Source organism: Lagenorhynchus albirostris, chromosome 14, assembly GCF_949774975.1.
Source record: "Lagenorhynchus albirostris chromosome 14, mLagAlb1.1, whole genome shotgun sequence".
Classification (NCBI taxonomy): Eukaryota; Metazoa; Chordata; class Mammalia; order Artiodactyla; family Delphinidae; genus Lagenorhynchus; species Lagenorhynchus albirostris.
Genome location: NC_083108.1, coordinates 62,190,755 through 62,462,575, shown reverse-complemented (window position 1 = coordinate 62,462,575; position 271,821 = coordinate 62,190,755). Strand labels below are relative to the sequence as shown.

General features: G+C 55.5%; 16 protein-coding genes and 2 long non-coding RNA genes across 61 annotated transcripts in view; 9 read left to right on the top strand and 9 right to left on the bottom strand.

Annotated features, from left to right (window-relative positions):
- The window catches only part of CRKL (CRK like proto-oncogene, adaptor protein), a 31,779-nt gene extending 21,491 nt beyond the window's left edge, over positions 1-10,288 (top strand). Inside the window, exon 3 of the mRNA XM_060120925.1 lies at positions 6,820-10,288. Coding sequence (XP_059976908.1) covers positions 6,820-6,954 — 135 coding nt within the window. The 3' untranslated portion in view covers positions 6,955-10,288. The remainder of the gene's footprint in view (positions 1-6,819) is intronic.
- Positions 10,289-17,950: 7,662 nt separating this feature from the next.
- AIFM3 (apoptosis inducing factor mitochondria associated 3) lies at positions 17,951-29,072 on the top strand. Of its 3 annotated transcripts, XM_060121046.1 has the most exons (20): positions 17,951-18,065; positions 21,467-21,680; positions 21,848-21,957; positions 22,179-22,288; positions 22,379-22,423; positions 22,673-22,769; positions 22,844-22,956; positions 23,299-23,385; positions 23,739-23,830; positions 23,914-24,044; positions 24,130-24,245; positions 24,336-24,407; positions 24,485-24,548; positions 25,122-25,198; positions 25,304-25,421; positions 26,639-26,737; positions 26,994-27,069; positions 27,508-27,612; positions 28,229-28,249; positions 28,458-29,072. In XM_060121046.1, the coding sequence occupies exons 1-20, from the start codon at positions 18,035-18,037 to the stop codon at positions 28,495-28,497; spliced, it is 1,818 nt and encodes a 605-aa protein (XP_059977029.1). In that variant the 5' UTR covers positions 17,951-18,034; the 3' UTR covers positions 28,498-29,072. The 3 variants fall into 3 exon arrangements, with proteins under 3 accessions (XP_059977029.1, XP_059977027.1, XP_059977028.1); XM_060121044.1 differs by lacking the exon at positions 28,229-28,249; XM_060121045.1 differs by lacking the exon at positions 28,229-28,249 and having other exon boundaries at positions 18,035-18,074; positions 21,458-21,680.
- On the bottom strand, positions 21,066-26,476 carry LOC132504061 (uncharacterized). Of its 2 annotated transcripts, XR_009534716.1 has the most exons (4): positions 26,359-26,476; positions 25,663-25,741; positions 25,277-25,365; positions 21,066-21,266 (listed from the first exon to the last, which is right to left on the bottom strand). It is a non-coding gene; the product is annotated as an uncharacterized LOC132504061 (long non-coding RNA). The 2 variants fall into 2 exon arrangements; XR_009534715.1 differs by lacking the exon at positions 21,066-21,266 and having other exon boundaries at positions 25,165-25,365.
- A 604-nt stretch (positions 29,073-29,676) lies between the features above and the next one.
- LZTR1 (leucine zipper like post translational regulator 1) lies at positions 29,677-44,433 on the top strand. Of its 7 annotated transcripts, none has more exons than XM_060121027.1 (21): positions 29,677-29,963; positions 30,392-30,454; positions 33,799-33,855; positions 35,198-35,277; positions 35,650-35,758; positions 36,258-36,341; positions 37,135-37,192; positions 37,599-37,738; positions 38,178-38,397; positions 38,792-38,947; positions 39,314-39,424; positions 39,681-39,773; positions 39,861-39,956; positions 40,028-40,193; positions 40,366-40,535; positions 40,633-40,789; positions 41,436-41,562; positions 41,649-41,798; positions 42,366-42,471; positions 42,552-42,632; positions 42,888-44,433. In XM_060121027.1, exons 1-21 carry the CDS (start codon positions 29,764-29,766, stop codon positions 43,002-43,004), a joined length of 2,541 nt encoding a protein of 846 aa, XP_059977010.1. In that variant the 5' UTR covers positions 29,677-29,763; the 3' UTR covers positions 43,005-44,433. The 7 variants fall into 7 exon arrangements, with proteins under 7 accessions (XP_059977010.1, XP_059977008.1, XP_059977011.1 ...); XM_060121028.1 differs by having other exon boundaries at positions 29,678-29,963; positions 38,196-38,397; XM_060121025.1 differs by having other exon boundaries at positions 39,861-40,535.
- A 771-nt stretch (positions 44,434-45,204) lies between these two features.
- On the bottom strand, positions 45,205-47,620 carry THAP7 (THAP domain containing 7). Of its 2 annotated transcripts, XM_060121052.1 has the most exons (5): positions 47,432-47,620; positions 47,180-47,259; positions 46,707-46,862; positions 46,087-46,227; positions 45,205-45,887 (listed from the first exon to the last, which is right to left on the bottom strand). In XM_060121052.1, exons 2-5 carry the CDS (start codon positions 47,257-47,259, stop codon positions 45,323-45,325), a joined length of 942 nt encoding a protein of 313 aa, XP_059977035.1. In that variant the 5' UTR covers positions 47,432-47,620; the 3' UTR covers positions 45,205-45,322. The 2 variants fall into 2 exon arrangements, with proteins under 2 accessions (XP_059977035.1, XP_059977036.1); XM_060121053.1 differs by lacking the exon at positions 46,087-46,227 and having other exon boundaries at positions 47,180-47,466.
- Positions 47,621-48,100: 480 nt separating this feature from the next.
- LOC132504058 (tubulin alpha-3 chain-like) lies at positions 48,101-52,954 on the bottom strand. Its single transcript, XM_060121054.1, has 4 exons — positions 52,726-52,954; positions 52,042-52,190; positions 51,066-51,746; positions 48,101-48,426 (listed from the first exon to the last, which is right to left on the bottom strand). Exons 1-4 carry the CDS (start codon positions 52,844-52,846, stop codon positions 48,130-48,132), a joined length of 1,248 nt encoding a protein of 415 aa, XP_059977037.1. The 5' UTR covers positions 52,847-52,954; the 3' UTR covers positions 48,101-48,129.
- A 4,199-nt stretch (positions 52,955-57,153) lies between these two features.
- LRRC74B (leucine rich repeat containing 74B) lies at positions 57,154-69,028 on the bottom strand. The gene is given in 12 exon segments (XM_060121047.1): positions 57,154-57,802; positions 57,805-57,877; positions 58,584-58,679; positions 60,230-60,302; positions 61,332-61,371; positions 61,374-61,445; positions 62,660-62,736; positions 62,738-62,768; positions 65,896-66,102; positions 66,933-67,069; positions 67,472-67,607; positions 68,199-69,028. Coding segments are annotated over 12 exon segments (1,455 nt in total). The 5' UTR covers positions 68,653-69,028; the 3' UTR covers positions 57,154-57,743.
- Positions 69,029-69,184: 156 nt separating this feature from the next.
- Positions 69,185-78,637, top strand: P2RX6 (purinergic receptor P2X 6). Of its 5 annotated transcripts, none has more exons than XR_009534712.1 (12): positions 69,185-69,382; positions 70,061-70,211; positions 71,907-71,978; positions 74,851-74,926; positions 75,117-75,210; positions 75,303-75,383; positions 75,461-75,602; positions 75,691-75,800; positions 76,264-76,310; positions 77,120-77,213; positions 77,282-77,347; positions 77,516-77,590. XR_009534712.1 is itself a non-coding variant. In XM_060121049.1 (12 exons), the coding sequence occupies exons 1-12, from the start codon at positions 69,249-69,251 to the stop codon at positions 77,763-77,765; spliced, it is 1,098 nt and encodes a 365-aa protein (XP_059977032.1). In that variant the 5' UTR covers positions 69,185-69,248; the 3' UTR covers positions 77,766-78,637. The 5 variants fall into 5 exon arrangements, 2 of the variants coding, with proteins under 2 accessions (XP_059977032.1, XP_059977031.1); XM_060121049.1 differs by lacking the exon at positions 76,264-76,310 and adding an exon at positions 77,682-78,637 and having other exon boundaries at positions 75,775-75,800; positions 77,516-77,593; XM_060121048.1 differs by lacking the exon at positions 76,264-76,310 and adding an exon at positions 77,682-78,637 and having other exon boundaries at positions 77,516-77,593.
- Positions 78,638-79,942: 1,305 nt separating this feature from the next.
- SLC7A4 (solute carrier family 7 member 4) lies at positions 79,943-81,575 on the bottom strand. Of its 2 annotated transcripts, XM_060121051.1 has the most exons (3): positions 80,815-81,575; positions 80,451-80,559; positions 79,943-80,347 (listed from the first exon to the last, which is right to left on the bottom strand). In XM_060121051.1, exons 1-3 carry the CDS (start codon positions 81,490-81,492, stop codon positions 80,175-80,177), a joined length of 960 nt encoding a protein of 319 aa, XP_059977034.1. In that variant the 5' UTR covers positions 81,493-81,575; the 3' UTR covers positions 79,943-80,174. The 2 variants fall into 2 exon arrangements, with proteins under 2 accessions (XP_059977034.1, XP_059977033.1); XM_060121050.1 differs by having other exon boundaries at positions 79,943-80,559.
- LOC132504050 (tubulin alpha-3 chain) lies at positions 80,483-108,482 on the top strand. Of its 7 annotated transcripts, none has more exons than XM_060121038.1 (6): positions 80,483-82,540; positions 83,439-83,567; positions 104,645-104,867; positions 105,403-105,551; positions 105,847-106,527; positions 108,091-108,482. In XM_060121038.1, exons 1-6 carry the CDS (start codon positions 82,382-82,384, stop codon positions 108,385-108,387), a joined length of 1,638 nt encoding a protein of 545 aa, XP_059977021.1. In that variant the 5' UTR covers positions 80,483-82,381; the 3' UTR covers positions 108,388-108,482. The 7 variants fall into 7 exon arrangements, with proteins under 7 accessions (XP_059977021.1, XP_059977020.1, XP_059977024.1 ...); XM_060121041.1 differs by lacking the exon at positions 80,483-82,540 and adding an exon at positions 84,940-88,895 and having other exon boundaries at positions 83,442-83,646; XM_060121042.1 differs by lacking the exon at positions 80,483-82,540 and adding an exon at positions 84,940-88,895 and having other exon boundaries at positions 83,462-83,567.
- A 677-nt stretch (positions 108,483-109,159) lies between these two features.
- Positions 109,160-115,302, bottom strand: MZT2B (mitotic spindle organizing protein 2B). The gene is made up of 3 exons (XM_060121055.1): positions 115,066-115,302; positions 114,816-114,964; positions 109,160-109,407 (listed from the first exon to the last, which is right to left on the bottom strand). The coding sequence occupies exons 1-3, from the start codon at positions 115,227-115,229 to the stop codon at positions 109,250-109,252; spliced, it is 471 nt and encodes a 156-aa protein (XP_059977038.1). The 5' UTR covers positions 115,230-115,302; the 3' UTR covers positions 109,160-109,249.
- A 351-nt stretch (positions 115,303-115,653) lies between these two features.
- SMPD4 (sphingomyelin phosphodiesterase 4) lies at positions 115,654-136,309 on the top strand. 6 transcript variants are annotated; one of them, XR_009534708.1, is made up of 21 exons: positions 118,574-118,780; positions 118,905-118,988; positions 120,645-120,731; positions 122,013-122,155; positions 122,287-122,362; positions 122,896-123,004; positions 123,108-123,160; positions 123,630-123,781; positions 125,549-125,681; positions 127,539-127,610; positions 130,160-130,246; positions 131,902-132,047; positions 132,519-132,609; positions 132,887-132,987; positions 133,360-133,523; positions 133,815-134,020; positions 134,241-134,474; positions 134,602-134,733; positions 134,825-134,953; positions 135,035-136,023; positions 136,109-136,309. XR_009534708.1 is itself a non-coding variant. In XM_060121034.1 (20 exons), the coding sequence occupies exons 1-20, from the start codon at positions 115,730-115,732 to the stop codon at positions 135,362-135,364; spliced, it is 2,604 nt and encodes an 867-aa protein (XP_059977017.1). In that variant the 5' UTR covers positions 115,654-115,729; the 3' UTR covers positions 135,365-136,309. The 6 variants fall into 6 exon arrangements, 5 of the variants coding, with proteins under 5 accessions (XP_059977017.1, XP_059977019.1, XP_059977015.1 ...); XM_060121034.1 differs by lacking the exon at positions 118,574-118,780 and adding an exon at positions 115,654-115,804 and having other exon boundaries at positions 135,035-136,309; XM_060121036.1 differs by lacking the exon at positions 118,574-118,780 and adding an exon at positions 116,054-116,074 and having other exon boundaries at positions 135,035-136,309.
- Positions 136,310-137,349: 1,040 nt separating this feature from the next.
- On the bottom strand, positions 137,350-139,094 carry LOC132504060 (uncharacterized). The gene is made up of 3 exons (XR_009534713.1): positions 138,793-139,094; positions 137,835-137,951; positions 137,350-137,658 (listed from the first exon to the last, which is right to left on the bottom strand). It is a non-coding gene; the product is annotated as an uncharacterized LOC132504060 (long non-coding RNA).
- A 4,048-nt stretch (positions 139,095-143,142) lies between these two features.
- On the top strand, positions 143,143-147,797 carry LOC132503885 (coiled-coil domain-containing protein 74B-like). Its single transcript, XM_060120743.1, is given in 8 exon segments — positions 143,143-143,431; positions 144,044-144,088; positions 145,064-145,117; positions 145,995-146,169; positions 146,992-147,178; positions 147,252-147,331; positions 147,410-147,481; positions 147,581-147,797. Coding segments are annotated over 8 exon segments (1,005 nt in total). The 5' UTR covers positions 143,143-143,178; the 3' UTR covers positions 147,720-147,797.
- A 767-nt stretch (positions 147,798-148,564) lies between these two features.
- Positions 148,565-210,091, bottom strand: MED15 (mediator complex subunit 15). 9 transcript variants are annotated; one of them, XM_060121741.1, is made up of 18 exons: positions 209,922-210,091; positions 184,985-185,072; positions 170,016-170,067; positions 168,399-168,428; positions 166,767-166,979; positions 160,694-160,908; positions 159,262-159,597; positions 158,067-158,195; positions 153,177-153,311; positions 152,888-153,024; positions 152,683-152,810; positions 152,447-152,581; positions 152,305-152,368; positions 151,407-151,473; positions 150,802-150,962; positions 150,553-150,719; positions 150,049-150,147; positions 148,565-149,653 (listed from the first exon to the last, which is right to left on the bottom strand). In XM_060121741.1, exons 1-18 carry the CDS (start codon positions 209,987-209,989, stop codon positions 149,484-149,486), a joined length of 2,394 nt encoding a protein of 797 aa, XP_059977724.1. In that variant the 5' UTR covers positions 209,990-210,091; the 3' UTR covers positions 148,565-149,483. The 9 variants fall into 9 exon arrangements, with proteins under 9 accessions (XP_059977724.1, XP_059977726.1, XP_059977725.1 ...); XM_060121743.1 differs by having other exon boundaries at positions 148,565-149,527; positions 209,922-210,090; XM_060121742.1 differs by having other exon boundaries at positions 148,565-149,547; positions 209,922-210,088.
- An 11,339-nt stretch (positions 210,092-221,430) lies between these two features.
- On the top strand, positions 221,431-247,992 carry KLHL22 (kelch like family member 22). 6 transcript variants are annotated; one of them, XM_060122107.1, is made up of 7 exons: positions 221,431-221,468; positions 224,149-224,414; positions 229,478-229,643; positions 232,412-233,130; positions 237,428-237,620; positions 244,794-245,027; positions 247,082-247,992. In XM_060122107.1, exons 2-7 carry the CDS (start codon positions 224,188-224,190, stop codon positions 247,445-247,447), a joined length of 1,905 nt encoding a protein of 634 aa, XP_059978090.1. In that variant the 5' UTR covers positions 221,431-221,468; positions 224,149-224,187; the 3' UTR covers positions 247,448-247,992. The 6 variants fall into 6 exon arrangements, with proteins under 6 accessions (XP_059978090.1, XP_059978093.1, XP_059978091.1 ...); XM_060122108.1 differs by lacking the exon at positions 221,431-221,468 and adding an exon at positions 222,084-222,202; XM_060122105.1 differs by lacking the exon at positions 221,431-221,468 and adding an exon at positions 222,084-223,974.
- LOC132504559 (uncharacterized) lies at positions 239,859-251,181 on the bottom strand. Of its 5 annotated transcripts, none has more exons than XM_060122111.1 (6): positions 250,880-251,181; positions 249,654-249,841; positions 248,839-249,032; positions 243,238-243,496; positions 241,780-241,860; positions 239,859-240,221 (listed from the first exon to the last, which is right to left on the bottom strand). In XM_060122111.1, the coding sequence occupies exons 2-6, from the start codon at positions 249,792-249,794 to the stop codon at positions 240,159-240,161; spliced, it is 738 nt and encodes a 245-aa protein (XP_059978094.1). In that variant the 5' UTR covers positions 249,795-249,841; positions 250,880-251,181; the 3' UTR covers positions 239,859-240,158. The 5 variants fall into 5 exon arrangements, 2 of the variants coding, with proteins under 2 accessions (XP_059978094.1, XP_059978095.1); XM_060122112.1 differs by having other exon boundaries at positions 248,839-248,918; XR_009534949.1 differs by lacking the exons at positions 239,859-240,221; positions 241,780-241,860 and adding an exon at positions 243,094-243,120.
- Positions 251,182-251,457: 276 nt separating this feature from the next.
- SCARF2 (scavenger receptor class F member 2) lies at positions 251,458-262,996 on the top strand. Its single transcript, XM_060120990.1, has 11 exons — positions 251,458-251,621; positions 256,411-256,469; positions 256,572-256,673; positions 256,862-257,381; positions 257,483-257,701; positions 257,832-257,960; positions 258,569-258,672; positions 258,745-258,862; positions 259,134-259,249; positions 260,351-260,503; positions 261,286-262,996. Exons 1-11 carry the CDS (start codon positions 251,458-251,460, stop codon positions 262,194-262,196), a joined length of 2,595 nt encoding a protein of 864 aa, XP_059976973.1. The 3' UTR covers positions 262,197-262,996.
- The last annotated feature ends 8,825 nt before the right edge of the window (positions 262,997-271,821 follow it).

Sequence of the window (271,821 nt, the reverse complement as noted above, 5' to 3'; positions counted from 1 at the left end):
TTCCCATCCCCCGTCGGTTTTGAGAAGACCCTTGTTACTGACAGGGTTGAAAACCCACTTTAGTGTACAGTGCTTCTCCATTGCTGGTTCCAGTTCTCCCCGGAACCAGCCAGAGGACAGCTGGTCGGGGGCATGATCGTGGGGTGGGGACTGGGTCTACTCAGGAATCTCTACGCCAATAGCAGCTACTGTTTACTTCGCTGGGTGTTGTGGTTAACACTTCCATTTAGTACTTCCTTTAATTATCGCAAGAACCTTCCAAAGTCAAAAGAAAACGGAGACTTGGACAACTTGAACTGTTTGTCACAGTAATGTAGCCCTAAAAGTGGCAGAACCAGGACATCGGTCCAGCCCTGCCCCATTCCAAAGGTCATAGCGTGAGTCACCGCATGGTGCCACCCTAAACCTGCTTTAAGCAGAGACTGCTTACCTCCCGCTGTTGTAGATCTTAGATCTTAGTTTCATGTGTGTCCTGAGTACACAGTACAGAATCCAGCCCATCTCCAGTGGCGGCCGCCCAGAGCCCTTCCTGCTCTCAGTGGCGGCGTGTGCAGCTTTATAAGGCTGTTTATGGGAGCTGGGATTGTCCTTAAGGTGTGTTTGACTTTGGTCAGGGTTGCATATATGTTCCTTCAGTTGTGGAAGCAGAGCAGAGATCCAAGGTTTCTTAGGACAAGCTTGATGGTGCTGGGCAGTAGCCTGGAACATGGTTTTTAACATCTTACGCTGTGCAGTCGTGTGGTCGCACTTCCAGTACATCACGTCCCTGTATCTGTCATACAGCCCATCTCTGGGCAAGACCTTGGCAGGTTTGAGAAACTGAAAGGAAGCCACTGTGATTGGGGTGAGGGTCAGAGATAGGAAGAGTTGGGGACCAGAGGAGGTAGAGACTTGGAGACAGGAGTTTGGATGGTGCTCTTGTGCAAATAAATGGTGTCGGGGGTTCAAAGGCAGAGCAGTGACCTAATTATCTTTATGTTTTCAAAAGGTCTGTCTTCTACTGTCCTTAGGCCCTTGTGCCTGTCACTTCTGTCCTCAGAACCTTGCTGCTTACTTGGCCATCTGTCTCTAGCACGTGCGGACAGCAGCCTGTCGTTTTTTCTCTTTTCCCTGATTCTGCAGACTTCCCTGGAAAGCTTACAAGAGCCCTGTGACATGGAATGCGAAATGAGCGAGACCAGCCTCCTCCTCCTGAGAGTGCTGTGTGGGGGTGGGGGACGAGGGCGAGCAGAATGGAGCCCCCATGGGGCAGAGGGGCAGCAGAGCAAGAGGGAGGTGAAGTCTCCTGCTTCAGGTGCCTCGGCATCAGTGGGAGGGGACTGGCCCGGGGCCATTTACCTGGGCCCCAGGAGTTTCTTGGTGGTAGGTGGGGGCCAGGCTGGGGGAGAGGAAGGGTTGGGAGCTGGGCTGAATGGCAAGGGTGGCAGGGGATGGAAGGTGGCTGGGCTGGTAGAGCCAGGCAGTTGGGGGGGGCACCTGGAGGAGGGGACATTAGCAAGAGGTCTCAGCGTGTTCCTGGCCCCCGGACTGGAGGAATAAGCTCAACCAGGATGTGGGAGAGGGCTGCTGGGGCCAGGTTTTCAGGAAAGTGAGATTTTTTCTTGCACATTTATCAAACATCAGCTAAGGCAGGCTAAGATTACAAACTTGAGGCAAAATATATGCACTCTGGGCATCCAGAGTCCAGGTGAAGATAGAAAAGCATAGATAAAAGACAGAATTCCCAAAATATTTTTTGTAGGATGTCAAATGAGTGGAGCAAACAAAAACTTCAGTCTTGGGGAGAAGCTGTTGATCCTGACATCTGCCAACAGCACCCATCAGCCAAAACTGCATTATATTTGTTTCTTTTTAGTCTGAGCTATTCTGGCCTTAGTCTTTTTTTTTTAAAAAAACATCATTGTCAGGGCTTCCCTGGTGGCGCAGTGGTTGAGAGTCCGCCTGCCGATGCAGGGGACACGGGTTCGTGCCCCGGTCCGGGAAGATCCCACATGCTGCGGAGCGGTTGGGCCCGTAAGCCATGGCCGCTGAGCCTGCGCGTCCAGCGCCTGTGCTCCGCAACGGGAGAGGCCACAACAGTGAGAGGCCCGCGTACCACAAAAAAAAAAAAAAAACAAAGAAAAACATCATTGTCAGTCTGATCTGGCTCTGAGTGCAGGCCTGCCTACAGACTGCCCAGGGACCCTCAGGCCATCATCCCTTTGCACCACAGCGTCCACCTGGTCCCTCTCCCCTTTGCTCACCACATCTTCTTTACAGGTACGCACTCACACACCCTCTTATTTGTCCTTGCCTTTTCTTTCTTGCTTTTTTTGGAAAATTTTTAAATTAATTTATTTTTGGCTGCATCAGGTCTTCCTTGCTGCACGCGTGCTTTCTCTAGTTGTGGTGAGGGGGCTACTCTTCATTGCAGTGCGCAGGCTTCTCACTGCAGTGGCTTCTCTTGTTGCGGAGCACAGGCTCTAGGCGCACGGCTTCAGTAGTTGTGGCTCGTGGGCTCTAGAGTGCAGGCTCAGTAGTTGTGGCACGCAGGCTTAGTTGCTCTGCAGCATGTGGGATCTTCCTGGACCAGGACTGGAACCCGTGTCGCCTGCATTGGCAGGTGGATTCTTAACCACTGTGCCACCAGGGAAGTCTCATGTCCTTGCCTTTTCTTATACTTATTTCAGTACATTGATTATATTGTATTTTCCGTAAGTCATTTTGTAATGGTGTCAGTAGTTTTATATCCATGAATTTTCATTTCTTTCCTATTTCATTATTTAAAAAATAAAGACAGGTAATCATTTTCTTAGCTGAAAAGGAAATAAGGAAAGAACATGCTCTCATATGTTGGAGAGAGAATGTGCCAGTGAGGCTCCCCACATTGGTGGCCTTGTTGTGCTCCAGGCACGAGACAGCTGGTTCCTGCAGTGGAGACTTGAGGAGGCCAAGGGTCTGGGGGAGGTAGGGGTGGGGGTGGCTGCAGGGCCTGGGTTTGTAGTATCCCAGCAGCTCCTGCCTGCAGAGGATTCTCTCTGCTCACATAGGCCCCATCTTAATTTTTGTGTTAAATGAGTTTCATCTCATGTCTTAAGTTTGTGCTTAAATATTTTTTTTAATGGAATAAGACAGATTGGACACAAGTCATGACTGCAGATCCCCATTGACTTCAGCTCCCTTTGATCTTCAGCTTTGTGATTTCTGCATAGTCTCCACTGCAGCTCAAGGTGCCATCTGCAGTAGAGCTTTCCTTGGATCCGATCTGGCAAATATCTTCACTAGAGATAGCAATGTGGTCATAATCAGGGTTTTCCTCTTTTATGACTTCTGTACGGTAGGAAAAGAATATACAAATTACAGAGCTAAATCTTTGGTACACTTCAAAGAATATGAATTTATTCTTAATTATCAGAATCGTTGGTGTGATATCCTAGTTATGAATAAGAAAGACATTTCTCTTTCTGCCACCTATGAATAAAAACATTGTTACTTGGAGAAAGGGAGCAATACTTGAACTCTAAGCACTAATCTTAAAACAATCTGTATTTTAGAAGTCTACTAAAGACATTTTAAAACTTAACTCTTATATTAAATTAGTTTATTCTTTCCCCAAAATTTTTATTTCCTTTTAAGGCAAAACAAGAGAAAACATGTCTTTTCAGTTGTAATTTTTTTTTCCACTGAAGTATTTTACAACTTAATTTTTAATACAAGTCTTAAAGTTGGTAACCTTCAAATTTTAATTGTTCCACCAACTTAGGTGTTAAAGTTGAGTGATGACATAAGTTTGAAAATAAATATAATAATTTAATTTATAAATACGTGTAGTTAGCTTTTTACGCCTTGTTTTTCTCATATACATATCTAGTACTTGGCTACAAAAATCTGAATACTATAGTGCATTTATTTTTGTCTTACGACTTGTCATTATATAAAATCTAATTCTTAATCACTGGACTAACTCTACAAGCTGTCTTACAGTAAAGTTGAATTTGTAGTTTTCCTAAATAAGAGGCGTTTGAGTCAGAATTCAGACTAGGAACTTAGGGACCCTCCCCCCTATTCTTTAAAATTTAAACTGAATTTATACTGTGTTCTAACCAGGGAGCCTCAGGGGATAACACTCTTCCGTTGTCATTTTGGCAAGTACTCCCAAGTAAGCCGGTCTCCACAAGGCAAGAGGTTCCATTTGGTAATAGCGCTGTTGTCCATGTAAGTGTGACCGCAGTAGGTTTGGGGAGTTAAGCAGTTGGTGTGCTGGTTCGAGCATCCCGGTGAGCAAGTGGGTTGATGAAGTCAGCAGTGCCGGGTGTGGGGGAGACCTCAGGGCAGGGATGCGACGTTAGGGCAGAGAGTGGCTGGGGAGCCAAGGGGTCCTCGTGCAGCTGGGCTGTGCTGCCGTGGCCCCCCTGCTCCAGCCTACCTTACAGGAGGGTGGAGTGTGTGGAGGATCAAGGCTGAGCCCTGCAGCAAGAACCCTCTGAAAAGGCGGCCACACAGCCAAGCTGCTGACGCGCAGCGTCTGCTGAATCGAACTCTGGCCCCCGCAGCAGCTGCTGGCGGTGTGTTTCCTTCTCCGTCCCCAGCTCTTCCCCAGCCTGAGCCTTCGATTTCGTGCACAAGTCAGGATGAAATCACAACCTGGACAGACTGGGTGGGCATGGGCGCAGTGTTCAGTTCTCTGTTTCGCACCGGCGTCACCTAATAAGCACCGCGTCTCCCACCCCCGTGAGCCGAGTGATGTCCTGGTGCTTCCATACAAATGGCTCGTCTCGTGTAGACCAGGAGCCATCTTAGAGCCTGGAGTTTGGTTTTAAGAGTGCAGTAGCTGGCCCTGTAACCTGAACGCCTGGGAGCCAGGAAGGGCAGGTGTGGCTCTGCCTGGAGCCCCGGGCGCCTCCGGGGCCCTTGGTCACTCCGGGCCAGCAGTCAGCTCTCTAGCCCAGCAGCTTTAGCAGAAGATGCCTTTTCCAAAATGAAATACTGCATGGAACCCCATAGATGTCAGATTAAAAGTTTTTTAATATAAAGGTGTTTTGTAAATTGAGATTTACAAGAATTAAGAAGGCAGTTGGGGGGTGGTCGACTTTTACAATGGGCAGAAAACATTGGAAATAACGTGAATGGTAGATACCATCTTGTGTTAACCCCCCTCAACCAGCTCACTTCTGAGTGTACTTTGTTGCGTGCAGTGAGAGGTGTGTTTTGCCCTTTACCTTGCTATTCTTGGGGGCCTTCCATCAGACACGTGGGACAGAAGCTTCGTTCCAAGGAAAGCACATGAGCAGCAGCCAGCAGGGCAGCACGGAGTAATGGGGCAGGAACGCGCTTGACTGCTTCTGATTATAACTTTTATAAAATACACATTTACAAGATTGAAGTCCCGTCTGACATCTGTTGGAGTTTAAAGCACCTCCTCAGAGCTCAGGGTCTGCAGACAATTTGAAAACCACACCCAAGTCAAAATTGCTGCCTTCCCTTGATGAGCAAAGCAGCCCCTGGCTGGTGCCTGTCCTCTGGCCGTAGGTAGGATTCCTACCACCCTAAAGCTGAAGGTTGGTTTGAAAAGGTTCTCTGAGCTGGGCTTCCTTCCCCCGAGACTGGCCGCTGGGAGACGCTGCTGCAGGGGAGGCAGCGGACAGGGTGTTCTTGGCGGTAGAAGCTCCTTCCCGTGAAAGAGGGTGGAGATGGCTTTGTTTCTTTTTTTTTGCGGTACGCGGACCTTTCACTGTTGTGGCCTCTCCCGTTGCGGAGCACAGGCTCCGGACATGCAGGCTCCAGACGCACAGGCTCAGCGGCCATGGCCCATGGGCCCAGCCGCTCCGCGGCATGTGGCATCCTCCCGGACCGGGGCACAAACCCGCGTCCCCTGCATCGGCAGGTGGACTCTCAACCACTGCGCCACCAGGGAAGTCCCGCTTTGTTTCTTTTAATGCACTTTTTGCGTGAGTTGAACCGTTCTCAGAGTCAGGTGTTCATTCTGTGCCGTTGGAGTTAGTAGCCAATCTGGGGGGAAAAGGCTGCCTCAGAGCACGTTCTCACAGCTGAGCAGAAGCACCCTGGCTTGCTGGTAGGCACCTCGTGTCTTTGGCACGGCCTGATTTTATTTAATTTTTGTCTGCATTGGGTCTTCGTTGCTGTGCGCAGGCTTTCTCTAGTTGCGGTGAGCAGGGCCTACTTTTCATTGTGGTGCACGGGCTTCTGGTTGTGGTGGCTTCTCTTGTTGTGGAGCACGGGCTCTAGGCACACGGACTTTAGTGGTTGCAGTGTGCTGGCTCAGTAGTTGTGGCTTGCGGGCTACAGAGCTCAGGCTCAGTAGTCGTGGCACATGGGCTTAGTTGCTCCATGGCATGTGGGATCTTCCTGGACCAGGGCTGGAACCCATGTCCCCTGCATTGGCAGGCAGATTCTTTTTTTTTTTTTTTAATAAATTTATTTTATTTATTTTTGGCTGCGTTGGGTCTTCCTTGCAGTGTGCGGGCTTCTTATCGCGGTGGCTTCTCTTGTTGCGGAGCACAGGCTCTAGGTGCGTGGGCTTCAGTAGTTGTGGCTCGTGGGCTTTAGAGCACAGGCTCAGTAGTTGTGGCGCACGGGCTTAGTTGCTCTGCAGCGTGTGGGATCTTCCTGGACCAGGGATTGAACCTGTGTCCCCTGCATTGGCAGGCGGATTCTTAACCACTGCACCACCAGGGAAGCCCACAGCATCATTTTAGGTCTAAGCACTGAGAAAAATGAGAGTCCTAAGAAGAAAATGTGTTGGTTCCTTTCAGTGGACTAGCATGTGTGATTTAGTTTTCAGAGAAAACGCTGAATTCGTCTTCTTTCTCCCCCTTACAGGTGGGTGACATCGTGAAAGTCACAAGGATGAACATAAACGGCCAGTGGGAAGGCGAGGTGAACGGGCGCAAAGGGCTCTTCCCCTTCACGCACGTCAAAATCATCGACCCTCAGAACCCGGATGAAAACGAGTGATGCTGCTGCCCTGTGCCTGCTGCTTCATCGTCCTGCCCCACACGCCTCCTTCAAGCGGGGAAGCGTCCTCTCAGGCAGGTCACACGCGCTGCCAACGTCCAGCTTCTGCAGCGGGCAGCCTCCCACACATTGGAATGCTCACAGTGGCTGCCCCGGCATTTGTATCATAGTCGTGTTGTCAAAGAGTAGCTGATTTTAGAGTTCTTTGGATCATAAACTGGAAACACTGGTGGAGGCACACAGGTGAGAGGAGGTGCCGAGGACAGGGCTCCCTTCCGGCCAGCGCCCCGCCGGTCCCTGGGCTGACCCAGGGTCCCAGGGGAGCTCGGGCCCACAGCAAGGCCTTGCCACTGGGAGCCATGGGTGGTGCCGTCGCCGGCGTGGTTTCCATGAAGAGCAGAGGAAGTGGACCCTTCAGGAGAGGGAATTCTGCCCTAAACTCCCCATGTCAGGCTTTTCTTTTCTTTTTTTTTCCCTCTTGTTGTTTGGTTTGGTTTTAGAAGACTTAATTAATTAGACTGGTGTGTTCTGAACAGGTTTTTAAATAGCAGGTTAGCTTTTGTGATGAGACGAGGGATGGCACGTGCCTCTGAAGCCGCTGTCACCGCAGGAGCGCAAGAAAAAGAGCCCTGAGGCAGAGGCCTGTACTGTCTTGGTTGCTGGTGGTACCTTGCCAGATAGCAAACAGCCACCACCACCACCACCCAGCAGATGTGGGCTTCCAAGCTGCGTGCATAGCCTCTTGGACGACGTTGTCCCCGCAGGCATCAGAGCCAGGGGCCAGGGGGTGGTGTGATTCACCTTGTTTGCTGGCTTCCTGTCCAGGCTTTCAGTGAATGCACCCCTTGAAAGTATAGGACCCAAGTTTCCTTAAAAAGTCGTTGACTTCACTAAGGAATCGTTAAATTCCACTCACTGAGGCCCAGTTCTCCCTGCCCCAGCAAGCTCCCCAGGCTGCCCAAGAGAGATCGTGCTGCTAATTCTGGCTCCATGGTTCTTGTGTCCACACTGCTGTCCAGCAAGAAAGTGTAAGCCCTGGGCCTTGGTTGATGCATTTGATGTCTAATGAAATGCATCATTAGCCATTACTTATTTGATGTTAAGTTTTCCCTGTTGGCTAAAAGAGGCCTGTTCATACGAGTCAGCTGGTACCAGTGTGTGACCGATGCCACGTCTATAGCACACGGCCGACTAGAATTCTGGAACCTTTGTGCAGTTCAGTGTGCCTGCCCTTCTGGACCCTGCTGAAGACAGGCCTCAGCTGAGAATGCGTCCAGCAGCCCTGGGGGTGTGGTCTCAGCCTGATAAGTAACTGTCCTCCCTGAGCATCTGCTGTAGCCTCGGCCCTGGCTCCCAGGGGCCTTGGGTTTTGAGGTTTCGAGCAGTTATCCTGGTCAGAACCAGCAAGGCCACCATGTTTCAATTTCTCTTTAATCAAATGTTCCATCAGGTAGGTAACCATCATATTAAAGACTCTTGAGGGTGCTCACATAGCCCTGTCTCTCTGTGGTTTTCCTGGAAAAGGCTTCTTTGTGGGCTCTTCCTGATCAGTGAGAGCTGTGGCCACCTCTTGCTCCCAAGGTGCCCGAGTTGCAGTCACCTCTTGTTCTGGGTCCAGGCCCAGCCTAGCCCCACGGCAAGTGGCACGTGTGTGGCTGGGCCCCTGCCCTCTACCTGGGGATGATGCCTACCCTGTGGCCTGTAACCCAGTACCCAAGGGGGTCTCTCACAGAAGGGGGGGACGTGTGCCTTGTCCAAAGAGAGCACACACCCTAAGGCCTTATTAAACCACATTTAGCCGAGAGGCTGGGCACCTTTGGATGCCAGTAGTTGGCTCAAGTACAAGAAGTATATGGCCTTTTGGAAAGCAAGGTTTCCTTCCAGCCATGTCTGCTGACCAGTAAACAGCGTGACCCACCTCACGGGGATCACTTCAGAATCAGAACACCCTGCAAATGTAGGTTTACTTCAGAAGGCATCTGTTCAGTCCATCAGCCCAGGTGCATGTCTCCAGGGCTGCCCCAGAGATTCAGAGCCCCAAATTAGGTGAGCCTTGAGCTCTGAACTGGAGATGTGTGCCGAAAGTAGTACCTTTTGGACTTAGAACCTTATTAGTTTTTTAATCAGCCAGGGTAATTCTTTTTTTTCCACACTAAATCTATAAGAAACAGCCCACTACCTTGGCTTTGGGCCTGGGCTCCCCAGGGATCTGGGAAGACTCTGCTTCAGAAAGCGACTCAACTCTTCCAGAGGCATGGGCTTCCCTCCTGGGCAGGCTTCCTCTTAGGACTGTCCATTATTGCTACTTGCTCTGCTCTACTGTGTGTCACTTAAGAAAATGTGTGGATGTTAAAGTAGCTTACTGGGGAAGAGAACAAATTATATGCTAAAGGAATTGACAGTTTGATTAAAAATGTACTTATCCTGGAAAGGGAGTTGTCCCTGTCACCTCTGCCCGGTGTTGCTGCCCGGGGACACAGCTGATGAAGAGAAGGACATGTGGATGGACTGCCCTTCGACGACTTTGTCACCCAGATAAGACCCCTTCTGTGCTCACGGTCAGGAACCTGAGGAGAGAGGGCCAGCTGCTCCCTCCTGAGCCTGAGCATCTGGCCTGTGCTGACTCCCTTCTCCAGCTGTTTACACACAAGGCGGGCCGGGACCGGCGGCCACTGCTCTTGTTAAGTTTGCTCAGAGGAATATGAACATTTTATTTTTGAAAAGGGATGGTGTTTTTGTGCCAGGTGTTTATAATTTAATCCTTTAATAATATTATGTTCATTAACCTCTTAAAATGAGTGAATCCTGATTGTTTTCACACCGAACCCGAGACACCACCGAGCTCGCCCTCAGCCTCCACCCTCTGGGACCGGAGGCCTGTGTCCCTGTGGCTGCAGCCAGTGGCCCCGAGCTGGGCGTGTGCTCTCACGGAGTGGAAGGACAGTCCTCTGAGACAGGGTCGTGGTCTCTGCGGGAGGAACAGTGGCCTTGCTTCTTGACGGTCTTCACTGTGTGTTTTAAAATGACAACAACACAACACAAAACTCTTTTGACCTGTAACTTAAAGATCATAAACTTCAGGCAATAATATTTTATGTGTAAGCTTTTAAAATTATTTTTGGGGATCATAGCTTGTTTTATTTTGTGCTATAAAATTAACAGTATTAAATGACTTATATTCTTAGAATACATGGAGTGTCTTTTCTTAACAGATCAGTGCCTTTTTATTTTTGTATTCCATTTTACGTTACTGGTCCCGGCATCAGACCCTTGTTTCCATGGCCTGTTTGTATATTGTCTCAATAAAACTTGCATCAGCCGGCGGTGGCAGCGGCTTTCGTGTTTTGGTGTCTCCTCAGTGCTGCCTTGGAGGCCCTCGGCCCCCCCCAGCCCCCCCAGCAGTTAAGCACCTGCCCAGACACCTGTGAAGCAATGGCCACCTGGTGCTTCTGCGAGTTGCCCTGCCCAGCCCTGCTGCTGTGGACTGAGTGGAGGGGTGGGGCTTGGCACCAGCACCACTCACACCCTGGCCTCCCGGGGGCGGGGTGGCAGTTCCAGGCCCGGCATCCTCCAGGGAACTTGGGTGTCCTCCCTCTAATGGGCGCCTTGTCTGCAGCATAAGTTTCGGAGCAGCCTTGTCCCTGGTCAGGGCATGAGACTCACCTGCCTTTCTTAAATCCTCTGCTCCTGTCTGTGGCCCTCCTGACAGGCTCCGGGACCTTCAACTGGAGGTGTTGGGGGACCCGCTGATTTCCCTGCCGCCCCCCAGCCAGTGCTATCCCGCACCTATTTGTGTGCCAAGAGAGGTCCAAGTGTCGTCGTGGTAGAACCTCCAGGAAGGTGCAACCTGGATCATCTCAAGCTGTGTTGCTGGAAAGCTTGGGAGATTCCAAACGGTCCACTCGTCCTGGAAGAAGGAAGGCCTCAGAGACACCTTTGAAGAGTACTTTCTGCTTGGAAAGTTAAATTTTGCTCAGGAACGCTGGGCTGGATTCCTCCGTGATGGGAACCCCTGGGAAGTGAAGCTGCCTCCCCACGGGGTGAGTGTCAGGGCCCAGGTCTTGACACCCCACAGCGTCTTTGCATCCTGGCCTGGAGTGACTCACCCTTCAAGCCCTGGCCCTGCTCATGGCTCCCTGGCAGGAGGTTGAGGCCTGTGTCCAACGGGGGGCTGCAGAGATTGGGGGGCATCCCCTGCCCACGCCTTTTGCCCTGGGGACACCATCGCACTCTCCCCAGGCTCCCAGGCTTGTAGCCCAAGGTAGCCTGTGCCTTGCAGCCTGGCACTGAAACGGGGGCAGGGGGAGGGGACTCAGCTACACCCTCCAGGCCCACGTGCCAGAGACAGCCCCAGGGCTCCCACTGTTCAAACTCAGAGGTCCGAGGGAGGGGTCGGGAAGGGGAGCCCTTGGGGTGGGCTCCCAGAGCTGCCCAGTGGCCAAAGCTGGCCAGTGGATCGGGTGGTCCGCCCAGTAGCTGTGTGGAGGGCAGGGCCAGGAGCAGGGGGACCAAGCCCCTGCCGGCCCTCCGAGGAGTTGGGAGAGTTTGGCTTTGGCATTGAGGTTAGAGGGAAAACACCCATAGGGCACAGCATTCAGAAGCCCTGTGTCTGGAGAAAGGCCACCCACCCTGTCGACTCCACATCCCAGTCTCCCTGTTGCCTGTTTATTACTGTATTTTCCAGAGTTACTCTACAGCATGCAAGTAAATATATCTGTAAGTACTCTTTTTTAATGTTTTCTCTACAGAAAAGCAGCATAGATCACTTACTGTTCTGCACCCTGCTTTATTCCCCCAGTCTGTTTAGAGCTGAGCCTCTGTTCTCTTCCATCACTGTGTCGTGTTCCTTGAGGTGGATGTGCTGTCACTCGGGTAACCACCTCGGGTATTGATGGGCATGTAGGTCCTTTCCAATCTCAGGTGGGCAGATGCATTAAAGTGAGTTCCTCTGACTGGGATTGCTGGGTCAAAGGCTCTGGGCACTGGCAGTTTTCAGAGCTGTCGCTAAATTGCCCTCTTATAGGGATTGCCTCAATTTACACTTTCGCCAGTGATGTATAATATATGAAAATATAACATTTTTACAAACACTCTGTAGATACCTTGTTTATGGCTAAACAGTATTCTACTATGTGGCTGAGGCACCTTATACTAGCCCATCTGTCTGTCCTGGCGTGTGGAAGTTTTTGCCAGTGGGGTTTTTTTGTTGTGTTTGGCTGTACCAAGTGGCTTGCGGGATCTTAGTTCCCTGACCAGGGATTGAACCGGGTCCTGGCAGTGAAAGTGCCAAGTCCTACTAATCACTGGACTGCCAGGGAGTTCCCCCACTGTTTTGATGATAGGAAATCCTCAGGTCTAAGTAAGGGCTGCAGGGGTAGGGCCCATCTTCCAGCTCCTGGGCTGACTCTGGTCCAGTCCTTGCCCCAGGTGCCTCCCGGCCCCCCTGCCCCCTGTCCAGTGCCAGTCCTAGTTGCTGGTATTTTTTCCCCAAAGACACATGTGATGAAAACCCCTAGCCCGCTCCTCCCTGGCCTATGAGATGCCTGCATGCCAGGCTGCTGCCCAGAGCCCAGCACTTGAGCCAGACTGGACTGACACATTCTGAGTCCCCAGAACTGGCCATCGTACCTCCTTGTCTTTGCCACACACTTCTCCTGCCTGGACGCCCTTCTCTCTGCTGAACTCCAAAGGGCTCATCTGTCCTCGGCTCCTGCCACCTCCTAGGAAAGCCCTCTGACCTTCCCTCCCTCCATGGGGACTGGAACTAGAACTGGTCAACCCTGAGCCCGGAGACAAGACAGGACTCACGACAAACCAGCAACTTGGGGAGGGTCGAGGCTGGGCTGAAACAGGCTGGTGGGAGCCGGCTTCACGGGGTCGGAGAGCCCCCGAGGACCCTGGGGTGCTGAGACATGGCAGTCAGGCTGTGTAGACCCACCTGGGATGTGGGCAGGGAGGCTGGGCTGTAGCAACCAGAGCAAGCCAGGGAGTCAGGGGTGAGGCCGGGAGTGGAGCGGTGGGGATGGGCTTAGCCAAGGCTCCCCAGCCTGGGGATCCCCCAGCGTCTGCCTCCATAAGAATAAGTCTCGGGGTAGCTGAGGGCACCATTCCTGCCTGCACCATATCTTGCCCCTCAACACAGCCAGCCTCAGCTAGGATGCTGGCTGTGCTATATCAGACCCCCCAGAATTTCCTGGGGACCAGTTAATCAAATCGAGGTCTCCCCATCTGGAAATCCACCTAAGTCCCCAGGGAAGAGTCCACTCTCTGCCCTCTGAACCCCAAGGCTCAGGTGGGCCCTGTGGACTCTCAGGTAGGCCTCCAGGGGGCGCCAGAGTCAATCCCAATGTTAGACGTTGCCGTTCTCTCACTTTGTGGCCTAAAAAAGGACAGCCCTGCACGTCAGAGCTTGGAGACCCTAGGCTGAGAGGAGTGGGGAACAGGGGTGGGTGTGAGGAAGACAGGGACAGGCTTGCATGCTGGGGGGCCCAGGGATCACCCCTTCACCTGCTTCTCACACCTTGGCCTTTGGGGTGTCTGCTGGGTCTGTGTATTGTCAAGGCCACTGGGATGAACGCTACCACGTTGCCAGAATCATCCTCGGGGCAAGATCAGGACCTCAGGCTGCCCAAGACTTGGAGGCATACTAAGTCTCCCCGGGTCCCGGTGTCCACATGCACCACCTTCGAGCCCGGGGCTTTGGTGAGGCCACCCACCCACCTACCTTCTGTTTCAGCTTTTGCTCCATGAGGATCTGGTCATTTCTGCCCCACCATGGGGCAGCCAGAGCCTCGAGTCCATCCGCAGGGTGGAGGTGGCCACAATGGTCTCGCCCCATGCAGGGCATCTACCCAGGTTGTTGGCCTCCTCACAGCCCCCCACACTGACCTGTCCCCTCAATGTCATCTCTGGCATCCCATGCTCAGCAGCCCCCACCCCACATCCTGCACGCCTGCTGTGTCCTGTGCTGCCTCTGAACCTGTCCTGGTGTCCTGGAGGATCTCCAGCTGGAGGCACTGCAGTTACCCCCAGATTCTTGGGGAATCTGGGGCAGAAGGGGCTCACTGACTCAAAAAGGTCACAGATCAGGACTCGAAATCTGCACTGGAGACGTGGCAGCCTTGGCCGAGCCTGACAGGCCTCCCCGCTCCCTCTCCCAAGCTCCGCTTTGTAAGCCCAGCACAGCCAGCCAGCCAGGACCCACGTCTCTGCCACTCACCAGCAGCGTGGCCTTGGGGAGTCCCTAACCTCTCTGAACCTCAGCTTCCACATCTGTAAAATGGAGATGACACAGAGGACCTTCCACCTCAGGCTGTTGTGAAGAGCAAAGGAATAAATGCACATAAAGCTACAGCCATGTTTCTTTACAGGGCACAGTGTCTTCCTGGCTGGGGGCTGTGGGGTGAGGGGCAGGGCTGCAAGGTCAGCAGAGTGTGGAGTAGGGGCAGGCTGACTGGAGGCCAAGGGCACAAGGCCAAGCAACACCTTCTGCCCAGTGACGGGGCGCCTCCTGTGGCAGTTGGACACCCCGAGGGGTGGACTGAGGGGTGGATGAGTGTGACCCATTCAGGCCCTGCTCCTTCCCCTGGGCGCCACGCAGCCTCCCCGAGCTTCCCCATCTGTAAAATGAGGGGAGATGTGCTTGCCCCCCTGGGCAGCCTGGGGCATAAAGAGGGACTGCCTCAGAGGCCGGTCAGCCTGGCATCCTAACCAGAAGGGAGCGAGGCCCAGAAAGGGGGGAGATGGCAAAAAAGAGGGCATGACACCAGCCACTGAAGGATACAACAGTTAGTGGCTGATGTCGGGCCCAATGGCCCCATGTTTTTAGTGACAGATGAGACACCACTTCCCGGGAATGTGCCCTTCATTCATTTCCCACACAGTCATGAGTCCCAGTCTGCTGGAGGGACAAGCCCTGCCTGACCACAAGGCAGAGTCTGGAGAGTCAACACGGTAAAATCCTGGGAGGGGCCGGGAGCTGGAACAGCAGGGCCAGATCCAGTCTGGGGAGGCGGCTCAGGGAGGGCTTCGTGGAGGAGGGGACACAACACCCACCAGGGTGGGCCATGATTTATGGCGACCCAGGAAGTTCTCCCGGTATAATGACATGTGGGAAACAGAAAATGTCATAAAATATAAAGTAGAACGTTTTGATGTGGGGAGAGTGGACGGAAGGACGGAGCTGAACCCTCAAAGCAATCAAGGTGTCAGGCAGTCAGGCGCGGTTTGGGAGGTTTCTGCGGGTGATTCACCTGCCCCCACGCTCGCTGCCCGCCTACCCCTGGTTCCAAGACTTAGGAAAGAAAGAAGAAGAAAAACACTGAGACCCGGCGCGCGGCCCAGCCTGGCGCCCCGCGGGGGTCTCGAGGATGCTGGGGACCCAGATTCCGCCCGGCGTCCAGGGCCAGAGGGCCCCGCTGCCTCCCACAGCCTCGCATCCCGACCCGGGCCGCTCCTACCTGCGCGGCCGCCGGGCGGTGCTGGGGCCTCGGGCTCCGGCCGCATTGTCGCCGCAGCGCCAGCCCCGCCCCGCCCGCCCCGCCCGCCCCGCCGCAGCCCTGGCGGCTCCAGAGCGGAGGTCCGCGCCGAGCGCAGGTGAGCCCGCGGGTCCGGGCCGACTCGTCGGGGATTGGGGACCTCACCGGGGAGGGGGCAGGCCAGGCAGAGCGCCCTCGCTCTCCTGACGTGCCGCCCGCTCGCCGCCTCGGGGCCCCGCTGTGTGCGGATCCCCTTCCTGGGCTGCCGGTCCGGTGGGGGGACCCGGCCCGAGGGAGCGGGAAGGCAGCTGGAAGGACTTCCCAGGGAGACGGGCTGCACATGCAAAGCAGGAGGTTTGCCTCTAGCCCCGTGGGGGAGGAGGTGCGGGCCACAGCCCCCCCCCACCCCGAACTTGAGGGCCGGCTGTGGAGCTCAGATGCTGTCCCAGGAAACTGGAAGCCACTGGGGGCCGAGCTGAGCAGGAGCCCCTCGGGTGGGTGTGGGAAGGGCCCACGGGATCCCTGGTGAAGCGTGGGACCCGGAGGAGTGGGGAGCCTGCACCAGAAGGGGCCCTAGGGCTGGTCCCGGGGGACAGGATGCAGGCTCCTGTAGGTGGTCAGCACTCGGGGACTGTTAGAACTTTTTGCATTAGGCAGTTTGTGGACAAGGGGCAGCACTCTGCCAAAACTTGGGGTGCCCTCTCGCCATGCCCCTGGCGAGGACCTTTGCCTTGGGTTGGGGCATCTGGGCCTGCAGGAGGTAGGAGGGCTACACGCCAGCCTGGCACACAGTAGACCTGGAGAAGTTTCCGTGCCCAGCAAATCTCTTTCCACGCCCAAGTCCCTGGAAGGTCTGAACACCTGGGCACCTGGGAAGGGAGGGAACAGCCTCGACAGGCACCTGGTGGCAAGTTGAGGTCCCACCTTTTCTGGGATCTGTGGCCCAGTAGGTGAGGCCTGAGGCCAGGCAGGAAGGGGGTGGGCAGGGCTGAGCCAGAGGGAAAGCCAGGATCTGTGGAGGGGTCTTGTGCCCAGGTAGGGGGCAGGTGGGCTGGTGGTGGCCCAGTTTTATGGACCTGCCTTGGCAATGAGTGGGGGAAAGAGCATGGGTATACCCAGGTGGCCTTCAGGTGCCACTGCCTCCTCACCTGTGATGGCCCTCTAGGGCAAGCGAGACCAGGTGCTGGGCAGTAGACAGTCCCTCCCCAACCTTTTCATCTGGTTCTCAGCCCCCTTGCTCTTAAGCACCCACCCAGGGCCCTTGCTGGGATCTGGGCAAAACCGAGTGGGCCTCATCCACTTAAACTCCAGGAAAAACTTCTGGGGGAAGCCGCAGGGATAACAGTGGGGTGGACTGTGGGGAGGTCAGTGTAAACAAGGCAGCTACACCTTTGTCCTGGGCCTTCCAAAGTCCAGTCTGTAAGCTGCATGTTAAGGAAGGCTCACGCTGTGGCCTTGAGGGCTCCTTGTCTGCAGGGACCTCTTTGTTGATGGGGTGACCCCTCCCCCAGCCCCATGGCTTGCAGGGTGATACAGGGGCTTCTGGGTCCCTGTCCGTCTTGGAAGTAACTAAGGTGGGAGGGAGGTGGGACACCACCTGGTTGCCCCTACCTGCTGCTTGATCTTGGCAATCCCTTGGCCCCTCAGTTTCTCCATCTACTGTTGGGTATGACCTCAACATCAGGGGCTTTGGGGAAGAGCAGGGGAGGGGGTGGGAGCCGGAGCTGTGTGCCTGGCCTCACTTTCCTCCAACCCCACCAGGCCCAGGCTGGCCGCCCACTTCTGTTCACATGGAGCTGGGTTTCCCTGGGGACCAATGGACTGGCCCAGCCCCGCCCCCATCCCCTCCTGGCCACAGCTCACACTGGGGGGAGGGGTGGAGGCTGGGCCGCCTCCTGGACCCCTGCCCCCTTGCCCTGCCTTCCAGGGCCGGGCAGCCTCGGTCCACTGTTGGGCTGGGAGCAAGAAGCAGTGGCTGCCCTTGGAGAGGTGGGTATCCAGGGCTGCCCACCAGGGTGGGAGCAGGGGGGAGAACTAAATGTTGCCCCATTGAGGAGGGAGAAACCCCGAGTACCAGGAAGGCTCTGGTCTGCCAAGGTGACCTGGGTCTGACCCCAGGCATGGTGGCCTCCCTGGAGAATGGAGGGTCCCAGGGCTCCAGGCTGCAGGATTTTGAGGGGGCAGCAGAAATCGGGGAGGATTTCCTGGGGCTGAAATGTGGCTAAGGTTGGGGCAGAGGGGCCCAGGCAAAGGGGGAGGAGAGTGAGGGTGCTGAGCCTGGGGGCCTGGAAGGGAGGTGCCGTCCATGGTGCCAGGTGCCATTCCTCTGGGACCCGGCTCCCCTACGCATGAGGGTTCCCAGCTCCAACGCAGCCTCTTTGAGAAGCGCCCCCACTCGTGTCTCTCTGTGTCTCTACCCACAGCCCTCATCAAAGCCCTGGTCCCCATAGATGCTCCTGTCTCCCTGCAGGCAGCTCCAGCTGGGATGGCAGCTCCAGCATCTCTAAGGGCCTCGGGGGGTCCAGCCCCTCAGGGGGCACCCTAGGCCTTCCACAGCCAGCCGCCTGTGTGCCTGCCCCCCACCCATCTGCGGGCCACTCACCATGGGTGGCTGCTTCTCCAAGCCCAAGCCAGGTACCTCCTCTCTTCTCACCCTCTCCCTTCCCCCTCCCTCTGTCGCTCGCTCCCTCCCTCCCTCTTCCTGCCACCTTCCTCCTGCCCCTCCCCCTGCCTCCGAAGTAGGTCAGGCTGGGCTGCAGCCGAATGTTAACGCTGTGGGCAGGAGTGGGGGGGCTGGAGCCCTCTTTATTTGGGGCTTAGGGTGCTGGTGGTGGGAATAACTGGAATCTTTCTCGGAAAGGGGAGGGGAGGGTTCCTCCTGCTGCTGGGTCGGAGAGAGGAGCATCTCCCTCAGCGCTGGGGAAGGGGGCTCCGGGGACATCCTCAGCAACTGCATGACCAAGGGCATGCAAGATACCCCTCTGAGCCTCACCTCCTCCCCCTAAAAAATAAGCCTGACCTCTCAAAATTGCTATGAGATGGAGTGGACATGTCCTAGCCCTTTTCACCTCTTCTGACCCCATGTGACCTTGGGCCGCCTCCTGGGCCTCTCTGGACACACTTCCCCATTTGTAGAGGAAATCCCCACCCTGGCTGGCCCAAGCAGTCCCAGCCCAGGGCTGGGGGGCGGGCAGGGTGCTGGGGGATGCCTAGGTCTGCTCTCCACGGAGACCCTTGTGTGCTGGCTCTCCCTCCAGTCCCCACTTTCCCTCTTCCCTCCTCACAACACCCGGAAGGCAGGGGTGTGCAGGCCTGACCCAGATGAAGAAACCAAGGCTGAGAGAGGCCTCTGTAGTGCACCCAGGGATCGCCGGCCAGCTCGCCCCAGCTCCCCTTACCTGATACCCATCAGCTCCATTACCTTGGAGCCCATGAGCCTTTTCTCCTTTTCCTGGGTCTGAGGGAGAACTTGCAGGCAAGAGGAGACCTGCGATGCCCTGCCAGGCAGAGGGACCCACCTGCGCCTGCCCCATGACTCCCATGCTGTGGACACCCAGCCCTCAGGCAAATGATGTCCCTTGTCTTGACCCCAACTCTCTTCCATCAGAAGCAGACAGGAGGATGCTGGCTGCCCCATATCAGGCTCCTGTAGGACTGCAGAGCTGACAGGAGGCCCTGGCAGAAGATGCCACCTGTAGGTTCCTTTAAAGGACCACAAAGGGCTGGTCTGCCTCAGACCCCAAGCCCCAGGACCCCCGGCCCCAGGACCCCTGGTATAGGGCTGGTCACTCCTACCACACCAGGGACAGTGCTAAGAATTTGGGCTCTTGAGCCCAAATCCAGCCCTGCCTGTTCCTGGCTATTTGGCCTTGGGCAGGTGACTTCACCTCTCTGAGCCTCTGTGTACTCATATGTGAAATGGGACTAATAGTTGTGTCCCTGTGCAGGCTAGTGTGCTTGGCATGGGCCTGGCACGTAGGAGGCGCTTACAGGGTGTTAGCCCCTCTCTGGGGGGCTGGGCTTCCTGTGGGCTGTGGCAGGAGGACAGGAGCTTGGGCCCCCGGTGCCCATGGTGGCAGGTCTGGGGTGAGGCTTGGGGAATATCAGGGTGTGGGAGTGAGAGCGTTCTGGCCATGACAGTTCAGTGAGGGTCAGGAGGGGCCACAGGGAGACCAGAGCGAGCAGAAGAGGCTTCTGCAAATTCCTCACTTTCCACCTCACTGGCTCCTGTGGCTCAGAGCATGTTAGAACAGTCTTCCTGAGCCCCCTCTGTGTGCCCTGTGCTTCAGGGGCCCCATGTTCCTCAGGAAGTGTTCCAGGCCAGTCCTTTGTAAACTCAGAACTAGGAGGTAGTGCAGGTCTCTTGGCATCTTGTCACCTGCCTTTTATTAGGCCACTGGTGCTACCTAAAGGCTTTCCCTCTTTGTCACGGCAGCCAGGAGGCTCGGAGCTAACCAATAAAACACAGCTACCCAACTTCACCTATTGAGCATCTACTCTGAGTTACATTTATTATTTCCTTCAGTATCCACTGTCCCAGAAGAGGTAGGTACTGTTCTTTCCATTTTATAATGAAGGCGTCTGCCGAAAGGGTCTAAGGGATCCACCACAGCTCCTGAGGCTCCTGACCTGACGTCTTCCCCCGTTAGACTACACCAGCGAGCACCTCAGGGCCTTCTGGAAGGAGGTAGAGGATGAAAACAGCCTGGCTTGGCTGTCCTCTGGGCCCCTGCCAGGCTGCTCCTGTGAGCTGTCTCTCTAATTCTTCTGAAAACATTCTAACACCATTACATAAAGCGTGGAAAATGAAGGAAAAAACCCACCCCACCCATAACCCCCCACCTGACACAACAGCCTCAGCGTGATGTGTTCCTGGGCCCTTCCTGCCCAGCTGGAATCAGGGAGCCACCTTCAGCCCTGTCTCTTGCGTGCCTGAGCCTTAGGGGAGGCGGCGGTGGGGGGAGGGGGGCTAGGACAGGAAGGATGAGGGGCCAGACCAGGCTGGGGGAGAGGATGAGCAGGCGTGAGCCCAGCCCAAGCCGGGAAGGGCAGGACAGCAGCCCAGGCCAAGGGAAGTGCAGGGGCTAAGGCCCGGAGCTGTGAGCTGGGTTCTTTGTTTCTGGAGGGTCAGGTCTGTGGGGGAGGGGCCTGGAGGCTCAGGGGCCTCGGGAGTTGGGAGGGGGCCTCCTGCCCAGGCCTCGGCCCTGGCCCACGCTGTGCCCCCGGCTCAGCTTCCACGCTCCTTGCAGCAGCAGCCCAGGAGGCCGGATTATCACTGCTAAAAATTCCGTTTATTGTTCCCTTCTAATTAGAAAAATACCCCAGGCACATGGTAGGGAATTTGGAAAATGCGGAGAAGTATAAAGAAGAAAATGATAATCTCACTAACTCCCCCCAGAGGAGGCCCCACTGGTGAGGGCGGCGCTGTGCCCTCTGCATGCACCACCCAGTTGGGGTTCACCCCCAAGGCCCCTGCACCCAGCGCCTGGCAAATAATGAAGGATTCTCAAACTGGCGAGAGCAGCTATCTAAAGTTGCAATTATGATGCATACACTTTTTTTTTTTAATTTTGAAAAAATTTCAAATCTCTGGAACCCTCGATTCCCCCGTTACCCAGATTCACAGGCCATGCACTGGGCTGCGTCCAGCTTTGGACACACTGTTTCTCAGGCCCCAAACGTGCCCCTGAGTCCTCAGGGATGACGCAGTCCTCTATGGGGGCCACTCCCTCAAGGTCAGCAAGGCTCCAGCACTGAGTTCTCACCTCCACATGGATTCCTGGAGAAAGGGTCGCTTCAGGGTTGAATAAGCTTTGTTGTGCCCCCTCACTAATTCTGTTAGGGGAAAAGAGAACACGCAGAAATCAATTTAAGCTCGCCCAGGGCCCCTCTCACCCCCCACCCCCCCGCACCCTGGCTCTGCCTTTTGCTGGTGGTGCAGATGGCTTTCTGGAGGCCCGGGGAGAACCCGCACTCAGAACTCATGGGGTGGGCCGGGCTGGGGGCTCACCGCCATCCCCCCTGCCCACCCACAGTGGAGCTCAAGATCGAGGTGGTGCTGCCCGAGAAGGACCGGGGCAAGGAGGAGCTGTCCGCTGGCGGGAAGGGCAGCCCCCGGGCCTACCAGGGCAACGGCACAGCCCGCCATTTCCATGCAGAGGAACGCCTGCCTGCCCCCCACCCCTACCCTGGTGCCCAGGACTGCCTGGAGGCTGCTGTCTGCCACATCAAAGACCTGGAGAACGGCCAGTGGGTGCTGGGCCTGGGAGGGGGTGGGAGGCTGAGGTGGGAAGACAGCTGGGAGGCCTGGAAGGCACCCATGACTGGCTCCATCGGGGCCACCACCTCTGTGGCTCCTGCTGGTCTGGGGCTGCTCTCCGACCTCTGACCTCTGAGGGCAGGCCCTCCCCTCCCAGGATGCGGGAAGTGGAGCTGGGCTGGGGGAAGGTGTTGCTGGTGAAAGACAACGGGGAGTTCCATGCCCTGGGCCACAAATGTCCGCACTATGGTGCGCCCCTGGTGAAAGGTGAGCTGTTGGTGCCCACGGGGGCAGGGCGGGACCTCCCCGACAGGGGCTGGGCGGCTCCCCCATCACAAGGGAGGCTCAGCCCCCGCTCCACTAGGCCCCAGGACCCCGTCTATTAGTGGGGTGTCCTGGGCTGTGGGGAAGGGCCAGTGGTGCTGGATACAGGGGTCCTTGGAGAGGAGCTCTTGCTGGTGGCCCAGCCCAGCACTGCCCCCTCCCAGGAGTGCTGTCCCGTGGACGGGTGCGCTGCCCCTGGCATGGCGCCTGCTTCAACATCAGCACCGGAGACCTGGAGGACTTCCCTGGCCTGGACAGTCTGCACAAGTTCCAGGTGGGGCCAGGCATGCAATGGGGTGGGAGCCTGGGGGTGCAGGGGCTGGAGCACCCCAAAGCCCAGCCCTGAGCAACACAGCCCTTGCAGGTGAAGATTGAGAAGGAGAAGGTGTACGTCCGGGCCAGCAAGCAGGTGAGGGGGGAGCTTGGGGCTCAGGCAAAAGAGAGAGGTGAGAAGGGCTTCTGGGCCCAGAAAACAGCATGTTCATGGGCCCTGTGGTGGGAGGGAGCCTAGCGGGTGTGGCTGGGGAGCAGAGTGAAGGGCTGTGTGGTGGGGATGAGGTGGCACTGGAGCAGCAGGACCTGGCCTGCTGGGATGGGCACAGGGAGCCTGGCAATGACCCCAGCTTCCAGCTGCCCCCAACTCGCTGGCCACCCCCAGGCCCTGCAGCTACAGCGAAGGACCAAGGTGATGGCCACGTGCATCTCTCCAAGCGCTGGCCACAGCAGCAGCACCAACGTGCTCATCGTGGGCGCAGGTTGGTGGTGGGTTGTGAGGGGCAGGGTGGGGTGGGGGAGAGGAGGCTCCTGACCCACTGTCCCCTCCGCTCAGGCGCAGCTGGCCTGGTGTGTGCAGAGACGCTGCGGCAGGAGGGCTTCTCAGACAGGATCGTCCTGTGCACTCTGGACCGGCACCTCCCCTACGACCGGCCCAAGCTTAGCAAGGTGGGTGAGCGTGAGCGGGGCCAGGCAGGGCCAGAGCCATGTCCCACTGGGCACAGTTAGGTCCACTGGGACCCTTGCTTGCCGCCCCTTGGGGGTCTGGCCAGCTGCCCTCTCTGTTCATGCCAGGCCCATCTGCAGTGCCCCTGAAAGATCTGGTTTGTCGAGCTCTGTCCTGTAGCTCCTGTGTGACCGAGGCTGCCAGCCCCCAAGACCCCGAGGCCCTGGTCCTCGGTTATAAAATGGGTCAGTGGCCACCTGGTCACTGGCCAGGTGGGGCCGGGCCTGCAGAGGGGTGGGAGCCTGGGGGTGCAGGGTCCTGTCTCAAGCCGGCGTCTCCTGCAGTCTCTGGATGCACAGCTGGAGCAGCTGGCCCTGAGGCCCAAGGAGTTCTTCCGAGCCCAAGGCATCGAGGTGCTCACTGAGGCCCAGGTATGGACAATGCTGGGGAACAGGCCTGGGGAAGGCTTCATGGGCACCGTGAAGGGCGTGAGGCCCCAGGAAGTATGAGTGTGCTCTGCCCTCCTGGCCCTGCTGCCCAGGCACCAGGCCTAGGGGGTCATGGGCCCCAGTGTGTGGGGCCACGGACCGTCTGCTCAGGGCTGGGACTTGGGAGCATTAGGAGGGCTTTGAGGGGGAGGTGGTGCCTGAAACTTAAAGGGTCAGGAGAGGTTGCCAGGAAAGGGAGGAAGGTTCATCCAGGTGGCAGAGCCTCGCAGAGGGCCTCGTGGGCGCTGGGCGTGGGGCGGGACCCGGAGGCCTCGCTCTGCCCGGCGGGGTCACAGGTGGTCACGGTGGACGTGAGGAACAAGAAGGCCGTGTTCAAGGATGGCTTCAAGCTGGAGTACAGCAAGCTGCTGCTGGCACCCGGGAGCAGGTGGGAGGGGTCCCCACGCCCCTGCCGGTATGCGGAGGGCTCGGGGTGCCGGGAGCCCCGCCCCGACTCTTGCCGTGTCTCAGCCCTAAGACCCTGAGCTGCAAAGGCAAAGACGTGGAGAATGTGTTCACCATCCGGACGCCCGAGGACGCCAACCGCGTGGTGAGGTTGGCCCGGGGCCGCAACGCTGTGGTCGTGGGAGCCGGCTTCCTGGGTGAGCAGCTGGGGGTGCGGGCTGGGCCTGGGGCAGCAATGGCCCTGGGAAGTGCAGGGTGCGAGCCCTCCCCGCCTGGCCCCAGGGATGGAGGTGGCCGCCTACCTAACTGAGAAGGCCCACTCAGTGTCCGTGGTGGAGCTGGAGGAGACGCCCTTCAGGAGGTTTCTGGGGGAGCGCGTTGGTCGTGCCCTCATGAAGGTGAGACCCCACTCAGAACCCACCGCCCCGGGCACCTGCCCTGCCCCCGCCTGGCTCTCACCCCTGCCTACCCATCAATCTACATGGCAGATGTTTGAGAGCAACCGGGTCAAGTTCTACATGCAGACGGAGGTGTCGGAGCTGCGGGCCCAGGAGGGAAAGGTGGGCCCTTCTCCACCCCCCGCCGCTTTCTGTCCCTTTCCCTGTGCCCGGGAGCTGCTCACTCCTGCTTTCTGCAGCTGAAGGAGGTCGTGCTGAAGAGCAGCAAGGTCTTGCGGGCTGACGTCTGCGTGGTGGGCATTGGTGAGTGGGGGGCAGGCGGTGGCAGTGAGCATAGTCACCGCACACGCTCGACAGTGAACTTGGGCCAGTCCCTTCTCCTCCCCCAGCCTGTTTGCACTTCTGTAAAATGGGGACCACAACCGTACCCCCTTGGCAGGGTTGTTGGGGGGTGATGGTACCAGCTTAGCCTGGCCTGGCATGGAGGACGCTCCCAATGACCCCTGTCCAGTAGCCCTGCGCAGCCGCAGGACACAGAAAAGCCTCTAATTAGTCCCTGCTCCAGCTGAGGTGCCAGTCCGGGGAGGGACAAAGCTGGGAGGTGGCAGCATGGGCTGGGGAGGCTCGGCATGCCAACCCCCACCAGGGGCTTCATGGAGAGCTTCTCGGAGGAGGCTACACCTGAGGCCTGATGAGAAGCCCCGAGGTCTGTGGGGCTCCAGGCAGCGAAGACAGGACATGAAGGCACAGGGTGTACCACCTGCTGGGTGATCGGTCTGGGCTGGACTGTGGGAGTGAAGGGCGTGGTGGTGCAGAGCAGTGAGGCAGGAGGAGGGAGAGGCCGGGGAGTGGACACAGTGGCCCCTGTCTTGCCAGGTGCAGTGCCTGCCACGGGCTTCCTGAGGCAGAGCGGCATAGGTCTGGATTCCCGAGGCTTCATCCCTGTCAACAAGGTGGGGCTGGGTGGGGAGGGCGGGCAGTGTGCTGGGGCCGGAGGTGGTGGGAGGTCCCGCTCAGGGCGCCAGTCCTACCTACGAGTCCCGGTCCCCTCCCCACAGATGATGCAGACCAATGTCCCGGGCGTGTTTGCAGCTGGCGACGCTGTGACCTTCCCCCTGGCCTGGAGGAACAATCGGAAAGTGAACATCCCACACTGGCAGATGGCTCATGCCCAGGGTACCACTAGCCCTGCAGCAGCTTGGGGTGGGAGGCTGTCCCAGAGTCTCAGCCTTCCCCAGGCCCACCCCCTCAGTTGCTGGCCTTGGGTCCTGCTCACTGGGTCAGCCATTCAAGGCTCTGTGGCAGCCTGTCCAGCCAGCCCCATGCAGGTGGTCAAGGCGGCTCACAGAGACCTCCCATCTCAGACCTCCGTCCAGTGCCCTCTTGACATCCCATTTCACCAGCCACAGTGCCCCACCTCGCTGGTCCCTCCACCAGCCAGCCTCTCCTTTCCTTTTGTCCTCAGAGACACATGTTCTGCAGAATTCCTCACCAACCTGTGCAGTCACCCAGGGAGGGAGAGAGGGGTTTAGTAGAACCTGGGCCAGCTCCCCACTCTCCCCTTTGGGCCACTTGACTGGCTCTGTGAACCCAGCTGCCTCGTGCAGGCCCCTGGGATGTGGCCGTCTGGGCCTGGAAACCTGGGCTCAGTGGGGACCTGCTGTGCTCTCTGAGGAACAACCTTCCCCCTCCCCTTGGGCGGTCCCTGTGCACACCTGGTCTGGGCCTCTCAGCCGCAGGTACAGCCAGTTAGCTGCCTCGGAGAGAGGACGGCCAGACCCCCTGCACCCTCCTCCCTTCTCTCGGCCTTCACGTTATCTGAGCATCTGTGCCTGAAACCCCACTCCTGGTACCAATTTCTGCTCGGGTCCAAGGTCTAAAGTTGGTGCTAGGTTTGAAGGAACCAAAAGCTACTCATCAGCTGAGTATAATTAAGGTTTAACTGGGAGGGTCCAAGGACTGTCACAGACCTCCAAATACAGGGGTCCAGTGGGGCCTTGTCCAAACTGGGGAGCCACCCACCCTATTCTGTCTTGGGCTCTGAGTGAGGCTGTCATCCCTGCTTCCCTGGACACTGGTGCCCCATTCGCCCGCCTCCCTCCTCAGACCTGACCTGTCCGGTTAGTTGCCTGTGTCACATCTGAAATGGTCCCGGGAAGCCAAGCCCTTCCAGACCCAGTCCAGGCACTTCATCTTAGTGGCCAGCTTTGGGCCTGGTGTCCCTCTCTGCACGCATTATCTGCGAGCAGCGGTGGACAGTGGGTTGGGCAGTGATTTACCTCTGGGGTGGGGGGGAATAGCCCCACCTGTCAGGCGTCCCCAGAGAGCCGGGGCAGGCAGTGGAGGGGTGGTGAGGGCTCGGGGCGGGGCTCTCACGACCCCGGGACCCTCAGGACGCGTGGCGGCCCAGAACATGCTGGCGCAGGAGGCGGAGATCAGCACGGTACCCTACCTATGGACCGCCATGTTCAGCAAGAGCCTGCGCTACGCGGGTAACAACGGGCCCCGGACGCGGGCAGGGCCCAGGTGTGGCAGAGTGAGGAGGCGGGGCTTGGACGTCAGGGCGGGGCTAGAAGCATCCAGGGGGCGGGGCCATGACGGCCGCAGGTGGAAGCAGGGAACTCCCTGCGGGCGGGGCCAGGACCCCCCTAAAAGGACCGCAGGGGCGGGACCTGGGGTCCAGGGCAGAGTTGGAAGGGCACTGGGCGCGGACCCCGTGAAGCCCAGTCCCTTCCTCCCGGCCCGCAGGGTACGGAGAAGGCTTCGACGACGTCATTATCCAGGGGGATCTGGACGAGCTGAAGTTCGTGGCTTTTTACACCAAGTGAGAGCAACGGGGTGGGGCGGGGGCGGGAAGCAGCGGGTACTCAATCGGGAAGGGGGCTCGTCCCGGAGAAGCTCTGCTCCGGAGGAGGGGGCTTCCCTGGATGGTGGGCCGAGTGGCACGGGAGGCAGCTAGGCAGGGGCCGGCCAGGAAAGGGGAGGAGGTGGGGACAGTTCTTGGAGGGGGGTGTTGACACCCTACTTTTACACCGAGGAAAGTGACACAGGTAGAGAGTGGGGATCTCAGAACAGGTTCCCGCCCTGAACCCCACTGGGCAGGAAGGCTGGAGCCTCTATGGGGTCCTGCAGGAGCAGAAGCCATGCTGGGAGCTCAGGACATTCCTGAGCGAGAGCCTCCCTGGGCCTCAGCTGGACTCGGGTCTCCAAGGACAGGGGCTGCTGCTGGGCAGTCCTCAGGCTCGGCCACCTCTCCCTGCAGAGGCGACGAGGTGATCTCCGTGGCCAGCATGAACTACGATCCCATCGTGTCTAAGGTGGCGGAGGTGCTGGCCTCCGGCCGCACCATCCGGAAGCGGGAGGTGGAGTGAGTGTGGGCACTGGGTGCCTTGGGGAGGGGGGAGAAGTCCCCCGAGGTGCTGGTTCTAGCTGCCCCCACAGTCCTCCAGTGTTCTCCCCAGCCCCGCCCCCCATCAATCAGCCTGAGGCTCCCAGGGCTATGGTGTGGTGTGGGGCAAGGGTTGTGGTTTGGGAGAGGGCTGGTTATTTGTGCTCTTGGTGGGTAGAAGGGAAAGAGGCTGTGTCCAGGGCAGGACCAGTGCTGCGGGGAAGGGTTAAGACCCACTGCTTGGGCAATCACTGAGCCCGGGACACCCCACTGCACATGGTTGAACACAACCATGGGGAAATGCAGCTAGTGTTGCCCCTGGGGACATCCTGACAGAGTTGTGGGGTGTTGTTCAGGGTCTGAAGAACACCGGACACCAGCCATTACCCTCATCCTGGCATGGTGCCACTGGGAGTCACCCTGTGGACTCAGTGGCCTACAGAACCCCCACCACCACCACCAAGGGCTGAGGAAAGCCTGGAGGCCACAGGATGGGGGCGGGGGGGCTCAGACTGGAAACGGAGAACCAAGGGGGGACAGGAATGACACACTCTCTCCCCGGCCTTCTCTGTCTCTTCCTCTTGCCTTCGCAAAGGCTGTTTGTGCTGCACAGCAAGTACGTGTGTTCTCTCCTTCTTCCGAGCCTTTCCCACCTCAGCCCAGAGCCTACGCCTGGTGGTCTCCCCGCTCTGCCCAAGTGCACATCCCTGCTGGGCACCAGGGCCTCGCACAGCTCCCTGCTGTCTTCAAGGGCTAGCTGCTCTTGGTGTCCAGAGGGGAACCTGCTCCCTTCTACCCTCACTCCTCCTCCCTCATTCCTGCAGGACTGGCGACATGTCCTGGCTCACAGGGAAAGGATCCTGAGCTTGCACGCAGCGGACTTGGGCAAGCATGTTGGGGCATCAGGGACAGAGGCCAAGCCTGGGGGGCAGGTGCCAACCTCCAGTTCCCCAGGAGCCCCCAGGGCAGAACCTGAGCCCTCTCAGTGCTTGCCTTCGGCTGCCTGGCTCACCTCCCAAGAGGCCTCAGCGGCCTCCAGGAGATGCTCAGCCCCCAAGACGTCCAGTGCCACTGATGGCTGGCAGTGGAGGCAGGACAGACCCTGCCTCTTCTTCCTCTATTGGGACTGGTCCCCTGTAGGACCCTGCAACATATTAGACATAATCTTAAAATTAAAACTCACACATTTGCAGATCTGTGTGACTTCCACTGTAATTGGGCAAACTCTCATGAGGGAGAAAGATGATGAGACAGGCACGACCACAGACCACAGAACGCTCAGTGTCACACCAAGGAAGTTCGGTCTGTGAGCGCCCAGAGGAGGGAGCAACCCCTTTGCTGCCCCCGGGGTTAGGGAAGGCTCCTCAGACCAATGTCTTGGATCTGGATTTTGAAGGAAGGGCACTCCAGTTAGAGGGGACAGCACATGCAAAGGTTTTGAGGTAGGAAGTGCTTCTTCAGAGGTCAGAGGCAGGTCGGGTTTGGCAGTTTGGCGGCGTTGGCCCAATCAGTACTGAGGAGCAGGTCCCAAGACAGACCCACGCTTCTCATGGCAGCCTGAGCTTCCTGAATGCCCATTTCGCAGGTGAAGTAGCTGAGGCTCTGCTAGAGTAGGACTGAGAATCCAGAGCCTCTGCGCCACGCTGCCTCACAGCCAAAAGGAACGCCGAGGGGAGACGCGGGGACCGGGTCGGGGACACAGCAGGAAGGGGATGGTGGGGCGGCCTGCGGAGGCCAATGCGAGGCCGGAACCCTCCGTCCGGGATCCCTGGCGCGGCGGACGATCGAGGCCGAGCCACGCGCACAGAGCATGCCGGGAGCCGCGCCGGGGAAGTGCGGGCCGGGAGGGGCTGCGGCCGGGGACCCGCGCGCGCTGGAGCGGGTACAGCGCGCCCGCACTTCGCGGGGAATGCTTCTCGAAAGACTAGGAGCTCGCTGCACAGACGGGCCCTCAGAGTCACTAGGACTCCAAAGCTCGCCCAGAAGTGAGGGCGCTCCGGAGTGCGCCACCGTCCGGAAGTGCGGCGCCGTCGGTGTAGGGCTCGCCGGGAAATGTAGTCCCTCGGGGGCGGCCCGGGGCGGTGGCCGCACGTCCCGCGGACCCGGTGGCCCATCGGGCGTGGACCCGGCATGGCGGGGCCGGGTGGCTCGGGCGGCCCGATCGGGACCGGGGCCCTGGCCGGTGGCGCGCGGTCCAAGGTGGCCCCGAGCGTGGACTTTGACCACAGCTGCTCGGACAGTGTCGAGTACCTGACGCTCAACTTCGGGCCCTTTGAGACAGTGCATCGTTGGCGGCGCCTCCCGCCTTGCGACGAGTTCGTGGGGGCCCGGTACGGCGGGGCGTGGGGGTCCTGGGGAGGGGGTGTCTGAGGAGGTCCCAGGCGGGGCGCTGGGGCGAGGCCGGGCCGCCGTGTCCCGGAGCGGGACCCGGTAATGGCGGGGCGGGGGGGTTGTCCACGGCAGGGGAGGGGCTTCCGAGGGAGTCCCGGAGCGGGGTGGCCCCGGGCAGGGTACTAGAGTTAAGTTGTGTTTGTGGGTCTCGAGCTGGGGCCCCAGGTGCTCGGTAGGGGGGTGGGAGTGTCAGGGGTCCCCACATGCAGAGTCCTTTGGGGGTACTGGTGGAATTCAGGAGTCTCCATCGATCTTGGCAGTTGAGAGGTGTTATCCGACTTCTGTGGGAGCCTCAGTGCCAAGCCTCATTCCTTGGGTGCCCCCAGGAGGGTCCTAGCCTGACCGCCACCCACCCCTCTCTTTCCAGGCGCAGCAAGCACACAGTGGTGGCCTATAAAGATGCCATCTATGTATTTGGTGGAGACAATGGGTGAGTCTGGATTGAGGAGGGAGAAGCACAGTGGTGGGGACTGGGTCTCTGCAGCTCCACTGCCATCTCTCCAGATATTAGCTAAGCACTCGGCCTCAGCTTCCAAATCAGTGAGGCTCCCTCAGCACTGCAGCACACTCAGGACATGGAAATATCCCTCTTGTTCTGAGTGAGTGGACACAGCCTTGAAAGAAACACATTTGCCATGGCTGCCACCCCTGCCAGGCACTTCTTCCCTGCGCCTCCCTCTGGGCCTCATCCACATGCTCACATGGCAGTTGAGAAGGTTTGGAGGATACAGATTTATTTCCTTCCCCCATTTTTCACTTTTGTAAGGGTTTTCCCACATTTTGCTGTACATTCCCAGCAAACAGCTTTTCCTGATAGCACATCTCCATCCCATGAACAGTTCCCAGTGGCTGGTTTCCTTTGGTGAAATAATGGCCGAGGTGAACCCTTAGTTTGTGCAGCCGCATCCTTCTCCTGGAGTGTTTTTCCCAGGAGCTGGACCACCCCAGAAGGAAAGAGCTGTCTTAGCGAGGGCGGGACCACATCAAGTGCAGGGTGCAGGCACAGCAGGCAGGCTTGTTCTGCACCAGGAGGCAGGGTCTGGTCTGGTCCGGTCTGGTCAGGGAAGCCTTCCTGGGGGGCTGATGACCTGAAAGATGAGTAGGAGTGAGCCAGGCAAAAGAGGAAGAGTGTCCCGAGCAGAGGGGTCAGTATGGGCAACCACCCAGCAGTAGGACAGTGTAGAACTGTGCTGCCCGGCATCCACTGGGCTTCTGTCCCTCATCCACCCCTTCATGTGCTCAGGAGAGGCTAGGGATGCCCACCAGGGCTCTGGAAGGTTGGGAGCCTGCTTGATGTGGGGCTGAAGTTGGGCTCCTGGACAGACAGGGCTCAGTTCAGGTTACAGCTTTGTGGTTTGGGGCAGGTGGCTTAAAGCCACCAACTGCACCCTGGTCTCCTCTGTAGAAGGGGGTGGGCCTCTGCCCTGCTTTTGCAGGGTGCTCCTGAGGGTCAGTGAGCATAGGGCTGTGAGAGGCTGAGGACAGAGGTGTCCCTGTGCTGAGGGTGTGGTGTTGGCACACAACTCATCCTGCCCTTGAGTCCTGTCCCTGCCTCTCAACCATAGGCTCTGGCTTGTAGCCCAGGCAGGGCTGGCCTCTGATTGGTGCTGCAGCCATGGTCCTGCAGGATTCCCTGGAGGAGCTGACCTGGGGCTGACAGAGTGGGCAAGCCCCCACGGGGACCTTCAGACTGGATAGAAGGGTCTCTTGGGCGTGGCCCCTGGCTTCCAGCCTGTCTTCCTCAGTCTCTCTTCCCATGTGCAGCCAGCTAGAGTGTGTTCCTTCTTGAGTCATAACCCTGGGATGGTTCCCTCTGAGTAAAAATGCAAGCCCTCCTGGCAGTTTGTGAGGCCCTGCCCGCGTCTGCACCCACAGCTCCCCTGCCTCTGTCTGTGCTGCACTGGGTGACACCTCTGCCTTGCAGTGTCCTGATTGCACCAAGCATCCTCCTGGTTAGCCCCTCTCGCTGGCTGTTCCCTGCTTCCCACCCTTCCTGCCCCTCCTCTAAATCTCCTGTGAGTGAGGCTTTCCCCCACCCCTTGGACTAACCGGACCAGCCAGCAGCGCCCCCTCCCCTTCTGCACCTCTTACTGGCTCCATTGGCCCCCAGGCACACAGATGTTTCATTTCTGTCTCCTCAGCCAGGGCTGGACCTGTATTCCAGCACCCAGACAATTCAATAAATGTTTGTCACTTGAAGGAATAAAATGAGGAAGAGGCATCCGCCCACAGATGTTTACTGCAGCCTTAATGAGAATCCCCTGAACCAGAAAAGGCCTGGCGTCCAGCGCAGGGCAGCGGGTGGGGACATCCCCCTGGAGTGTTCTGTAGCAGGTGGAGTTTGAGTGACAACTGTGTAGTGAGAAGCAGAAACATTTTCTGTACAATGTGACACTAAGAAACAGGATAGGAATTTGTCTCATTCTAGTTGCAACTTTGTACAGACTGGCTACAAAGGTGCTCATGTAGCTGGGGCGGGGGGTACAAATGAGAAAGGGGAGGGACTACAGTCATGCCTCTGCTTCCCAGCCCCAGCCCCCTGGCTCCGTGGCCTCAGGCAGGCCCTTTGGTCTCCCAGGCTGTTTCCTGGAGGCGGAGGCTAAATGAGGAGGCTGGGGTGCTGGGCTCCTGTTGGGTGGACGCCCTTCTCTCTCTTACTGATAAGGGCTGGTGGTAACGTGCGGGTCTTTTTTTTTTTAATTAATTTATTTTCGGATGAGTTGGGTCTTCGTTGCTGTGTGTGGATTTTCTCTAATTGTGGCTAGCGGGGGCTACTCTTCGTTGTGGTGCACGGGCTTCTCATTGTGGTGGCTTCTCTTGTTGTGGAGCACGGACTCTAGGCGCACAGGCTCAGTAGTTGTGGTGCACGGGCTTAGTTGCTCTGCGGCATGTGGGATCTTCCTGGCCCAGGGCTCGAACCCGTGCCCCCTGCATTGGCAGGCGGATTCTTAACCACTGCACCACCAGGGACGCCCCAACGTGCGGGTCTTGTTAGGTGGTGGGATGGCCAGTGGATTTGCTTTCTGCTTTATTGTATCTTTTTTTTTTTTAATTTATTTTTATTTTTGGCTGCGTTGGGTCTTGGTTGCTGTGCGCGGGCTTTTCTCTAGTTGCGGCGAGTGGAGGCTACTCTTCGGTGCAGTGCACGGGCTTCTCGTTGGGTGGCTTCTCTTGTTGCAGAGCACGGGCTTTAGGCGCATGGGCTTCAGCAGTTGTGGTAGTTGGGCTCAGTAGTTGTGGCTCGTAGGCTCTAGAGCGCAGGCTCAGTAGTTGTGGCACACGGGCTTAGTTGCTTCGCGGCATGTGGGATCTTCCTGGACCAGGGCTTGAACCCGTGTCCCCTGCGTTGGCAGGCGGATTCTTACCCACTGTGCCACCAGGGAAGCCCTGCTTTATTGTATCTTTAATGTAGTTATTACATTAGCTTTGCAATAAAGAGGTGGCAGGAAGAGAGAGAAGGCAAGGGACCTCCTCTGACATGTGAGCCAGTGTCTGCGTCGTATGGCGCAGCCTCGGAGAAGGGGTGCTGCAGCCCACAAGTGGGCGTGTGGGTGGGGATTCTGGAACAGGGGGTGAGGCGTGAGGAGCCTGGGATCATGCTTAAGTCCTGACCCCAGGCAGGCTGGTTCTGAACCAGCTGGGGAGCTTCCTTTGGGGTCACCTCTCTGGTCCCTCTGGCATCAGCTGGTTGCCTGGCCCTGGCTGAGTCCCCCAAACAGCTGCCCCCACCCCCGGGCACAGTGTCCATCTCCCGGGTCCCTGGCTGTCTTTCAGGAAGACGATGCTCAACGACCTCCTTCGTTTCGACGTGAAGGACTGCTCCTGGTGCAGGTGGGTGTCCCCAGTTCCAGCCCTGTTTTTCTCTAGACACGGAGCACCACTGGGGCCTGACTGCCAGCCAGGTCCTGCTCATGGAGAGCTAGAGAAGCTTCGAGGAGGAGATGACAGCGCCCAGGACTGCTCTTAGTGATCCCCTCTATTTCCTGGCTTTCTTTTCTGGTCTGTAGCTGAGATTGGTTTTTCTGGATCCTGTTACTTAAGGGGATCTATTTGATCCAGCTGTGGGTCCTTCGATTCTGCCTCAGGAGAGCTCTTCAGTCACCAGGCCTGTCTCCTGGAGCCGACAGGGGGACCATGGGCTGATGGGGTGTTCCAGGATGGTCTCTGCTGCTGCAGGGTGCCGCCCAGGGGCTGGCAGCAGCGGCTCCCCTGCCCTCCCTGCCCTGTGGGGCCCATCCTCTGGCAGGAGACCCCACACAGGCAGTGGGCAGCCTGTAGGTCCTGGCTTCCCTTCCCAGCTGTGTGGCCTCGGGCATGACACCTGCCATCTCTGAGCACTGCGCATTTGTGCCCATCTGCTCCAGTCCAGCCCCCACTGGGAGCAGCTCACAGCTGAGGAGAGAAAAAGATCCCAGGATTAGGAGGTGCTGGGCTTCCTCCTGAGCTATGCCATCTCCTTGTGCAGGAGCCCCTCGGCACCAGACTCAGCAGCAGCTCTGGGCGCTGCTCTCTGGGTTGGGGTCTCACTGCCCCGCTTCGACAGAGGAGGATGTCCACGCCCAGTACTCACAGTTGCTGAATGTGGCCCAACAGGTGGCATCACCCCTTGCCCAGACACCCGGGTGGTGCTGTATTGCTTTGGAAGTTTGTGTGTTATTTCTCTCACACTTGATTGTAAAATGTGTCCAAGAGTTACAGATTAATTTAAAAATCACTCTCAAGACTTTATAATTCTTTGTTAAAAATTGCTTAAGTATAAAACTCTGAAAAGGAGCAGCCCCAGGAAAGCAGTATAAACCGGTTTTTAATTCAATAAATAAGATGTGTGGACCACCCATGCTGCAGAATATGGTGCAGCTGTGGGGATGCAGGTGTGGATGGTTCCAGAGTAGCAAAGACATCTACCACATGATCCATTTAAAACAATTACTCAGACGCATAAATATGCCTGGGAAAGGTGGTGGGGAGGCATGCTCAAGGTGTGGATGGTGGTTTCTGGCAAAGGAATTATACATATGTTTCAGTGCTGTTTTTTGGGGTTTTCTTTATTGGCAATATTTTAAGGTTTCTATAACGAGACAGGTATTACCCTCAAAATACAAAAGCAAAAAGAAGTTTGGGGGTGAGGGGGGCTGCCCCCTGCCGACACCCACTGCCCCTTCTTTCCCACCAGGGCCTTCACCACTGGGACCCCTCCTGCTCCCCGCTACCACCACTCGGCCGTCGTCTATGGCAGCAGCATGTTCGTCTTTGGTGAGCGGCCCTCCTCCCATCAAGCCTCGACCATGTGCTGTGCTTGGCCAGCCTCTCTGTGTACTGTCCTCTGAGTTCCTGGGCTGGGTTGAGGCCCTCTCATGGGCCCCTTTCCCTGACCGTCCTGATCTCCTGGGGGTGGAACTGTCTGCCTCTGTGGCCAGGCTGGTGTCCCCCAACCAGGGGCAGGACACAGGGTTCTGCTCCTCTGTCACCAGAGCCTCGAGCAGGGGCAGGCAGGCAGGAGGTGCCCCCGAGGGTCAGAGGGGTCCCAGAGTACATTTTAACTGAGGCTAGATCCTGCCCCAACCCCCTGGGTTTGATGACTGAGTTGCTGCCTTTGGATGTGATGGCTTCTCACTCCCTTTACAGGGGGCTACACTGGGGACATTTATTCCAATTCTAACTTGAAGAATAAAAATGATCTCTTTGAGTACAAGTTTGCAACTGGCCAGTGGACGGAGTGGAAAATTGAAGGACGGTGAGAGACTTTGCTGAGACCTTTGGCGTTGTGCAGGCTGCCGTGCTGGGTCTCGGGGGGCAGCGGGCCTGGATCAGCTCTGTAGAATTACAGATGATGGGCGTTAACTGCCAGTCGCTCCTATCTGCGCCTCCCCCGGCTCTTAGATACCCTCCTTCCAGAGGGTAGAAGGGACAAGTGTACTGTGGATGGCACTTCTCTGGCCCTGTTTTGCACGCACCCCCTTGATATTGGGTGGGAGCTGGGAAAGGGCTCTGTGCCCTTGAACATGTGAATCCTTGTCCAGCTGCCCCAGCCTCATGAGTTCAGCCTCTGCCACTGTCCCTTATTCCCAGTGGCCCAGCTGGAGTCCCCAGAGCTCCGGTCACCAGGTGTGGGCACGGCAGCCCCAGGGCCCAGCGGCGGCGGCACTCGTAGGCTGTGGCCCTGGCCTCATGGGGCCATGAGGCTCAGATCTGCATGGGGCAGCCTCCCTGCTCACCCCCTCCTCCTGCCCCAGGTTGCCAGTCGCTAGGTCAGCCCATGGCGCCACAGTGTACAGTGACAAGCTGTGGATCTTTGCCGGCTATGACGGCAACGCCAGGTAGGTGGCAGCCCGGAAGTGCACCAAGGCACAGAGCAGCCTTCCTGCGCTAGGGAGGGGGGATTCGAGCTGGGGGTTTCTCAGGAGGGTGGTTGTGTAGACAGGGCTGGGAGAACAGGAAGATGGGCAGGACGAGGGCCACTGAGTGGAGCCCCTGCCCAACCCTCACAGGGGACAGAAGTTCTGGCACCCCTGAAGCCCCCTGGGGCGACTGAGGGGGTGGCGAGCCCACCCATGTCTGTGCAGCTGGCCGAGGATGTGCTGGCTCCACAGCCCCGAGGCCATAGCTGGGTGTCATCAGAGCCAGGGGTCGGGTGGTGGCCCCTCGAATGGCTGGGGTGAGGATACTCGGGCCCACGGTGAGCAGTGACCTGAGTGAGCAGGAGGGTGGCAGCGGCAGGGCTCAGACCCGGCCCGCCTCCCCATGGAGGGCAACAGAGGTGCCTGCCTGTGTCATGGGCCCTTTCCTCCTTGTTGTAGAACATTGGCTTTGCTGTATTTTTCTGATTACAAAAACAGCACACGATCATTCCCCAGGAATTCAGCGTTACCGAAGCCCCAAGTGCTGCAGGGTTAGTGGTGGCTTCTGTGAGGGCCTCTCCTGGCTCCAGGGGGCCCGGCCCAGCAGGGATTCAGTGCAGCCGAAGCCCCCACCCCGAGGCCGCTCCATAGTCCCCTGGTCAGAATCCCCCTTGGTGCGTTGTCCTCCTGGAGCCTTCCCTCCTGGCTGGGCCCAGGCCCACCCTGACTGCCAGCCCAGCTGTGGGGTCCCGACCCCTCTGTCCTAATGCAGGTTGAACGACATGTGGACCATCGGCCTCCAGGACCGGGATCTAACGTGCTGGGAGGAGGTGAGGGGCTGGGGCCGGGGAGGCCGCTTTGTTCCTGGCCTCGCCAGGCCCTCCTGACATCCGGCCCAGCCCTCTCACTGTACCCGCGGTGGTTACCCAATGACTACGGGCTCCGAGCCTGTGACTTGTGCAGTTTGGGGCTGATCCACCCTTCTCTGAACACAGTGGGGGCGGCTACTGTTGGGGTCCTGGGCAGTGTGTCTAACCACTGCCCTGTCTCACCTGTAGTGAAGGCTTCAGCCCCAACTGTTCAAAACTGGGCCCATTCATATGGGGGCTTTAAGCTGTTCCACAAAAATGGACCCATGACCCCTCACTCACGGAAGGTTCAGGAGTGAATGTAGCCCTAGCTCAGCGGGTCGGCCCCGGACCAGGAGAAGGGCTCATGGCTTCCCCAACCACGCAGGTGGCCCAGAGCGGCGAGATCCCGCCCTCCTGCTGCAACTTCCCAGCAGCCGTCTGCAGGGACAGGATGTTTGTCTTCTCAGGCCAGAGCGGGGCCAAGATAACGAACAATCTCTTCCAGTTCGAGTTCAAGAACAAGACGTGAGTGCCCTGCTGGTGGGGCCCCCGTTAGCACACCACACCAGTGCCCGGGGCTGCCTGTGTGGGCTCCACACACAGCCAGCACTTTGGGAGCGGGGCCGTGAGGGCCCTTACACAGCCTGGACCTGAGACCCCGCAGGCCCCTCGGGGGGTGGCTGCAGCCCAGCATCCTCGGGCCTAGGCGGCCTCCCTCCTTGTCCCAGTGTGAAGACAGCCAGCCACCCATTCCAGCAGCTGCCTCCCCGGGCAGGTGCCACCCTCCTGCCCTGCCCCTGCTGCCTGCTCTATGTTGGGGGACGAGGGTGAGACAGGACCCCATGATGGGCTGCGAGGAGCCAGGCAGGGCTGGTGCCAGGATGAAATGGGGTGGGGGGCTCAGAGCCCAGGTGGAGGCTGCAGGGGAGCACGAACCCCCACCCCATCGCTGGTTCACATGCAGCGTGAACACACATCACAGGTGGACACGCATCCCCACCGAGCACCTGCTCCGGGGCTCTCCGCCGCCCCCGCAGCGGCGCTACGGGCACACCATGGTGGCCTTTGACCGCCACCTTTACGTGTTTGGGGGCGCAGCTGACAACACACTCCCCAACGAGCTGCACTGCTACGATGTGGACTTCCAGACCTGGGAGGTCATTCAGCCCAGCTCGGACAGTGAGGTGAGTGCTGCTGGTCCACAGATGGGCGGGCCCAGGGCCAGGGGCTCCAGACAGCCAGCAGGAGCAAGGCTGGGACACCTGGGGCCCTCAGTCCTGGACATTGCCCTGGCCCGACCCCGGCCTGGGCCCCTCTGGCCTGTTCTCCATCTTACCACCTATGGGCTAACACTTCATGGCCCAGCATTGGCGCTGTGCTGGGGATGTTCTTCCGGGATGCATGCCTTGACCGCAGCCAGGCTCCCATCTCAGCCGTGCTGGGAGCACCCTCATCCTGTCACTTTCCCCCCACACTGTCCCCACAGCACCCATCCCCACCCCAGGCGGGGACAGCAGTGGTCTCTGGCCACCTGTCCGGCCCTTGCTGAGGGGCCGTGCACCTGCCCGTCTCCCCCAGGTCAGTGGAGCCGAAATGCCCGAGCGAGCATCTGCTTCCGAGGAGGCACCTGCCCTGGGCTCTGAGGAGCGGGGCAGCTGCAAGAAGTCCCGGGATGTGTTTGGCCTGGACTTTGGCAGCACCACCACCAGGCAGCCCACCCTGCCAGCCTCAGAGGTGAGGGCCGGCACCCTCATGCCCACCCCTCACGCCCTGAAGCTGGTCCTGTGCTGAAGAGGCCAAGGCTCAGGGCTTACACAGCACGTGAGGCGAGGCCGGGAGCCCATGGCCTGCTGGACGGGCTACATGGGTGCAGCACATGACACCCAGCACCCTCTGCCACGTGGTGGGGCCACAGGGCCTGTCCAGTCTGTGGGCCCACACAGGCCCCGCCTCCCCGCATGGTTGTGCGGGGGGGTTGGGGGTCCTGCCCTGTGGCCCCTCCTTCCAGGCCACCGGTGCCCTCCTTGCTTAGAGCCTGGCCGCGGCCAGGCCTCAGCCAGCTCTGCTTCTGGAGACCCCGCCCTGTCCCTTCCCCTCCAGCTGCCCAGCGGAAGGCTCTTCCACGCGGCTGCCGTGATCTCCGACGCCATGTACATCTTCGGGGGCACCGTGGACAACAATATCCGCAGCGGGGAGATGTACAGGTTCCAGGTGGGGCAGCCCGCGCTGCCGGCCTGAGGCGGAAACTGGAAACCGAGCCCCTGGGGGGCGGGGCTTTGCGGGGGCGGGGCTTGTCTGGCGCCAGAGCCGAGGCTGTACCTGGTGGGCCGGCAACCCCTCTGACGGGTCGGGCGGTTGGGCCCGGGTACTCTGGAACCTGAGTGCGGGAGGCGCCGGGCGGACCCCCGCAGAGCCTGTGGGGGGCTGGCTGGGCGGACCTGTCCAGCAGCGTGGTGTCTGCCTGCAGTTCTCCTGTTACCCCAAGTGCACGCTGCACGAGGACTATGGGCGGCTGTGGGAGAGCCGCCAGTTCTGCGACGTGGAGTTCGTGCTGGGTGAGGTGGGTTGCCCTTCTGTGGCCGCTGGCGGCCCCCGCCCCCAGGGTGAGTGTCCCCCGCCCTCCACCAAGGTGTCCCTCTTCCGGCAGAAGGAAGAATGCGTGCAGGGCCACGTGGCCATCGTCACGGCACGCAGCCGCTGGCTCCGCAGGAAGATCGTGCAGGCGCGGGAGCGGCTGACCCAGGTGAGGGCCGCCCGCCGCCTGGGCAGAGGCTTCCGTGGGGTGTTCTTGAGCGCCCCTTCCTCTGCCCACAGAAGCTGGAGGAGGAGGTGGCCCCGGCACTCAGGGAGGGCCCCGCTGGGGCCGCGGGTGGGGCCCGGCCACCCCTGCTGCGTGTGGCTATCCGCGAGGCCGAGGCACGGCCCTTCGAGGTGCTCATGCAGTTCCTCTACACAGACAAGATCAAGTACCCGCGGAAAGGTCGGCCTGCGCCGCGGGCGGGAGGGAACGGGATGGGGTGTGGCCACCCTGGCAGGGGGTGGCCGGGGTCTCCGAGGCTTCACCCCACCTGTGGCTGAGCCACCTCGTTGCGGAGGGAGCCCGGGCACCCCCCCCAACGCCCCGCCAGAGGCTCAGGGGTTCTTGGGCACAGGCCACGTGGAGGACGTGCTGCTCATCATGGACGTGTACAAGCTGGCACTGGGCTTCCAGCTGTGCCGCCTAGAGCAATTGTGTCGTCAGTACATCGAGGCCTCCGTGGACCTGCAGAACGTGCTGGTCGTGTGTGAGAGCGCTGCCCGGCTGCAACTGGGCCAGCTCAAGGTGCGGGGTGGGGTCCGTGGCAGCCTGTGCCCCCTCCCCACCTGCTGTGGTAGGTCCGGTGAGGCCTGACCCAGTGGCCTGCGGCCTATCTGTCCAGGAGCACTGCCTGAACTTCGTGGTGAAGGAGTCCCACTTCAACCAGGTGATCATGATGAAGGAGTTCGAGCGCCTCTCATCTCCTCTGATCGTGGAGATTGTGCGGCGGAAGCAGCAGCCGCCTCCCCGCGCCCCCTCGGACCAGCCCGTGGACATCGGTAGGGACCCACCTGGTCCCCGAGAGTGGTGGACAGGGCACAGCCACCTTGGGCACAGGGTCCTACCGCAGGTGGCTCAGGCTCGGGCAAGGCAGAGACCTGCTCAGCGGACTGGGTGCCAGGGTGACATCTCCCAGGACCATTCCTGGGAGAACATGGGTCCTGTCCAGCGAGTGCTGCCCTGACTGGGACGCCAGGCATGAGGGTCTGCAGCGAGCAGCGAGCTGAGGGTCCCACGATTAGTTGCCCAGCTTCTCTTCTAGGTGGGCCCACATCTGGGCCTGGTGAGGGATGGGCACAGCCCTCAGACACTTGGTGCCTCCCTGTCCCAACCCCACCCAGCCAGGAAGGGACCTCACAGACTCCTTCACCCTCTGGCCCTGGGGCCTGTGCTGCCTCGGCCATGAGCTCCAGGTGACACAGCTGAGGGGGCACCAGCACTGGGGCAGGAGAGAGCTCAGGGGGCCGAGTCCGGGAGAAGGTCAGACTCTGGGGGGACAGAGCCTCAAGGGCCAGAGTAAGGCCTCTGATCTGGGGGTTTCGTTCAGGGGGGCAACACAGGCAGATGCACAGGAGGTGGTGCCCTGGGGTCCTGCATCCTGAGTCAGAAGCCGCTCTCTGGCTCAGGCCCCTTCTACACCCCCAGGCACGTCTCTGATCCAGGACATGAAGGCATACCTGGAGGGGGCGGGCGCGGAGTTCTGTGACATCACGCTGCTGCTGGATGGGCACCCGCGGCCAGCCCACAAGGCCATTCTGGCAGCCCGCTCCAGGTGGGTGGGGTGTGTCTCGCGGGCGGATGGGTGGGTGGGCAGCTGGGCACTGGCTGACTTGCTAAGGGCCTGCCCACCGTCTGCAGCTACTTTGAGGCCATGTTCCGGTCCTTCATGCCCGAGGACGGCCAGGTGAACATCTCCATTGGGGAGATGGTGCCCAGCAGGCAGGCCTTCGAGTCCATGCTGCGCTACATCTACTACGGCGAGGTCAACATGCCGCCCGAGGACTCGCTGCATCCTCACCTCTGGGGCTCCCGGGTCATTCCCAGGACAGCTTTGGGCCCTGCTGGCTTGGCCTGGCCAAGCGATTTCCTGAGGACTTCTTAGTGTCCAGTCTCTTCCGGGTTCTCTGGAACAGTCGGTTGGCTGGCTCAGAGAGGTTTGCAGTCAGGAGAGATGGGTGGGTTCAGAGGAAGGGGTCATGGCTCCGTGTGGGGTGATTCCTGGCCAGGTCATGTCTGTGGGGGTCTGAACATGGGAGGTCAGGATGCCCTTCAGGGCTCTGTGAGGCCGTGGATGTTTCAGCAGATGGGCATGTGGGTACTTTCCTGGGGAGAGGAACCTGTGGTTTTCTTTGGATCCTGAATGGAGCTTTGGACACCTGAGTGGTTCAAAGCCCATGTAGAGGCTCTGCCTGGATGGGAGCCCGGCTGTTGTGGTGGGTGGGCCCCCCTTGACCTGAGCAAGAGGCAGCAGCCCTGGTTCAGGGCTTCTCCGTCCCTGGTGGCTCCCCAGGGGGAAGAGGGCAGCTGGGTGGGAGGAAGGCTTTCTTGGCCCACAGCTCCTTAACCAGCCCTCAGCTACCTGTTCGCGGCGCCCTACTACTACGGCTTTTACAACAACCGGCTGCAAGCGTACTGCAAGCAGAACCTGGAGATGAACGTGACGGTGCAGAACGTGCTGCAGGTAGCTGCCCTGGCCCTGGGCCTCTGTGCCTGCGCGGTGTATGGGGCAGGGGCAGTGCCTCAGGGAACCTGCCGTTCCAGATTCTGGAGGCAGCAGACAAGACGCAGGCGCTGGACATGAAGCGGCACTGCCTCCACATCATCGTGCACCAGTTCACCAAGGTCAGGGCCCTCCCACCCAGTGCGCTGCCTGCCCCGTCTGCAGGACATACTCCCCTTGGCGGTGGCCTGGGCCAGGTGGGAGGGGCCCTGGCTGCCTTGTGCAGCAGTGGGTTCTGGGGATAACTGGGCAGAGCTGTCCACCCACTGGCTGATCCTTACCCCGTACTCGTTGGTCAAGTCCCCAGAAGACTCCTCGGCCACCTGGCCCTGGCAAGAACACGGCTCCATCCTTTTGGCCTTTGGTTGCCTCCGCAGGTCTCCAAGCTGCCCACACTGCGCTCGCTGAGCCAGCAGCTACTGCTGGACATCATCGACTCCCTGGCCTCCCACATCTCAGACAAGCAGTGCGCAGAGCTGGGTGCCGACATATGAGGGCCCACGTGGTGCTGCCCGCCCTGCCTCGCCCACTGCAAAGACTGTGCTGGCCACGTTCGGGCCTGCGGCCGAGGGGTCGTGTGCCCAGGGCCTCCGAAGGGAGCTGAGTGGGGGACTCCAAATGCCTCATCTCACTGTTGAGGACACAGGTCCCACAGGAAGCAGACGGTGAAGCGGGATCCTGGCTGGCACCCTCTCCCAGGGTGGAGGTGTGGGTGGGAAGCCAGGGCTTAGTGGTGAGGACACTGCAGGAGGAGGCAGGGGCCTGGCCAGGGCCCAGTGAGGGAGATGAGCCCACCAGGGAGCTGGCTTTGGGCTCCCTACACAGCAGGGACCCAGCATGGCTTGTGCATCCAGCCACTGGGTCATGTTGCCAAGACCCCTCAATGTGGGGGCCGCACAGCACCCCCAGACCCTCATCAAGGTTGGTGTAAGGGTTTCCTCCTGCCACCCAGAACTTGGGTAGATGGAGTCCAACTCCAGGTGAATTTTGAGGTGTGAAGGGCCCTAAGGTCAGCTCCCAGCCTGCAGGGTCAGCCACTGCGGACTGGGCCAGACATCCAGAGGGGCTGTGGGATCCCACCCACCTGTGTGTGCGTGGGGGCCCTGGGCTGCTCCAGAGAGAAGTCAGAGATGCCCCAGGCCCGCATCTGTCCCTAAGTATTTATTGTCATAGGCTTGCCTCCATTAAAGCCACAGCAGTCCTACCTGCACCCAAACCTCACTGCGCAGTCCCCACCGGTGGCTCCAGCCCTCCATCCTCCTGGAGCTGAAGCTGGGCCATGTGGCCCGATGGCTCAGGATAAGCCAGTCTTGCCTGGTTCTGTTCATGCCAGCAGCTCTCCACCCCCACCCAGGGTGCCCCAGTCACATAGTGGGAGGGCTGGTGGGAGGAATGCAGGCCAGCCTCTGGCCCCTCCCCACCTGAGGGGAGCCCTGGGGGCCCGGAGCTGGCTCTCCTGGCTCCTGGGCTGCCCTGTAGGCTCCTGCCTGCACTGAGAAACTGAGGACAGGCCACTGAGTCCTTCCCTGTCCCGACAGAAGGTGCCAAGTCCACCCCAGTGGGGAAGGCACCATTCTGCTCCTCTTCTGGGAACAAGAACCCTTCTGCCCTGGTTGCCAGGAAGCCACTTTGGGGGAAACACAGTCTCTCTCCTGAGCCTTAGAGCTTGTTTCCTGCCTCTAGTTGTGCCCCACGTAAACGCAGCATCTGCCACTCCTCAGGCCTTGCTGAGAAGCCCCAGGTGGACATTCTTAGGCAAGGGGTGCTCACCTGTAGGCCCAGCAAGCTAGGAAATGGCCTGTGCAAGGTGCACCTCGGCCGGCCCGCAGGCTTGGGAACCACCTGTGACCTTGCCCTCTGTGTCTGCCTCCTGTAATGGCCATTTGACTGTGCATAACGTGAATAAACGAAGTTTCACTCCAAGGGCCCCAAAAAGCAAACCACACAACACAGTGTGGCCTTTTCCAGGACTAGAAATGATTCAGCGGTGCTCTTGGGGCTGCTGTGGCTGAGGCCCAGCAGGGAGGTCAAGTGTGTGGTTAAGTGCCTCACACACGGAGCTGCTGATCACAGATGCAGGGAAGCCTGCCACGTTCCAGGTGAACTGAAGGAAAATGAGGACAGAGGTGACACCAGGACTGCTGCCCAAGTGCCTGGCCCTCTGCTCCCCACACGCCTCATCCCAGACCTCTGGGGATCAGAATGGTCACTGTGGGGCCCTCATTACTTGCCAAGCATAGCAACCTCAGGTCAGTAATTGCCTTTCTTGTCCGTTTTTCAGATGGGACAGGCCTGGTGGTGAGTGGGGGGCTGACCAGCAGCTGGAGCTCATGCCAGGTCTGACTGCTGGGCAGATTGGATCTGGGGACGGAAGCCTGTTGTTTCCCTGAAAAAGAACTGAGCTTGGCCTGGGTTTCATGGGTGTCTTCAGAGACCAGCTGGCTAAGTCAAGGCTGTTTCAGGTACCAAGGAAAGGGTGCCCAGTATTGCCCCCGAACCTCTACTCACACGATCCCTCAGAGAGCCCTGTACAGTACACGGACACAGAGCTATATAGTGAGGGCTTTCTGCTCTCCACAGCCAAGGGCTTGGACTACAGGGCCTGAGCCCTTCGGGTGCTACAGCCAATCTGGGGAAACGGGCCTGGTACCCAGGGGAAGGGCCCCAGCCCCCAGCTGAGCCAGAGAGCAGCGCTTCTTTCTAGAATCCACTTTATTATGGCATCTGGCAGGGCTGGTGGACGCAGCTCAGATCAGATCCTCTCAAGGTGGATACTGAGGGAGAAAGAGGCTGAGGCCCTGCCGGGCGGCCCTCAGGCCATGCTGCTGCTCAGCTGCATGGCAAAGTCCTGCACGTGCTCCTTCAGAGTCTGGCGGGCATCGGCCTGTGCCCGCTTTTCCCGTGCCCGCTCCTGCTGCAGCTTGGTCAGCCGCAGCCGCAGCCGCTGCTCCCGCCGCTTGCAGGCCTGCAGCTGGCGCTGGGCCTTGTCCAGGGCATCGAGTGCAGCCTCAGCCCGCCGCTTCCAGAGCAGGGCGCTGCCCACCTGGTAGCTGTGCTCATTCTGGATGTAGGCTCCAGCGGGCGGAGGGAGGCGCAGCATGTAGGCTGAGGGTGAGATGGGCCTCGGCTCCAGCGGAGACGGCTGTCGCTCTGGCTCCCGCTCAGGTGAAGGCTGGGTGCTGCAGCCTGCTTCATCTGCCTGGGCACCCAGGGGCCCCAGGAGGTCTGAGAAGGGGCTGCTGAGGCCAGGCTCCAGCCTCCCAGTGGGGGAGGCAGGCAAGGCGGCAGGTGCTGAGGCCTCTTCCACAGGAAAGCAGGTGATGTCAGCAGGTGGAGGTGGGCAAAATGGAGTTGTGGGCCCTCGGCCCTCAGAGCAGCTGAGGGGAAGAGAGAGAGACTGACAGGCCAGGCTCAGGGCTCGCCGACCCCATTTCACCAGGTCATCTAACCCCCATCCCTGAACCCACTCCACGGGCTCAGAACCCGGTCCAGCAAGGCTGCTGTCAGGCACCCTAAAGCCCAGTCCCTCAGACCTGGGGTGCAGTGGGGCACCTCCCCCTCCGCTGCAGCACGTACCGCTTCCTGCATCGCCGGAGCCGGCTGACGTCAGGGGGGCTAGGGGGGTAACTGTGCCCCTTGGTCTTGGTTGTTCGACGCAACTTGGAAAAAGACTCAAATATCGTCGGAACTGCTCCCTCCTTCAGCCTGTGATACCCACTGCGAGGGAGAGCGGTCTGGATGAGGTGGAACAAATCCCTGCCGCCCCAGCCGACCCGCAGGGCATGGAGCCAGCAGGCCCTCCAGCACTCCAGCAAGCTGCTGGGTTAGCTCTGTGGGAGGTGGGCGGCACCCTGCCAACAATGAGTCTGGGGAATGCCAAGTTAAGGCCCCCACCAATCTCTTCCGTGCAAAACTCCTCAGAGTTAAAGAGTGTGGACAGGCTCCACCAGAACAGGGTAGCCCCGCCAAAAGAACTGATTCCGTTTGTGCACTTGTAGGGAGGGCTGGGGTTGCAGGGAGTGCGCTCTGGCACAGTGATCCCTAGGGGGGTGGGTCTCACTGCCCAGGTCTGTCGGGAGAGGAAGCTGAGGTTCCCAGCTGGAGAAACCAGGGCTGCTGCTCCGGGGACCTCCCCACCGGCCGGCTGCCACCCCACTGCCCAGGCCCTGCCCACTGCCAGCTGCCAGGAGGCTCACCTGATTCCCACCAGTTCAAAGCAGTTCTCCTCGAAGTGCTTGGAGCAGAAGTAGATGTACTCGGACGCCGGGTCCCACAGGCCCTGGCCGCTGGGGTCCAGCCGCTGGCAGTTGGCCAGCCACAAGCCCCGCCTTGGATTGTCCTTCTTGGGGAGCCTGCGGGGCCACAAGCCCGTGAACCCGACGGGAAAGGCCGGCCCCGCTCATGCCGCCCCCAGACCTCGCGCTGACACTGCCTGCGCACAGACAAGGAAGCTGAGGCCTCCAGAAGACAAGAGACTCGCTGAACATCATCACGTAGGTGAGACTCGAAGCAGCTGGCCCGGGCAGGCGGACCGCCCCTCCTCCCCCACCCAGCCTCCCACTCAAGCCCCGCCCCGACCACAGAAGCGCGTGCGCAGTGGCTCCGCGAGGCGGCAGGACGGGCGCATGCGTAGGGGACCCTCCGCGCGCCGGCGCGCACGCGCGCTAACCTGTGGAAAGAGATGCCGCGGTTGCGCGTCTCGCGCGTGTCCCGTGTGCAGCAGCCGGCGGCGGAGCAGTGACGCGGCATCTGGGGAAGAAGCGGGAGCTCGGTCGCGGGCGGCCGTCGGGGCCCGGAGGGGCTTCGCGCCCCAGGCTGCCACCCCGCTGCAAGCGGCCCCCGAGTGGCGGGTCTTCCCCGGCTCGATCGCGCCCGAACCCCGTCCCAGCCTGTTCTTCAGACTCCCGCTTGCGGCACTCACGGTCTCGCCATTGCTGCGCCGCCGAAGTATCGCGAGGTTTGGCTCGCGGCGGAAGTCAATACCATAGAAACGCGGAAGTGCGCGGCGTTCGCCGAGAGGCGGGTCCCGGAAACTGCAGAGCGAGCCCGGGGAGTGGTCGCGGGGATCTCCCACGCCGCCCGGGTCGGGAAACGCCTACGACGGGAACGAGCCCGGCGGTGCTGGCGCGCACGCTTCCTGCGGGAGAGGTTCCTCTTCTGGGCCGGGCGGGAGGTTCCGGGACAGTTCCTCCGGGGGTGGGGCGCGGGAGTGGGTTCGTGCGGGGCGGGGCAAACGCGGCTGGCCCGCGACTCCGACGACGAGAACCAGCCCACTTCCGGCCCCCGAGGAGCGCCTTGGCCGGCGCGAAGGACTCCAGTTGTTTAGGCGGAGAGCGCTTCCCGGTTCTCCGCCCCTCACTCTGAAGCCTTTTTCGGGGGGTAACGCGGCAGTTGACTGCTCTGTGTAGCGAGACACACGTACGGACCTGCTGCATCTTTTCTGTTCGGGAGGAACATAGTTTCCCTAGAAATTCACTTGGAAAAGGAAAGTATCTGGCGTGGGAATTTGGTCGAAGTGCAGCACAGGGCAGACTATGCTCAATACAGAAACTTTAATAGGTTAACACATCTGTAATGTGACAGTCGGGGGACAGGGGGCCTATAGCCGCGCCCTCGCATTCAGTACTCTTCCCCTTCCTCGGCCTCTGCTTCCACCGAGTCCACGCCCACCTCTTCGTAATCTTTCTCCAGCGCTGCCAGGTCCTCCCGGGCCTCAGAGAACTCGCCCTCCTCCATGCCCTCCCCCACGTACCAGTGCACAAAGGCGCGCTTGGCGTACATGAGGTCGAACTTGTGGTCCAGGCGGGCCCAGGCCTCGGCGACGGCCGTGGTGTTGCTCAGCATGCACACGGCCCGCTGCACCTTGGCCAGGTCTCCCCCTGGGACCACCGTGGGGGGCTGGTAGTTGATGCCCACCTGCCAGAGAAGGGGAACATGGTGAAGTTTATTTATTTATTTAATTTATTTATTTTTCATGGTGAAGTTTATACTGTGGCCTCAGAAATTGTAGGTAGGTTGTTTTTTGTGGAGTTTTTTGCGGTACGCGGGCCTCTCACTGCTGTGGCCTCTCCCGTTGCGGAGCACAGGCTGCGGACGCGCAGGCTCAGCGGCCATGGCTCACGGGCCCAGCCGCTCCGCGGCATGTGGGATCTTCCCGGACCGGGGCACGAACCCGTGTCCCCTGCATCGGCAGGCGGACTCTCAACCACTGCGCCACCAGGGAAGCCCTGTAGGTTATTTTTAAAAACGGGGGCCGTGGACCCAGTTTAAATTATGCCCTGTAGGAATTGGTACTTTGTTTTGTACCAATATATGCCAACATCTAATATCCGTTGACTTCATATTTTCACTTTGTGAAGCGCCATCTGAAATGGCAAAACTGGAAACAAATGTCCTTTGTGGAAACTAGTTAAATTATCATACACTCCCTACAGTAGAACACTGTATGATCATAGAAAAGAATGAGAAATCTGTCCCGGCATATAAATATGTCCAAGGTATACTTGGTAAAAAGAAAAGCAACTTTAATTCGATTTATGCTTAAAAATACCTGTAGAGTATTAAACACCAGCTAGAGTCTTTGACAGCTCAGGGAATACCATGCTGGAGGAGGACAAACAACGGGGAGAGGGCTGATGCTGTGACCCCCTCCCTGCCCTAGTGAGCAGCTAGCAGTCAGCAGCAGCTGGACACAGCCAGTCTCCAGAAGAGCTGGGATGAGCAGGGGGAAGGGCACAGGGGGTTCTGACTTGATAGAGGGGTGCTCTCACACAGCGCTAAGGTCAGGCCAGCCAGCCCCTCCAAGTGGGAGTGCTGCCAGCTTCCGTTTCTCTTTGGCATGAGTGGAGTCTGTCATCTACCTTTAAAGAATGTTCTTTGCCCATGTTGCTGGCCCCTTTCTGTCAACGTCACCCGTATAACAAGAGGTGTAATGTGAATATGCACAGACTATCTCTTGAGGGACAAAGCTCTGGAAGGGGAAGAGGACTTCAGCTTTTCAGCCTTCTAAGTCATTTTAATATTTTGCCACATACACACATTTATAATGAAAAAACTAAACATAAACATGGGAAAGACTCCTTGACAATAGTGCACCCCTGAGGAAATGGTTATTAAAGAACGTATGGTGAAATCACACTCAGACTGACAAAAAGGAACTTAGAGCAATGAGAATTCAACGTGCTCCATCTGAGGGAGAACTATCCTCTGTGGGGACAGAAGCTGTGACTTCCTGTACCTCCCCACAAGACCGGCCTCCCCACTGGCTCACAGAGACTCAGCCAGGAGGGAAAGCCTGGGCAGAGGGCACATCACCCCCCAAAGTGCCACCCAGCTGCGGCTGCCTTAGATGTCCTTGCCTTCCGAAGGTCATGGTGAGGTGACTGAAAGGAGAAGTCAAGAATGGAAGGTTTCAACCCCCACCTATAACCTCTGAGGTCTGCAAACCTCTTATGGAAGGTGTAATGAATATTTCCAGATTGGTGAAACCTGTTATAGACTTTACTCTTCTGTGAGTCACTTTGCATTTGTCGGTCTTACACCCTCGGAGATGGTCAGTGCCAGGGTGTCTTGAAGTGGGGCTGACAGAGGCCAGGTGGGTGCAACAACTTGTCTGTCGTCAGAGGCAAGCTCTGGACTTTCCAAATGGCAATAGGATGACACACATATTGCTTCTACTTCTCTTCATTTTCAATCTGCAATGACCCTGGAACGTGCAACTCCCCAAAACACCTCAGGAACTCATCAGGGCTCACGAGTGCAGGATCTAGCACTTTTTCTAATGTGGAAGATCAATTGTGAACAAGGACGTTTAATGAAGAAGAGGGGGCAGAGTTAAGGATCCCAGGCATGGCGAGGCACTTAGCCTGGTGATCACAATAGGTCTAACATGTTACTTGGCTTCCAGATACAGGTTGCTTTTCTCTGGGTAGACGTTTCATCGTGACACTAAACACGGTTGAAGGAGCCACCTAATTATCAGTGTGATTTTGTGTGCGAGGCAGTGTTCCGAGTCTGGTTTGGAGTAACAGCAGTGAACCACCCTTGGCCCCACAGAAAACACTGCATAATGAATTTAAAATTCTGTCTACAAAAACATAAATGTTACCTAAAATGCAGCGACAACTGGTGACTGAAGTAATGTGAAATCTAAAAACCATGATTTCTAATACAAAATGATACCATAGACCCTGACAGGCTTCTTGAGCAAGAGTGAGAAAATGTGGAGGACAGACATGCTGCAGTCAGACGTCCCTGAAAGCTCCCTCCATTGCTCGCTGCCTCTGAGGCTGTTAGATACTAAAAGCTGTCTCAGCCTCAGTCTCTAAACTGTAAGATAGTAGTAGTAGTAGCCCATGAGTGTTACAGGTTGGTTGTAAGAAATAAGGGTACGTAAAGTCCTTGCTAAAGATCAAGGCACCTAGCAAATTAATTACTAAACTTGTTCTCCCTGCAGTGCAGCTGCCCTGGAACAGGGTACCCTCCACAAAGGGGCAGCACCCCGTCCCAGGATCTGCCGCAGGCGGAAGGTAAATACGCGCTACCGCCCAGCCTACCTTGAACCCAGTCGGGCACCAGTCCACAAACTGGATGGTGCGCTTGGTCTTGATGGTGGCGATGGCCGCATTGACGTCTTTGGGGACCACGTCCCCCCTGTACAGCATGCAGCAGGCCATGTACTTGCCGTGGCGAGGGTCACACTTGACCATCTGGTTGGCCGGCTCGAAGCAGGCATTGGTGATCTCGGCCACGGACAGCTGCTCATGGTAGGCCTTCTCGGCCGAGATGACTGGGGCGTACGTGGCCAGGGGGAAGTGGATGCGGGGGTAGGGCACCAGGTTGGTCTGGAACTCCGTCAGGTCCACGTTGAGGGCGCCGTCAAAGCGCAGGGAGGCCGTGATGGAGGACACGATCTGCCCGATCAGACGGTTAAGGTTGGTGTACGTGGGCCGCTCGATGTCCAGGTTGCGCCGGCAGATGTCATAGATGGCCTCGTTGTCCACCATGAAGGCACAGTCCGAGTGCTCCAGGGTCGTGTGCGTGGTCAGGATGGAGTTGTAGGGCTCCACCACAGCTGTAGACACCTGGGGGGCCGGGTAGATGGCGAACTCCAGCTTGGACTTCTTGCCGTAGTCCACCGAGAGCCGCTCCATGAGCAGAGACGCAAAGCCCGAGCCGGTGCCGCCCCCGAAGCTGTGGAAGATGAGGAAGCCCTGCAGGCCCGTGCACAGGTCCGCCTGCGGGAGAGCAGAGGCCGTGAGGCCACGCCCGCATGAGCCGTGCCACCAGCCCCACGGGCCCCCACAGGCCCCGGTCACGGCACACTCTTCCTCTGCAGGTTCACTATACGGGTTCAACCCATCCACAGGGAACACGCATCACACTTAGCAGTTACAGACGTGGACGCACTGCGGCCACACCGGAAAGGAAGACCCTGCACTCATGGTTCTGCTGGGTTTTGCCAAAGTGATGTCCCGGGGAGATCCCGGGCCTCCCCTCCTGTCCAGGAGGCCTTCCCAGGGCCCTTCTCACCAGTTTGCGGATCCGGTCCAGGACCAGATCGACGATCTCCTTGCCGATGGTGTAATGGCCTCTGGCGTAGTTATTGGCCGCGTCCTCCTTCCCGGTGATCAGCTGCTCCGGGTGGAAGAGCTGCCTGTAGGTCCCCGTGCGCACTTCATCTGCAGAGAAGACAGCGTGCCCGAGACTCTAAGGACGGTCGCTGACTCACCGGGATGGCCAGGTCCGGGGAAACCTTCAATTCTACAGGCACGTGCTGTGCCTTGCAGGCCAGCAGCGTCAGTGTCTCACAGAAAAGGTCCCCGTGTGATACACATGCCTCATCTGCTGTTTATGGCTCCGGGAAGGTCCAGTCAACCCGAGGAACAAATGCCAGTGTGGCCAGTTCCCAAAGGCGAGGGAATGCTCACACCGCACAGGCGGTTCTGCGTGTGCATGTTTTGTTCACACCCACAGCTACACCCGGGGTGTTGCTGAAATGGCCCTGACATACTAGACATCAGCGTGACTTTTGCCGGGCGCCCTCTGTGGCCTGGGTTTCACGGGCTCCAAGGTGACATTCTGTTCTCTCCTGGGTGGCCGCCGCTGAAAGGTGCTCTCTCCTGGCAGCTCCCCTTGGAAACTACCTCGGGCTTCTGATCTGGAGGAACCCAGCAAAGGTTCTGTGCTTCCCCTTCTAAGTCTAAGGGTACCTACCGACCACGGTGGGCTCCAGGTCCACGAACACGGCTCTGGGCACATGCTTGCCAGCCCCAGTCTCACTGAAGAACGTGTTGAACGAGTCATCCCCACCGCCGATGGTTTTGTCGCTTGGCATCTGGCCGTCGGGCTGAATTCCATGTTCAAGGCAGTAGAGCTCCCAGCAGGCATTGCCGATCTGGACCCCCGCCTGTCCCACGTGGATAGAGATGCACTCACGCTGGGAAACAGAATATACATGTGAGGCCCCTTGTCTTGAAGGCAGCCATTACTGTGTGGCAGGCAAAATATAATTAAATGTTTGTATGTGCTTCAGAGTGTCTGGGTCTTTCTCATTCCCTATTTTCTTTTCCAGGAGGCTTATGTGACCCTTTTATCCCTGTGAAAACTGGCTTGCCCTGAACCACTCTAGCTATAGTGAATGCCAGAATTAGCCCCAGAACCTAAGTGTTTGCTACTATACAAAAATTCGGTTATTTAAAATTTTGCAAGCCGTATGTCAATAATAAACTCCATGTTATGGCTAGTCACAGTAATTCTCTGAAGAATATAGCAGTTTTTATTGTGTTCTGACCAAATGATAAGGTTAAGTGGTAATTGAGTTGGGAAAGGAAAAGTGGACTGGGACAGAGGCCACCATGGCCCAAGCATGGGTGGTCACTGTGTGTGTTTCATCTGCCCCTCTAAGTCTAGCCTCTGTTCTCTGTCCAGCTCTGTGCTCAAGGAGGCTGACCCATGTGGACTGTGCCCCCTGGCTTTTGGTTGCTTTAGCCAATGTCAGGCACCAGCAAGAGCTGGAGGTTAGAGGAAGGTGTGGTCGGGGTGCTTGACCCTGGCTCCCTCCCTGCCGGGCTGCCTTGGGTCGCTTGAGTTCCTGTACAAGGGCACAGAGTGTCAGCAGTCAGCGCTTGTCATAAACCTACCCTCTGAGCTTCTCATAAGCACTCCATCCTCTCACCTCTTCCAGCCTAGGAGTTAATGGCTCCCAGATGGCACAAGTGCTGGGATATTGCACTGTCCTTTGGTGGTTTCCTTAAACCCTGCGCGTATCTTTATAAATAGTATCTTCTTAAAGATTGTCCTGTGAGTATCTGTTTTGAATGTACCGTTTCTTTCCTGCCAGGAATTTAACTCTAGTCCCTAATCACATGTCTGATTTTAGACACATCATCCTTACAAATACACAGAGGTGATCACATGAAATTTGAGGTGTGCCACCCACACTAAATTCTGACTTACATACAGTCCTCAGAACTTGAAGTCCTGTTTTCTATTATACAAGCACCAAATCTCAGAGCAGGAGAGACCAGTTTGATGCAGCAATCCCCGAACATCATCCCAGAGGGAAGCATTCGGTTTGGGAAAGATCTCCAATGACAACGAAATCACTCCCCCAGAGGAGGACTCCATCGGCACCCCGGAAGTCCTTTGAAATCCACCCAACCACACCATTTTCTGGTTTTTTTTTTTTTTTTTTTTTCCGTACGCGGGCCTCTCATCGCCGTGGCCTCTCCCGTTGCGGAGCACAGGCTCCAGACGCGCAGCCCCAGCGGCCACGGCCCACGGGCCCAGCCGCCCCGCTGCATGCGGGATCCTCCCGGACCGGGGCACAAACCTGCGTCCCCTGCATCGGCAGGCGGACTCTCAACCACTGCGCCAACAGGGAAGCCCAACCGCACCATTTTCAAATGCACACTATTCGCTTTGAATCCAGATCCACTGTATTTCACAGGATGCCTGTTGTGTCCTTCTACTCTCTCAGCCCCAGTGTGATCAGAGCCAGCTCTGTGATCCGAAGAAATACCCCAATGTCTTCATTTACAAAATGCGGCTGGGGAGCTCCGTGGTTTGTAAGGCCACGTCCATCTGACTGTCTAACAGTGAAAGGAATTGCAGTGCTCGGGGATGTCATTCCTCGCTGTCAACAGAAAGCGAGCGCACTGCCGACCTTGCCTGGATTGCTGAAGTTTGTTTATATTTCTGTACTCGGCTCTATTTCCTCTCTGAAAGTTCCTCCAGACCAAGTCCTGTGTCCCCTTCTCAGCAGATGACCTCCTTCCCTAGCACGGCCCCCCGCCACCCCCGGAGGCCGGCCCTGCCCGCTGTGCCCACTGTCCATGCACCGGGCAGCCCGACCACTGCAGCCTGGACTGCCCGCCTCCCCTAAGCCCAGAGACAACGTGCCGAGGCGAGCTGACTGCCGCGGCTCTCGGACTCGGACGTTGTTACTCGTGGGAACTGTGGCTCCACGGCCGAGAACGCCGCCTTCGCAGTTTCTCCTTTTCAGCCTCTGCTCTGGCCGCGCGATCGGGGAGCGGACGCCCACACGAGGCTCTTCGGGCATCCTTTCAGACCCGGCCCCCACCCATCTGCCCGGGACACGGCCTCCAGGCCTCCCGCCCGCCCGGCTGTACCATGGTGAGCACCACCACCGCACTCCGATCTCAACAGCTGCAGCCGCCCAACTGCTGCTGCCGCGCCGCGCGCTCCTAGGACGCGCGCCGCCAACGCCCATTGGTCTGGAGCACCATGGGGCGGGCCAAGGTCTGGAATCCCGCTCCCTATTGGTTAGCACGCGACTCCCAGAGTGTGGCGCGTTCTGATTGGACGTGGATTTGGCGGGAAGGCTGCGGGGACGCCGAAGGATGAGCGCAGGTGGGTGTTCCCGCGAGATCTTGGCCTTCAGGTGGGAGTGGTGTTCGGTTTCCTGTTCTGTCTACGCCAGCTAGGCGGCTTCGAGGAGCCCTGAACGTGTCTACGCAGCCGAACCTGGCTGTTGTCCGCTGGTGGGTGGGGGGCGCCGCCGCTGGGGGGGGCCGCCGCAGGGAGCCCGCAGGGCGGGGCGGGGAGGGGAGGGAGGTGCCGGGCTGGGCAGCGCTCGGTGTCCTATCTTGAGGGCGCGGGCAGTCGCGTAACGACAGGCTGGAGTAAGGCAGAGTCTTCCGGGGAAGCAGGAGAGGGTCCCGCCACCTCTGGTCCGGTCCCGCCGCCCCCGTGCTCAAACCGCGAGATTGTCTCACCGCTCTGGAGGCCTGAGGGTCGCTGTCCGGAGCGGCCCCGCGTGGGGCGGGGAGAACAGGCTTCAGGGGCGCTTATCCCGCGGGATCGGGGGCCTTTACCTTCAGTCACCTCCCGGCTCCAAACACAGTCTCAGGGCGTTAGGGCCTCGTCCTGGGGATGGGGGTGCCCTCCTTCAGGCCGCAGCGCGCGCAGCTGACTTGTAGCTTGTGCCACCCGCCATTTCTTAAGTACAATTAATTTTTCTGATTGTTAAAGTAACACACATTTATAGAGTAGAAAGTGTGGAACATGCAGAAAAACAGAAAGGAAATAAAATCTATAAAGCCACAACTTAGAGACAAACATTGTTAATACCAGGGTTGTTTTGTTTGTTTTTCCTGCTAGTATATACATGTATACATTTGTTATCCATACAACTTGGGCCAAACAACATGATTTTATGTATTTATTTATTTACTAATAGCTTTCCTGAGATATAATCCACATATCAGACATCACCCATTTAAAGTGGTACACAATTCAATGGTTTTTTTTGTATATTCACAGAGTTGTGCAACCACCACCACTATCAGTTTTAGAACATTTTTATCCCCCAAAGAAACCCATACCCTTTAGCTGTCAGTCCCCAGTTCCTCCCCTCTCCCAGCCCTAGGCAACCTATCATTTTCTTTCTGTCTCTGTATATTTGTCTATTCTGGACGTTTCATATGAATGAAGTACAGTATATGGTCTTTTATGATTAACTTCTTTCACTTAGGGTAATGTTTCCAACGTTCATCCATGTTGTCACATGTGTCAGGACTTCATTACTTTTTCTCTCTCTTTTTTTTTTTTTTTCAGGTGGCACCATGCGGCATGTAGGATTTTAGTTCCCCAACCAGGGATCGAACCTGGGCCCCCTACATTGGGAGCTTGGAGTCTTAACTACTGGACCGCCAGGGAAGTCCCTCATTCCTTTTTCTCTTAAACAACTTTATGAGCCACAGTTCATATACCATACCATTCACGTGTTTAAAGTATACAATTCAAATACTTTTAGTATGTCAATGGAGTTGTGCAACCATTACCTTAATCAATTTTAGAACACTTCCATCACCCCAGATTTCATCCCTTTTTATTGCCAAATAATACTCCATTGTATAGGTATACCACATTTTGTTTATCCACTCATCAGTTGGTGGGTATTTGCATTTTGTGAATATTATGAGCAATGCTGCTATGAACATCTGTGTTCAGATGGTTCAGATGTTTTGTGTGTTTTCATTTCTCTAGAAGTGGAATTGCTGGGTCATATGGTCAACTCCATGTTTAACCTTTTGAGGAGCTGCCAGACAAACCATGTGATTTTTTTATCCTGATTTTCTCACTTAACATCAATCATGTGCATTTTCACAAACTGTTAAATGTTCTTCAAACACTTGACTTTTAATGTTTACAGAATTCCAAATTGTAGTAAACCAATCCCCTGTTATTGGGCATTTAGATTATTTTCAATTTTCATATCATAAACAGCATTTGCATGTGCATCTTTGGGCATACGGTTTTCCATGCATCTCTGGTGATTTCTGTGGAGCAGATTAGTCAGAACTTTGGATCGCAGGACAGGCAATTTTAAGGCTCTTGGTGCATGATGATGAATTGCCTTCCAAAAAAGCTGTGTCCATTTGCCTTCTCCCAAGTTGACTTTGAGAATGCCAGTTGCAGACCACCTTATATTTTAATTGTGTCCAAAGGTCTCCAGGGCAGGGTCTTGTTTGGGCATCTTTGACCCCATGCCCAGCTCAGTGTGCAACATATAATACAAGTTCGTGTTACACGAATGAGTGAGAGCAAAGGAAGGCCCCGATTAGTACCAGTGTCTGAGTCACTATGAAGGCCGGCTCTGTAGGACTTGCCACCCAGTTGACCTGGGGACTTGGTGCAGACTCATGTGTTGAAAGGCATCTCAAAGTTGAAGTGGCCAATGGGAGAGATGAAGAAACCATACAACATAGTCATTGAGACGGTCTGAAGACGGGCAGGAATTCTTTTTTGTACTCCACTCTGTGGGCAGCTTTATGTAAAGCCCTGGAAGAATGACCTTCACTGAGCTGGTGAGGTCATCAAACTCTCTGTTCACATGGATATCCTGAGGAGAAACCCATTACAAGGCTGTGCGTTATCACTTTCTGAGAACTTGACTGTTTTACTTATGTACCCAAGGTATCAAAGAAGCTTATTAGGGCATTAGTTGTCCCAAGCCTGAAGGATTGAAGCTGTAAACACATCTCTGGAAAGGCTTTGACTCAGGCCTGGGTTGAAAAAAATCAGAGGTAGAATAAGCAGTGATTTGTGACTAGACTCTTTTCATAATTTGTATTTGGGGATTCTCTCCTTAATGTTTAACCACCTTAGAAAAGAGTGACATTTTTTCTATATTAAAAAGGCAAAATTGAGTGAAAAGGGGTTCTCATCTCCTGTGCAGTTCCCCAAGTGAATCTTCCAGCACCTGCAGCCAGTACTGGACAGGGAGAGGGGCCACCTTGCAAGAGCTGAACCTGCAAATCCAAACATTGGTGAGCAGTGAGCATTGTGCCCCCTAAGCCACCTATTCTCTCTCGGCCAATGAAGAACCCAGGCGGGTCTGAGGTGAGACCACCGTGATACCCCACACGGGGGTGGGAGGCAAGTCCGAGTGGCGGCATGACCCAGGTTGAACTTGGATGTGGCCACACCATGTATCTGCCCTGGGCACTCTTTCTCTAATCCCCACTTTTTTTCCTCTAAAATGGGGAAAATTATACCTCCTAGGGCTGTTGGGAGGATCCGAGATGAGTTTTATGAGAAGTTCTTACAGAAAAATCCAGCAGCTCTAGGGCAGACAGTGGATTAGCCTGGACAGACCTGAGAACACCAAAGCAGCCTTCACTTCGCATGGGATTCCTGGACACCTGAGAAACACACACACAGGTGAGAGACGATGAGCCCAGGGAGGCGGGAGGGGTCCCTCATCTTTGTTGATGTGGCTCTGGGCGGCCCCGCTCCCTCAGCTCAGAAGGCACCTCCCTCAGACATGATGCCCTTGGTGAGACTGGAGTCAGGGAAGAAAGGAAGGGAGTGGACACTGACTGAGCCCCCACCCTTCACCCACTCTGTGCTGGGAGCCAAAGACATAGACACACAAGACACACCCCGCCCTTAAAGAGCTCACCGGTACAGGGAGGAGAGGAAAGGAAACATAAAAGTATAATGTGAAGAGTGCCATGAGACCAGGTGCACCAACCCTCCCTGGGAGGTAAAGGGTGGGCAGGGGATAAAACCCCTGAGCTGAGCTTTACAGGTGTGGTGGGTGGAGCTGGGCATTTCAGTAAGAAGAGCTTCAGGATCAAAGCAGGGCTGAGAAATTGCACTGTGTGGTAAGAGAATTGGAAGCAGCTTGGGCTGAGAATGATGTGCCTCAAGGTGGGGGGTGGGGGGTCTGCTGGCAGAGCCCAGAGCCCACATGCTGTGAATGACACGCTAAGCTTGGATTTGTCCAGAGGGGAGTGCCCAACAGATTTAAAGCAGGGGCATGTTTCTGGTGTAGAAAGATCACCTGGAAGCAGGTGGGAAGGAAGGGCCAAGACAGTGAACAGAAGGAGGTGAGAAGGAGAAGCAGGCAGCCCCGTTCCCCCCACCTCCCCACACTGTTCTTCAGAAGGTGAGATGGAGGGAAGATGTGGAAAGGGAGGGTTCAGCACTGGACCCCAGGCAGGTCTGTGCCGAGCCCCCAGCTTCTGACTCAGTGGGAAGGAACCCCCACCTAGAGGCAGCCCTTCAGGGGGACGACACGTTCAGGTTCGACTCCCAGAATCCAAAGTGCCTATTCCCATCTGGGGGATGGTCCAGCAGGTGGCTGGAAATGGGGACCCAGAGCTTAGAGAGAGGTCTGGGTTTCAGCCAGAGCTAGGAGAGGAGTGAGCCTCAGGCTGGGGAAGGGGGTGCTACTGGGGGCTCCTGTGCCAGCTGAGGGCCATGCAGGGCTGGATGCCCCCAGAGCTGCTGGTACAGTGGTCTTTGTGGGCCTACTCCTCCCTCCCTTCTCTGTTCTCTGCTCTCAGTGATCAGCCACACACTCCCCACTGGAGACAGAATACCTGGATGGCCCCTGGGTTCCAGCAAGGCCAGGGGAAGAGCAGGGTAAGGTGAGGGAAAGCCAGGTGGCCCTGGCCATCTTCAGCAGAGCACAACTCCAGTGGGCTGAGGGGGAGGGGCAGCTGAGAGGGAAGGATGGAGGGGGAGGAGTCTGAAGGAGTTCTTGGGTCAAGCCAGAGATGGGTGAGTGAATGATAAGGGGAAGAAGTGGTCACATGAGGAAGCCAGGGGGCCCCCTACCCCACCTGGGCTCTGGGACCCATGTACCCACTGCCACTGGGGTGAGGAGATGTAGTGGGGGAAGGGTCTGTGTGGACAGGCACAGGCAGGTCTGTGCCGGGGCCTTCCCCATCAGGCTAGCACTCACAGCAGGAATCCTCAGTGTCTGGTTGACCTGCAGGCCCAGGCTCAGGGCTCCCACTGCAGAGATGCGGTTGTTGCTGCAACAGAAAGGCATGTGCATGGTACTGCCTTGCAAACAACTGTGCAGAGCCAGGTTGCCCCCAGGGTCTTGGCTGGAGCTGCTAGTGCAGCCCCCAGGTCCAGCTTCATGAACACGCCAGGGGCCCTGGGCAGGTCAGTGTGTAAAAGCTTCATCAGAGGCTTCGGTGTTCAAGATTGCCCAGCAAACACACCTAGAGTGTTATTCCCCCCACCTCCTGCACCAGCTGCTGCTCCCTGGCCCTCAGCACTCAGCAGGTGCTCCCACGCATCCTGCCCCAGCTGGCACCCCGTTCCTATCCCCATGACAGCCACCCAGCTCCCTCCCCACCTCTTCCTACTCCTGATGGGCACAAACTCCAGGCCTCAGCACTGCTCCCGGCCACTCTGTCTCCACAGTCAGCCCCATGTCCCTCTAACTTAGACCCCAGCTTGACCTTGAATTTCAGCATCTCTCCTCTGACCATGGCTCCTTCCATAAGGAGGAAAAGTGGGCAGGATGGAGCACATGTCCCTGCCAATGGCAGGCAGGCCCAGCTCATTCTGGCAGCCCTGGTGTGAGACTCAGCCGCAGTAGCCCATGACCTGTCTGGCCTCTTCCGTTCCCTCTGGGCTGTGGCTCCCGCTCTGGTTTTCCCAAGAGGCCTGGGACCCTGCCAGGGCCTGGAGGAGCAGCCCACCCATGGCAGGCCCCCTCAGCAGCCGTATGCTGGTCAGAGAAGACCACTCCTCCTGAAATGGAGGAAAACTCGTGTGGAGCACACACCCCACCCACCCCCGCACCAGGCTCTGCTGAAGATGCCTTACGCGTTTGCACTTCCCAGCCCCTGGCCTCGCAGTACACGTTATGAGTCCCAATTACAAAGGAGGAACTTGAGTGAGAAGGATGGAGCTGGGCTGTGGCTGCGGCCCCACCATGAGTGCGTGTGGCAGGTTTGGGCACGAAGTGGTAAACAGCAGCAAGATGAGCCCCAGTCCCTGTGTGGCCGTGGGCTTGGAGGCAGGGGCGGGGCACCCCGTGCTCTCACCTCATGTAGACCTCCTCCAACATGTTGTTGGTCTTGAGCCCTCCCCCAGCACGGAGGCTCCCGGATCCCCACAGCCATTATACAAGATGTCCAAGACCTTCGGGAAGATGTTTGACGGACGCAAAGCAGCAACCCCATGGGACCACATGTGAAGGTGGAGGAAGCCAGTCCCCAGCCTCCGAGCCCAGGAGGCCCGAGGAGCAAAGAGCGTGGACAGAGAGCAGAAGACCACAGAGGTTCCAGAAGAGAGCCCTGGGGCTTGGACGATGGTGACTGGCAGAGTGGAAAGACCAGAAGCAAGCACAGAGGGTGGGTGTGGATGCGAATGAGCCTCAGGACTGGGCCATCTTCCTTGGGCAGCAGGCCCCAGAGACACAGTGATCAAGCTCCCCCCGCCCCGAGTGGGGACCTCTCAAGGGCAGGGCCCCCAAAGCACAGTGCAGCCCAGGGCCCAGAGGGCACCCCAGTGAAGGGCTATTGGATGAAACATACCCAGGGAAATGTGATGGGGAGGAGGGTGGGAGCTCGTGGGTGCCCTGGGGACACAAAGCCTGATCTGTCACCTTGTGGGGCAGGACCCCAGGTCAGCCCTGTCAGAGGGCAAGGCAGTGGCTGCTGTTCCCTGAGGAGGATCCCACAGAGGCAGCCGCCACCAGAAGCATCACAGGCGCCTGTGCTGCTCACTTCCAAGGCCTACGAACCACAAGACCCAAGGGAGCAGGCAGGGTGTTTGAGAGTGTGTGCTGGGATCCCAGGGCGCAAGGCTGTCATCTCAGGGAAGCATCTGCATCTGCCCAGTGGTGAGCATGTGTCACTGGACTGCATAGTGTCCCCACCAGCCGCCTGTATGTGATGTCTCAGAAGGTGTGCGACATTCAGCTGTGGACACCTCACTTAGTGACATGAGAGTGGGCACAGGGAGACCACATGTTGTCGTCCTTAAGTAGAGCCAGGAAAATGAAAATCACCTGAAAAAACATTCTTTGAGGGCTTCCCTGGTGGCGCAGTGGTTGAGAGTCTGCCTGCCGATGCAGGGGACACGGGTTCGTGCCCTGGTCCGGGAGGATCCCACATGCCGCGGAGCGGCTGGGCCCGTGAGCCATGGCTGCTGGGCCTGCGTGTCCGGAGCCTGTGCTCCGCAACAGGAAAGGCCAGAGCAGGGAGAGGCCCGCGTACCGCAAAACAAAACAAAACAAAACACATTCTCTGAGCTCTGCTGAAAAGATCCAAGACTCATTTCTGAAGAGCTGCGAAAGATGGGGGGCTGGCGTCTGGGAGACCTGCCCCCAAAGGACAGGCCGGAGGGGCTTACTGGGCGAGACCTCATACCTCTAGTCCCCTGGCGAAGGCTACAGTTCCTGGGCCTCGCAGGTGATTCCAGCTTATGTTAAGCTCAGTGAGTCCTGTTTTCTGCCAGGGCTGGTCCAAGCATCTCCCCTTCAGAAACACCAAGACAGACTTTTTATTCACTCTGTTCATTCCTTCAAAAAGTGATACCGATGCCCGCTGTGGGCTGGGGTCTCTGCTGCGCACCAGCGTCAGGGCGTTGAACCCCACGTGGGCCTGCCTTGCCCTCAAGGAATTCACATTTATTGGAGAAGCTATAAATATAAGTTAATGGGATGTTAGCTATTACAGACCGCAACAGGGAGGTGTGGGGACAGAGTGGGGGCCAACCCTGCCTAGGGGGTCAAGAAAGCAGAGAGAACCTTGAAGATTGAGGGACACACTGTGCACGTGGGCAGGCACCGTGGAGAGTGGATCTGGGGAGGAGCGGATGTGCTTGTGGAAATGCACACTGGCCTGGCGCTGGGCTGGCCAGGCAAGCCAGTGGAGGAAGGTGGGAGTGACGGGCACTCGAGAGATGCGTTAAGAAGTGAGAAGGTGGGTGGGAGGGGGCGGAGACAAGAGGCCAGGGGACCAGTTGGATGGCTTGTGCCACTGTCTACACAAGAGGTGACAGGGCCAGCACAGCTGTGGCAGTGAGGAGGCAGTGGTGTAGAAAAGGAAACAGCAGGGCTGGGTGGGTAAGAAAGCTGAGAGATATTTTACACATAAAATGGGCAGAAGTCCTACCCACCCACCCTGCTTTCCACTCTGTCAACACTTAGCTGGTCTGACCTGGTCCCAGTTCTCAGCCTCCAGCTGCCCCCTGTGTGGACCTGCTGATCCCTTTCTTCACCTGGATAAGAGCTCCTCATCCTCACCCAGGAAGCCTTGCCTGTTCCGCCAGGCTGGGCCGGGCCACTGTGGACCCCATGTCCACTGTGCTTCCATCCTTCCAGGCTCTGGCTGTTAGACCTCTCTGCCTGGCCCGTCTCTCCCACACACCTGGGAGCCCCTCGAGGGATCTGAATCTGAGCCCTGTCCATGGTGCCGGCACCCAGCACAGGCTGGTTTGAAGAAATGCCCAGAGCAGAGGGCTCAGCCGCCAGTTCCACATAAGTGTTAGCACCTAGGAGAGCTCCCTGCAGGACAGTGAGGACTCCCTGGGCTGCCTCCCAGGGAACCTCCCAGAGAAGGGGGCTCACACCCTGCATCCAGCCCTGGATATGACACCCGCAGGTTCTCAGACATGTACATTGCTCTTCCTCAGACACTCCAGGGCTGGGAGAGGAGGGCGGTGGTCCGCCACTGCTGAAGAGCTGGATGGTGAGAAAGTTCTATACGCATGAATCGGCCTCCTGTAGTTCCAATGCTTGTTCTTCATGACCCCTGCAGCCAACCCATGAGGTAGGTGCCACCCTTGCCTTGGGTCAGGTGGGGAGACTGAGACCCCTAAGGGAGTCTGTCCCACCCACAGATCTCCACTTGGGGAAACAGCCCATCCCTGCTGTGCAGCCTTTGTGGGGCCTTGCCTTCCAGCCCCTCCATCCTCACTGCCTCTCCTGTGCTAACGCTCTGACCGTGCAGGCCCAGAGGGACGCCTACCCTTAGTTTGTTGAAAGTCTTAAATGAGCTTCTCTTTTTTTTTTTTTTGAACTAATGTTTTTATAGTTACCTTTTTTTTTTTTTTTGTGGCTGTGTTGGGTCTTCGTTGCTTCATGCAGACTTTCTGTAGTTGTGGCGAGTGGGGGCTACTCTTCCTTGCAGTGCGCAGGCTTCTCATTGCGGTGGCTTCTCTTGTTGCAGAGCACGGGCTCTAGGCACGTGGGCTTCAGTAGTTGGGGCAAGTGGGCTCAGTAGTTGTGGCTCACAGGCTCTAGAGCACAGGCTCAGTAGTTGTGGCACACGGGCTTAGTTGCTCCGCGGCACGTGGGATCTTCCTGGACCAGGGCTCAAACCCGTGTACCCTGCATTGGCATGCAGATTCTTAACCACTGAACCACCAGGGAGAGTTTCTCTTTTTTTTTTTTTTTTGCAGTACGCAGGCCTCTCACTGCTGTGGCCTCTCCCATCGCAGAGCACAGGCTCCAGACGTGCAGGCTCAGCAGCCATGGCTCACAGGCCCAGCCGCTCCGCGGCATGTGGGATCTTCCCGGACCGGGGCATGAACCCATGTCTCCTGCATCGGCAGGCGGACTCTCAACCACTGCGCCACCAGGGAAGCCTGAGAGTTTCTCTTTTAATTTCACTGATTTCACAACAGTTTTCTTAGAAGGCAGACTGTCTCTCTGGCGGTTAAACTCTAGGGCTGATTCGCCCAAGCCAAGGCTGGCGCCACCCCCACTCACACTAAGCAGTCAGAACAGTGATCCCCGAACTTTCTGGATCAGACAAATCTCCTGGGGCTCCTGTTAAAATGCAGATGCACCCACATCTCCCCCAAGAGGATACAGAGGTTCAGGAGGCCCAGGGCCACGGAATCTGTATTCCTAACCCAGGGTCCCAGGTGATTCTTAAAATCAATTGGGGTGGTTGAGGACAGGCAGGTAGAACTGCATGTTCCTGGCAAAGCAGCCAGCCCATGCAAAGGCCCTGGGGCATGAACAAAAGTGGTAAGATCAAGGAATCCCACTGATGTCTTCCACAGCACTCGGAATGAAATCCTCATGCCTTTTGCCATGATTTGTAGTTCTGCGGCCCTGCTGTCTCTCCATCCCACAGCTGGACCCTCTCTCCTGGCATAGTAGCCCAGTCACACTGGTGTCTGTGTGCCTGGGAAATAGTTCCTCATCTTGAAATACTCTCCCTCTGGTCTTGCCATGTCTGATTCCTCCCCCATTGCACATTTCAGCTTAAACATCTCCTCCTTACAGAGTCCTCCCGAGTGGTCAGCTCTCTAAAGCGGGGAGGGGCTCCACATTCGTCTCTAGAATCAAGCCCTGTTTGTTTCTTTTGTAACACAATAATTATGGAGAGTTATCTTGTTAATGTGTGTTCCTTGAGGGCAGGGACTTAGTATACTTCATGGCTGGATCCCTAGTGGCTGTCAGCACCCAGCATATGCAGTGGTGGGCAGTAAGACATTCGGGGAATGGGCCGAGAGTTCTGTACGGGGATGGGGGGGAGCAGGATCCACAGCATGGATGCTCAGAGTGGTCCTGCCTACTCCACCCACCCTGCCCCAGGAAGATGGTCATGAGTGCCACCATGGTCTCCCTGGCCAGTGGCCGGATGTTACCTGCTTGGTCATTCAGCTGGTTATAGCTCAGGTCCAGGGGTTTCAGGCCTGTGTGGGCCAGCAGGAGTTCAGCAAGGTACTGGGCCACCTGCTCCTCCAGGCCATTCCCTGCCAGCTGTGCCTTCTGCACAGCCGGGTTCACCGCCAGGGCGGCACAGACAGCCCAGGATCCCACCGCTCCCAGCTGGTTCTCCGACAGGTCCACATCTGGGGGCCAGCACCACTCCTTAGTGGTGGGATCCAAAGCCAGGCATCACCCTCCTCCCTCCCGCACACCTTCCAGGCCTGACACAGCAGGAGGGGTCTTGCAGTCAGACTGTCCAGGGGTGGATGGTGAGTCTGCCACCCATCAGCTGGGTCCCCTCCGGCCCCAGGCAGCTTCCCAGACCTCAACCCCCACTCCATGTCTCCACGAGTTTTGTCAAGAGGCTAAAACCACCTACTTTGTGGGGCTGTGGAGGACGTCTGCGATGTAGATGCAGCCAGCCCGCTGATGATTTGTGTGTGGCATAACACAGCCCACCCACAGAAGCCCCCACTGCCACATTTCCGGGGACTGGCAGTGACAGCCCAGGTGGCTGTGTGTGGAGCTCATATGTGAGCAGACACTCCGCTGAGCATATGTTTCCCACATACCCAAGGTCTAAGTGGCATTGTTGGGCCCACTTCACAGATTGGAAACTGAGGCTCAGCAAGGTTGGCTCCTTGCCCAGGGTCACCCTGCCGCAGAGGCGGCATTTGAATCCAGCCCTGACAAACTCCAGCACCCTGCCTCCCGCACTGCCCGGCCCCTGACCCTCTGTGCCGCACTCTCCCACCTGCCTTCAGGCACTGGGAGGATGACGTATGCAGGGGTGCTGGCTAGCAGAAGAGGGTAGAGGAGGGGCCCAGCGCTGGGTGCACCACAGAGGGTCTAACTCCACCCCACCCTCCCCACCCTGTGATGAGGCTCTGCCCCCAGCAACACCGGCAGGTCGGGGGGTGACAAGGCCTGGTGTGGGGGTAGCCTGCCCCCCTGTCCCAGGCACGGCACCTACCACAGATACTGCTTTTGCGCAGAGCACCTGCCAGGGCCTCTGTGCCGGCCCCACAGAGCCCACTGTCCTGAAGTTCCAGCCGCTTGATGTAGGGATTGGAGGTCAACACAGAAGCCAGAGCCTGGGCAGCCTGGGGCAGAGAGGGGCCTGAGCCCTTCCCAGAGCTGAGGGCCCCAGATAGCTAGCCAGTACCCAGGCTCTGTTTGCAGGGCTCAGCCCACTCAGTGCCCTCCAGCTGGAAGGACCTCCCCTTTCCACAGGCCCAGGGACACCTGCTTCTCCTTCTAGGCTCCACCCAGGAGCTTCGCTGACTCTCCAGCAAGTTATGGGCTGCTTGCAGGCTCCCCAGCCCTTGTACTGAACTTTGTCATAGCCCCGATCCCACCTGTCACCCATTGTGGGGGATGGGACATGCCTGGTACAGAGCAAGGCCGGGGAGTGTGTGGATGGGCTCAGGAAGGGACCACACCCATGGCTGCTGCTCCCAGGTCCTTGCCCTCCAAGCCTGGCCCCAGGATCCCTCCAGGGGTAGCTGGGGCCCCAGGCCACAGTGCTGCAGGTTGAGCTCTGGGGTGCTCCCTTGGCGCAGAAAGCAGGAAGCAGGCACGACGCTGTGGGCCCAGCAAGACCTCAGGTAGAGGGTGTCCTTGCCCAGTTCTCCAAGCTTATGGGTGCCTGATAGGAGACAGGGATAGATGTGGACCCCTCCCCTGCCTCCATCACTACGCAGCCTTGTTTTCCTCCTAGAGGCATTTCCTCCTGCTAGTAGGGACTGTTGCCCCCACATACAGACAAGGACATTGAGGCTCAGAGAATGCAAATCCTTTCCCCAAAGTCATGCAGCTTGTAGCAGCTGATCCTGGCCCTACCCTGCCTGTCTGACACCAAAGTGCATGCTGTGTCTTCCGCTGGATTGCAGACCACATACGCTTTATGAACATTTTATGGGGAAGGAAGCTGAAGCAATTCTAAGTTCTATACATCCATTACTTTAGTTTCTCCTGAGGGTTGGGAAAACCCAGCCCTGATCCCATGTCAGGGTGGGACAGCCCTTCTTAGACTGTTTGGCAGGATTTTTGCATCTTAACATCATTCTGGAAGCCTGTTCTAATCATGGAACTCCTGATGCCTCCAGGAACATTACGGAGATGGCACAGGGCTGGAGCGGCCGCCGGCTGCCCCGAAGGTGTCCACGGAGGGATGCGCTCCTGCTGGACAGGGTCCCCTGCCTACTTGGCCCCAGCCTGCCCCCCGACCCGTAGGCACCTTCTTTCTCCTGGTCGGAGTTCGAATCCGCGTCCGAACCCTTCTGGGCCTCCGGGACCCCTGCAGGACGCCCAGCGGCCGCCGCCGCCCCTTCCTCCAGCTCTTCTTTCTCTCCAGGCCCCTCGCAGGGACCCCTCAGGGTTACTTCCACTCTGCACTCGCGGACACCGAGGCCGGGACTGCGAGGGCTGCATCGGGAGCGCGGCCAGGGGATGTGGGCGGACCCTCCGGTGCATCGGCCTATCGGATGCGATGCATGGCGAACAGGCGCCCGCTGCAGCCAATAGAGAGCCTCCCGGGCGGCAGTTGCCCGGGCGGCAGTTGCCCAGGCGACCCCGAGTTGTTGGTTGCTGCGGACAACGCTGCGGCCCCGGGCTGACCTTGACCCGCTCGAGCCAGCACCGATTGGCGCGTGGCGGGCTTGTCTTCCCGTCGCCCTAGGCGGCTCCAGCATCGCCCCCTTTCCACTCCAGAGACTGGGGGTGGGGCAGCTCCTCGGGGGCGTCACAGAGGAGGCTGGGGGACCTTACAGGGCCTGGCCACCTCCTCTCTGGAGCCAGGGTCTCGCTCCCATTCTGTGGGTCCCAGCTCTCACACGCTTTAGCGTCGCATATGTTGCTCCCTCCACCGAGAACATTCCTCCCCAATGCTGCTTGTTGAACTTAAGATCTGCAAGTGTCAGTTCAGAGGTTGCTTCTTCCGCAAGCTTTCCTTGTCTTCCTCTGGGCTCCTGCTGGCCCATGCCGCCCTCTCACAATACCTATCCCACCTGTCATCACCCCAAGGAGGTGAGGCCAGAGGGCAGTGGACAGAGACTGCTCCTCTCTGTGTGTCTGGGGCCCAGCAGAGGGAGTCTGAAGCGGATGGGAGGCCCAGGGCAACTGGGGGTTGGGCCTGGGAGGTGGAGGCTGAATCCCGTCCTGAGTGTCCCTTTAATAGCTGCTGGCCTGGCCCGGCTTGGCGCCTGCTTCTTGCTTTACCTCCCGTTCAGCTGTGGCTGCAGCTGCTGTGCTGACTCACGCGCCCCAGCCGCCGGCAGGATCTGGGAGCATGGTCTCCCCAGGGGCCATGGTGGGCTGGGGGCTTCTGGATTACAAAACGGAAAAGTATGTGAGGACCCGGAACTGGAGGGTGGGCGCCTTGCAGAGGTTGCTGCAGCTGGGGGTCATGGTCTACGTGGTGGGGTAAGAGAACGGCTCCTGGGCGTGCTAGCCGGAGGGAGGTCCTGTGAGCAGGCTGGTCCTGCTGGGCTGAGGGGTGAAGGTCTAACTCTTCAGGGGCTGGGCTGGTGGTTGTGGAGCAGGTCAGGAGGTGGGCAGAAGGAAGGCTCTCCGTCTGTCTAGAGGCCAGTGGGGTGTAAGAGCAGGTTGTGTGCTTGGGTGCCCACCTGCATTCTTTCCTGTGCCTTGTTCCCAGCCCCATGTTGGGCTTGGGTACAGAGCAGGATGGGCCGCCATCCCTGCACAGGAGGCCCCCGGCCGGCAGGAGGTAGTCCCTGACACTTGTGAGAGCTGAAGCACTAAGGCCCCCAGTAGAGACCACCAGTTTAAGCTGGGTCAGGGTAGTCTTTAAAGAGGAAGCTGGATCTAGGCCGGGCAGGGGGAGAGGATTGGCTGGTGAAGGAGGTGGTGGTGGGCATCTCCAAGCCCATGGGTGCCTGATGAGGGTACTGGTTCTCCTATGCATGGCCAGAGCCTCTGGCCTGTGCAGGGTGTTTGGTGTGGGAAATGAGGTGGGGAGTAGGTGGGGCCCCTGAATGCTGGCCTGGGAGCCTGGAGGGTATCGGGGGAGAGACTGAGCAGGTGGTCCCAGATCTGCCGTGTGCCGGGGACATACCATACCACCTGTTGCCTCCTTCTCAGGTGGGCCCTCCTCGCCAAAAAAGGCTACCAGGAGCAGGACCTGGACCCCCAGATTTCTGTCATCACCAAACTCAAAGGGGTTTCCGTAACCCAGATCAAGGAGCTGGGGAACCGGCTGTGGGATGTGGCTGACTTCGTGAAGCCACCACAGGTGGGTGACTTGGTGCTGCTGCCAGGTATTGGCACCTCTGATACCACCCCTGCACCGAATGTGTGCAAGAGAGGGATGTGATGCCAGAGGGGGTGCTGGTGCTGTCACAGGGCCACGCTCAGGAAGGGCCTTACAGAGGAGTGGTGTCTGGACAGGGCTTTCAGGGATGTGTAAGAGGTTTCCGTGCAGAGGAGGTGATGTGTTGGGAAGCCAGACCAGAGGGATGCATTTACAAAGTCTGCATCTGGAGTAGATAAAGAAGATGTGGTACATGTATACAGTGGGATATTTCTCAGCCATAAAAAAGAATGAAATAATGCCATTTGCAGGTACATGGATGGACCTAAAGAGGATCATACTAAGTGAAGTAAATCAGGCAGAGACAGACAAACGCCATATGATACCACTTATATATGGAATCTAAAATATGACACAGATGAACTTATCTATGAAACAGAAACAGACTCACAGACATAGAGAACAGACTTGTGGTTGCCAAGGGGGAGGGTAGTGGGGGAGGGATGGATTGGGAGTTTGGAATTAGCAGATGCAAACTTTTATATACAGGATGGATAAACAACAAGGTCCTACTGTATAGCACAGGGAACTATATTCAGTATCCTGTAATAAACCATAATGGAAAAGAAAAAAATAAATTAAAAGTCTGCATCTGGAAAGGAGAGGAGTGTCTAGGAGCTCAAGGCTTGAGCTTGAGGGTGGGGTGAGAGGGGTGCAGGGTGCCGAGACCTGGAGCTTCCTGGACGCCTCCTCTCTGACCTGGAACACTGCTGTCGAGTGCTCCTCCTCTGCCCCTCCCATGCTGCATTTCCGGCAACTTCTCCCTCCACCCGATTGTCCACAACCTTAGTTTCCTCCTCTGTCCTGCTGGTGCCCAAATTCTAACCCTGGTGACCACCTGCCCTGAGTACAGCTGCCTCCTGGGTGCACACCCACCACATCCAAAGAGAAATCATCTCCCTCTCCCAGTGTGGCCTTTTGTCATCCAATGACATCCACCAGTGCCGAGGCTGGACCTGCTGGATGCCTTACCGTCCCTCCCTCCTGTTCATACCATTTCCTAACAGCTTTCACAACTGCTCACACCATCCCTGAATGGCTGAGGTCTTCTGGTGGGTCCCCATGCGGCATCCAGGCTGAGTCTGCCAGCCTTTACCTTTGACCCTTAGGAGGCTTCCTTTCATGATGGTGGCCATGAAGCCCCTCTAGATCCTGACTACCACCATACCGCTGCCTCTGCCTCTGCCCAGCCCTCGCCTCCCCTTCCTGGGCGTGCATCCCCCACACCCGCTGAGCTCTCATGTGCAGCACAGAGGCGCCAGTCATCTTTTGTCCAAACAGAGCTTACCTCCGGCTCCCCTGGCCCCTGGCCATGCCTGCAGTGAGGGGCACACCTCCCCACCTGGATCTTCAGTGCCTGGAAGCAGGAGGCTCTTGGAAAATTCTGGTTGAGCAACTAAATGAATGTGAGAGGCACACATGGGCTCAGAAATGGCCAGCAGCCCAGCCAACCTCCTGTCTCTGCCTCCCTTGCCTCACTGGAGAGCATTTTTCTGGGGCTCAGGGCTGATGACCCGATGGGGCCAGGGCCCCTTCCCGCACAAGCCAAGCTGCTGGCTTCTGGCATCTCCCGATGGGAGTGGGGAGCAGAGACCAACCCTGACACTTGTCTTCTAGGGAGAGAACGTGTTCTTCTTGGTGACCAATTTCCTTGTGACGCCAGAACAAGTTCAGGGCAGATGCCCAGAGGTAAGGCTGCCTGAGGGCTTCCCAGCAGGTTCCTAGTTCCAGAATCTCCTGCTGCTGTCCCCCATGAGGTGTCCAGGCCCCTCCACATCCTGGTCCCACCTCTGGGCATTCTGGAGGTTGTCAGGGTAACACCCAGAACGGGGCACAGTGCTCAGGTGGGCTCTTATAATAGCAAGAGGCAAGCTGGGGGACTTCCCTGGTGGTGCAGTGGTTAAGTATCCGCCTGCCAATGCAGGGGACACGGGTTCGATTCCTGGTCCCACATGCTGCAGAGCAACTAAGTCCCTGCGCCACAACTACTGAGCCCACGCACCACAACTGCTGGAGCCCATGTGCTTAGAATCCATGCTCTGCAACAAGAGAAGCCACCACAATGAGAAGCCCGCGCCCCACAATGAAGAGTAGCCCTCGCGCGACACAACTAGAGAAAGCCTGCACGCAGCAACGAAGACCCAGTGCAAACAAAAAGAAACAAAAAAAACCAGGCAAGCCCTTTTCTACGCACAGCCTCTATTAATGTGTGCTGGGGCAGCTTCCATTTTTGTGCGCAAACAGCACACTCCTGCTTATGCTGCACTCAGGGTCCCTTATGGTCTCTGGGTACTTTTCACTACAACTGTGGTCAAGCCCGTCTCCTGCCATCTTCAGATCCATTTCTTATCCAGAAATGCAGATCCTCCCCCTGAAATCTCACCTTTTCCCCTTGCGTAGGGATGTCCCAGGGATCCCGCCTCTGTCACAGAGCCCACTGACTCTTCTCTCCAGCTGTGGATTTTTTTCCAATTTTTTAAATTGTGATAACATACATGTAACATAAAATTTACAATCTTAACCATTTTTAAGTGTACAGTTTCCTAGCTGCGGATTTTGTTTGAACAGTCAGGAACCAGGACATAGCCTTGGAAGCCTACCTCCATGGTGACATCTTTCTTTAATCGAGGCTAAAAGTTAATTGCTTGCTGGGCTGGAGAGTAACTGTGTGGTCCCTGCCCCTAAGTCCTGGTCGTTGGTCCCACCACAGTTGCTGGGGATGTCACATGTCCCTGGTCAGCCCCATCCTCAGAGGAGGTGATGTGTGTGCACTGGGCAAACGCATGATGTCCTTCCCTTTCCAAATGCTCAGATGACGCCTATTTATTGTTCAGTGTGGACTGTCCTGAAATTTTTCTGGGGCCATGGTTCTGCATTTTCTGGAATCCATGGGATTCCTCTTTGCCCTGTGTCCCGGCTTCTGGCTTGTCCCATGAAACTGACCACCAGATCTGACCACCCGGCTTCCTGAGAGCAGCTCCTCTGAGGGTCCTGATCGTCTGGTCCCTCCCAGCACACCGTGCTCCCTGTACTGTTACAGCTTCAGAAACCTGCTGAGCCTCCCCCGGGGCTGCAGAAGTCCAGCCTGCATACGCCAAGGAGCTTCTGCACAGACAGCCCAGCCACGATGCCAGGTCCTGCGACGGGGGCAGAGGCTGCAGCTAGGAGCCCCAGGGAGGCGCCTCCTCTGCCAGCTCAGGGCCTCAGGAAGGGTTTCCCACTGGACTCAGAGACTCAGTCAGGATCTTGAGGCTATCCAGGCAGAGGGGGCTGTGTGGGCAAAGGCCCCTGCTGTATGGGGTGAGGCATCTCTGGGGTCACCTGCTGCTCAGTGGGGTTGGAGCCTGTTTGGACTGGAGTGGGAAGGGTGGAGCCCAAGATATCAGGGCCCCAAGAGCCCTGCTGTGGAGCTGAGCTTGATCACAGGAGCATGGGGGGCGCAGAGGGGCTCAGGGGAGGGGCGCTTCATCTTCTGTGCCTTGGGAGGGATGATTCAGGCTGCTGGATGGAGGAGAATGAGACTGAGATGGGGACCCATGTTGGTCACCATGGGGTCTGGACAAAGGAGATGGTGGCCCAGCCAGGGTGGAGAAGAGGGGCAGATTCAGGACACAGGTAGGGACAGCAAGGCAGAGCAGGTGGCTCCACACTGTCCTCTGCCCTCTAATCACATTTGGCTCAGAGCCCCTGAGCCCTTCTTACCACCAGATGCTGTGTCCCCCCTGCTGCCCCTGAACTGGGTGCCCTGGGCAGCAGCGTCAAGCCTCAGCCGGGACAGAACTACAGAACTGCGTCCGTGAGGCTGTGCCTTCCTTTCGGGGCCTGGGACCCCCGGAAAGCTCACCACCTTCCCTTCTTGGCTGATCCCCAGAACTCTGTCGCTGTGTGCAGGCACCTATGTCCCTGTTTTACAGAAGAACCAGCAGGGAAGGGAGGAGCCTGTGTACTTCCCACACCCCTCCCACCAGGGCCGCCCCCTTGGTCAGCCCCCAGCACCTCCACCCTGGCATGAACTCACCTTCCCCACTGTCCTGCCATCTTCCCTGTTCTGTCCTCTGAATTGGACCAGAGGAGCTAGGCCTGGATGAACCACTTCTTTTTTTAAAAATATTTATTTATTTGGTTGTGTGGGGTCTTAGTTGCTGCAGGCGGTCTCCTTAGTTGTGGCTCGCCAGCTCCTTAGTTGCGGCATTCCAACACTTAGTTGCGGCATATGGGATCTAGTTCCCTGACCAGGGATCAAACCTGGGCCCCCTGCATTGGGAGCGCAGTCTTATCCACTGCACCACCAGGGCAGTCCCCCTGGATGAACCACTTCTGCCCCCACAGAAGTAGCAGGGCAGGAGTCTTGCTCAGCCTTGGAATACAGCAATTGCACCCCTACCCAGCCAGGGCTGTTCACGCCCCCCTTTCATTTGCACCCTCCAGCTTTCTCTTGGGCCCCCAAACTCAGAGATCCCTGAGAGGCTAAGGCAGGGAGGGGCGAGTCCCTGTGGACTGCAGGGCAGGTCACGGAGGAGGCATCCCTCGGCCCTTGGCAAGTCTGCTCTCTCACCCCTAGCACCCCTCCATCCCGCTGGCTAGCTGCTGGGCCGACCAGGACTGTCCTGAAGGGGAGACAGGGACCCACAGCCACGGTAACCGGCCCCCCCAACCCCCACCTTGCAGTGCTTCCACTGGAATGGGGGCTCCGGGGGCCTGGTGGGACCCTGGGTGGCTCACCAGTGCACATGGTGCCTCTGCGTCTCTCTGTCAACGGCCCCCTCCCCACCCCTCCCCAGGCCCCATGGAGATTTGAGGGCCTGGAGTTTGTCTTGCATTTTCAAGGCATAAAAACGGGCCAGTGCGTAGTGTTCAACGGGACCCACAGGACCTGTGAGATCCGGGGCTGGTGCCCAGTGGAGAGTGGTGCTGTGCCTGTGTAAGTCTCCCCCGCATCCTCCATCCCTGCCCCAGGACCACAGAGCCTGCCACTCACCGCCCCCCCCCCCCGCCCTGCCCCCTGCCCCACAGGAAGCCCCTGCTGGTCCAGGCCGAGAACTTCACGCTGTTCATCAAAAACACCGTCACCTTCAGCAAGTTTAACTTCTCCAAGTAAGGTGGGAGGGTCCTGGCTGGTCGAAGACCCTCTGTGTCCCCTGCCTGGCCTGACCCTGGCCCACCCCTTTCAGGTCCAATGCCTTGGACACCCAGGACCCAACATATTTCAAGCGCTGCCGCTACGACCCGCGCTCCAGCCCCTCCTGCCCTGTGTTCCGCATCAGGGACCTCATGGCCGCAGCTGGAGGGGTCTTTGAGGACCTGGCGCTGCTGGTGGGTCTGTGGAGGGGGCAGGGTTCTGGGAGGGCTGGGAGAGGGCCCCGGGCCCCAAGCCAGTGGAGCAGTGCTGTGCTGTGTGCAGGGCGGTGCCATGGGCATCCACGTCCACTGGAACTGCGACCTGGACACCAGGGCCTCTGACTGCTGGCCCCACTACTCCTTCCAGCTGCAGGAGCGGAGCTACAACTTCAGGTGCGGCCCCCACTGCCCACCTGCTCCGAGCCAGGTTCTCATCTGCCTGTCCTCCTGTGGTGGCCGGCACAGACCACCCCTCCCAGAACTCTGGATGGCCACTGTATGTGGGAGGGGGGCCCAGGGGAAGGAGGAGGTGGTCTCAGCTCCACGACCCCCAACACAGGCTCCATCCAGCCTCCCTCCTGAGCCTTATCTCCTCCACCCCAACCCCTGCTGCTGCTGGGACCCCTCCCCCAGCCCCTCCTCCCCCATCCTGCCTCTAGCACCTCCCTCCACTGCACAGGGGGCTTTCTTTTTTACTTTTCCCTTAAGGTTTTATCAAAAAAATTACAAAAATCTATAGAAAAGTTCAAAAATTAGTACCGTGAACACCCATATAGCTGTCATCTGGGTTCACCAGGGTTTTTTTTGTTTTTTGTTTTTACCATTTTGACACGTTTGCTTTCTCTCTCCTCTCTAGACTGAGCTGCATATATTTAGATAGATTTCAGACCAAACCATTTGAAAGTAAGGAGATGTCCGGCAGACACTCACCCCTCCCCAGGCTGTCCTGAGAATAAGCACCTTTCCCAAATGACCGCTGTCCTGTTGTCACATTCAAGAAATTTAACACTGGCAGAATGAATCTAATATTTAAATTTCCCCAATTGTGCCAATAATAGTCCAAAATCTTTTTATTTTCCAATCCAGGGTGTACTCAAGGAACTTGCATTGCATTTATTCTCATGCCTTTGAGTCTCCCAAGCAGACCTTCCCCTGCTGCTGCCCAGTGGGATCCTATGTTTCTGCCACCTCATGTCACCTCGTCACTTGCGTGCACACACACACGAGCGGACCTTGCCTGGACTGGTTTCACTGACCTCCCCTGCCCTTTGCAGCTATGTGGAGCTGGCCCCCACCTGTGCTCTGCTCCCCTTAGTTCTGTGCTCTCGCTGGTACTGCTTTGTCTAGAACTCCTTCCTGATCCCTGGAAAACCAACCTGCGTGTCCCCACTGCAGAAAGCCTTCCCTGGTTCCTAGGGGAGAGTGAGCTACCCCCTCTGGACCCTCACAGCCCTGGGCCTGCCCCCCAGCTCCCCTTGCCCCCACTGCAGGCATCTATTTAGAGACCCCTCTACCTCATCCCCTCAGCAGGCAGGGAGCTCCTGAGAGGCGGGTCCTGCTTGCTCTTTCCCTGTATCCTCAACAAAAAACCCAGGACTCAGGGTAGGGCTGGGGGTTTGTGGAGTCAGTGGGTGAGCAAGATGGAGGCCTGGGAGGGCCAGCCTGGCCGGGAAGCGGGCAGAACAGGCCACCAGACTCTCTCCTGCCCCCAGGACGGCCACTCACTGGTGGGAGGCCTCGGGTGTGGAGGTCCGGAGTCTGCTAAAGCTCTACGGGATCCGTTTTGACATCCTCGTCACTGGGCGGGTAGGTGGGCAGGGGCGGGTGGGTGGGGGGTGACAGGCACGGCTTAGAGGCTTACCCAGTTCTCTCAGGCAGGGAAGTTCGGGCTCATCCCCACACTCATCACTCTGGGCACAGGAGCAGCTTGGCTGGGCGTGGTGAGTCTGGCTCAAGTGTGCTCCCTCTGGCTTCAGTGAATGTGGGCCCAGGCCCATCCGATGGCACAGCCGAGCCCCCTGACGTTAGGTCTAGTTGGGGGGAGGTCTGGGGAGGTGGCGGGAGGACGGATTGGGGGCCGGGACACAGGTCAGTCCTGCCTCTCCCAGATCACTTTCCTGTGTGACCTGCTGCTGTTGTACGTGGATGGAGAAGCTCATTTCTACTGGAGGACCAAGTATGAGGAGGTAAGCTGCTGGCCTGCCTGGCGCCTGGGCTCTGCTACACTTCTGGGGAACGTCGGCCTGAGCCCCGACCTGCTGTCCTTATCTGCAGGCAAAAGCTCCAAAGGTGACCGCCAGCCCTGAGCAGACAAAACCGGCATCTGCACCCCTGCATCTGGCTGCCCAGGCTCCTTAGAGGGGCCCCAGCGCCTGTCCCAACGGCCAGGGCTGCTACCAGGAGCTGGACACCAAAGCCTTGGCCCTGGCGCCTGCTTGCTGGCCCATTCCTGAGGCCTGTTCCCTGCTGTCAGGGGTCGGGGCTGGGAAGGGAGGGGCCTTGCCTTGGGAACCTCATGGATGGAGCCCCAGCAGGACCAGGGCAGGGAGTGGGAGAATTCCATCCTTCAACTCCCAGGCACACTGTCCCTACCCTGACTCTGGCCTCAGCAGGGTTACTGCCCAGGGAGCAGCAGAAGCTACTATTGCACAGAGACCTGCAGCGGAACATGTCCCAGGGCGCTGGTCACAAGGGCTCCAGCTGTGTCTGGAGAACTCTCTCCCAGCTCTGTCACCAGGGCTTCCAGCAGCGGCTCACTCACCAGTGGTCAGCACAGACCCTCCACTAGCTGTGCAGGCTCTAGCCCTCTCCCCTGGCAGCACCCCCATTGTAGGTAGAGCCCCCACCCTCTCAGCGCCGTTCCAGGGTCTGTGCTGCCGTAGTCTAGGGCAGGGTAGAAAGAGGTCTGACAAGAGGGCTGGCTGTCTCTGCTGTTCTGGTGCTGGGTACCTGGGGCTTGTCCCCACCCAGTTTGGGGGGGTCATCCATGGAATTCAGACTGGGGCAGGCAGATGATCCAACCCACTAGGACCTGGCAATGGCGCATGCACCAGCCCTTTCCGGTGGCAGCCCTCAGACTGTGGAGGGCTGGGATTGGGAGAAGAGGATGGAGAAGCTGAGTTGGTGGTCATTGGGTCCTTTGGGACCGTCTGTGTGCTCCTTGGTGACACCCAGCTCAACCTCCTGGAACTGTGGGGGTGGGGAGAATGTATATCTGGAATTCACTGCTACCCAAGGTCACACACCTAAGAACCAGCCCGAGGCAACTGCTCGAAGGAGGCCCTGTCCTTCGCTTCGGGTGGAGCCCAGTGGCCAGAAGGAATGCCCCAAACAAATTCCAGAGGCCCCGGCAGGCTGGCCTGGATCTGGCTGTGACGTCCTCACAGGGTGTGAGTCCTGCCCGCTGGAGAACTCCCCATGCGCCAGGGAGCCTACAGCTGGGAGGGAGGGACTGGCTGCAGGGGTCTGACCCTGTCTTGGCCCCAGGGGAGCGGCAGGGGTTTGGGAGTGCCCACCTGGGAGGCGAGGGGCTGCTTTCTCATGGGGCCCGGTGACTAGGCATGCTGGCCGCTTGCCGGGGCAGTGACATGGGCCAGCTGGGGAGGGCAGGGTTGGGGTTCAGGCTGGGCTAGCATCTGGAACCATCTGGCATCTGGAGCCTCAGCAAAGCCTTGGGGTCCCTGATGCCTCGCAATCCCCAGAGCAGTGTTTCTGGGGAGGCAGGCCACAAAGGTCAGGGTGAGAGAACATGGCCCTGAGATCTTTACCGGGGTGGGGTCCCATGTATGGGGCCCAAAGAAAGCTGATGTATGGCTTCAGGGTCCAGGAGTAAAGCCTGTCGACAGCAGCTTCCTGCGTGCTCCTTACAGGCAGAGACGGGAGCTAGTGGTGCCTGTGGTGGGCACAGCATCACCTGGGAGACGAGTGGGCAGTGCAGGGTGGGCCTGGGGACCCCACCCCAAGGACCAGGGGGGCTGGAAGGCACTTGGGGCAGGTTCAGGCTCTTGCGCACGCATCCCCTGGGGCAGCTGGAGAGCAGCACCAGGGTCTGAGCTTGGAAACAGCTGCTGCCTCAGTCTGCACACAGTGCGCACCCCAGGGTAGCCGCGCGGGCACGTGGATATATGCTTGAAGCTGTGTGTGTGCCTCTGCCTCCCTAGGCAGGCCTCAGGCACATGCCATGCTCTGGAGAAACCAAGGGGACCCCGAACTCTGCTGCCCTTTCTAGGTGGCCTCCTTGGGGCCCGGGCACTTCTGTCTGGACCCATCCCCCAGAGGAGGGGAGCCTGACACTGCCCCTCTTGTACCTAGTGCATATGGGTGTATGTATAGTGCCTTCTGAGCAGGGCAGAGGGCACTGGCCTGAGTGTCCTCGACTAAGGGCTGTCCCAGGGCTGGCATCTCCCCCTTGCAGAACTTCTGCACCTTTGCTTTGCACTGGGGACAATCGCGTGGTTCCTGGGGGCAGGTGAGGACTCAGTGCCGCAAAGAACAATGGACACGACACAGGCCACATGGCTGGCTAAGCAGTTATTATCATGGATTCCTGAGGCTGGGGCTTCTTCCCGACCCGCCCTACCCCACCTGCCCAGGTTGCTGGAGTTGGACATAAACTGGAAGGCACTGCACAAAGAGTCCACCACACCAGCGCTGGCCACACCGGCTCCAAAGACTCAAAGCTCAGCCCCTGAACTACAGTCCGAAGGACCCCCCTAGCGTGGGCAGGCCCGCAAACCGGAGCTGCCTTGGATGGAGGGCAGGTAGCTCTCATGGACTGCTGGGCTCCTGGGCTGGCACCTGGCTGGGGGGCTGCACAACCTGCACTGTCTCCTCCAGGCTGCCGCTAGAGAAAACCACATAGCGTGTGATGGTCAGCACCGGCAGCTCCCGCTGGTTCTCCTTGCTGTGCCAGATGCCATAGCCGAAATATACCAAGAGTCCTGCAGGGGTGGCGCGAGCATGAATGGCAGGTCTCAGCCCTGCTCGCCCTCCTCACCCTCCTCCTGCAGCCGGCCCAGGACACCAGCCTGGCCCCCCACTCACCAATCAGCAGCCAGATGGAGAAGCGCACCCAGGTCAGGTAGCTCAGCTTCAGCATGAGGCAGATGTTGAGGAGAATGCTCAAGGCTGGAATCAGGGGCACCATGGGGATCTGAAGGGGCAAGGGTAGGGCTGGGCTGGGCTGCAGGGGAGGCTGCTGGCCCAGGGCCCAACTGCTCTAGAGGCCTCAGAGCCTTTCTCTGCCTCTGGAGATTCTGGAGACCAGGGCCCGCTCACAGACACAGGTGGATGTGCATGCTGCCTCCCCAGCCTGTGAGCCGTGGTCATCCCGCTGCAGCGGAGGATGCGGGGGAGAAGGGAGCTGGTGGGCTGACAGCAAGTGGGTGTTGGGAGTGGAGAGAGGTACCTGGAAGGTGTCCTGCTGGCGTTGCTGCTGGTGGGCCCCCAGGACGAGGAGACTGAGCAGAAACATGATGCTGCAGAGCAGAAGCAGCAGGATGTAGCCCCAGCGAGGGAGGTGCAGGGCTGAGTCCCCGAAGATCAGCACACAGCCCAGGGTGATGGCTGAGGCCACCAGGATGCAGATCGCTGAAGCCACGGCCACTCCAGGGCTGCACCTATCCAGGAAGCCCAAGTAGGGCCTCAGGGCTGGCCGCAGCTGCCCAGGCTCGGGGGCTGGGACCTGCTCGGTGCCCACCAGCTCTATGTGGTCTGAGAAGGAATTGTACTCCTTGGCCGCAGGGCGGGGGCTGGCTGGGCTTGGGGAACTGGACAGAGGGGCCTTCTGGAATCGCAGCACGATAATGCTGATGGCCACGAAGGTGTAGGCCAGCAGTGTGCCAATGGACAGGAACTGGACCAATGCCTCGAGGTCCAGCAGCAGCGCCACCAAAACCGTGAGAACCCCGAACACCAGGATGCCTACCAGAGGCACCTGTGTCCGGGGGTGCACGTAGGCAAATGCCTGGAAGAATAGCCCGTCGACGGCCATGGCGTAGATGATGCGGGGAAGGCAGAAGAGACCGTTGAGCAGGACAGTGGTCATGGCTGCAGCAGAGGGCGGGGGCTGGTCAGCATGGCACATAGACACCCCACGGGCCACGGCTGGGGCACCTCGGGAGCATGCGCACGAGTCTGTCTGGGTTCTCAGAGTGAGCCTGAGTGCCTATAGGGTGCAGGATTGTCACTACCCCAACCCAGGAGTGGGACACCTCAGTTTAGGTCACAGGCCACTGGGGAATCTGGTGAAGGCTGAGTACCTCTGTCCAGGAAAGGACACAGAAGCACACGCCCAGACCGACATACCATGTACAACAGGGAGTGGGTTGAGTAGGTCTCTGCCAACAAGCCTGGGTGGAGTCTAATAAGTAGCCCGTTCCCAGGTCCATTATACAACTGGTAAAACTGAGGCCCAACTGGAGATGTGTTCCCCGGGAGGCCAGGGCAGGACCCCACTTACCGCAGATGGAGCCAGTCGCCACGAGGTAGCCAGCCCAGCTGTAGCCCCGCTGGTAGAAGGCGTCAGCGAGCGCTGAATTAGGGTCCAGGCTGTGCCAGGGCACCATGAGGGTGAGCACCGTGGAGACCAGGATGTAGGCGCTGGCTGCGAGGCCAAGCGAGATGGCAATGGCCAGGGGCACGGCTCGCTTCGGGTTCCGGGCCTCCTCACTAGAGGCGGCAATAACGTCAAAGCCCACGAAGGCATAGAAGCAGGTCGCGGTGCCGGACATGATACCGGAGAAGCCGAAGGGTGCAAAGCCGCCCTCCTCCTTGCCCCAGTTGTGTGAGCGGGCGAGGACAAACCCCAGGATGATGATGAAGAGGATGACGACCATGCTGATGGCAGATAAGGTGTGGTTGAGCCAGGAGGAGACACGGGCTCCACAGGAGACGAAGGTGGAGGCCAAAAGTAGGATGCCGGCAGCCAGGAAGTCAGGATATCTGGCCAGGAGGGGCACCTGCCAGATGCCCACATGGGCCTCGGTGAAGTTGCGGATGTGGTGGTCGAACATGGCGTCCAGGTAGCCGCTCCAGGCGCGGGCCACAGCAGCACCAGCTATGACGTACTCGAGCACCAGGTTCCAGCCGATGAGGAAGGCCCACAGCTCGCCCATGGACACATAGGTGAACAGGTAGGCAGAGCCTGTGCGGGGCACGCGTGCCCCAAACTCAGCGTAACACAGGGCCGCCAGCAGGGAGGCCACGGCGGCCACAGTGAAGGACACGATCACGGCCGGGCCGGTTATCTCCTTGGCCACGGTACCGGTGAGCACATAGAGGCCCGAGCCCACCATGGCCCCCACTCCCAGCAGGGTCAGGTCCAGCGCGGACAGGCAGCGCTGCAGCGATGTCTCCATGGTGGCCTCCTCCAGCGGCTTCAGCCGTTTCAGCTTCTGGCAGAAGCGCGCCAGGCCGGCAGTGCTGGGCAGTCCTGAAGCCATTGCAGGCAGCTGAGAGGAGCACCAAGCCAGCTGCTGGCACCTACCAGGGCCAGAGGGGAGTGACAGGCTGCCCAGCCTTCCGTCCTCCCTCTGATCCCACCCAGGGGTAGTGAGCTGCTTAACACTGGCCTGCCAGAGGGCAGGGCTGGGACAGGGGTGGGTGGGAGGCCCTCTCCGCCTCAGGGGCTCCATGGTGGAGCCGAATCTGGGCCTGTTGGTGGGGGTGGGGGTGGACCCTGAGGGTGAGAAGGGGGCAGCCCCAGGGAGCATGGCTGGGAACCAAGCCCCTGTGATCTGGGATCCCAGAGCGAGGGGGAAACCCGAGGCTTCCCGGGAGCTGGGCCAGGCCTCCAGGACGCGGAACAGGAGCGGAGCTGCAGCCCTGGGCGTAGCCCAGGCGGCCACCTGGCCCCAGACATCGCGGTTCCCCCCTTCCCCTCCCCGCTGGACTGGAGGAACAGCGCACCTGACGCGAGCCCAGCCGGGGAGCCCTGGGCGTGGCGCCGGATCCCTGGGCTCGGCGCTGCACTGCCGGCCCCAACATGCCGCCGCCGCCCCTGGAGCCAGTTTCGCCTCACCCTGTCCCCAGGTACCTGAGCCTTCGCCTCCTCCTGGGCCTGAATCTGTTTCCGCTGGACTCTGCGACCCACCTACTGTTGCCACCGCCGCTGCCGTCGCTGCCGCTCTGCACGCTGAGCCTGCCCCGCCTGCGGGTGAGGTCAGTGCGCAGAGCCCGCCCCAACCCCCAGGGCGCCAGACCCAGCACCGGGCCCCACCTCGCTGTCACAAACACCCAGGTAGCCCACCCCCTCTTAACTCACCAGGTCCTAGGGATACCCTATCATTGTGTCTGCTTCACAGATAAGGAAGCCCAAGCCACCAGAGTGGCCTCGCAGCCAGGTGCAGGTTAAGGTCCAGGTCTGGGGGTGGGGGTCTGGAGCCCACACGCGTTCCACTGGGGCAGACACCCTCTTTGATCCCTCCTCCCCACATGTGCATTCCACCCCGCTAGGCACCATCCAGCCACCCCCAACTCCGGGGGTGTGGGGGCGCAGAAGTCAGGCAGGCCCTGGTAAGCTGAGGGTAGAGGTCTGGCTGAGTGGCTCTGGACAGTCCTGACCTCCCCCGCACAGTGGGATGGCAGGAAGCCACCTCACACATTGACGAAGGAGTGCCTGGCTTCAGGAATGTCCTGTGAATTGGCAGAATGCACACTGGCTGTTCTGAGCTTCTTGTTACAGACAATGTCCCCAAAGGAGGCAGCAGCCTCCTGGAGACAACGCACAGCCCTCTAGCCCAGGATGCCCCTCAGGCCCCTCCTAGCCAAGGAGCACCTGTGTCAGGCCAGGAGGACCCTGGGGGACCCCACAGCAGCCCCCCACTCATGGATGTCAGTGAGAGGCACAGTGTACTGAGCACCTACACCATGCTTAGCCCTACATCATGGACAGTCCCCGCGTCCCATCACGTGACATGTTTATGACAAGGCATGTTTATTCCTGGGACTGAGGGGTCTTTGTCCTGCCACTTCTTTGAAAATGAAAAGGTGGGTGTGACAGGGTGTTTACTTGTTCACAGCAGAATGATGACAATCCATCCAAGCAAACCAAAACCAAAATGGATAGCCTTTTCTCCCAGAACTTTGTACGTGTTTTCAGGTTTATATGTGGTTTGTGGAATAGGATTTTAAGGGCACCTGCCACCTGTCTGCTTCAGTGGGCTCGTGACAGGATGGTGGACTCCCTGGTAAGATGGTGCCACTTGGAGCACTCTGCCTTAGCCAGCCCCCTTGCTCCCTTCTGTTATTTGGCTGATAATGTCTTGAGGAACTTCTCAGATGGGGTCCCACTTCCTGCAGGGAAGATGTCCCTCTCGCTTTTCTCCCATGTGGCCTCAACAGAACTGAGCAGGTGTTCCTTGTTCTGAAATGCCTCCACAAAAATCCAGAAAAATGCATTTCAAACCAAGAGGGTTGGGCAGTTTTGTAACAGGAGGTCCCGAGACGCCTTACTGATGACCCCTTGAGAGGTGGTGTGCAGTGCTTCATGGCCCTGACTTTGTATCTACCCAGAGAAACACTCTTACCATAGGCACTAACACCCAATGGATATTTGAGGCCAAGCACAATTGACGCAGTGAACTAAACTTCCAAGGGTATGGCTGGGACCCCTGTGAGCAAGGCGGTTACACAGAGGAGCACCAGGAGGATGCAGAGAAAATAAAGCACCAAAAAATAAAGGAAGAAGAAGGAGGGAACACTTCCCAACTCGTTCTACAAGACCAGGATTATCCTGACACCAAACCCAACAAAGACATCACAAGAAAAGTACAGATCAATATCCCTTAAGAATATAGATGAGGGGCTTCTCTGGTGGCACAGTGGTTAAGAATCTGCCTGCCAATGCAGGGGACATGGGTTTGATCCCTGGCCCGGGAAGATCCCACATGCTGTGGAGCAGATAAGCCCGTACGCCATAACTACTGAGCGTGTGCTCTAGAGCCCATGTTCTGCAACAAGAGAAGCCATGATAATGAGAAGCCCGTGCACCGCATGAAGAGTAGCCCCCACTTGCCTCAACTAGAGAAAGCCCATGAGCAGCAACGAAGACCCAACACAGCCAAAAATAAAAATAAAAAAATAAACTTATTAAAAAGAATATAGATGGGAATTCCCTGGCCATCCAGTGGTTAGGACTTTGTGCTTCCTGCAGGGGGCATGTGTTCGATCCCTGGTCGGGGAACTAAGGTTTCGCATAATGTGGGCTTGGTCAAAAAACAGAGAGAGAGAATATAGATGCAGAATTTATCAACAAAATACTAGCAAATCGAATCCAGGAACGTATAAAAAGGAGCAAGTGAGATTTATCCCAGGAATGCAAAATTGATTTAACATATGAAAATCAATCAACGTAGGGACTTCCCTGGTGGCACAGTGGACAAGACTCCGTGCTCCCAATGCAGGGAGCCTGGGTTCACTCCCTGGTCAGGGAACTAGATCCCACATGTATGCCGCAACTAAGAGTTCACATGCCACAACTAGGGAGCCGGGAGGTTCAACTAAGACCTGGTGCAACCAAATAAATAAATAAATAAATAAATAAAATCAATCAATGTAATACACCATACTAATAAAGGACGAAAACCACATGATCATCTCAACAGACAGAAAAAATATTTACCAAACTAGGAATCGAAGGACTGTCCTCAACCTGATAAAGACCATCTACGAAAAACCTTCAGCTGCTATACTTAATGGTGAAAGACTGAAAGCGTCCCCTTCCCATCAGGAACATAAGGATGCCCGCTCTCTCTTGTGTTGAATGTTGAATACCACTTGTATTCAACATTTTACTGGAGGTTCTAGCCATGGCAATTCAGTGAGAAAATGAAATAAAAGGAATCCAGATAGGAAGAAGGAAAACTGTGTCTAGTCACAGATGACATGACCCTATGTATAGAAAATCCTAAAGAATTCACACACACACAAATATTACGACTAATAATCAAGTTTAGCAAAGGTACAGGATTGAAGATTGATATAAAAGAATCAATTACAGGGACTTCCCTGGTGGTACAGTGGTTAAGAATCTGCCTGCCAATGCAGGAGACGCAGGTTCAATCCCTGGTCTGGGAAAATCCCACATGCCACAGAGCAACTAAGTCCATGCGCCACAACTACTGAGCCTGCGCTATAGCGCCTGCGAGCCACAACTACTGAGCCCATGTGCCACAATTACTGAAGCCTGCGTGCCTAGAGCCCATGCTCTGCAATGAGAGAAGCCACCACAATGAGAAGCCGCGCGCTGCAACGAAGAGTAGCCCCCACTCACTGCAACCAGAGAAAGCCCGCGCACAGCAACGAAGACCCGACACAGCCATAAATAAATAAATAAATAAATAAAAATCATTTACATTTCTATACATTAGCAATGAACTATTCAGAAATGAAATTAAGAAAACAATTCTGCTTACATAGCATCAAAAAGAATAAATTTATTTTTAAACATACTTAGAATAAATTTAACAAAAGAAATGCAAGACTTGTACATGGAAATGTACTAAACATCATTGAAAAAAATTAAGACCTAAACAAGTGGAAACACAACCCATGTTCATGGACTAGAAGACTTCATATGGTTAAGATGGCAGTATATTCCCCAGATTGGTCTGCATATTCAGTGCAATCCCTATCAAGATCCCAACTGCCTATGTTGCAGACGTTATCAAGCTGATCCTAAAGATGATATGGAGATGCAAGGGACCCAGAATAGCCAAAACAATTTTGAAAATGAACAAAGTTGGAGGACTCACACTTCTTTATTTCTAAACTGACTACAAAGCTACAGTCATCAAGACAGTGTGTTACAGGGACTTCCCTGGTGGCCCAGTGGCTAAGACTCTACATTCCCAATGAAGGTGGCCTGGGTTCAATCCCTGGTCACGGAACTAGATCCCACATGCCACAACTAAAGATTCTGCATGCTGGGACCAAAAGATCCCGCATGCCACAACGAAGATCCTGCACGCGGCAATGGAGATCCCGTGTGTTGCAACTAAGACCCGGTACAGCCAAATAAGTAAATATTAAAACAAAAAAAGTGTGTTATTGAAATAAGGATAGACACATAGATCAGTGAAATAGAATTGAGAGTCCAAAAATATGTCCAGTTAACTTTTTTTAAATAAATTTATTTATTTTATTTATTTATTTTTGGCTGCATTGGGTCTTCATTGTGGTGCGCGGGCTTCTCATTGCGGTGGCTTCTCATTGCAGAGCACGGGCTCTAGGCACACAGGCTTCAGTAATTGTGGCACCCAGGCTCAGTAGTTGTGGCTTGTGGGCTCTAGAGCGCAGGCTCAGTAGTTGTGGTGCACGGACTTAGTTGCTCTGTGGCATGTGGGATCTTCCCGGACCAGGGCTCGAACCCGTGTTCCCTGCATTGGCAGGTGGATTTTTTTGTTTTGTTTTGTTTTGCGGTACGCGGGCCTCTCACTGTTGTGGCCTCTCCCATTGCGGAGCACAGGCTCCGGACGCGCAGGCTCAGCAGCCATGGCTCACGGGCCCAGCCGCTCCACTGCATGTGGGATCTTCCCGGACCAGGGCACGAACCCGTGTTCCCTGCATCGGCAGGCGGACCCTCAACCACTGCACCACCAGGGAAGCCCTGGCAGGTGAATTCTTAACCACTGAGCCACCAGGGAAGCCCTGTCCAGTTAACTTTTAAAATTTTATAGCCAATTTAAATTTATGGCCAGTTTATGGCCTTTTGATTTAAAAAATAGACTTTATTTTTTAGAGCTGTTTTAAGTTTGCAGGAAAATTAAACAAAAGGTAGAGTTCCCACATACCCCCGCCCCTACACATGCACAGCCTTCTCCACTATCAACATCCTCCGCCACATTGGTACACTGGGTGTAATTGATGAACCTACATTGACACATTATTATCACCTCCAGTCCACAGTTTACTTCAGGGTTCACTCTCGGTCATGTACATGCTATGGGTTTTGAAGAATGTATAATGAAACATATACACCATTACAGTATCGTGCAGAATTGTTTCTGCACTGTAAAAATCCTCCGTGCGTCACCTATTCATCCCTCCTTCCCCACTAACCTCTGGCAACCACTGATCTTTTTATTGGCTCCACAGTTTTGCCTCTTCCAGAATGTCATGCAGTTGGAATCATACAGTATGTAACCTTTTCAGATTGGCTTTTTTCACTTAGTAATATGAGTTTATGAGTTTAAGGTTGTCTTATGTCCTTTTTTTTTTTTTTTTGGTCATATGTCTTTTCATGGCTTGATAGCTTATTTCTTTTTAGTGCTGAGTAATATTCCTTGTCTGGATGTACAACAGTTTATTTACCCATTCACCTACTGAAGGACATTTTTTTTTTTTTTTTGGCCTTGCTGAGCGGCTTGTGGGATTTTAGTTCCCCAACCAGAGATTGAACTGAGGCCCTCAGCAGTGAGAGTGTGGAGTCCTAACCACTGGACCACCAGGGAATTCCCCTGAAGGACATTTTGGTTGCTTCCAAGTTTGGTAAGTATGAATAAAGCTGCTATAAACATCCATGTGCAGGTTTTTGTGTGGAAGTAAGTTTTCAACTCTTTTGGGTGAATACCAAGGAGTGTGATCACTGAATCATATGATAAGAATATGTTTAGTTTTGTGAAAAATCACCAAACTGTCTTCCAAAGTAGCCCACCAGAATGTTCTGTGTTCCCACCAGCACTGACTGAGAGTTCCTGTTGCTCCACATCCTCACCAGCATTTGTTGTTGTCAATGTATTGGATTTTGGCCATTCTAATAGGTGTGTTGTGGTATCTCACTGTTGTTTTAATTTGCAATTCTCTAAGGACATATGATGTTGAACATCTTTTGATATTCTTATTTGCCATTTGTATATCTTCTTTGGTGAGGTGTCTGTTCAGATCTTTTGCCCATTTTTAATTGCGTTGTTGGTTTTCTTTATTTTTTTTAACTTATTTATTTTATTTTTGGCTGTGTTGGGTCTTCGTTGCTGCGCACGGGCTTTTCTCTGGTTGCGGCGAATGGGGCTACTCTTCGTTGTGGTGCACAGTCTTCTCATTGTGGTGGCTTCTCTTGTTGTGGAGCACAGGCTCTACACGCGAGGGCTTCAGTAGTTGTGGCACACGGGCTCTAGAGTGTAGGCTCAGTAGTTTTGGTGCACGGGCTTAGTTGCTCTGTGGAATGTGGGATCTTCCCAGACCAGGGCTTGAACCTGTGTCCCCTGCATTGGCAGGCGGATTCTTTTTTTTTTTTTTTTGCGGTACGCGGGCCTCTCACTGTTGTGGCCTCTCCCGTCGCGGAGCACAGGCTCTGGACGCGCAGGCTCAGCGGCCATGGCTCACGGGCCCAGCTGCTCTGCGGGAAGTGGGATCTTCCCAGACCAGGGCACGAACCCATGTCCCCTGCATCGGCAGGCAGACTCTCAACCACTGCACCACCAGGGAAGCCCATGGCAGGCGGATTCTTAACCACTGTACCACCAAGGAAGCCCTGGTTTTCTTATTGTTGAGTTTTAAGTGTTCTTTGTATATTTTGGGTAACAGTCGTTTATCAGATATGTCTTTTGCAGATATTTTCTCCTAGTCTGTGGCTTGTCTTCTTATTCTCCTGATGACCAGTCGATTTTTTTTTTTTTTTTTTTTTTTACGGTACGCGGGCCTCTCACTGCTGTGGCCTCTCCCGCTGCGGAGCACAGGCTCCGGACGCGCAGGCTCAGCGGCCATGGCCCACGGGCCCAGCCGCTCCGCGGCATGTGGGATCCTCCCGAACCGGGGCACGAACCCGTATCCCCTGCATCGGCAGGCAGACTCTCAACCACTGCGCCACCAGGGAAGCCCGACCAGTCGATTTTTGACAAGAGTGCCAAAACGACTCAATGGGGCAAAGAATAGTCTGGAACAACAGGGTATCCTCATGCAAATAAATGAAGTTGGACCCCTATCTCACATGACATACAAAAATTAACTCAAAATTGACCAAAGACCTAAATGTAAGAGCTGAAACTATAAAAATGCTGTTGGGACTTTGTTAAATTAACATTTGTTAAGTGGAGCCCTGAGGGTGTTGGGTAAGGAATCTCTGATCAACAAAAGACCAGGAAGGAATTGAGAGAGAAGTTTGTTACAGGTTCTGGAAGAAGTACACCATACACTGTGAGGGGCTACACCAGGAGGCTAAGGCATAGTGCAGGCAGAAAGCATGGCAGGACCTGGGGGACAGGCTTTTATTAGGGTCTGCAGGTAGAGTGCTTTGGGGTTTCCAGGCTGAGTCTGGATTGGTCAGTTCAAAGCAAAAAGAGTGGGGTTCTGGCAAGCTTATCTGAGGATCACACAAGGGGCCATTCCTGGGAGGTGGGAGAGAATGCTTATCAGGAGGACAATTGAGGAATTCATATCAGGAACTTACATTATTTACCTGTGAGTCTGTAGGCTGTTATCTAGGGCATGCACTCTTGGGAGGGGTTAATATCAGTTCAAGACCCCAGCAGGCTGCGTGGCCACACAAAATGGGTCCCAAGACAACAATGTTATCTAGTAGTTTAGCTAAACTCTAAACAACCTCTTACAAGAAAACATAGGAGTAACTCTTTGTGACTGTAAATTAGGCAATGGTTTTGTAGGCAGGTAGGGTAGGAGGTCCCTGAAGGAAGAGAACCAGACATAATTTCTTGACATAACCAGATTAACTGGAACCTAAGGAATGACGGTGTTGACTTTTTCTGACCCTCGTGATCCAATCAGCTAGAGCCTGGACTCTGTCAACCTTTGCCACAATTCTAGGCTGAATTCTCCTCTGCTCAAGCCCCTTCACGAACATGTATGCACCCTCAGCTTAAGTCATCCTCAATTTTGCTGGTCAGAGAGACTCTGCTTTGGGAAATAACCCTGGTGTTCTCCTTACTTGCTGCAAGTAATAAATTCTTCCTTCTCCAGCTCCTTGACTTGGTGTTGTCTTTTGTTAGATACCCACCAAGGGGCGAATGCAGTTTTCAGGTAACGGTTTCACAAACATGACACCCAAAGTTCAAGCAACCTAAGAAAAATATAGATGAGTTGGAATTCATCAAAATTAAAAACTGGGGACTTCCCTGGGGTCCAGCTAAGACTCAGCACTTCCACTGCAGGGGGCGCAGGTTTGATCCCTGGTTGGGGAACTAAGATCCCACATGCTGCACAGTGCAGCCAAAAAATAAATAAATAAAAACAAAATAAAAAACTTTTGTGTTCAATGGATACCACCAAGAAAGTTAAAAGAGGGAATTCCCTGGTGGTCCAGTGGTTAGGACTCGGCGCTTTCACTGCTGTGGCCACGGTTCAATCCCTCGTCAGGGAACTAAGATCCTGCAAGCTGCGTGGCTCAGCCAAAAAAAAAGAAGAAAAAAAAAAAAAAAGGAAAAGATTAAAATCCACAGAACAGGAAAAATTTTGCAAATCATATATCTGATAAGGGGATTGTATCTAGAATATATAAAGAACTCTCACAACTCAACAACAAAATGATAAATAGCCCAATTTAAAAATGCACAAAGGATCTGAATAGACATTTCTTCAAAGAAGACATACAAATGTCCAATAAGCACATGGAAAGATTCTTAACATCATTAGTCTTTAGGGAAATGCAAACCAAAACCACAGTGCGATGCATCCCCTAGGATGGCTGTTGTCAAAAAGTCAGATAATAATAAGTGTTGAAGATAATGTGGAATAATTGGAACCCTCGTACACTGCTGGTAGGAATGGTAAGTTGGTGCAGCTGCTTTGGAAAACCACTGGCCAGTGGTTAAGACTCCGCGTTTCCAATGCAGGCAGCACGGGTCAGGGTAGGATCCCACGTGTCCCGCAGTGCAGCCAAAAAAAAAAAAAAAAGAATAAAGTGGTGATACCACCCAAATAAATCTTGAAAACATTATGCTATGTGAAAGAAGCCAGTTACAAAAGACCAAATGTTGTCTGATTTTATTTGTATGAATAGGCAAATCTATAGAGACAAAGAGTAGATTAATGGTTTCCAGAGGGTTGGGGGGTGGGGTATGGGAAGTGACTGCTAACAGGTACAGGGTTTCTTTCTGGGGTGATTAAATGTTCTGAAATTAGATAGTGGTGATGGTTGCACAATTACGTGGATACAAAAAAAAACCACGGAACTGTACATTTTAAGCTGGTGAGTATTATGGTATGTGAATCAAGTTGTCATAAAAATAAAAGATTAAAGGACTTCCCTGGTGGTCCAGTGGTTAAGACTCTGCACTCCCAATGCAGGGGGCTCGGGTTCGATCCCTGGTCAGGGAATTAGATCCCGCATGCCGCAACTAAAGATCCTGCATGCCGCAATGAAGATCCCGCGTGCCACAACCAAGACCTGGTGCAGCCAAATAAATAAATAAAAATAATAAATATTTAAAAACTAAATAAATAAAAGATAAAGCACCAAACTGTTTGCAAGAAAGAATTCCAGGGACAGGAAGGGCTGAGTGGCCAGAGAGAGATGAAGCCTCTGGTTGGTACACAGAGGAACAGACTAAGAAGTTGGGAGACCATTGTTTTCCCCTAAACTGGCCCCTTCTGCATTGCTTGACTCAGGTAAAGGCCATTACTCTCCCAACTACTCTTAGTCACTGAGACTATGTACCTACCACATGTGACTCAGATGTCCCTACGTCCTTTTGCCTCCTGGAGCTCCCCTTTCTGTTAGCATCCGAACGATGTGGCTCAAATAGCTCCTTTATCTCAGGTATCCAGGCCCTCCCCAGCTTCCAGGAGCTTTTTTGGGGGGAAGCGGTTGAGGCAAAAGAAATCTTACATTTTTCCCATGTCATCGCTATCTTTTCCTCCACTCTTGTCCGTCTCCTGCAGCTTTTGTCCTCTCTTGTCTACATGCTGGCAGCCCCCTCCCCCAGTCTGCTATTCTCCCCAGGGCCAAATTTAGCCCAAATTCCACCGTTCAAAGTCCACCAGCATGTTGTTGCATATTACCTTTACAAAATGACCCCCATTACTCCTCACCATGAGCTGGTTTCCCAGCTCTTCCTTCTTTTTTTTTCTTTTTTCTTTTTGGCTGAACCTCTCAGCTTGCGGATCTTAGTTCCCAGACCAGGGATAGAACCCATGTCCCCTGCAATGGAAGCATGGAGTCCTAGCCACTGGACCACCAGGTGGTGGTCTCTCTTCCTTCTTTATGTCCCCCGTCCCTGGCAATGACAGTCATGTCTGTCCCCACCTGTTCCAGTCCTTACCAGGGGTGCATTCTCTCCCCAATTTCCTGTCGGCCCCTCTGCCCAAGGCTGACCCCGGTTCCTTGCACCGATCCTGTTGGACCTCCCTGGGAAGAGGAGGGCTTCTGGTTTTCCCTAGCTAGCTGCCCAACCCTTCTAACGCCCTGACCGCACTCTGAAATCTGCCAGAGCAAGGGAGGAGTGGAGCTGAAGTTAGTCCCACTGAATCCATGGTGGTGGTGTGTGTTGCTTAAACCCAGACGGTGTGATCTGCTACTATGTACATTACCCCAGGCCTCTGTTGACCTAGCAGTGGTAGGCAGGGTAAGAAATCTGCATTTTGCATCTACATTTTAAAATTTGTTTACTTTAAATTAGCATATAATGTATGTTTATAAATTATTATAAGTAATTTGTATTTATTTATATTCTCTTTATTTAACCCCTTTTTGGTCCTCCCTTCTCCACGAAGATTCCAGCTCATTCAGGTTGTGCTTAGAAGAGCCAAGAAGGGGCTCTTCTCTGTGGTGTAAACACAGATTCTCTCATGAACCAGCAGCAGGAGTGGGGGGATCTTGGGAAGGTGGTGAACTGAGGATATCAGTTCCCCTTCCGGGAACCTGGGAATTTCTGTGTCCTTTCGCCAAGGTCTGTGGGTGCGTAGTTCTCTGGCCTCCTGCAATAACCACCTGTGGAGTCTCCTGCCCCATCCTCCCCCTAAAAATGGCCAAGCCAACCCGCCTCTGCTGCCAGCTGGCTCCCCACCCCCCAAAAGCCAGGCCCCCCGGTCTGGCTGAGTTCAGCCATCTTCTTTACTGCCATTCTCGGACCTCCCTGTCCCCCGCCTGCCTTGCCCACCCACCCTGCTTGGCTGCTTGTAAAACTCGCGATAGTTTGAGACCCACGCATTAGTCCCATTTCCTGAAGGCGGAACTACCCTCCTCAGCTTCACAGCACCTCCTTCCGGGAGTCTATCATGTGGTTGCCACAACGTGCTCTGGCGCGAGTCGGGGGTACTGAGGTCTGCACCAGTAACAGGCTGCTAACCGAATAGTCTTTCCAGGTATCTGCCAAGTCTGCAAAGCCCGTAAGTCCCGTTACCAGCCCTGTCCCTTCTCACACCCCGGGCAGCTCTGCAGGAAGACCGCATTTTACAGACAAACTATGGAGCCTCCCTCACCCGCAGCGACCAGGTGTCAGCCCGCAGCTTCCAGCCAATGCAGCACGAGACCTTCCGGTCGCCTTTTCCCGCCCAAAGTGATGACCAATCAAAAGCGAGTTCGCCCGTTAAGGAAACGGCCAATCGCCATTGGGGTCCTGGCCTGGGGTCCGCCCCCAAAGTGGTCGGAGCCAATGGCAGTTGCGCGGCTGGCGAGCCAATCAGGACACAGCGTGTGGTGCGGCGGGTCGGCAGTTGGGCGCGTGGCGTCGGACTGAGAGGAAGTTGGATTGTAGTGAAGCCAGGTGGTGCCGCCATGGTACGGAGCGGAGGGGCCTGGGGGACGGGCCAGGACGGGCGGCAGGACCGTGGGGGACGGGCCTGGATGGGCAGCAGGACCTTGGGGGACGGCCCTGGACCGACGGTGGGGCCTTGGGGGACGGCCCTGGACCGACGGTGGGGCCTTGGGGAACGGGCCTGAACTGGCGGTGGAGCCTTGGGGGATGGGCCTGGACCTGCTGAGGGGCCCCGGGGACAGGCCTCGACTAGCGGAGGGGCCTGGGGGATGGGCCCAGGTGGCGCGGGAGTGTCCGGAATGTGCATGTCAGAGGCAGGCGCGGGGTCACTCTGCAGATGCAGTAAGCAGCCCCTGCCCTCGATCTTCCAGACTCTTCCTTCTCGAGGCAACGGTCCAGGGTTGCTCTTGAGCTCTGTCATTTGTCTCAGCTGTGCTGTGAGCTCACGAGGGCACTTACAGAAATAGGCCTTTAAATAAGAGTGAGAGAAGACTGTATATGCTGAAAAAGTTGCTTCCTCCATTAGATAGGGTTGTGAGTTGTTTGGCCGGTCCACGTGGCATGCAGCATCTTGGTTCCCCCACCAGGGATTGAACCCGTGCCCCTTGCATTGAGAACTCAAGAGTCTTAACCACTGGACTGGAAGGGAATTCCCCCTCCCTTCCTCTCTTTTTTTTAAGCAAAACTAAGCAAACAGGAATAGGTAGGCTTATATCCCCCCTTTCTCGCGCCTTGTTTTTTCATTGTGCAAACAGTCCGGCTCCCTCCGTGTCAGCATGCAAAGACCTGCGTCCTTGTTTACTGCCATGTAGTATTCCAGGGTGGTGTTCTGCGTCTTCAGCCTGTTCTGAGTCGCTGGACATGTGGATGTTTTCCAGTCTTTTATGCATGGAGTTGCAATGAAGAATCTGTGCCTGCAGTTTCCACTGGTGTAGGTGTATATGGGATACCACAAGTGAATGGTATATAGTTTCAGATTCCGTTCCATCAGCAACACACATAGGAGAATTCCTGTTTTCCCACATCAGGGTAGGCTTCTGCCTTTAATTTGTTCATTTTTATGTCCTCAGGTCATAGGGATCTAGTTAATTGTTGAATTAATTACATTAATATTTTGCACACCAATGGAACTCAGCCAACACCTCTGTCATTGTGCACATCTAAAACCTTTATATGGAGAGAGGCTGGAATGACCCCTGACAGGGCTTTACCTGGCCTGGTTCACGTCTTGCTTGTTCCCAGTTAATTGAGGCTGATGTCATCCCAGCCTCTGTGTTCTCTTCTCATCACTGCGGTAGCTTCCAAACTCTATTAAGAGTGCTAGATAATAACTACATAATAACTCACACTAACGTCTGCATTATTCCTTTGCAAAAGTTGGTTTTGAGGCTTCTCTTATTGGTTATTGAACAGCATGACATCAAGCTGCTCAAATTTTTTTTTTTGTAGAGGTGATTTATTACAAGTATAAAGAAAAGGTATCTGCTATTACCTGACAGGTAAAAGGAAGCTTCAGGATTAGAAGAAATTTGTGCATTTCATCATTTTTTAGGAGCTGTTATTTTTAGCAAAGCCTTTGTCTTAAATAAGAAAAATACCATGGTTAATACTTTTAGAAGAGCTGTTCAGCCGTTGTTGGTTGGTATAACAGGGTCTTCTCAAGTTGAAATGCCTAAGTTCACAGTACTTAGTTTAACCAACTAAATTAGGAAATGTCTAGTGAGGGGGAGGTGGTGATGAATTGGTGTGAAGATAACCTAAACGAAATTACACTGATCTCTGGGAAAATGTTGTCCATTACAGATGCCTTTCCTTTGTGTTAGAACGGTTTGTGTCTCAAGGTGAATTTAATGGGAATTCCAGCAGTAGAAATTTTGTTTTAAATCCTACTTTATGCATCCTAGAGCCTCATCACAAAGTTGAGTACCTTTTGGAGAATCTACCCAGCCTCATAAGGGTAAATTTTTTCTGGCTCAGTATTGCAGTTTGGTTGGAATCAGAATTAGACTATCAGCTATGATTTGGCCCCTTGTCTTTCAAGGATAAGACTAGAAGCTGAATTTCTAGGCTTCCAGACCATCACTCTTAAGGGCTAGGAGATTATAAATCTGGGATGTGATCGTAATTGTATGGTGAGAAGATAATACCCGTGTTTAGAATCATCTGTCTCATGATGTGGCCATTTTGATGGCCTATTTTCTCTTCCTTCAGTTTATCTCCTTTTTTTTTTTGACCGCACCCCACACGGCTTGCGGGATCTTAGTTCCCCAACCAGGGATTGAACCTGTGTCCCCTGCAGTGAAAGTGCCGAGTCCTAACCTCTGGACCACCAGGGAATTCCCCAAGTTATCTCCTTTTGAATGAGCTTCAGTAGTGTGTGTAAGGAGTTTATCCATTTCATCAGTGTTGTTGAATTCATAATATTCATTTATCCCTTTAATATCCTAGTAGTTATAGCCTCTTTTTTGTTCCTGATACTGGTAATTTGTGTCTTCTCTTTTTCTGGGTCAATTTGGCCAGGGGCTTATCAATTTGATTGTTCAGCTCAAAGAACCAGGTTTTGGTTTCATTGACTTTTCTCTCTTTTTATTTTCCTGTTTTCTGTTTAGTTTATTTCTGCTAGTTATTATTTGCTTTTTTCTGCATAATTTGGATATTTGCTCTTTTTCTAGTTTCTTAAGGTGGAAGCTTAGGTCATTTAATTTGAAATTTTTGAACAAACTTTTGTGTCTAAGTTCATGAGGGATATTGGTCTGTGGTTTCCTTACAGTGAATATCTTTGTGGTTTTTTTAATTTATTTTTATTATTTATTTATTTATTTTTGACTGCGTTGGGTCTTGCTGCACACGGATTTTCTCTAGAAGCGGTGAGCGTGGGCTACTCTTTGTTGTGGTGCACGGGCTTCTCATTGTGGTGGCTTCTCTTGTGGAGCACGGGCTCTAGGTATGCAGGCTTCAGTAGTTGTAACATGGGGGCTCAGTAGTTGTGGCTGACGGGTTTACTTGCTCCGAGGCATGTGGAATCTTCCCAGACCAGGGCTTGAACCTGTGTTCCCTACATTGGTAGGCAGATTATTAACCACTGTGCCACCAGGGAAGTCCAGTGTCTTTGGTTTTTGTATCAGGGTAATGCTGGCCTCAGGGAATGAGTTGGGAAGTGTTTCTTTCTCTTCCATTTGCAAGAACAGTTTGCAGGGGGGAAGAAATTTTCCTCTTCTGGGTTCTTCTCATTGGTCTAATAATCTGATGACAGAAGACAGATTAACGTGAGAAAAACAAATTTAATTTTGTACATATGGAAGTCCTATAAGTATAGGATCTAAGAATTGACCAAAGCAGGCTGTTTATATACCTTTTTAGACAAAGAATCAGTAATTTATGAAGATTTGAGGAAAGAAAGGGGTTTTTGCTTGGGCTAGCAAGTTAATGAAGAAGTAACAAAGTTTATTTATGCAGCTTTCTCAGCCTTGAATTCCCTATCTCCAGGGATCATGATGCCTCCCCATGGGAGCTTTGTTTCCTGCTTTCAGGGGAGCAAAGGGTCAGAGTGTTCTTCTTGTACCAGCTGATTCTCAAGTAACTTTTTTTTTTTGTAAAATTTTGTTTATTCATTTATTTTTGGCTGCATTGGGTCTTCGTTGCTGCTCACAGGCTTTCTCTAGTTGCAGTGAGCAGGGCTACTCTTCGTTGCGGTGCGTGGGCTTCTTATTGTGGTGGCTTCTCTTGTTGCAGAGCACGGGCTCTAGGTGCACGGCTTCAGTAGTTGTGGCATGCGGGCTCAGTAGTTGTGGCTCGTGGGCTCTAGAGTGCAGGCTCAGTAGTTGTGGCACACGGGCTTAGTTGCTCTGCGGCATGTGGGATCTTCCCAGACCGGGGCTTGAACCCGTGCTCCCTGCATTGGCAGGCAGATTCTTAACCACTGCACCACCAGGGAGGTCCCTCAAGTAACTTTAATTCAAAGTAATCAATATGCCACCAGTATATTTTGGGGTGGCCTGCCCTGAGCTCCATCAAGTTTTATAGGTCATTGATTTTATGCCTTTATACACATACATGTTACCCTCTGAGTCCTATTTTAGCTGCATCCCACAAATTTTGATATGTCATGTTTTCATTTTTATTCCATTCAAAATACTTTCTAATTTCCCTTGTTATTCGTTTCCAAATATTTGGGGATTTTTCAGATACCTTTGTGTTACTGGATTTGTAATTTAGTTCAAATATTTAGAAAACATATTTTGTATTATTTGAATATGTTGTGTTAATCAAGACCTTTATTAAGAAGTGCTTGGGGGAAAAGAAGAAAAAAAAGTGCGTGGGGAATTCTCTGGCAGTCCAGTGATTAGTACTCCACACTTCCACTGCAGAGGCACAGGTTTGATCCCTGGTCAGGAAACTAAGATTCTGCGTGCCGAGTAGCATGGCCAAAAAAAAAAAAAAAAAAAAAAAGTGTTTGCAGTTTGTTGAGTTTTCGAAAATAGCAAGTTGTAAACTTTTAATACAAATTAAAAATGAGGTTCCTAAAAACTCAAGTTGCCCAGATATGAAACAATTTAAGAACCTTTAAATATATATTGAGAAAAGCCAGGCTTTAAGAAAAACCAGGTTTGTCATTATCCAAAAGAGATGTCTTTAAGTAAAAGCCCATGCTGCATAGATAATGCAGATGGTGCTAGTGATCTGGCCAAGCACTTAAGGTCTTCAGCTTCCATCTTTTGTTCATTTCTTTTTATTTATTTATTTATTTATTTATGGCTGTGTTGGGTCTTGGTTGCTCCGCGTGGACTTTCTCTAGTTGTGGCGAGCGGCGGCTGCTCTTCATTGAGGTGTGCAGGCTTCTCATTGCGGTGTCTTCTCTTGTGGAGCACAGGCTCTAGGCATGCAGGCTTCAGTAGTTGTGGCATGTGGGCTTCAGCAGTTGTGGCTCGCGGGCTCTAGAGCGCAGGCTTAGTAGTTTTGGCACATGAGCTTAGTTGCTCCGCAGCATGTGGGATCTTCCTGGATCAGGGATCGAACCCGTGTCCCCTTCATTGGCAGGCGGATTCTTAACCACAGCGCCACCAGGGAAGTCCCGTTTCATTTCTTATTGCTGCAATTTCATGTTCATTCTTGTTGGATGACTAAACCAGATGTCGGTAGAGATGGTTAGTGGGCTTTTACCCAGCCCACCCTGCTCACTCAGTTTATCCCAGTCTGCCTTCAAGTACTGCTACACCACTTCACAACGATATATCAATACCTCCATTTCCCCCTTCTTGGCCTTTATGCTATTGAGTTGTTTTTTTTTTAAATATACTTATTTATTTATTTATTTTTGGCTGTGTTGGGTCTTCGTTGCTGCGCGCAGGCTTTCTCTAGTTGTGACGAGTGGGGGCTTCTCTTCGTTGTGGTGCGTGGCCTTCTCATTGCGGTAGCTTCTCTTGTTTCGGGGCTCGGGCTCTAAGGGCGTGGGCTTCAGTAGTTGTGGCATGCGGGCTCAGTAGTTGTGGCTTGCGGGCTCTAGAGTGCAGGCTCGGTAGTTGTGGCGCATGGGCTTAGTTGCTCTGTGGCGTGTGGGATCCTCTTGGACCAGGGCTTGAACCCGTGTCCCCTGCATTGGCAGGCGGATTCTTTTTTTTTTTTTTTTTTTTTGTGGTACGCGGGCCTCTCACTGTTGTGGCCTCTCCCGTTGCGGAGCACAGGCTCCGGACGCACAGGCTCAGTGGCCATGGCCCATGGGCCCAGCCACTCCGCGGCATGTGGGATCTTCCTGGACCGGGGCACAAACCTGTGTCCCCTGCATCGGCTGGCGGACTCTCAACCACTGCGTCACCAGGGAAGTCCTATGCTATTGTTTGTTGTATGTTACTTCTATATGAGTTGTAAACCCCACAATAATAAATCTTTATTTTTGCTTTATTGTTCAATTATTTTTTTTTCAGTTTTTAACTTTATAGCATTACCTTAAACGTGTAAAGAGTTAATCTTATCACACTACACATGGCTGAATTTATTAAAGATAAAAATCACAAATGAGGGCTTCCCTGGTGGCGCAGTGGTTGAGAGTCCGCCTGCCGATGCAGGGGACACGGGTTCGTGCCCCAGTCCGGGAAGATCCCACATGCCGCGGAGCGTCTGGGCCCCGTGAGCCATGGCCGCTGAGCCTGCGCATCCGGAGCCTGTGCTCCGCAACAGGAGAGGCCACAACAGTAAGAGGCCCACGTACCACAAAAAGAAAAAAAAAAAATCACAAATGAGTGACACAGTTACTTGCTACATATTCTTCCCATTACAACGGACAGTTTCATTAATCATACAGTGTATTTTATTATTAGAAGCTATAAAGGAGATCAAATCTCTAGTAATTTTTCTCCTTCTCTTTGATTAGTGTGTTGTTTCAGTGTGCAGATAAAATATAGTGTTAGTCACCAAGAGTCTCATGAGACTTTCGTGTTTCCAGTAAGAATATCTTTGTTTATTTGCAATGTAAAAATTCCCTATATCATTCTCTAGATCATGCATCATTTTCCATTTATTTGGTCATCAGATCAGGTAAAAAGTCTGTGTGCACCAATTTGCAGAAGTGGTCATCCAGAAGTAAGTGCTGGGCTCAATTATATTTTTAAAATATGGTATAAAGTCTTTTATATTTGCCCACATATTTAGCAGTTTTGTCATTCTTCAGTCCAATTTTGCAGTTACAATTTTCCATCTAGTATGATTTTCCTTCTTCCTGGAGAAATTCCTTTACCATTTTTTTTTTGTAGTGGTGACTACTACTCTCAGCTAATGATTAATTCTCTCAGCTTTTGAATGCCTGAAAACGTCTTCATTTTGCCTTTTATTTTAGTTCTGTTGAGGTATAATTGACAAAGTATTCACTGAAAGTGTATAATTTGACAAGGTTTAATATTTATTAACATCTTGATTATCCATGAAATCATCACCTCAATCAAGATAATGAACATATGCATCACCCCCCACAATTACCTGGTACCCCTTTGTAAATCCTCCCTTCTGCCTCACCCCCTTTCCCTCCCCCACTAATCCACATTTCTGTATTTTCTAGGATTTTATATGAATGGGATCATTGAGTTAATTTGTTGTTGTTTGGATTCTTTCACTCACTATAATTATTTTGAGATTCACCCATGTTGTTGCAACACAGTTCATTTTTATTGCTGAGTATCTCCTTTTTTGTGTGTGGTAAACTACACATGACAAAAGTTACCATTTTAACCATTTTTAAGTGTATAATTCAGTAGCATTAAGTACATTTACATGCTGTATAACCATCAGCACTATTTCCAGAACTTTTTCATCATTCTCAAATGTTCTTAGTATATAATCTGCTGGGGAGTTTTTGTTTTTTAGTTTTTATACAATTTTTTTAAATAAATTTATTTATTGATTTACTTATGGCTGTGTTGGGTCTTCGTTGCTGTGAACGGGCTTTCTGTCATTGGGGTGAGCCGGGGATACTCTTCGTTGAGGTGCGCGGGCTTCTCATTGTCGTGGCTTCTCTTGTTGCGGAGCATGGGCTCTAGGCACATGGGCTCAGTAGTTGTGGCTCGCGGGCTCTAGAGCGCAGGCTCAGTGGTTGTAGTGCACTGGGCTGAGTTGTTCTGCGGCATGTGGGATCTTCCCAGACCAGGGCTTGAACCCATGTCCCCTGCATTGGCAGGCAGATTCTTAACCACTGTGCCACCAGGGAAAGCCCTTTTATACAATTTTTAAAGTACACTTTTCATTTATAGTTACTACAAACTATTTATAATCAGTTGTTAATCTCATCCAGTGTGTTTTTCATTTCAGACATTGTCTTTTTTTATCATTAGCAATTTGAGTTAGGTCTTTTTTATATCAAACATGTCTCTCCTTATCATGCTCATTTTTTCCTGTACTTTCCTGAGCATGTAGATATATAATAGTTATTTTAATGTCCTTGTTTACTAATTCTATCATCTGTCATTTCTGGGTCTGTTTTTATTGATTGCTTTTTCTCTTCATATGGTAATATTGTCCGACTTTTCTAGGTTTTTTTTTTTAATTTTCTGGTGTATATGGTAAGTTTAGATTGGATACCAGACATGAATTTTACATTATTGGGTGTTAGATTTTTTTGGCTGTTCTTTCAACTGTTTCTAGGCTTTTGGGAGGTTGCTATTAGTATACCTGGGAACAATTTGATCCTTTTGAGGCTTGCTTTTCAGCTTTCTTAAGTGGATTCAGACCAGCCTTTAGGGTTGGCCTCACTTGGCCCCACTACTGAGGACTCCACCCAGTGCTCTGTGAGTTAGGATGTCTTTCTGCCATGGCAGGTGTGAGCTCAGGGGTCCCTCCCCACCTGTGCTGAGCAGCCCACAGTGGGGACTCGGGACCCCCCTGCTGATCTCCCTGAGCTCTCTCCATGCAGCTATCTCTCCTCCAGATAGAAAGCCAGCACCAGGCTTTCTAGCTGCCTTGACCTCTCTCAACACGGGATTCTCTCTGCTCACCTCAGGGAGATCCCTGGGTTTCTCCTCTCTCAGCTGCAGCCTGGACGGTCCCCAGCAGCCTTCTGGGGCATCTGTAGGGCTTGCCTTGTTTCCGTGCTCTAAGGAATCACTTGCTGTCTTCTGCTGCCTATTGTCTAATGACTGAAAAGTGTTACTTCATGTTTTTTTTCTAAGCCATTGCTAATATCAGGTTGGTAAATACAGCCTTAGGTGGAAATAAAATGGCTTGACTGCTTATTTGTATAAATTTTTTAAAATTTATTTATTTTATTTTTGGCTGCATTGGGTCTTTGTTGCTGCATGCAGGCTTTTCTCTAGTTGTGGCGAGCGGGGGCTGCTCTTCGTTGCGGTGTGTGGGCTTCTCATTGCGGTGGCCTCTCTTGCTGCGGAGCACGGGCTCTAGGTGCACGGGCTTCAGTAGTTGTGGCACACGGGCTCAGTAGTTGTGGCTCACGGGCTCTAGAGCACAGGCTCAGTAGTTGTGGCGCACGGGCTTAGTTGCTCCGCAGCATGTGGGATCTTCCCAGACCAGGGCTTGAACCCGTGTCCCCTGCATTGGCAGGCGGATTCTTAACCACTGCGCCACCAGGGAAGGCCTTGTAAAAATTTTTAACGTTTTTTATTGATTGCTGGGAAGATGTTTTGTTTACTTGTTTGTTTATTTATTTATTTGGTTATGCTGGGTCTTAGTTGTGGCAGGCAGGCTCCTTAGTGGCGGCTCGCCGGCTCCTTAGTTGTGGCAGGCGGGCTCCTTAGGTGTGGTATGCGAACTCTTAGTTGTGGCATGCATGTGGGTTCTAGTTCTCTGGCCAGGGATCAAACCCGGGCCCCCTGCATTGGGAGTGTGGAGTCTTAACTGCTGTGCCACCAGGGAAGTCTCGCTGGGAAGATGTTTATAATGGCTGTATGCCTTTTCACAGTTCAAGTGTGTCTCCATCCATGCTCAGACATAAAATGACCATTGGAAGCTCATGGGACAATAATGTCTGATAAGACGTTAAGAAACCAAAAGATTTTAGAGATATTAATTTAAGACGTTGGGTCTCATTTGCGTGCCAAGTAGTGACAACTGCCTTGAAGCTGAGGGGCCTCACGTGTATATTCTCGTTCCCAGCGTGAGTGCATCTCTATCCACGTGGGGCAGGCGGGGGTCCAGATCGGCAATGCCTGCTGGGAGCTCTACTGCCTTGAACATGGAATTCAGCCCGATGGCCAGATGCCAAGCGACAAAACCATCGGCGGTGGGGATGACTCGTTCAACACGTTCTTCAGTGAGACTGGGGCTGGCAAGCATGTGCCCAGAGCCGTGTTCGTGGACCTGGAGCCCACCGTGGTCGGTAGGTACCCTTAGATTTAGAAGGGGAAGCACAGAACCTTTGCTGGGTTCCTCCAGATCAGAAGCCCGAGGTAGTTTCCAAGGGGAGCTGCCAGGAGAGAGCACCTTTCAGCGGCGGCCACCCAGGAGAGAACAGAATGTCACCTTGGAGCCCGTGAGACCCAGGCCACAGAGGGCGCCCGGCAAAAGTCACGCTGATGTCTAGTATGTCAGGGCCATTTCAGCAACACCCCGGGTGTAGCTGTGGGTGTGAACAAAACATGCACGCGCAGAACCGCCTGTGCGGTGTGAGCATTCCCTCGCCTTTGGGAACTGGCCACACTGGCATTTGTTCCTCGGGTTGACTGGACCTTCCCGGAGCCATAAACAGCAGATGAGGCATGTGTATCACACGGGGACCTTTTCTGTGAGACGCTGACGCTGCTGGCCTGCAAGGCACAGCACGTGCCTGTAGAATTGAAGGTTTCCCCGGACCTGGCCATCCCGGTGAGTCAGCGACCGTCCTTAGAGTCTCGGGCACGCTGTCCTCTCTGCAGATGAAGTGCGCACGGGGACCTACAGGCAGCTCTTCCACCCAGAGCAGCTGATCACCGGGAAGGAGGACGCGGCCAATAACTACGCCAGAGGCCATTACACCATCGGCAAGGAGATCGTCGATCTGGTCCTGGACCGGATCCGCAAACTGGTGAGAAGGGCCCTGGGAAGGCCTCCTGGACAGGAGGGGAGGCCCGGGATCTCCCCGGGACATCACTTTGGCAAAACCCAGCAGAACCATGAGTGCAGGGTCTTCCTTTCCGGTGTGGCCGCAGTGCGTCCACGTCTGTAACTGCTAAGTGTGATGCGTGTTCCCTGTGGATGGGTTGAACCCGTATAGTGAACCTGCAGAGGAAGAGTGTGCCGTGACCGGGGCCTGTGGGGGCCCGTGGGGCTGGTGGCACGGCTCATGCGGGCGTGGCCTCACGGCCTCTGCTCTCCCGCAGGCGGACCTGTGCACGGGCCTGCAGGGCTTCCTCATCTTCCACAGCTTCGGGGGCGGCACCGGCTCGGGCTTTGCGTCTCTGCTCATGGAGCGGCTCTCGGTGGACTACGGCAAGAAGTCCAAGCTGGAGTTCGCCATCTACCCGGCCCCCCAGGTGTCTACAGCTGTGGTGGAGCCCTACAACTCCATCCTGACCACGCACACGACCCTGGAGCACTCGGACTGTGCCTTCATGGTGGACAACGAGGCCATCTATGACATCTGCCGGCGCAACCTGGACATCGAGCGGCCCACGTACACCAACCTTAACCGTCTGATCGGGCAGATCGTGTCCTCCATCACGGCCTCCCTGCGCTTTGACGGCGCCCTCAACGTGGACCTGACGGAGTTCCAGACCAACCTGGTGCCCTACCCCCGCATCCACTTCCCCCTGGCCACGTACGCCCCAGTCATCTCGGCCGAGAAGGCCTACCATGAGCAGCTGTCCGTGGCCGAGATCACCAATGCCTGCTTCGAGCCGGCCAACCAGATGGTCAAGTGTGACCCTCGCCACGGCAAGTACATGGCCTGCTGCATGCTGTACAGGGGGGACGTGGTCCCCAAAGACGTCAATGCGGCCATCGCCACCATCAAGACCAAGCGCACCATCCAGTTTGTGGACTGGTGCCCGACTGGGTTCAAGGTAGGCTGGGCGGTAGCGCGTGTTTATCTTCCGCCTGCGGCAGATCCTGGGACGGGGTGCTGCCCCTTTGTGGAGGGTACCCTGATACAGGGAAGCCAGGCTGGGTCATGGATTAGTAAGTTGGGGGACAGTTCTCATTCCTTCACTGGTGTCTCTAGAACTTCCTTCCTGAGTCATCACGTGATACAGCTCTGTGAGTGTATTTTTTACAGAAATTATCTGGAGGAGTTCTTGGGTGGAAAACATAGATTGATTTAGAAATAAGGTGTTTTTTCTTATAGTAATTTTTCTTAGAATATAAATGTAGGAATTTTCTGGGCATTTTGGTAGTTTATGGGGATATTTGAACTTGGGGCACTACTGTAAACTGACTGTTGTCTCTGAATTCCACTTGATTCCATCGGCATGTAAAAATTAACATCCAATTTAAGTGTCGTATGGAACGTTTGATTTACAGCACTGTCATGAATCCTTCTGTGGAGAAGTGGAGATTGGGGAGCCTATACAGTGTGTCCTGGGTTGTCCTTAGACCCATCTTGCTCCGACCTTCCACTGGACACAGGACAGAAACCTTGCTCCTTACTTGATTCCCAACCTTCCCTCTGGGAATGGAACTGTACTTCCCTGAGCCCTGCTCTTAGGGCCTCCGCTGGCTCAGACCCTCGCTGCTGCGGTGGGTTCTTACCTAGGAGTCTGGGTTTCTTCCTCTGGTCCAGGGCTCAGCACAGCTGGCCGACCCATCACCTGGTTTTGTTAATGGTTTCACGTGAGCACAGCCATCCCCGCTCATTGGCTTATTGTTGTGGCAGCTCTTGTGCTGCAAAGACAGGGTTGAGTATCTGTGACAGAGCCCCTGTGGCTCAGCAGCCTAGAATGTGTGCTGTAGCCCCCTTGACAGACCCTGTATCTCCTGCCAAAACCTCTGGTCATGTGATCCCTGGTCTGAAGCTTGGACTGCCTCTCCCTTGGTCCCAGTGCTGGGATCTCGTTCCCTCCCTCTTACTAAGCGTTCATGTGGGCCGCGTCCATGGCAGTGGTCACACAGCGTCAGGGACCTCTGACGGTGTGCTTGTCACTCTGCTATGTATACACTGTTTGTTGGGAAAGCAGGGGGTGTGACCTGCCCTCGTGATTCTGCCACAGTTGTGTTCTCTGAATCTGCCTGGGTGGAAAAGGCTCAGCTACAGACATTAATCCCTATCTTGTTGAACCCTTTGGAGAAAATAACATATGAAGAATCCCAAGCAGTGTCCCTTCTTAGAGGGAAGATAGTCCTATCACCTGGGTACCTATCACATGTCACAGTTGCTGGGACACAGCCCCTCCAGCAGCTTGGGTGTGAGCCAGGGTGGCAGGCTCTGGGGCTCCTCTTTCCTTGTCTGGAAACCAGAACCCTGCTTTCCTGGCACCTTGCCTGGCACACAGCTGGGCCCAGAGTACAGGGTGGCCCCAGCCTCCCCGGGTCACCAGTGGGCACCTCCATGCCTTCTGTTTCCACAAACGCAGCCACCATTCCTGGATTGACGGAAGCTTCACGCAGTGCCTTCTCCCCTTCTTTGGCAGGTGGGCATCAATTACCAGCCCCCCACGGTGGTCCCAGGGGGAGACCTGGCCAAGGTGCAGCGGGCCGTGTGCATGCTGAGCAACACCACGGCCATCGCCGAGGCCTGGGCCCGCCTGGACCACAAGTTCGACCTCATGTATGCCAAGCGCGCCTTTGTGCACTGGTATGTGGGGGAGGGCATGGAGGAGGGCGAGTTCTCGGAGGCCCGGGAGGACCTGGCAGCGCTGGAGAAAGATTACGAAGAGGTGGGCGTGGACTCGGTGGAAGCGGAGGCCGAGGAAGGGGAAGAGTACTGAACGGGAGGGAGCGGCTAGTGGCCCCCTGTACCCCGCCAACTGTCATGTTACAGATATTTACCTACAGTTTCTGAATTAAACCTCTGTCTCTTGTGCTCACCTGGAACACGCTCATCTGTCCACAGGAGCAGGGAGGACCCCTCTGCTGGGCCATGTGGACGGCTGTCCAGCTGCTTGGGCTGCGCTGCTGGGGTGGGTGGACCTACATCTGTAAGGAGCCTCTGCTTGTGTGAGGTGACCCAAGGGCAAAAAGTCAGTGTTTCCAATCCAAGGTTTTAAAACAAATAGTTCTAGGAAAACTGAGTTAGGTTTTTCAATTGAATTTGCCATTTTTCAGGCTTCTTTATTGACGGGACAAGTGGACTAAGGTATAAAAGCTTAGAATTGGAGTTTGAAAACCTGAGGTCCATGTAAACCTGTAAAACTGGGGCAAATGTGGAAGGTCAAGACATTTTGGGGGAAAGGGTTTTACTGGATTCTCTGTGGCATGCATGACCCACAGAGGGTTAAAAGCTCTAGGTCACAGCCCTTCTGTGCTCAAACCCCTGCTGCACCTGAGCGCCCTGGGAGGGCCTCAGTGAAAAGGCAGAAGACCTGGTAATATGCACATTTTCTCACAGGCTCAAAAATGAGGTCTGGGAGGTGGGGTCACTGGTTGAAGTCACTTGGTTGGTTCAGCTGAAGCATGACGAGGACCAGCACACAGAACTAATTCTAAATCTCTGTGCCTTAATATATTCAAAAGGTAACAGAAGACATCTTGAACAGACCCTCAGGTTTTCAAAGAGGTTTATTACCAACAGGAGGAGCAGCCTGTCTGAGAGGCTGGCGGCCTGCGGTGGGCCCGTGCAAATCCTCTTGCTCAGGTGTTGCTCCGCGTGGGGCTCTTCCCCGGCCCGCCCACCTTGGGCAGCCTGGTGGCGCTGGGCTGGCGGGGCATCCTCTGGCTGGATCCTTCCCGGACACCGCGTTCTGGCAGCGTCGGGCCTCCGCCAAGGGCACCGCTGCCTTTGTTTCTCCCTGAGCAGACACAGAACACAGGTGTTAGCAACCTGGCAGAGGCCACCTCGCAACACCTATTGTCTGTGTCCCGAGAGCAGTGCCAGGGGCAGCTCGGCGTGTCGACCCCCAGGAACTGCCCTCCCCGCCAGACATGGTGACGCAGAAAGCGTGTTAGTCAGGCTTCTAGATTTGGATCTTGGAAGCTCTTCCTCATACATTTTCCTCCCTCTCCCCTCAGTGTTCTACAAATATTCAGGTTCACTGGGTCCTATGACTGGGCTCCTGCTGAGGACGCGCCCTGTCCATGGGGTGGTCACGCTCAGGTGCAGAGCACAGCTCTGGCCGCTCCCCCACTGGTAACCTGCCAGATTTAGCCTGTCTTCTGCCCACAGCCAGGAAGGTCTGCAGTCATGCCTGGGCCAGTGCCTGTGGCATCAGCAACAGAGAGGACCCCGGGGGACAAGCGTGCCTGGGTCACAGTCCCTCCCCGCTGGGCCTGCCTCAACCTGGGCTCTCCTTCGGCCCGCAGCTCTGACCCCCAGCCTCCATCCCGGTTTAGTCCAACAGCCTGCAGTGGGGAACCGGGGGCTCTTGGACAGAAGACATGACAGTTTCCTAGGGGCTTGTTAAGTTGTTTCTGCTCACCGGCTGTCACTTGGGCAAGGAGAGGGACCTGCATGAGACTCAAGTCCGTGCTCTAATCCTCACACCTAGCTTCTCCCCAGGACTCCTGCAGGGATAGGATGGCCCTTCTCAAGACACTTCCTGGGAAAGTTCTTCCTCAGAGAGCAGGAGGTCTGTGCTGCCTGGCACGGGGGGTGGGTTGCAGTGGCATCAGCTTGGAACCCTGAAAGCTTGGGTTTTCCTGGCGTTGCTTCTCCCCGAGAGCCCATGTGTACTCGATTTGACAGAAGTGTAGTAGTAACGGGTTCCCCAGTGCCGGATGGAGTAGACAGGAACATGTGGTAGGGTGAAGCTGGGCCAACTCTGTCCCAGTGACTCCCGGAGACAGAAGCAAAAACATCACCCCTCATCTCTGGTACAAATGCTAATCTTCTGGTCCCCACTGACTGACCCTGTGAGTACATGGGCCCCACCACTCTGCAGGGTTTCCCAATGTGCCAGTGCCCTGCTCAGGCCATGCTTCCCCCTCCCCACCAAGGCTGAGCCAGGCCAAATCTGGTCCGTGGAGCCCGTGGCTTAGCCCCCGGTGCCGGGTGCTCCCAAAGCACAGCTCAGGCGCAGCTCCACCGCAAGCAGCAGGGCGGGTCCCAGCTGCAGGCCTCACTTTGAAGCCAGCTTTGCTTTTGCTTGCACATGTGTGAGTTTCCTCTCCCCCTCAGTGTAATGACCAGGGCCCCTCTGGACACTCAAGGATGAGAGGAAACTAGAAAAGAGCAAGTAATGTTCATCTTTAAATCTGACGAGGCCGATAAACCCTGGAAGTAAGAAACCAATATAACTTTGAGTCATAGAAGGTGTCAAAGAAAACTATTTTAAGGATGAAAATAGCCCATTTATCCAGCTCAGTGTGATTCTTAGAACCCTAAAGGAATCACATGCTTTGGGCATTCGTGGGGAGACCCACTCAGGCCTCATTTTACACGCGGCTGTGGAGGTCAAGAAGGTTTGCAGAGCCCAGTGGACCCAGCAAGGGGCATCTGGGAGCTCGTCAGGCCTGCTCCAGCTCCCTCCTGACAGGGTTATTAGGGTCCGATGGAATGCAGTGAGGACTGGGGCTGAGCCAAGGGTGACCACAAGCTGCGGTGGGGGTGGTGGGGACATGCTCCCAGGCCTGGTTCCTGTGGAGCCCTCTTAAGGGTCAAAGACAGATAAGGGTGTCTGTTAAAAACAGTCCGGTTTACCCTCCTACCCCTGAAACCAGCTGTGGCCACTCAGTGTTGGATGCCCCCTAATGAAGCAAATGCCCCAAATTCACCAGCCCATTGCTACCCTTGACTCGGGGGGGGGCCCTGAAGTTGGAGAACCACCCAGACCCGGTAGGACCCACTCTGCCATTGACCTTTGGAGTGGCCCCCGGGATCCCTGATCACCCACCCTTAGAGCTCTGCCGCAGAGCTGGGCAGGAACGAGAATTATAGAAAGCCCCAGAGTGCTATTTCCTGGGTGGTGGGCGCACCCCCTTATGGAGTCACAGACCAGATGGCTGCTGAGGCCAAATGTCAGTGACCGGCTGTGAGCCAACACTGAAGGCATGTTGTGTGCGGAGGGGTGGGGGGACGGGTGGGTTAGAAATGAGAGGGAAAGAATACACCACAGCCCTGCTATCTGCAAGGCCAGCTGGCGGGGTCTGGTGGCCAGGATGAGCGGGCGGCCAGGGGTGTGCAGAGCACACAGCAGGGGCTTGATCGGTGCTTCCAGAACAGATACAGACAGAACAATGCACAACACGGACTGCACGTGTGCGCTTTAACCCTTAACTCAGCCCACACTTCTGGGGAGGTGATCCCTACATGGACATGCCTGTGACTCCTCCAGGCACACGGCCCGATGCCATGTTGGGGAGAAGCTCGGCGTGAGTGCTCTGCAGCTGTGCTGCCCCCAGAGATGGGCTGCGAGCCACCTGCGTGGTCTTTAGCTTTTTTAAGAGCCATGTTAAAAAGTAAAAGAAACAGGAAATTGACTTAAATGTTTCAATTAACCCAAACATCCAGTATGTCATTTTAGCGGGTAATCAGTATAAAAGTTATCCGTGAGGTGTCCATTCCTTTCTGGTGCCAACGCTCGGGTACCTGTCCTCATGGCTCCACACACCAGACTCCACCTTATGCTTTCTGGGGGGGACATCTTTTTATAGAATGTGTGGTTTCCCTAAACTTCAACAGCACACAACTGAACCTAACTCCACGTCCTTACGAAGACAAGCCTAACCCCCCTGAGCTCTCAGGACAGAAATGGTGAGCCTGACAGGCCCCACAGGGCACCTGGATGGCCAGGAACCCAGAGAGCAAAGCCCTTGAGTGGGGCTCCAGCCCTTGGTCTGGGTCAATCTCACTCCGATTCTGAGGGAAACCTAAGGCCAGCTGGCTCCAACGTTCCCAAACCCCCACCACCAGCCTAGACCACCAAGGTCCCCCATTGCTTACTCTGTGACAATGCTCCTTATTTTCTCTACCCAGATCCTGCCATTAACCAGGTGACCAGAGATCTGTGTGGAGAGATGCTTTGACATGCAGCCTCAGAGATCTGTCTCATTGGTGGCCTCTGCCTCTCGGCCTCAGTGTACTCCTGGCACGGCCCCTTATCTGCCCTCTACCTCCACTGGGCATCTCCCCAGGGCCTCAGTGCCCTTGTACCCTGGCTGGTGGCCGCCCAGCCCAGCAGGACCTATGGCCTGAGCACTCAAGGGGAAACGACCCTGTGGGGCCCAGTGCCCCATGCCTCTCCAGTCCCTGGCCCGGGGCTTCCTCCCCACCTCCCATCCCTCTATGCAGTGCTCCCAGCCCCGCACCCCAACACACCCTTGACTGCACCCTCTCCCTCCCTCCCCCCACACCCTAGCTCAGCTCCCTCCCAGGGGATGCAGCAGTGCACAGGACTCTGCAGCTGGTGCGAGGGCCCTGCCCCCAGCTTGTTTAACTCCTGCTACTCCAGCAAGGCCGGTGCTGTCCTTCGAGACTGGACGCCCGTCACTGTCGGTATGTCTAGCCACTGGACAGACAGCGTGTCCACCCTGCAGCCCCACTGTGCCCTCAGCACTGAGAGCAGGCCTGGCACTGAGCAAGGGAGGGAGTGGCAAAACCCCCCAGTGAGGGGATCTCTCTCCTTTAGTCCCCACGCTCCTCAGGCCCCCTGTCCAAGCTCCAGGCACTCCTGGAACAGCAAGGTGGGCGATGCAGGGAGGGGCACGTGGGAGGGTGCAGCTAGAGCTCCCATGGCATTTCACACTCTAACACACCAGCCTCATCGTGCCTGGCAGTGCCTGGAAGGCACCCCCAGCTCAGAAACCAGGCAGTTGAGGGGACCCATGGTCTGATCCTCCAGGCAACCAGTCCAGGTGGGTGATGGCATCTAAGAGGCCCAGGTGCCTGTCACACCTCAGGCTTTGCTCTCCACAGCATACCACGCTGTCCCTTCCCCGCCCCTTGGGTGTCCTCCTCTGGGCTGGGGGCAGCTCTACAGAGCGCAAGTCTCACCAGCAGAGTTAGCCTTTGGGGAAGGGGTGTGGGCCTGTCCTGTGAGCGCTGCACTTGTCTCTAGTGAGCGGAGCTGTGAAATCACGCCCTCAGTCCCTAAGCTGCAGGGCAGGGATGGCTCACTGGGTCCTGCCCTTGCAGCTCAAAGCTGCTCTGGCTTTCTGGGGGCCACAGCAGTTTCCACGGAAACAGGAGAGAGTACCAACCCCCAGAGATAAACCAATAAACGCAACCTGCAAAAGGAGAGAACAGGCAGCAAGAGAACCGGAGGGAACCGGGGGGCCCCGGAGAAAGAGGCGAGTGCGAGGCAGCTGGGCCGTGGAGCAGAACTGGAGAGGCCGCAGGCTGCAGGGCCGAGGAAAAGGAGGGCCTTGTGGGGGGGGTATAGTTCTCGGCAGAGAGAAAGGAGGCTGCTGGAGGTCAGAGAGAGACACAAAGAGAGCAGACAGCGTGCATCAGTGAGGAGGCTTGCACTCCAGTGCCCAGGGCCTCTCAGGACGGGGTCACGGGCGCCCAGGGCCCAGGCACACCCACCCACAGGGCCCAGCTGCCCTCCGCCCCAACGTCAGCCCCTTCTCAGGATGTTTCTGGCTAAGGAGCCAGCCTGGAGGTTCTGCTGCATTTCAGAGGGTTTCTGGGATGGGGAGCAGAAGTAACACCCGAAGCGGATTAGAGCTCCATCATGACACCCTGGTCACCAGCACCTGCTCATCCCCCAGCCATGACCCTCCAAACTGAGGAGGCCCCTCGGGCCTCTGTACCCTGCCAGCCATGGCTTCCAGGCTGCGCCCACTCACAGCCCAAGGATGGAAGCTTCGCTGTCCAGATTCCTGGGTAGGACCTGGGCCGGGTGGGGTGCCAACAAGGGCACGCAGGAAAGCCTCTGCCCGCCCTGCTCCCTGAGGACTTCCGCAGAGGCTATACAGGCCATGAGGACAGGAACCAAAGCTGCCTTGTTCCCATGTTTGCGGGATAAAAACGTTCAGAGTAGAGATGGGGAGGAACTGGGGTCGCAAAAGTCCCAGACGAAGTCTAGCCTGCCTGGGTCTCCCACCCTGTGTCCTCCCGATCTGGAAGTGCACCCTCAAAGGTGGCAGCAAAGTCGAAGCTAGGGACGGGAGCCCAAGGGGCCAGACCTTGGATGGGCCCAGCCTGTCCTGGGACAAGAGGAACAGAAAGGCCTGCACTCACGGCCAAGCCCGCGCGGTGCCAGGCGCTGCTCCCCTTCCGCCCCCGTCCCCCTCCCCGCCGCCCAGGCCCGGCTCTGACCTCGGGTCTCAGGCATGCTGGGCGTGGGCAGGGGCGCCGCCGCGGGGTCCTGGGGCTCGCTCGCCAGCCTCTGCCCGGCGCACATGGACTTGAGCATCTGGAAGACTGCGAGGGGCGCCACGTTTAGCTTCAGCAAGTCCACCAGGATCCTGGCGAGAACACACGCTGCGGCAGTGAGCCCTACTCGCCCGGTCCGGCCGTCCCCGGGGACCCCGACTCCCCCGGGACCCCGCCTCCGCCGGGCGCTCACTTGAACACGTCGGGGTCCATGGCGCCGCCCGCCGCCTGCGCCAGCTCGAACAGCTCCATCTCCTCGGCGCTCAGCACCTTCTTCCGCCGCAGCGCCAGCTTCTGCAGGGCCGCCTCCAGCCCCGGTGGCGGCCCCGGCCCGGGTCCCGCGCCCGGCGCCGCCATCTGCGGACCGCAGAGGGTGTGCGCCGCTGGGTCCGGTTCCCGCTCCGCCCGGCCCCGCCCGGTCCGGCCCGCCGCGCCCCCTACCGGCCCGCCGCGCGCCCCTCTCCCCGCAGCGCCCACGCCATCCGGCGCTCAGACCCGGGCCCGGGCGGCTGCAGGCGTGCGTAAGACCGGGCCCTTGGAGACGGAGCTTCCCCGCGCGCTAGCCGAGGTGGCGGCACCCAGTACAGCGCGGGCATTCTGTGGGCGCTCAATAAATGCCCATCGGGGCCAGAGCGTAAGTGTTCCGCGCCGACTCCCCGGTAGGGGCCGCACCTCGAAGCCCTAACGCACCGACACGTCTTCGCGCACGCGCGCTCCTTACGGCGGATTTCCCCGCTGCGCACGCGCGTTCCGAGGCGGGCCTTCGCTTTGCGCACGCGCCTTTTACTGTGTCAGCCAGAGGAGGTGGCGGCACATTTCCTGCTAGGCCGGGGGAACGTGACGCCACGCGCAGCTTGATGACGACATTTCGGCGCCGGGTCGCTGAATGGCGGCCTCGGTCCTTAAAGACGGAGGCGCTGTGGTTCCTTCAGGTGAATGGTGGGAATCGCGCGCGGTCCGGCCTCGCGTCCCGGCCTCGCGTCCCGGCGGCCACCCCGAACTTCCGCCGAAACCAGCTCTGTTCCCACGCGAGCCCCGGGCCTCGGGCCGGGCCGGCAGGGCGCCGAGGGCCGGACTGCGACCTCCCGTCGCCTTCCCGCGCACCTCGCACGCCCCACCTCGGTGGGCCCGCGGTTAACGTTCGCTGCGCGCGGTGGAGGAGGGAGAGTCTGGGACTCAGCGAGCGGTGTGGAGGGAGCGGGGTGGGTCTCGGCCCCGGCCCGACCCGATCCTTCCTCGCCTCCCCCGGTGTGGGCCGTCTTTGCGGAGCCTCAGTTTCCGCGTCTGTGACACGGGGGCCCCGGTGCTCCCTTCACGGGGCAGTAGTGAGCGGCAGGCGGAAGCACGCCCCGCTCGCAGCGCGGCCAGAGGGAGGCCCTGGCGAGATTGGCGTTGACGGGGCTGCAGCTCACGGGAGGGACCCCGAAAGCGGATCGGAAGCCGTTCCTGAAGGCAGCGGGTGTGGAGGTGGCAGGATGAAGCGGAGGCTGGGCACACAGCGCAGGCGGCGTGGCGGGGAGACGCTGCCCTCTCCCCAAGGAGAGGCGCTTGGGCGCCTCGGGCTCATTCCTTCAGCCGCTACCTCTGCAAACTTGCTCTAAGCAAGGAGCAGCATTTAATTCATCATCTCTAAAGCTTTGCCCTTAGCAAACAGTTCAGGGTTTTATGTCGCTTTGATCGTTTTGGAGTAGTGCAGTGTTCCCTGGACCACTTGGTTAAGGACTGAAACGTTTTATTTAAGTCATCCTTAAAACTGAAACCCATAGCTAGTTTAATTAGGAGTTGAACAGTCTCAGTGTTACTGAACTCAGACTCGGCTCCTCCCAGCTCAAAAGCCAATACTCCAGAGACAAGTGTTGGTACAAAGGAAAGGTTGCTTTACTCAGAAGGCCAGCAACCGGGTAGAAGGTGGACTGGTGTCCCAGAACGCACTCCAAAGATTCTGCTCAGCCGTGACAGTTTTTAAAGGGAAGAAGGGGAAAGAATCTCAGAATCGAGGCAGAAGGTCAAGCTCTGCGTCATTTTCCATTGGGTGTGGACTGGCTGACTCCTCATGAGCTTTCTTCAGATGTTATCTTGCCTGCGTGATCTCCTGCCGGATTGCACAGGGAGAAGCTGGGGGTAGAGAGCTAGTCATTCTTTAACTACTTAATTTTTCATTCCTACTTCTTTTAATCTAGGGAAGGAATCAATAGGTTAAGCAAGGTATTGTGTGCATTCAGTAGAGCATATGTCAGGAGTTAGGTTAAGTGTTGCCTGGTGACCTCATTTCTATAAGGTTTGAGGTGAACAGAAATGGGCAGACAGGAACGGGGCAAAGGAGCTGCTTACAGATCCCCACTGTCTGACATCATTCCATTTCTGTGGGATTAGGGGCAAAGGCTCATCTTCTGTAACTTCTTCATGCTGACATAGCGCGCAGTATTCTTAGAGTGGAAGATGTCAACATGAGTCTGTGGCATCTCTTTGCTGACAATTTTAGTTGCCTGCTTACTAAAAATTGGGCAGAGCAAACTACAATTATTTTGATGCCCACAAAGATATAGATTATTATGAGCAATAACGTTAATCTCATTGTCTTGAGGCCAGTTTTTGGAATCGTGCTAGCCACAGATAGAGCAGCTTATGTCATGGCTACTGTCTGGTCATCATGCATTTGGCTTTTTCTCTCTGGTGGCAGTTATAGTATCTGTAAAACAACTCAGGAGTGTACATCAGACACTGAAAGATTCTGTGACTCTCTTGTCCTAATCGTTAGCTGCTTGAGCCTGCTCTTTTGTGACTCAGGGAGACCTGGGAAACTTCAGCTTTTCTACAAACAAGAGGCAGGGGACATGGAGGGGCCTTTGTACAGGGGTGGGGAGTGTGCAGGTTTCTGCTCGGTTTCATGGGAAGGTGTTCAGAATGCCTCAGCTGCCCACCCAGCATCTCCATCCACATACACTGCCAGTTGCCGCATCAGCACCGTTCCTCAGGCCATGGGCAGAGCTGTGCCAGGAAAGCCATCAGCAGCTCATCAGTGGGACTTGCATACTCCCTCTCTGCTCAGTCCGAGTCTGGATATTTTCAGTTTCTGATTGGGGGCACAGAGAGGTAGGATTCTGGAGAGCTACCCCTGATTTTCTGGTGGCTGTTCAAAGCCTCCATTGGCAAAGCTGGCTCGTCCCCTCCCTTCCTTCTCAGAGAGCACAAGTAAGACAGAGGAGATGTGTCCACCTGTCTCTATGGGAGAGTAGTGAGGAGGTCTGTGGGTTTGAGTCTTGGCTCTGCCATTCCCCAGCTGGCGGAGGGCAAGTGATTTTTCTCTCTGCCTCCATTTCCTTATCTGTACTGACCTCGTAGGGTTGTTATGAGGATGTATTTTCTACTCTTGCTTAACAAACTTTGCAGCTTAAAGCTTCATCTGTTGGTTGTCTCATGGTTATGTGTCAGAAATGCAGACTCAGCTGGGTTCTCTGCTCAGGGTCTCTCAAAGCTGAGATCAACCTGTTGGCCAGCTTTGCTCTTATCTGGAGGCTCTTGGGAAGAATCTGCTTTCAAGCTTATTCAGGTTGCTGGCAGGATCCAGCTCTTTGCAGTGGTAGAACTAAGGTCCCCATTTCGTTGCTGGCTATGAGTCAGGACTGCCCTGTATCTTACGGTTCTCACACTTGAGACTTTAATTGTATCTGCAAAACCCCTTCACAGCAGCACCTAGAAGAGTGTTTGAATGACCAGAGACAGGAATCTTGGATGGCTGTCTTTAGAATCCTGCCTGCCTGCCACCGAGGATTAAATCAGAAATGTATGGAGAACCCTCAGAACCAGGCCTGGCATGTGGCAAGTGCCACACAAGCTTAACCAAGTGTTCCCAAGGGCTCCCTGCCACAGACCTGGCTCCGGGGCTGGACACTGTGGACGGCAGGCACGTAAGCAGCATTTCTGTAAAGCGTGGGCCTTGGCAGTGCAGTGGTGCTGAGCTGTGCAGATATTCTCCTGGCCTTGTGTGTCTTGTGTGGCAGAGGTTGAGGTTTTGTCTTTGTCTCTCTGCAGTGGTCCTCTAAGACGGCCCGTCTGGACTCTGCCCAGGAGGCTGCCATGGCATTCCCCCACCTGCAGCAGCCCAGCTTCCTACTGGTAAGTGTCAGCTGCCCGCCCGCGTGCCAGGGTGATGGTCGCTCTGCAGCAGAGGGACTTGAGGGTTTTGCCACTGACTTGAAGAACTGTCCAGTGGTGATGTTTTGGGGGGATGTGCTGGAAATAACACTGGACTCGGGTGAGAACCCTCAGGCTCGACTCTGCCCTCTGTTGGTGCAGGACCTTGGGTTTATGCAGCTGCTGAGCCCTGGTTTTCTCATTTACAAGAGGAGTTGATTGAAATGCCGTTTCCTCAGTCTCCTGGGGTGTGGGGAGGAGCAAGGGAGAAGGATGTACACCCACATTTTCACGTCTTGTAAATCCTTACACGAAAGCGAGGTGTTTTAATGACCGTAACTGTCATTGGTGAAAAACGGAAGGAGGCTGCTGTGCTGGGGCACTAGGCCTGCACTTTTTATAAACCTGTATTTGGAAGGATGTTCTTCTTCAGTGCCCCTCTAGAGCCAGCAGATCCGACCCAGGCCTGCACAGCCGGGTGTCTGCCTCTGACCGAGACCCTGTGGACTCCATCCTCGTGTGGAGGTGGCCAGGGCCTTGGATACCCTGGGCAAAGCCTTTGTGGTTAGAAACCTGGCCTTTCCTCCTGATGTTCATCCATGTGCACAGGGCCTTCTTCCCTTTGTGGTCAGAAAAGACGAGAGCTTTCCTTCACCCCTGATCTGGGGTACATTTCCTTCTTGTCCTGAATGTTTTCTGGCTTCTCCGTCGCCAGAGTGTTGGCATTTGGCTGAAGCTGTCTGTGGTTTTTGGCCTGCTGCGTCTCTGAAGGTAACAGATAAAGGACGTCTTGGGTCAGAGGGCCAGTGACAACAAATGGTAGCTCACAATCACAGGGCTATAAATGGTGGGTGGTTAGCCCCCGGGGAAACTTCCCATTCACGTGCACACACTCGGTGAGTGCTCTGATCTGTGTGGGGTCCCCCCCTGGCTGCGGGGCTGACCCAGGAGCCAACCCCCTGCTTGTGGATTGGATCCGGGTGGATTTTGTTCTCATGATGTGCAGCTCTCTGAGGTAGCTGGGGTGCCTGACAGAGGGAGCTGGGAGCCAGCCTGGAAAGTCCTGGCCTAGAGAGCACGGGACCTGGCCTCGCCTAGGGGTGTCCTGTAGGCCCTGGACACACGCACGACCTGATGTGTGAGGTGCTGGGCAGTCAGGCCAGTGCTGTGTCTCATTCCTGCCCGTCACTTGGATTACTGTTTGTTTATTTGTTTTTAAAGATTTATTTATCATTTATTTATTTAATTTATTTTTGGCTGTGTCAGGTCTTAGTTGCAGCGTGCAGGATCTTCGTTGAGGCATGCGGGATCTTTTGTTGCAGTGTGCGGGCTTCTCTCTAATTGTGGCTTGCAGGTTTTCTCTTTAGTTGTGGCGCACAGGCTCCAGGGCGCGTGGTCTCTCTAGTTGAGGCGCACAAGCTCAGTAGTTGTGGAGCGCCGGCTTAGTTGCCCCACAGCATGTGGGATCTTAATTCCCTGACTAGGGATCGAACCCGCGTCCCCTGCATTGTACGGCAGATTCTTTACCACTGGACCACCAGGGAAGTCCCTGGATTTCTGTTTTGACTCGCACCAGAATATCAGCAAAAGCTGCAAAGCAAATGTGCTCGCTTTATTTTGGTTTTTTGTGTCTCCTAGGCTAGCCTGAAAGCCGACTCTATAAGTAAACCCTTTGCACAGCGGTGCCAAGACTTGGTTAAAGTCATCGAGGACTTTCCAGCAAAGGTACAGTTCTGCAGCGTCTCTTGGGGGCGTGTCTCACACACTCCTGGAAAAGCATTCTCGCAGCCCCTGCCTCCCACCTCTGAGCGCTGCTCTGCGGAGGCCTGACCCTGTATTGTGACTCTCACGTTTGTGACACATGTAAACATGTGACCACGACCACGTAGACCAGACTTTCTCAGCCGTGGGCCTTCTGTCCCACATGGGACACTTAGCAGTGTCTGGAGGCATTTTTAGTTGCCACATGGGGTGGTGCTGCCGGCCCCGAGTGAGTGGAGGCCAGGCGTGCTGGCATCCGTCCCCCAGGGCACAGCACAGCCTCCAGGACAAAGACGCGTCCACCCCCAAATGTCAGCAGTGCCAAGGTTGAGCCCTGCTGTAAGTACTGAAAGTATGTGTTTACACCACACCCTGAATTGGCAGAGTAAGTGCGGGTCAGTTCAGGAGGCCCGCCTGGACCAGGAGTTGCCACCAGATGACAGGAAGGGCTTGCCCTGAGGAAGAACGGATGGTTCCACCCTTTTTAGTAAAGCTCTCTTCGGGTCAGAAGTTTCTGGCATTTTTATTTTTATTTATTTAATATATTGATTGATTTATTGGCTGCGTTGGGTTTTCATTTTGCGCCTGGGCTTTCTCTGGTTGCGGTGAGCGGGGGCTACTCTTTCTTTTGGTGCGCAGGCTTCTCATTGCGGTAGCTTCTCTTGTTGTGGAGCACAGGCTCTAGGCGTGCGGGCTTCACTAGTTGTGGCTCACAGACTCTAGAGTGCAGGCTCAGTAGTTGTGGCACATGGGCTTAGTTGCTCCGCGGCATGTGGGATCTTCTCGGACCAGGGCTCGAACCTGTGTCCCCTGCATTGGCAGGCAGATTCTTAACCACTGCGCCACCAGGGACATCCCCACTGTGGGGTCTTATCCTCCTCTTTCCCTGCCCGACCCTTCTGCTTGCTCCCTGCGGTAGTGGGGGGTGAGGGCGGGTGGAGGCCTGGAGGCAAGTGGCAAGAATCACCCAGAGCATTTTGAACCTAGTGGATCTGGAAATTTGAACTGCCCCCCCCCACCCCCAGAATTTTTAAATAAACCTTTTAATCATACGCTGGCTTATGTAACGGGGTCAGACATGAAGCAGCCACGCAAGCACAACAAAAGGATCCACAGCTGCTCCTGTGGGCGCCACTGGTCCTGCTGGTCTCCGGGCCAGGGAGTGACATCCTTGGCCCAGGGCCAGCAAGGGAGGCAGGCAGTGGTCCCCAGGAGCTTGCCCAAAATCTCCCTGTGCTGTTGCAGGAGCTGCACGCCATCTTCCCGTGGCTGGTTGAGAGCATTTTTGGCAGCTTGGACGGCGTCCTGGCTGGGTGGAACCTCCGCTGCTTGCAGGGCCGCGTGAGCCCTGTGGAGTACAGTATCGCCATGGAATTCCTAGACCCCGGGTAGGTTGGTCTGTTACCCCAGGGGGACTGGACTTTCTCTCACAGTGATCTTGTTTGCAGTCACTGTTAAGGAACAGTCAAAGCAAGATGGTTCACGGTTCATTTGCCCTATTTTTGTTGTTCATATTCAGGGGCCCAATGATGAAGTTGGTTTATAAACTTCAAGCTGAAGACTATAAATTTGACTTTCCTGTCTCTTACCTGCCTGTAAGTAAGCTATGGTGGTGAGAGCCAGGCTTGGGGCCAGGTGCCCCACGCAGTGGCTGCAGTGCTGGTGGGTGGGCAGGGGCCTGCAGGGCTCTGACAGTGGCCAGAACGTCATGGTATCTGTTCAGGGCCCAGGAGCCATCACAGATTGGAACTTCAATGGTTTTTTTTTTTTCAAAGGTCATCTGAACTCTGCCAGTGGGAGGGCCTGGTTGGCTCCTGGCTGAGTGGCAGGGCCACGTGACTGGTAGCTTTGTCTTTCTGAGTTTCCAGTCCTGTGGGGGCGAATTAAGGGGTGGCACACTCATGGGTATGAGAAACAAAGCAGACAGGATCCATCGAGCGCCTGGCTGGGTCAGAGATGCACACAGCTGCAGCCCCGCTGTGGTGGGTCTGTGTGAGGACGAAGGGACAGAGTCTGCGTGAAGCTTTTTTGCACAAGCACCGCGCAGAGGACAGCACTGTTCCCCAGGGGGCTCTGTGTGTTGGGCTCCTCTGCAGCCTTCCCAAGAGCCACCTCTGTCTGTCCACAGGACCCTGTGAAGGCGTCCATCCAGGAGCGCGTGCTCCCTGACAGCCCTCTGTACCACAACAAGGTCCAGCTCCCCGCAGCCGGGGGCCTTGGCCTGCACCTGGCCCTCAGTATCCTTTGTCGGCCCCGCAGTGGGGGAGGCCGGGCGGCCAACACAGAGCTGGGTGGGGGGCCCCGACAGCCCTGTCATTTGCCCCCTGACATGGCCCTCAGATCCATTCGAGTATTACATGTTCTTCTTTGCCTTGAGCCTCATCACTCAAAAGGTACAGAAGGGGTGCCTCTGAGCTGGGTTTGCTTTACTGAAGCCCCCGTGCAGGGAGGGGCTGAGGCCCAGGGCTTGTGTCCACACAAAGAAGGGCTGGGCCAGCCGTCGGCCTGCCTTCCTCCATTTCTCCTCCCTTTCCTACCTCCTTTCCCCGGGTCCCCCTCTCTTCAGCCTTTGCCCCTCAGGCCACCCTCACTTAGTGAGGATGACAGGCTGGGGGCAGGCTTGATGGGCCATGTGGGGTGGGCTGGTGCCCTGAGTGGTGGTCAGGGAGGCTTCCTGTAGGAGGTGGCTACTGGTGTGGGCAGGGTGGGGGGATGGGGGTGTGTGTGGGCTGGTCAGGACTGAGGGGTCTAGTCAGGCCCTTTGTGGTGGGGGCTCTTCTCCTGGCACCGCCCTGTGATTGCTGGGTCAGCAGCCTGGGGCGGTGCCCACAGCCATGCGCTCACAGGAGCTTTGCTTTCCAGCCGCCCCCCGGGGCCCTCCACATCCGCACTTCAGACTGCGCCTACTTCATCCTGGTGGACAGGTACCTGGCGTGGTTCCTGCCCACAGAAGGCAGCGTGCTCCCCCCTCTCTCCTCCAGCCCGGGGGGGCCCAGCCCCTCACCGGCTCCCAGGTGAGTGGCTGAGATGGCCTGAGCCCACCACTAGGTAAGGCCTGGCCCTTCCTGGTTGGAGGGCATTGCTCATGGGGACAGTGGTGCCACTCCTTGTCTGGAGCACTTGCTTTTTTTAGGCCTGAGATTCTGCAGCCCCAGCTGAGCACAGGCTGGAGGTCGGGGTGAGGGGGACGTCTCTGAAGCAGGCAGGTTCTGTGGCCCTGTGGACGGGGCCTGGCTCTGGTATGGGAACGGGCCGTGTTCTGCTTGTGGCCGCCCTCTCCACACGCGGCACCCAAGCCCCATGCCCAGCGGTGAGCAGGGTGGTGAGGGACTCAAAGCCGAGAGCTGATTGGCAGCGCTGGGCGATTGGTCCTGGAGAGGAGGGGCTTGTGGGCAGCGCTGAGCTGTGGCCAAGTGAGACTAGCAGGGACCTGTGGACTCGGGGACCAGGCCTTTGTTGAGCCGGGGCCTGTGGTAAAGAGCCGCTGGCACAGGCAGAGCAGGAGGGGAGCGTGAGGCCAGCCTGTCCAGGGGTGAGGAGCCTGTGCTCTTCTGGCCCTTGCCTCACTATCCCCCACTCCTTCCCTGGAGGCTGCAGCTCTTTCCTGTAGGTGCTGTCCCCCCACATCTGCTGGCACGTGCTGTGCCGTTACCCCAAACTCGTGTGGACAGAAGCTCCCAAGGAAAGGGGATGGCGAGGAGGAGTGCAGGGGAGGGGCTGCACAGGTGTTGCTGATGCTGCGGCCTGGGGAGTGGGGGCCAGGGATCTGGGGTCGGGGGAGGACCCAAGTGTGGCCTGGATTCACACCCCCTCAAAGGCAGACTTCAGCTGCTAGGCAGTTTTCTGGGCTGGATTTGATTTGTTTTCACAAAATAATTTCAGATTTTACACATTGCTACATATAACAAAGAACTTTCACAGGCCCTTCATGCCTGTTGATTTCCGAGTTGTTTTATTCTGTTTAATCTGTGTGTGTTTTTTCGTGGGCCATTTGAGTAAGTTATAGACACGACGCCGTTACCTCTTAACATTTCAGGGTGTGTTTTCTGAAAGTGTGTGCATCTCTGTAACCGCAGCCATTCCATTCAAATCAGGAGGCAGTGTTGCTGCCAGGCCACCATCTCATCCCCAGACCCCACTTGGGTTTCACCAGCTGCCCCACTCATGGCTGTCACGCAGCTGGGTTCCGTGCAGGGTCATTTCCCGCACGCGGCTGTGTCTCTGTTGTCCAGAAGGTCTCACAGCCTTTCCTGACCTTGACAGCTGGTGTGTGCACAGTGGGTTCTTGGGTGTTTCCCATGATTAGGCCCAGGTTGGGCATCGTTGGCGGGGGCACCGCAGTGGCAGCCGTGGTGCCCATGAGCCCGCTTGCTGGGCTGAGGGTGATGCCAGGTTTTCCTCCTGTAAAGTTAACGAAGGTCTTTGGGCCTCAGTTAGTGAACGGGGGACTTAGTGGGAAGATCCACTGAGCCCCCGCTCTTGTCAGCAGTGTCGGCATCTCTCATGGTCTTCATTTCAGCCAGATCCATTGTGAACAGGGTGGTTGGCAAACAACGCTTTTCTGATCTCACCCGTCCTGCGGTGAGATCTGCAGTGGGCAGATGTGGATGGAAAATTCACTCTTCTGTTTGTTTATTCACACATAGCAACATGGACTTGAGGGTCGTTGGACACTTCCACGGGTTGTACTTGTCGCTGCTGTCCTGGGTTTGAGGCCCAGATTGCTGTGGCCACACCCGTGGGAGCCTGCTGACAGAGATCTGCTTCTGTGTCTCCCTCAGGACGCCAGCCGTGCCTTTTGCATCCTACGGCCTGCACCACACCAGCCTCCTGAAGCGACACATCTCTCATCAGACGTCTGTGAATGCAGACCCCACCTCCCACGAGATCTGGAGGTCGGAGACGCTACTCCAGGTGAGAGCCTGGGTGCCTTCTCTGCTTCTGTTTCAGATAAACTGCTCAGCACCGCCCACCCCAGGGTGCAAGGGCCTAAAGACTGACCCTTGGTCTGGGGGTGGCTGTCAATTGTTAGTGTCTCTGCTGTGACTGATGAGAAAGAATTTGCCCACCTGTCTCACCTCTGTGTTACTGGCAGTGTTTTCACCCCGGGACCCCCTGTCCACAGAGTCCTATTTTATTGTGGTGACACGATGGCTGCCCAGCCTTTCAGTTTCCAGTGGCTTGGGTCACCCTCTCTGACCGCGACTGTGGTTTGGGAGGGGTGGATAGTAAGCCCTGCTGCAGCAGGTGTTTAGGGCACTGAATGGGGGGGCCTCCCCTTGCTCAGCAGGACCCCATCCCCTCCATGCCAGGGGGCCCCAGTGGGGACGGCAGTCCTGTGTGTGACCTTATGCGGCTCCAGCAGACCCCAGGCCTGTCTCACCACCTTGGAGATATTCTGCTGTTCTGATGCTGGATTCCAGGGCTGAGTGGGTCACCACAAGCCTGGCTTGTTGAGAGCCTGGAGTGTGGATGAGATGGGGTTCTGATTTTATTTGGGAACTGAGGTAAAATACACATAATGTAAAATCTAAGTCTTAACCATTTTAAAGCATATAGTTGAGTAGCGCTAAGTATGTTTACATTGTTGTAATGGGTTTCCAGAACCTTCCTATCCTGTAAGACTGAAAGTCTATACCTGTCAAACAGCAGCTCCTCAGTCCCCCTCCCACCAGCTCCCACACCCACCACCCTGCTTTGTTTCTGTGAATCTGACTCTTCTCGTTGCCTCTGTCAGTGGAATCACATAGTATTTTTCTTTTTAATGGCTCATTGGCTTCACTCAGCATAATGTCTTCAAGGCTCATCCACGTTGTAGTATGTGTCAGAATTTCCTTTTTAAAGCTGAGTTAAATTCTGCTGTGTGTGTGTAACTATGTTTTGTTTATCTGTCCATCTGATGGACACTTGGGCTGCTTCCATCTCTTGGCTGTGGTGAACATGAGTGTGCAGTTCTCACTTTAAGACCCTGCTTTCCGTCCTCTTGATTATCTGTTCTGAAGTGGGATTACTGGGCTGTACGGTAATTCTGTTTAGTTTTTTGAGGACCTGCCATGCTGTTTTCCATGGTGGCTGCACCATTTTTCATCCCCACCAGCAGTGCACAAGGGGTCCAGTTTCCCCACACCCTCGGAACACTTGTTGTTTTCTGGGTTTCTGACTGTGGCCACCCTAATCGTCGTGACTGGTCTGCTCTGCCCTGGTGACGTGTTGCTAAGCAGCGTTTCACGGCCTTGTTGGCCACGTGTGTATCTTATTTGGAGAAACGTCTATTCAAGTCCTTTGCCCATTTCTGAATTGGGATCTACTTTGTTGTTGACTTCTAGGCATTCTCTATATAGTCTGGATGTTAATCCTTTTTCAGATACATGATTTGCAAATATTTTCCCCCATTCTGTGGGCTACTTTTTTACTACGTATGTTGTGTCTTTTGATGCACTAAAGCTTTTAATTTTCATGAAGTCCAGTTTTTTCCTTTGTTGCCCATGTTTTTGGACTTACATCTAAGAAATTACTGTCAAATCCATTGTTGTGAAGCATTCCCCCATGCTTTCTTTTAAGGTTCTACAGTTTTAGCTCTTATATTCTAGGTCTTTGATGCATTTTGAGTTGTTTCTTATTTACGATGTAGAGTGAGGGTCTGACTGTGCTCATTTGCATGTGAGCACCCTGTTTTCTCAGCAGCACATGTTGAAGAGGCTGTTCTTTCCCTCATTGAATGGTCTTGACGGCCTTGTCAAAGACCTTTTGACCAGCTATGCTTTTTTGCAGGTTTTTGTTGAAATGTGGCTTCATCATTATTCTTTGGAGATGTACCAAAAAATGCAGTCCCCTCACGCCAAGGTATGTTGCTGCCACGGTTTCTCTTCCCACCTCCTGCGCTGGCCCTGGTCGGCCTGCTGCTGCTTGTCCTTGATTTCAGTTAGTTTCAAGGACTGGCTAGTGGGACCCAGCAACCTGCCATCTCATCTCCCTCAAGTGCTGAGCAGCAGGCAAGTTGTCTTCTGTGCTGGGCTTGCACCCTGGCGGCTGAGGCCCATCCTCTCTGGGCCTCCCCATGCTACTTGCAGAGCCCTCTCCGTGGCAGCAGGAACAGATGTGGTTGTGGTGCTCATGTTCTGGGGTGTGGGAGCCGTGGGTGCCTTTGGGAGTCACAGCGCCTCGTGCTGTCCTGCTGCGGTGGCACCCAGCAGACTCTGCCCACCTTGGTGGCCCTGCTGCCCTCCACGTCCTCCAGAGCAGCGGCAGCAGCCCTCCTGGTGGTGGGTGGGGCTGTCTCCTCCTCCTCCTCTCCTTTTCCTCCTTCCCTTGCTGGGCAGCTCACGTGTGTGCAGAGGCCTGGAGTCCCTGGTCCCCTCCCGGGGTTGTGGCCACAGGGCTGGTCGGGGTAGAACAGTTCTGTTGAGTTAGGGAGAGGTGCTCAGGTCCACAGCCTGCGCGCAGGACTGCAGTGTACTGCTTCCGTGCAGTAGTTTGCTCCTTAGACTTTGCTTTTGCCGCTGCCAGTCAGACTCCTCAAGGGCTTCCTTAGGAATTAAGAATCTGTGGGTCACATTGGAACAGTGGCCTGTGCCCTTCCCTCGGTGGTCCTGCTCCCCAGCCCAGGGTTCTGCCGCACGGAGGACTGGGACGCAGACCCAATACTCCTCTTAGAGCGCAGGGTGTCCCAGCCTCCGTCCTTGGCCCCGCACAGGAGGAGGAGGAGGAGAACGGGGGTGGGGCCGGGAATCCATCCTGGGCTTCTCACGTCGCAAAGTGCCCACCATGCCCCCGTCTGCTTCCAGAGTGCACTTGCTGCTGCACGTTCCTGCCGCTGCCCGGCGGGCAGGGCTGGCTCCCCTGCAGGGCACGCGGGGCTTGGTCTCGCAGAGGCTGCTTCGCGGTGTCACCTTCCTGTCTGCACGTCTGTGTCGGGAGCCCAGGGTAGCCCACCCGCTTCAGGTCTTAGCTGTAGCTCTGCCGGCCAGAGGGCCCTTCCGAGCTGCTGGTCACCTGGGGGAACACCAAGTCCATATGGGGAGGGGTCTTCCCGCTCCTCCCCATGGTCACAGGAGGGTGAGAGCTGCTCAGGTTGACTTGGGTCGGTGCGGGGGGGGGCACCATGAAGGCCCCACCAGGCGCCAAGAAACCTTCTGCCCTTTGCCACCTGTTGAGGCCGAAAAACAAAACCTGAGGAGGTGGGGTGTGTGGGAAACCACGGGGTCTGCTTCATCCAAGGCCCCTGCCGTCTGTCCAGGCCTGCCCCACACCACGTGGAAGTCCTTGCTGGCCCCACGTAACCCTGGGGTCAGTTTGCCGGGTTTTCTGGGTGCAGGAAGTGCAGCTCCTGGAGCTCCCTTGGTGTGGCTGTGGCCGGGCTGGGTGCAGGCGCATGCACGCTCCCTGCAGGGTGCTCTGGGCCCGGGCTGGGGCCTGAAGTGGGACCGTGGGCTCCCCATTTCCTTGCTGAGTGCGGCCGTGCCCCTTCCTGCCGCAGCCCTGCGTGTCTCTGGCTGTGCCCGTCTCCCCAGCGTCTGGCACGTTCCTCCAGGCCTCTTCTGTGTGAGGCATGGCGCTGGGGCAGGAGGCGGGCCCTCATGGGGCAGGACGTGTGCTGGGCCGGCTCTGGCTGTGCTTAGCTGCAGGGAGATAGGGTGGAGGTTCTGGTGTTGGGGGCGGACGGTGTGCCAGCTCAGCTGTTACCCCTGGCCTCAGGGTTCCAGCTGCCTCTGGGTGTGTGTGGCTTAGTGTCTGGGGGCTCCTGGTGAGGTAGAGGGAGGTAGAGGTTGGTCTTCCCAGAATTAGAACCAGTAAGTGTTAGCACCACGTTAACCATTTCCAGGATGTGGGGCCTGGTGGGCTGGGAACCAGCCCCGTGCACAAAACCTTTCAGGATGGGACTCTGATTGGGTCTTTAACACCTAGGAATTGATTCCATCATGTGCTGATAAATTTCTTTTCCGGACAACCCAGGAAGTCCAATAAATTACATATTTTTCTCTTCTGGGCAGAGGCCTCCATCTAGAACTGGCTTCTCAAGTTTCTTTACTGAGCCTGGGTCTTCGGGCCTTGGTGACCAGCAGCGTGTCCCAGGGAGGTGGATGGGCTGCTGACACGTGCTGCACCCAGTGCAATGGGGTCGGGCTGACCTCAGGGGCTGGAGGGGCCTCCCAGGTGACCTTGCGGTTCTGTCCTCCCTCTGCCTGGCAGCTGGAGGATCACGCCTGGAGGGGGTGGTTGGCGTCTCATTGGCCTGATGCTGCTGGGCTGTGATTGTTTGGATTGTCACTGACTTGTGCTTTTGTTTTTTGTTTTTCTTGTCCTTACTTCTGGGCTCTTTCTCACTATTTCTTTCTCTCTCCTCCTCCTCCCCCCCGCCCTCTCCTCTCGGCTTCTCTGCTGTTGTCTCTCAGCTGGAGGTCCTGCACTACCGTCTCAGTGTCTGCAGCGCCCTCCACAGCCCTGCCCAACCCAGCCTCCAGGCCCTCCACGCCCACCAAGTACTGGCCGCTTTCGTTTTGTTCCCTTTCACCCCCGCCCCATGGTTTAACCCCAGAGCTCATGTCCTGCGCAGTAGCCAGGGTCTGGCTGGGGGCTGGCTGGGGTGACCAGAGACCAGTTCCAAGCACAGTCAGGCCCTTCGGCCTGGACCTGGGTTCAGGGTGTGCGGCCACATGGCTGGGAGTGATGCACAAGATCCCACTGGCTGTGGGGGAGGTCACCGAACCCACCTGGCCAAGCCCCAGGCCAACCAAGGTGTCGAGTCCTCGGGTGTCTTAGGGCTCCGTGCTTAGCCCCGGTTCGTGGGGGCAAAGTAGTGTGGCCTTTGCAATACAGGCCTGGTGCTGGGGACTGACCAAGGATGTGGAGGCCCTGGGGCTCATGGGCAGTGACCTTGTGGGGACTGCCGTCTGCTTAGGCAGGAGTGACCAGGGATGGACTGTGGTCAGTGAGCTGGGTGTTTGGGGCCAATGGCATTGTGAAGTTTGCTGCTCCATGACACGACCGCTGGGAAGTCTGGGCAGAGACGTGTGTCTGGAGCTGTGCTCATGGCCAGGGATCTGTCCCCCTCGCCCTAGGTGGGGCCACACACCACTGAACTTGAATTTGAGCAGATGCAGCAGCTGCACTGAGGAGGGAGAGAATGTTCCAGAAGGGGTGCTGAGGGCGGGCCACATGCAGAAGTGGGTGCCACTCAGGCCTGGGCTGGGGAGGGCCTCACCTGGCAAAGAGCAGGGCCCCTGCCTTCACCTCCACAGCGGGAGGCCTGGCCCCGTAAGTGTCCACATGCAGCTGTGACCAGGGGCTCCTGTGGGCATTTGGCTCAGGGAAGGGGGAGGCACTAGAAGAAAGCACTTTGACTGACAAATGTAGAGAGAAAGTAGCCCAGTGGTGTCCAGTGTGGTTGCTGGGCGTGGGGCAGGGAGTTGCCCCTGCAAACGTGGAGGGCGGGGGCGAGATGCGGTGGGGGTTTCAGTTCCTGGGAACGATAAAGGGGATAGCTCCCTAGGCAGAGTAACGGCCTGGCACAGAGGATGCTCTGTGGTTTTTTATTACTGTTAAAGTATCCCTTTTTTTTTTTTTTTCCAAAATGCTGCAAATCTACCATATAACGATCTAAAGATAGACACATGCAGAAGGACATTACCCCCGCCTCCCACCCCAGGCATAGCGGCCTTGGGGTGTGTTGCATGGGCCTGTGGAGGCATTTCCGTGCCAGGGAGGCCTGTGCAGACCGTGCCCTGGGCAGCGGGGGGTGGGGAGGGCTGCCGGTCAGTGCCCGGCTTCCTGCACGTAGGGCCGGGAGCCGCCTTCACCCCACTTGGCGTTGCTCACCTTGGGGTGAAGCTGCTAAGAGCACTTCCAACAAGTCTGTCAAGGCCTGAGGGGTGGGCGTGGGGAGCAGGCGGCCGGCCCCCAGTCTTCCCCCGTGTGTGGGGTGGTCTCAGAGACCCTCCTGGCCTTTGTGAACCAAAAGCTGAGCTCGCAGGACTGAGGGCGTTTGTCTCAGAGGCTCCATGAAGGGGGTTGAAGTGCAGGGAAGCACATGGCAGAGCTTCTGCCCCAGTGGCTGTCCCAGGGTGCCATGTGCGGTGCATCCATGGGGGGAGAGGCACAGCCCAGCACGAGGTACTGACGAGGGCCCTCCCCCCAGGAGTCCTTCATGCCCACCGAGGAGCATGTGCTGGTGGTGCGGCTGCTGCTGAAGCACCTGCACGCCTTCGCCAACAGCCTGCGGCCCGAACAGGCCTCGCCCTCTGCGCACTCCCACGCCGCCAGCCCCCTGGAGGAGTTCAAACGGTGGGTATGGGCTGTGGGCAGGGGGGCAGTCACCTCAAGCCCTCCTGGGACTGTCTCCTCACTGCCACCCTGGCCCAGAGGTGGGTGGGGGCCGCCTGGCTGCTTCTCAGGCTGGCCTAGGAGAGGCCCCATCTTGCTGCCCCCTCTTCCCCCTTCTTCCCCTGTGGCAGGAGAGCAGCAGGCTGCTCGGTGCTGCACCTCACCCCCACGCCACCCCACCCCGGCAGGGCAAGGGCCGTGGCCTGACTCCCAGGCCAACAGGGCCAGCAGAGCTGGCGATGTGTGGGCCGTGCTGAGCTGAGGTGCACACAGGAGCCACACTGGATCGGCCACGTGTGTTGTGTGTCCCTGGAATGTTCTCTGACTTCTCTGAACTTTCGAATTTCCTCTGAGGAATGGGGCTAAAAATAGGAGGCCTTGCCCCCAGGGGGTGCCAGGCTCCCCTGTGAGGTGATGCCCCCTCCCCCACAGGGCCGCCGTCCCGAGGTTTGTCCAGCAGAAGCTCTACCTCTTTCTGCAGCACTGCTTTGGCCACTGGCCCCTGGACGCGTCGTTCAGAGCTGTGAGTGTTGTCCTACGGCCTTTGCCCTGCGTGTGCGCATGAGGGAAGGGAGGCCTTGGGGGCCTCCTGTGCTGTTCCGCCAGCCGCGACCTTGAACCCAGCTGTCCACGCAGGGTGGGTTCCCAGCTTCACGCAGCTGCCCTCCGCTGCACTCGGGGGAAAGCCTGCTGGGTGACCTGTTCTGAGGGGCCAGGCATCTTGAGGGGGCACGGGCTCCCCCTGCGCCCCTGCTCACCTGAGTGCCAGCCACCTGCCCCAGCTGCACGTGTTTCCCCAGGTCCTGGAGATGTGGCTGAGCTACCTGCAGCCCTGGAGGTACGCGCCTGAGAAGCAGGCCCCAAGCAGCGACTGCCAGGCCCGGAGTGTGTCAGAGAGATGGTGAGCCCAGACCCAAGGTCCTGCAGGCAGGGGGCCCGGGCCACCCCCTTGTCCCCTGCTGGGACTTGTCCAGGTTCCAGGATTGCTCTTTTGGGGACAACGGGCAGCCTCTGTCCTTCTGTCCCTTTCCCACATCGACTCACATAAACCTCCCCATAGCCCTTCCTAGCCAGCCCTGCAGTGTGGCTGCCCCGCCCCCAGTGGCCTTGTTCCTGGGAATGGGCCTCGTCCGTGGAGGATTCTGTCCTTGGGGCCTCACCTTTGCCCACTTGTCCTGCCCCCTCGTGTCACCCCCGGCCCCTCTGCCACCATTCGTGATACCTGGGGGAGACCGGAAGCTGAAGAGAAACCCTGATGTGCGTCTGCCCGCAGGGCGCCCTTCGTGCAAGAGAACCTGCTTGTGTACACCAAGCTCTTCCTCGGCTTCCTGAGCCGCGCACTGCGCACGGACCTTGTCAGCCCCAAGAACGCACTCATGGTGTTCCGCGTGGCCAAGGTCTTTGCGCAGCCAAACCTGGCTGAGATGATCCAGCGGGGTGAGGCCCCTGCCAGCCCTGTCACCCGTGCGCTCGCAGGGGTTGCGTGTGTGCCCCACAGGAGGGGAACGGAGCTCTGAGCCGCATCCCCTGGTGGCTCGTAGTGGCTTTGGGAGGCTGTGGGCTGCTGTTGGGCTCTCCTCATAGCTACTCCCTTGTGGAGATGGGTGGGGGTGGAGGGACTTCCGGGAGCTGGGCCTGCGCTGTGTGGTCACTGCCCTCGGGGACCTATGGTGGGACCCGATGTCCGTGCTCTTGGAGCCGCAGCCAGGCTCACATCCTGCCTTCCAGGCGAGCAGCTGTTTCTGGAGCCCGAGCTGGTCATCCCCCACCGCCAGCACAGGCTCTTCACGGTGCCCACGTTCACTGGCAGCTTCCTGTCGTCATGGCCACCAGCCATCACCGACGCCTCCTTCAAGGTGAAGAGCCACGTGTACAGCCTGGAGGGCCAGGACTGCAAGTACACCCCAATGTTCGGGCCCGAGATCCGGGCACTGGTGAGTAGTCGGGGCCCTCTGGGCTCTGGCATTTCACACCCCTTCCCTGTCTTGTTCAGTGGAGTCTAGTTTCTTTCTGATGATAGATGTACCCTCTTGGAAAGTGCACCTTAGTCCTTAAAACTCATTTTAAGTTTTCCATCGTGTGGAAGCCACCCCTGGGCTGTCGGTGCCATGAGGCGGCCCCGAGCCAGCTAACCACCCACCCACCCACCCACAGGTCTTGCGTCTGGCTCAGCTTATCACACAGGCCAAGCAGACGGCCAAGTCCCTCTCTGACCAGTATGGGGAGAGCACGGCCGCCCGTCCCTTCCTGTCGTGGCTGGGCTTCTACCCTGCGGACACCAATGGCTCCTACCCGGGCAATGACCTGGATGAGATGGGGCAGGACAGCGTCCGCAAGACGGATGAGTACCTGGAGAAGGCCCTGGAGTACCTGTGCCAAGTGTTCCGGGTACGCCCTTGGCCCTGCTCACCTCCCCCAGGTGTCACGTGCCTGGGCCCCTCGTTGCCGTTTGAGGCCCAGCGGGGGGGAAGGCCTCCCTCCACCTTGGAAGTGATGGCAGGCATCTCCCCGACAGCTCAGCGAGGCCCAGCTCGCCCAGCTCACACTCGCCCTGGGGACCACGCAGGATGAGAACGGGAAGAAGCAGCTCCCAGACTGCATCGTGGGGGAGGACGGACTCATCCTCACACCCCTGGGCCGGTATCAGGTGAGGCCCACATCCCGAGGGGTTGGGCTCTCCAGGGCCCTCTGGGCAGTGTGGCCATGGCTCCCGGGGGCTCACCTCCTGCTGCTTCCAGATCATCAACGGGCTTCGGCGCTTTGACATCGAGTACCAAGGAGACTCGGAGCTGCAGCCCATCCGGAGCTACGAGATTGCCAGCCTGGTCCGAGTGCTCTTCCGACTGTCCTCCGCCATCAACCGCAGGGTGAGTGTGGGAGGGAGGGCCACCCCCCCGCCCCGCCAGCCCGCGAGCGGCAGGTGAGAGTGGGGCCTGTCTGTGCTCTAGTTCGCAGGTCAGATGGCGGCCCTGTGTTCGCGGGCCGACTTCCTCGGCAGCTTCTGTCGCTACCACCTCCTGGAGCCTGGGCTGTCGGACAGGCGCCTGCTGAGCCCCGTGGGGCGGGGGCATGCGGCCAGCCTTGCCCGGGGCCCCCGGCTCAGCCTGCGCTTCCTGGGCAGCTACCGGACGCTGCTGGCCCTGCTGCTGGCCTTCTTCGTGGCCTCTCTGTTCTGCATCGGGCCTCTGCTCTGTGCCCTGCTCCTCGTGCTGGGCTATGTCCTCTACGCCGTGGCCATGACACTGCTAACCGAGCAGGGCAAGCTGCACCAGCTCTGACTGCAGGCCGGCCACCACCCCCAGGCACCAGGAAGGCCACTCTGCACCCAACACCTGTCACCTTCGTGCTTCCAGGGGGCGTTTTCTTGCAGCCCTGGAACCATCTGAAGAGAACCTGAAAAGCGAGGGCAGGGCCAGGCAGAGAGGTAGCCACAAGGGGCGGGCAGCCTGCCGGCCCTGGGCCTCCCCGTTTCCTCAGCCAGAGGGCCTGCAGGGCGATGCCTTTCTCTTCCTCAGCGTGTGAAGCTCAGGAGTTGGGCCTCTCCGGATGGCCTGCGGCCTCTGCCTTTGCCGCCCTGGAGGTGGGCAGTGAGACCCCAACATGGGAACCCAGCCTCTGGCTCCAGAGAAGAATCAGGCCCTAAAAGAGAGCCCTAAGAAAATTAGACAATGGTTCTCTGTTTCATGATTTTAAACCTGATTTTGCTGCTGTGTTTGGCAAAGTTAGGGCCACTGTGTTTTCCCAGTAGTTCCAAGTCTGGGCCATATGCCTGCTTTTGAGGAGAGACCCTCCAAGAACACAGATGCCCCCAGGCCACAGAGCAGGTCATCAGGGCTGTCACCACCTTGTTCCCTGTGGGTGGTCTACAACCAAAGATGGTCAAAAGCATCATTTGTATCTTCAGTCAAATCAAGCGCTCAAAGACACTGATTTTTTGGTAAGATTTAAATATCCAAAGTATATGACAAATGTGAGTTCACTGTCAGAAATCCTCAGCATCTCACACGCGTTTCATTCTACAGATGACGCACCAGGGAGAACTTTTCAGCTGAGATTTTTAAAAGCCTTAGTCTTTGGTGTATTTTTTTAAGTTTTCAAACTGTAAGTATTGGGCTTTGTAGTTTGATGTAAACTCGGAGTAGTGGCATTTGGGGCCTGTGACCAGTAACCAAACCAAACTTGTAGCCGACCATGGATCTGAATAAACCTGTTCTCGGTCCTGAGTCTTGTGGTGCCTGGCCCCGCCCCCAGGGTGGCCTCCTACATGGGGTCCTCTGCACATTCAGGGGCTGCGGAGATGCCACTGGGCACCCAGCGTCCCTCACCATGGGATTCCCTTGGGCAGATGCAAACACGGACGTGGCTGTGATGGGACAGGGCAGCCACTGGCAGGTCTGAGATGCGAGAACACTGCCTACAACTCAGTGGGGCAGACACGGTCTTCATACTAAGAGCTAGGATCCTGGGACCTGTGTTGCAATTTCTGTGGCTTTTGCAGGGGTGCGTGTGACCGGGGAACCGAAATGCACTCACCAACCCACATGGCCTAGCCCGAGTGTTAAATGTCCCCCTTTCCCCGGGCCAGGCAACTGCTTTGGTCAAATTCTATGGAAATAGGAAGTAAGACAGTTTCTACAAGTTCACATTGACAGATTACGGGCTTTTGTTAACAAACTTTGTGAGATGATGGTCTGGGGTCTGCCATCCGTGGCACCGGTCCCTGATGACGCCTCTTCTTGGCCTCCCCTGATGGACATCCGCCTGCCTGTGAGGGTAGGACCTGCCCCCCCACAATCTCTCCAGGGTTCTGCTCGCCCCCAAGCCTCACTTCACCTACACACCCATTAACCATAGAACAGCCACCTACTGCGTGCCACCCTCAGCTGTGCTGGGACACGTGGGGGACCTCATGGTGCAAAGTCCAGAAGTCAAAGATCGAAGCAAACACTAAGGTCAAGGAGGGGCCAGCAGACTTACCTGGTGGCGCACTGGTTAAGAATCCGCCTGCCAATGCAGGGGACACAGGTTCGAGCCCTGGTCCCGGAAGATCCCATTTGCCGTGGAGCAACTAAGCCCATGTGCCCCAACTACTGAGCCTATGCTCTAGAGCTCGCAAGCCACAGCTACTGAAACCAGTGCGCCTAGAACCCGTACTTTGCAACAAGAGAAGCCACCGCAATGAGAAGCCCGCACACTGCGATGAAGAGTAGCCCCCACTCGCTGCAACTACAGAAAGCCCGCACGCAGCAACGAAGACCCAAAGCAGCCAAAAAAAAAAAAAGGGGCCAGGGTGCCAGTGGTTGGGCCTGGGGCCTGGTTTTGGGGAGGGTGGTTTGGGGCCCATGGTGCTCAGTGGCTTGCGCCCAGGGAGCTGAGCGGATGAGGGCGATGGGGACCCTACCTTCACGATGACCCCGAGTTAGTTTGCGGGGCTCTAGCTGCAGAGTAGAGAAAGGCATGGATGGAGCAGAGGCAGAAGTGTCACTGAGCCAGATGCTGAGACGCCGAGGTTCACAGCAGAGAAAAGAGGCTGCCTATCCAAGGGCCGAGGACGGGTATTTACAGGATGAGGCTGAGGCACAGGAGGTGGGGAAAGGTGACTGGAAATAAGAAAATGGTGAGGCAGCCGTTCTGTGAGGGACACAGGTTCTGAGGGGCAGTGCCTGGCCTGACGGCATAGGTGGAAACTAAGTCCCGTGACTAGTTTACAATTAAATTCTGGTTCCCTTCCTTCCCGGCTGCACCTACGTGGTCACGTTTGCCTCATCAATAAAGAGCAATGCAGGTCAGGTGCCTGGAGCCTCAGCTTCCCAATAAGCATCACATTCACGTGCCATTCTGAGTCATCTTCCGGGGCAAGATGGCCTGTACAGGTTACAGAGACAGAGACCCCCAGGTCACAGACGATTAAGGTGATGAACCCCAGCCCCTCTATACTTCCCCTTTAAAAACCACTAACTCAGAGGCCACGTTGCAGCGGGTCTGAGGCCTGCCCCCCACTCCCTTGCTCGGCACCCTGCAAACAACATCCTTAGTTTGCTGCAAAGCCCGCCGTCAGAGGTTGACTTGCTGCCCGCAGGCACATGAGCCCAGTGCTCGGTTTCAGTTGGAGGGTTGGTGGTCCTAACCACTCACCAGCTCAGCTCGAACTGGACACAGCTGATACCAAGTTCCTGAAGCAACAGCTCAGGCAAAAGTCTTACCATTTAGGCTCCATGCCACTCAGAGGATACGCAAATTTTCATAAAAACAATTCAAGCGATGCTGCAACTAGAGAAAGCCCGCACACAGCAACGAAGACCCAACGCAGCCAAAAAAATAAAATTTTTAAAAAGCAGCTGTTGTTAAAAAATTGAAGTGAACTTGGTCGGGGAAGGCAGATCATAGGTGGATTGGATCTAGCTGATGCCAATCCTCAGGGCCCTTGGTTTCAGAGCTGCAGCAGTGGAAAGCGGTGGGGGGGGGGGGGTGCTCTCAGCTGCAGGGATGGTACTGGGGGATGGGGCACATCTGGGGGGACACACCCGAGGAGAGGCTGCTGGCCCCGCTCCCGGAGGTCAGGCTGAAGATGGGGGTTCTCTCCGTGTTTCCCCTCACCTCACCGAAGCCTCTGGTGGTTTATGCCAACTGCCCAACCCCTCAACTCCCCCAACACCCCGACTTTCACCCTCTGGCCACCACCCCAACCGCTGCCAAAGGGTCAAACCTGGTTGCCTCTCAGAGCCCCCGGCTCTGGCCTCCTGGCGGCATCTCCCAGCCCTGCAGCCCACGCTGGACTCACTGTCCTTCATGACCTGTTTCCCATGAGGCATCCAGTAACATCCAAGCGTCTGTGTCCTACAGAACGTCCTCCGGAAAGCTTGGGGTTTGTGTATCTGAAATCTCCAACAAGACCCGAGCTTGGGGCAGCCAGTCAAGAGGGGAGGGAGCTGCTGACTCAGCTGGCCCCACCACCCGGAAGTGGCCTCTGACCTCCCCTTCCAGGAGGCCAGGGGTTTCTGCTGGGCTCTCAGGTGGTCTCTGAGGGTCTGCACCCCCTCCCTCCCCACCAGGGGACCCCCGCCCCCCCCAAGCCTCCCCTTCTCTCCACCTCCCAGGCTGGACTAAGAGCCCCCTCTGTACTCACCCGCCCTGGTCCACAAATAAAAGCAAAGAGATACTTCTTGTCACTTGTGTGATGCTGGGCACTTCAAGATGCTGAATAAATACTTGTGACTGATTCTCCGATGTGTATGTTTGCTCCTTGTGGACAATTATTGTACTTTTTCTCTCCAGCACTGAGCAAGCACATAGTAGCTGCTCAATAAATAACTTATTTTACCTATTATATACACATCCAGCTCCTCACATCTCAGGAATCAAAATATGAACTATTGGATAAATTAATTTGTACATGAGCAGAAAAGGATTAGGATAGGAAAAGGGGCTCTTCAGTCTAACGTTGAACAAAAACCAACGAGGAAACGTGTGGTCACTGTGTTGAAGGGACCTGTCCAACATTCAGATCATAGACGGATGTAAAAGAAAGGGCTAAAACTAGAACTGTCAAGAGAAAACACAGGAGTAAATATTCATAACTGTGAAGTACTAATGGTTTTTCAGATATGACACCAAAAGCGCAAGTGACAAAAATTCAGAGAAATGAAAATATGTACAACAATATACATGTTTTCCCATCATATTACTTTTTTTTTTTTTTTGCGGTACGCGGGCCTCTCACTGCCGCGGCCCCTCCTGTTGCAGAGCACATGCTCCGGACACACAGGCCCAGCGGCCATGGCCCACAGACCCAGCCGCTCCGAGGCATGTGGGATCCTCCTGGACTGGGGCATGAACCCGTGTCCCCTGCATTGGCAGGCAGACTCTCAACCACTGCGCCACCAGGGAAGCCCCATATTACTTATTTTTTTTTAAACCCTTTTCTGCACATTGCTTTCCCTGTTCATAAATTGGAAATGTAATAACACTTGCCTTGACAAATTTATTTCAAGGATGAAATGAGATAATGCACAGGAACTCTAGGCTCTTATGTGACTGCAAAGGAGTGGAGGGTGCCACATCACAGCCCTCAGCTGTGGCTGAAAAGATAGTCATCATTTCCCATGTGACACTTGTTTACTTAAATCAGCAGGTAATTCCAATTCTAAAAATAGAGAGTCAGCAGGTGAAAACGTTTTCTCCCTGTTAATTGAAGCACATCTTACGGTGCTGACAATTGGTGCAGCAGCAGGAGCCTCCTCTCGGACTGCACACCTGGCCCTTACTGTCACCGGAACAGTCAGCCTGTCCTTGACTTTGCCCTGGAGGGTTAGGATGGCCCAGGAGAGCAAAAATAGGATGAGCCCAGAAAATACTGTGTAGCAATAAAAAACAAAGGCAGGCAGGTCATGGAAGCAACCTAAATGCCCATCGACAGATGAATGGATAAAGAAGACGTGGTACGGGGCTTCCCTGGTGGCACAGTGGTTGAGAGTCTGCCTGCTAATGCAGGGGACACGGGTTCGAGCCCTGGTCTGGGAGGATCCCACATGCCATGGAGCAACTAGGCCCATGAGCCACAACTACTGAGCCTGTGTGTCTGGAGCCTGTGCTCTGCAACGAGAGGCCGCAATAGTGAGAGGCCCGTGCACCGCGATTAAGAGTGGCCCCTGCTTGCCACAACTAGGGAAAGCCCTCGCACAGAAACGAAGACCCAACACAGCAAAAATAAATAAATAATTTAATAAACTCCTACCCCCAACATCTAAAAAAAAAGAAAGAGAAGATGTGGTACATATATACAGTGGAATATTACTCAGCCATAAAAAGGAACGAAATTGGGTCATTTGTTGAGACGTGGATGGATCTACAGACTGTCATACAGAATGAAGTAAGTCAGAAAGAGAAAAACAAATATCGTATATTAACGCATATATGTGGAACCTAGAAAAACGGTACAGACGAACTGGTTTGCAGGGCAGAAACTGAGACACAGATGTAGAGAACGAATGTATGGACACCAAGTGGGGAAAGTGGCAGGGGGGTGGGGGTGGGGGTGGGGGGTGTGATGAATTGGGCGATTGGGACTGACATGTATACACTGATGTGTATAAAATTGATGACTAATAAGAACCTGCTGTATAAAAAAATAAAATTCAAAAAAATAAAAATAAAATGCTAAAAAAAAATAAATAAAAAACAAAGGCAGGAACTCATGAACTCCCTGGAATGTTCTCTAAGACCTGCTGTTAAAACATAAACCAGGGACTTCCCTGGTGACTCAGTGGTTAAGAATCCGCCTGCCAATGCAGGGGACACGGGTTCAATCCCTGATCTGGGAAGATCCCACATGCCGCGGAACAACTAAGCCCGTGTGCCACAACTACTGAGCCTGGACTCTAGAGCCCGTGAGCCACAACTACTGAGTCTGTGTGCCACAACTACTGAAGCCCACGCGCCTAGAGCCCGGGGTCTGCAACAAGAGAAGCCACTGCAATGAGAAACCCGCGCACCGCAAAGAAGAGTAGCCCCTGCTCGCCGCAACTAGAGAAAGCTTGCACACAGCAACAAAGACCCAAAGCAGCCAAAAATAAATTTAAAAAAACCAAAAACATAAACCAAGTTGCAAAGCAATATGTTTGTTATGATCCCATTACACAGAAACAGTTGAAGGCCACTGCAGACAAATGAGTCCTACCCATAAGTGTACGAGTGTAAGTATGTAAACACAGAGAAGGCTCAGGCAGTGGCCATGCCTCGCTCGTGACAGGGAGCAGGGTGGACTTGGATTTATCTGCATTGTTCGAATCATTTCTACCGAGGAGGATATACTTCTGTCCTTGACTCCATCACATTTGTCTGTTTCTCTGCATGTCTGGTATTTACTAGTGTAATTCAGACCTTGCAGATGATGTGTCATTGAGACTCTGGGTTCTGTTATCATTCTCTGAAGAGTGTTGAATTCTGTTCTCTAGACAGTTGAATTATGGGAAGATCGCCATGGACTTGTGGAGACTGGGCTTTAAGTTTTATTATGGCAAACGTATTTTGATTTTTTCCTTAGTCTTAGTGCAAATCCCTTATTTCTAAAACACAGTCTTTATCCCCAAAATGTGGCCCTTTTGGGCCAAAATGGAAAACTGAGGCGTTTACCAAGCTTCTCTATCAGTTTCCAAACTCGGTCTCCCCTGGAGTTAGGCCATTTCGGCCTCCAGCTCTGTCTTGCCCTGGGACCTTTGGAATCTTACCCCTACATGTGCATTTCAGGCCAGCCATGTACTTGAAGGGGGTTTTATGGCCCCAAACTTCCCAGCGCCCCTCAGTTTGCATCCTTCGCCCTCTCCAGCCGATAAGGCTGTGGCTTTGTGTTCGGGTCTGGCTGATCAGGAGCCCTCAGGAGAAAACAGCCATCTTTCAAGAGCTGCCTTCCTCCAGTTTCTGCCTGCTTTTTGCTCTTCTCCAGTGCTTTCAGACAGCTGTTTCATGTATTTTGTCCACATTTCATAAAACACGAGGGTTCTGCGATTATTGGAAGTGGAAATTCTACCTGATTTTTGAATCAAAATCTTACCATCTAAAGTCGTATCATCTTGTAATTGTATCATCTATTCAAAAAGTGAACTATTAAAACACAACCAGTGGGACTTTCCTGGCAGTCTAGCGGTTAAGACTTCTCCTTCCAATGCGGGGGGTGCGGGTTCAATCCCTGGTTGGGGAGCTAAAAGCCCACATGCCTCGGAGCCAAAAAACAAAAAACAGAGACAATATTGTAACAAATTCAACAAAGACTTTAAAAATAAATGGTCCACATCAAAAAATATTATAAAAAGCCAAAAAACCCCACAAGCAGTTAACAAAACTAAATATTAAGACCTGTAAAGGCAGACGATTCTCTGTGGTTTAAGTCAGAGGATGCCATCCAATTAAGTCAGGCGTATCACCCAGGCCCCGCCCCGCCGCACACCTTGTCCCTCAGGCGCCCCGCCCTGCCCCGGCCCCGCCCCGTAGCACGCAAAGCCCCCGTGCGGGGCGCGCCCGTTTCCATGGCGACGCCGAGCTGAGCATCGGTAGACGGGCCACCGAGTGGCCGTGCGTCCGCAGCGGAGGCGGCTACATGAGCGCGGCGGGGGTGGCGGCCGGGCTGCGGCCCCCCAGCTCGGGGATCCCGGGCTCCCGGGGCGCGTCGCGCCCGCGCCTGCCCGCGGTCCCTCCGTACCCCGGGCAGCACGGCGCGCCGGTCGGGCTCAGCGAGGCGCAGAAGCGGGCGCTGGACCTGGAGAAGAGGCTGCAGTTCCTGCAGCAGCAGCACTCGGAGACGCTGGTCAAGCTCCACGAGGAGATCGAGCACCTGAAGCGGGAAAACAAGGGTGAGGCGGGCGGCGCCGCGGGCGTTGCCTCAGACGGCGCCCAGACGGCGCACGAAGGCTGAGGGAGGACGCAGGGCCGCAAGTCCCACCCCGGCCACTCGGGGCTCGGCTGCCCGCCCCAGCACCAAAGCCAACTGCGGGGGTCGGGTCTGGCCGCGCCATTCCCGAAGGTAACCCGGCCCGCCTCTCCTCTCCAGGCAGGGTCAGGCGGCCTCCTTTGAAAAACTTTTGTAGAAGTGAAACACACCCCCAAATTACGCGTATCTAGCTTAATGAATTTTCACAAACTAAGCACACCCAGATCCGGGGCCCCAGAACGATCCCTGACACCTGGGTCATCCTGACTCGCCTCTGTCGCCCTGGAGCCCAGGCCCCGCATGGCAGAGACTGCTCTGTAGACGTCACGGATGGAGGAATGGGTTCCTGGAGAGGCTCTCACACAGGGGCTCTGGCTCAGGGAGCAGCCAGAGGCATCACCGACCCGAGGGTGCCAAGGCAAAGGCTTGGTCCATGGAGCAGGGTCTCTCAGGGGCTCAGCAAGGAGAAGTGGGCAGGGAAAGCAAAGCTTCTTTTCTCAGAGTAGCCATGAGGAGGGCCCGTGCTTGTCTTCAGATCTTCACTACAAGCTAATCATGAATCAGAAGCCGCAGAAGAAAGGTAAGACAGGCCCACAGGTGCCTGATGGGAAGCTACTGCCCTCAAGAGCAGGCCCCCCAGACGGCCTATGCCCACGCGAATTATCCCAGTGGGGAGGGGGCGTGGGCAGCCAGACCGCTCCCAGCCATGGTCTGGGTGATTTCATGCACCCAAGCACAGCAAGTGCCACTCTTGGGGACCCCAAAGCCTGAGTTCTGTGCAGCAGGGGCAGTGGACAGAGCAGCTGGGGGGCAGGGGGCTGCCCAGGTTCACCCCTCCCCAGCCCTGGCCTCACTATCCTGGTGAGCTTTCACTTGGACTGCTGCCCCAGGCTTCCCCAGCACAGCCCCAGCCCCAACCCCTCGTCCCTTTGGCCTTGGGGCAGGAAGCTCTGGGCACACTCCTTCCAGGGTCCTCCCTATCATCTCCACAGCAACCATGGGGGCATGTCATCACCTGTGGCCCACTCACCTTGCCTGTCCCCTAGCCCAGCCTGGGAACAACCAGGTCGAGTCTTGGGCTCCCCTCCCCTCTTACTTTTGGGACCAGGTCTGACATCGGGAGGTGGTCTGAGTGGTGAGTGGTGCCCGCCTGGAATGCCCCAGTCTGGGGTGTGCCCAGGGCTCTCTTCCTGGGAGATACGCAGAGGATGGGGTGGTGAGGGCCCTTCTCCAGTGGGGTGGCACAGCTCCAGCGAGCTGATGTGGGCACGTAGTGTCAGGGGTCCCCTGATGGGACCTCGAGAGAGGGCGTGCTCCCATTCAGGTCCCACTGCTTCTTCCGTCCCCAGCCCCATGGCCCTGGCTCCCTCTGGCACTGGCGGTGTCTGGGGCTGCCTCACCAGAGTGTGGGGGAGGGCTGGGACCTGCAGAGCCAGGAGGCGGGCACAGGTGGGCCTGGCCCTTCAGCCACAGCAGCCGTGCAGAAGCGCTGAGACCTGCAGGGATGGGAGCCTCGTTGCTGCCACCTTCTGCTGACCCCAAGCAGCCCCCACAGGCAGCATCTCCAGTTCCAGCTTTCAGTCCAACAAGTCCATCTCGATACAGTGGTGTCAGGTGAGCACACCAGCACCTCTGTGCTCAGGGTGGGGGAAGAGCAGGTACAGACCTCAGGGCCCCCGGGCCTGAAACGGCAAGTGGGGTGCTGAGCCGAATGCTGAAAGCCCACGGTGATCCTCCGTGGGGCAGACCTCGGGGGAGCGCCTCTGCCAGTCCCCATGGGCTTGGGGGTTAAGGGGTAGCTGAGGGACCAAGGAGGGTCCCCAGGTGCCCTGTGAGCTGAAACCTCCAGGAGGGAGCTGAGGCCAGGGGACAGGTTAGTGGGTCGGCTGGAGGGAGGCCTGAGGACAGGCCACAAAAGCAGGACAGGCTTGGCTGCCAAGGCAAGATGGTCAGTGTGGGGCATGAGTCAGGCAGAGCGTGTGACAGAGGAGCCCCGAGTGGTCTTCATTGCTGCTCACTGTGTCCCTCAGAGCAGACAGGACGTGGGTGGGCTGGCCCTCCTACAGAGGCTGGATTTGTGGCATTTTTGCTGAGTGAGGGGCCTCATCCCGGGAGAGCAGACCTGCACAGGCTGGGCCACCCAGACCTTTCCTTCCGTTTCATTTTGCCCGAAATGGGGTTCAAAGTCAGGGAACAGCTGCTGGTTACCCCACCCCGGCCTTTACCGAGGCCCGTGAGGAGACTGCCCCACGGGGTGTGTGGGGCTCTCCGCACTTCAGCTGCTCGGGGAGCCACCTCCACCACTGCGTCCGCTTCAGAGCATTCAGGCACCCACACGCTTCACCCTACTCCCGAATCTGTGCCTCCCAGCGGCCCTCAGAGGGAGGCCATTACCATCTCCCCTTTACAAAGAGGAAACTGATGCAGGGGTGGGGCCCCTTGGGTGCATACAGCTGACTGATGCCCAGTGACTGGCCCTGTCTGAGTCTGACCCTCAGCCAACTCGCAAGGCAAGGCCAGGTCCCAGCGCACCTCCTCTAAGAAGCAAGACTCGAAAGCTGACGTTCCCCAGAAGTTGGACCTGGAGGAGGAGCCATTGGTTGCTGCCCTGCTTCACAGCAGCAGGGTGGACAAAGCCCTCGGGGCACAGGGGCTGGCCAAGTAAGGCTCCGTGAGCCCCACGGGACAGGGTTGCATTCAGCAGGTTCACACCCTGGAACCAGCCAATTGCTTTGCCCTTCCAAACGGGCAGGTCTTCAGAGGGAAGCAAGCTCGTGAAAGCCGGGCTTGCCCATCTGGTGGACCCTGCCTTCTCCTCTCCCCTGGGGGTCCTGCACGGTCCCTGTGCTGACCTGAGCCCGCAAGAGGGGCCAGCAGCAGCCCCTAAAGCATTCTCTCAAAGCACAGAAACAAAGTAACTTGGCCTCCACATTAGCTTGCTTTTTGCCAAGAGAACCCTGAGTCAGGTTTGGGCTCCACCCTGGGAGCTGTGCTGGCCTCTGGAAGGCACAGGGCCAGCAGACCAGAGCAGGACCAGTTCCTGGTGACACCCGAGTTCCTGGGACTTCCTGGGAAGCAGCAGTGAGCCTGGACTTTGCATCCGAAGAAGGGACCCTGTTGTCCCCTGGGTAGTGCCACCAGCAGGCCAGGCTCCTGCTTCTCTGCAGTCTTTAGGCTCCCCCCTCCACCAGCACCCTGGGTTTGTGGTCAGGACTGAGGGCAGCCAGGCAGCTCAAACCACATCTGACTCTTCAGTGTACCTTGAGCGGGGAGGAAGTGATGGGCCCGGGTCATAGCCAGCCCCAGAGACCCACCCCCGCCACCTGGTGCCTGGAGCACCCTGGTAGGCGGAAGGGAGCCAGGGCCCCAGGAGGCCGTGGAGATGACCCTCTTACTCACGCTGGAGCAGGTGCTGCCCCGAGGGGGGGTGTGAGAGATCACCTCCGGTAGGCCGCCTCTGGTCTGCTCTAATGGCTGTTTCAGAGACAAAGTGGAGAGCTCTAATCCAGCAGCCACCTCGGTGGCCGGCAGCCTGCACAAGGGCAAGCAGGTGCCAGGGGTGCCCCCCGCGATGAGACTGCCCCTGCACCTGTGCAAGCCCGCCACACTCCAGCAGTGCGAAGTGGTCATCCGCCAGCTGTGGAATGCCAACCTCCTGCAGGCCCAAGAGGTGAGGCTCGGCTGCAGGGCGCCCCGGGGCCCCCGCAGCCCCACCCACCGTGCCTCTTCTCCCTGCCTTCCAGCTGCAACACCTCAAGTCCCTCCTAGAAAGGAGCCAGAGACACAGGGCTGCCCTCGAGGAGGCCAGGCCCGGTTCTCCCAAGTAAGTGCCCCATGCGGCCCACTGGGTCACAACGGGGCCTGCTTGTCTGGGGCTCACGGCTGACTCGTCCCTCCCCAGGGACCAGGAGGCTCTGCACCCGGGGGCCATGCTGCTCCCCAAGGTCGCCACCAGGGGCGTCTCTAAGAAATGGTGAGTCTTACTGGCACAGGAGGTAGGCAGCCTCTGAGCCCAGGGGTCACAGGGCCGGGGAGGGCGTCCGCAGTGACCCCCCCCACCCCCGTCCCCCAGCCTGATCCTGAGCCGGGCGCCCATGGCGGAGTGCGCCATCCTGCCCGCACTGAAGCGGAGCCTCAAGAGCAACTTTGCCGAGCGGCAGAGACGGCTGCAGGCAGTGCAGAGCCGGTGGCTGCACTACTCGGTGCTCTGAGTGCCAGACCCATGACCCCTCACCCTCAGGTAGCACTTCTAAAGAATCCCAGTACGTTTACGCCAGCCTAACTTCCAGACCAGCCAAACCCACGGCAGATAAAGTACGTGGTTTCAGGGCTGAAGAACTGTTTATTTCTTTGCTTGGTATTTCTGCACTTACACACACGTGTGCATTATGAAATAAGCATGAGCCTACCTGTCGAAGACTGGAAATAAAGCTCGTTTCTCCCTGTTGTGAGTCTTGTTCCTCACTGGCCATCAGGCACTGCTGCCCTGAGCGCCCCTAGCTCTGCTCCCTGCCATGGGCAGGGCCTGCTGGGCAGTCACCCTGCTTGCTAGGGCCTTGCGGCTGCCCTGTAAGAAAACAAGCTCCGAGACAGCCTGCACACTCTTCCTGGAGTGCAGGGGGCTGCCTTCCCGGCATGTAGGCAAGACACTGTCCTGTGTCCACTGACGAACACAGCTAGTGAGCGGCCCCACCCAGCCTGCCTTCCTCCATGGACGGCTAGAGCCATGGCCACGGGAGAAGGTCCTCTCCTGTACACTGGGCCCCACCCTGCAATGGCCTCACACCACCCCCTCAATCGCCAGAACAGCAGCTTCAGCGCAGACCCTTGCCTGGCAGGACAGTCCTCCTGGCCCAACCGGCCATGTCCTCAGTGCCGATCTCTGCCGCTTCTGCTTTGGGCAGCAGGGAACCTGGGGGTGAACCAGGACAGGCACGTCTGGGCATCGGTGGCCATCCCCGAGGTGGGGGACCTGGCTCAGCCCTGACAGTGCCCTTCACTGGATGGAGGGCCCCTGACTTGCAGAGAGGGGGGACACAGTGACAAATTCATGACAAACACAGGAATAATAAATTTATTATAAGAACCACAGAAGACACGGTAATGCACATACAAAAGGGGGGAACCTCTCATCGCCAGAGGGCCGGCTGGCACCCCGTCAGGAGCCCTCAACTGTCTGGAGGGTTCTTAAGACGCTGGGTCCCAAGGACAACATCCTAACCCGAGTGGGCCTAAGTGCCTAACCAGTGGGCACGGCGCCAGGAACAAGATCCACCCAGACACCCCTGCTCCCGGGTGCCTCCACAGTGCTGAGCGGACTCCCAGGGCTAGAATGAGAAGGATCATGAGGTATGAGGCCCGGCCGGTGGCCGGGGACCCACAGCCACAAACAGACCTTCCCTCGAGCTGCAGTCAGCGCCCCCGGATCCTGGAGCTTCCCTGTGGCGTGCCCCACATGCCAACGGTGGCACGATCTCAACCCAAAACCGTGATCAAGGAATTCTGCATGTTTTAAGGGTTTCCTATGTCCTGCACGTTCCCCTGTGGAAACGGTAGAAGAGCTTTCTGGCGCACACGCAAGAGGCTCACACAGGACCCTGAGTTCCCGAGGAAGGACACGGGCCCTGCAGAGGCTGCGGGGATAGTAGCCTGAGGAGCACAGGGCCGGGGGCATGCCTGGCTCCTGGAGGAAGCAGCCAGCTGCCTGTCCCAGTCCTGTCCAAGTGTGGGAAATGTTTGGCAGGTCCCCAAGGCAGAAGATAAAAGCAGGAAAGTTAACCTAAGCCCAAGCTCTCTAAGGAAGCCAGCATCCAGAAATGTCCGACACGGGGCCCCGACGAGGCTGCCGGCTGCCCCACGGTCCCTGGAGGGCAGGCAGCCGGAGATGCAGTGGCGGTGGCGGCTAGGCGGCTGAGAGGCAGGCCTGGTGGATGCTCTGGGCCCAGGTGTTGAGCAGGGCCGTGACCGAGTGCTTGTCAGGGAGCTGCAGCAGCCGCGAGGTCATGCACCGGTGCACCGACTGCAGGAAAGGGTTGGCGTCTGCAGCAGAGCGGCCGGCCATGAGCGCTGTGTTCTCTGCCAGGACCCTGGCCCGCCCCACCCAGCCCAGGGACCAGGGGTGCCAGCTCCGCGTGCCAGTGGAGAGCTGGAACAAAATGGTCTGGAGCCTCAGGGCGGCCTCAGGACCCTTGTCCTGGTCCTCTACATGCCAGCTCTGAGCCTCGGGGGGACTGTCTCCCATCACCGAGGTTCTCTCTGGGCCTGTCACCCAGATGGGTTCCCATGAGCCCAAGCTCCCATGTGTGCCCCCCGGTCAGCCTTGAAAAGGCCCACAGGAGCCACTGGGCCTGCTCACCCCTCATCCCCGGAACACGGCTGCCCCAGAGCTGCAGGGACACCATGGGGTCAGAGACACTTCTCTTTCCATGTGACTGAGGGGCAATCTGCTCCTGCCCACCAAGGAGGAAGGGGAAGAGGGGGCCTCAGCAGGGCAGGGGCACGTGGAGGAAAGCCTTGTGGCCCGTCCTCTCAGTCACCCACCGTACTGCCACTGCCGGTCGATCCACAGTGGGCTCTGGGCAGGGTAGTCGGCAGGCACGCTGAGCTCCAGCGGTGGCACGCTGGGGAGGTCCTTGTCATCTGCAACACACAAGGCCGCACCTGTGACCAGGCTTGCCCCTCCTCATAGCCCTGCTCCCCAACAGCACCCTCCAGGCCCCAGAGATTCTGGTGAGGCTGCTGCAGAGCCGAGGCCCCTGACTCCCGAGCTTCTCCGTCTCCCCAGGGCCTCAGGTGAGCAGAGTCGCAGCTGGACAGGAGGGAGGGGGCTTCCCTGCACGTGGGAGAGAGGTGAGAGTGTGCAGGCTCAGGGCCCAGCCCCCAGTGCGAGTCCTGGGCCAGGAGCGTGTGGGGACCAAGGAGGACAGCGGGCAGGCTCCAGAGAGGGCCCGGGGCTTGGGGATGAGCAGGTGGTCCTGGGCAATGGCAGAGCCTGAGGCTGCCAGTCACGGTTCATTCTTGATCCACCCCACCCCCGGCACTCACCCAGCTTGCATATCAGGTGGACGGTGCCGTTGTTACTGCAGTGAGAAGGGTCCAAGTTCACCAGGAACTTGGGGTCTAGCCGGGCCACCTCCCCCTGGAGCACATTGGGGATGCTCTGCCGTTCGTCCTCTTCAAACCTACGCTTCCGGGTGCAAACCACCGGGGCCCTGGGGGAGGCAGCCGTGTTGACCATGCTGGCCAGGCCATGGCCCAGGACCCACCGCCCACCAAGCCCTGGGCAGTACGCACGTGATGGGGGGGCCATGTATGGCCGTCATGGCAGGCACGAACGTGCGGTACAGGGAATGGTTGAAGACAGGCGAGCGAATATTGGCCAGGACGGCATCCAGGAGTGGCTGGCACAGGTACTGCTGCTTGGTTGGCGGCACCGGGGGAGGTGGGGGCGTGGGCTGGGACAGGACAGCAGGGTCAGCAGCCCACTCTTGGGGCGGCTTTCCAGACCCCAGGTCCTCATCCTCACTCACAGCCAGACCTCCTGGCTCCCCCACCACCTCCACCCCTGCAGACAAGGATGGCTGATCCTGGACACACTCTACTCCCCCTGGGCCTGGCCTTGGGCATGAGAACCCTCACACCTGTGGGGGAAGGAAGCACCCATGGGCCCGCACCCAGAGGCTGATTTCTCCCATGTTCTCACCCCACCCACACTGCAGACCTGACCTGGAAGAGGACTCCTGAGCAGGGTCCCCAGACTGAGCAGCACGGTCCCCTGCCCACCTCTGACTGCAGGCTCCTTCTAGCTCGTGGTTCCGAGTCACTGTGGGGTGAGCCCTGACCTCCCCAGAGATGCCTGCGACCCTACCAACACCACCAGGCCGCAGCACCCCACGCACCACTGCCATGTCATTCTTGAGTTTCTCCAGGGCGATCTCACACTTCTGCAGCGTTTTCAGAGGGCACCTATAGGGGAGAAGATGTGGCTGACTCTCCACGTGGGAGGACAGGGGAGCCGGCAGCTCTCATGTTCTCATCTCAACCACTCACCGTCTGGCCTCCTCTGCATGGAGCGAGACCTGAGGCCTGGGCCACCAGAACCCTCCCCAGGAACCCCAGCCAGCCCACCCACTGTTCCCAGACCCAGAGTCTAAGGCAAGATGGCCCCGCACCCAGGAGCTGCTGGTCCTGGCTGGCAGAACAAGGCACGCACGTGATGGATCAAGGGGAAAGACAGAGGCCAGGCCCCTGCCCCCCATCCCGATGACCCCAATGAGGGCCTGGAGGGCCGTCCACCGCCAACAGGCCCACTCCTCAGTGCCCAGCATTCTGCCCAGATGAGCAGAACAGGGAGGACGTTCTGGAAGGGGAGCCTGGCCTGAGCCAAGGCCTGGGGAGAGGGCAGGAATCCCAAGGCCAGTCCATGCACAGGAGGTGGCGCTGGCTGAGCTCTGGTGCTCAGCAGCCCCACGGCCAGTGGGCAAGGGAAAGGACATGAGTGCGTGTCCTCTGCCTTCCAAGTGCTTCTCAGACGCCGTCCCAGTTCCCTCCCACAGCCAGCGCTTTCGAGCTCAGCTGCCCCTTTTGCAGATGGGGTAACTAAGAAACAGTCACTTGCCCAAGGCCACCAGCAAATCAGGGGCAGGGCTGCAGGTCAGACTGAAGCCCATCAAGGCCAGTAGCCCAGTGAGGCAGGGCTCTGAGGGCCACAGGGTAGGCCAGCCAAGCAGCTGGGGACCCTCTGTGAGGTGTGGACGCAGCACCACCTCCCCCCATGGGCCTAGGGGCAAAGCTCACCGCTTGGAGGGGTCTGTCAGTATGTCCAGAAGGCTCTTCATCTTACTCAGGTCCTTTTTTCTGTCTGGGGCAGAAGGAGGCACTCAGACAAGGGCCTGGGCGTCTGCAGGCCCTGCCCCCGGCCCGCCCGCCCGGCCCCCACCTTCGTTCTTGTCGATCTTGTTGATCATACGGCGCAGGGGCTCGATGTACTTGGACAGCTGCTTCAGCTTGTCCAGGTACTGCTGCTCCTCGGCCTGGCTCGAGCCCGCGGGGCTCATGACGGAGCTGGGGTTCACTGCGGGACACGGCCCAGTGAGCACGGCCCCAGCCCACGAAGGGTCGTCAGCCCCTCACCTCGCAGGGCCCCGGACTGTGCCCGCCTTGGGTCCGACTTACCAGGCGTGTTCAAAGGTCCTGGGGAGGGGACGCTGAAGTTCTGCGGGGTGCGCGCCGTCACTGGACTCTGGGAGGGCTGCGGCGAAGGGCTGGGCAGGAAGCTGCTGGGGGACGGGGCAGGGCCGGAGCTGTGCAGAGCGAAAGGGAGCGCGGCCATGAGCCTGGGCCTGCAAGCCAAGTGGGGAGGGGCACGGGCCAGGCCTACCTGACGTTGGAGTTGGGCTGTGAGCTGGGTGGGCCGGGCTGCGGGGACGGCTGGGGGGGAGGGGGCATCGACTGCGGGGTCTGCACCTGCTGGCCCGGCGACGGTGACGACAGCATGGTGAGGCCACTCTGGCTGACCTGGAGGGGGAGGGGCTCAGCCTGCTCACCCGCCCCACGCCCCCCCCCCACTCCCCACTCCCAAGCCCCTTCTCTCTCGCAGCCTCGCCATACACCCTGGTCTTTCTCTGATGCCCCGCCTCTCAAATACAAACACGGGCACACGCCCCCACCTGTGGGTGCCCACGCAAACACACAGTGACCAAGATGCTGGCAGAAGGGCCGGGCTGGGTGGCCCTCTGCTCCTGGAGGGGGCTTCTGGGCTGCGATGGGACACCCTCAGGTCCCTGCCTCGTGAGTGTGGGAGCCTGTGGGCATGGGAGGGCAGTGAGGGCTGCGCTCTATGACAGGCAGGACCGTCCCACAAACCTCAACAACACCCCTCAGGCCACAGGCACCCCCAGCTCTGACAGCACCAAGGTCAAGCCCAGCTGCAGGGCAGTGGGGACGCCTCCATCTTGTTCTGTGTCCCACCTGTGCCTGCCTGACGGGAGCAAAGCCTCCCCTTGTCACCCCTGCCAGCACACCTGGCCTGGGGTTCTGTGGTCTGGCAGCCGAGCAGCCCCTGTGGGACCAGCAGACCCCACTGGGAGAGGGGAGAGGGGAGCGGCTTGGCATTGTGCTCCCTTCTCTGCACGGCAGGCTCTCCCTGCAGTCCTCGTCAGGGCGGACACAGCGGGGTCCCCATCCCGCTGTCATCACTAGGACAATGCCATATTCATCCGAGAACGCAGAGGGAGGAAATCACACACCCAGGACTAAGATCGACGGTGTGTGGAAGTAACTACTTTCCACCCGAGAGGCACAAGATGCCAGTTCTGGCAGCGCGGACGGCTCAGGGAGACAGCTGCCCACCAGCCCTGTGCCCAGCAGCCCCGGAATGAGCCCTGCAGAGCAGCCTTGCCCAGAGCCTGCGGACAGTGCACAAAGGCCCAGCCGCTTGCCACAGGGGGCCACCCCAAAGGCCCTGTCAGCTTCACTCAGAGCTTCCCCCACACCCCAGCAACCTCCTGTGCACTGAGCATCACCTCCGGAGCCTGCTTCCTGGAGCCCAGCTCACACCCCACCCTCCATTCCCAGCCTGCCCAATTCTGCAGACTGACTCTAGCCTGCCCCCCTCACTCTGCACACCGAGGCTGGACATGGCACTGGAGCAGGGCCTGCATGTGTTCACAATGTGATGATGAAACTAAATGAAAACCACCCAGCCAGGTTCTGAAAGGAGGCAGGGTGATCCATGGGAAACAAAACATCTACCCCAGGAGGATGAACTGATCTGTGAGGCTAGGGCAGTGCTGACGTCCACGCAGTCTGCCAGGGCTCCAAGGCAGGAGAAAGGTCTGCGGGGAGACCCCTGGCATCACAGGTATGTCCCACACTCACCAACAGGTCGCATGCAGCAGACACTGCAAGCCAGGGGTGACCCAGACAGTAGCAGATGCCAACATGACCCCAGCAATAGCTGTGGGTGCGAGGCAGCCCTCATGCAGAGCTGGGAGTGGACAGTCCTGCAGCCACACCAACAAAAGAACTTCCAGGGTGTGGGCCAGGAAGCCGTTCTCCTGTTGTCTGTTGAAACTTGAGCGCTGCCTGAAGAGCCCACCACCCACCCTACCAGATGCTAAGTGGGATGTCAGTGCGTGGAGCACGCTTTGTGCTGGGCTCCCCTGCCTGCACCCGGGGTGTGGCTGATAGCACCCAAAGGCCACGGCTGGCCGGCACCACCCTGTACTTTGGAGTGCCCAGCTGTGAGCCCCGTGGCAGCTCAACAGTGCTCCTTCCAGAGCAAGAGAGGCCCAGAAGCACTCAGGTGGTGTGAAAGAGACGCTATTTCTTCCCAGAAGAAACAAAGTCATCAGGAATGAAAAGCTTGACTCTGATCTCTGCGGACTGTTTTTCTGGTCACAGAGCTCCCGAGGTGGAAAGCTGGTTTTCTCTTGACCACAGATCCTAACGAGACACACCAGACGTCTACAGTATTGGACGAGCCAGGCCACGACTCCTCCTCCCAACACACACCCGCCCAGGGAGGCCCCGAGCGGCCATGGTGGAGGGCCCAGTGGGAGAGGAGGGGGCGCAGGGTGTGCTCAGCCCATTCCACACACTGTTCCACACACACACATCAGGGAAGGGGGTCTGTAACGTAAGAATGACAGCTAAGCTTCCGAATGCTGGAAGAACAGGAAGCAGGAAGACCAAAGCACAGGGGCTGCTGGGAAATGGAGACGCATCCTGTCCTGGTTTTCACCTGCCATCATGGGGTGTGGCTCTCGCGCTGAGTCCTAGTCCAGCGCCCCGCTGGACAGGGATGTGACGGGGACATCTCTCTCATCTACACAAGTTAATGTCAGAGTCAGGCATACAGAACAGTGTTCACTGATTTTCCTGAAACACCCAAATCCCAAACTCCAGCCTGGGCTGTGAGCCCCACCACCCATCAGGCCCCAGCACCACCAAGCGCACAATGAGGCCCCCCTCCTCTGCTCTGAGAGGGCAGACTTGAGAGACCAGGCCTGGGGGCCGCCACCTGGGCCCCCATCCCAGCACCTCTTTCACACACTGCAACGCTGGACCCCGTGTTCTGAGGTCAAATGCGTGGGCCCCGCACGTATGTGTCGACCTCCTGGTAGGTGACCAGCTGGTACGATCGAGAGCCTCAAAATGCCCCCGTGAGTCACTCTGGGAAATGTCAGCAAACGGTCCAGGACCTGCCATGCACCACGGCTAACAGCAAAAAACCAGAAGTAACCTCAGGATCCGAGAACAAGACAATAATTAAGGACAGCAGGATACGTTCATAAGAGGAACAGCACACAGCCACGGAAGGCAACACTGACCAAGGGACTCTAATTACAGGACAACCTTTTACTTCTATTGTAACGTGAAAAAGAAAGAAGCCACACACAAAATCCTAGAGAACCGGAAAGAAAAGAAGCCAAGCAGGCTCTCCCGCTTGAAATGCTTCCCTTGCTTATACTCCCCTCAACCTCTCCCACCTTCTACAGCCACCACCTGTTTTCTAGTTTTAGGGTCAGAATATCTGTAGCCTTGTCTTGTCCACTGTTGCCACCGAGGTTGCAAAAATAGGCTGTGAATCCAGAGATTCTCCCTCAGGGGTCTCCTTGCACCCTGGGAACCCCACTGCTGCTAGATCCACACAGTAAGGCAGCCAACTGGCCCCCAGGGACCTGCACGAGCACCCCACACATACCTGCGCCAGACCTGGGAACCCACAGTGCGGCCCCGCAGGCAGGGTGAGGCCTCATTTCCACTCTGCCCAAGGCTGGCCTCTCACTCAGGATGGGGTGGACACCCCTCCCATAAACCCTGAAGGTACATCCTCAGAAAACCAAACCCGCTCGCAGGTATGAGTGGTGGCGCCTCCTCCCCACCCAGCTACCCGAGTCCCCACCTGGGGAGAAGAGCCCACGCCTGCCTCAGCCCTGCCGGCTGTCAGCCCTCCGTGCTCCACGAGGGGGCAGAAGGTTACAAATCAAGGTTACCCTCAAGGTGATCAAGCCCACAGCCAAGCCCCACGCGGGCTGGACTGGGACCTCCAGCAGAAGCAAAGGCATGTGACTACCAGGAAGGGAAGCACAGCCAAGGGGTTGGCATGGGGAATGGAGCGCATCCCCCTCAGCCGCTGCAGGAGAGTGATGGGCGCCCAGGAAGCTGCAGGGAGTCCACCTACCCAAGCGAGAAGCCTACGAACCAGCAGGTGGGGCCTGGACCATTGGAAGACGGCAACTCTTCGGCTGCTCGCTTCCCAAACACCAAGAACTGGGGTGAAAAGGGAAGTTCTGCTTCAGGATGGAAGCTGCCAGGTCAGAGGGCCAAGCCTCCCACTCTCCTACCAGACCTGAGAGGCAGCAAGGGCAGCGGCTTCCACCGGCTGGGCGGTCACTCCATGCCGCTGCTGCCATCCCAACTCTGACCACACTCCGCACAGGACACTGAGAGCAGAGAGCCCCAGGAGGCCTGGGGGCAAGGCTGGGACACACAGGGTGGTGGCAGAGGACGCCAACATTGTCATACAAGGCCTCCAGCCCTGCCCCAGCTACAGACATGATGTCCGTGGTTTGTTGCACATAATACCACAGGTGGGCAAGCTGGTGATGTGGCGCAGTGACCAAGAGCTACCTCCAAACGCCACAGTTCCCCTCAGCGGTGTGTTTCCCACGGACTCCAGCCATGTGGCGGGGACCAGGAAGGACCATTTCTGAGCCTCCCGCCAATGCTAAGGGAACACACGGCATCCCAGCAGTGCTTACCACACGGTCCAGTGCCCCAGACAGGGAGCTCAACGGACTCGGGGAGTGAGCAGGGCAGGAGCTGGCAGGGACACTCAGCACGGCAGCCCAGTGCCGCACAGCACCGGGGTGGCCGGGTCGCCCCTGGGGTCTCACCACATCGGCTCTGTCTAAAGCCAACGCTCTTCTGAGTCAGACTATCAGTGTTGCCACTGCTGGGTGGAGACAGGAGGAACCAAGGCCAGGGACTGGACATAGGTGAGGGGGGCGTCTATGGAGAAGTCATGAGGCCCAGCCTCCCACCCCAGACACCAAGGAGGCTGTGGCCTCTACTAGGCAAGGCCGGAAGGTCTCCTCCATCCCATCGACATCTGATTTGCGGAGGGTGGGCATGGTGGACCTGGGCCACATGTGCCACACGTGCCACACAGGGGTGAGCCCTGCAAGTCAGCAGGGCAAGGGGCCATGGCACAAGTCTGTGCTGACCACCAGAGCCACATGCCACCGTCCTCGTGCTCTTCCCAGTTTCTAGAGAGCTACTATCCCCCCAGTCCCATGCTCAGGGCTGAGGTAAGAAGAGATCGTGATGCTCTCACCAATGCCCTCTTGGAGGAGAAGGGAAGAGGGAAGATGTGGGGCATCACGGGAGGTGGGAACAGCCTGTGCCCTGTGAAGCCGGGGGCCCAGACACGGCCGGGCGGGGCTTCCACCCAAGGTCCCCAGGGACAGGCCCTGATCCAACCAGGACCCTCACCATAGCGCGGGGGACATGCACTGGCCGGCGCCTCCAGAGCCTTGGCTCTGGGCCCTCACCTGGACTCCGGGACCCACTATCTGGGAGGCCTGAGCCGTCGGCACTGCTGTCTGCGGTGGCACCTGGGGCTGCACCTGCGGCACCTGGGGCTGCACCTGCGGCTGCTGCACCACCATCGGAGCCCGGACCTGAGGAGGAAGGGAGCAGCAATCTGGAGCCACCAGGGCACAGGGCAGAGCACCTCCACGTCTGTCTGTGGGAGCCGGAGTCTCTAAGCTCTCCTTGAGAAGGGGGATGGGCTTGCCACCACTTCCCTGGCCGATATCCCGCTACTGGCTGTCCCTTATCCCACGGCTCATCAAAAGTGTCCACGCCAGCCTGCCTCTGAGTCAGCACAACTGAGCCCTGTCTCTCCTGGCGAGACGCCTGCCCCAATGGGACACCACCACACAGCCGTCACCACCAGCTACCGCAGCAAGCAGAGCACGCTAATGGTCTACGAGAACCCCACTCTGAGCCCTGACTCCTCAAAGGAAACCAGGTGACAGGTGTGACCCTCCTCAAGACCCTCCCCAGATCTCCAGCCTGCACCTTTGGGGCTTACTATTCAGCCACTACTCGATTCAGGTGTGGCCCATATCCCCACTTCACCCAATGAACAGCAAATAGAAAAGGCCACAAAAACCAAGGAAGTGAGTTGAAAAAACATTTAAATGGCCCCTTGACACAGCTACCCTTGACTCAGTACAATATTTTGTCTTTCATGTAAATGTCACTGATTGGTTCTGCTTTTACACAGATGCATAAGACTGAAAATAACAGTATTTTACATCAATACACCCCTCAAAAATACGGTCATGATCTCTGCTCAGAACAGAACTGAGTGGTCAGCAGACCACCGTGGACGCCCGGGGAGGTGGTACACTGCCCCACCCCCAACAGTGAGAAGATGGATGTTGCCATCCATCTAATCATCCACAATCTTACAATGCCTGTGGCTACCACCGAATCAGCCATGCTGCTCGGAAGACAAGGTGCCACACGGGAGCAGGGGTGTCGCACACTGGATGCAGCAGCTGGCGGAATGCACGCACCCTTGCTGATCTGGATGTGCGGGCCGGCAGGGGCCAGGGCCACCTGAGTCCTGGTGCTGGAAGAAGAGGACCTTCCATCTACAGCCAGGGCGCCCCAGAGACCGCCTACAGCACAGGAGACGCCAGAAGAGCCCCGGCTGTGCGAGCCCTGGGTACTCACGAGTTTCAGCTGCGGCTGGGCATACAGCATCTGTCCGGGGAGGGCCGGAGCCTGCGACACCAAAGGCTGTGTCTGTGACTGAGGCGGGAGCTGCGATGGCTGGTTCTGGGCCACTGGCGGCTGGGGCTGTGGTGGTGGCTGGTGGTGCTGCGGGTGATGCAGCTGCTGCAGCTGCTGGGGCAGGGCCTGTGAGGGGGGAGGCTGTGGCTGCTGCATTGGGGGCTGCTGTATTGGCGGCTGGGCCTGCAAAGCCTGCTGCTGCTGCTGCTGCTGCTGCTGTTGCTGCAGCTGCAGCTGTGCCATCCGTTGTAGTTGTTGCTGCTGCTGCTGCTGCATCTGGGGTGGAACAAGCAGCACCCATCACCTCTCTGGCCTTGGAATCCTGTGTTGGGAAGTCTGCCCAGGATGCTCTCCCGGGAGACAGAGGGACACCGAGGGCACCAAGCGTGCACCTGTGCCCTGGTCACCAGATGCTGGCCCATCTCTAGGCCTGAGAGGACAAAGGAAGGGTCCAGGGAAGGGTCTGGAGGGCTTGGTAAGGGGTCACATATAGGCGCAGACCCAGAGAAGCCGGGCAAGGTTCAGCTGACCGCAGATCTCCAAAGCCTCTCCAGGGATGCCTGTTTGGTCCCTAGAGTGGTCACAGGACCAGGCTCAGGATGAGGAGGAAAAGTGGGGCTGGGGCTTTCCTGGTGGCGCAGCGGTTGAGAGTCCGCCTGCCAAAGCAGGGGACACGGGTTTGTGCCCCGGTCCGGGAAGATCCCACATGCCGCGGAGCGGCTGGGCCCGTGAGCCATGGCCGCTGAGCCTGCGTGTCCGGAGCCTGTGCTCCGCAACGGGAGAGGCCACAACAGTGAGAGGCCCGCGTACCGCAAAAAAAAAAAAAAAAAAAAAAGCGGGACTGAAGATTCACTGTCAGCCCTGGGAGAGGGGCTTCCAAGATCCAGGAGGGGCCTCGGGAAAAGCAGGCATAAGCCAAGGCCTGGAGCAGGTGGGAAAGAGCAGGGGGTCCTTCAGGGCTTACCTCCCTTAACCCACAACAGGCCTGACAAAAGACGCTTAACCCATCAGGGCGTTGACTGCAGAGCATGTGCGTGAGAAAAGGTTTTCTTGTAAGCAGGGCTCCTAATGTGACATGGCCACCCCTGCGGGACACTAGGCAGGGCTCGATTAGTGCCGCGTCCAGACACTGGAACACTCAGGGACAGGTCAGGAGGCCTGCGTGTGCTCAGAGGACACACACCCACGGGGTGGTCCAGGCCGTGCTACGAGTGGAGGGTAGCCTCACTCTGGCCTGGGCAGACTCTCACATGAACTGCCTGCACCAGGAGCCACCTGATCCATCCCCCGGCACACAGTAGGCCCACTCATTCTCGTCCCAGGCTCGGGGGCCCTGGAGAAGGCCAGGGTCCAGAACGATGGCGTCTAGTACCTGCTGCTGGTTCTGATGATGCAACTTGATCAGATGCTGCTGCTGCTGCTGCTGCTGGAGCTGCTGCTGCTGCACCACAGCCTGAAACTGCTGCTGCATGGCACTCTGCTGCACCTGGAACTGCTGCTGCTGCTGCTGCTGCAGCGCCGCCTGCTGCTGTGCCTGGAACTGCTGCTGCTGCTGCTGCAGCGCCACCTGCTGGAGCTGCAGCTGGGCTGGAGACAGACGGGTCGGGGAACTCGCACTGGGTGCAGCGGGGAAGGCGCCGCCCCCGCCAGTGCGGGAGGGACAGGGGTGACGATGACAGGACGGAACTTACTATAGAGTGAATCACAGTAGTAATGAACAGGAAAGAACAGGCCAGCCAAGAGGCCTGGGACCCAGCAACTAGTGATCTGCTTCCCGTCTCAATGGAACCACCTGCTCTGGACACTTCGTATCAACAGAATCTCACAACTGGGATCTTTTGTGACTGGCTCCTTCCCCTCAGCATCCCGTTTACAAGGTTCACCCACACTGTGGCACGGATCAGTATTCCCTTTCTTTTTGTTGCCGAATAATACTCCACTATATGGATTTCCCACATTTTGTGTTGTCCATCAGCTGATGGACATCTGGGTTGTTTCCACTTTTTGGTAGTTATAAATAATGCTGATACAAACAATCATTCAGGAACTTCCCTGGTGGTCCAGTGGTTAAGACTCCATGCTTCCACTGCAGGGGGCATGGGTTCAATCCGGGCTCAGGGAAATAAGATGCCACCAGCCACGCAGCGCGGCCAAAAAATTAAAAACAAATCAATAAAAAAAACAATCATTCACAAGATTTTCAGTGATCCGGTCTCTTTGGGTGATGAAAATGTTTTAAAATTGATGCCGTGAGTGCACTGACCACCCCTGCACAGTACACTTCAAGTGGGTGAATATGAGTACATGAACTATATTTCAATAAAGATGAAAAGGAGGAACACAGAGACACTATGCCCAGTTTTCCCCAATAGTAGCACTTTGTATAACGCCATAACACAATCAGAATGTGTGCCCATTTGCCTGAGTGTGTAGTTTAAATTCTATACAATTTTCTCACCTGGCAAGATTCAGCCACCATGGAGGTCAAGACCTGGCACAGTTCCAACACCACAGAAGCCCTTGTGGTGCCACGCCTCACCAGCTACTAAGGTGACCTCCATTTCTAATGACTCTGCCATTTTTAAACCACACAGAAGGACTGGCTCTCTCCTTCAGCACAATTTCTGAAGAGCGTCAGGGTGGGGAGTACATCCATGCAGGACCCATTGTGAGCACATTTCCCACCCACAGGCTTAGACGAAGCTGCTCACTACATCCTTCAACTCCTCTCTAAATTCATTATTTTTGTCTGGTTAACTCAGTAACTGGGAGGGGAAATTGCCCAACACACCTTTTATTTTCAAGTCTTTTTGCATCTTCTATTTCAGGTGTGTTTCCTGTAAGGATTAAAGAGCTGTACCCTCTCCTTACGTTTCCATTCAGTCTCAGCAGGAAAGCCTATCCCTTCACTTTTACTGTGATTACTTATGGTTTTCAACTTATTTGTATCTGTCTTTCCCCTTCTAAGTTTCCTCTTTTTTTTTAAGCTTTACTGAGGTATAATGGACATTTTTTCCTCCTCTTCTGAATTCTGTTTTGTTGGAGGACTGGGTTGATTTTTGTTCGTTTGGATTTTTGTTTGTTGTTTCTGTCTCATTCCATTTTTTCCTATGGATTTGGAATTTACAAACTATTTCTACTGTTTTAGCAACGACTTTTACAATTTTATCATGCATATTTAACAAAGTATAAAGTTTATCCACATTTAAACCTCTTTCCCAAATATGAGGACCTTAGAATCCTCTCTAAACATTTTTTTAAAGTAGGTTTTACATGCACACAATAGACCTGATATCCTTGATATTTGCCCTTCCTGACTCCATTTGGTATGGTCCCTGTTTATCTTCTTATGCCCACACAGCAGACTTATATTAAGAGGCAGGATAAAATAAAGGCCAGGGGTACAGCCTCGGACCCAGACACCTGGACTCAAATCCCAACTCTGTCACTGCTCTGTGTCTCAGTTTCCTCAGCTATACTACATACCCCTACACTGGACTCAGAATTAAATAATCTACTACAGACCCAAAACAGTGCTCAGAACCTGTAGAGGGTAGCTCTAAGGATTATTTTACAGAGGTAATTTTTGTTTACACCAAGGATTCCCAGCCTTGCCCCTCCTGACACCTTGGGCCAGACAACACCGTGCTGTGGGGGCTGCCCTGTACACGGAAGATGCTCAGCAGCATCTCTGGCCTCTGCCCACTGGATGCCAGCAGCAGCATCCCCCCCCCCCGCCACCAGCTGTAACAGCCAAACTGTCTCCACATATTGCCAAACACTCACCAGGGTGCAAAATCGCTTAGAATCACTACCTTAGATTTGTGCGTGTTTATGCCCTTATATGGAAAATGTTTCTTCTCCCATTTACACCTGGCATCTTGGGAAGGATGGTCTGAGAGGTAAGAGGAAATGGTGAGGGGAAAAAGAAGTATGCCCTTAAAAACTTTTAGTGAAGGTCTCCTCGGCTTTGTTGGCAGCTCTGTGCTCAGGGCTCTAACAACCTCTACTGTCTTCTTGACTCCATCACCGAGTCTGCTGAGTCTGCTTCTCGCTCCTTGACAGAAATGGCTGTTTCTGAGACAGTCTTCTGGCCTTTGGTGTCCTGCTGTTTCACAACAGGTTGGGGCATGGATGCCTTATTTAACCTGTGTGGTCCACTGGGCTTTCATCGGCCATCGTCTCCTCACACCCTCTGTGCTTCCATCTGCACTTAGATGCCCGTCAGACTTCCTGATTTCATGCTCCACGTTTCTCACCCTCCTGTTCCTGAGGCCTCTTCTCTAGGCTACGTTCTAGGTAACGTCTTCAAATGTAGCTTCTAGTTCAAACTCTTTCTTCAGCTGTATCTAATCTGTTTATTCATCCACACTTTCCTCTTTCGATGACTTTACTTCTCGTTTCTACAAGTTCTACTTGGTTACTTTTCAAATCTATTTGGTCACTCCTGATACAGTATCACAGTGTCCGTTCATTTGGAAGTCCAACCTTTATTTTTTTAAGCACCCCAAGGCCATATCTAACAATGGCTATGTCCCGGGGCGTCTCCACATCTGGTGATTGTTTCTGCTCCTCCTTGAGGTGTGTCTGCTTCCTTCCATGCCTGCTGATTTTGTGTGCTCAATGACTGACCCTGATCTGCAATTCTCACAGGCCTAAACTGGGAGCACCCTCCTCCAATCTGCCCCGGGTTCTGGCGGAGCTGGGGGTTGCCAAGGGCCCTGGCACATCCTGGACGGAGGGATCCCAGGATTGCTTTCCCCCACCTTGCAGCGTGCCAAGGCACAGCAGGGCAAAGAGCTGCCCCTACCTTCTGCCAGCCCAACAATCCAAAACACAGTCTACACAGAAGGAGAGAGGGCTCCTCAGCAACAGCCAGAAATACGGCTTATTTTTAAAGTAGGTTCTACATGCACATGATATAAAATTCATCAAGGAAACAAAAAAGTATAGTTTAAAAGTATCCTGTACCCCAGCCCCAGCCTTATCCACAGTCAGCAGTGTGTGTTTCCTGTGACTAACCCAGGTCACCTGGAGATGCACAGCAGGCTCTGGGCTGCCCTTTGCGAGTCCTCTGACCCAGGACCTACACTCTGGGGGCGTGGAACTAAGGTCCGAAGCAGGCTTCATCACACAGTGGCGTTTGGAGGTGTCAGAAAAGGGCAGCAACTACCCATCAAGCACTACACTTATTTCAGGTAGACCAGGCCACCAGAGGTCACAGGCAGGGAGGGTGGGTCTCTGTAGAGGCAGCAGCAGCACATGAGAGTAGAGACCACTTTAACTTCCACTGGTGCCACACAGGAGACCAAGCCCCTCGGAAGCTGAAGACAGGATGTGGGCCAAGGTTGGACTAGGGAGGGTGCAAGACAGCCCACCAAAGCGTCACTGCTGAACTGACAGTCTCAGGAGTCAGACTGCAAAACATTCTAAACTCATACAGCTTAAAACTATTTTTTATTATAAAATCTAAGTTTGTGATAAAAAAGAAATTCAACCAGCGCACCCGAGTATAACATGAAAAGGAGCATCCTTCTGAAAGCCGCCCTGCCTGTGTGTGTGTGTGTGTGTGTGTGTGTGTGTGTGTGTGTGTGTGTGTGTGTGAGAGAGAGAGAGAGAGAGAGAGAGAGAGAGAGAGAGAGAGAGAGAGAGAGAGAGAGAGAGAAAGAGAGAGAAAGACAGGTGTGCTGACAAGAGGGGACCTGGGAGCTCGAGATGAAGAACCAACCACTGAGCCAAGCGTCAGACGGCAAGACGTCAGTAAGGAAGAGAAATGAAGCTCTGGGAGGAAGGGGGTGTCTGGGGGCAGAAGGTGCCAGTGCAGGAGTGGGTGGGACAGAGGATGCATGTGGCCTCTGAGAAGGGCAAGGTGACCCGGACACAGGGAACCCAACAAAGAACAGGGTGCTCAAGGCCGCGGCTGCCCTCATCACAGGGTTCCTGAGAGGGACGCGAGACAGAATACATGGGAACACCACAATATGCATACAAGCATTCACAGCAGCTTTAGTTTAACAGCCCAAACTGAAACAACCCATATGTCCTTCAAGGGTGAGCGGATAAGTGAATTGTGCGTGGCCCAGCAGTCCAGGGAATATTACTCAGCAGCGAACAGGAAGGAATTACCAACACCACCTGGAGGCTCCCAAGGGCGTCAGGCCGAGTGAAAAAAAGCCAGTCTCAACAAGTCAAATATTGCATGATTCTATTTATGTAACATTCGCAAAATGACACAATTACCAAGGCGGAGAACAGATCAGCAGCTGCCGGGCTTTGGGTTGGAGGGAGGGTGTGATTATTAGGAGGCACCAGGACAGCCTGTTGGTGGTGACGGTTCCACGTGCTAACTCCATTCCATATGTGATAAGACCTCACAGAACCACACACATGCACGCCCATGCGCAAGAGTGCATGCAAAGACTGGTCACGTGTGAATAAAGTCTGCCTGAGTTGACAGCACTGTCGTGGTTTTGGTGATGTACTAGGATGTTTTCGTTGGGGAAGCTGGGGGAAGGGCACATGGGAGCTCTGTGCTATTCTGCAACTTCCTGTGACTCTTCAACTATTTCAAAAATAAAAAGTTACATAAGGGGAAAAAAGTACTGAAGCACTTAGCAGTATTAGATAAAAGTCTACAAGCATAAATGTCCATCAAGAGGGTCCTGGGGGACTTCCCTGGTGATGCAGTAGTTACGAATCCACCTGCCAATGCAGGGGACATGGGTTTGAGCCCCGGTCTGGGAAGATCCCACATGCCACGGAGCAACTAGGCCTGTGCGCCACAACTACTGAGCCTGCGATCTAGAGCCCGTGAGCCACAACCGCTGAGCCCGCGTGCCACAACTACTGAAGCCCACGCGCCTAGAGCCCGTGCTCCACAACAAGAGAAGCCACCGCAGTGAGAAGCCCGTACACCGCAACAAAGAGTAGCCCCCGCTCGTCGCAACTAGAGAAAGCCTGTGCACAGCAATGAAGACCCAACACACCCAAAAATAAATAAATATTTTTTTAAAAAAAAGAGGGTCCTGGGACGGAGGCAGCCGGCGCTGCAACCCTGCTCCTGGCCCAAGCAGTTGTGCGGAGGATCAGGCGCCTCCTTCGGGAGGGGAATCAGGATGCGAGCCACAGCCTGGGCGGCCTGGGGCCAGGGCAACGCTGGAAGGGATAGATGGGGCTTCGCGGCTGAGGACACCCTGAGACGGAGCTGTTTCTATCTTGACTACAAAGCACAGCCCCTTGGATGGAGTCCCAGGCCACCCCATCCTCCTCCAAGTCCTCCCTCAGCCTGGGCAAGAGGGCCTCGGTGTCCCTCGCCCTCTGGGAGGCAAAGCAGGCTGGAGCTTCCCCAGCTCCTCTCGCCCCCTCACCACCCCCAACCCCGGCTGGGAAGAGAACGCGCCGCCTGTGGAGAGCGCGGCAGGTTCTCTGAGAAGCGTGGTACTCACTCTGCGGAGCGGCCGTGGACACGACGGCCATGCCATGGGGGGCCATCCCCGAGGTGCCAGGAGGTGGCTGCCCCGAGAGTGGCATCGGCTGCCCCATGGCCCCCAGGCCGCCCATCCCGCCCAGGGGCTGGCCGGGGCCCCGAGCAGGTAGGCCAATGCCGGCTGCTCCCGCGGCGGGCCCGCCAGTCAGGCTCTGCAGCGCATTCATAGGGTCTGCGGGGCACAGGGTGCAGCGTCTCAGGGCAGTGTCCGCCAAACCGGGCCAGGCTCCGTGGGCCATAAGGCCTTCCCGGGCACACGCTTCCTCCCACCTCCAGGCTCGACACCCTCAGTGTCCCAAATGGTGAGCGGCCGGAGTCCCGGGAGTCCCCCAAGCCCCGGCCCAGCTGCATACCACACCCCAGGGGCTGGGACACCTCCTAGGCAGGGAGCACAGCCCACACCCTAGCCTAGCCTATGCCAGGTCCTGACAGACTCCAAGGGACGAGCAAGCCCTCGGTGGCAGGCGGTGGCCCCACCCCTCCTGGCCATAGGCCCCTCCTGCTGGGTGAGACACAGCTGGGAATCCAGAGAAAACAAGGGTCAAGGGCTCTTCACAGTAAGCCGAGCCTGGGGCCAGAGAAAAGGGGGCAGGAGTAGATGTCCCAGGGAGGTTACAAGTCCCCTTGTGCACCAGAAGCCCATCTTTGCTAAGTCTGGGCAGGACCCCACTGAGGAGCAGTTCTCAGGAAAGACCCCTGAGAACAAGGGTGTGTGGGAGGGGTCCGCAGATGCTCGCCAGCTGAGTGAGTAATGGCCAGGGCCTGGGGCAGGAGCCAGAGGCTCTTGTTATAACAGCAAAGAGCCACCTGCAGGCAGGTGTGGCCTGGCCGGCTCACCCTGCCACAGAACCGAATAAACACACACATTCTCCTGGCCAAGCACTCTTGATACCCACCCCCACCACCACCCCCCAGCCCTGGCTGGCCAACAATCGCTGCACAAGCCAAGGGACCCCAGGCAGGTGCAGCCAGCTCGGCCAAGGCAAGCCTGGGCATGCGGCATGTGCCGCCGACAGTAAGACAAACAGCCCGCCAGGGTGGCTCCCCGCCCGGCAGTCGGAGTTTAGTTGGCCACTGGGATCTGCTAAACCCCTTCACTGGCAGCTCACTCAGCGAGACCTAGGCTAAATCAACAGGGTTCCCATGAGATAAAACCTTGAAATTAAAAAATAAAAAAGAATGACAATTCTTAACTTACAAAGAAACTTTGTAACTTAAGAAAGTGAATTCATAGTTATTCTCTAAATGCTACTACAGATTATTATGCTGAGCACAGCATTATATCATACTAGTTCTCTCCCAGAGAGCTCAAAATTTTAGATAATATTCAATAATCGTGTGAGTTTTCATCATTTTTTTTTTTGCGGGAGGAATGGGATGGGGTGGTATCGTCCAACTCCACGGTCACCAGGAGGAGGGTGCCTGGTGGGCCAGGAGCTGGCAGTTCTCAGGAACCCGAGGTTGTCTCTCCAGGAACTTCCTCCTCCGGTAACAGCTTAACCCCAGGCACACGCAGCACCCACCATCCCATTCCTGCTACTCTGTAGCCAAGGTTGGGAAAAACTTTAATTCCAAAAAGAGAAACTCTTACCACTGACAGAAGCTTGTGATTTCTTGTTATCTATATATAAAAGAAAAAAAAAAAAAGAAACCAAAGTAAACAAAGTTTTTCTGTAACCATATATTTCCACGCTAAGTCAGTGCTGAAGGCATTCGCCCAGAGGTCATTTGCTAACACTGAACTGACCCTGCCTAGAAACTAGACAAAACATACCTCAGAGTTTCAGAGTGTGTGTGTGTGTGTGTGTGTGTGTGTGTGTGTGTGTGTGTGTGTGAGAACATGTGTGAATACATGTATGTGTCCCACCCCTGGCAGCACTGACACACAAGGAGGCCAGGAGCGAGAGGGTGCAGAACCACCCCACGGTCAACCTGGGCCCTGGAGAACAGCCCCCAGGTGGAGGCTGGTGCTGGGTCTCCTCTAGTTCCCTCCTTCCCAGGCCAGGGCTCTTAGCACAGGCCCCAAGCCACAAACAAGAGCTCTTCAGGGATCTGCGTTGGGCCCACAACACCTCCATTTTCAGCCCACTCTGGTTAGGGAGGCAGCATCCCCATTTTCTGGATGAGGAAACTGAGTCTGTCCAAGGCTGGTTAGAAGCTGGATCCAGCCAGCCCCAGGACGGGCAGGGAACTGCCACAACAGTTCCACCCTCTGCCGGGGGTGAGGCAGTTGTGGGCACCCCCGCCAAAGGGCTTTGTGCACTGCCGTGCCAGGGCCAGCTCCCAAATGGGCCAGCCAGCCCGAAAGGCCGACCCCTTGCCAGTACAGACGGGGTCGTGGCCAGGCTGCTCATGCCCCAGGCTTCTAGTGGCGGCTCCTCTTGTTCCAAACACCATGGGCCCTTCCCAAACACAGCAAAGAAAGTGAAATCAAGTGAGGTTCATCTTGCTAGCCAGTCTGGTAAAAAGTTAGTGTGGAAAGAAGCAATGGCCCTGCAAGGACTCTGGGGTCCCCAATGTCTCCCTCTGAGATGAGTGACGCTGACGCCACAGCTGTCTCAACAGCCACAGGGAGCAGCCACCCCATGGACAGGCTACGTGGGAGGAACCTGCCTCCTGTGGTCACCCCACTGCAGGCCGGCAGGAGGCGCTGTGGCTGTAACCACGCCCCACCCCCCACCGCCCCCCACCCACCGCGCAGCGGCCAGCAGCCCTGAGCGGCCCTGGAGAAGAGGAACTGGGATGCTGTGGGGCTGGGCCCTCACCAGGGCAGGGAGTGCAGGGTGGTGCTGAGAAAGCTGGCCCCAGAAGCTTCCAGCCTGACGGGAACACAGTCAGGTCCAGCCTCCATGGGTCAAAAAAACCAGGCATCAGGGAAGGAAGTGTCTATTCCAGGGTGGACTTTGCTTATTCAGGAACTGCCTAGAGATCAAAGCAGCAGTCCTTCAAAAAGGGAGATTAAGCAGACAAGCAGAAAGAGCAGTCCAGCCCAGACCACTTGGACACTAACATCTCCATTAGGCCACAATCAGCACGTTTCAGGCTGAGGCTCTGGGAGGATGGGAAACATGGAATCAAAGGCGAAGCCATGAAGAACTTCCCAGAAAGCAGGCGCTGTCCACAGACATCCTGCCTCAGGCACTGGGGCCGCGACTGGCCGGGCTCTCACGGCGACCACAACCACCCAGAGATGTGATGTTTTACTTACGGATGTCTCGAAAATGGATAATGAGCCTGGCCACGAGAGAAAGGTATTCATCCTAAAAGCAAAAACAGGAAGCAGTTTAATCCCAGACGCAGAAGTGAGGCCGAGTGACGCCCCTTCCCGCCCTGGCCCTGCTACGTTCCTCCTGAAGGCAGGGATGGCAGCCGTCCCCGTCTGTCTGTCCCTGTCTGTCTGTCTTCGCCAGCTTGGCTCGGCCTCCTCTGGAATCCATCTCTCTGGGAAAGGCCGGCAGAGCTCGGCTACCACAGAACAACAAAAGGCACAAAGAAACAGAAAACCAAGAAGGTACCAAGACACTAGAAGACGCTGCTCCCCCGCCCTGCTGTAAACCCTGGCGAGGGTCACGGGGGCGGGGGTGCTCAGGCACCCGTCTTTCTGCAGAGGGGCTGGCCCGGGGTCACAGGGCATCTCAGAAGTAGACACAGGAGGGCCGCTTTTGTCTTTGCTCCATTTGTACCAAAGTACTTTCGCTTTTCACACCGGCCTGTTGCTTTTCCACTGCTGACGTCATATTTGCATGCAAATCTGGCTGGGCGCCCTGGCTGTGCTTTCCCCAGCTCCCACTGATCTGAATTCACTGCACGGCCCAGGGAGAGGGCACAGTGCCGCTCAAGGAAGCAGGTGAAGGCCACTGCCCAGGGCCCTCTTGGTTCTCGCTGTGTTTCTGGAACCTCCCAGCAGGGCCTGCCTTCCACCATTTGTCCTCTTTGTAACCAAGGACACTCACTCCAGGGGTTCCAGGGAAATCACTACTGTGAGTTTGTCTTGGGGTCAAAGAAGGGATGTTCGTAACTAAAATCTTATTTCAGAGAAGCTGGACCATCTTTCTGGCAAGGCAGGCAGAAAGGGCAGAGCTTTCACCCCGCCTGCTCACTTGACCCCCGCCTAAGTCACCATGACACTGAGTCCACTCAACAGCAGCCAGAGGAGACGACCCCCGCAGCCCAGGACCCACCACAGGGGACAACCCGTGAGCCTGGGACAGACAGTGAACCTGCCGTCATGAGAACACCTCCAAGGGAAACACATGAAGGGGGCCTCAGACGAATGTTAACAACATAAGCACACTTTGTAACCCCCATCAGCCCTCATTGATCTCAAACTTCACCCACCACTGTTTTCTCAGCCATGGAATCAGCAGAGGAAAACGTGGGGGAAAGGCCCAGGGAGGCCACAGGGCAGGTACCAAAGGACAGGACACATGGGAGATGTGTTCAACACTCCCCCTCCCAATGCCCCCCACAAATTTCTGGGAGGAAAAGATCCCACCGATCACCTGACCAGGCTGGTCCTTGAAGGACAACAGGGTGGTGAGTGGGGCACAAGGAAAGTGGGGGCTAAAGGAAGCTCCGAAATGAGGTGGCCAAGGACGGGGAGCTTGCCAGGTCAAGAGCTGACATCTCAGTAAGGCCTTGGCCATCTTTTGGGTTGGAGAAATCTTAAAAGAATTTGTTGAGCTTTTTCTACTTCCATAAAAGGTGAAGCAAGAGGAAGCAGGTTTAAAAAGCAACCAGATCATTAAAAAGTCCACAAACAACAAATGCTGGAGAGTTTGGAGAAAAGGGAACTCTCCAACACTGTTAGTGGGAATGTAAACTGATGCAGCCACTATGGCAAACAGTATGGAGGTTCCTCAAAAAACTAAAAATAGAATTACCATATGATCCTGCAATCCCACTCTTGGGCATATATCCGGAGAAAACTCTAATTCAAAAATATACGTGCACCCCTATGTTCACATCAGCACTATTTACAACAGCCAAGACATGGAAGCACCTAAGTGTCCACTGACAGATGAATGGATAAAGAGGATGTAGTATGTATATATACAATGGAATATTACTCAGTCATAAAAAAGAATGAAATAATGCCATTTGCAGCAACATGGATGGACCCAGAGATTGTTATACTAAGCGAAGTAAGTCAGACAGATACCATATGGTATTACTTATATGTGGAATCTAAAATATGATAAATGAACTTATCTATGAAACAGAAACAGACTCATGGACATAGAGAACAGAGTTGTGGTTGCCGGGGGTGGGGGGTGCTAGGGGAGGGAAGGACCGGGAGTTTGGGGTTAGCAGATGCAAACTATTATATACAGAATGGATAAACAACAAGGTATAGCACAGGGATCTATATTCAATATCCTGTGATAAACCATAATAGAAAATATACATATGTATAACTGAATCACTTTGCCGTAAGGAAAAAACACAACATTGTAAATCAACTATACTTCAGTTATAAAACAAAACAAAACAAAACCAGCAACCAGATATTTTACTCCGACACAAGATACAGTAAATGGGGCTCAGGAGCATGTCCCCGAAGCCCTTGGCACAGAACCAGGACCGAGTGCTTGGAGCCAGGTGGGCACAAGGCACCCAGGGTCTGCGCCCACTGAGGCTGCCCACAGCCCAGTGCAGCAGAGGCTCTGGGGACCAGACCAGCATGAGGAGGCCTGAAGGGGACAGAGGGGAGCAGCAACCACCTGACAGGAGAAGCGGGCACAGGGAGTGGTCAGTCACACTGCCACCAAGGGGCGCTCCTGTGGGTAAATACATCACCCAGCACGTTGAGGGTAGAGTGCTTCAGGCCTGCTGATTTGATCCTCCTCTGACTCCCCAGGGCACCTGCCTTACTCTATGTCTAGATTGGCTTCCCTGGGCGTGAGAGTTCCCAGCCTCCATGCAGACAGAGAGGTTATGACCCCTCTTCTGCTCCAAGGCACCCCCGCTCCAGGACAGTCCCAGAAATGGGCCGAGGAGCATGTACCTCCCTTATCTTCACTCCACCTTTATCATCTCCCCCTCCTGACAGCAAAAATACAAGTATCCAGGCTGGGTACGGCCAGAGCACAGCAGTGACAGCTCACACGCTGCACTGACTCCGGGCCAGGCACAGCTCTGAATGCTTTACAAATAATTAACACACTTAATTCTTCCAACTGCCCAGTGAGGCAGGTACTACTAGCGGGCTGGTTTGCAGGTGAGAAGACAGAAATGTGGGAAAAAAGCTTCCTGCAGTTTATACACTTTGTCTAACCTGTACAAGTCTTGTATGAGGGCCTGAGAGCAAAGGTGGAGGACGAATCCCCTCATGGATGTGGAGGGAGCAACAGGAAGGACACACATGCTCCAGGTAAGATGCCACAGGCCACACACTAGATGCTACACTGTTATACCTTTTGTATAAGACTTGGGGAATCTGAACATGTATATTTGCTTTATACCTGCAAAAAGAAATGCTGCAGATCAACAATTAAATCCCCAGAGGTATCAGGAAGTGGCCTGGAAATGAAACTTCCCACCTTGTTATACAGCTTTCACATTGGAAGTATGTAATCTTTTACCAAATTGAAGACAAAGCCAAATCAAAAGAAAAAAGTACAGGGACTTCCCTGGTGGTAGAGTGGTTAAGAATCCGCCTGCCAATGCAGGGGACACGGGTTCGAGCCCTGGTCTGGGAAGATCCCACATGCCGCGGAGCAACTAAGCCCGTGCGCCACAACAACTGAGCCTAGAGCCCACAAGCCTCAACTACTGAAGCCTGCGTGCCTAGAGCCCATGCTCCACAATGAGAAGCCACCGCAATGAGAAGCCCGCGCGCTGCAACGAAGAGTAGCCCCGGCTCACCACAACTAGAGAAAGCCCGCGTGCAGCAACAAAGACCCAACGCAGCCAAAAATTTTAAAAAAAAAAGTACAATTCCTAAAAATGCAAAACCAACCAAACATATGAGCTGATATCAAGTTGGTGTCAGAATCATAGGGAAAAGAGTTCCTTTGATTGATCATTTTAAAAAACAAAAAGCAAACAAAACAAAAAAAACATATGTCCGTAGGGGAAGCGGTACATTCTAAGTACACACAGAGCTGTAAAGAAATCTTAAACTTCATTCCACATTTTGTTATTTGCTACTAATATTAGTGCTAATATTGGTCTGTTTATTCTGAAAGTATTTTAGAGTAATTATGCCAATGACATTAGAAGACAAGATATTCACAAAAGAGAGCAGATACATGTTTAAAATAAAAGTAAAACCCTGTAATTGGAAATATCAATGTGAAATTATGGGGTTTTGAGGTTGTTGTTTCAAAAACATATGACTCCCTAGCTCTGTTCACAAAAAAGCGCAGAAGCTGTGAGCAGCCCCATGCCCACACTGCAAGCCCCAAGTACCATTTCACCCTTGAAAAGGAACAGGGCTCCTTAGAGCAACAGCTGATTCTGGGCCAAGATGCAAGCAAGCTACAAAAGACTAAGGGGTTGTGACAGGGGCCCCAAGGGGTCAGGAATGTGCCTGTGAGCAGCCACTGGGGACACATCAAAATGAACGGCTGCAAGGCCTGAAACTCGCTTGATGCAGAGCCATGCTCACAACACCACTCACAGGAAGAGAAGCAGCCTCACCCCACCCCCAGGCCCCGGCACTTGCCCCTGGGTACGAAGGGCAGCAATTCCACAAGACAGTCAGTACTCCTGACGGTCCCGAACAGGCTGTGTTTCAAGCAACCAAGTAGCACTGGTGGATGAAAGAAAACCTTTCCTGGCAAGACAATTCCATCTAATAAATGTGGAAGAAAAGCCAGAATTCAGGACAAGTACCAGTTTGCAACGCCCAGTTAAACGATGGAATCATCAGCTGACAAGTGGATGGGAAACTTCATAAAAGAGTCAGACTGTCACTCTCCCAACTCCTGATCAACTGTGGCCTTGTGGGAAAATCAAGACACCCAGAAATATATACAATATATACAAATATAAGGCACCACCTCTAATGCCTTCTTGCTAACAAGACCCCTGCATACTGTGCTCTTTTGATCGAACACCTGGTTCACAAGAAATAAGGGGCAGGCAAGAGGGTTCACAAGAAATAAGGGGCAGGCAAGAGGGAGCCAGGCCACAGGGAATACTGTTGGTGGGAACACGCATGGTAAACACTCTGTTACTGAGGACTCAAAGGAAGAAAAGGAGCTGGTCAGAAAGCTCATGTCATCTTAGAGAATACAGATGTCATCAGGAACAGAATGCTGGGAAAAAGGTGAATGTTAAAAGTGTTTCTGGTGAGGGCTCAGGGGAAAGAGGAACGTGTGATTGGAAACAAGAGCACAGAGAACCCGTCATACAGTGTCCAAAAGTCTAGCTGAATCGTACCCTAGTTGAGAGGAAGGCAGACCTTGTAAGCAATGAACCTGGATATTTGGCTGAGTAGACTTCCAAACAAAGTGTGGAAGGTCTGGCCTGCTTTCTTCTTTTTTTAAAAAAATTTATTTATTTATTTATTTTTGGCTGCGTTGGGTCTTCGTTGCTGCACACAAGCTTTCTCTAGTTGTGGCGAGCAGGGGCTACTCTTTGTTGCAGTGCACGGGCTTCTCATTGCAGTGGCTTCTCTTTTTTGCAGAGCACGGGCCCTAGAGCACGCGGGCTTCAGTAGCTGTGGCATGTGGGCTCAGTAGTTGTGGTGCACAAGCTCAGTAGTTGTGGCGCACGGGCTTAGTTGCTCCACGGCATGTGGGATTTTCCCGGACCAGGGCTCGAACCTGTGTCCCCTGCACTGGCAGGCGGATTCTTAACCACTGCGCCACCAGAGAAGTCCTGGCCTGCTTTATTCTTGTTGCTTACAGTGAAATTGGGAGTAAAGAAAGAAACTGAGGGAAGAACCGTTAAGCATAAAGGAACCTGGACTTGGTTTCGGAAATTCCCAGGCTATTCAGATTACAAAGAAACACTAAAATTAGGAGATTCACTGTAGGAATGTGTGCTCTGGAGAGAAGGCTGAGGGTGTGGTTGCACAGACTATGCTAGTGCCAAAGAGATCAGGCGTGTGATGAATCCTCTCAGTCGTCTCACAGATGCCAGGAATAGGGATGAAATTACAGGGATGAAACATCTGTGGGGAAGCCTTCTGTCTGATGGCATGAATATGTCACATATTCACGGTTTAGAGCGTCATACCAGCAGAAATACTGCCAGTTTAGACTAAAAGGGAGAGACTGGATGAAATTTTAAAAGGGTGTCAGACTCCCAAAGTCAACAGGCAGGAAACAGGCTGGTAAAACTACTGGCTACAAACATGACCACCGGGGAGAGCCTTGGGCCAAGAGGCCAAAGCCATGAGTCCAGAGACTGTAGCCTCCAAGTCTGTGGGAATTTGTCCAGCAGCTACAGGAAACTAATACACTGCCTCTATAGATTGGCCTATTCTGGGCATTTTATACAAATGCATTATACAATACGTGCTCCCTTGTGACTATTTCACTACACTTATCGTGATGGTTTCAAGGTTCATCTGTGTTGTACCATGTATCAATACTTCAGTCCATTATACAGCCAGATAACAGTCCATTATACAGACACACCACATTTTCTTTATCCACTCATCAGCTGATAAACATTTGGGTGTTCCAACTTTCTGGCTATTATGAGTGATGCTATGAGTATTTCTGCACAAGTTCTGTGCATATATGGTTACTCTGTTTAATTTCTGAGGAATCACCACACTGTTTTCCACAGTGGCTGCTCCACTATACATTCCTTCCAGCAACGTATGAGGTGCCAATATCTCACCAATACTTATCATCTTTTTTTATTATAGCCATCATGAGTGTGACGTTGTATCTCACTGTGGTTTGGATTCGCCTTTCCCTAAGGACTAGTGATATTGAGCATCCTTTCATGTGCTTCTTGACCATTTGTACTGGGCTGGCCAAAATAGTTCCTTTGGTTTTTTTTTTTTTTTTTTTTTTGCGGTATGCGGGCTTCTCACTGTTGTGGACTCTCTCGTTGTGGAGCACAGGCTCCGGACGCGCAGGCTCAGCGGCCATGGCTCACGGGCCTAGCCGCTCCGCGGCATGTGGGATCTTCCCAGACCGGGGCACAAACCCGTGTCCCCTGCATCGGCAGGCGGACTCTCAACCACTGCGCCACCAGGGAAGCCCTTTGGTTTTTAAGTAAAAATAAAGACACATTTTTTACTTTCACCAAGAACTTTATTGAACAATGTATTCACCACTTTGTCCCACTACCTTCTGCCATTTTTCAGGCAACTTCAAAATTCCATCTTCCCAAAACTTTTTATTTATTTAAAAAAATTTTTTTTGGCTGCATTGGGTCTTCATTGCTGCACACGGGTTTTCTCTAGTTGCGGCAAGCGGGGGTTACTCTTTGTTGAGCGGGCTTCTCATTGCGGTGGCTTCTCTTGTTGCGGAGCACAGGCTCGAGGCACATGGGCCTCAGTAGTTGCGGCAGGAGGGCTCAGTAGTTGCAGCAGGCAGGCTCTAGGGCGCACAGGCTTCAGTGGTTGTGGCACGCAGACTCAGCAGTTTGGCACGCGGCCTCTAGAGCGCAGGCTCAGTAGTTGTGGCACATTTACTGAGTTGCTCTGTGGCATGTGGGGTCTTCCCAGACCAGAGATCAAACCCATGTCCCCTGCATTGGCAGGAGGATTCTTAACCACTGCACCACCAGGGAAGTCCCTCAAAACTTTTTAACTTTTTGAGCAAAGAACTTTTCTAGGTGTCTTTTACAGTCTTCCAGGGAATTGACATTGTTTCCATTAAGAGAGTTTTGTAAAGACTGAAATAAATGTAAATCCAAAGGTGCAAATGTCTGGTGAATACGGCGGATGAATCAGAACTTCCCAGCCAAGGTGTAACAGTTTTTGCCTGGTCATCAAAGAAACATGAGGTCTGGCGTTATCGTGATGGAAGATTATGCGTTTTCTGTTGACTAATTCTGGACGCTTTTCATTGAGTGCTGCTTTCAGTTGGTCTAATCGGGAGCAGTACTTGTTGGAATTAATCGTTTGGTTTTCCAGAAGTAGCTCATAATAGAGAACTCCCTTCCAATCCCACCATATACACAACATCACCTTCTTTGGATGAAGACCAGCCTTTGGTGTGGTTGGTGGTGGTTCATTTCGCTTGCCCCACTGATCTCTTCCATTCTACATTATTGTACAGTATCCACTTTTCATCCCGAAGCAATTTGTTTTAAAAACAAAATGTTTGGGCTTCCCTGGTGGCGCAGTGGTTGAGAGTCCGCCTGCCGATGCAGGGGACACGGGTTCGTGCCCCGGTCTGGGAAGATCCCACGTGCTGCGGAGCGGCTGGGCCCGTGAGCCATGGCCGCTGAGCCTGCGCATCCGGAGCCTGTGCTCCGCAATGGGAGAGGCCACAGCAGTGAGAGGCACGCGTACCACCAAAAAAAAAAGAACAAAAACAAAAACAAAAAAAAAACACCAAAAAACGTTTTCACTACGTTTAAATGGAGAATCACATGTGGAAATATGGTCAAGAAGGTTTTTTTTTGCTTAACTTACGTGGAACCGAAACATCAAAGCGATTAACATAACCAAGCTGATGCAAATGATTTTCAACGCTTGATTTGGATATTTTGAGTATGTCAGCTATCTCCTGCATGGTATAACATTGATTGTTCTCAATTAATGTCTCAGTTTGATCGCTATCAACTTCAACTGGTCTACCCGACCGTGGAGCATCGTCCAGCAGGAAATCCCCAGCACGAAACTTCACAAACCACTTTTGACACGTTTGATCAGTCACAGCACCTTCTCCATACACTGCACAAATCTTTTTTTGCATTTCAGTTGCATTTTTACCTTTCTTGAAGTAATAAAGCATAATAAAACAATTTTAAAAATGTTGTTTTTCTTCCATCTTCAATATTAAAATCGCTACACAAAAATTCTCCAATTTTGTTAATTTTTTTTTAAATGCACACTGATATGACAGCTGTCACAATACAATCTAACAAAATTGTTTTGAAGGAAGTTAAAGACAACTAAGCGCTACTAGAGCCATCTTACGGGAAAAAAACGAATGAACTTTTTTAGCCAACCCAATATATCTTCTCTGGAGAAATGTCTATTCAAGTTCTTTGCCCATTTTTGAATTAGGCTGTTTGGTTTCTTTTGTTGTTGTTTTTGAGTTGCAGTTCTTTATATAATCTGATACCAGTCCCTCATCAGATATCATCAGATATTTGATTTGCAAATATTTTCTCCCATTCCATAGGCTGTCATTTTACTCCCTTGATGGTATCCTTTGATGCACAATAGTGTTTAATTTTGATGAAGTCAAATTAATCTATGTTTTCTTTTGTTGCTTGTGCTTTTGGTGTCACATGTAAGAAACCATTGCCTAATCTGAGGTCACAAAGATTCATGCCTATATTTTCTTCTAAAAATTTTAGTTTTAGAACTTTCCTGGTAGTGCAGTGGTTAAGAATCCGCCTGTAAAAGCAGGGGACACAGCTTCAAGCCCTGGTCCCACAGGAAGATCCCACATGCCGCGGAGCAACTAAGCCCGTGCGCCACAACTACTGAGCCTGTGCTCTAGAGCCCACGAGCCACAACTACGAGCCTACACACCTAGAGCCCATGCTCTGCAATGAGAAACCTCTGCAATGAGAAGCCCGCGCACCTCAACGAAGAGGAGCCCCAGCTCACCGCAACTAGAGAAAGCCTGTGCACAGCAATGAAGACCCAATGCAGCCAAAAATAAATAAAAAATAAAAGTTTAACAGTTTTAGCTCTTAGGTCTTTGATCCATTTTGAGTTAATGCTGGTATATGGTATGAGACTGGGGTCCCACCTCAATATCATACATGTGATAATCCGGCAGATGTCCCAGCACCATTTGTTCTTTTCCAAGATTGTTTTGGCTATGCTGGGTCCCTTGAGTTTCCTTAGAATCATTTTGTCAGTTTCTACAAAGTCTGTTAGAAACTTTTCCTCATACTTGAAAAATGTATCAATTCCCAGAGCAGGCGCTCCAGAGCCAGTGTTCTCAGCAACATGGGACCTTTGGTAAGTATTGTGTTGTGATTCACGTATTTTAAAATTTTACCCTTATACATTATAAAATATTTTAAACATACAAAAATTAAATAATAAAACAAATGACAGTGGGTTCCTTACCCAGTTTAAATAAAAAAATAAGATCGAAAGAAAGCAAGCTAGCTCCCCATGCTACCGCTGATTTGCCCCACACCTTGTGTTCTTCACAGCTGAACTGGAGAAAGTCACGAGGACTACACAGAGTGTCTGTACTCTCTCAGCTCCTCGGTACATGCTAGTGAAAATGGAGCGACTGAAAACCAAAGAAGTAGAATTTCCAAAGAGGCCTCCGAGCAAGCACGCCGACGCCGGGTAGTGGAGGAGGAGGCCTGGCTGTCACCCCGCAAACAGCAGAGGGCAGGAGCACAGCCCTGGACCTGTCAAAACTGGCCACACCCAGGCCTATCTAGCAGGTCCCAGCAGTTTTTCAGAAAATACTAGTCTTTTCATGCGGCACAAGTGTGCTTTTCTCCACCAATAGCTGTCCCTGATTAAACAAAGATAGCAGAAGATGTATTCGGTTTCATTCAAAAGGCCAACCCTGGGCTTGCGAGGTCCGTAAAAAGGGCTGAAGGTTGGAGAGTGTCTCCTTCATCAGACGTGCACGGCCTCTTCCCGCTCTCCCCAGGCTGTGCTCTTGCCCTGTTATTCCAGCAGCTGCTTGTGCCCCTCAGCCCTCCTCTAATTAGCCTCCAGGTCACTTCCCAGTTCTGATGTTCTCGGCCTCCTGGTCCCTGGGTTTCACCTTGGCCCCCACCGTGGGGACTCAGCGTTTACAGCTGTAAACCAGAGACATGCACTACTTCTGCATAATACTATACAACGTGCAAAACAGTTGATGTGTGTTTAACATATAAGCTTAATTTAAAAACAACCAAGTGATAAGTACATGTTCAGCAATGCACCCAGCTGTAATAAGCCTCTCTAGGCACTGCAGCTGTGGGTGCCGACGCAGAGGTCCCGGGATCCCTGGCTGTGCTCTCATTCAGCAGATGCCATACCTTCATGAATCTGCAGAGTGCTTAGAGCTGCTATTATTATACCACCCACCACCCCCAGGGAAAGTGGTTTCTGCCTTGAGGCAGAGAGCAGTCCCACCTGCAGGAATTCAGATGTTAAGAATTAAAGTGGGTGTTTGGGTGTCTTTTGCTTTGCTAGATGGGGGGAAGTAGCACAAGTAGCAAAGAGGGTAGGCTCCTACCCCACACCCCCAGGATGTGTGACCTCCTGGGCAAGTTACCTGGCATCTGTGTGCCTGAGCCTCCTCATCTGCATCCTGGGGAGAGCAGCACTGTACCTGCTTCACGGGCCTTACAAGGCGACATCACATCACTTTAGAGGGAGCAATGGGGCCTGGCCGTTAGACCCAGGGCCAGCCCCTGACAGAATGGGAAGAGCTTTAACTCTGGGTGCTAACACCACACTGGAAGCATGCACCAACCAGGCAATCTGGAGCTGGTGGTCTTTTAGACAAGAGTGCTCAAGGTCTTCCTTGCCCGGGCTGTATACCAGGCAGTCTGAGGTGCCCATGGATGACCTGGTTTCCTTTAGGGTGGACACCTCTGGACCCACCTGCTTGCCAGGATTCCAAGAGAAGGTTAGCCCCTTTTCCATGACCTCCTCTGCCTCCCGGACCCTCCTGGAGTCTAAAAACAGAAATCACTCTTTTGTATCCTTTTCTTTGCTCTGGGTCCCACCTTTTACATTCTTTCACAGTCATTCTAATGGGGTCTCAGGCAGGAGGGGCAAGTAACAAGCATGCCGGCTGCCACCTGACTGGAGAGTCCCTCTGGAGCCCCACCCTGGAGGAAAGGTCTCACCGCATGACAGGGCCCAAGGCTCCATGTGGGGCTTGAGCAGGACTAATAAACTGGACATCGGACAGCAGTGTCCAAGCAGAAAGTCTGTCTCTAAAAATGACATAGGAAACTTCCCAGACCTCTCTATAAATACCTCTCTTCCAAACAGTCAGGGCCTCCTCTTGAAGTTAGGGATTTAGAACCAGCCTGACCAAAGGAAATGCAACTGAAATTGCTAAGGTGTGGTGTGGGCTGCAGTAAGGAGAGGCGAGGACAGTGACGGGGGCTGTTGTGCTGCCAGTCGCCCCCTCGGGATGGAAGACTTATTCCCCAGCTGCTGGGAGGGTCTCTGGGGTGGCCAGTCTCCAAGATGGCAGCTAACAACCGCTGGCCTCCTTGGATGCACAGGCCACAGCGCACAGAGAAGGTGGAGGCGACTCCCTCCCCAGACTCCACACTGGCCTTAGGACTTGCTGTGACCCAGAGATGTTCTAGGACTTCAGGGGACTGACAGCTTCCACGTCCCCTGCCTTGGAAGCCAGCCACTGTGCCGTAACGAAGCCCGGGCTATGCTGCTGGAGACACCAGGTGGCTGCCAGCTGAATGTGGCTGCGCCGAGGTCACCAGTGAGACCAGAAGAATGGCCAGCCAGGCAGTTCCAATCATCCCAATCCTGACCCACAGAATCAGGACAGATACCAACTATTGCTCTAGGCCACTACATTTTGCGGTAGTTCCTTATAAAGCAATAGACAACAAATAATACTGGACCAACAAGTTGTGTATTTCGAAAGTTGAAATAATTCAATAAGCCCTCACCAAGGTTCTTATCTCCCAAATATCTTCAAATAATGTATCTAATAATAATGAGTTCTTACAATCTAGCAATAAAAAGACCAACAACTCAATTTTAAAATGGGCAAAGGATTTGAATAAGCATTTCTCCAAAGAAAATATACAAATGACCAATAAACACAGTAAGTCATCTGGGAATGCAAATCAAAACCACAATTAGATACCACTTCACACTCATTATGATGGCTATAATAAAAAAAAAAACAGTAACAAGTATTGATGAGGAATGGAGAAACTGGAACCTCATACACTCCTAGCGGGAATGTAAAATGGTGCAGCTGCTTTGAAAACAGTCTGGCAATTCCTCAAAAGGTTAAATACAGAGTTACCATCTGATTCAGCAGTTCCTTTCCTAGGTATACAGGAAAGAGAAATGGAAACATATGTCCCCAGGAAAGTTTGCAAACAAATGTTCATAGGAGCATTATTATAACAGCCAAAAAGTGGAAACGCTCCAGATGTCCATAAACTGGTGATGGATAAATAAAATATGGTACATCCATACAATGGAATATTATTTGGCAATAAAAAGGAATAAAGTACATGCTACAACATGGTTCATGGGTGAACATTAAAACTATTATGCTAAGTGAAAGAAGCCAGTCACAGAAACATATATTTTATGATGCATTTATATGAAAAGTACAAAACAAGCAAATCTATAGCAACAGAAAGCAGGTAAGTGGTTGCCTAGGACTGAGGGTTGAGGGAAAATGGCGAGTGCTGGCTAACGGATATAGAGATTCTTTAGAAAATGCTCTAGGGAGTACCCTGGGGGCCTAAGTGGTTAGGATTCCGGGCTTTCACTGTCATGGCCCATGTTCAATCCCTGGTCGGGGAACTGAGATCCCATAAACTGCAAGGTGTGGCCAAAGAAAAAAAAAAAAGAAAAAGGAAAATGCTCTAAAATGGATTGTGGTGATGGCTGCACAACTCTGTGAAGATCCTAAAAGACCAACCACTGAACGGTACACTTTAAATTGGTGAATTGTACAGTATATGAATTAGAGCTCAATAAAGTTGCTATAAAAAAAGAATATAACACTTACCATTTTCTATGTCCACAGCACGAGCCTGCCCACCTCAGTGCACGGGCTTCTGCTGCTCGTCCTCCACCTACTTGTGCTCACAAACACATGCTGGTGTGCTCTGACCTCCAAGCCCAGGCTGTACACATGGTTTCTGTTTTGGAAGCTGCACTCTCCGGCCAATCATCTCTACCTTTCCATTTCAGAAAATGTTTACCTCATCTAAACACTCAAACCAGGCTAAGTTTCCCCAACGGACCTCTGTACGTCTTGACAGTTGGTTTACCTAAACCTGGATCCAACCATAAATAGCATCTGCTTTTGATTCTTTCTTTTCTCTTCTTTTTTTAAAAAAAATTTATCTATTTATGTATTTCTTTTTGGCTGCATTGGGTTTTCGTTGCTGCGTGCGGGCTTTCTCTAGTTGCAGTGAGTGGGGGCTACTCTTCGTTGCAATGCGTGGGCTTCTCATTGTGGTGGCTTATCTTGTTGCAGAGCACAGCCTCTAGATGCACGGGCTTCAGCAGTTGCAGCACACAGGCTCAGTAGTTGCGGTGTGCAGGCTCAAGAGCGCAGGCTCAGTAGTTGTGTCGCACAGGCTTAGTTGCTCCACGGCATGTGGGATCTTCCCGGACCAGGGTTCAAACCCGTGTCCCCTGCATTTGCAGGCGGATTCTTAACCACTGCGTCACCAGGGAAGTCCCTGTTTCTGATTCTTGACACACAGTAGGTCTTAGAGCTCCAGCACCACGCTCGGGCATCAGGTGCTCAGCAGAGCTGGTGCAGCAGACACAGCCCGCCCTGCACGAGCCAGGTAACCCAGACAAGCCGCTTGCTTCTTTGTGCCTGTTCTGTTTCATTTCTACGAGCAGCTCTACCCCAAGGCAGATAACAAGAGGTGGTCACGTGAAGCCCGTGGTGATGCCCAGTTCACGCGAGAGCTCACACAAGAAACCCGCCCCAACCACTCCACCTGTGAAGTTCCCAAGCATCATCCTCACCAAAACCTCGCCCTCCACGAGCATCACCTGCATCATTTAACAAAAGGGGACAGGAACCCTTCTGGGCCCACCTGTCAGGGCCCTGACCCACAGGAGGGCTGAGCCTGAGGACAGAGAGGTTCTTACTCAGAGCACCGTCCACAGGAACCACCGGGGCCCGAGGGAGCGCCCTACAGGATTCACGGGAGCTGACCACGAATGGGGGTGCCAACAGCAAGGTCTGGGGTCAGAGGCTGCGCCTGCATCCTGGATGCCCACCCAATCCCCTCCCGCACCTATACCACAAACACAGGATCTTCCCACAGAATGCCACCCAACAGTGAGCAGCCACCCCGTCCCCATGGCCTGGCACCCTGCCCTCCAGCAGCGTCCCCACTGGGAGCCACCCCCCAGGGCCTTACCCGAGTCTTGGCCTTCAGAAACACGTGGCTCTCCATGTCCTTGCTGGATTTACTGTGGGCCACACCAGCCTTCCTCATGGCATCCTCTCTGGAACACAAAGGAGGAGAGATGTTGACACAGGCTCCCTGGCCAGCAGGCCCACGGATGTGGCCTGGCCCACCAGCCTTGTTGAGGCCCAGGAGAGGCACGAAGGGGGGGGCTCTCAGCACAGCGATGAAAGGCAGCTGAGCAAAGGAGAAGGCGGGCAGCGCCACGAGAAGGAAGGAACAGGAAAGGCGGTCACCATGAAACAAAGCAGCCACCCCGCTTGAGCGGGCAGAGGGGCCAGGCCCAGAGGCTCCTCACAACCAGCACATTAAACAACAGGGCGTCCAGCTGGCCTCCATTTCCTGCCCTCTACGTGACCTGAGCCCCCACCCAACTCTGGCGTCAAGAGCAGTGGGACCCTTGCTCTGGAAGCCTCCTCTGCTGGAAAAAAGGGGCCATGCCAGTCACCTCTCAGTTCCTCTCAAGGCAAAGGTCCCTGTGTCGGACATGCAGCTCCTCCCAGTGGGACCAAGGAGATGAGCCCCACCTCAACAACTTCCAGCTGGGGGCAGGAGACCACACAAATGCCAACACATGCATGGCAAGAGACGGAATGTGACCCCAGGTTTTCATCACATGATGCTCTGCTGCACATGGCTTAGCCCGAGCTCCTCTGGATGGTAGCACACATTCCCCCACCCCCACCCCGCCCCCAGACGAAGGTAAGGATAGGTGCGCATTTGTTAGAAAGGAAGGAGCACATCAGGCTCAGGTCCACAAGCCTGGCCCCTCTGCTCACAGCCCGCCTTCTTCTCCACAGGATGGGTCTCCCGACCTGTCTTCCCAGCGCTGGGCTCACTGATAAAGACCCCCCTCTCCCAAGGGAATCCAACAAGCCTAGTCCAGCCGGTGCTGGAAGGCTTTTTGATGGCTCCAAACACACACACACCCTGGGTACTGAAAGAGCGTGCACATGGGCTGCAGGATCACATTCGTGATCCCGAGAGAAACCCCAGACAAGAGGCTAAATGCTGAGATGGATAAATCTGTACTAACGTATAAAGAAAGATAAAATGCTGCTGACTACCACACTGCCAGATTCCACACGTGAGGCCAGAGTCCCCACCTCCCGCCTGCTTCCCTGAGCCTGCACCAGGGCCAGGAGGCAGCAACGGGTTCCCGCTGGAGAAGCATCCAGAGTAGAGCAAATGCTCGCACGAGGGGATGTGTGACCAGGATCAAAGAGAGGCAAAAGGAAGGATGCAGGAGGACAAGGCGAGACCCTGACAGGCCAGGGGGACCTGGCGCTCAGGGTCTGAGGCCAGCGGAGCAGGCATCCCACGTGCGAACGTGGGTTCTGAGCCCTCGAGCAGCTCCGACAAGTGACTGAGCAGACCTGTCTTCAAGGGGGGGTCTCCCCAGCACCCCATCCCTCCTCCAACAGCCATATGAGGCTAACCCTACCACAGAGGCTTGCCCGAAGCTGAGGGCCACAGAGCCGCGGACCACTGGGGCAACCCCAAGGACAGCGGTAGACACATGAGGGGGCCGTGACGGCTGGCAGCTGGCTGAGAAGAGGCCCCAGGAGCCAGGTGAAGCGCAGAGTGGCCAAGAGGGGCGCAGACAGCCCTGCGTCACGAGCAGACGACCTGGGGGCTTGGCCAGGCACCTGGCTGGTGACAAATGGTCCTCCGAGCTGCTGGCAACAACTCTGAAGGGGGCAGGCTTGCAGGCCCCCCGCGGACACTGCATCTTGCCTGCAGCAGAGACCCTGGCACGTCCGCAGAGACAAGACAGACCTGTGCTTCGTGGTGGAGGGACCTTTCCAGGCCCAAAGCCACCGGATCTCCTGGAGCAGGAGCCCTGGCCTGTCGTGGCCAGGGCAACGCCACAGACGATGGGGACGCACGGGCACCGGCTGTTAGTGACTCAAGAGCCTGAAGGGCATCAACTACACAGGAGGCCAGAAACAGGTGTCTGTGGACAAGAATGGAACACAAGCAGCAGGCAGCGGGGCCTGGGTAACCACCCAGTTCTGCCTGGTGGTCTCAGCGTGCTCGTGCTCATCGTGCTCAGGGAAGGGGTCTCATGGCAGGGGCGGGGGGAAGGCTCTGCCAGGAGCACCAGCCACGTCCCCACTGCACCCGCAGCGCCGCCCGAACAGGAGAACTGACAGGCACCCTGAACACTGTTCTCAGTTCTGCAAACCATACTGTTAAAAATGTTCTTGCTCTTGGGACTTCCCTGGCAGTCCAGTGGTTAAGACTCTGTACTTCCACTGCAGGGGGCACGGGTTTGATCCCCCGTCAGGGAACTAAGATCCCACATACCGTGCGGCACGGCCAAAAATTAAAAACAAAACAAAAACAAAAAACAAAAAACGGTCTTGCTCCTGTTTTCAGTCTGCAGATCATACTCCATAAAATAGAAGATGAGACAAAAAAGGAAGCAGGCAGTTCTGCTGTTCTAATCCTCCGCTTTCCCCCAAGGAAAGGGCCTGTCCTGTCATTTTCGGCCACCTCAGCATTTTGTCAGAGGCGCCATCCATCCGGGCTCTGACCACGACGTACTGCATCTCACGCGCCTGCACAGGTGCCGGCTCCCTCCTTCGCACTCAGGACCCATGGGCTCCTGGGCCTCCGCCCCCAGATAACAGGCTTCTGCTGGCAACTGTCAATAAATGACTGTCAATAAACACAGTCAAACTAGCACAACTGGGGCAGAGGGAGAGCCTCAGAAGCCTGGAGGGAGGAACGTGAGCACGTGGTCTGCCCCACAGGCGAGACCCCGGCCACAGGTCCAGTACCTTGGCGGCTGTCAGGGAGGCATCAGTACCATGAGAGACAGAAGGGCTGTCTGCAGGCCACGGCCTGGGCGGACCAGCCCTGACAAGATGATTGGGGGCTGAGAGCACGCAGCCCTCACTGAGACCCAGGCTCCACAAGGCACCTGGGGGTGGGAGAGGGTTGGGGGGGCTGCCCCTGCTCCACAGCCACCCGTCTGCCAGGCAGAGCTCCACTGGTCTCTGGTCCAGACCTGACCCACCACCCGGGCCCCGTGAGTCCCCCACCTGGAGCCCAGACCCCACCTGTGGTGACACACCAAGAAAACACCCAGGGCTTCCCTGGTGGCACAGTGGTTGAGAGTCCGCCTGCCGATGCAGGGGACACGGGTTCGTGCCCCGGTCCGGGAAGATCCCACATGCCGCAGAGCGGCTGGGCCCATGAGCCATGGCCGCTGAGCCTGCGCGTCCAGAGCCTGTGCTCCGCAACGGGAGACACCACAGCAGTGAGAGGCCCGTGTACCGCAAAAAAAAAGAAAAAGAAAACATCCAACAGCCTGAGCTCTGTGCCCCACAATGGTCCAGACGGGATGCCCGGGAGCCTCCTCTTCGCTTCCGGATTCTGAACGCCATTCCCTGCAGTTCAATCCTCACCGCATGTCACACTGCACCCATGGCCATCCCTGTGGTGGCCTCTGTCTCCAGGCCCCACCCCATCCCCACCCCCTCGTCAGCTCCCCAAGCCTCTGCCCAAGTCCACGTCCCGCCTGCCTCAAGGGCCTTCCTCCTCAGCAGCAAGGCAGGCAGCCCGTCCAGCGAGGAGGCCCCTCCCCTCCCTCACCCACTCTGCTCGTTCTCCCAGGGCGGCTCTCTCCCTAGCCCTGCCCGCTTGGCCCTCCGACCTCGTACTTACGCAGCACCCCTATTCTCTGCCTCACGGAAACCCTGTGGTCACTCTGACCACACCCACGGCACCTCCTGTGGAAATCGCTGGCTTCCTGCCTGTCCCATGAACACCTGGAGAACAGACCATGGCATCCACCTCTGCGTGCTGCAGGCGGTCATCTGTGTCAATTTTTTATAACATGAGGGATGGCGACACCATGTACTTTGACGGACACGACATGCAGAACCCAGAACTGCTGTGACAGGCTCAGGGGACACCAAGCCTGGCACAGGCACGTCCCAGTGGTAGAGGCCAGGGGGCTTGGGGAAAGGCCTGTGCTGGGCAGATGGACCTGGCAGGAAGCAGAGAAGGGAGGGCCTGGGCTCCGATCACTTGTACAGAACACACAGACCGGGGATCAAGTTCCACCCTGACCACTGGCCAGCTCTGGGTCCTGGAGGCACTCCACCCCCAGGCACATCCTCTCCATAAAGGATGCTCAGAAGGGACTGAGGCTAGGATGAAGGGCGCTAGGACAGGTCCAGCCTCAGCACACCTGCTCCTCCTCACCTCCGCCCTGTCTCCAAAGTGGGAAACTCAATTTGTCGACTGGAGTCCAGTCCTCATCCCCGACACTGGAATCTGCAGAGGAAAGGCAAACACCCAGCCCACTGTGTGTCCCTGGGCAGGTGCGCCTGGACGTAAGCTCGACGTGCACTCAGGCTTCCGTCTGCCCTCACTGCCCACCACACCCACCCTGCCAGTGATCCCCGAGGGAGGCGCCACCTTGAGGTGCCTGTGTGTCCTCTCCTACAGAGGGAGGACAGTGACAATGCCACCTCACGGGGTTGTCCTGAGGATTACAGCAGTAACATCATCAGGCACACTGGCACGGGAAGCACCAGGGTGTTAAGGAAATCAGTCGGAGAACAGTCTCGCCTGACTCTCCCACCTATGTTCCCTTCTCTCCTTACCCCACCCTCCTCAATGCTGCCTCCCCGGTCCAACAGAAGCTGAGTTCCTGGGAGCCCAAGTTCCTTGGCTCTGTGCCAGTGTCTAAACTCCTGGCCTCAGGCAGACGGGATGCCCTCCACCCACCCAAAGACTTTCATTCTGCCCAGAGGCATCTTCCCCTGATTTGAAAACCATGACACCCGTCAACCAACTGACCTCTCATGGATGTAAGTTTTTGCCAGCCCTGCCCCACCCTCGAGGAGAAGCTTCCTGGTGAAGTACCGCCTGTGTGTGCAGTCTGTTCACCAAACTGGGACAGGAGCCTGCAGCTGGTGTGTGCAACCCTTCAACCAGTGTAAGATCCCAAACCACAAAAGTACTGGAAGACAACAGGAGGACAGTTACATACCCAACATCAGGAGGAGGAAGGCTTTCCTAAGCACATCGCCCAAAGTAAACGCCAAAAAGGGGAAAAGATTTTACCAGATGGAAAACAGATTCCTCACACATTTTTATCAGCCACCAACCAGAGAGATAAGAAAAAGGTATCTGAACCTCAGCACCTCAAGCCCTGCCCTGACATCTGAGGAGGGGTGCTGAGGGCAGCCCCCACCCCACTCTCAGCCAGGGCCTGTGTGTCTGAGCTCCCCACACTTGTGGCACAGCCCTAGGTGATGTTTGTTTGGTAAAGCACAGCTCAGGTCAGCACAAGAGAGAAAACTGTCCCACCCTCCCTAAATGCCAGTTGGGCCCATGCATTCCACAGATGTGGCCAGCCCAAAGCTTCTGTACCTGCCCAGCACCAAGGAATCCTGGGAGCCTGCCTCCAGACGAGATAGGAGGGGAAGACAGACCAGAGGAAAACAAATCACCACAATGGCCCTGAGAGGGAAACACAATTCTGACAAATTCTCACTACATCTATGGGTTTCATATTTTCAAGTGAGAAAGGACCTATATTTCCTTTGGTTGGTCCCCCAAAATATTATACTCTCTGAGGCACCAAATTTTTTAAAAATCAGGAATTTACTTGGAGAGGAGGATGATAAAGGATCAGTCAGAATAAAAGAATACAGGTTCCAGGACTTCCCTGGTGGCGCAGTGGTTAAGAATCCGCCAGGAAGATCCAGGAAGATCCCACATGCCGCAGAGCAATGAAGCCCATGTGCCATAACTACTGAGGCTGTGCTCTAGAGCCCGCGAGCCACAACTACTAAGCCCGCGTGCCACAACTACTGAAGCCCACGTGCCTAGAGCCCGTACTCCGCAACAAGAGAAGCCACCGCAATGAGAAGCCCACGCACTACAACGAAGAGTAGTCCCCACTCGCCACAACTAGAGAAAGCCCGCATGTAGCAACGAAGACTTAACACAGCCAAAAATAAATTAATTAATAAAAAAAAAAGTACAGGTTCCAATGTAAGGTCTTGGCTCTCCAAAAAGAGGAAACCCATCTGCAGAAGACACATGATGGGTGAGGTGCTAGCTTAAGTCATAATCCAAATACGCTCCCTGCAATAATTTCATTTTAAAAATAAAATTAAATGAGATATGAACCTCCAGGTTGGAAAGGGGGACTGAATCTGAGTGTCTAATTTCCAGTTGCCTTCACAGTGCCCCGATATGAGAGTGAGCAGCCAACCAAGGGCTCCCAGACACCTAACATGGCAGATAAAGACCCTGCAAGAAACTCAGCAGGAAGAAAACAGAAACTATCTCAATATCCAAGTAGATAAGACATAGCATCCATTTAACAAGAACAAGATGCTATAAAACCAGAAAAGTCAGATTACAACAACAACAAAAAAGTTCTTACAAATAAAAGCCTATTAGATGTTAGCAGCAAAGGGTCAGAGATAAAATTGAAGAAATCTCCCACAGAGCAGAGCTAGAAGACAAAGAGTGGAAAACAGGAGATAAAAGATAAAATAAAAAGAAGGTAGGAGATTGGTTCAAGATGGTGGAGTAGAAGGACTTGCGCTTTTACTCCCTCTTGCAAGAGCACCAGAATCACAACTAACTGCTGAACGATCATCGACAGGAAGACACTGCAACTCACCAAAAAAGATACCACACATCCAAAGACAAAGGAGAAGCCACAATGAGATGGTAGTAGGGGCGCAATCACAATAAAATCAAATCCCATGACTGTTGGGTGGGTAACTCACAAACTGGAGAACACTTATATCACAAAAGCCCACCCACTGGAGTGAAGGTTCTGAGCCCCACATCAGGCTTCCCAACCTGGGGGTCCGGCAACGGGAGGAGGAATTCCTAGAGAATCAGACTTTGAAGGCTAGCAGGATTTGATTGCAGGACTTCAACAGGACTGGGGGAAACAGAGACTCCACTCTTGGAGGACACACACAAAGTAGTGTGCGCATCAGGACCCAGGGGAAGGAGCAGTGACGCCATAGGAGACTGAACCAGACCTACCTGCTAGTGTTGGAGGGTCTCCTGCAGAGGCGGGGGATGGCTGTGGCTCACTGTGAGGACAAGGACACTGGCAGCAGAAGTTCTGGGAAGTGCTCCTTGGCGTGAGCCCTCCCAGAGCCCACCACTGGTCCCACCAGAGAGCTGGGTAGGCTCCAGTGTTGGGTCGCCTCAGGCCAAACAACCCACAGGGAGGGAAACCAGCCCCACCCATCAGCAGACAAGCGGATTAAAGTTTTACTGAGCTCTGCCCACCAGAGCAACACCCAACTCTACTCACCACCAGTCCCTCCCATCAAGAAACTTGCACAAGCCTCTTAGATAGCCTCATCCACCAGAAGGCAGACAGCAGAGGCAAGAAGAACTACAATCCTGCAGCCTGTGCAACAAAAACCACATTCACAGAAAGATAGACAAGATGAAAAGGCAGAGCACTATGTACCAGATGAAGGAACAAGATAAAACCCCAGAAAAACAACTAAATGGAGATAGGCAACCTTCCAGAAAAAGAATTCAGAGTAATGATAGTGAAGATGATCCAGGACCTCAGAAAAAGAATGGAGGCAAAGATCAAGAAGATACAAGAAATGTTTAACAGAGACCTAGAAGAATTAAAGAACACCTAGAAGAATTAAAGAACAAACAAACAGAGATGAACAATACAATAACTGAAATGAAAAATACACTAGAAGGAATCAATAGCAGAATAACTGACGCAGAAGAACAGACAAGTGACCTGGTAGACAGAATGGTGGAATTCACTGCCACAGAACAGAACAAAGAAAAAAGAATGAAAAGAAATGAAGACAGCTTAAGAGACCTCTGGGAAAACATTAAACACAACAACATTCACAATATAGGGGGTCCCAGAAGGAGAAAAGAAAGAGAAAGGACCCGAGAAAATATTTGAAGAGATTATAGTCGAAAGCTTCCCTAACATGGGAAAGGAAATAGCCACCCAAGTCCAGAAAGTACACAGAGTCCTAGGCAGGATAAATCCAAGGAAAAACATGCCGAGACACACAGTAATCAAACTGACAAAAATTGAAGACAAAGAAAAATTATTGAAAGCAACAAGGGAAAAACAAAAAATAACATACAAGGGAACTCCCATAAGGTTAACAGCTAATTTCTCAGCAGAAACTCTACAAGCCAGAAGGGAGTGGCATGATATATTTAAAGTGATGAAAGGGAAGAAACTACAACCAAGATTACTCTACCTGGCAAGGATCTCATTCAGATTCGATGGAGAAATCAAAAGCTTTACAGACAAGCAAAAGCTAAGAGAATTCAGTACCACCAAACCAGCTCTACAACAAATGCTAAAGAAACTTCTCTAAGTTGGAAACACAAGAGAAGAAAAGGACCTACAAAAACAAACCCATAACAATTAAGAAAATGGTAATAGGAACATATATCAATAATTACTTTAAATGTGAATGGATTAAATGCTCCAATCAAAAGATACAGGTTCACTGAATGGACACAAAAACAAGACCCATATATATGCTGTCTACAAGAGAACCACGTCAGACCTAGGGACAGATACAGACTGAAAGTGAGGGGATGGAAAAAGATATTCCATGCAAATGGAAATCAAAAGAAAGCTGGAGTAGCAATACTCATATCAGATAAAAGAGACTTTAAAATAAAGAATGTTATAAGAGACAAGGAAGGACACTACATAATGATCAAGGGATCAATCCAAGAAGAAGATATAACAATTATAAATATATATGCACCCAACACAGGAGCACCTCAATACATAAGGCAACTGCTAACAGCTATAAAAGAGGAAATTGACAGTAACACAATAATAGTGGGGGCCTCTTAACACCTCACTTACACCAATGGACAGATCATCCATACAGAAAATTAATAAGGAAACACAAGCTTTAAATGACACAATAGGCCAGATAGATTTAATTGATATTTATAGGACATACCATCCAAAAACAGCAGATTATACTTTCTTCTCAAGTGCACATGGAACATTCTCCAGGATAGGTCACATCTTGGGCCACAAATCAAGCCTCGGTAAATTTAAGAAAATTGAAATATCAAGCATCTTTTCCAACCACAACATTATGAGATTAGAAATCAATTACAGGGAAGAAAATGTAAAAAATACAAACATATGGAGGTTAAACAATACGTTACTAAATAACCAAGAGATCACTGAAGAAATCAAAGAGGAAATAAAAAAATACCTAGAGACAAATTACAATGAAAACACAATGATCCGAAACCTATGGGAGGCAGCAAAAGCAGTTCTAAAAGGGAAGTTTATAGCAATACAAGCCTACCTCAAGAAACAAGAAAAATCTCAAACAAACAATCTAACCTTAACCTAAAGGAACTAGAGAAAGAAGAACAAACAAAACCCAAAGTTAGTAGAAGGAAAGAAATCATAAAGATCAAAGCAGAAATAAATGAAATAGAAACAAAGAAAACAATAGCAAAGATCAATAAAACTAAAAGCTGGTTCTTTGAGAAGATAAACAAAATTGATAAACCATTAGCTAGACTCATCAAGAAAAAGAGGGAGGACTCAAATCAATAAAATTAGAAATGAAAAAGGAGGAGTTACAACAGACACTGCAGAAATACAAAGCATCCTAAGAGACTACAAGCAACTCTATGCCAATAAAATGGGCAACCTGGAAGAAATGGACAAATTCTTAGAAAGGTATAACCTTCCAAGACTGAACCAGGAAGAAACAGAAAATATGAGCAGACCAATCACAAGTAATGAAATTGAAACTGTGATTAAAAAATCTTCCAACAAACAGAAGTCCAGGACCATATGGCTTCACAGGTGAATTCTATCAAACATTTAGAGAAGAGCTAACACCCATCCTTCTCAAACTCTTCCAAAAAATTGCAGAGGAAGGAACACTCCCAAACTCATTCTATGAGGTCACCATCACCTTAATACCCAAACCAGATAAAGATCCTACAAATAAAGAAAATTACCAACCAATATCACTGATGACTATAAATGCAAAAATCCTCAACAAAATACTAGCAAACAGAGTCCAACAACACATTAAAAAGATCAGACACCATGATCAAGTGGGATTCATCCCAGGGATGCAAGGATTCTTCAATATATGCAAATCAATCAATGTGATACACCATATTAACAAACTGAAGAATAAAAACCATATGATCATCTCAATAGATGCAGAAGAAGCTCTTGACAAAATTCAACCCCCGATTTATGATAAAAACTCTCCAGAATGGGCTTCCCTGGTGGCGCAGTGGTTGAGACTCCACCTGCCGATGCAGCAGACATGGGTTCGTGCCCCGGTCTGGGAAGATCCCACATGCCGCGGAGCGGCTAGGCCCGTGAGCCATGGCTGCTGAGCCTGCATGTCCAGAGCCTGTGCTCTGCAACGGGAGAGGCCACAACAGTGAGAGGCTCACGTAACGCAAAAAAAAAAAAAACAAAACAAAACTCTCCAGAAAGTGGGCATAAAGGGAACCTACCTCAACATAATAAAGGCCATATATGACAAACCCACAGCAAACGTCATTCTCAATGGTGAAAAACTGAAAGCATTTCCTCTAAGATCAGGAATAAGACAAGGACATCCACTCTCACCACTATTATTCAACATAGTTTTGGAAGTCCTAGCCACAGCAATCAGAGAAGAAAAAGAAATAAAAGGAATACAAATTGGAAAAGAAGTAAAACTGTCACTCTTTGCAGATGACATGATACTATATAGAATCCTAAAGATGCCACCAGAAAACTACTAGAGCTAATCAATGAATTTGGTAAAGTTGCAGGATACAAAATTAATGCACAGAAATCTCTTGCATTCCTATACACTAACGATGAAAAATCTGAAGGAGAAATTAAGAAAACACTCCCATTTACCACTGCAACAAAAAGAATAAAATACCTAGGAATAAACCTACCTAAGGAGACAAAAGACCTGTATGCAGAAAACTATAAGACACTGATGAAATTAAAAATGATACAAACAGATGGAGAGATATACCATGTTCTTGGATTGGAAGAATCAATATTGACTATACTACCCAAAGCAATCTACAGATTCAATGCAATCCCTATCCCTATCAAATTACCAATGGCATTTTTTTTACAGAACTAGAACAAAAAATCTTAAAATTTGTATGGAGACACAAAAGACCCCGAATATCCAAAGCAGTCTTGAGGGAAAAAAAATGGAGCTGAAGGAATCAGACTCCCTGACTTCAGACTATACTACAAAGCTACAGTAATCAAGACAATATGGTACCGGCACAAAAACAGAAGTATAGATCAATAGAACAGGATAGAAAGCCCAGAGATAAACCCACGCACCTATGGTCAACTAATCTATGACAAAGGAGGCAAGGATATACAATGGGGAAAAGACATTCTCTTCAATAAGTGGTGCTGGGAAAACTGGAGAGCTACATGTAAAAGAATGAAATTAGAACATGCCCTAACACCATACACAAAAATAAACTCAAAATGGATTAAAGACCTAAATGTAAGACCGGACACTATAAAACTCTTAGAGGAAAACATAGGAAGCACACCCTTTGACATAAATCACAGCAAGACCTTTTTTGATCCACCTCCTAGAGTAATGGAAATAAAAACAAAAATAAACAAATGGGACCTACTGAAACTTAAAAGCTTTTACACAGCAAAGGAAAACATAAACAAGACGAAAAGACAACCCTCAGAATGGGAGAAAATATTTGCAAATGAACCAACGGACAAAGGATTAATCTCTAAAATATATAAACAGCTCATGCAGCTCAATATTAAAAAAACAAACAACCCAATCAAAAAATGGGCAGAAGACCTAAACAGACATTTCTCCAAAGACATACAGATGGCCAAGAAGCACATGAAAACCTGCTCAAAATCACTAATTATTAGAGAAATGCAAATCAAAACTACAATGAGGTATCACGTCACACCAGTTAGAATGGGCATCATCAGAATATCTACAAACAACAAATGCTGGAGAGGATGTGGAGAAAAGGGAAACCTCTTGCACTGTTGGTGGGAATGTAAGTTGATACAGCCACTATGGAGAACAGTATGGAGGTTCCTTAAAAAACTAAAAATAGAACTACCATATGACCCAGCAATCCCACTACTGGGCATATACCCAGAGAAAACCATAATTCAAAAAGACACATGCACCCCAATGTTCATTGCAGCACTATTTACAATAGCCAGGTCATGGAAGCAACCTAAATGCCCATCAACAGACGAATGGATAAAAAAGATGTGGTACTTATATACAATGGAATATTAGCCATAAAAAGGAACGAAACTGGGTCATTTGTAGAGACGTGGATGGATCTAGAGACTGTCATACAGAGTGAAGTAAGTCAGAAAGAGAAAAACAAATATCGTATATTAATGCATATACGTGGAACCTGGAAAAATGGTACAGATGAACCGGTTTACAGGGCAGAAATAGAGACACAGATGTAGAGAACAAACGTATGGATACCAAGGGGGGAAAGTGGCAGGGGTGGTGGTGGTGGTGTGATGAATTGGGAGATTGGGATTGACATATATACGCTAATACATATAAAATGGATAACTAATAAGAACCTGCCGTATAAAAAAATAAATTAAATAAAATTCAAAAAAAAAAAAGAGGGTCAAAGGGCCAGCTTTAAAGACATGGGGGGAGAGTGAATACAGGGCATGGAGGAAACGGGACTCCCTGGGAAATGACTGAAGGGACTTCCCCTGAAGCACCGCCGTGAGTTTTGGGAGTAAGGCAAGTCGCCCTAAAGCTCACCTGAGAGGAGAAGCAACAGGCCAGCCCTGGAGGCAAGAAAGCAGCAGGAGAGGCTTCTCAATCCTTGAGGAAGCACCTCCGCCCTAGAAGTCCACATGCATCCAAACTGACATGGCCTCCCTGGAGCCCCTTTCCTGGAAGCTGGTAGAACAAGGCAGTGAACCAAAAAGAAGAAAACCCAGGATACAGGAAGCAAGAACCCCAACACTGGAGCCCTGCAGGAGACAAGCCCTGAGAGGGCCTCACCCTTGAGGCCTCCAGAAGGGAGGTGCAGAAGGACAGACAGCCCAGCAGTACCAAGCTTGTGATAACTGCACTGAGAGGTGACTGAAGACAGAGGAAGACTCAGCCGCAGGCACACAGAACTCTAGGCACATTTCTAAGAAGGCACGTTTTTCCCAGGGAGTGAAAACCATCACAGTCTGCCACTGTGTTCGGCTGTGAACGTCTGTCCATGTGGCCCTAAACACTAGCGCTCATTACCCATTTACCCAGAAGCTGAAACACTGGTGGACAAGGGAGAGGCAGAGATAACAGCTGCGTTCCCAGAGAAAGTCAACAGATAATCAGAAACTCATCACCGTGATGACCCGTGCATGCATGTGACTTAGAACCACGGACGCTGGCCAAAAAAGAAAGCCCCGGCCAGAAAAGAAAGCCCCGAGTCAAGGGGAGGACACAGTGAGTCGGGACCACCGCAGTCTCTTGTAAGTTGTTATCAGTCCTTGACTTTTAAAATTTATGCACAAATATTAGTTTGATAAAAATCAAATGACAGGGACTTCCCTGGTGGCGCAGTAGTTAAGAATCTGCCTGCCAATGCAGGGGACACGGGTTCGAGCCCTGGTCTGGGAAGATCCCACATGCCGTGGAGCAACTAAGCCCGCAAGCCACAGCTACTGAAGCCTGCGCACCTAAAGCCCATGCTCCGCAACAAGAGAAGCCACTGCAATGAGAAGCCCACGCACCTCAAAGAAAAGTAGCCCCTAGAGAAAGCCTGCGTACAGCAATGAAGACCCAACACAGCCAAAAAAATAAAATTAAAATAAATTTAAAAAAAAATCAAATGACAAAATGCACCTAAAGATTGTGCCACTGACTCTGCCATAAAGAAATATTCAAGGAACGCCAGCTATGAAGAAAGGCCTCCTTCGCCTTTCTATGCCTTCCCAACTCAGTCCACGCAGAGACAGGAAGCTCCGCTCCATCAGCAGTGCCCCCACCCACCTGCCCCAGCATTCTGCAGTTCTCCCAGGACCCCTTGGCCAGAGTGTGGTCAGAGGCACCGACCCAAGAGGGGCCATCGCACACCGCCCCCCACGGGACACGCAGCTTCCCCGGGGCTCAGACAGCCGACAGGGGGTCTTCTCTCGAGCCTGCCCCAGCACCCAGGTGGCTTCAGCTCGGAGTGAGGAAATGATGAGACACAGATGGTTTAGTCACCAACTGCAACCAGAGCAAACTACCTGTCCTTAACTCAGGGAGCCTGCTTCACCTCACTGCAGCTGGAAGCCTGTTTGCCAAACTACATCCCAGACTATGAGCCCTTCCTGTTCTCTTTCTCTTCACTTTCTTATCGGTTTAAGCTCTCCAATTTCTGCTTGCAAGATTTCTCAACCCTCGACAAATTAGATCAATGAAAGAAAAACACCTAAAGACGCTACCGCTGCTCTTAAAGCATATGTCATTATTTGAGCTACAGAAGCTACACAAGTTTCATCATTTTCTCCATTCTGCGGGTTTGACCACAACAGAACCAGGACGCTGGAAAGACCTCTTGATCCATCCAGGCAGTGGCCTCTGGGCTCCAGGCCTTGGACCACTGTGGCTCCCCAGGTTCCAGCCCTGAGCGTGTCCCACTCACCACTGGGCAACCACGTGGTTAAGGACAGACTCTACCAACCCAAGAGCTTATTAAAATGCTTATCTCACGTGACTTTGTAAAATATTTCGGGGGAGGAAAGCCCTATCTTCCAGAGGTCTGCACTCGAGTCCCAGCAGGGAAAATCATACGGTATCTGGGAAGTGACTGAAGACAGTCCAGGACGGGGTGGAAAGGGATGGGTGAAACACTGGCTATATGATGCTAACTCTCCAAGTAGCTAGGAGACCATACTTCCATTATCCCTACTTCTGTGAAGGAAAAGTCCATAACAGAACTTTTAACAAGATAGGAAATAAAAGAGTTATCTCAAGCACACAGGATGACTGTGCAGAGATGCCTGAAGGAGGCTCACTCCCAAGAGTGCCCTGCAGTGGGGCCCTCTGGGCCATCACACGAGGAGCAACCATGCACTCCGAGTCTCCCTCGGCCTAGAGAGCTTGGGCCTCAGAAAGTGGGAACTGATAAGTCTCACAAAACCTGTTCCCATAACCAGAGGTCGGTCCAGTCCCTCCCCACCCAGACAGAGCCAGACTATGTGGAAGAGTCCTATCCGCCAGAAGACTTGCTGTGTCCAGTCTCATGTGAACCTGGGCCATGGGCACACAAGTCCCAGCCAGAGTCCCCCCAGGGGATGAACCTTGGCGGTGAGAAAGCCACCACTCAAACCTGAACTCAGAGTCTAATTCCACTTAAGAAACATGGGTCTGTGTGTGTGTTGGCATATTTAAAATACATACACATCAAGTCATATGCCCAAAGAAACAGGACTGGAGGAAAGAGATCAAAATGTCAGCAACAGCCATCTCTGAGCAGAGAGATCACAGAAAATACCCTGCTGTTTTGAAATCATCTGCAACATTATCTGAAGAGAATGAAGTACCGCACCCACCAGCCCGGAACACACTGACTGAAACAGGAGGTGGAGACGTGCTGGCGCTGCCGGGACTGGCTTCCCTGCACCCACATCCTCTCCCTCCGCTCCACCCACATGCCCCTTGGGGCCCCAGTGAGGCACTCCTGCAGCTGACGCTCTTCCAGGTCTGCTCCCTGCTTCTCCCACAGGCAGCTGGACTTCTCTCCTCCAGAGGGTTGACACTCCACACACCCTGCACTTCGTCACATTGCACTCACCTCTCAGAAATTAGCACAGGATCAGGGCTCACCTCCCTCACACCGTCACCAATTCTGCAGCTTCCTTCCTGACAGATCTGTCCCTCCTAAGCCATCCCTTCCATTCCTACTGTCTCTGCACCCGGTGGGTCAATCTGAGTGCGCATTAACAATTAACAAAGTGATTGTTATGAAGGCAGCTTCCTTGACAACATTGGGTGTTGGCAAAGATGTCTAACAAGGGCAACCTCCCCACGTGGCTGGTGGGAATGTCAACTGGTATCACCTGGGAAAATCATTTTCCAGACGGTGCTGAAGCTGAAGGCCACCCCTGCACCTAGCCCTGGGGTCAGAGCCCAGAGAGCGAGTACTGTACTCACAGGAGACAGGACCCAAAGCGGCCCTGGTGCAGTGTTCACACAGCCAACAACTGGAACTAACCTCAATGTCTGTCAAACACACAACAGGACAGTACCGGGGGTGGGGGTGGGGGGCGCGGTCATGCAGTGGAATATCGGCATAAATAAGAACCTGCTGCCTACGAGGACAAACGTCACACACGTCACTCTGAACGGAAGAGTCCAGACCCAGGGTTGCAGAGCTTGGGATTCCAGTGACAGGAAATTCTGGAACAAACATCTCCATGGCCCGGAAGTCAGGAGAGTGGGGCAGGGGCTGCACCGGCTGAAGCACAGGGTGCTGGGCCTGTTCAGGATGTAGTCTGGGCAGCTGGTGGGCATTTTCACGGTGACACGAGTCCTCGGGCCGCTCACTGCATGGGTGGGCTTTACTTGAATACAAAGAAACACTATGGGAGCCTGGTGAGGGCCCTTGAGCCTGGCCCCAGGACCTGCCCCAGCCCCACCCTCAGGTTTGGACTCCAATGGTCTGGGGTCTGAATTCCAACCCTGAACCCCTGGCAGGGATTTCCCGCTGCACAGTCTCAGGCCTGAATCCTCCCTGGCATGACTCACGGCAACCCGATGGGTGTGAAGGGCCTGCGGTGGCCCAAAAGGGCCTCGCAGGGCAAAGCTGGCATTCTCTCCACTTTATATCAGGGGCTCCAGCCCACACCCAGCAGCCAGATCACGTCTTCACACAGCACCTCTGATGAGGATGGAAAGGAAGTTGGAAAGAGGGAGAGAACAGGAGACAGCGGGGATGGGAATGAGCCATTTCTGAAGCAACAAGCACTGCCCCCACACCCCCAGGAGCCTGCACTGGAAGGAGCAAGGGGTGCACAGGCTTCAGAGAGCAGAAGTCCCCACGCAGGGCCTTCTGCCCCTCCCCGCCTTGCCACCCCTCTCCCGGACTGGATGCCAAGTGGCTGGGCACAAAGGCTGACCTGCAGCCAGGCCACACCTCAGCCCTGGTCCCTACCCGCCCCCACCCTACCGCCTGAGTCCCAGGCAGAGCTGGAGGAAACCATGTCCAGGGGAGGAAGCCAGACAGCACCCAGCTGCTACTCGCCAAGCCTGAGCACAGAGCCATGTGAGAGAACCGGTGAACGGAGGGAGAGCACGCCAGAGCGCTCTGCTCTGTCCCTGCAACTCTGTATGTCTGAAAAAACGGTCTCGGAAAAAAAAACTCAAAGTAAGGTCAAATGTCTCCTCCAAGGACTCACTGTCCCAAATAAGTTACTCCTCCTTGGATACTTAACTCATTCAATCAGGAACGGTTACTAACAGGCCCCGCCTAGGTTAGCAAGAGACTCCTTATATTTTTTTTTTGGCCACTGCAGCTTGAGGGATCTTAGTTCCCAGACCAGGGATTGAACCTGTGCCCTCAGCAGGGAAAGCTCAGAGTCATAACCACTGGACCGCCAGAGAAGTCCCAAGAGATACCTTATTAAAGTGGAGGGGAACATCCCTCCCTCACGGGGTTGTGGTTTCGAGATAATTATGCCTGGGCTCCTAACGCATCCTCCTCAGTCTCCAGGATCAGGTACTCATTCACTTATCTGTTAAACAGAACCATCTAGTAACACCCTGAACTCCCCTGTCTTTACATGAATGTCTCAATCAAAAAAAAAAAAAAAGGCTCAGCACTGCTTTCCACAACGCTCCCTGCAATTACCCTGCATCCCTCACCTAAGACAAGGCACCATGCTAGGAGCTCACTGGGATGCAGAAGTGTACGACCAGGTCCTGCACTCAACAAATTTATAATACTGTTGGCAAGGCAAAAAAATAATAATGAGTGTAAAAAGAGCAAAAAAGAGTTCATCTGTTCAGTTCATGCCAGGATGCATCCAACAAGGGCTCTACAAACTCAAGAGGAATTAGGGACCACTGTGGGCTGAGCCATCAGGGTCATGAGGAGGGAATGAGGCCAAGACCAGACCTCTGACAGGGCAGAGAAAGAACGACAGAGGGCAAGCCAGCCGTGTCTGCAGCCAGAGGGCCTGACGTGCAGCAGGAGTGTCTGGCTGGGGCTCTCCCACCAGCACAGAGGGAGGGTCAGCTGGAAAGGTAATTTCAGATGGAAAGCAGAATGCTTCTTAGCAGGGGTGGAAAGAACAGCTGTGCTAGCACCTGGCCCAGGCGACGGAGGACACCCACCGTGACACAAAGCACATGGCGACTTCCCACCTTATGGCAGCTGCCTGTGACCACGGCTCACCTCCTCCTCATCTGTAGACAGGGTCTACCTCTCCTTCAAAAGATTTCTGATTATGAAAGAAATACACGTTTACTGTTAACAAGCGACACACATACATATATATACTAAAAATTACAAAGAAAATTAAAATCACTCAGATAACCAGCCAAAGATGTCTATTTAACGAACTCAGCCTGTACCCCATGTTCCACGGCTCCTGAGGATGCCAGTTTGCCAGCATCCCTGCATGCGCAGTGCTATGACTTTCTCCAACTCTGAGGTGAAGGCCCATCAGGTTGGCTCACCGTCACTCTTGGAGAGGCAGGAATCAACTCTGATTCAGAAACTCTTGTAGTGTCCCTGCCACGAGGGGTTCAGACTGGGGGAAACAAGTGTTCAAACAATTCAGATGGAAACCGGTAACAGAGCATGGGTAAAGAGAGGGGCATGGTGGGTGGCTGGGTGTCCTGGGAGGGCGAGTGGGATAGGACTGCAAATGCTCAGCCACGGGAAGGACAGGTCTCTCAGGCAGGGGAACAAGCAGGAGGCAGGGCGACCAGGTCAAGAACGGGGCTCCTGTGAGGATCTGGGGCAGCCTGGCACGGTGGGGGCAGCAGGCAGGTGCAGACACTGGAGGAGGGATCCTGGCTCAGAGCTGAATCCACAGGCTGCCATGCACACATTCTGGGCATCAAAGTGACTGGAGAAAGAGGATGGAGTCCATGAAGCAAGAGTTGACAACTTGAAGCTGAGTGGTGAACGCACAGGCATGGGGTCTTTAAACTACTCGGTCCTATGATCCATATTGAATTTTTTAAAATCCAGCAGAATTCCTTTAGAAATCAACCCTCTAGGTACATAACCAATATCACTGCCCTGAGGAATGCTTTTCAGGGGCAGGTACCCCTTGCCCTTCATGACCAGGGCAGGAAGATAATCACGTGGTCACGGTCCTTCCCACCCCAGAATGCCCACCATGGGTCCTGGACCAGCCATAGCCACCAGGTCAGGAATGGCAGTAACAGCTGGAAGACTTCTGACCAGGAATGGACGTAAGGGATGCAGCTGGTAGGGGGGTAGGGTCACCTATGAAAGGACGCTGGTGTGGCTGGGGACTGGCTGCAGCCTGTGCAGAGGCCAAAGATCAGCTGGGGCTTGCGGTGCTGTGCCAGCAGTGTTGTGCCAACTGCAGCAGAGGGGCCTGCCACCCTTTGGGGCCCAGTGACCCATGGGGAGTTGCTAAAACTGCCAACAGGATGCCTACCGGCAGCAGCTCCTCCAATGGGCTCTCTCAGTGCACATGGCTTGGGTTAACTTCCAGGGCCATCTCCCCGCTTCCCCAAAAGAGGCGTGACCACTCTTTCAGGTGAAAAAGTGGTTTGCCTCGCCAGTCCTGCTACGGTTCAGCAAGCACTCCTCTGTGACACGCATCCATGCCTCAGTTTCCTCACCCTACACGGGAGTAACAAGTGCACCCGCCCACTCTCAGGGCCAGCACAGAGACGGTGGGTGAGCCAACACAACAACTCCTGCAGCAGGGTGCACAGCACACCCCCCCCGTTTCAGCTGCTGTTGTCGCTGCTGTTGAGAAAACCCTGGATGACGGAGGGCTCCCATCCCCTCATGTCACTGTCACTCCTGGCCTGGGGCAGTAGAGACAAGGGTCAGGACTCTGAAGTCAGTGTCTCACCAATCACTTTCTAGTTTCTTCGCTGGGACTTGTGGTGACCAGACAGGGCCCCTGGCCTTGGGGCACAGACATTCTGGAGCTGGGCTATACACGGACATCAGCCCAGTCACGTGGATGACAACTGGGCTATGAAGAAAGCGGTGGGCTCAGCAGCTTCCCTGCTGGAGAACAAGGGCCAGAGTCACACCAGGGAGGCACAGGGCTGTTCGGAGGCCTGCGTGGGCTAAGCCACAGAAAAGGGTCGGCCAAGACTCAGTGGCTTCTGCCCATGGGAGGGACCACAAGCCACAGGCAGGATCCGGACATGCAAGTTTCAGGACACTCCCTGTCCTTCTGAAGACCTCTCCAGACCCTTGGAAGTTGCTGTTTCGTTGTCTGTTCTCTTCTGCTTTTTTGCATTTTGTTTCTGGCTAAATAGCACTCGACTTTCTCCTTCTGGTCTAGGCTGAAATTTCCACACCTCCTAGGTTCCTGACCTGGAGCTCACACCTCCCTAGGGGTCCTTGGCAGAAGAGGCAGCTGATCGGTCCGCCCTCACTCTGCTCCACACTCCCTCAGCCCTTCGTGGCCCCTGACTGGAACCCTGATGAGGGCTGCCCTCCCCAACTGTGTCCTCCCCTTGCAATCTGTTCAGCCCAGCAGACATTTACTCCACGCCTTAAGATGCAATCTGCTGTACTGAGGGGTGGGAGGTACAAAAGTCTCAAGACTAAGATGGGAAGAGATGATCAAGGTGGTCCTTTTATGTATTCACCGTTCACCAACCCCATGGCATACGAGGCGCTGCTCACTTCTCACACACACTTGTTCTCCAGGAGCTGACAGACCAGACACGCGTGCTCAACACTAACCCAACAACCCAGGAGGCAGGCCCAAGGCCCACAATGACCAGCTCGGGGGCTCTAAGGGGGGCTGCTCCTGTGGTCCTGCAGGGAAAGTGGATGTTCCACAAAAAGCCCATCTGAACCCACCAAGAGTTTCACAACTACCCTCCCCAGAGGCTCCCGTGTCATCAATCCCCTAACCAGACTCAAAGGTTCCACCTTCACTCCCCAAGGCTCCTTCTCCTGCCAGGGCCTGGGGAGGGGGCATCAGGGGACGCATCACTGAGTCCCGAGCCCTCTGCTAGAGCGCGAGTGGAGGTCTCTTCCTTTTCCCTCCCACCACCCCTGTGAGACAGACTGGACTCCTGCCTTTGCATGGATGAGGGAGATGACCCAGAAAGGTGACGTATGCAAGGTCACTCAGCTCACACGTGGAGAAAGTGGGTGTTCCCAAGCTTCACAATGGCTGCTGGCGCACGTAATGAAGGCCACTGTCATTGAGAAGGTGGCACACACAACACCCAGGAAAATATCTACTCTTGCACTCTTCAGCAAGTGGTTTATACGCCAGGTGCCATGCTTCATAGGATTGGAGTCTTACAGGAAACTCAAAGGGGCTGAGATACAAGATATCAGGGGGTGACCCACTTTAGGCAGGGTGGGCAGAAAAAGATCTTGAGTATTTAATATTTAAGCAGACATGTCAATGAGGAAAAGGAACTAGTCATGAATACAGTGAGGGGAAGTCTACCCATTGTGGAATATCTTAAATACTCGATAACAAATTGTTTAAAGGGAGAGAACAAAGAAAGAATTTGGAATGCTCAAGAAGCTGAAAGACCAGAGAGGGTGGAACGGGGTGGGGGTATGAGAGCAGGTGGCTAGGCCAGGCTGGGGTGGGGGTGGGGGGGACATCTGGAGCTCTGTTCGGACTCTGAGGACAGTCACTGATGGGTTGTCAGCAGGGCAGTGATGAGTGAGTGGAGGCAGAAGTCCGGGGAGGCCCGGAGGAGGCAGAGGCAGTGCAGGGCTAAGAAGAGGCTGCACTAGAGTCCCTTCAAGGGCCCTCCTAACCAGCCCCAACTCCAAACTGCTTTTCCTCAGTGGAAGCCAGGAGCCGTTTATTCAGCCTATTCTCTCAGGAGCTACTCAAGAGCGAGGTGAGGACAGGGAGCCCCCTCCCACTGAAACTTCCCAGGTCTTCGCTTGGCTTCCCTCATTCAACTGTAAATTACCTCGGTTCAAAACATTTCCCAAGGGATGTCCCTGGAAGTCCAGTGGTTAAGACTCCGTGCTTCCAATGCAGGGGGGCACGGGTTTGATCCCTGGTCTGGGAACTAAGATCCCCCACATGCCGTGTGGTGCGGCCAAAAAAAAAAAAATTTCCCAAGTCGGCCAACTTTAAACAACAGCATAAACACGGGAGAAAGTCAGAATTAACATGTCAGGTATCCTGACCTTCTTTTTTAATGCTGTGAACACAATAAATCAAGGCACCAAGAATCACGGCTTTCAAAATGAAACCTGGAGAGAAAAGAGACAAATCTGAGAACTGAGAACACCCACATGATGTCAGGCAGAAAGCCTCTGAAACTGCTCATCCCAGTGGTGGCAGGCGGAAGGGCTCCCTAAAGTGCCCAGGCCTTAACCCCGGGAACACGCCAACAGTAGATGCAGAAGGGCCTTTCCAGATGTAATTAAGGTTATAGACTTGAAAGCAGGGACATCATCCTGGATTATCCAGGTGGGCTCAATCTAATCTGAGCCTTTAATAGAGAATTATTTTCTCTGGTTGAAGGCAGAGAAATGGGGCAGAAGAGCCCACCCTTGCTGGAGGGGGCCACATAGGAAGTGTGACAGAGAATGGAGGCAGCCTCTGGGAACAAAGACTGACCTTGGAAAGGTTAACAGCCAGTTAGGAACGATTTCGCCTCAGTCTTCCAACGCCATGGAACTGAACTTAGCCAACAACCTGAATTAGCTTGAAAGCAAATTCTACCCCAGAGCCTCCAGGAAGAAATGCACCTGCCAATATCTTGATTTCGGCCCTGTAAGAGCCCGAGGAGAAGATTCAGCTGAGCCCACTTAGACCTCTGATCTACAGAACCTGTCAGATAATACACCTGTGTTGTTTTTAAGCAACACAGTTTGTTGGCAGCAACAGAAGAGTAATAGCAGCAATCTGGCAAAAAAAAAAAAAAAGAATCCAGTTTCTCTAGAAGCAGAAGGAGGCTGAATCAAGAAGTACTCAGTTGGTCCTCTTCAATGGCCCCCCCAGCCCTCTGACACTCCCCCACCTGCCCCATTTCCTTTGGGGCAACTCATTCTTCCCGTCCTTAAATTCCGGGCTCCCTCAAAGAGGACTCTCTGCCCTGGGGGCCTTTCTTACAAGAGCCCTTAAGTAGGTCAATCCTCAAGATTTCATCGATTGGTAACTCCAACATTCACTGATTCTGCAATATCGGCACATCTGTCCCCAGACAATTCCACCGCAGGGCCCGGAGCCTAGCTCTCCAGTCCCCACTGCCTGCCCTGGACTGAGAGCTTCCCTGCCTTCCGCCCCACTTCCTTCCTTGCACACTGCTGCACCCCACCCCCTCCATCCAGTTAGTCATCAAGGACCATCTGCGCTCGCTCTCTGCTTTCTCTGGAATCATCTTTTTTCAGTTTCTACCACTGCCTAATGCAGGCCTTTAGAATCTCTTGCCTGACTAGGTCATTCCACAACCATTTTACGGAGCGATGTGACATACAGTGCTCTAGCAGGGGGAATACAAGCATGAAAAACGACAGGTCCCCAGACCCCAACAGCTCAAAACTCTCATAATGGGCCTCACTGGTCTCTCTCCTCTGTTCTTGATCCATCTTCGGGGACTCAGGGGATCTTCCCAACTCTGGCATCTCACCACCTCAAAGCAGGCCCCATGACAAATAGAGGCTCATCCCCCCAGCACAGCACTCCCACAGCTAACGGGTCAGCCCCCGCTGGCCCTCCTTGCACGATCATCTCCTCAAACCCCAGAACTCAGCCTAGCACGAGGTCCTCCACGCGGTGGGCACTCACGCTCCCCACTCCTCAGCTTGCAGTGATGGCCCTTCACACTCCTACTTATCATTCTGGGACTCAGTTTATTCGCCGCCTACTCCCCAACTGCTCAAGCAAACCGTCAATTCCAGTAGGAGAAAGCCTGCCCTGTAACTGCGCCTTGGCGGCGGCGGCGCGTCCCCCAAGGTCAGGGGCTGATCCCCGCCAGCACAGCCCGCCGGTCCGGCAAGCCCGGTAGAAGACAGTAAACCAACAAGCAGCCGGTGCGGAGGAGCGGAAGCTCCGCGCGCGAAGCCCAGGGCGCCCGGCAGCCCCTGCATCGATGGTCTCAGCAGCTGAGACTGAAGAGGAGGCACCAACCCCAGCTCTTCACTCCCACTCCCGACCGAAGGTCGCTTCCTGACAGCCTCTTCCTGCCACCCTCCGGCGAAGTCCACGGGGGGGAGGGGGGTCACCCGTAGATTCTCGCCCCCACCGCCCCTTCTGCCCACCCCCTCCGCCCTCGCCCCGAGGCGCTTTCTCCGAGGAGGAATCGCAAAGCGCCCAGACCTGCAGAAGCCGCCACTGGCGGCCCCGGCCTCCTCCGTCCGCAGTGGGACGCAGAGCTGGGGAAAGGTTGCCTCCCAGGCACACAAATGACGAATGAGAAAGCTCAGGACGATGACTCAGAAGCCGGGGCTCGCCGGCTGGCAGAGTTCGGCCCAGGAACGCTAACCCGCGACCGCGGCGGCCGAGAGCGGAGGGGACAGAGGGGAGGGCCACGCCCCGGTACCCCGCGATCCGGCGCCCGGAATCCCCCGGTCCGGCCGCGCCTCCCCCTCCGCGAGGAGGGCTGAGAGGAAGGATGAGGAGGGGAAGGCTGAGGGGAAGGCCGGGGGTCGCGCCGCCGCCGCCTCGGCCCCTACTCACATTTGGCTGACGAGCTTCTGCCGGAAGGCGGCGCTCCGCCAGTCGGTCTCCTGCCCCGAAACGTCCATGCCGGTGCCCCGCTCCCACCGCCTGCGCCCCGCTCGGCAGCCGCCGCCTCAACCGCAGCGCCAGGCCCAAACCCGGAAGCCGTCGGCTGCGTCTCGGCCGCGCCGGAAGCGGAACGGGGATTGTGGGAACTGGGGCGCGAGCGGGGGCCTGTGGGAAATGGAGTCCGCGGGCGCCCGGGAGCCCCACCCCCACCGCGCTCCCAGCCGCCCGAGGCTGACGGCAGCTGCACCTCGTCGAGTGCCTAGCCTGTGGCCCTACTGTGGGCTGGCCCTGCAAGTCCAGGGGATCCACACCCCTCGGGGAGACCGCGCGCGGCCACCCGCTACCTGAGCGGATGCCGTGGAGAGATTATCAGAGATTTATCAGACACCTGCTGTGCCCCTGCTGTGCCCGCACGATCCGGGCCCTACTTCCCTGAGGCTGCCTTCCAGCGCCGCGTCCCAAGAGGGACCAGACGATGCTTCTCTCCGTTAGACTTTTGGAATCTCATATCCCACCAATGGCTATATTTTGTAGGGGTTGGAGATGTGAGGAACCCAAACCACACTGTTAATTTTTAGACACAGGCTTTCCTGTTTGGCCCAACAGGAGAACACCTTCCAGATGCTCGCTGACAGCGCACAAACTTGCTGAGTGGAGGAGGCAGGGGAGTTGGAGGCAGGCGGGAATGGACAGGGGTTGAAGCCTGAGGATACTTTTAGGAAGATAAAAGTTCTGCCAGACTGAACCTATGCGGCCTTTCTGTGGCCCTGCGGAGGGAAGACAGGTGACAAAAATCCTAAGCCCAACTTAGGTCCCCAAGTGGTAAATAGACAGTCACCAAGATGGGCCTCACAGAAAGTGAACTGGCACCTACTGACGCCTAATAAGTGCCTGGCCCAGGAGGGGCTGTGTCCACCCCGTGTCCCTGAGCCCCAGGCAGGAGTAGGGGGTGGGGGGGAGGGATTGGGAGAGGAGGGAGTGAGCAGGTTCCCCAAAGGGGCCCGTCTTGCCCTCAGGTTTCAGGTTTTGCATTGATAGGAGAGCTGTTCACAGCTTCAAACTTTTTTGCTCTCATTCTTTCTAAAATAATTTTAAAAAATTCTGTCCTGGGAATTCCCTGGCTATCCAGTGGTTGGGACTACGTGCTTTCACTGCCAGGGCCTGGGTTTGATCCCTGGTCGGGGAACTAGAATCCCACAAGCCACGTGGCCACCAAAAAAAAAAAAAAAAAATCTGTCCCTAGGGTAATCGACTTGTCCTGGTTTGCCCAGGACTATCCTGGGTTTAGCTCCGAAAGTCCGTGTCTTGACGACCCCCAGGCTGACCAGAATGGTTCATCACCTTGTCTCTATCCCTCTTGCACATTTAAAAAAACTGAGATCTAATGCACATACCATATAATTCACCCTTTTAAAATGTACAATTCAGTGTTTTTTGCTATATTCACATATTCGTAAGGTTGTGCAACCATCACCACTGTCATGAACATTCTTCCACTGTCATGAACTTTTTTAAGTTGACCTATAAATGTTTCTCTGTGAATCACTGGAAAGGTGTAACTGCGGTGTGTCCTATATTGTATTTGGACTTCAGATGCATTTTGTTATTTAAATCCTCAACCCTGCAGATTCCATTTACCAATTTATGGAAAACTTTGGTCTCATAACTCCATTGGCAAAGCCAGTCCTCACTGTCAAATCCTTAGACCCTTGGGGCTTTTGGAAGAAGAGGATGGACATCACATCCAACTCAAGTGAGCTTGTTATGTTAATGGGGACCCCAGGACATCTCTCCCTATTCTGCATGCTGGTTCTTTTTCTTTCTTTCTTTTTTTTTTTTTTTTTTTTGGTTGCGCGGGGTCTTAGTTGTGGCAGGCAGGCTCCTTTGTTGTGGCTCCAGGGCTCTTCATTTGTAACATGCGAACTCCTAGTTGCAGCATGCATGTGGGACCTAGTTCCCTGACCAGGGATCGAACCCGGGTCCCCTGCATTGGGAGCACGGAGTCTTATCCACTGCGCCACCAGGGAAGTCCGTGCACTCTGGTTCTAGGAAGGTGGAGAGAGCATGGCACATAGATTCACAGACAGACTGACAGACAGAGGCCCTGTTAGGATGTGATTTCTTTTATGTTATGATTCCTACTCATCGTGTATGAAACCTATAGGATTTAAGGTATGTTAAGCTAAGTTTAGTAGTTCAAAATGGAGTCACAGTGGCCAATGTGAATTTCCATATTAGTTGTTTTGAAACATCACTAAAGAACTGGGAGTGTCTGTGATAAACTGAGAGTGTTACTTTAGATAAGAAAGCTGTTGGGCAACGTATGTCACTGGAACAGAAGGAGCAACTGATAAAGGCGAGATCCCCTCCCCTGGGCATAACTGTTGCTCCTTAAAAAGAGACCACCAAGCTGAGTAACTCAGAGTGTTCCAGATGGAGGCTGCCAGAGAGCTACTTCCCACTCTGCTTATCCAGAGACCCATTGCTGGACTGGAGACCCTGCTTGTGCAGAGACACCTCCTTCCTGACTTCTCCTCAGAGTGGTTTGTGACCCTCTTTTCCCTACTTCAACTAACCTGTGTTGTGTGCTAATTGTGTGCAATAAACTAAGTGGTTCATGAATTAAATATTGGCTATGGATATTGTATGTCTCCAATCCAGTGATTCCTTCCTGTCCTTACTGTTGGGCCCTGAGACAAACAGGTCCAGAATATTGTCAAGAATTTGTCATCAGGATAAACTTAAGTGCTACCCCCTTTGGTGTTTGCTCCAGTCTTCTATTTCTACTCATCCCTTCCTCTGGGGCCCAGAGGTGGTGATACCTTGGTTAGAGTTTGGATGGTGACTAGGGATCACCATCCCTAGGGAAAGAGAGGTAGAGACAGCTACAGACCTCTTGGCCTTGGGGAAAGAGGGAGGCCACAGGAAGGTCGATCCTGAAATGGACCTGCATGGTTTAGACCCTGGGGAGGAAATGATGGAGGAAGCTGAAGCTGGCCAGAGGTGTGACTGTATCCCACACCACTTGGGGTGGGCTCCTGGCTGGGCTAAATCTCTGTTCTGCTGGTTCCTGAGGCTACCTTGCCATAGCTGGACCCTGTCACTGGCCACACATTTGGTGGACACCATCCTGGGCCCTGCAGGAAGCAGGAGCTGGAAGCTTCGCAGGTGGAGGAATATTCCCCCTAGAGAGCCTTGCACACCCTCTCAGAGGCTCTGGCTCTCTCCTTCCAGCCTCACATAGGGACCCCTCTGATACCCCTCCTCATTTAGTGCTCAGTCCCTGGAAGGTGCTGACCTGCCCCTCTTGAAACCGCACACCTCAGATGGGATTTGAACCCAGCCAAAACTCAGATTGGGACTCAAACCCACTGTCTTTTAATTGATACCGCACACCTGGTCTCAGGATTTATCAAAGCTCAGGTTCCTTATGTCTCAGTGCAGAAGGAATTCAGCAAGAGGCAAAGTGATAGGTGAGAAGTGGATTTATTTAGAGAGATACACATTCCATAGGCAGAATGTGGTCCATCTCAAAAGGTGAGGGCAGCCCGAAAATATGCGGTGGTCAGCTTTTATGGGCTGGGTAATTTCAAAGGCTAATGAGTAGGAGGATTATTTCAACTATCTTGAAGAAGGAGCAGAGGTTTCCAGGAAGTTGGCTTTTTATGGTCAGCCTCGGAACAGTCATGGCGCCTGTGGGTGTGTCATTTAGATGCTAATGTATTACAATGAGCGTATAATGAGGGTCAAGGTCCACTGGAAGTGAATCTTCCACCATCTTAGACCTCATTGGTTCTAACCAGTTTTTGTCCTGTCCTCAATGGCTATGTCATTTTTTTTAAAGGTTGTGCCCTGCCCGCTTCCCTCCTGTTTCACTATCATCCCAGCACCTGCTAGATGTAACCCCTCTTCTGTGTTTGGCCTGGAGCCTGCAATCATTTATGAGTGTGGTGTTGGGGGGCAGTTATTGCTTCTAAAAGCAACACACAGTAGAAACTTTAGAAAGGACCAAACATTATAAATCCCATCACTGAGGCAGCCAATGTTCATATTTAGGTAAATTTCCCCCCTACCCCACCATTAGTTTAAAAAATAAAATAAGTCATGAGCTGGATGCCATCTGGATCCTGTATTTAAACCTACATCATAGCAGAAGCATTGTCTCAAGTATTAACAAGTCTTTATTAACCAGAATTTTAATTATAATTTAGAGTATAGAACTACATCATGGGCAAATCTATATACAGACAACTGTAATGGGTGTAAAATACACACAATTTTAACTGCAAGATCATATGTCAAGGGCTTCCCTGGTGGCACAGTTGTTAAGAATCCACCTGTCAATGCAGGGGACACAGGTTCGAACCCTGGTCCGGGAAGATCCCGCATGCCATGGAGCAACTAAGCCTGTGCACCACAGCTACTGAGCCTGTGCTCTACAGCCCACGAGCCACAACTGCTGAAGCCCGGGCACCTGGAGCCCGAGGAGAAGCCTGCGCACCGCAACAAAGAGTAGCCCCCGCTCACTGCAACTAGAGAAAGCCCACGCGCAGCAACGAAGACCCAAAGCAGCCAAAAATAAACAAATAAAATAAATAAATTAAAAAGAAGAAAAAAGATCATATGCCAATCTGAAATACGAGGGAAGGGGGCAGGGCACAGCCTTTAAAAGAATGACATAGGGGGCTTCCCTGGTGGTGCAGTGGTTGAGAGTCTGCCTGCCAATGCAGGGGACGTGGATTCCTGCCCCGGTCCAGCAGGATCCCGCATGCCGTGGAGCAGCTGGGCCCGTGAGCCATGGCCGCTGAGCCTGCGCGTCCGGGGTGGGGGTGGGGGGGAAGAATGACATAGCCATTGAGGACAGGACAAAAACTGGTTGGAACCAACGAGGCCCAAGATGGTGGAAGATTTGACTTCCAGTGGACCTTGAGCCGAATTATACTCTCATTGTAATACATTAGCATCTAAATGACATACCCAGAGGCACCTTGACAGTTCTGAGGCGGACCTTCAAAGGCCACAAAGTGGGCTGTTGCCCACTTCCTGGAAATCTCCGCCCCTTCTTCAAGATAGCTGGTATAATCCTCCCACTCCTTAGTCTATGAAATTACCCAGCCCATAAAAACTAACCACCCAGGGGCTTCCCTGGTGGCACAGTGGTTGAGAATCCACCTGCCAATGCAAGGGGACACAGGTTCAAGCCCTGGTCCTGGAAGATCCCACATGTCGCGGAGCAACTAAGCCCGTGCGCCACAACTACTGAGTCTGTGCTCTAGAGCCTGTGTGCCACAGCTACTGAGCCTGTGCTCTAGAGCCTGTGAGCCACAACTACTGAGCCCACATGCCACAACTACTGAAGCCCGCGCACCTAGAGCCTGTGCATGCTCCGCAATGAGAAGCCACCACAGTGAGAAGCCTGCGCACTGCAACGAAGAGTAGCCCCCGCTAGAGAAGCCCCACAGCTAGAGAAAGCCCGTGCGCAGCAGCGAAGACCCAACACAGCCAAAAATAAGATAAATAAATTTATTAAAAAATAAAACTAACCACCCCATATTTCAGGGCCTTTCACCTTCTGAGATGGCCCACACTCTGCCTGTGGAGTGTGTATCGCTCTAAATAAATCCACTTCTTACCTATCACTTTTTGTCTCTCACTGAATTCTTTCTGTGATAAGACATAAAGAACCTGAGCTTCCAAAAAAAAGGCTTGGGGGCGGGGCGGGGGGGTGGCGCCAGACTTCCCTGGTGGTCCAATGGTTAAGGCTCCATTCTTCCACTGCAGGGGCAAGGGTTCGATCCCTGGTCCCTGGTCAGGGAACTAAGATCTCACAAGCTGTGCTGCATGGCCAAAAAAAAAAAAAAAAAAAGAGTCATTGCTACATCACAGCCCCTAGATTACCTGCTGCAGGTCATCCCACAGGACCGATGCAGCCCGGTTTATTTATGGACAGATGTTGCAGGAGAAGGGGGTGTGAGAGGATGGTCATGTCCCAGGAATCGGGCAAGTCCCTGGGACTGGCCGCCAAGTGAGGATGCTTGGCTTCGTGAAGGAAAGAATTCAGGAGTGAGCCACAGTAAAGTGAAAGCGAGTTTATTTAGAGAGGTATACATTCCATAGACAGAATGCGTCCCTCTCAGAAAGTGAGAGTGGCTCCGGGCTGTGGGAGTGGTTAGTTTTTAGGGCTGGGTAATTTCAAAGGCTAAGCAGGAGGATTATTTCAATTCTTTGGGGGAAGGGGCGGGGATTTCCAGGAATTAGACCACTGCCCACTTTTTGGCCTTTTATGGTCGGCCTGGGAGCTGTCCTGGCCCTGGTGGCTGTATCAGTTAGCTAATGTATTATATTGAGCATATAATGAGGCTCAAGGTTCACTGGAAGACACACTTTCCACTGTTTTGGACCTAGTTGGTTCTAACCAGTTTATATCCTCGATGGCTGTGTCATTCTTTTAAAGGTTGTGCCCTGCCCCCTTCCCTACTGTCTCACATCCACTTTGGTTCTGCTTTTTCACAATTGAAGATATGCCACAGTGGGTATCCTCCACTACGCTGTCTCACTTCCATCTGGAGTATTTCTCCAATGTAGATACCCAGAAGTGGCATTGCTGGCTTGCAGAGAGCCACTGTACATTTATTTAAATGTTAATAGCTACTACCAATTGTTCTAGGTATCAGTTATCTAGTGCGGCTGCATAAGAAATTACACCACAGCCAAGTAGCTAAAAACAACAATAATAAACATTCATTATCTTCCACCCTTTCTGTGGGGAATTCAGGAGAGGTTGAGCCGGGTGCTGGCTCAGTCTCTCTTGAGGTTCCAGGCAGATGTTGGACTCCTTCCAAGGACCACAGTCCTCTGACGGCCTGGCTGGGGTGGAGGATCTGCTCCCAAGGCAGCTTGCTCCTAGCTGGCAAGGTGGTGCTGATTTTGACAGAGGTCTCAGGTCCATGCAGGCCTCTCCTCAGGGCTGCTTGAGTGTCTTCATGACATGGTGGCTCATGGCCCGCAGACAGAGCAAGACACAGGTGCAATGCCTTTTATAGTCACACACGTTTCCTTCTGTCTCATTCTGTCCCTTAGAACCAGTCACTAAGTCCAGCCCGCATTCAAGGCGAGGAAGGAAGATTGGGTTTTACCTTTTGGAGGGAGGAGAGTCAAAGATTTTGCACGCATCTTTTTTTTTTTTTTTTTTTTTTTGAGGTACGCGGGCCTCTCACTGTTGTGGCTTCTCCCGTTGTGGAGCACAGGCTCCGGACACGCAGGCTCAGCGGCCATGGCTCATGGGCCCAGCCGCTCCGTGGCATGTGGGATCTTCCCGGACCGGGGCACGAACCCATGTCCCCTGCATCGGCAGGCGGACTCTCAACCACTGCGCCACCAGGGAAGCCCTGCAGGCATGTTTTTAAACCACTATTAAGCTCCAAATTGGCTGTTCTAACTTACATTTCCATCAACAATGTATGTACTTTCCCACCCTCACCAACTGCTGCTTCATCTCCCCCTACTTTATGTTTCGCCATGTTGATGTTGACAAAGACTCTCCTTGAGCAAACTTTAGTCAGCTCCTTTGAGTGCTCTTGACTAGGCCTCCGCTGTGGCACCTGTCCCGTTCTTGGCCTGCCTAGCCCAGCCTAGGCAAACCATTCTGCCCAATCAGTTCAGGGAGAATCCCCCCCACCCCTGAAATCTGATCAAGTTCCTTGTCCCCCACTCTGGATAACCCCATTGGGCCAGTGTAGTAAGAATCCCCCACCCTTGATGTCTCAAGTTAATAATTTTTGGGGGGCTCCCCACCACACGGCATGCGGGATCTTAGTTCCTGGACCACGGATCGAACCTGTGCCCCCTGCAGTGGAAGCGTGGAGTCTTAACCACTGGACCGCCAGGGAAGTCCCTCATGTTAGTAAGTTTACATCCAACGACCCCCTCAGCCTGCTCCTTTGCTTTACATCCCCAGCTATCTTTGCTGTATCCAGAGCTGAGCCTGAGCTCTCCCCTACTGACAACCCCTGATTGCAATAGTCTTCCTGAATAGTCTTTCTTACGGTTTTAACAAAAGTCAGAATAATATTTTCTTTAACAGTGTAGGAAAATGTGGTGTAGCATTTGCATTTCCTGAGTATTAATGTGATTGAACTCTACTTCCTTTGTTTACACCCTCTGGGACTTCCTCTTCTGTGAGTTTGCAGTAAAGATCCTTTACCATTTTTCTGGTTGATTGCTTTTCTAATTATTGATTTTTAAAAGTTTTTTATTAAAAAAAATCCCTTATACATTTTGAATAATAATCTTTTGTAGGTTATGTTGCAAATACATTCATTGATATATGTTGTCATTTGCATTTTTTTACTTTCACTGATACTCATGATTCTCTCAGGTATTAAGTTATGTATTTGTCCCTCCTTTTATTTTTATTTTTTTGGCAGTGCCACACAGCATGTGGGATCTTAGTTGCCCAACCAGGAACTGAGCCCGTGACCCCCGAATTGGAAGTGTCGAATCTTAACCACTGGACCACCAGGGAAGTCCCTGTTTTTGTCCTGTTTTGAGTGTTAACTGTTCATGTTCATTTCCATTTAATTAATGGAATCAATATCGTTTATTGTTTTGTATGAAAAAAACTTTTATTTTTTGGCTGCACCACGCAGCTTGTAGGATCTTAGTTCCACAACCAGGGACTGAACCCTGGCCCTGGCAGTGAAAGCGCCAAGTCCTAACCACTGGACCGCCAGGGAGTTCCCTGTATGAACTTTTTATATACCATTTGCCACTTGCTGCCAATTTCCTCAATTGTTTTTTGTTTGTTTAGGATGGCTGTGATCAAACTGTTGTGCAGGCAAATGCATTGGTCTTTCCTTTAAGATGTTTCTGTTGTGTCGAGACTTCAAATCTTCCTTTATCTATACCAGCCCTTTTATTTTTAAAAATAAATTTATTTATTTTAAACAACAGTGTTCCACTTTTTTAAAAATTAATTAATTAATTTATTTTTGGCTGTGTTGGGTCTTTGTTGCTGCACCCAGGCTTTCTCTAGTTACAGTGAACGGGGCTACTCTTTTTTTTTTTTTAATTTTTTTAAAAAAATAAATTTATTATTTATTTATTTATTTTTGGCTGCATTGGGTCTTCATTTCTGTGCCTGGGCTATCTCAAGTTGCGGTGAGTGGGGGCTACTCTTTGTTGCGGTGGGTGGGCTTCTCACTGGGGTGGCTTCTCTTGTTGCGGAGCACGGGCTCTAGGCGTCCGGGCTTCAGTAGTTGTGGCTCACGGGCTCTAGAGCACAGGCTCAGTTGTTGTGGCGCACGGTCTTAGTTGCTCTGTGGCATGTGGGATCTTCCTGGACCAGGGACTGAACCCGTGTCCCCTGCATTGGCAGGCGGATTCTCAACCACTGTGCCACCAGGGAAGTCCCTATATCAGCCCTTTAACCAGTCTCTCTGCTTCTGATTTCTCTCTACTCCAATTCCCTCAACTTGTATTTACTTAGCACCTACTGAGCACCAGGCCAGCCCTGTTCTCTGTGCAGTGCAGGAATACAGACATGAAGGAGCAGATAAAGCTTGTACCCTCAGGGAATGGAGGATTTGCTAGGAAGCAAACACATCCCTGGCAGGACACCCCACTTCTGAGGCCTCCCCCACCTTGCCACTCCTCTCCTTGTGAACGTTACTGTAGGGGAACCACAGACTTGATCCAGGTGGATTTTGAGATGATGGTCCCTCCAGCTTAGAGAAAACTGGGGCATGTCCTCTCCCCTGAGTCCTGGCCAGTGGCTCCCCTTGCTCCTGACCTCCTCCCCTCACTCATCCTCATGCTCCCCACCTGCCAGCTCCTCTCTCCTACCCTGGAGGTGTCCTCCTTCAGTCTCTCCCCTCACACTGTCATCCCATCTGTCCTCTAAGAGGTTGGGCCTCTGAAGCCTGTCTTCCTGTCCTCACCTCCTTTCACACCTCAGTCACTGCAGGCTGGCTTCTGCCACCCCGAGGAAAGGCCTCCCCTACCCCTGGCCCCATTGAGCCTTTGAGATGACTCCTCCCCTGTCCCCTTTGGGTGCCCCAGAACACCACTGTGCTCTGCACTCAGCTCACCCTCCTTTTCCCCACACCTGTTCTGACTCGCTGTATCACCTCCAGAAGTGCATGACTCCCCCAGAAAGGCCCTCAGCTGGACATCTGCAGCCTCCTTACTGTCCTGGGGCCATGGTGGGTCTTGTCTTTCCCTAAACCTGCTCCTGCTCCAGGCTCCTTGTGACAAGGATAGCCCCACTGTCCACCGCCATGTCTTGGGCTCACCCCTCTTCACCCATCACTCCCCAGTACTAGGGAACCTGCCTCCCTCCCCAAGTTTCCAGCTAGCACTGTCCTTTGACCTCACTCCCTGTCCACCTGAGGCCACAGCTTCCCTGATGCCCCCTCCAATCTAGTCTCTGCAACAGGTGCTGGCATCTGCCGCCCAGGCTGAAGGCTGAAGGCTGCCTTCAGGGCCACATCCATCTCTGGAGGTTCGGGTCTGGTCTCTAACTTTCCTTCAGGCTCAGAAACTCCTGGCAGCCTGCCAACCACTCGCTTGGCTGCATCTGTCCTCCATTCATCTGCTAACACGGTCCCCTTCCTGGAATGCTTTCCCGCTCCCCAAAAGTCCTCATCTGTTACACAGCTGGAGGGTTACCACCTCCGTAAAGCCCTCCTGGAAGCCCTCTCCCATTGGGAACCTCCGCTCCTCGGCTGGCCCTGTCTCCGAGTCCTCTTTGGAGCCACACGCAGCTGTCTACGCTCAGCCAGGACAGTGCTTCTCTTTCACTTACTTTCTCCCTCTTCCACGTTCGCTCACCGTTCTTTTTAACCTCGAGCCATCCCCAGCCACGTGCTCCTCCACAGCTCCCCACCCTCCGGAGGCGGCCATCACCCATGAGCCTCGGAGGATGGGGTCCTCTGGGGGTGAGGCGGAGAAAAATGAACGCAAGAGCCGCCGGTTGTAGTGGTGGGACCCGGCTGCGGGCTGGGGAGCGGATTTACTCCACAACCTCGATAAACAGGAAAACACCTGTTCACACTGGCGGCGTTTTATGTCCCTGCCAGCATCCAGCAGGGGGCGGGCGACTCAGGGGACCCCGAGGAAGGGACCGAGGGGAGGAAAGAGGAAATGGATTTACAGTGCCCCACCCTCGCCAGAACGCATTCCTTCACGTCCTCCTTCCCGTCCTCATTCTTTTTGCGTTCTGCCGCGCCCGGCGCCGGGGTCGGGAAGCGAGCGGAGACTCGGCCTCCAGGGAGTCTAGCCTCCGCCCAGGCCCCGCCCTCCGCTCCGCCCCCACCCCCGCCGGGCCCACGCCCTCTGCCCCGCCCCTGCCAGAGCCACGCCCTCCTCTCCGCCCCGCCTCGCCTCCGCCCGCGTTCGTCCAGCGCCTGCGCAGTGAGGCCACGTGATGCCCGAGGCCCCGCCTCGCGCGCCCCGCCCCGCCTCCACGAGTGCGGCCTCAGCGTGCGGCGGCGCCAGGTGAGCTGCAAGCGCGGGCCGGCGGGGATCTCGGCGCGGGGCCGGGGCCGGGCTCGGGCCGGGCGCGCGGGGGCGCGAGCGCGTGAGGACGCGGGCGGGGGCGCGGGCCGGGCGCGGACGGGGCCGGGGTGGGGGCGGCGGCCTGAGGCGAGCCGGCGGCCTGACGTGGCGGGGGCGGCGGGCGGGACCCCCGGGCGCGGCGGGTTCGGAGCTGAGGGGCCGCGGGGACGCCGGCGTCCGGGCCTCGGGTGGGCCTGTCGCCCCCGCGGGTCCGCGCGCGTCCTTCGGAGCCGCGGCCCCTGCGCTGCGCCGGCGGCCCTGCAACAGGCGGCCGGTCGGGCGTAGTCCCCCTGGCGCGACCTTGGAGCCCGGCATGCCAGCCTCGGCCCCTTAGCCGGCCCAGGTTCGGCTCCCGCTTGCTGCACGGATGGACCTGGACGGCCCCCGACAGCCCCGGCGGCCGCGCTGTCAGTGCGACGCCTCGGCCCGGAGCGCCGGCCGCTGGTCTGCCCACTCCCACCCCGGCTCCGAGCCCAGCGCTTTCCGCCCGGGCGCGTCCCTACCCCGCTCCGGCCTCCGCGCCGCGATGGTCCAGAACGCATCCCATCCGCACCCGACGCGGGCCGTCCCCTGGGAAGTGGGACCCCCTTTCCCTTTGTTGCAGACCTTGCTTCGTGCTGCCAGGGACTGGGCTTCGTGGAGGGCAGACGCTGGGGCCCTGCAGAGGACTGAGGGTGCCTACTCAGTAAATTGTGTTGAGTTGAACATTGTTCAGAGATGCTTCCGACTCTGTCATCCATGAATTCATGAAAATTCATTTTACGTCCTTCAGTGTGTATCTACTTGGGACATAAAACCTCCTTCCTGCTCCCTCCAAAGCTCTGAACTGAAAAGCACTGAACGCAGGGCCTTGCTTGACGTGACTAGAATCGGGGACGTTATGGGGCCGAGGGTAGTTAATCTAGGGAAGGGCTTCATCATAGAGGAACCTGGGTAAAATGAATAGGAGGTCGAGGGTGCCAGAGAGTGAGCCCACAAGAACATATTTTATTTCAGAAAAACAGGCATGGGAAGGGAATCGCAAAAGATGTGCAGCATTCCACTTAATATTTTATTCTTTGAAATTTTATGAATTAGCAAAACGAAGTTACACTGTGAAATGGTGTTTTTCATCTAAGTCAGCAAAGATAAAAAAAAAAATAACGCTATTGGTGTGCTAGACAGTGGTTGCAATCCGGTTCTCATACTTTGCTGGTGGAGAATAAATTGGTACAACCTCTACGGAAGGCAATTTGGCAATATCTATTGAAATGTCAACTGCACATTCAAATTAAGATGATCTAGCAGTTCTATATCTAGTAAATGTTCCTCATTTAACTGCTATATATATGGCAGATCTCAGTGACTTTCAGTGCAAAACTGTTGGCAACAGCAAACAATTGAAGGAAACCCAAATGTCTCTCTGAAAAGTATTGGTTAAATAAAATACGGTTATACATACAATGGACTGTGGATGGGACACGAGGTTATCATGTGTAAAAGCTAATAAAAAGGGGGAAATTTTGTTCTACAGCTCTGCCTGCAAATGCATAGGTGCTACCTGGAAGGGTGACAGGAAAGTTGAATAGCTTCCTCTGGGAGAGGATCTGGTTAGGGGGCATAAGTGGGAGGGAAATTTAAGTTTCATAATACAGTATACCTTTCTGTTTTATAGTAGAGTCTATTTTTCCTTTTTTCTTTCAAGGGTCCAGTAGGGGATTGAAAAAGAAGCACATTTGGGGAGGGGATAGTGGAGGAACGTGAGGTGGGGAAGGGAGATGTGGCAAGTGGTCCGCTGGCTGGCAGTGCTGTGGCCTGGAGAGTTCACAGCTCAACCCCACAGGTCGGTGTAGGACTGGCTGCCCCCAGTCACTTGTGGTTGGCTTGGAGTGCTTGGTCAAAATGTGTTTGCAGTAGCTGGTTTTACTCATGGGGTTTCTGAGGCTCCTGTTCAAATCAGTTTGCATTTTTTTGAACATATTGACTCAATTATTAGAAGTTAAGCTTGAATTTAAAAGACAATGCAGACAATCTTGAATGTACCAAATTTACTTGAAGTTACAGTGCTTGACTCAAAATCTCGGTAAAAGAAGGTAGGGCCTGGAACCCTCCCCTGTACCACCACCTAGGCCTGTTGTCTTTTTTATTCATCCATTCCTGTTGCGGGGGGCGGGGGGGGGGGAAACCAGTGTTCTTTCCCAATAGAAGAGAGGAAGAGCCCTTGAGAACCTCGTCTGTGCTCGTGCTTTGTTTTCATCCTTTAGGAAATTTGAGAATGCCCCGAGGGGCTGGGTGCTTGTAGTCCCCTTTTCTCAGCTGAGGGGCTTGACACTCAGGTTCACCACACTGAGTCCACCGTGGGGCTGGGTTTCCTGCCTGGGTTGGTCTGTCTCTAGAACCGTTTTGTTTCATGGTGATGCTGAGGCAGATAAATGGAAAGGAGAATCTTGGCAATGAAGAGACACAGGTCAGGAGAAAGAAGGCACCAAGTTTGGACAGCAGTGGGAGGGGAGAGGGAATTAGAGGTTTGAGACCACGGGGAAAGCACAGGTGAGCAGGAGGGAGGGACCTGAAAAGCTGGCCAGCCCTGCACAGGCTGCGCTGCCTCCCAGGCTCATTCCTCGCCCCTGTGTCTTGGCAGCTGACAGCCGCGGTGCTGAGGTTGGGAGCGGTGGTCAGGATGGCGGAGGAGCAGGAGTTCGCCCAGCTCTGCAAGTTGCCGGCACAGCCCTCCCACCCGCACTGTGTCAGCAACACCTACCGGAGCGCACAGCACTCTCAGGCGCTGCTCCGGGGGCTGCTGGCTCTGCGGAACAGCGGCATCCTCTTTGACGTGGTCCTGGTGGTGGAAGGGAGGCACATCGAGGCCCATCGCATCCTGCTGGCTGCGTCCTGCGATTACTTCAGGTGAGTCTGCATAGTAAGGTAGCAGGGATGCTGGCTGCACCAGGTGGACGCCTTGGCACCCCGGGCTTCTCCCGCTTCTCGCTGTGCAGGCGTAGGGGGCTCGGGGTCTGTTTTTCTCTCAGCTGCCCCATCTCTGGGGCATGTGATCCCTTTTTTTTTTCTTTTAAAGGCGGTATGCTTGGCTTTACTTATAATATTGTATTTTCTAGAATGAATTTTCTACTATAAGTACAGTATCTTGGTGTGAAACAGATTTTCTTTCTACTTTGGCTACCCATCATCTCATTTAAAAAAATTTCAAACCTATGGAAACATTGAAAAGAATAGTATCACAAACACCTGGACACCAGTTGTTACCATTTTGCCGCATTTGCTTTCACTGCCTTTGTAACACACGCCTTTTTTAAAAGACGTTATGATGCTTTATGCCTTAGACTTTTCAGCCCCACCCAGTGTTCTTGTAAAACCGTCAGGAAGCCCATACGGGCCCAGGGACCTCTGTGGGGGCCGAGGCAGGTGGTCAGTACCGTATGCATGTCGTCCACACCAGCTACGTGATGTGGAGTCACTCCGTTCGCACCCTCACCTGGCCATCCACCTCTTGCTCTCACCTCCTCATCCCTTGGGCCTCGGCCTCCCACCCTCCCTGTGGGTTTTCTGTCCCCTGAGTTTCTCATGACCTCCTACGTGACGCCAGCCCAGCCCTGAGCACATTGGGCAGAGCTGGTGCCACCATCCCACTTGAGACCTGAGACCCTCTATTCTGTCTCCCATTCTGTTTGGTTCTTTTGTCTTCAAGGCTCATTTGTAGTTCTTATCTTTTAACTTTAGGAACTAATGAGCAAAATATTTCTTTATGGTTAAGTGCTTCCTGTTCTCCAGAAGGAGTTTATGGAGAGGGTGACCTAGTGGTTAGTGGTGCCTTAGAGCAAACATGTCCAGGGACAACAGTGTCCCTTCAGTTCATCAGGATTCAGCTTTTACAAGCTTTGAGAAGACAGGGCAGTGGGCAGGGCAGAGTTGTGGGAGGCCTTAGGGCCCGGAAGTTCAAGCACTGGAGTCCTCCTGGCTTAGGGCCTCCTGGACACACCGTCGAAGCCCTTCAGGTGGAGCTTCTCTCCCCACGCAGGCCATCCTGTCACTGTCACAGTCATGGTCCTCTTCCTAAAGGACAGTTACTGGTGCCACCTCTCCCTTCTTGGTGGAAACACTCTGTGTCTCCCCACATCCTCCAGGAGCGATTCCTGGCCCTTTGGCAGCCACTTCCAGCCACTGTGCTGGGAGGTGTTCCCCTCTCAGGCCCGGTCACTGTGCAGGATGACACCCCCTCCCACTGGGACCAGGGAGAACCCAGACTCATCTCTGGTATGTGCATATGCAATGATGATTCCCAAGCTTTAGTGGGTTTATTTCATTATTATTCATTTCAGTTACTGACTCAGGTTGAAATGATAAAGGGTTTTTCCCAGTGAGGCTGCTAAAGATATCTGATGTGGGCAGGGGTGGAAGGAAGGGCTTTGGAGGGCAGTGGGCCCATGGCTGGGCCCTGTAGGGGATGCCCTGTGGGGTGTCTGCCAGGTGCTGAGCGGTGTCCAGCCAACACACGGAAAGCTGTAGTTCCTTATGAATCAGAGTGTGTGAAATGCTCAGTGAGACCTGGGCATGTGGAGCAGTAGACGCCCGCCTGCTGGGCCTTGTTCGTGGAAGGACAGTTGGTTCCGTGTTAGGAAACCTCTCTTCCAGTGCGAGGCCCTAATCAGCCTGAGGCGACCTGGCGTGTGGCCATCCACAGACAGGTCAGCAGGCATGTGGTCACATCCAGCATCCACTGCCACAGCTGAAACGCTGCTGGAATTGGAAATCGTGGAAAGCACCACTTTATCCCTGCCCTCCCACCTCACCCCCGTGGTAACCATTTATAAACGTTCCTTATCATCCACACTATTTTCCCTTGCAAATCCTAGTTCATAATACTCAAACCTCAAAGCTCTGATACTCAAAGTTGTTTTGTTTTCTAATATGTTGCTAAAACTTGTCAAGTGTCCTCTGGAAGTCTCCCGGAGCTGGTTTTTCTGTTTTTGTTTTGTTTTGTTAAAATATTTATTTATTTATATATTTACGCATGCATGCATGCATGCTGTGCTGGATCTTAGTTGTGGCAGGCGGGATCTTAGTTGACACACGTGGGATCTAGTTCCCTAACCAGGGCTCGAACGCGGGCTCCCTGCATTGGGAGCGTGGAGTCTCACCCACTGGACCACCAGGGAAGTCCCTCCCGGAGCTCTTTTGTTTGTGGATAGCTGTCCAATCTGTCCAGTCGTTGATATTTGAGGGGGGAGGCAGAAGTTGGATTCTCCTACATTGCCAGCTTTTTAAAAGTCTAAGTTTGGCAGAAATTCATTAAACCACGAAACCCACCCTGAACTGATATGAGGGTACTTTTATATGTGTCCTACTTAGCATCTTTGTACATTTTGGTTCGGAAATATTGAGGTGTTTGGATTTGATTTAGACCCTATGGGGGGTAGCGTGACATCATATGTGGCACAGATAAGGGTTTCTCCAGGTGAAACGTTCTGAATTCTGAAACACACTTGACCTCAAAGGTTTGGAAGAGGGGTTGGGGGCTGGTACAGGCTGGCACAGGAAATGTTCTCCCCACCTCATATCCGAGGCAGCTCACTGGCACCTTGTGACATCTGGTTATGACATCCTGGCAGTAGAGGTGGCCCGGGTTCTCTTTGTGGTCTGTGCTATCTGTGCCCGTCTGCTGGGGACTTGGTGAACATCCTTTAAAAAAAAAAAAAAACCCTGTAGAATTTACCATCTTAACCATTTTTAAGTGTACAGATCAGTAATGTTCTTTTTTTAAAAATATTTATTTATTTATTTGTTTGTTTTTGGCTGCACTGGGTCGTTGTTGCTGCTTGCAGGCTTTCTCTAGTTGCGGTGAGTGAGGGCTCCTCTTTGTGGCGGTGTGCGGGCTTCTCATTGCTGTGGCTTCCCTTGCTGCAGAGCATGGGCTCTAGACGCGCGGGCTTCAGTAGTTGTGGCACGCGGGCTTTAGAGCGCAGACTCAGTAGTTGTGGCTCATGGGCTTAGTTGCTCCGTGGCATGTGGGATCTTCCCAGACCAGGGCTCAAACCCGTGTTCCCTGCATTGGCAGGCGGATTCTTAACCACTGCGCCACCAGAGAATTCCCTGGATCACATTCTGTAATTCTGTTTTTCATTTTTTGAGGAACCCCATACTGTTCCACAGCAGCTGCACTAATTTACATGCCCATCACCGATGCACAGAGGTTCCAGTTTCTTTAAATTGATAAGACAGAGTCTAACAGAAAATGGGCAAAGCATCTGGACTGTTTGGAAAAGAATATAAAAACAGCTGTTAAACCTGTGAAGAGAGCCTCTGTCCCATTGTTTACAAGATTTCTCCCTTGCCTCCTGGCAGTTGGAGCAGCATCTTCCTCTGGTTCTGAGGGTGTGGGGGACAGGCTCCCCGCACACTGGTGGCGCTACCTGACAGGCCGTGGGCAGTGCCATCCAAGTGCGTGTGTATGAAACTCTTTGACCCAGCAGTTGCTTTCCTGAAATTAATCCTGGCGTTCACATGAGCAACAGCTCGTGGGCGCAAAACCATCCACTGGGAGAAATAACAGGAGATTAGGAGTAACCCAGGTGGACCCCGGCAGGAACGGTTAAATCAGTTGTGATCACCTTTACAGAGAGGGGCAGCGCTGTGTGTACGGATGATCGGGGCTGTTTCCAAGGTGTCCTGTGAAGTCGAAACCAGGTGGGGATTAAGGCGCGGCCACTGCCTCTGGGGATAGTGCCACCCTTGGAGGGGGGCTGGTGACCAGAGCACCCTTTCGTGTAATTTAGGTCTTGAGAGAGAGAGGGAGGGGGAGGGAGAGTATGTGTGAGTGTGTGTGTGTGTGTGTGTGTGTGTGTGTGTGTGTGATATAAAATGTGACAATAGCCACTCTGTCACCTCCGTGTTGCTGTCATATTTCAGCCCAGATTCCTCCCCTGACTGCCAGCCTCCTCCCTCCAAACACCTAACTGACACCCCTGCTGAGATGCCCTGGGGCACCCACAGTGTTGGAGCCACAATGGAACTCCCACTGCCCTCTCTTACTCCGGTCCCGCCAGGTGTCTTCCTGCCCAGCCTGGGTTCCTCCTGTGCTCTCCTGGGTTCCCTCCATCGCTTGTTCTCTCCTCTCGGCCCCAGGGTGGTCTCTACTCCAGCTCCCCAGCCGTGTGGCCTCCCCAGCCCTGCAGGAGCCTCCCTGCCTCTGCTCCAGCCTCTCCACTCTGGCCAAGGAGCCCAAGATCTGAAGTTCCTCTGCTCAGGCCTGTGTATGACTCGCCGAGAGCACCTCATTTGCCTTGGTTTTGGTCCAGACCCTACCCTGCCCCGGGGGTAGCAGGACCTGGCCCAGGCTCACCTCCTGCCTCTTCTTCCTCGCCCTGCCTGCCTGCCTGCAAGCTCTTCCTGGCCCTGGGCCCTGGGTGCCTGCCACCTCCACTTCCTCATCGTGGGCCCTTCTGCCATCGCTCTCCAGCCACTCTTCTCCCGCCCTGGGCACTCCTCGGTCAGATGCCCTGTTGTGGTCCTTGACAGTGATTCCACCACCGGAAGTGCCCTGTGTCTTCGTGTCTGTCCTCTGGCATTAACTCCATGCACATAGGGATCCTGCCACTTCACTTCATTGTTGTCGCATTGGCTCTGTGCACGGTTCCTGGTGTTTAGTGGCTGCTGGGTACGGAGCTGCTGAGCGGAGGACGTTTACTATTTGTTTCCCATTCATTTATCCTTTCACCGCGTGCCCTGGGCTGCGGCTGTGGCCCAGGAATTGCACGGGTGGATGCAGCAGAAAGCACGCTGGACGTGGTCCTGCCCGCAGAGGCTCACGTGCAGCTGCTGGGGCACATTAGATGGATATTTCCAGAACAGCTGCCAAGCTTGGTCAGGAGCTGTGGGCGCTTCTGGGTGCCCCTCCTCTGTGGCCTGGCGTCCTAATGGGTGTAACCCTGCCATCTCCTTTCTTCCCTTTGCAGAGGCATGTTTGCTGGGGGGCTGAAGGAGATGGAGCAGGAAGAAGTCCTGATCCACGGCGTGTCCTACAATGCCATGTGCCAAATCCTGCATTTCATTTACACGTCCGAGCTGGAACTCAGCCTGAGCAACGTCCAGGAGACGCTGGTCGCCGCCTGCCAGCTTCAGGTGAGGCTCCTGGTCTGAGGCAGGCAGAGCCAGGCCCAGACGGGTCCCGGGTGCCCGCCAGGCAGTGGTGTGAGGGTGGGCGGTGAGCCCTTTGCTCTCGAGAGTGTCGGCAGGCTCCTCGTTTGGCTCAGAAGACAGCTTTTCCCTCGTGTCCTGAAACTGGAACGAAGTCTTATGCCGAGTTCCTTATCCTGACCTTTTATGAGGTCAGAGCACGTCTGGGGCAGTAGGAAAAGCAGCCTGTTTGGGGGTGTCTGGAGGCTCCCCACATGGCGGGGCCCTAATAGCCCTGTGCCTTTACTCTCAGTGGCGGGTGGGCAGGTGGAGCTGAGCCAGGGCGGCCTTCATGCAGAAGTTCCTTCTTTTACTCAGAGAGCTCCTCTGTCCCCATGTCCTGTCCCCTCATTGCTGCTCTGGGGACCACACCTCCAGTAGCCAGCCGCCCCCAGAACCTCTCCCCCTGTGCTTGCTGTCGGCGTCACCCTCCCTCCCCAGCACACCACACACTGCCTTGCTCCCTGCACCGTGTATCCCACAGCCACTCTGCTAGCGCCAGGCTCTCCTCTATGTCCACCTTCGTCCTCTGGGTCCATGTCTGGACGAGTCATCCTTGTGAACGTGACCGTGTTCTCTGTTTCCCTGCCCTCGCCTCTGTCCCGGCCTCCTTCTCTCCGTTTCTTCCTCCCAGCTGGGCTCTGCCTTCTGCTGCATCCGTCGCTGGCTCAGAGACCTGCTGCCTCCCCTCAGACCTCAAGGCAGAGCCATGGCTGGTGCTTGGGGCAGCCCGGCTTGGTTTTGTTTTATTTTTAACATACCGGGTTTCTATGCAGTGTTGTTGTTTGTTTTTGTTTTGTGGTACGCGGGCCTCTTACTGTTGTGGCCTCTCCCGTTGCGGAGCACAGGCTCCAGACGCACAGGCTCAGCAGCCATGGCTCATGGGCCCAACCGCTCCGTGGCATGTGGGATCTTCCCGGACCGGGCCACAAACCCGTGTCCCCTGAATCGGCAGGCGGACTCTCAACCACTGCGCCACCAGGGAAGCCCAGTTTGTTTGTTTGTTATAAATTTATTTATTTTTGGCTGCATTAGGTCTTCCTTGCTGCGCGCGGGCTTTTTCTAGTTGTGGCGAGTGGAGGCTACTCTTTGTTGCAGTGTGCAGGCTTCTCACTGCGGTGGCTTCCCTTGTTGCGGAGCACGGGCTCTAGGCACACGAGCTTCAGTAGTTGTGGCCCGTGGGCTCAATAGTTGTGGCTCCTGGGCTCTAGAGCGCAGGCTCAGTAGTTGTGGCTCATGGACTTAGTTGCTCCACGGCATCCAGGGCTTGAACCCATGTCCGCTGCATTGGCAGGCGGATTCTTTTTTTTCTTCTTTTTTGGTGGTACACAGGCCTCTCACTGTTGTGGCCTCTCGCGTTGCAGAGCACAGGCTCCGGACGCACAGGCTTAGCGGCCATGGCTCACGGACCCAACCGCTCCGTGGCACATGGGATCCTCCCAGACCGGGCCACGAACCTGTGTCCCCCGCATCAGCAGGTGGACTCTCAACCACTGTGCCACCAGGGAAGCCGCAGCAGGCGGATTCTTAACCATAGAGCCACCAGGGAAGCCCCGCAATGTTGTTTTTAAAGCAAGTTTTACTTGGTGTAACAGTTCCGAGTCCACAGGCCCACCAGGTCATGTTTGTTCATGTAGCCAGTGGCTGTTGGTGGCCTGTCTCCCATGTGCTGTGCCCTTCGTGGTATCCCCAGGGACGTGGATCTGAGTGTCGGTGAGACTGTATCCACTGGGTCACTCCGAGCAAATGAGTTCCCTTCTCTGGGCCTCTCGTGGGCCTCCTGCATGGGGCAGGCCGGGCGATTCCTTGGTGAGATTCCCTGCCAGAGGTCCCTGCGCTGAGACAAGGATGAGGGACCTTGACCTTGCCAGGGAGGGCAAGACAGTCCCTGGTTCTCAGGAGCTGCTCCTCAGGCCCACTCAGGGCTGTCAGCCCTCACCTTCCACCCAGAACCTGGTGCTCAGCTCCTGGCCTCTGAGAGGTCAGAAGTAATATTTTAGGCAGAAGAGGCCAAGCAGAAGCACCTGCTCGGGAGGAAATGGATGGTCGAGTGAAGACCCTCAGGACCTAAGGAAGCAGCACGATGGGGACGTTCCTGGTGGGGGAGACACACGCCTGGCACTTTGCAGGTTTCCATTCAGCCTTCAGCATGTCACCTGGCAAGCACCAAATGTCTAGAACCAGAAAAAATAAAAAGACTTTAAACATTTATTAATAAGCTTCAAATTCCAGCAGAATTAGTTTTCATGTAATGAATTTGTTGATGGTGCTGGATATGAGAGGTATTCCCATTTTGAGAAATTCTGAAATCCAGTTTTCCTGCAGAACTTAGCAGCCCCTGAGCAGCCTTTCCGGGCCCTTGCCTTGCCTCCTGGGTCCTTTGGTTACCTAATTGCAGGGTGTCCTTGCCCCACAGTGTGGTGGCTGTCCTGCTGCTTGCACTTCTCTGGAGATCCCGTGCTTTTGATCCAAAGGGAGCTGGCGTGTGTCAGGTGGTTCCTCGCCACGTCATCCCTGTTTTACAGACGAGGAGGCTGAGGCTCAGAGACCACCTCCAAGCCCAGACTTAAGCCCCGAAATGCTGTGAGCCCCGGGCGTGTCCAGTGTGGCGGGGAGTGGGGCCGGCGGAGCCTGTGAGCCCCACCCGCACCTCCGCGCTAGGTCCCGCACCCAGACGCTTTGCCTGGGCTTGAATGTATGTGTTCTGTTCACAGATCCCCGAGATCATCCACTTCTGCTGTGACTTCCTCACGCCCTGGGTGGATGAGGACAACATCCTTGACGTCTACCGGCTGGCCGAGCTCTTTGACCTGAGCCACCTGACCGAGCAGCTGGACGCCTACATCCTCAAGAACTTTGTGGCCTTCTCGCGGACTGACAAGTACCGCCAGCTGCCCCTGGAGAAGGTCTATGCCCTCCTGAGCAGCAACCGCCTGGAGGTGTCCTGCGAGACGGAGGTGTATGAGGGTGCCCTGCTCTACCACTACCCTCCGGAGCAGGTGCAGGCTGACCGGCTCCCGCTGCATGAGCCACCCAAGCTCCTGGAGACCGTGCGCTTCCCCCTCATGGAAGCCGAGGTCCTGCAGCGGCTGCACGACAAGCTGGACCCCAGCCCCCTGAGGGACACAGTGGCTGAAGCCCTCATGTACCACCGGAACGAGAGCCTGCAGCCCAGCCTGCAGGGCCCACAAACCGAGCTGCGCTCGGACTTCCAGTGCGTCGTGGGCTTCGGGGGCATCCACTCCACGCCGTCCACTGTCCTCAGCGACCAGGCCAAGTACCTGAACCCGCTGCTGGGGGAGTGGAAGCACTTCACCGCCTCCCTGGCGCCCCGCATGTCCAACCAGGGCATCGCCGTGCTCAACAACTTCGTGTACCTGATTGGAGGGGACAACAATGTCCAGGGCTTCCGCGCTGAGTCCCGCTGCTGGAGGTAGGGGCCCTCGGCCGGGCGGCTGCCCAGAGGGTGGCTTCTGCCAGGCACGTGCCACTCGCCAACGCAGTCATCCTCTTGAACAGGTCTGCGCCCGTTCTGTGGGCACAGGTTGATGGGAAGAACATGGACGGCGGTGAGATGAGGAAGGGGGCCCGTGATCCCTCCTCCTGCTCTTGTCCCCCCTCCTCAGAAACCCCCTCGCCCCTCAGCACACCCCACCATCTTGTGGGTGAGGGGCTGGGATGGGGTGTTGTGGCAGGAAGGAGGGGACCAGGCCTGGGAGCATGGCCACCTTGCCTCTCTGCTCTCACACCCCTGGTCCCAGCTTCCCCTCACCTATCCACTTAGCTCTGCTCTCGTAACCGCACAGGCTCCTGGTGGAGGGTGGCTTCCTGTCGCCCTGCTCCCCTGAGTGCACAGTCCTCAGCCTGGGGGGCAGGGAAGGCCCACAGGCAGTGCTGAACCTCAGACCAAATTCCCCCCACCCCCCAGCCCCTAGGCCCTGTCATCAGCCATGTGCTGGGTGTAAGGCCTCGGGAGGCCATGGTTTCTTTCAGTCTGCGAGGCTGGGATCCCATAAATCCATTTCATTGGTCAGAGCAAGGAAAGTGGGGCAAATCTCCACGGCCTCCACTTCCAGGAGGTTTCTAGGTCCCCCTCCCCTGTACTTTGGTTTGATCTTAAGGTCTGGTGCCTGGGGGAAGTTTCTGCCCCCCACAAGCTGAAAGATGGCACTGCAGAGAGAGAGGGGTTGCCAGCTGTGGCAGCGGTGAGCTGAAGCCAACTGCGTTCCTGTTCCTGCTCCGTCTTGGGGGTGGGGTCAGGCCTGGCCGTGCCCCTTGGATGGGAGCCTGGGGACCCCAAGCCAGGAGGAGACCCCCATCCGTCGACCTCCTCTGCTCTCCCCACCCCAGGAAGTGATCACTTTTGTCACACTGGTGAGACCCAGAGCTTGGCAGCTCTTTGTGGTCAAACGGGAGGGGGCCCAGTTCAGAAGGGAGGAAACCATGCCTTCATCGTCTCCCTGACCTGACGCGTACTCGGGGGGCGTGGGGGTGGTGGCAGTCCCATGTTCAGGCCTCCCTCCTGCCAGGCCTCGAAGGGCTGCCACTTCCAGCTGGAGGGCCAAGGCCAGATCTTCAAAGCAGACACTCTAGAGTCCTGTCATGAGCTGCTGACCTCTGTCTCTCAAACCCGGTCTGTTTCCCTTTTGTGAACATGTGCTGTGAGACCCACCAGAACTCTGGAAGGTGCTGGTGTCAGCCTCCGTGATTGACAACCACAGCCTCAGACTCCACTCGGAGGTTGGGTCACTGTTGGAGGCGGGGTCAGGGAGACCTGCCGGGCAGGCTGCGGTGCGGAGCGGCTGGTGAGCTGTGGGGAGACCCGGGGTCTCATCTCTATGGAGTGAAAGTTTCATTCATCTCCTGGTGGACTCTTCACACTGCTAGGTGGATCTTAATTTGAGTTAAGAGTCTGGTTCTCTGCCCTTTCCTCTCAGTTCACCGCCCTTAGAATCTACAGGCTGTCAGAATATAAGAAAACAAGATTTTGCAGTAAATTAGCATTTGCGTTTTGAGGAGTTAGGGACTTAACAGGTTGTAGCGTGTGAAAAGGTAGCTCTCTGGGAGCACGTTGCCTCCGAGCTATGACACTTCTCTTTTCTTTCCTTGATTGCGTCTGTGTTGCCCACGTGACTAGGGCACCTTCCCACAGCTGCAGCTCTGCACCCCTACCCGGTGGTGGCCAGTCCATGTTGCCACATGCCCCGACCCTACATAGAGTGATAACTTGTTTTTGTCCTTAGGCATTTTCATGACTATTAATATTTTAGAGTATGTTTCAAAAAATGTTCCTAACTGTAATGGACTTCATCAATAATCATGGGAAGGCTTAAGTCATGGAAACACGTGAGAGCAATCACTAAGTTTAATAAGGCCTCAGAACATTCTCATGCCAACCCTAGGTTTCGCCTGTGAGTTTGCAGTAGGATGGTCCAGAGTCAGCATTAAAGTGACTGAAGGATTTGAATCCTTATATGCAATGGTTTAGTTTATTTCTATTAGGAAAAAAATATTACTTGAGGACTTATTCTGACAAAGTGGAAAATTAAACCAATAAAGAGGAAAATGTGGGATACAGAACATGGTGGAGAGATAAGAAATCAGCAAAACTGTGGTTATGTCTGAATTATTGATGTGGTGTCTGTATGTATGTGTTTGTGTGTGTGTTTCCTTAACTGACACCGCAAATCCAGATGAACCCAGCCCAGGGTGCTGTGAGGGCAGGAGGCCAGAGGAAGCATCTGGAGGGACTCGTCTCCCTGGTGAAAATGGGGCAGAAGAGACGCATGTGAAATGTGAACAAGCCTTGTGCACAGGAAGGCTGTGGTAGGCGCCTTCCTGCCCTGGGCTGCCTGTCCCAGCTGGACCTCCACCTGGCAGGGCCCGGTCACTCATTCTCAGGCGCCCTCCTGGCCCTGCTGTCTCCTTCTGTCACTGCTCCTCCCCGGCACCTGTCCTTATGTGGAGACTTGGCTACTCTGCTCCCTTTGGCCTGTTTCCCAACCTACAGTGGAAAGGGGGGCCCTGGGTGCCAGCGCCAAGAGCCATGGCTGGTCCACGTTGGGGGCAGTGATGTTTGTTGAGTGATTCCACCACTGGTGACCTCGCCCCTCCTTCCCTTCCCTGAGCGGACAGTGTGTGATCTGCCCTGAGCCAGGTGCGCCACCAGGTCTGGGAAGACAGACATGGACCACGGTCCTTTAAGGAACCCTTGTCACATGACTTGACCCTCGTGATCCCTCATGGTAACTTTTCTAGGCAGGCAGCATAACCCCATGGGTGTGGAGCTGAGTGAACGTCGGGACAGTAAAACTGATGGCCAGATATGCCCAGACCTGGGTCTGCGTGGCCCAGGTGCCTGTCCTCTCTCTCCCTTGGCCCGTTTCCTGTATTCTCGGCTGGCAGGGAGGGGCTGTGGCGGGAAGAAGCGGCTGTCGAGTGCACTTAACTTGTTTTGGGGGTGAAAGCTGAAATGGGGGCGTCTGGCACAGGCCAAAGAAAACTGTCTGCTTCGGAGCTGGTCTTATGGTGGAGAATTAAACACTTACCAGAGAGAGGCTGTAAGTGTGCAGGGGCCATGCATGGAGTGAGGGGGCTCCAGAGGCCGACACTCAGCTGCCGGTGCCGGAGTTGGGGGCGGGGTTGGCAGGGAGCCAGGGGAAGAGTGGCCGCGGTAGGGGATGAGTGGGCTTGGGGCCTCGGGCTCACGGGCCCTGGCCCTCGAGGCTCTGTGGTCACCTGTGTCCACTCAAACAGCACACTGGCCTCATGCCCAGCAGGGTGCCAGGCCTGGGGCCTGGAGAGATGGGGCAGGGGCTGAGTCTGGGCTTTGAAGGGCCTCAGCTGCTGGGCTCAGGCATGTGAGGATTTGGGTGTGAGCAGGGGCTTGGCTGGTGAGCGAGGGGTGGGATGTAGGGAGCCCGGGGGTCCACGTGGGACCAGTGAGCAGCCAGCTGGAGGTGACAACGGGCATTAGCAGTGTGAGGAGAGAACGTGGGGTGGCCGCGGGCTGTCCCGGAGTGGCTGAGAAGACTGGGCTGAAAAGTGAAGCCCTCTGGAGGCAGGAGAGGGCAGGGCTGGGGGGAGGAGCAGCTCCATGCTGGGGGCATAGAGGAAGCTGTCGCATGGGGGTTAGACTCTTTTACGAAGGTTGATGGGGTGAGGTGAAGGCAGGGCTGTGACAGGGACAGTTGCGTCCCCTTGAAAGGGGCATGGAGGTGGCCCGACGTCAGGAGAGCGAGCTTTGGTGATGGTGCTGGGCTCAGCAGAGGTGGGCTTCTCTCCCCTCCCCTCTTCGCAGGCCTCTGTCCTGGAATCCCGCTGGGGAGGGCGGGAACTGCACACAGGAGATGCACAGGCAGTGGGGGACGGGGGTCAGGTGGGCTGTGATGGGAGCCTGGCGACCAGCCTGAGGGAGTGCTGGCGGGAGGCCTGGAGGCTGTTGTGCCCAGTCGTCCAGTCGAGAGGCCATAATTGGGGGCGTTCCTGATTGAGAGCAGGGCCATGGGGATTTTGAGGTGAGACAGGTGAGATCGAGGTGGCTGTAGGAACAGCCATTGGGCAGCTTGGAGTGGACAGTGGAGGGTCTAGAAACCACCGTGAGGTCACACCTGGAGGGCCTGGCGCTGTGGGCGGAAACCCAGGAGGCTCCGAGCCCCACCCTCCAGGCTGGGGGAGGGGGTGCTAGGGGAGGGGCTGCTTGGTGACATGCTGTTCTCTCTCCCCACAAGGTACGACCCGAGGCACAACCGATGGTTCCAGATCCAGTCGCTGCAGCAGGAGCACGCCGACCTGTGCGTGTGTGTCGTGGGCAAGTACATCTACGCGGTGGCCGGCCGCGACTACCACAATGACCTGACCACTGTGGAGCGCTACGACCCTGCCACCAACTCCTGGGCCTACGTGGCCCCGCTCAAGAGGGAGGTAAGGAAACCCCTCCCATGGGGCCCTTCTTCGGCTGCATTGCTTCCTGGGCTGTGTGGAGGGAGTGGGAGGCACGGCCAGGGAGACCGGCCGATTATCAGAGCCCTCTTCCCTCCTTGGACTGTGCCCTAAGATTGGGGCGGGGGACTCCTGAGATTGAGCCAGCCGCCTCAGGAGAGACCTCCTTCCCCAAAATTCCACCCCCGTCTGGGTCTCGCCACCTTGGCCCAGGTAGCTGCTTTAACCCTGCAGTCAAATGTGGACAGAAGCCTTCCCCTTCTCTTCCTCAGCACAGCTGAGATGAGCTGGAACAAGTCCAGAGATGTCAAACCTGAGGGATGCGGGAGGCAGGGCCCAGTGGCCTCAGACCTCCCCCCAACCCCCCACCAAGGACGGGGCCTTCAAGAAGCCAGAAACACTTTAGAAGTTATATTTTACATGTTTGTTTGTTTTTTTAAATCATGTGTTTCCTACACAATACTTTGGTTTGTTCCAGCTTGAAGATGTGAAAAATACGTTCATTGTGCAAAAGTGATGCTTTAAGGGGGGTATCTCTCTCACCTTATGGGCTTGCGGTGCTGAGACCCTGGTCCCCAAACCAGACATGAGACCCCAGGGCAAGAGGGGGCCTTGCTGGTCCCTGCTGCACCTCGGGTCCCAGTGCCTGTGAGCACCACTGGGCACCCTGACTCCCCCAGCGGAGAAGATGGCTCTCCTCCGGGCTCCGCTGCACCGGCCCCGAGGCCTTGGCAGGAGCTACTACCTCCCTGACCCTCTTTCCTCCCCTCCCCTCCTTTCCCCTCCTTACCTATCACCCTTTCCTGAGCCCCAGGGCCTTAGACTCCAACTTCGGGAGCCCAGGGGTCTCCCTGATGGGCCCAGCTCCTCTCCACAGTCCGCGAGGCTCCAAGGAAGGCCCGGGGCTCCCACCGCAGTTCCTCCCAGGCAGGGAAAGCCAGCCTGCCTCCTGCTCCTTGGCCTCTTTGGGGAGGAAGCCCCGCTGGAGGGCACTCCCTGCCTGTTCAGAAGAGAGCAGGTTTTTCTTGGGAAAGACCAGGGGTCCTTGAGACCTAGTGGGCGGTGGTGGACCCTGAGCTCTGTCCTGGAGGGGAGTGGGGGAGGGGCTCCAGGGGCTCTTTGGACGGCGGGGAGGCTGCACTTCTCAGCGTAGCCACAGAGGGGCAGCCTCAGCCTTCAGCCAGCTTCTCCCTGGTGTCCAGGTTCCTAACTTCCTTCATCCGTTCGTTCCTTCAGCAGCTATTTATTAAGCACCTTCTGGATACCAAGTCCTGGGGATCCAGTGGTGATAAAAAGTGACCAAGGTCCTCCCATGGTGTTTGCAACTTAGTGGGAGAGACCACTCTCAACCGCTGTGAACAGATGAGTAAAGGACCTTGAGAGCCGAGCTGAGTGGTGCTTAAGGAGGGGCTCCGGCAGGATGGACCTCGCTGGACTGTTTGGGGAGTGTCCATCTGAGGAGCTGTCAGTGAGACCAGGTCCACGGAAGACAGGCAGCCATTGGGAGAGGCAGGAAGGACCTTCCAGGCCGGGAGGAAGAGGGGAAGCATGGGGAATGCATGTGAAGAGAGGGTGTTAGGGGAGCAGGGCCAGGGCACTTGGGTGATCGGGACAGAGGCGAGGGTGGTGTGGGCTGTGGTGGAGGCTGTGGGGGACGAGGGAGACAGGCAGATTCGACGTGTCGCTTGGAGGTAAACTGACCAGACTTGCTGATGGGTTAGGAATGAGAGGACATGGAGACTCCCAGGCCACCCGTGTGAGCAGCTGTGTGGTGGCTAGGCCGCTCTCTCAGAGCACAGGTGGGCTCGGGAGTGAACAGGAAAGGAGGGGCTCCATGTGGAAAGTGACAAACATGAGATGCTGGGGACATCCGGTTGAAAGCCAGGCTCGGGGATGTCAGCCTAGAGATGGAGATGGGCGGTGCTAGCCATGGGCGGGGTGATCAGCTCAGGAGCAGGGGCGGTGCCAGGCCAGAGGAGGAGCAGAGAGGCAGGGGGCCCATGGGTCTGGAGACGTGGGTGTGCAGCCACTGCAGAGGCCTTCAGGGTGTCTGCAGGGCCTGTAGCGGGTGGACCCCTTCCTCCCTCCCTCCCTTCCTCCCTCCCTCCCTTCCTCCCTCCCTCCCTTCCTCCCTCCCTCCCTTCCTCCCTCCCTCCCTTCCTCCCTTCCTCCCTTCCTCCCTTCCTCCCTTCCTCCCTCCCTCCCACCTGTCTCTCAGGGTCCCACCCACGTGGCATCCTTAGGAACTGGTCACTGATGTGCCCCCAGTGGACTGAGAGCTCCCTGCCCCAGTAGCGGGCAGAGTCCTCCAGTCAGAGGTTCTCTTCTGCACGGCCCAGACCTGAGGGTGGCCATCCCATGCTTTTGGAGGAGAGGAAGGAGGTCTCGGCAGAAGCCCTTCTCTGCTCACTTAAAAACCTTCCCAGAGAACTTGCACCTTCAGAAAGGTAGAGTAGATGTGTCCTTCCTGGTTCCTCCTGCTCAGTACAACACAGAACTCTGGACATTATGTGTAAAGACTCAAAAAGGTTGAAAGAAGATGGCAGACCAGCTAGGGATCTGGGGACCTGAGGATACCTTGATCTGAATGAAAATGAAAAGACAACATGTCAGAACTTCCCTGGTGGTCTAGTGGTTAAAAATCTACCTTCCAATGCAGGGGACTCGGGTTTGATCTCTGGTCGGGGAACTAAGATCCCACATGCCGCGGGGCAACTAATCCCATGCACCTCAACTAGAGAGAAGCCTGGGCGCCGCAATGAAAGATCCCACATGCCACAACGAAGATCTTGCATGCTGCAACTGAGACCCAATGCAGGGCTTCCCTGGTGGCACAGTGGTTAAGAATCTGCCTGCCAATGCAGGGACATGGGTTTGAGCCCTAGTCTGGGAAGATCTCACATGCTGCAGAGCAACTAAGCCCATGTGCCACAACTACTGAGCCCGCGTGCCACAACTACTGAAGCCCATGCTCTGCAACAAGAGAAGCCACCACAGTGAGAAGCCCGCACACCACAACAAAGAGTAGCCCCCGCTCACCACAACTAGAGAAAGCCCGTGCTCAGCAACAAAGACCCAACGCAGACAAAAAAAAGACCCAGTGCAGCCAAATAAGTAAATAAATTTTTTTTTTTTTTAAAGAAAACGTCAAATTTTGTGGCACCCCAGCTACAGCTGTGCTGAGAGGGAAATTTGTAGCACTAAAAGCATACATTAAGGAAGGAAAAAAAAAATCTTAAATCAGTAATCTAAGCTCCTCAAGAATCTAGAAAAAGAAAAATAAGAGCAGAATGAAACCCAAAGCAAGCAGAAAAAAAGAAATAATAAACACCAGAGCAGAAATCAATGAAGTTAAAAGCAGAAAAACAGAGAAAGTCAGTGAAACAACTGGGTCTTCCACAAGATCAATAAAATTGACAAACTTCTAGGAAGCCCGACAAAGAAGAAAGAGAAGACAATTTAAAATATCAAGAATGAAATGGGAGCATTACTGCAAACCCTGCCAACGTCAAAAGGATAATAAGGGGATACTGTGAACAACTCTACGTGTGTAAATTCGACAACTTAGATGAAATGGACCAGTTCCTCAAAAAACACAACCTACTACGACTCACACAAGACTCAGTAGAATATGAATAGGCCTATACTTGTTAAGGAAATGATTTGCAGGTCTAGATAGTTTAATTGGAGAATTTTACCAAACAGTTAAAGAAAAGTTAATACCAATTCTGCATGATTTTTTCCCCAGAAAATAGAAGAGGGGGAATACTTCCCAGTTCATCTTCTGAAGTTAATATTACCCTGATACCAAAACCGGATAAAACAGTCCCCCCGCAAAAGAACAAGTCTGTCATAGATACACATATATATGAATGTTCTTAACTAAATATTAGCAAATAGAAGCTCCTCTCCCTGCAAAAGAAATTCATGACCAAACGCTGGTTCCATATTTGAAATTCAGTCAGTGTAATTCACCGTCTTAAAAACCACATGATCATATCAGAGCAGAAATAGGATCTTATAATATTTTGCATCTATTCATGATCAAACTCTCACAAAGTAACAATAGAAAAAAATAACAAGAATTACCTTGACACGATGAGGAGTATCTACAAAACTCCAACCACTACGTTATACTTACTGGTGAGGACTGAATGGAATGCTTTCTCCTAAGGTAAGGAACAGGACAGGGATGTCTGATCTCACCAGTCTTATCACAGTCCTGGAGGGTGTAGCCAGTGAAATAAGGCAAGAAAAGAAAACGCACACAGGTTGAAAAGGAAGAAATAAAACTGACTCTACAGATGACAAAATTGTCAAAAAATCTAAATGTACCCCCCCAAATTCTTGCATTAATAAGTGAGTTTAGTAAGATTGCAGGATATTATATAAACATATAAAAACCAACTGTATTTTTGTATACTAGTAATGAACATGTTGACACTGAAATTAAAAATACACCACCACTCACAGTTGCTCAGAAATGAAATGCTTAGGTATAAATCCAACAAAACATTTTTAGGATTTATATGCTGAAAAGTATAGGTGCTGATGAAAGAAATAAAAGAAGATGTAAGTAAATGGAGAAACATATCATGTTTATGAATTCCAAGACACAAAAGATGTCAGTTCTTCCCAAATTGATATATGGTATACAGCACAGTTCCTATGAAAATCCTAGCAAGAGTTTTTGTAGATGTAGATGAGATTCTGGAATTTATATGGAAAGGCAAAGGATCTAGAATACTCCAAGTAACTTTCAAGAAGAATAAAGTGGGAAGACTCCATCTACCTGGTTTTAAGACTTACTACGTATATACTTGATACAGTAATTATGACTGTGGTATTGGCAGAGGGATAGAACCGGAGATCAGTGGCACAGAATGAGAACTCAGAAATAGACCCACAGAAACATGCCCAGCTGAGTTTTGACAAAGATGCAAAAGCAGTTGAATGGAGGAAGGATTACCTTTCCACAAGTAGTACTGGAGCAACTGGACATTTATAGGCAAGAAAATGGACATCGACCCAAGTCTCACACCTTACACAAAAATTGGCTCAGAATGGTGCACGGACTTATATGTAAAATACAAAACTCCACAGCATTTAGAGAAAGTAGAAGAAAATATTCGGGGTCTGGGGCTAGGCAGTGAGTACTTAGACTTGACCCCCAGAGCATGACTCATAAAGAGAAAAAATGATAAATTGGACTTCATCAAAATTGCAGAACTTTGCTCTGCAAAAGTCCGTTAGGAGGATGAGAGGAAGCTGCAGCATGAGAGAAAATGTTTGCAAACCAGTACCTGGGAGAGGACTAGGATCTAATATGTGTAAAGAACCCTCAAAACTCGTTGGGAAACACACACACGGGGACCCGCTGGAAAGAAGGCAGAAGACGGGAGGAGACGCTTCAACGGGGAGGATGTAGACGTGCAGTTAGGGGATGCAGACTGGACGCCACAGCAGGGAGACTGTCGAGCGGCTGAAATGGCAAATGTGACAGTACTAGGTGCAGTTAACTTCCAACTGCCATGTGACCCAGCAGTCACCATCCTGGACGTTTACCCCAGAGAAACAAAAACTCTGAACACATACTTACAGCAGATTTATTGGTAATAGCCAGAAACTGGAGACCAGTCAGATGTCTTTCCATGGGCGAGAGGCTCACCAAACAGGCAGGTACACGGTGCAGAGCAGTCGCTTGGAGTCGGAGAGGAACTCTGGGTCTGCACATTGACGTGGGCGGCCTGTCACGGAGGTGACATACCACATGATCCCATTCAAGCCACACTCTGGAAGCGACAACGTGGGGAACAGGTGGTGGTTGCCAGGGACTGGAGGGTGGGGAGTGGATGTGACTGTAAAGAGGGAGACAGAAACGTCCTGAGTCTTGATGGAGCCGACGTCAGCACCCAGGCTGTGATGTTGTGCTGAGCCCACAAACTCTTCCCCCGGGGAGTCAGGGTGAAGGATGCGGGTGGTTGTATTTCTTACAATTACATGTGGATCTACACTTACCTCAAGATGAAAACTTTAGTTTAAAAAAAAACACCTCCCCAGATGCCCACCATTGGTGGGAGAAGACCTAGCCCCATGGTGTGTTTCCTGCCCACTGCTCTGTCCCCTGCCCTTTGCCCCATCCACCTCTCCAGCCCCTTGCTGTGCTACCCACAGCCTGGGTGTCAGTGACCGGCCCTGTAACACAGGCCCTGGGGCTTCCCAGTCCTGCAGGACATCTCTGCTGGCAGAGCACACGGGCACAGCAGGAGGCCCTTGTGGGCTGTGAGAGGGGGGCCTGGAGGCAGTGGGGCCGGCTGGGCAGAGAGGGTGTGCCTCCCGGGTGCAGTGGAAAGCAGGGGTGAGGTTGAGGACCAAAATCTAAAGTAGGGGGTGAGTTTTCTCCCATTACTGAAGACTGCTGTTTGTTTGATTTTGTACCTCACTTTTGTGCTCACCAGGTCATATCATTTGTTATTTGCAAACAAGCAGATTTTTTTTTAATTTTAATTTTTATTTATTTTTGGCTGCGTTGGGTCTTCGTTTCTGTGTGCAGCCTTTCTCTAGTTGAGGTGAGCTGGGGCTAGTCTTCATTGCAGTGTGTGGGCTTCTCATTGCAGTGGCTCCTCTTGTCGCGGAGCGCAGGCTCTAGGCGTGCAGGCTTCAGTTGTTGTGGCTCACGGGCTCTAGAGCGCAGGCTCAGTAGTTGTGGTGCTCAGGCTTAGTTGCTCTGCGGCATGTGGGATCTTCCTGGACCACCTCGAACCCGTGTCCCCTGCATTGGCAGGCGGATTCTTAACCACTGTGCCCCCAGGGAAGCCCCAAACAAGCAGATATTGAAAGTGGAGTCGGGTGGGGGAAAGGTGGAGGCGACCAAGGGCCTCAGTGAAGACAAGGCTTTGATTTCCTTTGGGTCCCCGTGCAGCTGTCACCTTTAGGGGCAGGGGAAAGACAGAGATTCTGTTCTTACTCTTGTAGAAGCCCAGCGTCACCTCAGGGCCCTGAATCATCTTCCACTGGGAAGAGGTCGGGTGGGGGACAAGGATGGTGTGCCCAGCGAAGATCCAGTCAGACCGTGAGGAGGATGTCAGCAGGGCTGCACACACGCACGCGCACACACGTGCACACACGCACACCCCCGGTTCTCCTGGCCCACAGGTGTACGCCCATGCGGGTGCCACACTGGATGGGAAGATGTACATCACGTGCGGCCGCCGGGGTGAGGACTACCTGAAGGAGACCCACTGCTATGACCCGGGCAGCGACACCTGGCACACGCTGGCTGACGGGCCAGTGCGGCGGGCCTGGCATGGCATGGCCACCCTCCTGGACAAGCTGTACGTGGTCGGGGGCAGCAACAACGATGCGGGCTACAGGAGGGACGTGCACCAGGTGAGCGGCAGGGTGCCTACCTTCTGCTAGTCACCGATAAAAATTGCCGTGGGGGCAGGTTTCCCTTGTAACAGACTAATTTTTAGAGCAGTTTTAGGCTCACAGCCAAGTTGAGCAGGAAGATTTCCCGTGTGCCCCCGGCCCCCACACACCATGGCCTCCCCAGGCTCAGCATCCACCAGAGGGTGTCATTGTTATAACCGATGACCCTACACTGGCCCGGGGTCACTCCTGGTGATGCACATTCTGTGGGTTTAGACAGATGGCATGTATGCACCATTAGAGTATCACACGGAAGAGTTTCACTTGTCTTTATTATTATTAAAAACTTTAATTACATAAAGTTAATGTAACCACATTGCAGAGCTTTGAAAAAATGGAGAAGGGTGAAGAAAAACTCCCATAACCTGGCCCTGTGCCACTAGCTTCAGCCCTCCTACCTGTGCATGGTTTCCACTTAATTGTCCTGAAAGAGCATCATCCCATTTGGTTTCTGGCTCAAGTTTGTTGTGGGCGTGTCTTCTAGTTTGATGACCACCCCACCCCCACCCCACCCCACCCAGTGGCTGTGCAGAATTCCACCAAACTGGTGACATTTGGGTTGGTCAAGTTGTGGCTATTCCAGGTAACATTTCAAGTAATATTTGCTTTATAGAGCTTTTGGGTATTTTTGGGTATTTCCTGAGGTGAGAGCAGTGGTTCTCTTAAGTGTGGTCCCCGGGCCAGCAGCACCCACATCACATGAGAACTCATAAGAAATGCAGATTCTCTGGCCCCTCCCAGACCCACTGAGTTGGAAGTTCCTGGGTGGGATCCTCCAGTGTTGAGAACCATTGGGCTCTAGCGTTTTCGTTTTCTATTGCAGCCGGGACAAATCACCACAAATTTAGCCACTTAAATCAACACAAGTGTGTTACACGCCTGTGGCTCTTACCAGACGGCAATCCAGGGGTCTTTCCTTTGTGGGGCCTGGGGAGGATCCACATCCTCCTCACTTAGGGTGTCGGTGGAGTTCAGTTCCCTGTGGTTGTAGGACTCAGGTCCTGATTCCTTGGCTGCTGTGGCCTGAAGCCCTTCTTGGCTTCTAAAAGACTCCACGTCCCCCGGGTCAGGCCCCTTCCTCTTCTAAGCCAGCAGCGGCAGCTTCCCCTCCCTTTTCAGCCCCCACCAGACTTTCCCTTCTGTTTCCAAGGGCTTGTGTGACTAGGTGGGTCCCCCTGAAAATCCAGGATAACCTCCCATCTCCATGTCCCCACCCTAATGAGTCTGTAGGGTCCTTCTTGCCATGTAAAGTAATACAAGTCCCAGAGATCTGAGCACAGGCTCCTTTGAAGGCCATTCCTCCTCCTGCGGCTGGTGAACCGGAGGGGATCATCATTGAGTCAGAGGGTAGTGTCCGAGTGGCTTTTGATAATTTTGCACGTTGCTGTGCTGGCTGGTCAGACAGGTGCACAGCAGGACAGCTTCACCACGCCTCCACCAGCCCCGGGCTTGTGCCTTTTCTTCCCCAGTGGCTGCTGGTTAACAGCTGACAATTTGTCCCTGATGTTTTATTTTGCATTTCTTGGATTACTGGTAGGCTGAACATTTTCCCATGTATTTGTTTACTGTTTGTAGTAATTTTGAAGAGAAGAGATTTTTTTTTTTTTTTTTTTTGGCTGCACTGCATGGCTTGTGGGATCTTAGTTCCCTGACCAGGGATCAAACCCAGGCCCCAGCAGTGAAAGCACTGAGTCCCAACCACTGGACCGCCAGGGATCCCCCAAGAGAATGTTGATGGTCATCATGAGTTAGCAAGCACCTGTTTCCTTATTTTATCTGCACCTCCCCCATTGCTGGGTGTACATGGGGTCTGAGTCTTCAGCTTCAGTGGCGGAGGGGAGTGAGCTGGCACCCCCAGACCAACTGGAAGACACCCACATGCCTGGGGCCACAGGCTGGCTGAGGGGCCAGAGCGTCAGCCTGGCCCGAGCCCTTCCTCTGGGGGGTGCATTTGCCCACAGCCCCACTGCATCCCTCAGCCTCATATGTGAGCCTGGGGCCTTGCCTTGCAGGTGGCCTGCTACAGCTGCAAGTCCGGGCAGTGGTCATCCGTCTGCCCGCTCCCAGCAGGGCACGGTGAGCCCGGAATCGCTGTGCTAGACAACAGGATCTACGTGCTGGGTGGCCGCTCGCACAACCGGGGCAGCCGCACTGGCTATGTGCACATCTATGACGTGGAGAAGGACTGCTGGGAGGAGGGCCCACAGCTGGACAACTCCATCTCGGGCCTGGCGGCCTGCGTGCTCACCCTGCCGCGGTCCCTGCTCCTTGAGCCGCCCCGCGGGACGCCTGACCGCAGCCAGGCCGACCCGGACTTCGCCTCTGAGGTGATGAGTGTGTCTGACTGGGAGGAGTTCGACAACTCCAGTGAGGACTAGGGTCCCAGGCCAGGTCGGGGGTGCGGGGGGTGGTAGCTCCCAGCTTCCCCCACAGCACTTTGCCCTGGAGCACTTGACCCCAGGCTAGCAGCGGCCTTCCCTCCCGCCACCTCCCATCGGCAGGTATTTTTGGGGCCCTGCAGACCTGTGGCTGTGGATCACCCCACAGTGGGAAACCTTCGGGAAGGGCTCGGTCCCCTGAAGTTCACCGGGCTCTCTCCTCCTCAGCAGGGACGGGCTGTGCCACCACCAGCTGTCCTGGCCTCCCTGCTCCCTGGTTCTGGTTCCTACTGGGCCGAGAGGGCGCCCTTCTCCCAAGGGACCTGGGGACTGGCCCCTGGTGAGGGGGCCAGGGCACATCTTGTCCCTCTCGTCGGCAGGGAGGGGGCGTGCTGAGCCCATCGCCTGCCTAGCAGCTCCCAGGGCCGGAGGGGGAGAGAGATCCATCAGGTTGCCTGAGGCTGATTCTGTGATAAAATGATGCCCTCTAGCTGGGCTTTTCGGCCCCCATGTTGTTGATAAATGAAATAAATCATCTTACACGAGGTGTGCATTGCTTTCCTTTGGCCATGGCCTCACTTCCTTTCACAGCCTGTCCAAGGCTGCAGCCCTGGAAGCTTGATTTCTGGGGGGCAGAGCTGTTGGGGGCGATGGGAGGCCGAGAGCCCACCCCCAGGCTAGAAGGGTGTCACCAGGACGCCCGCCGCAGTCTGGTGACAGCTGGTTGCCCACCCACTTGAGCATTTTCCCTGGTGAGGACCTCTTCTCTGAACTTTAGTCCAATCCCAGGTGGCCATCTCAGCCCCAAGTAAAGCCTAGCACCTAGGGAGGGAGAGAGAGATGCCTGGGCCTGCCCACCTCCTGCATCTGAGCATGTAGCGGGGAGGGGGCGCTGCATTTCCTCCAAGTGAGTCTCCAGGGCCATGCTCCAGCAGGTGGGACCTGTGGGCAGGCAGGGCTTCCAGCACCAACCTCACTTCTGCACAGCCCAGCCTCCATCTGAACACCCCCCCTCCTTTGGGGTCCTCGTACCACACCCCCTGCAGACCCCTAGGCCCGGGCATGGATCTGGAAAAACCCCCAGTGCTCTGTTCTCTGTTCTTTCCCGGCCACCTGGGACAGCTGGGTCTTTGTCCCTGTGCCTTGCCTAGAGCCCGCTGCCCTGGTGCCCTGCCATGGAAGAGGGGGGCAGAGGGACGGTGTGTGCTCCTTGGTGGGAGGAAGGGCATGGGGGGTGCAAGCAGCCAGCTGCTCTGGACTCCTTTGGGGGTACCCTAAAGATGGGTGTGGGGGCGAGGCAGTCGCGGTGTGTGTGACTGCTGTCTTGGGGCCCAGGTACCTCTGAGGAAACGTGCCCTACTCCCTAAGCCCACGTGACATCATGCACTTACTCTTCAGGTGGCAAGCCCAGGGTTGACTCTGATGGTCGCTTCCAGTGGGACAGGATGGCCACTTCTCCAGTGTCATCCTCCTGCTCCCAAGGGTGAGGTGTGGGAATGTGAGTTTGGGGTAGGAACCCAGCACTTCCTGTCTCTGCCAGCACCTTGCAGGCCAGGGCTGCAGTCCCTGCAGACCCCAGAGGTTCCTGGGAAGGAGAGCCAGAAATGTCTGCCTCCGCCCCCAAAATGTGTCCGAGGTTGCCAGTGCTATCTCCCCACCCAGACACCAAGGCACAGCTTTTGCAAGAGACCTCTGGTCTGCAGTGGAAGCGGGGAAAGGTCTGTGAGGCCCCACAGGGCATGGGGTGGGGTAGACATGAGCCCTGGAAGGGATCCTGAGAGCTGGGCAGCAGCCTAGCCCTGCCACTGTTCGGTCTAGCATTCACCCACCGCTAGCAGCCCACCAGCTCCTGCCCCTGGGCCCAGGCAGCCAGCTTGCCAGCTTGGCAGGCTTTCAGGCCCTGCATTCAAGCCTTTGCTTCACTCGTGGCTCATCCCTTTCTGTCTGCAAAATCCTCACCCTTCAAAGTTGGCCTCCCCCAGGAAGTCATCCCAGTCAGAACCGGTCGGCCCAGGCTCCTGGCTCCCACGGTCTGCATGCTGGTCAGTCATATGGGTGCCTATGAACCCCCAGCTTCCTCAGCCTGGTATTCACCTGGCACAGGCTGGGCAGACAGACGATCGTCCACTCCACCTGCACTCAGTCTCCTGATGGAGATGTGGTGGTTGGTACAGACGTGGGCCCTGCCCTTAACACCTGAACTCACCATCAAGTGCAAGGTGGCTGCGACAGGACACAGGCGGGGGGCTGTGGGTCTGAGACGAGGCTGGTGACGGTCCTGTCCTGCGGGCACCAGACACAGGTGGTACACAGATGGGGTGGGTAGAGATTTGTGACATTCAGGCATTCAGGTGTTGCCCCCACAGAGGTGGGGTTGTGGGGCGGGAAGCAGCCCTGGGGAGAGATGAGGGAGTTTGAGATGCCTGTCCATGAACCCAGTCTAGCTAGGGCGATGCCTCTAAAGTCAGGAGCTGGGCAGACAGTGCAGCCACACAGACCTCTGCTGGCCTCCATTGCTGGCAGCCAACGGGGGTTCCATGGGAGGGGCCCGGGCACTGCTGAATTCAGGGCCATGGCCAGGCAGAGCTGCCCAGAAGTGGTTGGCCTTTTTACTTGTCCCAGAGAAGTGTTTGCATTCATGACCACATGGGTGCAACTTCCCTGCCACCCTCCCCAGCTGTGCCTCCGTCCTGCACCAGAATGGCTCAGGGAAGGGCCCTAACCTCCGAAGCTCCCTCCCATCCCGACTTCTGCCAGCCTGGTGATGCCCACAGCCTTGGGCCTTTCAGTGGCCCTTATTCCAGGCCCCCTCCGCCAGCCCCACCCTTCCAGATGGGGCCCCCGCATAACTGAGGCAGGACGCCACCCCCCCTCCTCAGCAGCTGCCCTCTCCCTGCCCAGGCCCTTCCACCAACTCTCAGGTCCTCAAAAGCCCAGCTCATCTTTTCGGGGACCTGTCTGCCCCCCTTTCTGTTCCATCCCCAGCCCTGCCCGTCCTGCCCACCCCATGGGCCTGGGGTTGGGTCTGACCCCTCTGTTTCCTGGGCCCAGGGTTCCTCTTCCTCCTGGTCCCCCTAGGCCCTCCTCACCCCCTTTCTCTGCTGCCCCTGCGCTGCTCTGTGCTGTCACCCCACCCCTCCCGAGGCAGGAGCTCCCACGACTCCAGCCCTGACTCCACCTTCTGGACTTTCTCCTTGGTGACTAGCGGCCTCCAGCCCATCGTCACACCTTGACAGGGGCTGCAGGCAGGGTCTCAGTCCTGGAGCTGTCCCCCCACCATCACCATACCGCCTCCCTCAGCCTCCGACACCTGCCTTTACCTCCATATTCTCAGAGCCCGCGCGGAGCCATTCTGCTCCCAACATCTCTCCAGTCTGTTTCTACGGGGGCCCCTTCACCCAGGCCTCTCTGGTCCAGACCGAGTCTACTCACAGGCCTCAAGCATCCGGCTCCGCCGTCGCTGCAGGCTTTGATAGCGCCCGGCGCTCGGGAGGCGCTGACCGCACAGCCGGACATAGAAGGGCCTCACGGGGGGAGCAGAAGCCGGCTTGCAGCCTTGACCTGGAGGTTCCGAGGCGCCGCTGGCCAGGGGGCTTTCGTGCGTCGCGCCTGGTCCCCACCCGCTTCCCGCCCCGGGCCTGGCCTCGCCGGGAGCGCGCAGGGGCCGCTTCTCTGGTGGGTGTCTGGGGAAGGGAGGGAAAGGCAAGGCGACCGGTGATTCCTCCGGAGGGCCCCTTCCAAGTTCGCCCCCAAGTTTGCGCGCGGCCGCGTGGGGGCGGGGGCCGCGCGGAGGGGCGGTGGCGCGGCCGGAGGGTGGGGTCTGGCGCGCGGGGCGGGCGCTGCCGCCTGGCCGGCCGCGGCTGGCCCTGGATCAGGGAGCCGATGTGGAATTTCCTGCCCGGCCCGGCGCCCCTCCTGCCGCCCCCCGCCCGGCCGCGCACTCCGCTTCCGGCCGCTCTCGCTGCGGCCGCACCCGCGCCCGCGCCCGCCCCGCGCCTGCCCCGCGCCGCATGGAGGGCGCAGGGCCCCGGGGGGCCGGGCCGGCGCGGCGCCGGGGAGCCGGGGGGCCGCCGCCGCCGCTGCCGCCGCTGCTGCTGCTGCTCTGGCTGCTACCCGGCCCCGCGGCGCCCCAGGAGCTGAGCCCGCGCGGCCGCAACGTGTGCCGCGCGCCCGGGTAGGAGCCGGCCGGGCTGGGGGAGGGGGCCGGAGGGACACCCGGGGCCGGGGAGAGGGGGCGCCCAGGACCTCCCTGAGCCAAACGCGCGGGCCCCTCGGGCCGCCCTCGCTGACCCCGGCTCCGCTCCAGGCCGAGCCCGGGCGCCGGGCCACGACGGTGCGTCCGAGGATACCCTGGGCGAGAAGCGGCCGAGGGTAGAGCGGAGGGCAGCGGACGCCCAGAGGGCTGACACACGGGGTTCGAGATTTCAGACCCAGGAAAAGGGACCCTTGGGCCGGATTGTGAAGGCCGTAAGAAGACGGGAAGCTCATTCCAAGCCCATGGCATGGCATGTGCAAGGGCCCAGACACACGAGTGTGGCTCGAGCCGTGATGGAGGGAGGGTGAGCGTCCAGGAGAGATGGAGCGAGGCTCCTGAGAAGAGGGAGCCGCGGAGGTCTTGAGGCAGGCGAGTCGGAAGGACAGATTTGTGTCCTAGAAAGAGCGGGCGCGGGTGGGAAGAGGGTGGTTATGGAGGTGGGCGTCGAGGAGCCTGAGCTCAGAGTGGCCCAGAAGCGGGAATAGAGAGACAATGACGTGCGCCGGCATCGGGAGGATGGGGGACTCCCGGGTGGGGATACGGGGTGCAGAGGGGCGGCACAGAGGTGGGCGCCACGAGGAGCCGGGCTGGGGAAGCCAGTGTGGGACAGGAGGGGACAGGCTCTGCCGGAGGGCGCCGGGCTCAGGACCTTGCGCGGAGGTCGAAGAGCGCAAGCCAGGACCCAGGAGTGGGCGCAGGAGTCGGAGGACCCGGTCGGTCTGTCAGAGGCCACTGCGAGGTCAAGGGCATCTCCGCGCGGGGGCGAGGAGCCGGCGTGAGGGGGTGCCTTGGCGCGGGCCGGGGGCGCCAGGCAGGCGGGAAGCTGGAGAAGCATCACGGGCTCCTGGCGGGTGCGGTGGGGGCGCCCTGGGCCGCAGGGCCCAGGGAGGCCGCGTCCGGGGGCAGGCGGTCGCGGCAGACAAGGGGCTGTGAGGGGCCGCGCGGGGTTTCCGAGCTCGGATCCCGAGGCGCGCAGACCCCTCCCCGCTGCGAGCCCCGCCTCTAGGGCGGGGGCCGGCCTGGCCCGCCATCTGCTTCAGATCGACGCCGCCGCCGCCGCCTCCCGGGCCTCCCGGGCCTCCCCGGCCCCAGGAATGCAGCGGCTGTGGCGGGCGGGGCCGCCTGGGGAGTGGGAGGGCGCGATCGTCGCCGGCCCTGTCCCTCCGCCTCGGCTCTCCTTCCCTGTGGGGGTCCGTGCCGGGGGTGGGGGGTGGGGGGATCCGATGGCAGGCCAGAGCTGTCCGGAGCCTCCTCCACTCCCCCTCTCCCCGAGATGTTCCATCAGGCGGCCTGTTCCAGTAGCCAAGAGCCTGGGTTGGGTTTCAGATCCTGGTGCCACCTCTCCCCATCTGAGTGGCCCCGGGCACAACGCTTAACCTTTCTGGGCCAGTCCATACTCCTGTCCAGTGGGGGGGGGGTGGTGGTAGAGGAGGGATGACTGTGATCCTGTGTGGAGCTGGTTAATGGGAAAGACGGCACTCCCCCATCCCCCCCAGGGTCTGGACCATCTCTTCATTACCTTCCCAAGGCTGGGCCTTGCCAGGTTCCCATTAGCGTTCCCTCCCTCCGGAGGCAGGAGGACTAGGGCAGGGAGCAGCTCTCAGTCAGTAAAATCCCATACACTTAATGTGTGCAGGCCTGTTGTTGGTGCAGGGATACAGCTGTCCTGTGTGGAGGAGATTTACAGCAAATCATCTGACATCTGGCAAGGGCTGGGGAGGAGGTGTTCAGTTGGGGAGACCCAGTGGGAAGTGATGAGTGAGAGAGGCCTGTGGGAGAGGAGGCAGAGCAGGGTGGCATCTGGGGCAGGGCCCTGAGTGCAGAGGGCCTGTTGGAAGCACAGGAAGGAGCCCTGGGGGCTGGGACAGGGATGGTGGAGGAGAGGCCACAGGGCGATGGGAACCCCCGTGGGCTTTGCACAGAAGAGGGGCAGGATGTGACCTGGGTTGGCTGTCAGGTGGCAGATGAACTGGGGCAGGAGGGCAGAAGGTGGGAGAGAACCAGGGAGGGTGAGGGTGGCTCTCACAAGGCTGGGCGGGGGACAAGTGGCCTGTCCCATCCTAGATCCAGTTTGGAAGGTAGAGCTGGCGTGTTTCTCAGTTGATCCACTCTGGGAGAGAGCAGAGTCCCCTTCCAGCCTCCCAGCCTGGAAGGACAGTCTTTACCCTGAGATGGAGAAGACCCGGGGTGGGAGGGGCTAGTGGGGAGGAGGGCCCCCCTCGAGGCCTCCGAGGCATTGTCAGTGTCTGGATGGGACCTAGGGAGCTTCCCCAGGGAGCTAGAGTGGACAGAGCAGGGGAGGGAGGCGGGGGGTGGGGCAGAAACCAGGGGAGGGGTGCCCAGGGGGGAAGGAGGAGAGTGGGGCAGGCATGGAGTCCCAGGGGGCGTGGAGGCAGAGGAGCTTCCTGTCTGGACTGGGGAGAGAATGGGACAGACACTGGCACAGTGAGCAGGCAGTGCTCTTGGGGAGCTTTGCCGAGGTGGCTTGGGCAGGTTCAAGATGAAGGTTTAAATCACCGCAGCTTCATTTGCAGTAACAGTGATCTATGGGGGGGCAGCCTGCAGCACAGCCTGCTTGCTGAGGGGCCTGGATTGACACCCCAGGGTCCTTCCCTAGTGTAGGAGCTACCCCTGCACTGGGCCATCTTTCTTGTCATCTCACTTTCATAAGATCTGAGAAAATGGGCCTGCCAACCTAGCCCAGCCTTTTCTGCCAGCCCGTCCCAGAAGGAAAAGTCCCACAGACTCATCCTCCACGTGGGCTCTGTCCTGCCGGGGAGCAGGGTTGTTAGCTCTGTTGGGTGGGGCCTGGGCACCAGCCATGCTGGGAGGACCAGGTGAACTCAGGGACTTCCTAGAGCCTGCTCAGCATGGGCTGGAGCTCACAGCACAGCCTCGGCTGAGCTCATAGTTTGTGCTGGACACATCTTGACTCTCTTAATCCTCCTGCCAAACCTATGGGCCCCATTCTACAGATTTAGCAGCTGGAGCTCAGAGAGGTAAAGTTCTGTGCCCAAGGTCACACAGCAAGTGGCAGACCCAGTCATCCAATCCAGCTTAGTGTGGCCCTAAAACCAGGCTCCCAACCTGATTACAGAGCCATGCAGCCAGGTCGTCCAGGATGGAAGGTGGTCAGTGTTCCTGGGCCATCCCAGCAGGCCATCTGGTGAGGCTGCCTGCAGGAGGGACCTCTACAGAGGCTCTCCATCTGGAGACCTGGGTTCATACTGGCAGAAGAGGCAGGAGGGTGATGGGCCCTCGGACCTGGGTCTCCCTACAGATGGCCATCTCGGAGCTGGGTGGGTGGGGACAATGGGGGCCAGAAAATCCAGGCCTGCTTAGAGTTCCTGTCTCTGGTTTCCAGTTTTATTTGTGGAAAATAAGGTGGCCCATTCCTTGAAGTTTGGGGTTTTATGGATCCTGTTCCCCAGGTCCCATATCTTTGGCCCAAAGGAGAATCCAGCCCTTTCTGGGAGAGGGGGCTCCCTTGGAGTCCGGGGGCCCCATCCAGGGTGTGGTGATCATTTCGAGCTGGGAACGGTTGGGGGGCATCTTCTGAGGGGTGTGATATGGGGCAGCTGCAGCCTTTCCCTTCTCAGGCCATCCCACCCCCACCCCAGGGTGCTCAGGCCCCTCCTACCTCCTCCCATCACCATATCCCGGTTCTAGATTCACATCCTTCCCAAGAGGCCCTCTCCTTTTCTCTGAAGTGTGAATGGTGGCTATGTGCCTTTAGCATTTGGCTGAAGTTCTAGGTCTGATGGGACCCTGCAGAACTGCAGCCTGAGTGTCTGTTCCTTCTCAGCCTCCTTTGCCCCACAGTGTGGGCACACCCCACCTCAGCCCTCATGGCCCTCACCAGTGGCCATGGCTTCACTTGGGCAGGGCCTCCAAACCTTTGTGCCTACACACCCCATAAGCCCAGGCCTTGGGAGGCTGCACCACCCTGATATGGGACACATAAATTTTTTACCTCCTACTGTACCTTGTAAAGCCAAATAAAATTAAACAAGATTTTATGAAAGTTCACGGAGAGGACATTCTAACGTTGCCTTCCTCCAGCCCAAGTCTCGCCCTGGTGCTCTGCAGCCCTCAGTTTTACTTTCCTTACTCAGATGGAGGACTCCCTGGGTGTACCTTGCCCCTCTCCAAGTGGACACCTCGCTGTGTCCACCACACTCAGAGACAACCCATCTGCCTTGGTGCTCCAGTTGGGCATCCAGATGTGCCCACCCGGCCCAGCCAGTCCTGGCACTGCCCAGGTCACGTCATATCTGGATCCCTGACACCCATCTGGCCAGAACCCCACCCCCAGGGATGCCCTAGACCTCCATGTCTGAGCAGGTCCTGGAGGCCCAGGGACCTTTGCCCCACCCCCACCTCACTGCTGCCCCTCCTGGGACATGTGGGGTCTCTTCTCTGGCCTAGTGGATGGGGAAGAGGGCACAGATCAGGAGGAGTGGCGAGACCCCTTGTAGAGGGAACTGGGAAGTTCTTGGAGGTGGTCTGCCATCTGCCGCCTCCCAGTGTCCGCTCTAGAGGGCTGGAATTTGTGTCTTATTCGCTTCGAGTCTCCCAACCTACAGCAGTGCCGGGCACACATGAGGGCCTTTATAACCACCTCCCTAGGGCAGGGTGGAGGTTACTGGAGGACCCAGCGAGGACTAGGAGTGGGTCCCGAGCTCAGGCGCCCTCTCTCTGCCTGCAGCTCCCAGGAGCTCACTTGCTGCGCCGGCTGGAGGCAGCAGGGGGACGAATGTGGGATCGGTGAGTAGGGCACCCTGGGACTTGGGCAGGGGGCGGGGTCACGGAGAGGAGGGATAGTGTGGGGGCTGAACTCGCGACAACTTGGGCGCGTCTCGTCCGCAGCTGTGTGCGAAGGCAACTCCACGTGCTCGGAGAACGAGGTGTGCGTGCGGCCGGGCGAGTGCCGCTGCCGCCATGGCTACTTCGGTGCCAACTGCGACACCAGTGAGCGCGGATTGTGGCGGGCGGGGCAGTGGGGAAGGATCCCAGAGATGGGCGGGGCCTGAGAGTGGGCGGGGCCTGAGTCGGGAGTGGGTCCCCGGGGGCGGGGGGCTGGACGCGGGCAGGTTCGGGCTGGGTCTGGGCCCCGTCGCGAGCACCTGGGCTTCCCACCCTCTCCACTCGCTCTGCAGAGTGCCCGCGCCAGTTCTGGGGTCCCGACTGCAAGGAGCTGTGTGTCTGCCACCCACACGGGCAGTGCGAGGACGTGACGGGCCAGTGTACATGTCATGCGCGGCGCTGGGGCGCACGCTGCGAGCATGCGTGCCAATGCCAGCACGGCGCGTGCCACCCGCGGAGCGGCGCGTGTCGCTGCGAGCCTGGCTGGTGGGGCCCACAGTGCGCCAGCGCGTGCTACTGTAGCGCCACGTCGCGCTGCGACCCACAGACGGGCGCGTGCCTCTGCCACGCAGGCTGGTGGGGCCGCAGCTGCAACAACCAGTGTGCCTGCAACACGTCGCCGTGCGAGCAACAGAGCGGCCGCTGCCAGTGCCGCGAGCGCACGTTCGGCGCGCGCTGCGAGCGCTATTGCCAGTGCTTCCGCGGCCGCTGCCATCCGGTGGACGGCACGTGCGCGTGCGAGCCCGGTTACCGGGGCAAGTACTGCCGCGAGCCTTGCCCTGCCGGCTTCTACGGCCTGGGCTGCCGCCGCCGGTAAGCGCGGGCCCCGGCCGGGGAGGGAGAGGAGGGGCAGGCGCCGAGGGAGCCGGGGTGAGGCGGCCGGGACCCCGCCTAGCCTCCTGCCCCTTCCCCAGATGCGGCCAGTGCAAGGGCCAGCAGCCATGCACGGTGGCCGAGGGCCGTTGCCTGACGTGCGAGCCCGGCTGGAACGGCACCAAGTGCGACCAGCCGTGCGCCACCGGTTTCTACGGCGAGGGCTGCGGCCACCGCTGCCCGCCGTGTCGCGACGGGCACGCCTGCAACCACGTCACCGGCAAGTGCACGCGCTGCAACGCGGGCTGGATCGGTGACCGGTGAGCAACCCGTGTTCGCCTCAGACACACAGCCCCCAGCCGGCCTCCCCCGATTGCCCTCCGCGGAGGGCTCTGTGGGCTTAAGGGTCGTTTGCCTGTTTCCGCTGACGCCTCCTCCCCGCGTTCCGAGGTGTGAGACCAAGTGCAGCAATGGCACCTACGGCGAGGACTGCGCGTTCGTGTGCGCCGACTGCGGCAGCGGCCACTGCGACTTCCAGTCGGGACGTTGCCTGTGCAGCCCGGGCGTCCACGGGCCCCAGTGAGTGCCCGGGGACCCAAGGGGTTTGAGGGGTCTGTATCCGGCACTGGGCTCCAGCCAGACCCCAGGTGCTGCTGCGTTGGCCGACCAGGCGGGACCCAGGCTTGGCCCCTCAGCCTTGGCCCCCATACTTCAGCTAGGGAGAGACAACAGGCTCTTTGGGGCAGTTTCCTGCCCTGGGTGGAGCCAGCTCTCGAGCGGGATCTAGCGACCAGGTCAGCCTGTGGCCAGTGGGTTCCTTGAGGGCTGCAGGGCTGAGGTGACCCGGAGATGATGTGGAATGAGCAGGGACCTCCACGTACAGCCAAGGGTCTCGTCTGGCAGCCCCTTTTCCCCCCACAGAAGAGTCAGCCCCAGCAATGGGCACTGCGGCCAGTGTCCACGGCCCGTCCCCTAGACTCCGTCCCACTGGAGTGCACACATTTGTTTTCAAAACATTGATCGCTCAGGGTGTGCTGGAGGTGGGGGTGGGCTGCAGTCCCTAGAGAATGGAGAACCCGGGGCCGGGCCGGGGCTGGCTGGCCGCGGGGGCGAGGGCGGGAGGCGTAACCGAGGGCCGCTTGGCTCTCCCAGACCCCACGCCCCTCCCTGACCTCGCGCCCCCGCAGCTGTAACCTGACTTGCCCGCCCGGGCTCCACGGCGTGGACTGCGCCCAGGCCTGCAGCTGCCACGAGGACTCGTGCGACCCGGTCACCGGTGCCTGCCGCCTGGGTGAGTGGGTGAGGGCGACCCGGCGGGGGCGCGGGGGCTGCCGGCACCTCGCTGACCCTGTGACCCCCACAGAGACCAACCAGCGAAAGGGCGTGATGGGTGCGGGCGCGCTGCTCGCCCTGCTCCTCGGCCTGCTGCTCTCGCTGCTCGGCTGCTGCTGCGCCTGCCGCGGCAAGGACCCCGCGCGCGGGTGAGGCTTCCAGCTCCCTCCCTTCCCCGGTTCCGGCCGTGCGGGGACTGCAGCGCGGCGCGCCGTTCCCGGCCCCGCCCTGGGGGGCCCCACCCTTCGTTAGCTCAGGCCCCGCCCTCCTTGAGGTTCTGCTCCCTTGGGCCTCTCCCGGCCTTAGGCCCCGCCCCTCCGCTCGGGCCTCTCCCTCCCTGTGGGTGGGCTCCCACGGGCTCGCCCCGCCCCTCTGGGACAGGCACGGCCCCGCCCCTTCGCTCAGCCCCCGCCCCCGCAGGGAGCTCTCGCTTGGGAGGAAGAAGGCGCCGCAGCGCCTATGCGGGCGCTTCAGCCGCATCAGCATGAAGCTGCCCCGGATCCCTCTCCGCAGGCAGAAGCTGCCCAAGGTCGTAGGTAAGGATGACGTAGGTAAGGAGTCTCCGGGGAACACCCCCCGACGCAGGAGGCTGCTGGGAAATGGGTGTGACGGGGTCGGTGTAGGAACTGCGGGGCCTTGAGTGTCGATGTGGGGGCGTGGGGAGGTGCGACCGGGAGAGGAAAGAAGGATTGCGGATGCAGGGGAGCCCTGGAGGAAGGCAGGGGTCCTACGTGTGCGGGCAGGTGTGGGCCCTGTCTCGGTGACTGTGAGTAACTGCATGTGTGGTGTGGTGGGGCAGTGTGGACTGGACATCCGCGGCCGGTAGGCCCCCGCAGTCTGCGGGAGTGAGTACACTGTCGGTCCTGATGCGAGCCGCAGGTGGACGCGGGCACCTGTGAGTGGGAATGCCCTGCCACAGGAAGACCCGCCCCCGGCCCGGATCCCCAGCTGTGCCCTGGGTCTTTCCTGGAAAGTGGGCAGGCTGGTCCCTCGGCCCCCACCGTACCTCAGGACGGGGCTGGGTGCGGGGCGATGCTGCTTCTCTCCTTCTGCCTGCACTGACTCACACCGGGGTGGAGTCTCTCTGCGTCTTTCCCACTTGTTTCCAAAGATGAGGGGGATGGGGAGATGAAGTCCCCTGGGAGGTAAAGATGCAGACAGCTGAGAAAACCCCTGGGCCCACTCAGCAGAGTGGGATTTATGGGCACAGATGTGGGGGCTGGAACCCACATCCCATTTGTGAGAGGGGGACGGGCTGGCCAGCCTCTGGGATTCCCCCATTGTGGGGTCTATGTCTGTGGAGGCCGTGCTTAGGGGTGCAGCCTGCTGAGACGGCTGAGGCAAAGGGTGGCTTCACCACTGCACATTTGCATTCAAAAACTGCTGCAAGACAGGGTCTGAAGCGTGGCTTGGAGGCCCTGATGGGCTCTCCCAGCCAGGTGCTCTCTTTTCCCAACTTTCGGCCCGACCTCACTCAGCTCCCTGGCCGTACACTAGCCTGTTGAATTGCCTGTCCCACCCACTATCTTGGGGTAGGGCTGGCTTGGGTCCCTCCATCATTTGTGGCAGGAGGGCTGGTGAGGGCACTGGCTGGGGCAGGCGGGGCCCCTGGCAGCTATGCTTCCCTCCTTCCCCAGTGGCCCATCACGACCTGGATAACACGCTCAACTGCAGCTTCCTGGAGCCACCCTCGGGGCTGGAGCAGCCCTCGCCATCATGGTCTTCCCGGGCCTCCTTCTCCTCCTTTGACACCACGGATGAAGGCCCCGTATACTGTGTACCCCACGAGGGTGAGTGCCCCTCTGCTTGGGGTGAGGACCCCTCTCGCTCTGACCCAGTGAAAGGTTCCAGCTGAAATTTCTGTGCTCTAAGAGACAGGCAGCATGGGGAGGAAGGGCTAGTGATGCTGTTAACTGGGGGGTGGATACACAGTTGAGGTTGCAGAGTGGGCTTCTTTGCTGCCCAGCACCAGACTGGGGTAGGGTCTGGGGAGGTAGCCACAGCCCAGGTTCACTTCTGGGGAGACCAGGCAGAGAAAATTCCGGGCCTGGGGAGGAGGTGGCAGAGGAGACAGGAAATGGGGTTTGCAGGATATGGGGACACACTTTCACCTGAAGCCTTGGCTCACAAACATCAAGAAGCAGCCTGAATAGCTGGGCTTCTGGCCTCTCTCTTCCCCAGACCACCCCCGTGAATGACTTTGGGCAGGTGACTAACCTCTGAGCCTTAGAAGGCCTTTCTCTTAAAGAAGGACTATGAATCGAGGGTCAAATGTGGTGATGGTGGCCCCCCAGGCTGGGGATGTGGTGGGGGAGGGGTGCGAGTCCAGGCCGAGTTGGGGCTGCAACCCAGGAATTAGCCCCACTACCCCAGCCCTCCACCTCCGGGGCTCTGAGCTAAGTTTGTGGTCAGTGCAGTGAATGTGCCAGGCATGTCTGGATGCCACGGCGACTGAGCGCCAGCTGGGGCGGGAAGAGGAGGGGAGGCGGGGCGCCAGCGAGGGTTTGTTCTTGGAGGCTGGGGGGCCAAGCTCTTTCCGGAGGAGGTGACCGCCCCGCTCGTCCCTTGTCAGAGGCGGCAGCCGAGAGCCGGGACGCGGAGGTCCCCATCGCCCCAGCCACTGCCCCTAACGAGGCGCTGGCTTCGTCCCCTGCACCGGTGACTACGCCCGCGGAGGAGGCCACGCCCCTCCGCGCGTCCTCCGACAGCGAGCGGTCAGCGTCGAGCGGGGACGGGCCTGGCGGGGCGCTGTATGCGCGTGTGGCCCGGCGTGAGGCCCGGCCGGCCCGGGTCCGGGGCGAGGCCCGAGGCCTGTCGCTTTCGCCATCGCCCGAGCGCAGGAAGCCACCGCCGCCCGACCCCGCCACCAAGCCCAAGGTGTCCTGGATCCACGGCAAGCACGGTGCCGCCGCCGCGCGTGCGCCGTCGCCGCCACCCGCGGGCCCCGAGGCCGCTCCCAGCCCCAGCAAGAGGAAACGGACGCCCAGCGACACATCGGCGCGGCCGGACGAGCCCTGCAACCCTAGGGCCCGCGACCCGACGCCGCGACCCCCGGGGCTGGCAGAGGAGGGGCCGGCCCTCGCCGCACCCTCGCCGCCCCGGGCTCGAGCGCGGGGCCGTGGCCCTGGCCTCTCAGAGCCCACGGACGCTGGCGGTCCCCCGCGCAGCGCACCTGAGGCCGCCTCCATGCTGGCCGCCGAGCTGCGCGACAAGACTCGCAGCCTGGGCCGCGCCGAGGGGGCCGTGGGCACGCAGGGCCCCCGAGAGAAGCCGGCGCCGCCGCAGAAGGCCAAGCGCTCGGTGCCTCCCGCCTCGCCGGTCCGCGCGCCCCCCGCGCCCGAGGCCCCAGGGCCCGAGAAGGCGGCAGCGGGCGCGCCCGGATCCGACACCCCCCGAAAGAAGACCCCCATCCAGAAGCCGCCTCGTAAGAAGAGCCGGGAGGTGGCGGGCGAGCCGGGCCGAGCGGGCGCGCCCACCCTGTAGTAGGTCGGCCCCGCCGTGCCTGCAGCTCCTCGGCTTAGCAGCGCTGCTTGTCACCCCGCGTCCCGTGCGCGCCCGGCGTCTCCCGCGGGGGCCCCAGCCCAGAGCAGCCTGGCGGGAGGCTGCGTCTCACTGGCTCAGGCCCAACGGCCCTCCTGGATGGGGTCCCGCGCTCGGGCAGGAAGCCCCATCCCAGTGGCTAAGGCCTGACAGACGCTTTGCTGGCCCCTCCCTTCCCATGGCCTGCCTGTGGAGGGCTCCCACCAGCCCGGGTCTCAAAGGCCAAGGGCAGGAGGGCTCTGCCTAAAGAACACCTCTTACTGGCCAAGAGTGCCTTGGCTGGGTCACCTTCTCACTGGCTGAGGCCAGAAGCACTTCCACCCTGGCAGTCTCTCTCTGGCCAGGGCCTGGCGCCTCTGGCTGGAGGTTCCCTTCTGTGACCCTAGCCAGAGGCTACTTCCACTGGCCGAGCCCCAGGGCATCTGGTTGACCGGAGCCTGGGGAGGAGGGCTGGTCTCTGCTCCTCAGGAGGCTTGGCTGTCTCCCCACCCACCCCAGCCCCACCCACGCTCTCCCAGCCCTAGCCTCCCCAGCCCTGGCCCCTCTGCTGTCGAGCTGGTTTTGATGGCCTCCCACCACCCCACATGCCTGGGAATCCGAGGGGCAACTCCAGTGGCCTGTGGAGATGTATTTATAGGCCCCCGGCAGGGCTGCTCCCACCCCATCCGGGTGCCCCAGGATGGGCTCCTCCCGGCAGGGGCTTGGCCAAAGCTTTCTTAATAAAGTGCCTTTTTTCTCCCCGTGCTCTGACTGCTTCCTATCTGCGGGCCTCTTGACGAGGATGTCCCCCCCAAAGAAACTGTGCCAGGATCCCTCGACCCAAGTGGAGCCTGGGAGCCCAGGTGTGGGTCTCCCAGGACTATGTTGGAAGTGGGTCATGTCCATCTGCCCATCCTTCACCTATTTATCAAGTTTATTGGGCACCCACCTCGGCCCACCCCATCCTGGACTGGCAGCCTGGGATGAAGGGTGTGTAGGAGCAGATAGAGTGGCACCCTTGGCTACGAGGAAGGAGCCAGCGCATGGGGCTGCTTCTGCCCTGCACCTTCCCCACTGCCCACTGCTGTTATACTTGGGGCCTCGAGCTGTTTGGTGTGGCTGGGGCGGGTCAGAGGCTGGGGCCAGGGGGTAGCGGGCCACGGGCACAGCCTCCAGCCGGGCCGCATCTGGCACAAACAAGACAGTCTGGCACCACACAGAGCCCCGCTGTCCATCTCAATGGGCTCCCTGTCCTCAGCCGGAAACTCTCCCGGCCCGAGAGGTGGGGGGAGGGGGAGAGCCCGCCTGGCCCAGAGCCCTGGCTGGCCCTGCTGGCAGTGCCCCCCCTCCCCTGCTCCCCCGCCCAACCTCGGCCTGCTCCCACTCTGGCCTGGCCTTCTTTCTGTGGCCATTGGTCCTAATGTCTTCACTGCTTCTGGCCCTCAGATGGCCTCGCAAGTGACCTTCCTGAGCTCCAAAGCCTCACTTTTCTACCGTGTCCGCTGTCCCTCATCCATCTGGGCTCCTCCCATCTCGCTGCCTCTGCCTAGCAGGCCTCTTCCTCACCTTTTGCTGCCAGCTCTTTCGATCAGGAGATTCTGCCAAGATTCTCCATTTATCTCCCCATCCCTGCCCCATAGGCCCCAGCACGACCAGAGTCTGGCCAGTGCTGGCAGCTCAGGGATCTCACCTGGCAAGTCTCTTGCCCTCTGGCCAGATGCCACGTGGAGGTAAACGTCAGTGACATGTACAGGGGCTGAGCCACCTGAGTGGAGATGGCCTCATGGCACAGGCGGGACATCTGGCGTGGCTCCCGTGGCCGTAGTCCCTGCATCTGGCCTGGTCAGGCAGCACGTGGAAGGCAGGCTCCCTGTCCCCGGGGCACACACCTTCCCTCGAGCCAGCTGGGCACCCTCCCAGCCATGGCCCTGCGCCTGGCCAGCCTCATCCCTTCTGGCACCAGGCCATGCTGGCTGCCGGGGCTCAGAACACAGGCTTAACGTCAGCCAGGAGGGGCAGCTGCCCAGCTGGGCTCAGCAAGGGCAGGGCAGTGGCTGAGGAAGGTGGTGGAGGGCAGTGAGGTGGTTCGGGCCACAGTCTTGCCATGTACGCCCCACCCACCATGTGCCACCCTGCCGCTCCCCAACCCCTGAACCCCTGCTCCAGCTCGCCTGCTCCCTGGCCTGGATCAGCACCGTGTGGGGCGACCAGAGCTGTCGCATCGGCCAGGCCTTTCCTGAGGCCCCTCCGCCGCCTGCTCTGGGAGCCTCCAGGCATCCAAGACCCTGAGCTTCAGGAGCCCCTCTGTGTGGGTGCCTCACAGAGCAGGAGCACCTCCCGCACTTCTGGCAGCCAGCCCTGCCACCCTGGGGGCCAGATGCTGTGGCCTGGAGACCAGGCAGGACCTGGCCCAAGAAACCCCCCAGGATGATCCGGTAGCCGCCTGGAGAGGGAGCTGCTGGGACCCCCTCCCCACCCCCATAGGCCTGCAGCAGTGCTAGCTCCCAGGGCAGGCGCCACAAAAGGGAACCGCGGCTGCTGGAACCTCCGTTGCCATGGGGACGAGGACCACAGGACCCACATCTGGTAGCGATTGAGGAGGAAAAATTATGAGTCGTGGAAAACGCAAATATTTTTTGTAGCACAGAGCACAAAGGAGCGGGAGGAATGTGGGACTGGAGAAGGCCTGAGCCCTGCCGGCTTTCAGGCGGGGACAGAGAACATATCACACAGAGGCAGAGCTACACCTACACACACACACACACACACACACACGCATGCACACAGATGCACCGTCAGACACACACACTGAAACATACCCACACCTACAACCAGACCCAAAGAAAAACAGAGATACTCACCACCAGTACACTCACCCCCCTGGACGGAAATGGACAGTCCCGCCAACACAAACACACAGAAACGCTGAGACAGAAGCCCTGCCACACTGCACACACGGACCAGAAGAACCAGTAAAACACCAGGAGAGATGCACACACTGAAGCAAACATGCGTGTACAGGGAAGCACACTCACCCTGCGAGACACACACAGACAGAGAAGACTCAGCAGGGACGTCCCTGGCAGTCCAGTGGTTAAGACTCCGAGCTCCCACTGCAGGGGGCACGGGTTTGATCCCTGGTTGGGGAACTAAGATCCCACAGGCTGCACCGCAAAAAAAAAAAAAAAAAAAAACAACTCAGCAGCATACACGATACCACCAAGCTCGGGGCACCGAGACGGACATAACCCTGCAACGCAAAACACACTCCCTAACTTACAGAAGCGTCGGGAGAGACACAGACCCTGCAACACACACACGCGGACACACACACACAGCCAGACCCATAGCAGCACCAAGAGCACTCACTCAGTCCACCACACACGCAGGAGAACCGAGACAGGACGACGATACTGAATTTATCTGAGCCCCATGCCCGAGATTGCACCCTGCTGCAAGCCCAGAACAGGCCAACCCTGAAAGGCCGTGTTGCCCTCTCACGTGCCAGACCCCCTTATTCTTCCTCGCGACTTCCTTGATCCCGCCTCTAGAAAACCCCAGCCACTGCCTCTCCTTGTGATGTTCCTTGTTAGTGAACCTTCCTCCTGTTGCTGTAGCCGGAATAAAATCATCCCCTGATCATCTCCCCTCACGGTTCTGCCACCCCGACCCTTGTCTTCTGGTCCTGGGCACCTGCTCCAAGTAGCGCCCTCCTGACGTGCCCTGGCCCGCAGCAGCCCCAAGGTCCTGTGCTCTAGGCTCTTGTCTGTTGGGAGCACGGTAAGAATTTGAGTTTGATCCTTTTTGAGGGTTTGTTGATTTCTGGTACTGGATTCTTTTGGGTTCATAGTCTGACCATTTGGTCTTGTGTCTGTTAGTCTTTTCTGTTCGCCTATTGTCTGTTTTGAGCTTAAATCAATTAAGAGTTAGTACCCGCTGGGAAGATGGTTTGAGGTGGTGATAGATGAAAGAGCCATGTGGACACAAAGGGTTCCTTAAGGCCACCGGAGAGGCTGTGACAGGAACAGGGGCGCCTGTGACACACCCAGCAGTTGGTACCTTTGGGGATGCTCACCCAGAGGCTTGGTGGTGCCCCGCACAAGAGGGCAGTGGTGAAGGGGGTGGGGTTAGGAGAGCAAAGGTCTGGGAGCAGAGAGTGAGAGTCCAAAGACAGGTGAGGGTGTCTGCAGAGGTTGGGGCCCCAACAAGGAGGAGGGCAAGTGGGAGCATGAGAGGGAGTCTGGGTGGAGGAGATATTGGATGGGGTCCAGATCACTCGTGCACCTAGGCAGGTAAATGGGATTTTCACTAAACCATAACAGACTTCATATTTTCTTAACCAGTTTTTCAGAGTTTTTCCTTCCCACCTTGATTTACTTTTTAAAAATTTATTTATTTTATTTTTGGCTGCTTTGGGTCTTCGTTGCTCTGCACGGGCTTTTCTCTGGTTTCGGCGAGTGGGGGCTGCTCTTCATTGGGGTGCATGGGCTTCTCACTGCGGTGGCTTCTCTTGTTGCGGAGCACGGGCTCTAGGCACGCAGGCTTCAGTGGTTGCAGCCCACGGGCTTAGTTGCTCTGCGGCATGTGAGAACTTCCCTGACCAGGGCTTGAACCCATGTCCCCTGCATTGGCAGGCAGATTCTTAACCGCTGTGACACCAGGGAAGCCCTTGATTTACTTTTTTAAAAAAATAGTCTTTATTTTTTAGAGAAGTTTTAGGTTCACAGCAAAATTAAGAAAAAAGTACAGAGTTCCCATATACCCCCTGCCTCCCAGTCCCCCCACTATCAACATCCCCCCCAAGTGGGACATTTGTTACAATCGATGGACCTACACTGACACCTCAGCATCATCCACAGCCCATGGTTCACATCAGGGGTCACTCCTGGTGATGTACATCCTATGGGTTTGGAAAAATGTACAATGACACGTGTCCACCATTACAATATCATACAGAGTAGTTTCACTGCCCTAAAAACCCTCTGTTCATCCCTCCCTCTCCCCCAGGCCCTGGGAACCACTGATCAGTTTATTATCTCCATAGTTTTGCCTTTTCCAGAATGTCATAGAGTTAGAATCACACAGCATGCAGCCATTTCAGACTGGCTTCCTTCACTTAGATGTACATTAAGTTTCCTCCATGTGGGCTTCCCTGGTGGCACAGTGGTTAAGAATCTGCCTGCCAATGCAGGGTACATGGGTTCCAGCTCTGGTCCGGGAAGATCCCACATGCCGCAGAGCAACTAAGCCCATGCGCCACAACTACTGAGCCTACGCTCTAGAGCCCACAAGCCACAACTACTAAAGCCCGCGCACCTAGAGCCCGTGCGCTGCAACAAGAGAAGCCACTGCAATGAGAAGCCCGTGCCCCCCAACGAAGAGCAGCCCCAGCTCTCTGCAACTAGAGAAAGCCCACGTGCAGCAACGAAGACCCAACGCAGCAGTAAATAAATAAGTTTATTTAAAAAAAATAGTTTCCTCCACGTGCGCTTACGGCTTGACGGCCATTTTTTTCTGCGTCGAATGCTTTTCCGTGCTCTGGATGTACAGTTTATTCATCATTCACCTCCTGCAGGAGGTCTCCGCTGCTTCCAGTTTCTTTTTCCTAACGGTCTGACATTCATTTCCAGAGGCAGTGTGTTGGTGGGAGGGGCCGGGCAGGGGGCTTTCAGAGTAGCTGTGCTACTTTCCGAGCGGTGGAGCTCCCGCGGACGGCCGTCCACTCGGGGAAGGACTGCCGCGAGGCGGAACGGGACGGTGGCGCCATCTAGCGGTAGGCCTCGCAGCACCTGCCGTCTCCAGTCCCCGGCGCAGCCCAGGGATGCGGGTCCCAGGCCCAGATAGTCCGGTAAAGCAGACAGGGCCAGGGGAGGAGCCAGAGGCCGGTGATAGCCTCGCGTGACGTGGGTGCTTTGTCACCCTAGACATCGCGGTGACCTGATCCACGGGCACAGGCCCGGACCTCAGCTGGGACCACAGCCCAGCGCTCCCTGCTCTGTGCCCAAGCATCTACTGGCTCTACCCTCCACGTTCCGCGGGCACAGGGACAGTCAAGTGCGGAATTATTGGACACTTAAAAAAAAAAAGTTAAGGGACTTCCCTAGTGGCGCAGTGGTTAAGACTCCGGGTTCCCAATGCAGGGGGCCCAGGTTCCATCCTTGGTGGGGGAACTGGATCCCCCATGCATACCAGCCAGCGAAGAGTTCACATGCCACAACTAAGGAGGCCGAGGGTCACAACTAAGGAGTCCGACTGCTGCAACGAACACCCGGTGCAACCAAATAAATAAAATTTTAAAAATTTTTTTAAATTAAAAATAAGAGGAAAAAAAAGTTAAAATTGGGACTTCCCTAGTGGTCCAGTGGTTAGGGCCCCACACTTCCACTGCAGCGGGCCCGGTTTGATCCTTGGTCGGGGAACTAAGCCACGTGGCCAAAAAAAAAAAAAAAAAAAGAGAGAGAGAGAGAAAAACAACCCAGTTAAGATTGATGTTACCTGTATTTTATCACAATTAGTGTATATATATCTATCTATTAAACAAACGTGACTGTGAGTAGAGGCTGGAGGTTGCTGGAATAAGGACTGTATAGAATATATTAGCCAAATGGTAACAACAGAATTCTGGCCATTGGAGCACTGCCTGCCGGTGCCACTTCAGCTGTGCTGGGACAGGCCTTAACTGACCACTGATTAAGGTCACAGCAGTTCACCACGAGGTGCCATTTGTCCTTTCTGGGTTGAAAACCAGGCCAGTTTGGACTGATAGCTAGAGAAAGAGGGGGATAATCACCCCTTCCCTTAATGCATCTGTGTAATGGGTCTCCTCCTTCAAGTCCCAGTTTTAACGTATTTTGGGCCATATTAACAATTTTAATGGCTCAGCAAGTCTTCAGGGTCTGATTTGGCAAGGTCAGAAGTAAGGGACAAAGTTTTTTGTTTTTCCTTTTTTAAAAATTTATTTATTTTTGGCTGCATTGGGTCTTCATTGCTGCACACGGGCTTTCTCTAGTTGTGGTGAGTGGGGGCTACTCTTCGTTGCAGTGAGCGAACTTCTCATTGCAGTGGCTTCTCTTGTTGCAGAGCACAGGCTCTAGGTGTGCAGGCTTCAGTAGTTGTGGCACATGGGCTCAGTAGTTGTGGCTCACGGGCTTAGTTGCTCCATGGCATGTGGGATCTTCCCTGACCAGGGCTCGAACCTGTGTCCCCTGCACTGGCAGGTGGATTCTTAACCACTGCACCATAAGGGAAGTCCCTGCTTTTGTTTTAATATTTATTTATTTGGTTGCACTGGGTCTTAGTTGCGGCACGTGGGCTCCTCAGTTGCGGCACGTGACCCGGTTGCACCGGGTCTTAGCTGTGACATGCATGTGGGACCTAGTTCCCGGCCCAGGGATCGAACCGGGGCCCCCTGCATTGGGAGTGGGGAGTCTTAACCACTGCGCCACCAGGGAAGTCCTGCAAAGTTTTAATTTTATTCCAATTAAGGCTTCTATCTTGATAATGGGCGGTCCCAGAGGAGCGGGAGCCAGACCCTGGAAGAGTAAGGTGCATTTTTCCTTCTGAGCTCTGCCCCTGGGGAAGCCCAGGTCACAATGTGCCGAGACCAGGTGGGGGCAGCCATGGACATTCTGAACTGGGGGCTTTCCTTGGTGGGAGGGTTTGGTGCTTTGGGATGAGAGGACCAGGTCTTGGGATGCTCCTCAATAATTCCAGGTCACCTAGGGCCTCGATAAGAGTAGTGGTTCCTCGGCAAAGGATGCTGTGCAGCCTCAGAATCTGTAGGTGCTTCTCTGAGAAATGATGACATGTGTGTGCCGAGAGCCCTTCTTCCCAGGCATCCTTGAAGCCGGTTCCCATTCCACTTCATCTGCCATACTTTTCCTTCTCTACCTCAACTCTGTACCACGATCCAGAGGGGGAATTGGCAACCTACAGCCTGGGGGCCAAACCTGGCTGGATGCATGTATTCATAAATAAAGGTTGACTGGACCCCCCCCAGCCCCACCCCGCGAGCGCTCAGCGCAGTGTAAAGCCCTTGAACCCTGCCAGGTTGTTTAATAATTGGCCTCCCTCCCCTAAGGTAGCCACTGAGTGAGAGCAGGCCACTGTCCAAGCCACAGATGGCGGAGCGAGGGGAGGGCGGAGGTCCTGCCCAGGAATGCGATGCTGTGAGGGTGGATGGGGCGTGGCCATTCCTGAGAGGCTGGTGCACCTCGTGGAATAGATTATTCTTTTGGGGGCCCAGTTTGAGGGCACTGAGATATGCTGGCCAATTAAAGTGAATCCAGAGCCAGTATAAGCAGGGGCAAAAGCTACTTAGTGCCTTTTTCGTGGTCCAAATCCTTAACTGTGTATTAAATTTTGAAATTCTGATCGAACCAAATCGCAGGCCTGTGTTCCAGATTCTCTTTCTCCCTTGCAGAGGGGTGTGTGTGTATGTGCGTGTGTGTGCACTCTCACAATATAACTCAGAGGTACCCTGTATCCTCTGTAGGTCCTTCAGTGTGTCCTATATCCCATAGGAGGTACTCATGCTGCGGGCTCCCTCCTCCAGGAAGCTCCAGGCAATACTGTCAGTACGAGCCTGAGGCCTTGGGCCATGGACCAGTTAGACACGTTTATCCTAAGAATGTGATTTATTGTGAACACGTGTTTTGCTCTGGGGTGTGGGTTTGGGGCCTGGAGTCTGAGAGACGGAGGTCAGTGGCATGGGTGTTGCAGCCCATGTAATTGACCCCCAGTAAAAACTGAGGCTGGGGGGCTTCCCTGGTGGGCAGCCCTTTGCTCCCAGTCACACATAGTTGCTGAAAATTAAGTGGGGCTCCGTGGGGGAGGGGGACGCCTGGGAGCCAGTGCCTGGTCTCTCCTGGACGTTGTCCTCAGTGCTTTTTTCCTTTGAAAAGGGCACTAGTTGGCCTTTGTGACCAAATGATCCTGGCCCCGAATTTGCTTTAACCTCTGGGAGATGTGAGATGGGGCTACATATCCGCGGGCCTCAGTGTAGTAACAAGGGGGGCTGCAGGACTTGGGGATCGGCTGGGTCCCCCTGCCGGCTCTGCACACACCTGGTGGCCGCTGCTCACCCCTAATCACCTGAACCCTGGCCCCAATTCCCCACTCCCAGCCCATCCTGAACCCCAACCCTAATTTGGGTCTCTCGGAGCCTTGCCCTGACCATGACCCTGACCCTGACCCTGACCCTGACTAGCACCCAGACGCCGTGACTGCTGGACTTGGGAAGGTGTCCTCCACTGCTGGGGTGGGCCTGCTGCCCTCCCGTCCTCTTCAGGCTCTGTCACAACCTGCCTGCAGGCGAAATGTCCAGGAGCCCGTGGAGGTGGCCTGGCTGGTGCCCCCCACCCCCTCCTATGTCTGTCATCATGACATTGGATAGGAAAGAACAGTGTCACCCCAGAGCAGTGCTGCGGGAAGAACTATGGACCCTGTAGTTTCTCGTTCACAGTGGAAATTGCTTTTTGTACTGATATCAAAAGTAATGTGTCTGTTGTTTTAATAATTCAGAACATGAACAGTCAGTCCTAACCCATCACCTAGAAATCAGTAGCATCTGGTGCGTATATTAGGGGGT

What these genes read in the sequence shown, in the direction of transcription:
- P2RX6 (XM_060121048.1), top strand. Translation starts at nt 69,249, where the DNA reads ATGGTCTCCCCAGGGGCCATGGTGGGCTGGGGGCTTCTGGATTACAAA. An exon ending in GTCATGGTCTACGTGGTGGG is followed by an intron (nt 69,383 to 70,060) that starts GTAAGAGAACGG and finishes CCTCCTTCTCAG; the next exon opens with GTGGGCCCTCCTCGCCAAAA. An exon ending in TTCAGGGCAGATGCCCAGAG is followed by an intron (nt 71,979 to 74,850) that starts GTAAGGCTGCCT and finishes TCTCACCCCTAG; the next exon opens with CACCCCTCCATCCCGCTGGC.
- THAP7 (XM_060121052.1), bottom strand. Translation starts at nt 47,259, where the DNA reads ATGCCGCGTCACTGCTCCGCCGCCGGCTGCTGCACACGGGACACGCGC. An exon ending in TTTGAACTGGTGGGAATCAG is followed by an intron (nt 46,228 to 46,706) that starts GTGAGCCTCCTG and finishes TCTCCCTCGCAG; the next exon opens with TGGGTATCACAGGCTGAAGG. An exon ending in CTCCGGCGATGCAGGAAGCG is followed by an intron (nt 45,888 to 46,086) that starts GTACGTGCTGCA and finishes TCTTCCCCTCAG; the next exon opens with CTGCTCTGAGGGCCGAGGGC.
- SLC7A4 (XM_060121050.1), bottom strand. Translation starts at nt 81,492, where the DNA reads ATGTGCCATGCTGACCAGCCCCCGCCCTCTGCTGCAGCCATGACCACT. An exon ending in GCCAGCAGGACACCTTCCAG is followed by an intron (nt 80,560 to 80,814) that starts GTACCTCTCTCC and finishes TTGCCCCTTCAG; the next exon opens with ATCCCCATGGTGCCCCTGAT.
- MZT2B (XM_060121055.1), bottom strand. Translation starts at nt 115,229, where the DNA reads ATGGCGGCGCCGGGCGCGGGACCCGGGCCGGGGCCGCCACCGGGGCTG. An exon ending in ATGGACCCCGACGTGTTCAA is followed by an intron (nt 114,965 to 115,065) that starts GTGAGCGCCCGG and finishes TGTTCTCGCCAG; the next exon opens with GATCCTGGTGGACTTGCTGA. An exon ending in CAGCATGCCTGAGACCCGAG is followed by an intron (nt 109,408 to 114,815) that starts GTCAGAGCCGGG and finishes GTGTCTGCTCAG; the next exon opens with GGAGAAACAAAGGCAGCGGT.
- SCARF2 (XM_060120990.1), top strand. Translation starts at nt 251,458, where the DNA reads ATGGAGGGCGCAGGGCCCCGGGGGGCCGGGCCGGCGCGGCGCCGGGGA. An exon ending in CACCGGTGCCTGCCGCCTGG is followed by an intron (nt 258,673 to 258,744) that starts GTGAGTGGGTGA and finishes TGACCCCCACAG; the next exon opens with AGACCAACCAGCGAAAGGGC. An exon ending in GGCAAGGACCCCGCGCGCGG is followed by an intron (nt 258,863 to 259,133) that starts GTGAGGCTTCCA and finishes CCGCCCCCGCAG; the next exon opens with GGAGCTCTCGCTTGGGAGGA.
- LOC132504050 (XM_060121037.1), top strand. Translation starts at nt 83,118, where the DNA reads ATGGCTGGGAACCAAGCCCCTGTGATCTGGGATCCCAGAGCGAGGGGG. An exon ending in CTGCCCCGCCTGCGGGTGAG is followed by an intron (nt 83,568 to 104,644) that starts GTCAGTGCGCAG and finishes TCTCGTTCCCAG; the next exon opens with CGTGAGTGCATCTCTATCCA. An exon ending in GGTGCCCGACTGGGTTCAAG is followed by an intron (nt 106,528 to 108,090) that starts GTAGGCTGGGCG and finishes CTTCTTTGGCAG; the next exon opens with GTGGGCATCAATTACCAGCC.
- MED15 (XM_060121741.1), bottom strand. Translation starts at nt 209,989, where the DNA reads ATGGACGTTTCGGGGCAGGAGACCGACTGGCGGAGCGCCGCCTTCCGG. An exon ending in CTGACAGACCCCTCCAAGCG is followed by an intron (nt 151,474 to 152,304) that starts GTGAGCTTTGCC and finishes TCTCCCCTATAG; the next exon opens with GTGCCCTCTGAAAACGCTGC. An exon ending in TCAAGAATGACATGGCAGTG is followed by an intron (nt 150,963 to 151,406) that starts GTGCGTGGGGTG and finishes GTCCTGTCCCAG; the next exon opens with CCCACGCCCCCACCTCCCCC.
- LOC132504559 (XM_060122111.1), bottom strand. Translation starts at nt 249,794, where the DNA reads ATGCCTGAATGTCACAAATCTCTACCCACCCCATCTGTGTACCACCTG. An exon ending in CTGGGCTTGCCACCTGAAGA is followed by an intron (nt 243,497 to 248,838) that starts GTAAGTGCATGA and finishes CCCTCTTTACAG; the next exon opens with TCACATCCACTCCCCACCCT. An exon ending in ATTCCATTCAGTCCTCACCA is followed by an intron (nt 240,222 to 241,779) that starts GTAAGTATAACG and finishes ATTTTCATTCAG; the next exon opens with ATCAAGGTATCCTCAGGTCC.
- AIFM3 (XM_060121046.1), top strand. Translation starts at nt 18,035, where the DNA reads ATGGGTGGCTGCTTCTCCAAGCCCAAGCCAG. An exon ending in TGGTGCGCCCCTGGTGAAAG is followed by an intron (nt 21,958 to 22,178) that starts GTGAGCTGTTGG and finishes GCCCCCTCCCAG; the next exon opens with GAGTGCTGTCCCGTGGACGG. An exon ending in ACGTCCGGGCCAGCAAGCAG is followed by an intron (nt 22,424 to 22,672) that starts GTGAGGGGGGAG and finishes GGCCACCCCCAG; the next exon opens with GCCCTGCAGCTACAGCGAAG.
- SMPD4 (XM_060121032.1), top strand. Translation starts at nt 118,655, where the DNA reads ATGTATGGAGAACCCTCAGAACCAGGCCTGGCATGTGGCAAGTGCCAC. An exon ending in TGGCCTGCACCTGGCCCTCA is followed by an intron (nt 123,005 to 123,107) that starts GTATCCTTTGTC and finishes CATGGCCCTCAG; the next exon opens with ATCCATTCGAGTATTACATG. An exon ending in TGGACGCGTCGTTCAGAGCT is followed by an intron (nt 132,610 to 132,886) that starts GTGAGTGTTGTC and finishes GTGTTTCCCCAG; the next exon opens with GTCCTGGAGATGTGGCTGAG.
- KLHL22 (XM_060122105.1), top strand. Translation starts at nt 223,918, where the DNA reads ATGGTGATGCTGAGGCAGATAAATGGAAAGGAGAATCTTGGCAATGAA. An exon ending in TGGCCCCGCTCAAGAGGGAG is followed by an intron (nt 237,621 to 244,793) that starts GTAAGGAAACCC and finishes CCTGGCCCACAG; the next exon opens with GTGTACGCCCATGCGGGTGC. An exon ending in ACAGGAGGGACGTGCACCAG is followed by an intron (nt 245,028 to 247,081) that starts GTGAGCGGCAGG and finishes CTTGCCTTGCAG; the next exon opens with GTGGCCTGCTACAGCTGCAA.
- LZTR1 (XM_060121025.1), top strand. Translation starts at nt 29,764, where the DNA reads ATGGCGGGGCCGGGTGGCTCGGGCGGCCCGATCGGGACCGGGGCCCTG. An exon ending in GGCTATGACGGCAACGCCAG is followed by an intron (nt 36,342 to 37,134) that starts GTAGGTGGCAGC and finishes GTCCTAATGCAG; the next exon opens with GTTGAACGACATGTGGACCA. An exon ending in GGACCAGCCCGTGGACATCG is followed by an intron (nt 40,790 to 41,435) that starts GTAGGGACCCAC and finishes CTACACCCCCAG; the next exon opens with GCACGTCTCTGATCCAGGAC.
- LOC132504058 (XM_060121054.1), bottom strand. Translation starts at nt 52,846, where the DNA reads ATGCCAAGCGACAAAACCATCGGCGGTGGGGATGACTCGTTCAACACG. An exon ending in CCTGGAGCCCACCGTGGTCG is followed by an intron (nt 52,191 to 52,725) that starts GTAGGTACCCTT and finishes TCTTCTCTGCAG; the next exon opens with ATGAAGTGCGCACGGGGACC. An exon ending in GGTGCCCGACTGGGTTCAAG is followed by an intron (nt 48,427 to 51,065) that starts GTAGGCTGGGCG and finishes CTTCTCTGGCAG; the next exon opens with GTGGGCATCAACTACCAGCC.